At 35.9% G+C, this 241,889-nt stretch overlaps 2 protein-coding genes across 2 annotated transcripts; both read right to left on the bottom strand.

Moving 5' to 3' along the window:
• Positions 1-6,604: 6,604 nt before the first annotated feature.
• LOC138703189 (uncharacterized) lies at positions 6,605-130,365 on the bottom strand. Its single transcript, XM_069830871.1, has 2 exons — positions 128,722-130,365; positions 6,605-17,598 (listed from the first exon to the last, which is right to left on the bottom strand). The coding sequence occupies exons 1-2, from the start codon at positions 129,031-129,033 to the stop codon at positions 16,225-16,227; spliced, it is 1,686 nt and encodes a 561-aa protein (XP_069686972.1). The 5' UTR covers positions 129,034-130,365; the 3' UTR covers positions 6,605-16,224.
• A 51,049-nt stretch (positions 130,366-181,414) lies between these two features.
• Positions 181,415-207,089, bottom strand: LOC138703188 (uncharacterized). Its single transcript, XM_069830869.1, has 3 exons — positions 206,698-207,089; positions 186,800-187,135; positions 181,415-182,798 (listed from the first exon to the last, which is right to left on the bottom strand). Exons 2-3 carry the CDS (start codon positions 187,127-187,129, stop codon positions 181,551-181,553), a joined length of 1,578 nt encoding a protein of 525 aa, XP_069686970.1. The 5' UTR covers positions 187,130-187,135; positions 206,698-207,089; the 3' UTR covers positions 181,415-181,550.
• Between the last annotated feature and the right edge of the window lie 34,800 nt (positions 207,090-241,889).

The raw sequence follows: 241,889 nt of genomic DNA, 5'->3' as shown, positions 1-241,889 counted from the left end.
TTACTGCTGAGTTATAAACAGGCAAGACAAAGGGAACAGTAGAAACGTAAGCAGATAGAATCAGTATTTTAAAACCGAAATAAGTAGGCGTCTGGATTTAGAATGAAACAGAGCAAGAAGAAGAAGAAGAAGAAAAAGAAGTAAGACTAGGAAAAGATTATTGGTGTTAAAATTATGGTATCAATTAGCTATGACTGTAATTTATACACAGTATCAAGTAGTATATTTGCTGTTGCGTACATCGTTATAAGTAGAGCCCGGTTTTTACGTCATATTAAATAGAAAATATGTACATGAATATGTAGCCAAATTGTAATAATTCATAATGCTGGTTGTTCAATTTTATTTATGATTTCGAATGCCCTAATCTGAAGGAATCTACTTAAGTGAAGTAATTAGGAATTATTATTGATCAGCATTTAAGGTGGGATAAATATATTTCTTCTTTATGTAAGAGACTTCGCAAACAAATTTATAAGTTTGTAATTATTCGCTCTTACACCTCAAAGAAATATTATGCGATTAGTTTATTTAGGTTTAGTTCAATCTGTCATCCAGTATGATATAATCGGATGGGGTGAAGCAATAAATTTACACTTTCTCCGCTCATATTGCTTCAAAAGCGGTTAATTAAAATTTGCTTAAACAAGTAAATTGATTTTCCAACAGATTTGATTTATTTCGATTTTAATTTCGAAATTGAACAAATGTATAAATATACATTATTAAAATATTATCACAAAAATGATCGGAAATATGAAAATGAACAGTATGTTTATTCTACCAGAAGAAATTTGATATGTCCTTTAGCTGAACCTAAATATTAGACAAACAATGGACTAAATCACAGCCAGAGTTACGGGCCAAGGTTATACAACTCCATTCTGATAATAAATCCTTACCTAAATAATTTTGATTGTAATAAATTTAAGAAAAAATTAAGCAAATTGTTTATTATTCATGTCTTTTCTCTTATTTATTTTTCTTAATTTCAATATACTACTTATTCATTCCAACTTATATTCCGTTCTTGACTTAATTCTCTATTTTTATCTTCGTAATTATCCCTGTTTTGTAATAATTGTATTGGTTTAATAATTGTATTGGTTTTGTAATTCTATAGAATCTTTGCCATGTTCCATTTAGTACAAAATAGTTATTTATAGGAATTGCCCCGAACACGAGCTTGCTCAAACGTGAGTGTGCTACGTCCGTAATATATATTTATATTATGATATTATAGCAATAAATACTGATACTAATACGTAAGAATATGTGAAAGTATGTAATTTAAAAGTTCGGAATAAGGAACTTTTTAGTGTGGTTCGCCGGTATTTTTGTTTTTCTCTTAGCTACATCAACTATAGGAATAGAATATGTGTTAGAGGAAATCCTTGTTCTACTTATACCCGTAGGCCTAAGATAGTCTGGGCTAAACATAATTAATAGTATGAATATTGTTAGATGTGGAAGTATACTTCAAATTGCTAGAACTAATGAGTGGCGGAAAATTTATGAACTGCCTTTCACAGTAACGATCGACACGAGTAACATTGAATGTCAGTTGACAGAAAAAATTTATAGAACATTAGTCCCGTGACTGGAGTCTCAACTCTCTTTCGAAACTAAATTCTGAAAGTGAACTGGAAAAAGTGAAAGAAGCTGCAGGGAGAGTAACATTGGAATTGTTACTAGCAAAATAAAATTTAAGGAATCAATATGATAGAAAATCATAACAGGTTTGTGGAGTGGTAAAAATATACAATTTTGAAGGTAGGCCTAAGTAAGTACAATGAAAAGATTCTTCCCACTTATTCAGATGATATTTGAAACCTTGATTTAATTCCCTTAAATTCAAATTACCAGTAGTAAAAAGTTATAGCTATCGATATAATAGCTTTTGAATCAATTTATTAAATTTTTGTACTTTTTAAAGAAAAAAGCCCGTCATTTTTAAAGTAGGCTTGGTATTGTTTAAACCGCTCTATTGATCGGTTGCGATTATTGCCATGGGACATCTGGTGGGAAACAATTGACAATCGGCAGAAGCAATTGAAAGTCAGTGTTAAAAGTAGGCTACCTTTCGCACTAGTGTTATATAATAGTAATATGCGTTACAAGAGCGGTATGTTGAAGTTTTCATGTTCGAGGAAAAGTTTGAAAAAGCGAAACGTAGTTGAGTTTTTTAAATTTCCGAGAATTGAAAGAAAACATACCGCTCGTGTATCGTACATTATTTTGTGCGAAGATCGTTTATTTCATACCTGAAAGAGGAATTTCTAATTAGTTGCAGTGAAATCTCCATCTTGGTTTCTGTTCAATGACGCCAAATTTGCAAAACAAAAGTATCTATCTTCAACATTGTTGCTTTAAAATGTTTTCTGTGTTTACTATACTCCAGCAGGTCGTGATATACGTCTGTCTCCCCCCCCCCAGTCTATAAATGCGAACTTAAAACAAACGGTAAGGTTATGTAATGATTTATTTTTCATTTCATTTAGTGGAGTTGTAGAGTTTACTTAATTTTTGCAAATATTTAAAAACAATAATTAACAGTGCAATTTAGATGAAATTGAAATTGCAGTGGTAAGTTTCCAATTTATAATTATTAGACTACTATACTGAACGTCTCTAAAAATAATATGTTAAAAGCCTAAAGCAGTAAAATCAATATGTCACTTAAGCGGTAAGAAGAGGGAAATTGTTATGTGTGTTAGGTTGGGAATACTGAATGTGGAATTTTATACTTTCCGCGGATTGGTTTTGTGCGGAAACCAAGCAAATACGCACGATCTCGCACAAAAGTATTTTTCACATGCTTTGGTATTTAATAGTCCATTTTTAACACGCTTGCCTAACTTTTAAAGATCTACTTTTAGGAACAGTTATCTAAAAATTAGTCTAAAACTCTTTTTAGAAATTATTTAACATTTAGTAGTCAATTATTTATTTATTTATTTGTTTATTTATTTATGTCTATAATAGGGCAAAGCCCAATTACAATAGACAGTACAGATTTGTTAAAAAAAACATAGAATTGGATATAACATGAAAAAAGAGATAAAACAGAAACAAATGCAAGATACAAGTGTAATTACAAATTAAAAATTAAAAATGAAAAAAAAAACAAATATATACTACCTAAATAAAAGATACAGATATAGATATAAATGAAAAATACCAAATAAAAATAAATTAAAAAGAGTTAAGTATAGATATCATAGCCAAAAATGTAAAATGTAGCTATAATTGGCAAATTACAGAGTAATGTAACACTATGTTAATAAATTCAGTATACAGTATTATATAGTAGGGCTAATAGGCTTAATTAATTAATTAATTAATTTATTTATTTCTTATGCGTGGATTTGTATTACAAACAAATATTGAAATATTAAAAACGTATTTTAACTTTTTTTCTGCGGTAGAGTGATCCAAGAACCTGACAAGGTGCCTTTTAATTCAAAGGATTTTGTTGTTTTTCAGAACAATTTATGACGGCCACCTAACAGAGGTTTCAGTACAATTGGCAAAGAGTATAACTTTTTATGTTTCAGAATATTATATGCAACATGCATTCTGCCTATAAATTCTGGCTCTACAAGCCACATCTGTTTTCATAACTGGAAAATGTCGTAGTAATAATTTTTCTTATGTTAAATGTTAGTCATATATTTAACTTTTTAAAAACATTCAGTCTGCTCATATTTACACAACAGTGTACTGTACAGTTTTTTTTAGCGATGCCACTGAGTTTGATATAACATTCTATCCTCCGTTCTGTCTCTTAAGAGGTGACTTCCTCCCCCTCCACTGACTTGCTCTCTGGTGTCTGCTGTCACTGCTGTCGCGGAATCGGTGTGACAGGCGGATCTCTCTCTCTTAAGACGCGTTTCCTTTTCGGAAACCAGACTCAACGGCATTATTATATGAAAGTAATTCCTACTGCCTGCGATGCACAACGGTTAAAGGGCTTGAAGGTGACGATCCTGAATTCGAATCCACTATTTTAATGTAGAGTCATAGTCGCTCAGTCCTAGCGCGCTGGACTTTTAAGTCAAGAAGCCATGCACAAATCCCGATCTACCCTGAATCTATGACTTGTGTTGGGCAAGCCCGTGGTGCAGGTAACACAGGGGTTTTCTTTGTATACTTCGGTTCCCCTATGAAATTCCAACAATTCTTCTTCTTCTTCTTCTTCTTCTTCTTCTTCTTCTTCTTCTTCTCCGTCATCATCATCATCATCATCATCATTAACATCATCATCATCATTAACATCATCATCATCATCATCAATTATTACAGTACGATTATTTAGTCCTGACAGTCGCCGGCAATCTGCACCTGGGTCAGGCGAGTCCATTTAGTTACGCCAAGGGGTGTTTGGATTAGTCAGTCGCTTGCCTTCAGAGCGATCGGGTGTCATGCGTGGGGTAGAGCGGTATGTTTCTAGTACAGTTAAGCTATACTGCATTCCTTTACTGATCGTTCGCTCTTATCTCTACTCCGAAGCTCTCCCCACTACTCCTATTACTTCCCCTCTTTCGCATCGTCGGGCTGTCAGGACTAAATAATCGGTCTGTACAAGAAGTGTACTGTACTCCAACCAGGAGAAAATCTCAGGGGAATGAGACGCAGCGGGGTAATGCTGTGAATGAATGTTGATGTCATAAGATGTCATAAGATCACACACGTGGGTACACGCATCTCCATTGGCTAACTCTCAAAGCACAAACGATAACACTGATTACACACATATTTATATACTACCCTAGTTACAAAATTAGATCACGGTTAATCTCCTGGTCTTTTAATCCCTCCATACAGGAAATAACATATGCAGGGGAGCGTATGTTTTTTAAACTGACGTTATAACGGTAATATTATATATCTTCTTCGCTCCAATAGATGACGCAATAGTAAGCACATTCCCTTCACGGTTAATCTCCTCGTTGGAGACAGTAATGTAGACCACCGCCTGTGGTGCGCTCTGAATCATCTCCGATGAACTAAGTGGTCTACGCTTCTCGCAACTAGCGACGTCTATGTGCTCGATCGTAGATTCGTAGCGTGTGTTGTACTGTAGATGGCTTGTGATTGTGTAACTGATTGCTGTTGAGCCAACTGTCTGAAGACAGGTCTGAATATCAGAAGCGATACCAACAAGACACCACTTATGAGCAACTAGGCCAGGAGATAATGGGTTAGCGTGGCCAGTTCCTTTCCCGCTCCATTGCATATTACACTAATCAGACTTCAGATGCATACAAACGTTTATTCTTTCTCTGACACATATCGTCAAGTGAGATGTACTGCCTGAAAATAGATGTACAGTCTTAGAAAAATGTTTTGTTGCACAGATACTTTATTGTAAGTCCCAGAAAGGAGCGACCTGATTCACAAGAGGACTAGTGGAAGTGATAAAATTAGTTTTGTTTCGTTTTATGTCTGATCATGCGCACTGCCTCCTTTTTAGAACTTATAAAGTATCTGTGCGACAGAGCTTTTTTTCTAAGATTACATATCAGGCAGAACCTCAATCAGAGGCATGTAACTGGTTAACTGATTTTGTGCGAGATCGTGCGTATTTGCTTGCTTTCCGCACAAAACCAATACGCGGTAAGTGTGAAATACCACATTCAGTATTCCCAACCTAACACACATAACAATTTCCCTATTCTTATCGCTTAAGCGTCATATTCATTTTACTGCTTTAGGCTTTTAACATATTATTTTTAAAGACGTTCAATATAGTAATAATTATGAATTGGAAACTTACCACTGCAATTTCACCTAAATTGCACTCTTAATTATTGTTTCTAAATATTTTCAAAAATTAAGTAAACTCTACAACACCACAAAAGTTACTGCATTTGTAATGCAAGTAACATTAAGGAAGCCGTGAAAAAATCAACAAGATTCCAGACTCATCATAGACTGGGGGGGGGGGGAAAGACAGACGTATATCACGGCCTGCTGCAGTATAGTAAACACAGAAAACATTTTATAGGAACAATGTTGAAGATAGATATATTTGTTTTCCAAAGTTGCCGTCATTGAACAGAAACTAAGATGGAGATTTCATTGTAACTAATTAGAAATTCCTCTTTCAGGTATGTAATAAACGATGTTCGCACAAAATAATGTACGATACACGAGCGGTATGTTTGTTTTCATTTTCTCGGAAATTAAAAAAGCTCAACTACGTTTCGCTTTTTCAATCTTTTCCTCGAACATGAAACGTCAACATACCGCTCTTGTAACGCATATTACTATTATATTTCGATTAATGTTTATGTATTGGTGATTGAGATGGTGATGAATCATTGTATGTCAATTTTCAATCCGGCATTTGTCTTCGTGACTGAGGGAACCATGAAAAACACTAGTCAGATTGGGCAACCACGAGGTTTTAACCCGGGAACTCCCGAACTCTTAACTGACATGAACCACATTTCTTTCCGTGAGGTTCCGTCCCGTTACGCTGCGTGAAGTGCATTGTAATCCGGCTCTACTCTCTTCAAGTATAGTCTGAAATTGAAGCTCTGTAGTAATTTCTACCAAAAATAAATTTAACACTCTGTAAAATAAAAATGTTTTAACGTGAATTTCAAAACATTGTTTAATCTTGATTACATACAAATATATTACAGTTTACACAGTTCTTTAAAGCATTTTATAGCACTGTATAACATAATAAGTATATGTCTTTCTCAATTTGATACCAGTTATGTACAAGAATAAAAAATGATTCATAGGCTAATTGTTTGTAAAGGCGCATTTACACCAGCGTAATATTGTTGGCAACACAAGTTAGCAAAAAATCGTAAGAATGTTGACAACATTTTTCTTCAACAAGGTGTTTAAATCGAATCAACATTGTTGTCAGAATTTAGTTGAATTCAGGAAGCCGAGAGAGGAATATGTGCTACCACTGTGAAAAATTATGAGTTACGGGGAATAAATTTCTTCAGTTCCGCATCCTGATGGTTTCTCTCCTTAATTCATGATGAAAACTGTGTTGTTGCGTCCTTAATTTTTTTAACCTCAACTCTCTCCATATTTCAATTCTGAAATGTATTGTAATTCATCATGTTTCTTGTTCCTATTTTTATAGTGCTCTCACACTTAACATCCTATAAAACCGGCCAATTTCTGTACATGTCTGTGACTATTAAAGTAATCATACTTTCTCATTCCCTTTAATATTGGAATGTAAGTACTTAAATATAAGTCATTCGTTATCTCGTGAAACCAAAAGCTTGTGTGCTCGTAGCATAGAGTAAGAATCTTATGGTGTGGTATGAGAGCTAGCTAGCTACAAGCGGAAGAGTAGCGAGGAACGGAAGCTACTCAGCCTGCTTTCCCTCACACACAGGTTGGTTTCAAGAGATAACGAATGGCCTATAGTAATGGAATACACAACACTAAAATCTCACAACCTTGAGTCCCAATCAAAATTAAATGCTCATTACATGATTATGTTGACAACAATGTTACGTCGGTGTAATATACCTTAAAAGTGTTGTAAATATATGTTTTAAACATTTCTTTAATATTTACAACACTGACGAAACACTATTTCTCGTTGTCAACTTTTTGTCAACATTTATAACTGCTTTTTTTTTTACGTTTTTGTTATGTTGTTAACACATGTCGCCAAAGATGTAACCCACGGTATAAATGCGCTTTTAGATTTATAACATCATTTTTTGTAGTTTAAATCGAGGCATGAAAGAGTTTACATACTGATCACAATACGCAATCCGTATCATCTTGTACAAATTGCGATCCATAAAGCGTCACACCTTTACCATAAATGTGACATCAGTCTAGTTGAGTTTAATTCAATAGAACAGCCGTAGTAACAAAATACAGAATTATATATACGTAACTTATAATAATGAGAGAAAAAATATAAATCAGACTCTTAATTACTTTATTATCATATTGTACAAACTTAAATAGCAAGCTTAGTTCAGAATTGTCTAAACAGTTGTTACTGCATTCCTCAAGGAACTGGAAAATTAAGGAATCGGTAGGCTACAGATAGCATGTTATGAATTAAAAGTGAAGAAGTGAACAAATCAGGCGCACTTAGGCCACTTGTGGTAATCTAGAGGCTAGAAATGGACGGTAAATTTTGTCAGGAACCCTTTCGATCAGGGACAGGGTTTCTTCATGTCGTAAATTTACTACATGGACTTCCATGCTCTACTTCCCTTCGGAAACAAGCCATGCCAAGAAATGTTATCGTCGAGTTTGAATCCGCGAATTTCGGATCTACTGATAAGCACTGTGACTACCATGTCGTCATGCATTTCGTTAATCTAGCTTTGTCATTGTGTATATTTTGTCCAATTTAAATTTCCGTACAATTTTCTTTACTCCAATTCAGTTTTCGTGCATTCTTCTTTTACCCAACTTCATATTATGTCCCAATAAATACATTTTTTTAGCAATGGTAAGACCATTAACTTGCCTCACTCGCCCCGACTCTACCAGTGTGGCTCATAGATGTCTCTAGTGCCGATAGGCGTAGAGCACTTAGTTCGTCAGAGATTATCCAGAGTGCACTATAGGCGTTGGGTCTACATGATACTCGTAATGAAAGATGATGGAGATTTGTTAGAATGTTACAGGGAGACCGGGGTACCTAGAGAAAACCCCTGTGTTGCCTGGACTACGGTCATACCCAGCACAAGTTATACATTTTAAGGTAGATCAACCGGAATTTGAACCTGGTTCACAAGCCCAGTGTGCCAGCATTGAGCCATCATACAGTAGCTGTTCCTGTCTTCAGAAAATTATGTCCACATTTAATCGCTGCGTTTTATTTCTCGTCCGTTTTATTGAAATGCTTAATGTGACTGAAAATCACATACTTTTCTATAGGAATATACGTATTCCTTATTGTTTAGTTTTTGTCCTATTTTGCGTACCCTCTTTTGTTCCAGGTTCGTAATTTCAGCAGATTATCTCTCCCAAGTCGTTTCCCTTTGTCTTCTACCGATGGACTCATCCGGCTGTTTCCTTTGAAGCTTCTTAGTAATAAAATATTCATCCAACCTACTTGCGAGGGCTGTGCGGATGTAGATAGGTGATGGTGTCGACGTCTTTCAACCTCCTTACTTGATAAACCCAGTTCAGATATTTGGGATGTGGCATATGTTACAAATATGGCATTGCCATTAAGAAGAAATTACAAATGAGAGGTGTGACAAGCAAAAGCGAACATCTCCACCAAATACAAATTTTAACAATACATGGATACAAAAATACAATATTGAAATGCAAGCTCCTTCATTTTGGTGCCAAAAGGGCAGTTCATATCTGTAATTAACAGTGGCGTAGCACGAAATTTTGAGCAGAGAAAGCTAACTCAAGTTGTTTTTCTTGTACATATGAGAAAACGTATTACAAAAATATAGTCTTGAAATAAATAGTAGTCAATGTCAAGCCAGCAGTCCGAAGATTGGTTGGAACCTCGTAAGTAACACTAATAAGGCATGACCTCAAATGGTACGTAGTAAAATATGATTTCATGGTTTACACATATCTCTAACAAATAGACACGGTCATTTGTTTTTTAAATCGCACTTTTGTTCGTAAGTCAGTTTTGATAATAGAATTGTCCTAAAAATTCAAGTAAATTGGTGTCAGGAACTGTTATTTCACTCATTATTTATTATATCAGCCACAATGCACACTAACACTTCAACTGAACCAACTCACGAAAGGGATAACTCGGAAACTAAATTATTTGCAATGTCGAAGCTAGCTTCTTGCGAGCCTTGCGACCAGGATAGTTTAGTTAGGAAGGGATGGAAAATCTGCGGGGTGGGTTACACAGAAGAATGAATGAAAGAAACCGGTCTTCTTGGAAGCTGGTGTGTGCAGGCTTCTTGTTTACTGCTGCATCACGAATCATCTTGAGCTGCCGCATCACAATATTTAATGCATAAAAATAAATTCTATTAAAATTAATAAATAATTTTTTCATAAACAGCAGGTTTATTGTGAAATTATTATTAACTGGGGAAGTTGAGCTTTTTAGCTTACATTGACGCTACGTCACAGGTAATTAAATCTACAATGAAAATATTCGTTTAAAAATTACATTTAAATATGGACATGTTCGTTTTTGAATGAACCGTTTGGACATGTTTCGCTTTGAATGATTGTCAAAAAAATAAATATTTTGTTTCTTCATAATGATGTACATTTTATTGATTGATACTTGCTATTCTATATCAAAATACTTATTTGTAACATTTGATTATATCGAATCATAAAAAAGGAAATTATGAATTGATGACTATAACATTAGCATTGCCTATTAGCCTTTTACCAGAAGTTACATTATTGTGCTTCTCTCAGTCATTTTCATTATTTTCAGATAATGACAAAATAGAATGATAAATTGACTACTGTAACAATTGCATGATCTATTTCAGAAACCTTCTTGAGTTGACTGTTACACTTAAACCAGAATCATATTCTAAGCAATCGAACGAAATTTCCTCCTGTTTTGTGTTGTCCATGGGAATACCGTCAATGGTGGATATATACCAACTTAAGTTCTGATTTTGTCAGTTTCCTCGGAAAGTAAACACGTCCTTCAACCATGTTACTGCTTTATTACAACGCTGATAGAAGCACGAAAATAGTGCTAGCTGCTCTGAGCGGATATATCTGTTCTTGAGTGGAATGGAAATCACGTGACTTGAATCAGCGCTTCTGATTGCTGTATGGACTAGTTCTTCTTTGCACGAAATGTATATGTAGACGGGTTTGTGTTTGCTCTCAACTACACATTTTCACAGGTGTGTATCGTGGAAAACGTTCCAGTTTATTTAAATTACACGATGTATTTACATTCCTCTCATGCTGTAAGTTTCGTTCCATATTGTATCTCTTTTTTTTAAATTGTGGATATGTTCGCTTTTGCGTGTTACCACCTCAAATATTCTAGGAAATGTGCGGAATAATTAGTAGAGCATTAAAGAATTAAATTACGAAGACTACTAAGATAAATTTTTACAAATATATGGCCGCCCAAGCCATTTTACGTGGTTGTAAAAGCTGAGTTGTAGCGCATACATTAGTAAAACACGAGCTGCTGATATAACTAAATTGTTTTGTTAATGTTTTTCATAGAAACACAAATGTTTTCCATAGTGACATATCAAATAAAGAGAGATCATATTGCTCCAAAGTGTTTATACTTAGGCCTACTTAGTCTTACTTAGTCTATCCTCTTCTACCACCTGAGCAATGGACCTTGCCTCTTTCCATTCAATCCCTCTTTCACGCATGGTATCTTGGAGTCCTTCTTCTCAGGGTTTCCTCAATCTTCCTTTAGGTCTCTTACCCTCCATTCTAACTTGCCACGCTATTTTTGAGTATATATCATTGTTCATTCTAGCCAAATGTCCAAACAACCTTAATTGTGATAATTTTATTTGTTCTACGAGAGGATCAGTTCCTAGACCTAACCTTATTATTTGGTTCCGTATTCTATCCCTTCTAGTTTTTCTTTTATTCTTCTTAAATATCTAATTTCCATAGCTTGTAGCTGACTCTTATGTTTGGAAGTCAGAGACCATGTCTCGGCTCCATATATTAATGTGGGGATATATATGGTTTTATATACTGGTAATTTAGTTTTCTTGGAAACTTCTTTTTTATTAATACAATTTTTGTTTAACATATAATACAGTCTTCCTGCTGCTGAAATTCTATTATTGATTTCTTCTTCTATACTACCATCACTGTTGATAATAGAACCAAGATATTTGAATTGCTTAACCTGTTCCAGTATTCAAAGTGTTTATTGTTAAGTAAATTTAACCATAAAGAAAGAAACATTGTAAACATGACTTAACTTTATACACTGTCAGTCAACGGAGCTGAAAAATACGACGAAAAATTAACATATTATTGGAAAAATGTTTCTTTAAATTTCTGTGAATCAAAATATCGCAACCTTAGAATACGGTAATACTGTCATAACTACTAAAAGTTAGTCTTGAGTAAATACAAGATAAATGTTTCAAAGCCGTATGAAAACTGAGGATTACCGAGTATCAGTATGAGCCCTGCTGACTTCGCACTTGAGATGCGACAGTTCTACTGTTTGAAAGAGGATTAAATAAAGGTTACAAAACTGTCTGTAACTCAAAATTCAATTTTTGGGAGTTACGACAGTATTACTCTAGGGGTGCAGTATGTGGACATCTTTTCTGCAAAGTCAAACATTTCAATCGGTATAATTTAAACTGGACAAAATGTTATGGGACAAAAACTTTGGATGAGATATCTGTGTAGCCATAAAAAGTAGTGGACAAATTATTATTTGTGCACAAATCGAGTTGGACGAATTGTTCTGAAAGCTAATTACTGCATCACTGAGGACGACATGGAAGCATTACAGTTATAAGAAAACGGCACGCCTGTGCGCCATAATAAATAAAGAGTCTTAATACATTAATTTAAGCTGAAGCCTTATCCGTGTAATCTGTGATGTTATCTAATTAGCATGCTACGGTAAATAACGGGGTTCTAATTTCAGTCTTTACTTACGGTATAGCAATTCAATTCAAGGTTAATTTAGAATTAAACTACCTGCAAATGCATACCATTATTGTTGTAGGTTATCGATGGTAAATATATGATTCAATATAAAAATAATATAGTTAGCCGTTGTGGCTAAGCTTTATGACTCAATGCTCATAAAGAAGAGGTCCGATTCGTTCCTAAGGATGCGATTTTGAACTATAGTGGAAACTCCTAAGTTCGACAGAAATCAAGTTCGACATCCTATAGTTCGAGTAGGAGAATTAGACACGCCCCTATACGCGCACTAAGAAATGGATTTGACATTTGAATGGAAATTGGTACTGTGTCTTGTAGTGATACTTTTGTTAAAGGAAAACAGAATATGTTATTTATTAGGACATCCATATTGATCACTGATTTTAAATTAATGAACTCTTCTTTTTCTATTTGAGAATTGTGCCGTTTGTGAGACGGAACTGTCGAAACCCACTGTGGTACTAGAAGAGCATACACAAGTCTCGGGGCGGGCAGGAAATGCAAGTACAGTAATATATTCGTTGATGGATAACCAATTAGAATTTGTATTTATTTCACCTGCCACACCCACTACCCTTATTGGACTGTACTTTCAATTCTGTTCTGTCGAACTTAGGACAGTCCACTGTACGCGCTCCCTCTGCTCGAGATCCTGGTTCTCAGCCTAGTGTAGGCTATAACAGAGGCTACGCTATGTTTCTATTAAACAAAAAACATTGCTTTGTAAATTTCTTATAAGTCCCTTTATATAACAATATACGAAGAACAAAATAAAATCACATTTTCATAATTAATTCTAAATACATCAGTATTTTCAATCATTCCTTGAACACTTACTGGACTCAGTCCTTTTATTCCTATTTATTAGGTATGTCTCAAAAGTTTTTTTTCTATAGCTGTGCTTCGGTCAATTCACACTGATCTAATCGACGCAGCTATGACTTAGGAATACCAAGACTTCCTAACAATTCACTGCTACTTTCCCGGTTTGATGGATGTAGCCTCATTCTCTAGAATATGTGGTCTTTCTGAACAAGATTTATCTTCAAGGCTTAGGTTTCCATCATTTAACCGCTTAAAACACTTTTCTGCCGTCCTACTATTGACCACTCACTCACCTTCCATTTTACATATTTCTACAGCTGCTGGCTTTTTTATAAGTCAAGAGGCGAGACATGGCATGTGAGCTGTGCGATAGGGGAAAGAATGAGCTATCAGAAAGAGAGGTTGTTTCTGAATGGTTAATATTATACGACTCTACCAACAAGGAAGTTCATCTCAAACTAAAACTTATCTTCCCCTTCTTATCCACTGGTGATATAGCCACGGCACATGACAAGGTCACAGGACAGGTCTTGCCTCCTCTACTGTACTCATGACTTTTTTCCAAAAGAAGCATAGAAACATTAGAATTGCGGTTGTGCCGTCATATAACTTATTTCCAATGCGAAAGTGAAGATAATAGACACTATATACCGCAAAGAGAGATGAAGTTAAATGTTCTTGAAATGTGTTTTAAAACAATAGCAAGAACAGACATAAACAAATCATTCGTTGCCCAGCAACTCGAGACAAATGAGTAGAACATTAAATAGGAAGTAGTATCACAGTCTAGTATATAGTCACGAAGCTTGAGGTGATGAGGATACTAGGAACAATAAACTATGCCGGTACTATTTCACATTGTCTGTGATGAGGTGATAGTAGCGATCCTAGTGGTTAACAACAATCTATGGATGCATATTCCCAACGTATTGAGCTTCGTGACTGTATATACTAGACTGTGATAGTATTGTCAATATAATTATGGAAATTTGTTATTCTTATTTCACGATTTTAAAAACTAATCGCTATACATTCTTCACATCCTTAATGCTCAATATTCTGCCTCCAAAAGTCTTTATGATGACTATGGGAGCGTGCATGGAGTTCCATCTTTTCAGTAGCAATCCATACTGCCGGATTTAACCTGTCGCAGTGTAGGACTGGTGTTTGCTGCTATGGCTCAGTGGATAGGGCGTACATTTCCCAACCAAACGGTCTGTGGTTTGAATCCCGAGGTGGGTGGAAATTTATCTCCCACTCTACGGGACTTGTCTTGTACTTGTCCTGAGATGTCTCTGCATCATACTGACAACACGGTCAAGGAGAGACGCCATGTAAGGGAGTCTAATGTTTGTTTATGGGAAGGCAAGAACATCTAGACTTCTAGATGATGAAGTAGCGCGTCACGAAATAAAAAACAAAATGTGAGGTGACACTAACGACTGAGCCAGTTTGTTGTCTCAGTAATGATCGCACATGGCTGAAATTATTATGCATTGCTTTGGTATTTATATTAGCCTAACTTATATTTATTTGCACACTTCTGGTAGGTTTCAAGTCCTGATATCACGTTTCCATTATTACATCATGTGTCCGAACAGTACAAATGTATGCATAGTTGAAATTCCAAAAGATATAAGGACATTCGATTTATCTTATATTTGTGGTATGTACCTGCTTAATCTTATTTACCGTGCATCACAGTATGTACAAATGTCGATCTCCAGCATCTATGGAGGCACACCTATTTTTGTTTTATTGTAGATAACGTATACACGTAAGAGTGGAAGATTGGTAGAGTCGCCGTTAAGGCATTGTGCTACAAGCCACATGATATCGGATTCATTCCCGATGAGGTCATGGATTTTTCCCATTGCCCTCCGGTAGTACTGTGGCAATAGGATTCACCCAACCTCTAACGCAAATGAGTAACAGGTTGTTTCATAGGGAACACACGTAGGACCTACATCACTACTGCTACTCAGTGATGATTGTTTCGTGCGGTGGGTGTTTTAACATCCCGACACTCTAAGGGCCTTTCAGAACCTGTAATGGTGGACTATAGCTCTGCTTGATACGCTTAAACATCACCAAATGAAGAAGTTAAGCAATGGTCATGTTTATCGTATATCTTCAAGTAGGCCTAGACCTACTTTGGAATGTTTCGTCCTGCTCGTTTTATTTAAATTGCTTATTTAACAACCACGTGATTATCTATCGTCGATAGAATTTATTGTAGCATGATGTTTTGGTGAGATGAGTCAGATGACTCGTCATGGAGTTGTCTTTAAAAAAATATCCCAACCAGATAATCAGCCTAAGCGGTATTCAAACCCACCTCCGTGGGCAATCTCAGAGTGTGAGTCCCACTCGCTACTCTTAGACCACCCGGTGGATGCTTTACTCTTGTAAGAATTAGGAAGTACTTCTCCGTGTATCACAATGGCGCAGGGACACCTTGTGAGACAACACAGGGCAATTCAAGACGAGTGGAATCTCTACCTCTTTACCGGAAATCAAACTAGGTCATCTCAATATTTAGACAGAAGAGATAACGCTTGAATTATAGATAAGCCAAAGCATTACATCGAACCTACAAAGAAGTACAAGTGCTAACAGGCCTATAACAACAGGGATTCCTTTTCAGAAGTCGCATACTTGGTTCCCTATGCACGCTTTCAAAGTTACAATCTTCACTTTTTGTATCTGGCTTAATTTTCAGCACGCGTTCGTTATGGAGAAAATTATCCTGAGCGTTAACATCTCTGGCAGTGATAAACGAAATTCACTAAAAGACAGTCTTTAATTCGTTTTCGCCAAGTCCAGAATCTCGAGTTGAACTTGAGGATTACCGCGCAGATATCGACGCTCCTCGATGCTAAGGCAACAGTTGCTATTGACGACGTCGTTCCACGATGCCGTCAGCGGAAATACGGGCCCCGTATGAGTGTCTCCTTCAGGCAAAGTGAGGCGTAGCCGGTATCTCTCTGCTTGTAGCGCATCCCCCATGAGCCAGAGCCATACAAGGCGATGTCCAGGCGTCGCTCCGGCGGCAACTTGCACAAAAAATACGACGTCGCCCTGAGTCGTGAAGGACATAAGAGAAGATGACGCCCTCTTGGTGCTTGACAACGGAAGACGGACAGTTACTGCAGGGCACGACGACTGGAGAAAGTACTGAACAATGGGGCCCTGATGGACCTCTCTGATGTGCTGTAGGAGCATTCTGGTACCTTTCAAAGCGCATCGGCAGTAAGATTGAGACTTTATCGGGAAGGGGCAATGAAGCAACAGCTCTTCAACTTCGCGTGGTGAAATCTTGTCTACTGAATTCTGTGGCGGTGGCGAATCATTCCTGACCGGAATCTGCCCTGCAGATAACGATCGTGCTCTTAGAGGAGATGCTGATGATCCTTCAATTGAGTAGGTTGATAATGTTTGTTCACTGATTTTTCTTGTTGGTGTCTGCTGATTGCAAGATGAAATATTCTCAACAGATGATGATTTTGGCTGTATTGTTATAAGCGACACTTCTTGCCCCGTGCTTTCTGAGTCATTAGAAGAACTTAGACAGATAGACGTCTGGGAAATGGATTCTCCATCAGCATTATCTTGATCATCTGAGACTGAACATTGGCTCGATGGTATGTTCTCGGTGGAAGAAGCTCTTTGTTGTGCGTGTCTTGTATCACTAGCGTTTGTGTGCGATTGTTCACAGTTATCTGAATGACTACCCAACTGTACATCAACTGAGGAGTTTTTCATCAAAATTGCTCTGGAATTTGATTCGTTGTCATCTGTTTTATAATTCTCTTGCATGCACGGTGTGACAATGCGAGATTTTAGGTATAGAGTGGGCTGTTGGATATTGATATTCTTCTTTTTCGGCGTTGCTTTGTTTTTGGCGTTGTTGTAACGGTTGAGCGTCGTGGTGAGGAGACTGTGAAGTTTGTCCGCAAGAAGACATCTGCCTCGTGGACCGAGACTCACGCGACACACGGGACAGCGATCAGCTCTGGCACGACATCCTCCGCAGAGCACGTGCCCGTTGCAGCACTGGAAGGCTGGCGGGGGCACTGTCTCCAGACAGACGGGACATTCCAGCAACTGCAACACCGACTGCAGGCAAGTCGACAGTCGCTGCAGACTCACGGGAGTTGTTCCGTTTCCAGAGATCTGCAACAATTGAATATCAAACGATTAGGAAATATTGAACTGACGTAAGAGCAATTTTTACATTTAAAAGTTCTCAGATAAAAAGTGACAGGGGATTTATGAAATCACATCAGGGTTGCCAGATGCCTCGATTTGGCGGGACATGTTCCGATTTTCATATAAAAATCCCGAGTCCCGCTTCGATTCCAGGGACACAAAAAGTCCCTCCATTAGGAAATTAGCAGCAGTTGTATAATTTTATCGTTACGTAGTAACTATTTTCTACTCGGCCTAAATAATAATTACATTAAATTTAAATTAATTTTTTTAACACTGTAGGTTTACACATTGGAAAAAATTAATATTTTGGCAAGTGTAAGGTTTGTGACAACGAATTCAGTTGTGAATATAATATTTCTGAACATGTTAATCAGAAATGCACGGCACAGAAAATGGAAAAAAAAGTTTGTTGATAATGCTAAAGTACAGTGATAAATATGTAATATAAGCTCTGAAAATGTATACACAAAATAAATATGAATTTAGCTATCAAAAATGTTATGTCATTGTAATCAATGAAAAACATTGAAATTTAAATACAGTATTTTGTCACATGTGATGCTATCTTATGGAATTTGTGCTTTGCAAATAAACAGCTGGGGAAGTCTATGAGACAGAACTACTATTAAGTCATTGAGTTAATAATAATTTGACATAACATATTATTGTCACAAGCCCTTCAGGAAGACGCCAGACAAATGTGGTGTAACTTACAGCCAGATAAATATTGTTTTGTGCTTGGAAACCTGTACCTACAATATTTTTTTTATTAAAATTGTAATTTTGATATTCATATTATTAGTTCCTTTAGCTGCCCTACAAAGAGATCATTTTTAATAAATTTTTGCAGTCACGAAAATGTCAACTCTGTCCACATTCATATCACTCTTTCTTTAAGACAAAACGTAAGTACTGTATGTGATGGAAGAAGGATGTCCCTGCTTGGTAGATCTAAAATCTGACAACCCTGAATCACATAGATTACGTGAAATATCTCTATCCCTTGCATGTGATTAAGTTTTCAGATTTTAGGTCTTGTTCGTGTCCTAGCCTGTCTTACACATTACAAATGTATCCAACTTATTGTTAATAAACTGTTTATTTTATTTTTTAATTGGCTATTTAACGACGCTATAACAAATACAAGGTTATTTAGCGTCGATGGGATTGTTGATAGCAAGATCGTATTTGGCGAGATGAGGTCAAGGATTCGCTATAGATTACCTGACATTCGCTTTACGGTTGTGGAAAACCTCGGAAAAAATCGAATCAGGTAATCAGCCCAAGGGGAATCTAACACGCGCCCGGGCGCAAATCCGGATCGGTAGGCAAACTCCTCAGCCGACTGAGCTACGCCGGTGGCTAACTGTTTATTAAAATGACTAAAAGTTTCTTCATAACATTGTCTTTCTTTAACATCGATTACATTTATAATTTGCACATTTACAATAGTTGTAGTTACATTGTTATTTATAGCTGCTACATCTTGTAAAATTATTCGTTGTTCCTTTTTTTCCATTGCCTACACTCCCCTACATGTTCTTTTCCACTATTTTTTTACACGTTTTAACTTCACCGCTGCTTCCGATTTCATAATAAAGCAATACTGACTCTCGTACACAAACGTTATCATCAGGCTTCGGCCTAGGGACACAGAGTAACCGGTATGAGGTTTAGAGTACACGGAGTATAAATGACGTCATGATTCGTGTATAGTCACCCAACTGCAACAGCACAGGTGGGTCCGTAATGTGGATTACCATTGTGCGTGAGCCTATTGCTGCTTGGCTGTGGTACGTGTAACAGGCTTCGGCGTAGGGACGCCTGATTGAAGGTTACAACTCACGTTAATACTTTAATGGTAGACATTTATTGTCTACACTAGGAATGTACTATTTATTTTTTATATTATTGGGTTATTTTACGACGCTGTATCAACATCTAGGTTATTTAGCATCTGAATGAAATTAAGGTGATAATGCCAGTCCGGGGTCCAGCACCGAAAATTACCCAGCATTTGCTCGTATTGGGTTGAGGGAAAACCCCGGAAAAAACCTCAACCAGGTAACTTGCCCCGACCGGGATTCGAACCCGGGCCACCTGGTTTCGCGGCCAGACGCGCTGGCCGTTACTCCACAGGTGTGGACGGAATATATATATATATATATATATATATATATATATATATATACTGCATCTGTACAGGGTGAAATATATTTTGTGCCGTACTGTGCGGTCTGTTTACATGTTGAGACACGTAGTAACTGCGCATTCCATCTCCCACTTGACTCTACCAACACAACACTATAGGCCGTGCGTTCTGAACTTCATGCGTTTCTGTGCCCAGGGCCGAAGACTGGTTATCATTGATCAATTTCAACCTTCACATACAGATATAATTATATGAATTCTTATGAGCAAATGCTGGGTAACTTTCGGTGCTGGACTCCGGACTCATTTCACCGGCATTATCACTTTCATCTCATTCAGACGCTAAATAACCTAAGCTGTTGATAAAGCGTCGTAAAATAACCGACTAAAATTAAAAAAAATATATGGATTCTTCCATTTTTTTTATTTTGAGTACCCAAGCTCATCACAATCCAATATCTTATCAATGCATATAGCATTGAAGGAAGGAACTCGTAAAGGTAAAACCATTGTAAAAAATTATTAAAATTACTCTCCTACTACTGTCGTCTGTATTTTGAACAACAATTATTGTTTATACAAGCATGACACAAATACCACAGCAATGAAACCTGCATCGATAAAAAAAAATAAACCTTCTAAACAGTAATGGTACTTAATGATATGTACGGAAGATACAGCTGTTTCAAATTGGGAACTTACTTTTGAATAACCCTATATATTGAATGCAACTAATGGGATGTGCATTATGTAATTAAAGATCTCTGCTAACCTCTCGTTTTTTCAGAACCATACTCGAGCGACATTCCGCTAGTTGTATAAATAGACTAAGTATATCGTTAAGTTTAAATTGAGATTTCGGAATACAAATTCCTAGGTCCAACAAGGAAAGAAACTTATCCTTGAGACACAATACAGTAAACAGCATTCGATGTAAAGAAAGTTGTTTTCCATGACCTTGAATGCGGAACTAAATTTCTTGAAAGATGCAAAAAATAAGCTCTTACACAACAGCCAATCAGCTGTTCTTCCACGTTCCCATCTCATATTCTCAGTAGAACAACCGCTTTATAAATAATTTACTGGATAAATTTAACGGACCTGTTTCTTTCTTATTGTTTTAATTTTTGCGGTTTCACAAAACAGTGCTGTTCGAATCCGTGGCTCGCTTATTGCCAAAAGTAATTCAGTAATTTTCGTTAGTGTTGCAGTCGTAAAATTTGCAGTTTTTTTCTAAGTTCTGCAATACGGAGCAGATTACATTGAGATTCGTACGATGTATGAGAGAAAACAAAAATAATAAAACCAGCATTTATTAAAGTTACTATTTCTCTTTGAGTATACTCTTCGATTTAACTTCATATTTAAACTATGGGTATAAGCATAGGCCCTACTCTTAATTAGAGAATTTAATTTTTGCAGTTCATTTTGAAGAAGTTTTTCAGATAAGTCTTTGAAATATAATAAATGAATTTAATGTTGTTCCATCAATGACTTAACATGCTAAGCCTGCGGAGTAATGGTTAGCGCGTCTGGCCGCGAAACCAGGTGGCCCGGGTTCGATTCCCGGTCGGAGCAAGTTACCTGGTTGAGGTTTTCTTCTGGGGTTTTCCCTCAATCCAATATGAGCAAATGCTGGGTAAATTTCGATGCTGGACCCCGGACTCATTTCACCGGCATTATCACCTTCATCACATTCAGACGCTAAATAACCTTTGATGTTGATAAAGCGTCATAAAATAACCTGCTAAAATAAAAAAAAAACATGCTAAATCATTGACAGAACAATATTAAATTCATTTATTGTAGAGAATTTAAGTTTAAGTCGACCTGGTTGGCGAGTTGGTATAGCGCTGGCCTTCTATACCGAAGGTTGCGGGTTCGATCCAAGGCCAGGTCGATGGTATTTACTGTAAGTGTGCTTAAGTGCGACAGGCTTATGTCAGTAGATTTACTGGCATGTAAAAGAACTCCTGCGGGACAAAATTCCGGCACATCCGGCGACGTTGATATAACCTCTGCAGTTGCGAGCGTCGTTAAATAAAATTTAAATATTAAATATTTAAGTTTAAGGTTTTGAGAACAGGAAATGTTCTGCCATGATCTATCGTTTAGGCCTGTCTTAAAATACATTGTGGTGATATTCAGATAAGTAAAATATATTGGATTATTTTATTGAATATATTTCAGTCAAAATTACTTATCAAGATTTTAAAACAACAAATTATATGTGTAAATATTTGTTGTTTTAAAATCTTGATAAGTCATTTTGATTGAAATATATTCAATAAAATAATCCAATATCATGATCCATCATGTTGAACGATTATTACTATTATGATTATGAAGTCCTCTTAAAGTAGTTATACATATTAATCTAATTTTAACAAGAGCTACAGTATGTGCGAAGAATTACAGTTTTTTAGAAATCACAGAAACATTATGAAATGACTGGATGTTTTCTTTCTAGTGCGCATTAGGGAAAATTCGCAAAAACTTGGTCAAAACTCTGGACCTTGTGCCAGAATGTTTAACTATAGCCCATACAGTAACTTAGTGATGAAAATTATTGAAATATCCTGCTACGCTATAATTTCAATTGACTATACTACTTTCCTTCCTCATTGAGAAAGATACGCCTCTCCCAGGTGTCCAAGTTAGTAAGATCGATGCATTATTTATTGGAAGTAAGTTTGATTTAGGTCCTTCCATTAATTTATTTATGAGTTATACATACATAGGCCTAGGTACGTCAATCCGGACTCAATGACAATGTAATCACGATCTATAAGAAATATGTTGCTAATGAAGATGAAGTGTGGCAAACCAAACATATACAGTATGCCGTATGCTCACAGAAAGCAAGCTCGAAGAAATTGTCAGAGATACTGATCTTCCCTCAGTGGATTGAGAGGTGTTTCTCAGTTTTGTATGTGGAGCACTAGAAGAATGATGTGACAGAGCATTTCTACAATTTCGTCTTCTATAAAGCTCTGATAGATCATGTTCATGACATCACCGCGGTGGAGGGGAGGAGATATACGTTAATAGCTCTGATGATGAAAAGTCAAATATGCACTAATTTCTCTATTTAGGAAGACAAATCAGAAAGTAATGGCCTATTAGCCTCCTCTTAGTCTGAAGAAGAGTAGTTCGCTGTCGGATGGGTGAAAAGTCAGTCTAGTGGGACGGTCTTAGAAAAAGAAAATAATAAGCGAATAATATAAAAAACAATAATTTTTAATTATAAACTTCGTAACTCCCAATCTAAAATAATTTACCCATACATATAAAAATAACATACGAAGTATACAATTATGATTTAGCGTCATTATAATAAATAACAATAAATATTTTCATTTTGTAAAGAGAAATATCCTTATATGTTCAGAAAAACAAATAAAAACAATATTTGTACTCTGAAAATATTCGTTCTACGTCACAAGGCGTTACTGGAGCAAATCTGAAATATGATACAGTATATCTTACTATCATCAGGTGAACAACTACTTTGTGAATCTAGTAGTGTATCTCGTATGTGGCACATAATATTAAACCCATAATTGTTTTCAAGAAATTTTTTTCATTTCTATTGTAATGACAGCTAGGAAGTTCGTATCGTAATTCCGATGTTGAACTTGGACTGTAACGCAACCGAATGCATAGCAGCACGAGACGTAAACATTTAACGAAGAATAATCGGGGAAAAAATAAACGTGTTACACACTCCTGTTTGCATAATTAATAATAGATGAGTTTTTTTGGGATCATGCATAATATTAACATTACGTTAATGATACAATAATAACAGAATAGGCCACTTTGTTCAGAACCTAAAATATTAACTTAATATAAATTAACAATATTCTTCAGACTGTACACAGCTCAGTAGAATGATCCTATGCGTTGTTTGTGAACTGCTTATCGCCTGTAGCGAATAGGAGCAGAGCGAGGCGCGGGTGAAATCTATACTCCCTGTAATCAACTGAAATGTACTGTTTTGATACGAACTTTATAGGCCTACCTATGCTAATAAGCTATAATGAAGCAATTTTTTTATGTTTCTACTCTAAAGTGCCGAATTCAGAATCCCAAGATCTTTTACTTACGTATTTTTACTTCAAAGTACTTCTCGCATCAGCCTATAATACTGATAAAAAATTCTTGATTTTTTTTTTTAATTTTTTCGTCTTCGATCTCCAGTTTTTCATCGAAATTGATCTTCAGTGATAAATATTGTGTTATTGAAATTAACGACCAATGACCAAATTTATAATGATAATAATAATAATAATAATAATAATAATAATAATAATAATAATATTAATAATAATAATATTATAAGAATATTATTATTATTATTATTATTATTATTATTATTATTATTATTATTATTATTATTATTATTATTATTATTATTATTATTATAGTTCATACTATTCTTGTCAATTGCATATCTTTACAATATTACTTATAGACTGTTATATTGATTGTATTTCATCTCACTACCATTTTCTATCATTCATTCTCATCATCATTTGTTGATTTGTTTTGTTTCTTGTGCTAAACAGTAATTGGCCTTGTGCTGTTGTTTTGCACGTTAATATCCTAAATAAATAAATAAATAAATAAATAAATTATTATTATTATTATTATTGAACTACATAACTTCTAATTATTCCGTTTATTAATTTAGTCGAGACGCGACTTGCACGTAAGTTTCACAGCCGAGGAATCCTGGAAGGCAAGTAACGAGAGCTACATTACACGTTCATACATGGATGGGATCGCGAGGCTCAGTTTATGACCCATTAATTAGCGTTTAACAGCCTCGTTGATTCTACTTCATAATTAAGCGAGCCACGTACATGCCATTGAAAGTCTTCCTCCGTTACCAGAACTGCAGCACTGAGGAAGGGACACACACATCTGTCCGAGCCACACTGCAATATATTCTACTACACGATGGGATTCGGTAACACAACTGCAACGCCACCGGCGTCGGTTAGCTGTGTTGGGATCCAATTTGTAATTCCGGCGATCTAAGAGGAATTATTACTGGATAATACATATTTTCTATACGCCTTACGTTTCATCTTCCATAATTTCACAACCACTGCTACATTACCGTCACCACCGTCATCACCACAATCAATATGACTATTCGCCACACCCGTCACTATCGCTACTACCGTCATCATCGCCATTCCCATCATCATCGCTGTTACTCGTCCTCTCGGCACTTTCTTTACCATTGCCTTCTCGCCATCATTCCTGTCACTCACTACTGTTGTTACCATCTCTATCAAAGTCGCTACAATTGCCATTATCATTACAACCCCTATCACCACCATCGTCGTCATCCCAGAGTCCATTACCACTTTCGTCACTATTCCTATCATTGTAGTTACCATTATCACTATCATCATCCCTACCACTAGTTACCATTTTCATCATTATTACCATTCCTATCACTGTAGTTAACATCACCACTGTCATCATCCTTATCACTGTAGTTACCATTACCACTTACGTTACCATCCCTATCACTGTAGTTACCATCGCCACTGTCACCATCCCTATCAATGTAGTTACCATTACCTCTTACGTTACTATCCCTATCACTGTAGTTACCATTACCGCTATCATCATCCCTATCACTAGTCACCATTTCCATCATTATTACCATCCCTATCACTGTAGTTACCATCACCACTGTCATCATCCTTATCACTGTAGTTACCATTACCACGTTCGTTACCATCCCTATCACTGTAGTTACCATTATCTCTTACGTTACTATCCCTATCACTGTAGTTACCATTACCACTATCATCATCCCTAACACTAGTTACCATTTCCATCATTATTACCATCCCTATCACTGTAGTTACCATCACTACTGTCATCATCCTTATCACTGTAGTTACCATTACCACTGTCGTCACCATTCCTATCACTGTATTTACCATTACTACTATTGTCACCATCCCTATCACTGTAGTTACCATTACCACTGTCCTCACCATCCCTATCACTGTATTTACCATTACCACTGTTGTCACCATCTCTATCACTGTAGTTACCATTACCACTGTAGTTATCATCGCCACTGTCATCCCTGTTGCTGCATTTACCATTACCACTGTTGTAACCATCCCTATCACTGCAGTTACCATTACCATTGTCCTCACCATCCCTATCACTGTATTTACCATTACCACTGTCCTCACCATCCCTATCTCTGTATTTACCATTACCACTGTCATCACCATCCCTATCTCTGTATTTACCATTACTACTGTCCTCACCATCCCTATCTCTGTATTTACCATTACCACTGTCCTCACCATCCCTATCACTGTATTTACCATTACTACTGTCCTCACCATCCCTATCACTGTATTTACCATTACCACTGTCATCACCATCCCTATCACTGTATTTACCATTACCACTGTCATCACCATCCCTATCTCTGTATTTACCATTACCACTGTCATCACCATCCCTATCTCTGTATTTACCATTACCACTGTCCTCACCATCCCTATCTCTGTATTTACCATTACCACTGTCCTCACCATCCCTATCTCTGTATTTACCATTACCACTGTCCTCACCATCCCTATCTCTGTATTTACCATTACTACTGTCCTCACCATCCCTATCACTGTATTTACCATTACCACTGTCATCACCATCCCTATCACTGTATTTACCATTACCACTGTCCTCACCATCCCTATCACTGTATTTACCATTACCACTGTCCTCACCATCCCTATCTCTGTATTTACCATTACTACTGTCCTCACCATCCCTATCACTGTATTTACCATTACCACTGTCCTCATCATCCCTATCACTGTATTTACCATTACCACTGTCCTCACCATCCCTATCACTGTATTTACCATTACCACTGTCCTCACCATCCCTATCTCTGTATTTACCATTACTACTGTCCTCACCATCCCTATCACTGTATTTACCATTACCACTGTCATCACCATCCCTATCACTGTATTTACCATTACCACTGTCCTCACCATCCCTATCACTGTATTTACCATTACCACTGTCATCACCATCCCTATCTCTGTATTTACCATTACCACTGTCCTCACCATCCCTATCACTGTATTTACCATTACCACTGTCATCACCATCCCTATCTCTGTATTTACCATTACTACTGTCCTCACCATCCCTATCACTGTATTTACCATTACCACTGTCATCACCATCCCTATCTCTGTATTTACCATTACCACTGTCCTCACCATCCCTATCACTGTATTTACCATTACCACTGTCATCACCATCCCTATCTCTGTATTTACCATTACTACTGTCCTCACCATCCCTATCTCTGTATTTACCATTACCACTGTCCTCACCATCCCTATCACTGTATTTACCATTACCACTGTCATCACCATCCCTATCTCTGTATTTACCATTACTACTGTCCTCACCATCCCTATCACTGTATTTACCATTACCACTGTCCTCACCATCCCTATCTCTGTATTTACCATTACCACTGTCATCACCATCCCTATCTCTGTATTTACCATTACTACTGTCCTCACCATCCCTATCTCTGTATTTACCATTACCACTGTCCTCACCATCCCTATCACTGTATTTACCATTACCACTGTCATCACCATCCCTATCTCTGTATTTACCATTACTACTGTCATCACCATCCCTATCTCTGTATTTACCATTACCACTGTCATCACCATCCCTATCTCTGTATTTACCATTACTACTGTTTTCATCCTTATCACTAGTTACCATCTCCACTATCATTACCATCCCTATCATTGCAGTTACCATCGACACTGTCATCTACTGTATACAGTTCACTAGCGCCTCTATATCACCTTCATCAATAAAATCAGTCACCACTCATTGCTTCTTTCCAACACATAACCACCATCACATCACTACTAATACTGAATTATGACCATATATTCACTAGCAGTCATGCATTACAAAGAGAAATAAAGCAGGTGAACAAAAGCTTACAGCTGCAGCACAGTCTAGTATATACAGTCACGAAGCTCAATACGTAGTAAATATGCATCCATAGATAGTTGCTAACCACTAGGATCGCTAATATCGCCTCATTACAGACAATGCGAAATAGTATCGGCACAGTCTATTGTTCCTAGCACCCTCACAACTCAAGCTTCGTGACTGTATATACAGACTGTGGCTGGAGTATAAGTGAAGGATGTGTAACTTGAAATTGTTATATGAAATTAAAGCCCACTCTCCGTATTTCAATCACATGTTTATCCATTACAAGCTCGGAATCGAGCAGGTTGATGAGCCCGAGACGCTAAATAATTAGGTTGACAGAAGTGAGACTGTTTATACGGGATGTGGATCATTACCACCTCGCGAAGCTCTTCTTTATTATCTCGCTGCACTCGTAAACGTGACAAACTCCACCATTAAAATGAAGTTGGCTCTTTTATGTGGCCATGTGTCCACGTCACATCTCTCGTTGATGTGTACAGCTCTATGAAATATTTAGCTCACTCGAATTCAAATTGTCGTCCGTTCAGAGAATAATACTGTATATATGCTAACTAGCGGTTACATAATCCGAATATTTTATACAATTAAATTGATTCTTGATCATATATAATAATTTCACAATACGAAAAGAGCTCAAAGTATGTAAATTGGACGACAAAATTGACAAAATTGAAAATAACTGGTTTGAACATACTATAACTAAAATAGACAGTACCATTAACAAGGAAACTATTAGAATACCGGACATCAGACGGCCTAGTATACGATGGGAAGATTCTTTGCGACGATACGGGCTCTTACTTGACCATGAAATAGAAGAAGAAGAAATAGATATTTTACTTGGTTATTCAACGACGTATTAACTACTGGATATTTAGTGTCGAGGGGATTGGTGATAGCGAGATGGTATTTGGCGAGATGAAGCTGAGGATTCGCCATAGATTACCTAACAATCGCCATACGTTTGGAGAGAACCCAACCAGGTAATCAGCCCAAGCGAGAATCGAACTCACGCCCGAGCGCAACTCCGGATCGGCAGGCAAATGCCTCAGCCGACTGAGTTACGCCGGTGACAGCAAATTGATATTTTTCATAACTATCAACACGTCACAATACACTGGCACTTACGAGTACAAGGAAAACTTACAAAATTGTCAGGTCGTAAACCTCCTTTAAAAGTTTTAACTCGGTTGGAAAATATGCTTAGTTCAAAAGAATGCCAGTAAAGGCTTACTTTATACAATAGGAGTATCGGCCGGAGTTCGCTTGAGGATTACTGGCAACAGCTATAGACTTTATGTTGGTAAGTGTGGTTGGCATATCTGTTATTGTTATTCCGAATGAAAGAAAAAAGAAAAGTGAATGGTGCAAGATGGAGTTGTTAAAAAGAGAAGAACGTGCTGTATTTCATTTTTGACTGCAGAAGGGTGTAGATCTACTTAAATCCATCGCAGTGGCTGTAGTACGTGGAGAGACATAGGCCTATCTATGGAAATCAACTGTAAAGGATTGGTGTGAGCGGTTTCGTTCTAGCCGAACATCTCTACAGGACAATCCACAATCAGGGCAAGCGCTCAAGGCTATTATGCAAAATTTAAATCAACATGTTGATGTTCTTCTTGTCCAAGACAAGAGGAGAGTAACAATAAGTGAACACAGTTTATTACTGAATATCAGCCATAAAATTCTGCAGAAACACCTGCTAAGCAGAAAGAAAAGTGTGAGAATCTGTCAACAGAATTTTAGACGACATCAGGAAGAAGGTGATCAGTTCTTGCATCGCATTTTGACAAATGGCAAGTCCTGTTGCCACCATTTTCAGCCACACTTCCGTGGTCTAGTATGGAATTGAAACAAACCTATCTCCTTGACCTGAAAGCTCAAGTTGGAAGGAAGTTTAAGGAAAAGTAATATTATCGTTTTCGATCGATTATTGAAGACCATTGCTAGTGGAATTTTTAGGACGTGAACAGATGATCAATGCCCAGAGCTATAGACAGAATTAACGCCCAGACTTTTGATAATAAGAGTGATTTTTTTCCATGACAGTGCTCGACATCATCACACTACGAAACCAACAAGGGACTTACTTAGTTTTTGCTTACAACCTCTCTCCTTATAGCACAAACGTGTTAGTATGCGATTTCCATATTTTTGGAGATTTGTTGAAGAGCTTGAAGGAACCACATGTCCATGGGATAAAGCAATGCAAAATTTAAACATTTTGTTCGCCTGCAGGCCGTGGGGATTCTATGAAGCCGATAACCTCTCCCTGTGTCACAGTCGGAGAAGTGTATTGTTGTTACCTGCACGTTACGTTAACTTTTATTATTCTTTTGTGCTGAAGGCCATAGATATTTTTAATTAGTTCATTTTACAATGCTTTATCAACTGCTATGGTTATCTAGCGTCTGAGTGAGATGAAGATGACAATGCAAGCGAAATGAGTCCAGGGTCCAGCGCTGAAAGTTACCCAGCATTTGCTCTTAATGGGTTGAGGAAAACCCTAGAAAAAACCTCCAACCAAGATTTCAATCCGAACCCGCTCGTTTCAAGGTCATACATGCTAACCGTTATTCTACAGCGGTAGACCTGGAAGATACTGTTTTTGAAAGCAGTCATGTAATTACTATACTATAATTTATATTTCTGCAGAAATAGCTTTTCTTTTGATGCCATCTATACTGATTTTTTTCGGTTTATTCTGTATAAGAAGTTAAGAAGAAACTCTGCGTGATTTGGAGGACAGTTCGCGTCACCGTTTTTGGCGTGTGAAATAAGTAACGAGAACGTTAAGTGCTAGTGTCTTACCTTTACCGTAGTCAGTTTAACAATTATGTTTGGCAAATGGCTGATGTGACGTGTATAGGAAGTGGTACCATTGTCAGCTGCACTAGCAACATGCTCACAAACTGGGCACTGTATATCTAGGACACACACCAAAAACACTGGCGCCAGCTGTAATTCACCAATATGATTGGTTGGGTTCAAATAAACATTTTTTATTAAAAACTATATTTCATAAACCCATTTCGGGATTTATTGACTCGGAGGTAGGCAGATACAGATAGATAGTGTGTCTAAAAGCCGCTTTTTTGCCATCAGGAATGTTGGAAAGGTGTACTTCTGTGAAAATCTTTAAATAAGTAGATACAGTATTTTGCAACATCACAGTATTTATAGTTCGGATAAAAAAAAAGAGAGAGAGAGAGAGAGAACGCTCAAAAAAGAAAGCCACGTATTTAGACCAAAAATATTATGAATAGATATAGGGGAAAAAAACAGGAGTTTTACTAATAAATGAAAAAGTGAATTTCAAGTATTTTAAGCCATAGTATTGATTCGCAAGTAAATTTCTCTGACAGTCAACGTCTTTGTCTATATCTCCAGGAATTCGTGCACCGTACTTCTGAAATTCGTCTATAAACCTTAGGTAAGATAGATTGACGATATTTCCACAAATTGGATTACAAAAGTGCCTTGTCACATGTCAGAAGACGACTAACTTACATTCTTATTGATTTATACTGACGTCGTGGATTCTGCAATGCGCCAATTATGAGGGAATGACATGCCGCGGACTACAAAATTCCACTTGGTGGATCCCTATTCGAGTTCGCAAAAACTAATAATAATAATAATAATAATAATAATAATAATAATAATAATAATAATAATAATAATAATAATAATAATAATGATAATAGTAATAATAATAATAATAATATATTTTACTAAACTTGGATTACAACCATTTTTGATCCGATTCGGTTTCAGTTGCATAGTAGCAGCTGTCATTCCTCTGGGTTGATAATATTTTCTTATTCTTGGAAGACGTTCTGATGGCATTCGTCGGAATTTGATCTAATTTCCTGAATTTGATCTAAAACTGGGGTGGCATTTAATTAATTAAAATTCCATTTATTTTGTAATCTGACCAAGAATAGCCTATTGTGCAGCTTTTTCACTTAATGTCATTTCAGATGCAGATATTTAGTTTGTTCCAACTCAAACTTACATAGTCTTGCACTTACTTTCAACTACATTTTCACAAACAGAATATAAATACAGGGTGTTTTAGAAATACTTTGATAAACCTTGGGAGCATATCTGTCACAACATAACAAGAAAAAAGTTCATATAAACATATGTCCGAAAATCCTTAGTTTTTTAGTTATTAATGAAAGAACATAATGAAACATCTGTTAGATATTGTCAGCTTGGTAGCAAGTGTAACTATAATCAATTCAGAAACTCATAACAATGAAAGTTTACGTTCAACGCGTTTCGAGGTACAATCCAACAACTTAACTTAAGATGAAAGATGAGTGGAACTTAACTTAAGTTTGTAATCGATAATAATGTTCATTTTGTTAGATAATCGAATGATGTTATCGATACAAGTCTGTTGATGCATCCGTTGTATCCTAGATGGCTATGTGTTGCTAAGGAGACTTGTTTGCTACAGTTGTTTGTCATTTGTGTACATTTTGAACATTTGTTATGAGTTTCTGAATTGATTAAAGTTGCAACACTTGCTACCAAGCTGACAATATCTAACAGATGTTTCTTAATGTGTTTTCATTAATAATTAAAAAACTAAGGTTTTTCGGACATATGTTTATATGAACTTCTTTTCTTGTTTTGGTGTGAGGAACATGCTCCCAAGGTTTGTCAAAGTATTTCTGAAACACCCTGTATAATGCCATTCCTATAAGGCATCAACATTTATTTGAATTTTTTTTCTGGTAGTTCGTTCGTTTCAAGCAAGCTTAACACAAGGTCTCCCCAACTCAGTGAAGTTCATGAATAAGACATAGCATACTGTAGGTCCTACTCTCATGGTGTAGCAATTTATCATCTTTGTATGTTGTTGTTTAGTAAACTGTCCGAAGACAGATTTGAACCTCAAAAGTGACACCAATAAGGCAACACTCATGAGGCAACTAAGCCAGGAGATAATAAAGTAGGGTGGCCAGTTCCTTTCCTCCTCCATTGCATACATAATCGATTAGCTACATATTACACTAATCAGACTTCAGATGTACACAAACAATTTTTCTTCCTCCGATACATATCATCAAGTGAGATGTACTGCCTTGTAATAGATGTAGGCCTACAGATATGGAAGTAAAATTTGCAGCTCCCTTATTCTGTAAGCTTCGCTTACAACAAACTGTACATGTGCAGTAAACAGTAAGTATATATAGGCTACTTGTGGATAGTAGTGCGAAATTGTTGCCTACATAGCTTACAGGTGGACTCCCATCAAGACCCGCTCCAAATTTTAATTCCGTGTCTGTACATTTCAAACAGAACTTCAATCAGAGGTAGATATCTTTATATATGTAGTTCCCCTGTTTTTCTCACCTTCCTACCATTTGTTTGTTTCACCACCTCCCTAGCATTTGATTCGTTTGCCAACATTGTATTTTCAATAATTGTACCTTTTAAAATGGTATGTCTATTTCATCATCCTTAATTAAAACTGTTCTATCATTTATCTTGTTTATTTTATTTAGGTTATGTTACAGCTTCTGCAATATGAGATTATGGATAGTCACGTGTCAGAGATTGTTTAATATATATTGATAATTGAAGTTGAATGCAAGTGTTTTAATAAAAATGAAACTGAGTCAACAAAGTCTTCTTGACTAGTAATCGTCTTATAGAGTTCAATGAAGATTGTATAGTTGGCACAACTGGTAACAAGAGAACGGCTAATTATAACACATTACTGTCATCTAACGTAATAATTGAATCGCTTATTACTAAAAGGGGATAACTCCGCAAAAATGAAAAATTCTGTCTTCGTTAGTTTCAGATTGTTTGATAATAAACACATCGATTGGTGCTGAACTAGGACGTCTCCACTACTTTTTCGCGTGTAGAGAGGGGACTTGAAATGTGCGTTTATTGCTAACAAGGGAGAACTCCGGGAGTTGCCACGTTTTTTCTTTGTCCTGAAAAATAGGACTTGTTACCTTTTAGAAATAAGCAATTCAATTGTAGTGATGAGATGGTACAAAAATATATTTGAAGAGAGTTTAGTATTTTCGTAAATCAATTAATGTGTTATTGTATTAGAGTACTTTGTTTATTCTGATCTATATATACTTTCTTCTAATCGTGTGATAGTTAATTTCCCACTCGGGTTTTGATTTTCTAGCGAGATTACTGTTGATAACAGACACGCACGATACACTTTGAATGATCCATAGCACAAAATTAATTCTGAGCTTTGATTAATTTCGGAATGTCGCCTCATATAAATAGAAAATACAGGGTGTTTCTAAATTAGACAGACGAACTTTTGGATCGAATAGATAATCTTCTTTCAAACACTTTTCGTTAAGAAATCTATGGGCTAGGAAGCTTCATTTCGGTACAAGAGGGGTTTAATGCTACCATCTAGTTTGTTTATTCTGTCAGAGCAGCATCATTCTTCGACCGCGTTTGTTTATTCCCTGAGCTCGGTATCATGCATTAATCCAATTTGATTACTACCTGTGGTTTATGAAACCCCTGTTGACTCTGAAGAAGATCTTGCAACACGTATTGTCTGGGCAATAGCTGAAATCAGGGAAATGCCTAGCGTCTTTGAAATGGTACAACAAAGTATGGCATGTCGGTGCAATGCTTGTCTGCAAGTCAATGAACGTGTCTTCCAGCACTTGTTTTAGTGATGAGACAGTAAAGCAATGGAGCCATCCTTCTAATTTAATACTAAAGTGAGTGTCTTTCCTTTACATTCACTTTGTTTTGTTTGTGTTTTTCTGTATGTTTGGGTCGAATTGTGCCTGTAACATTAATGATTTGTTTATTCACTTTTCACGTAAATAATTACTTCGATCTTTTCCTGTACGATTGACATAGCCCCTCTTGCTCTGAGAGGAAGTGTCGCAGCCCATGGGTTCCTCAACAAAAACTGTTTGAAAGAAGGTTATCAATCCAACCCCAAAGTTTGTCGGTCTAATTTAAAAACACCCTGTATAGTGCAAACCTTTCATGAATTACTTCTGTTATGATAGTCTCTATTTGTAAACCGAAACAAAAATAAAACATTCAAATCAACACAGCTGTAGTTTCATTCCCGAACTTGTGACGTATTCTACGTGCTGATGTATTCCTGATAACAGCATAGAATTTTTCTTTAGTAGTAGATTATATTTCCATGCAAAAGTTTCCCAATTTGTGGAAAGTTATGCAAGGACTGTGTTCTCAATCACGGAATGTGCAGCATGGACTGTTCAAGGCGGAATATGCTCGGGTTATTGCGGACTTCAAGGTTAAGACCAGAGCAAGAAATGAGAAGGTGACGTGCAAATTACAATCTGGCTGTGATCGTGGCCTTCTGCTTCAAATGCCAAGATGAGATCAAGCTCTCAATTAATTATTAACATATGGCGGCCACATGTTACCACATCTGCTCCAAGTGGGAATACCTTCAGTTATCATTAATGTGGGCGAAGTACCGTGATTTAACCGAACTTTGTCGCAATGGAAATTAGTTCTCCAATGTGACTAAGTGGTAGTGATTCATGCTATGAATCTAGCGAACCCGGGTTCGATTTTCGGTAGAGAAATGAAGAGTAGCCTATCTCTCTTCTACCAAAAATGGGCATATGTCGTTCCTTGCCTTCTGTTTGTTCTATGTTGTTTTAACCTGTTGTAGAGTGCATTATACATAATTTTATTTTTATTTTTTTCAGTGTCTTGGATACTTCTGAAAATTTTGAAAAATTAAATTTGATAGAAATGAAGAGTATCACTTTTGCAACATTTTTATACAAGAATTATAAATTAGAATTTAAAAATTTTGGGGCCCCAAAAGTCAAAATTGTCCCAAAATTTGATTTTCTGTGAAGACTTAATTTGAGATTTTTGGAACTCCACAATGATTATTTGACTGATTTTTTTTCAATTGTTTTTAATATAAATTCCGGACTGAAGAGGTTATGCTATGGTCTTGCAACATGCTGATGACATACTCAAGGTGTCCCGGTGTTTGTCAGTATTGACTGTGAAGTTGAACGAGCATACCTAGGCGGAAAAATTATTAGTAGTTTGTAAAATAAAATAATAATAATAATCATAATCATAATCATCATCATCATCATCATCATCATCCTGACAAGTATTAGGCCAAGTCGCCTGTTGCGGTCTTGTTTTCTGTCCATCTCTTTTGAGGACTGCCAATGGGTCTTTTTCCCCTCGGTCGATAATTTAAAATTGCCTTTGGAAATCTGTTGTTGCTCATTCTGTTAACGTGATTTTTCCAGTTTTCTTGATATCGCCAAATACATTCCATCACTGTTCAGCCTTGAGTTACTAAATAATAATAATAATAATAATAATAATAATAATAATAATAATAATAATAATAATAATAATAATAATATTATTATTATTATTATGTTTAGTCAGCAGTCCGAAGACTTGTAGGAATCTCATAAGTGACACCACTAAGGCATCTCTCATGAGGCAACTAAGCCAGGAGATAATGGTGTAGCGTGGCCAGTTCATTTCCTTCTCCGCTGACTAGTAACGTAATTCACTAATCACTTATCAGACTTCAGATTTAAGCAACAAATGAAATTGTTGTTCCTCTGATATATCGTGAATTGGGATGTACTGCCTGATAATTAATAGATGTAGGCCTATAAGCCCCAACCTCAGTCAGATTAATAATAATAATAATAATAATAATAATAATAATAATAATAATAATAATAATATGCTAAATGGACAGTACTTGTCTATATAATAATGAATCAATATTCTTCACAAATAAAGGTGGTTGACTTAATGTTTTTATGAAATGCGTAATGTGGAAATATGTCTCGTTTCAGCTGGTACCGTTTGACTTGAAAAATTATGAAATACAAGTTACTTCATTCAGAATTTGATGACTGAAATGCGATCTCGCTGCGTATTGATAGCGAAACTGTGAAGTTCAAGGTTCTGCACGGTTTCGGTTCCGCGGTCGATGTGGGTCACCCGTGATCTTGGCCTTAATCAGCCTGTACGTATCTCGGCGCAATGTCGCGCTGCAACATCCTTTCACTACGCGCATATATTTCCATATTTAATTTAATTGCTGGCCGCACGTACTTACAGTATATCGACCACGAGCGATAAATGGACGGCTATGATGTGCCAGAGAGGAAAGTTACTTGCCATGAAATGAAAGTTGCTTCAACAATGCTTTCATCTGCTGCGCGCTCTTGTCTTCTTCGCATCTAGATCAAATGGCCTGCGCGATATTTGGGCAGCTAAGGAAACCTTTGTATCTAAAATAACCTCCATTTCAGAGAGCAATACTTCCTGGACGTCTTGTAATGGTGCGTTGCATCACGTGTTTTTTCTTCTGTATTATTATTATTATTATTATTATTATTATTATTATTATTATTATTATTATTATTATTTAGGTAACTCAGGGGTTTTCTCTAGGAGCTCCGGTATCCTTGTGACATTCCAATAAATAATAATAATAATAATAATAATAATAATAATAATAATAATAATAATAATAATACTAATAATAATAATAATAATAATAATAATAATAATAATAATAATAAGTTTAAACTATGTACATGAACAGATATTCGATGTCTGAAGTATAAGGGAAGTCGTACGTGAGCGTATGGGAAAAATCATGATAAGTTTGCTAATATTTAAATTAGAGGTGTGACAAAAGTTGGGCGCGATAAATTGTAGTAATTTTTACAGCGTTATAATGAATAATTTGAGAATAATTTAAGATGTGAGATATAACTTTTAGGTACTTACTTACTTACTAGCTTTTAAGGATCCCGGAGGTTCATTGCCGCCCTCACATAAGCCCGTCATTGGTCCCTATCCTGAGCAAGATTAATCCAGTCTCTATCATCATATCCCACCTCCCTCAAATCCATTTAACTTTTAGGTGCATATGTTTTTATTTTGTTACTGTTGTATACAATACGGAAAAAATCTTTAAAATGACGTATATCAATATGAGTATACACATCTCAGACACCAATTGTGTAAGACACGTGACGGCACAACCAAAGAGAGAGTGGCTGCAACTTTAAACATGGATACGATGTATCGTGCAGGATTATCACACCTATGCAGCCGATAACAGACACCTCGATTATCAGAGGACACTTGGACATTATTTCACTTTGTAAAGAGAAAGTGTAATTAATTATAGGCCTACCATAATTATATTAAATACATTTGTGTGGTAATATACACTACTGTATTATCGGGAAAAAGGAAATCAGAGAAATCTAGAATGTGGATTCGGGAATTTTGTATTCGGGAAAAATGCTATTCGGGAAAATGGATGTTCGGGAATGCGGATTTGGGAAAATGTCCGGGAATCTTTAATTCTTTACCCTCCAATAATTATCCCTGTTTGATTCATTAATTGATTCATCAGCATCATGTCCATATCATAAGGATGATGATAATTATGATGATGATATTCCTATATAGAAGTGCAAAGAATTACCACAGAAACAAATATTAAATTACTTGTCTTTCCTTCTTCCTTTGAATAAAACGGTTTACGCACATAATGTCTTTATATAATTACTCTAACAATATAGGCCTACAGAAAGGATTATAAATTACATAACAGTATCTAATTATTCTATGTCTTCCTCGAGTTCTGTTTTCAAACATCTTGAATTCTGTGCAAAATAATTGGAATATTTCTTTCCTGAATGTTAATGAAACAGAAGCCACAACGGAAAGATATCACGCATTTCCTGAACTTCAATCTACTCGGACTACTTTCATCATAAAGAGAAAATAACAAAGCTCTCTAGCAGATACGTATATATCTTTATTATCTGCAGGACCGGATTTCTAGACACACCTTCATAAAGCAAGCTTATTCTCTTTCAACAAGTTTCGTGTCGTCCGGTTTCACTGCGGCCGGCCGGCGCGGAGTAATAAGCCAGTTCTTATTTACCTACAGCAACAAAAGCCATTAACTGCAGTTTAATTGTGTTATTGGGTGCAGAACGGCAAAATGAAGGCCTCTTTAAAGTTATTGTTGACTTTCCCAACTTGATATGATTCACTTTAAAACAAACGAAAGCTATGATCCGCCTTCTTATCCGCTTCAGAGAACAATATCCATTACAGCTGTCAGGTTTGTGAAACATTGGACACTGTGATAGTTGATAAATCGAGCTGCAAAAATTATCGCGATGTACGACTGTAATTGGTTGGAATCCAAAATTTCATTACACTTCATTGGTCGAAAATGGAATGACATCATATAAACGAAATAGTCTGTAGAATTTTTGTGGAAACCTGTGAAGTAGAAACAGTAGTTATTGTTCTTATAATAGTTGTACTAGCTGTACTGTATTGCAATAATACAATAATACTGAGCCAGTAGTTTCGAAAACAGCAGTGCCCTGGATTTCACTGTTTGCAAAATACAGTCAACTCTGGATATAGTGAACTCGGTTATAGTGAACATTCGGCTATAGTGAACCTAAGTCGTTGGTCCCGACCCGCATACATTAAAAAGTACTTTAATATTTCCGTTTATAGTGAACCCTCGCTTCGGTTATAGTGAACCTTGTATCCTGACAAATTCTTATTTGAAGTCAGACCTTCTTGTATAAAATTGAAAGAATGTGTTGAGAACAATATTCTAAGTTTCTTACTCCTTTAGTCAAAGGACAAAGGTAGGATTAGTGATTCCTGGACAATGAACTATACTGTAAATCCAAGCAACTCGTGACGACCTTGTCTCACTCCACCATCGAAGGGTTGACATTCTGTTCTCAGGCACACTACTCTACTGTCATTTCTAATCCTCCACCGTCAAAGGGTTGCCATTTGTTTCTCAGAAACATTTCAATTATGACGGGTAGCATAGAAACAGCGGAAAATGAAATTGTCTTCTTTTATTAAAAGGGGACGGACGTTATATCCAGAGGTAAGATTTCGATGGCTTTCAAACTCCATCAACCCTCTCCCAGTTTCCATTAAGTGACTCGGGAAATTCCAAGACTGAGTACGCAGTCACACCATAACAGCGTTTGTCATTTCTACCTGATCTAGTGAATGTACTGTATAAAAATCTCGAAGCGTAAAGTGTTTTCTTTGGAAGATAAGGCGAATATTATAAGTGACATTGAACGTGGTCTTTCGCAAGCGGACGTGGGTCGACAGCATAGTTTAAGTAAATCAACTGTGAGTAACAGAATACAGTGTAATCCATTCCACAAAAAATGAAATATTTTATTTTCTTGTTCACAATTTCATTCATTTCTGTCATTTAAGGTTAGAGGAGAGACACTTCGGATATCGCGAACGAAATATGCAAGTCCGCAGAGGTTCACTATATCCGGAGTTGACTGTACCAAAATGAAAAGAAAAATGCTTCAAGTTGTGATGTCACCTTTGGTCATCATGTTGAGCGATTTGATTCACAACACCCAGCGTTGCTTATTGATTACACAGTTATTATGAAAGTATCAGGCAGTAACCAACTCTCTCGTTTGCGTCTCAATAAGCAAATTATGATGTTTTTCATCCCAGGTTTTACTCTGTGATGGTCGCAGGCGACATCACAACTAGACTTCATTTTTTATAGCCTTTTGATATCTCAGAAATATAACATCTAAACGGTTTCTTTCTTTATTTTTTTTTCCGACATTTCCATATTTTGAACTCCGCTTAGCAGCACAGCACGCCTGTGAGAATTTATCAGTAGAATTTTTATGGAAACCTGTGTGAGTAGAATACAGAGAAGATAAAAATCCAGAAAATAATGATCAGAAAGTAGGAAATACGACCAGGCTTTTTAGGAATAGGAAGAAGAAAATGAATAAATGCCTAAAAGTTTATGTCCCTCACATTCAGCGTACTTCCGTGTTGAAGCCTTTGTTGGTGTTTACTCTTATGACGTCAGTGGCACTTAATGCTGAGGTCAAGTAAGACAGACAATGTCAGTAGTTCTAATACAAACTCACGTTCTTCCTATTGAAATAATGACTTGTTTTCTTATTTTACTGACTGGGCGGAACCTCATTCTTAGTTGAATATAACCAGACCGGAGTTCTAGACGGTCATACTTTCATGTAGTGACTACACCCATCAACTTACTTACGGCTTTTAAGGAACTCGGAGGTTCATTGCCGCCCTCACATAAGCCCGCCATCGGTCTCTATCCTGAGCAAGATTAATCCAGTCTCTACAATCATATACCACCTCCCTCAAATCCATTTTAATATTATCGTCCCACCTACGTCTCGGCCTCCCCAAAGGTCTTTTTCCCCTCTGCCCTCCCAACTAACACTCTATATGCATTTCTGGATTCGTCCATAATGCTACATGCCCTGCCCATCTGAAACGTCTGGTTTGAATGTTCCTAATTATGTCAGGTGAAGAATACAATGCGTGCAGTTCTGCGTTGTGTAACTTTACACCCATCAATTATTATGAATAAGTGGAAATGAAAACTGATTTTTTATCTACACACGCACGTAAGACACAACGTTACGAAAAACAATTTAACTTAAAAATCTATGATGCAGGATGGATGGAACGGAAAAAAATTCTCTCAGGCACTGGGATTCGTTGGACATTGTGCCACTGTCACACATTTGTGACACAGTGCATGAGGGTTGGCCACTAAAGGGAAACTAAGAGGTGGAACTTAAACTGAGAGGATTCAATCCGGCATCGGAACTGGAATCTGGCGTGGCTTAGTGGATAGAGCGTCAGCACGTAGAGCTGAAAACCCGGGTTCGAATCCCAGTGCCGGAGAGAATTTTTCTCCGCTCCACCGATCCTTCATCATATGATAACGCAGAATTCCTGCACGGAAATATCATGTACTTCGGTATATCGCAATAATTAAAAATCTATGTAAAGTGAAACTTCCAGTAGATTGAAATTAAAAAATGTTCGATATTGAGAAGTGTTCTTTACTGAGCAAACAACATAAAATGAAGTTACCTTATTTTGACACACGTCTTATTATTTTTTATTTATTAGAAATTATGATAATTTTGAATACAAGATTTTTCTACAATATTAGGGCATATAATTATATAGGCTGCTATTAAAAGGTATTGAATGCTGTATAATATTTTACATTTCGAAAATACAAATTAAATAAATAAATAAAAACAAACTGAATACTTTGAACGCTTTGACTGAAACATTTAACATTAATTTTATATTATGAATTCGAAGTGAATACTTTGAAACACTTAACATTAGTTCTATATTATAAATTCAAAGTGAATACTTCGACTGAAACATTTAACATTGAGCCTATGGTAAAGGATGGGGAGGGCCCATGTAAAGTAATCGGTGTAATGGTACACATGGAAGCTGATGGAGTTTCAGTTGTCTGCAGTTGAAATTATTTTGCTCCTTAAAAAAAAGCAACATTGGATATTTGTACATCTAGTGCACGGTGTAAAGAGTTAGGTTTCCCCTTTCTCTGATATTTGAGTTGAACCGAAAAGTTGGGTGTCGCTAGGTATATATCACGGTGAGAAGGCAGTAAAATCTTATACAACTTTGAACACCTGGAACTCTCAAATCATACTAAATATCTGTGATGTTTGGTAACTCCAAGAAACCTGTTTTTAGATACAAGCATTTTTATTTTCACTTTTCCTATACAAATCATATTTCTAGTTTATATACAAATGTGAATAAAGTAACATGAGTTTAGATGGAGATATCACGGGTATACCAAACGAAAGATAACTTTTTTTTTTATAGAAGGATGCGCTTTCAGCTAAGAAGAGGAAATTTTTGGAGTTACCATGTTCTGACCAAACACCACAAATATAGTCTCGACTATTGTAAATTATGTTAGTATTGAAATCTTCGGCATAGAGCTATAACTTATGTCTGAGCTGCTACGTGAGATGAACTTAAATTAAAGAAGAAGAATACCGAACTGCGAACTCAAAGATTAAGAGAGGTAGACATTAGTCGAAAGAACCCATAGATAGGATGAGCGAAGAGTGAATATAATTATCCAAGACAGCATTGCTTCAGGAAGAGGAAAAAATGTTCGTAGTCCAGTTCGTGAGCATCCAACGAGCACAGAATACATAGAGTAGACACTAGCATCTTAATACCATTGGACGGAGTGAAGCCGCTCTGATGAACCTGACGCCATTTTGTTGCTACCAAAACATTGCAAAATAGCTACTTCGTTATAGAAGATCTTACGATAATAAGAACCCCATAAGTCCCTAATTTCTTGGAGGAGTCACAGTTTCTTTTTTGTTTCGTAACACAAAATCGCTAAGCACGTAATTTTTAGTAAAGATTGGAAAACTGTCATTGATAAATGACATACAGTACATACAAGTTATTTAAATTGAAAGCTCTTCAAAATGCAGTATGGTATTTAATACTTTGGAAGGTTAAAGAAACACTTTGATCTTATTTTACCACCAGTCCAATAAAAATGCTAACCTACAATAATTACTTTCATAAGCTGATCTGTTTGCGTTGAGTTAATAATGCAACTGGTTCCTTAATGCAGATTATCAATATTTTATTTTTGCCAGTATTTCATATAGATGTCCGGTTTTGTATAGAGAAAATAGAATTTTCACCTTTAGGCTATTCTTTATATTTTTATTGGATTCGGTTGAAGAAAACTTCGGTACACGGTACACCCAATGCTGGCTTACTTTCCAACTTGGGTTCGTAAATACTTAAGTCTGCAAAGCTTAAGTTCGATTTTGTGGTATCGTGATTATAAAAAAAATGGTTACAATAATATCAATACACTAATCCTCTCTCTTAATCAGACTAATACATGAACAATACGAATCTAATCTACGCTAAATCATTGTAAACAAGTACATTCCACACAAGCATATTTAGCTGTGAAAACTTATTGCAGTAATTTTCCTTGAAAATCTGTTTGTGCAGTCATACGCAGCACATGAAGGCATTTTGAAATTAGTTGATTTATGAATAAAAACGACGATGTATGTAACACCACAATCAACTACCCATATGCTAAGCGGGAGCTAATGTTTTGGTAGCATCGTGATGGCGACTGTCCACAAGAGCGGCTTCACTTCCAAGTTATTTTTGTCTACTCTGCGTATTCTGTGCTCGTTGTGAGCAACAGTGTAAAAACGTAGGATGCTGTTGTACATTTCTACGAGGAAGAAGAACCTGAAGAAGAGGGCCATTGTTTCTAATAGTGTCAATCATTACAAAAACATCGGCAAGAAGGATGTTCAGAATTAACAATGGTTCAGCAAATACAACCGAGTCATTTTAAAACAAATAAGAATCACTGAGCGTATCTCTTGCTGCTTGAAACAATCTGTTTCACTTAATCCGGAAGAAAAACAAAATTGTTACACTTTCTATAAGGAAAAAAGAACTCGCTAGATGTTACAGCATATCTGTGCTGAATATTGCCAGGCACAGCAGATTCTAAACAAACTGTTCGTTAAAACCCGGATAAATTATGTTACGTTGTTAGAAGTAGGAGTAGGAAGTGGTGAAGATAGTGAAATAAAGATGTGGGGAGATAGTTGCGGGGATATACAGAAAACTATGTACAGTCTTAGAAAAAAGTTCTGTCGCATAGATACTTTTTTAAGTTCCAGAAAGGAGGCAGTGCGCATGACCAGAGGACGAGCGACCTGGTCACAAGAGAACGACTAGTTGAGGTAATAAAATTAGTTTTGTTTCGTTGTATGTCTGATCATGCGCACTGCCTACTTTCTGGGATTTATAAAGTATCTGTGCGACAGAAATTTTTTCTAAGACCGTACAGTAGAACTCCGCTAATCCGAAATTCCGGATATTCCGAACAAGCCAAGAAAAGATAAGAGGAAGGGGAAAAAAGAGTATTTGAATTGAAACTCAATCAATTTAATACTGTGGTATTTAGAAACTCAGTATGTACAGATACGAAATTAAAATTTGGAGCGAGTCTTGTTGCGAGTCCACCTGTATGTAGGCAACTATTTCACACGACTGTCCACAAGTAGCATATATATATGAGCTGTTGTTTACTGTACATGCGCAGTGTGTTGTAAGCGAAACTTGTACAATAAGGGAGCTCCAAATTTTATTTCCGTATCTGTACAATACACAAGTACAACTTACATTACCACTAGTGAATGAAGTAGACCTCGAAACTGAACAAAGTGGTGGATAATGAAGGGTGAAGAGGGGATAAGACGTGGTTTTCCTGCCTGCATTGCTGTCTCCCATTTAATCCGAAATTTCGATAATGCGAACAGACTCCGGTTCCAAGTGGTTCGGACTAGTCCATGACACGAAAGCTTTTGTTTGTTGTTCAAAACTCCTAGTTTCACATTATCATAAATATATTGACATAATGACTTCTCACATTTCTTTTTACACTACATTATAATTATCACGTGCCTAGACACAATAACTACTAGTTTTGCCACTTTTTGATTTTACATTTCAAGTATGTGTATGAGGCCGAATAAATTTAGGCAGGAAAATTTAAAATACAGTGCGTATACTAACTGCCTCCGCAGTGAAACAAGCGGCAGTATTCGACACGGCAGCGATGTAAATTTGGTACTGTGAAGCGCCTGGTTTGAACTTAGGAATATTACATCTCCTCTCACGCTCCCTCCCACTCAATGCGGCCAAGCTCACTGACTCTACCTGCATGATACCAATACAACTCCTCGAGTCCCCGCGTTCTGCTTGCCACTTCCCCTGCGGAGCCAGTTAGTATACGCACTGTAGAATAATGTTAAACATGCCAATATCGTTACAGTGTAGTGTAGAGGCATATAGAACTACACTTATCGCATTATCACATACATAACATTTTCAAGACTGGTGTAGAGCACAGTATAGAACAGAGCAGAAGTGACAACATATACAGGGTACTGAAAAACGATTTTTACAAAAAAAAATGGTAAATTTGTTATAGAAATAACTTTTTCTGTGTTAATGTGAAACTATGATGATAATTTACCTTAGTTGACTAATTTTGGTTTGACATACAGCCATCTTCAGATACTAGTGAGGTCTGAAGATGGCTACATATCAAGCTGAAACTAGTCAACTAGGATAAATTACCATCATTGACATAGATAAGTTGTTTCTATGACTAATTTACCAAATATTAATCAGTGCTGGACCCCGGACTCATTTCACCGGCATTATCACCTTCATCACATTCAGACGCTAAATAACCTTAGATGTTGATAAAGCGTCGTAAAATAACCTACTAAAAATAAATAAAAACCAAATATTAAGAGGTAGAAGTATTAAAAGTGTATAATCAAGACTTTACAAACTTTGAGGGATGATAAATTTCAGACAAGAAATTAAGGATCGAAAACGCTTGGTTACTTCTCGAGGGGCCCAAATTCTTTGATATTGTAAGGTCTGACAGACAGGCAATTGTGCATCATTTGTACGATTTGTGTTCCTCCACTGCAGAAGACTCTTATCATCCTGATGGTGTTTGTTTGAACGCAGTCTCACGGGTCATGTCTCTCTGACCAGAAGCAGCAATTGCTTCTGTTTACATATTTTCAAATCCAGCACGTGTTTTTCCTGTTACACAAGAACATTGTTTTGAGGTCTTCACCAGCTTGAACATGAAATCATTGAGCAACTTCGCCAGTCCCTTCGCAACACATGAGTTCTGTTCGAATGTTGAAGGTGGAAGCTTTTGGACCATTATTATTAATACAGTAATTATGAAATGTTTTCAAATAAGTGCAGTAGTAAACTGTATTAAAAAGGTACGTATATTGTTTTTATTTCACTTTCTTTTGCCGTAACAGACTTAATCGTACACCACATGTACTCTAAAGCTTTAAGCTGTCACCAGTAATTGACTCTGACATTTAGAAATTTAGAATCCTAGAGGAACTGTGAGTTTCCATCCCGACTTTATCTGAAAGTCGGTTTTTCACATCCGGTAGAATTATTTTAAAAAGTACTTCGTATAAAAATGACTGATCATCTGTTTTAAGGGGTTAGATACAGCTTACGGCAGTACAGTTTCGAAAATATTCAACATGTTTTACCTTCATTACTGTAACTTGTACAATAATGAAAATTAGTAGGTGTAAAACACTGGCCTTCTGATATATGAAAAAATATTTTTACAATATAAACAATTTTTTTTTCAAAATCCAAAATGGTGGCAGTTCACTGTGCAATGATGGAGAATTTTCCCCATAACTCAAACACTTTTCAAATTTTTCATGTTCTATCTCTTTTATTTTATTGCTGAAACTCATGTTTGCAATATTATGCTCTTTCAACTACATTCTTTAATAAATAATATATTTTTTATTTTGTGTTAAAGCAATATAGTGATATTTTACCATTTTTAAATGATTATATTTTTTATCAGAAAATCTATCCGAGATAGAAAAGTGATTTTGCATCATTTAATAGATGTAACATGCATAAATACACACAAAAAATTTCATTACAGAATGTTGGATAATTTTTTAGTTATTAGGGAAACGGTTATTGAAAATTTAGTTCGCGGGAAAAGAGCTTTAAACATTTTTTTATGAAGGCTATAATATCTTGAAGCCAAAAATTACGTTCTTGTGTTAGAAACAAGCAGCCATTACTAAGATGGTTGCCGGGGTGAGAAATTTAATCTCCATACTCTTTGTCATCAGCTGGTATGAGAAACATTGCTTCCAAAAAAAATAATAAACTTATTTAGAGTGAATCGGACGCTATTCACTGTCGGGAGGGACTGGGGTTGCAGCATCCTGCCTTTTAAATCATAACTCGAAAACTATTGCAGATATTGACATTTATTTTTCGACAGTAATCTCACTAGAGGTTTTTATTTATCTAGAGAAAATCAAAACACGTGTGGGATCTAATTGACTATTACACGATTAAAAGAAAGTATATAAAAATTAGAAAAAATGAAGTACTCTAATACAATAAAATACGAATTGACTTACTGAAATTCTATTTCTCTAATGTTAGCTTCACCAAAACGTTTGAATAGAGCCGCCATTTTCAGTTGATTGTAAACAAATGATGATCGCAAATCATGTTTTATAGTACCGTAAAGAATTTGCAGTTTGAAATGTTGGCAAACAAAGAAACAAATGCTAGGATAGTGATAAACACAAACAAATGCTAGGGAAGCGATAAAATTGTGCGATAAGCAGCCATGATTGATTGAAAGACGTTATTTCGTACCGTTTTATTGGTCAAAAGTAGTATGACGTAGTAAAAGTGTAATAGTCAGTAAAATATACTGGAATAATTTGTGCATTATGCAAAGAATATTTTGAAAATTCGCCTTTTTTTTAGTCTTAAGTTGTACCTAACCACTTAAATTCGACATATTTGAATACACTCTTCTATGGATTTCATTGAAATCACTTTCCCACACCGCGACTTCCCTTATTAGTCAGCAACTATCGAAAGTGCTTAGTCTCTGCCTTAAGCTCATCTCAGTGTGCTAACAAGGCAATTATCATAATTTCGAAACGTTTCGACGACTGAATCCTCATCGACAGCGACAGTGAAACGGTTTCGTTGTCGCTTTCCCTGTTGAAGATTCCCCGATCTGTCCGCTATTACAGTAATTGATATGATAGCCGCGCAGATTGCTGCGTAAACGAATCGGAACCGCTCGCTTTCTACATGCTGCTCGCTTCCTGCACGTGTCGCAGTCCCGCTACTCAGTTACTGCCTGATAACGGAACATGTGTATTGAGACTGCATATTGCCTTTCCATATCTCATTACTATTATATTTCCATAATTTTACAATTATTATTTCTGTTGTATATAATTATTGTGATTTTGCTTCACTACTCAATATTTAAAAAGCAAATTCGAAATTAAGAATGCTTGGTGTTGTAAGATATGTACATATTTACTGTTAGACTATTATTATTATTATTATTATTATTATTATTATTATTATTATTATTATCATCATCATCATCATCATCATCACACTAAGAATTGCAATTACATTAGTTGTAGTATCAGATATTTAGAAGATTATGAGGTGACTCAAAATTTTTACTAGAAGATGTACTGTACAAAAGTTTGACAAAACCCCGAAAGATACCTGAAAGTCTTACGAGATTCCTGACAGTCTTGCGAGAGGCCTGAAAATATTATATGAGATGCCTGAAAGTCTTATACAAGACGCCTGAAATCCTTATACGTGATTCTTGGAAGTCTTATGCGAGATGCCTGAAAGTCTTATGCGAAATGCCTGAAAGTCTTATGCGAGATGCGTAGAAGTATTATGCGAGATACCTAAAAGTCTTTTACGAGGTGCCTGAAAGTCTTTTACGATGTCTGAAAGTCTTTTACGAAGTCTGAAAGTCTTTTACGAGATCTGAAAGTTTTTTGCGTGGTCTGAAAGTCTTTTACGAGGTGTCTGAAGGTCTTTTACAAGACGTCTGAAAATCTTTTACGAGGTGCCTGAGAGTCTTTTACGAAGTCTGAAAGTCTTTTACAAGGCCTGGAAGTCTTTTACGAGCTCTGAAAGTATTTACGAGGTCTGAAAGTCTTTTACGAAGTGTCTGAAAGTCTTTTACGAGGTGTAATGAAGTCTTTTACGAGGTGCCTGAAAGTCTTTTGCAAGATGTCTGAAAGTCTTTTACGAGGTGTCTGTGTCTTGTACGAGATGTCTCAAAGTCTTATGCGAGATACTCGAAAGTTTTACATGAAATATCTTAAATCCTTATACCTGATACTTGAAAGACATATACGAGATGTCCGAAAGTTTTATGCAAGATGCCCGAAAGTCTACATGAGATATCTGAAATCCTTATACGTGATACTTTAAAGTCATACGAAATGCCCGGAAGTTTTATGAGAGATGCCTTAAAATCTTATGCGAGATGCTTAAAACCCTTTTATGAAATGTCTAAAAGCTTTTTCTGATGTGCCTGAATAAATTTTACGAGGTGCCCGAAAGTCTCTTACGAGATGCCAAAATTTTGCAGGTTACAATTTATTGCACTAATTCTTTTTTTTTTCTTTTTGGTATAGTAAGTTTGGTATGACTTCAGATGATAGTAGTACCTTTTTGGTATTGTAAGACATTATAACAAGGTCTTATAATGTTGATCAGATGTTGTTCAGTTTCAGTTTTTTCACATGACCTACTGTTGTTATACCTGTTGCGAATTTATAAGTGTGAGTATTTTTGACTAAAAAATTCGTGTAGCTTCCACCGAATGCATGTTTTTATTTTTAGTGTAAGTTCTTGCTGTGTTGTGATTAAATTGTATTCCTGCATTTATTGGAATTTTCTGTTGCTATTTATGAATAAGGAATTCATGGCGTTTTGAAGATTTGTTCTTTTTTCGTCAAGGAAATTTAGTTGTTTGTATCTACACTAACGGGTAAGATTCCCATATTATTACCTCAATTTTTCGGATGAAAACGAACATGAGCATATCATCGAAACATTGTGAATTCCTTGTTCATAAATAACAATGGAACAAATTACAATCTATACCTCTTTTAAACATTGCACCAATCCTTTGTACCTTCTTCGGATTGAGCGTAGTCTGAACTCTTAAAGTTTTTTAAGTAGATATATATTTTTTTCATTTTATTGCTACTATTGTTTTAGTTAATATTGATAACTTTTATAGACTCTAGTAATACAAATTGAAGAATAGTGGGATAGTGCATTATTTTTGTCATGTCTTCCGACTGTAGACCATAGAAGTGATAAATTTCGTTCAATCTTCAGATGATAGTAGTACTTTACTCAACAATATTGCTTTCTGCATCAATATACCCATAAACAGGCTTTCACAGGCCTCCAGATATTTAATAGTCTATGAATGGCAAACGAACATTAGGAGAAAAAGATGTCTTATTGAATTTCCTCAAATACTTCCTAAAAAAGCTTTTAACACTTTCCGAGACCAGTCTCTTGTATTTCAGGTTGCAGATCTTGGACTACAATGCTCAATATTTTTCCTGAGAAAACTGATGATCTCCAAAAGACGGTGAAGACTGTAGAACATGAATACAAAAATCCGGATCTCAACTCAAAGTAAGTGAGAACAATGTTTAAAAAAAGTGTGACGAAACTCGTCATTTCATTCACACACTGTGTTAAATCTGATCTTAAGTTTCTGCTCCTCTAAATTGAAAGTTAGGCTATTCTGTGATCCTTTTTATCAGATAGAAATTTCGCTATTTGATTGGTTCAAGTCTAAACGTTCTTTAAAATTTTAGGATTTAAAAATCTACTTTAATTGCAGTTATTAATGTAAAACTAGCCCTATCTGTTTAGAAAATGAAGTGAGATGTGGCATAGATACCATTGACTTATCTAGATGGAGGTTAGTGGGTAGGATTTTCGGAACTTTAAATTTCCTGATCAGTATCGTAGTGGAAAAGATGAGAGGGGAAGGAAGTATGACGTAATGGATATTCCTCCATATTTTTATTGTGTATCGTGTGTGCCTGAGGCAGGAATTGGAACAGACAGAGAATTCCGGTAGAGGAAGTGTGGTTATTTAAGAGAAAGCTACTGGCATATAGAGGAACGTGATAGTGGAGAATTTGACGAACCTTTACTTAAAATAATGGATATTTTAACTGCTGGAAGATGAGTAATCGTAAAGTTTCGTTTAATAATTGTTGCTATTTTATTTATAAGAAAATGAGCGTCACTAATATGTAACACATACTTTAGCGTTATATCTTTTAAGCGTTTCACAATAATTCAATTTCTTTATGTTGTAAGTGACATCGTTATTATTTATTTATTTATTTATTTAAATTTAAATATACAGAATAAAGAATATAATTACAAATAAACAAGAGAAATAGAAATAAAATAATACAAGTAATATGAAACAGGAGATACAATAGTATTAACAAAATTTGAGACCGAATGAGCAGCGCTCGTGTTCGGTCGCAGTTCAGATATAGGCCTATAAGAGAATATAAAATAAAATAATATTTAAATAAAATAAATAAATAAATAAAAATAAATAAAATAAAAAATTTTGATTTGTTATTCAAGGCACCTAATTGAAATCATTTAATATGTACGCAAATAAGAAAATAAACTCTCTTTATTTTTACATTGCACACAATGAACCACAACCACCACCACCACCTTTATCTTTAAACTATCAGGTTATCAAAGCTTGTTCCGGTCTAATAAATTTGAATTAAAATTTTCCTTTCCATCGCGTTCCTATTTTACGCATATTCCTTTTACCTTTTAGTTCAAAATCTAATATTTTTAGTGTACTGTTTTCGGGCATTCTATGAACGTTTTCCCTTCATCTAGTGGGCGACGCCACCGAAGCTTGTAGTTCTTTCAGTCGCCATAATGGCGTTGCCCTTGATGCACCATAGGAGGCGAAATGCATAAGGCGGGTGGGCAGAAAAATTTGCGCCGTATCCATAGTGAACGCAACCCGGATAACATTCAGTTCATTAACCGCCGAACTGAAGCAAGTACTCCCCACCATTACAAGTGTTCCGAAATAAATGCTGTTATCAAGATTTTATGAGATGTGAATTACGTTCACAAAAGTTGTAATCTGAACGCATGATAAAATTTGTATATATCCACTGATTTTTTTATCTAGTTTTTACATATTTTGGTCCACACTTGTGGAGTAACGGTTAGCACGTCTAGCCGCAAAACCAGGTGGCCCGGGTTCGATTCCCGGTCGGGACAAGTTACCTGGTTGAGGTTTTTCCGGGGTTTTCCCTCAACCCAATATGAGCAAATGCTGGGTAACTTCCGGTGCTGGACCCCGGACTCATTTGACTGACATTATCACCTTCATATCATTCAGACGCTAAATAACCTAAGATGTTGATAAAGCGTCGTAAAATAACCTACTAAAATAAAAAAATAAATATTTTGTTATAAATATTTAATGTAACAGTTGATAAAAATTAATTAGGATAATAATTTACAATAAATTCACGATAAATGTGTTGTATAAAATTTAGAAACTGCTTGTGACAACATTGTTTTACGGAAAACTGTGTAACGTCTTCAAAAATTTCAACCCACAGAAATTTAAATTACATTCTAATGAATATTTGGATTAGTTGTTTGCTTAGGTTATAATATGGTATACATTTCATGAAATTTGTTAATTGAAATATAAGATTGTATTTTAGCTTTTAATTTCATCTCATTTCATTTCATTCATTCATGTGTATAAATTATAAGACGTTGTACAGATTTGTTGAATTTATAGATTTGTAAAATTTTATTAAATTCATAATAATTGAAACATACGATTAATTCAATAGGAGATTTAATTAATCAATATCATATAAATAATATAATAATATATTTATAACCCTAACATATCTATCTCAGGTAAAATAGAGTTCTCTGCAAAATTGGAGTATAATAAATAACTGAAGCAGGGGATGAAATCCTGACTGTTTCTCGGACTGTTATAGTGAACGTCCGAGAGAGTAGAACGTTATTGGTGAGCAAAATTAAAGCAACGAGCATATAAGGTACAGAAAACAGATACAATTCATTCGAAGTAAATCAATATAGGCAATATAATATGTAACATTGCACACTAGCGAACTGTCATTTATTACATACAATAAGGGGTTTCCTGTGGTTTATTAAATTAGTATTTTAATTTCCCCTTGCGCAAACAGAAATAATACAGAACAGAAGTAGGAAAATTAATCGTCTTGATCTGAACCTTTGGCTATAAGTTCAAAATGTGGAGTGATGTCTGCAACAGCTATACGCAGCTGTGCCGAAAGATTATAATATGAAAGAGAGGATCTTGTTTTAGATTTAGCTGCGTTCATAATAGAAAATAATTGTCCAAAAACATATGTGGAGCTCAATATAGCTCATCATCTATTTTACAACAGAAGAACTCTTCCTCCCATTCCACCAGAAATCTCCGTTTTTTGGAAGTGGAAGGTTTAGACACAGCTATTGCTCCACCACTGCTGCCGCTTGCTTGTACACACGTAAAGTCATAATGGTACGCAGAGAGAGAGATATGCTCTGTGGACAGTATATCTACACCGCTTGAAGGTCAGGAATCACAGGGATTCACGAATTCTTCTTTGCCCAGCGATGACGTAGGCTAACACCGTATGATAATGATCAATGAGGCAATGGTCGAATTCCGATAGGTGAAACGGGAGTACCCCATGAAAATTTACCAACTAATACCGTCTTTGTCCACCACAAATTTCAGTTTGACCTGCCGGGATCCGAATCCGGCTGCACCATATAGAAAATATTGCAGCCAAGATAATTAAAATAGTTTACTTGTTCAATGACCTTTTCTTCTGTGATCATTTTGGCATTTAGGATATCTAATCCTTTAAAAGCTAAGATTGGTTCACTTTGTTTAGCTATAGGTCTAGTGCTTTGAACTGAATAATAATAATAATAATAATAATAATAATAATAATAATAATAATAATAATAATAATAATAATAATAATAACAATAATAACAATAATAATAGTAATAATAATAATATATTGCCAGAACAATACACATATTGATTTTTTAATGTAAGAACTCTCTAGGACCCCCAGAAAGAGTATGTTACATAGGCTACAGGGGGCATTCCAAATAAGTTAATGTTAAGACATTTTATTGGATAACAGAGTAAAAAGTAATAAAAGAAAAAAGAAGAAGGAAAACACATATCACAATAATTGAACTCCAAATTTTCTCTGTTAACAGCAATTTTTAAATAGATTTTTTGAAATAAGGAGCATTAGCAAATTGTATGTTTGGGAATTTATCTATTATCATGTTATAAAGCCTTGGACCGAAGTTGCTACTGTGGTTATATGCTACAGTTGTTGTACATTTAGGAACTGTCAAGCATATGTTGTCTGATCTTTTGGTTTTATATTTATGTGAATATAAATTAAATATGTGTCGGTTTTTATGTACGAAATTCAGTAATACATTGCTTTAAATTTGATGTAAGTCAAATACAGCAGCTCTGAAGGATAATCAAGAGGTTTATTAAGACATATTTTTATTATTATTTTCTGTAACAGAATTATTGGCATGAGGGAGGTACTATAAGTACTACCCCATCCTATAATCCCGTATTGTAATATAGCTTGTACTAATGCGAGATAAATTAGTCGTAAAGTATGGACAGTCAAGTAATTTTGTAGAATGACAAAATAGTGAATAATTTTTCTTAATCTATAGCACAGAAAAAGAACATGTTTATCCCAACGTAAATGTTGGTCGATTATTATTTCGAGATATTTAACTTGAGGAGATTCATTTAGAATAGGACAGTTACAACTATTAGAAGAACAATTGGATGTATGAATAATTTTTAAACATAAGAGCGAATCAGGAGATTTCATACCAACAGATGTTAACGAAAATGGTACAACCGCGGTTTTAGAATGATTTAAGACAAGTATGTTGGAATCAAACCAATTTTTAATCAATGTGATGCCATTGTTTGCATTAAAGTATCATCCCAAATTTTACCTGCAAAAATAACAACCGTGTTATCCGCATACGAAAATATACTCTCTTAATACCAAAATCAAGATATTCGACTTAAAAGTTATTTAGTTTAAGTACATGTGTATGTAATGAATTTTTGACAGATTTATCTGAAATAGCTAAATGTATATTGTAATAATTTCTAAATGCTATTTTTATATAGAAAATTAGCGTTTGAAAGAGACAGGAATATTAAAACATATTACAGTTTCCTAGACTTCACTCATGTACAGCAAATGTGTTTATTACAAAGGATGATAATTCTATAACAGTGAAGCAGCCTTCCTTAAGGATAGATAGTAACTATATCTGTATGGGTGTGGGGAAATTTCTGTACACAGATTGACGGAAAGGCAGACAGGCGACGTGATTGGAACGACTTTTTCGATATTAGTGACGCTGAAAACAAGTACTTCCACGGAAATCTTGAGATCGGGATCACAATACTTTAACCTAACCGGAGAAAAGAATACTCTTGTTATGCCATCCAGATCTGAAGACAGTTACGAGGCACTGTTACCTCAGCAATTCTTGTCGAGTCACTACCCTCTCTGGAATAATTTTTGTTATGTCACTCCTGTTACTCACGATTCTTACGTTATTACTTCGGAAGTTCTTCTGTTGCATCAGTCTGAAAGTTTTGCTCTCGATCTTAACAAAGTTTTCATTCTCTACTCGTGGAATAGCAAATATTTTTTTGGTATATTATTTACTTGATAATTTTTATGTTAGCAGTTTGTAATAATCAGTGTAGCTTGTGTAGATTAAATTTTTTTAATGTTGAGGGAAAGGCTAGTGAAATAACAAAGTTCTACAATTTTAAGGTAGAGAACTGGAAAAAATTAAGCTAGGGTTTCAGTCATTATTTAAAAAAAAAAAGTATCAATTTTTGAAACCGCACTTCTTCTACAATTTACATGAAATTAATTCAATAATTTGCATAAAACATCACTATTACGTTGTAAACGAAACTTAGTGTTCTTGTCCACACCTGTGGAGTAACGGCTAGCGTGTCTGGTTGCGAAACCAGGTGGCCCGGATTCGATTACCGGTCGGGTAAGTTACCTGGTTGAGGTTTTTCCGGGGTTTTCCCTCAACACAATATGAGCAAATGCTGGGTAACTTTCGGTGCTGGACCCTGGACTCATTTCACCGGCATTATCACCTTCATCTCATTCAGACGCTAAATAACCTAAGATGTTGATAAAGCGTCGTAAATAACCTACTAAAAAAACTTAGTGTTGAATCTTTAATACGAATATATTGTACAGTTTTGTAGGAAGGAACTATTTCTTGACATACTGTCTTAAATAAAAAAAATCAACTTCAGCCACATACAGTATATTTTTTTAGTAAGTATGAGAGCAAAAAGAGATAATAAATTTCAGCCACGCATGTTTTTAATAATTATGAGACCTAGAAAAAAAATCTGATACATAGTTTTGTTAACACATACTACAGTATATTGAGAGCAAGAAGAAAAAAATAAACTTCAGTCACACATATTTTTTAATAAGTATCGTAGTTAAAAAAATTGATATATAGTTTTGTTAACACGTGTATTGAGACCAAGAAGAAACATTTCATACTTCTATCATGAAAACTGTAAAGTCCTTGGGGATTTGATTGAAGAAAGAAGTTTATAAATTCAAAGTTCGGATTACAAAAAGTGTCCAACCTTATAGGCTAAGTGGGACCCTCTTCCTTTGCAACTTCTGTTCTCTCAGTTTGCAATTATGTCCAGACGTTTAAATTATTTCCGAAATTTTCAGCTACGGTATAAGGGACCACGACCACTCCTCCGTCAATCCGGAGTGCTGGCATTTATTACTGAATTAATTATCAGCTGTTTGCAGTGTCATACGATCGGAAAAATTTCTACATTGTATAGAGAAGGCTTCATAGAATTTTTAAAATTAAAATATATAGACCCGGTTTTTTCAACCTTTGTTACATTATAACAGTGTTTTATTCCATTTTGACTGTAAACTTAACAGTTGAAGCATTTCTTCAACTTCTGTTAGTACTAACAGGCTGTTAAAACCTATGTTAATTTAACTGCCCAATTTCATGCAGTTAAATCATTTAACTCTCTGTTAGCATAGAAGTATCCAATATGGCTGGTGCGTTAGATGCTGAACTTATATATCTGGATTATATAGAAAATGATATCCATGAATACATAAACAGAGCGGATAATTTGAGTGATTTAACAGAACAGAAGTTTATACAAAGGAATAGGCTATTTTCTGCCAAGCCTCACTTTTCGCTTTCAACGTAGATCCGTTTGTTTGTTTATTCTCATTAATTGGTTTATACTGCGAAATAATTTCCAGTAGAAGGCTTCTTTCGAACGAAGAGAAATTAGTTCCACGATTTCTTTTTGTTCCAGTGTTTTCCATTTCATAACAGCAATATCAATATGCCGCTCCATGCTATTGTTATACAGACGAGGAAAGAAGCAGAAATCAAACCTCAGAGAATAGAAAGACTTCTATCCTCTCTGAATCAAACAACGGAAACAAGCGAGAATCGCAATTGTCAGAGTTCAGAAAACAAAAGTGAGCCTATACTTGGTTATAGGTTATGGTTAAATTCTAGAATCTCTGGTCCTAACAGAGAGTTAATAAACAGAATGTTAAAATGTGAACTGTAAAGTTGAAGAAACGCAATATTTTTAACAGCAATTCATACTTTTAACTTACAGTTAATTAACGCTATGTTAGGTGCATTTTAACGAAGGTTGAAGAAACTGGGCTATATACACTTTTTCATCAATTTCACCCAAGTCGCCCCTCAAATATGTAAATGTAATATGAATTTAATACATTTATATTTATTATGATCAGGCAACATGGCTACTAACGGGAATTTTCATACTAAATAGGTCTAGTACTTGAAACCTATGTTACCTAGCATTAGTCTGAAGAAACACTCTACCAATAAAGTGTTTGGGATAAAATGTGATACCTTAAGCTTTCCTTTCTTTGGAAACCAGCTTACAAAATCCAGAGTGACATTTTCAACATTCTAAATTTCTAAAAACACATAATGAAAAAATCTAATTTGAATTTTTTAGCTCCTAGAAATTCAATTGCTATCAACAATGTTCAGTATGTATCATTCGAAAGTCTAGTATAGCCCAAATAGCTATTTATTGGCAAAAAGCAACTGCGACTCGAGAAAACGTTGTCTATTTCCCGCGTACAAGGCTCGAGGGCAAGAACAGGCTCGTACGAGCCAAGCGCTCGTCCTCAAGCCTAATACTTAAGCATTTCATATTAGAAACCCAGATTCAAATATTCAAAAATCGTCGAATTTAAAATGGCGAGTAAGAGAAATACCGTACTCCGAATTAATCTGTTTCCTTTATTCAATTGGTATTACATATCCTAAAGCAATTAGATTTAATAGGACATAGATCTACAATTTATTTACTTGAAATGAGTCGGATGGTATAAAATCCATATAACTATGTAACAGTACGTACAAGGACTGATGTGAGGAGTGCAGTTATTGTGAAGAACTACGAAAATAAGAATGATCTGAGTTTAGTATTGATTCGAATATTAATATTCCAGTTCGAATAAGAATAAAGGAATGAGACAACTTGCAGTCATGGGAGTGAAATCGGTAATCACGTACAATGAATATTGAACATAAGCTAATGCATACGAATTCAACCATTGTTAAGTTGCGTGTTTTTTTGTCTTCCCTACAGTGACCTCTGCTTGCGTATGTCGGATGTTCTGTTAGCATAGATGATTGTGACACGTAATTTAAAAACAAATGAGAAGAGATGCACACCTATTGCATACGTAGTCTTACTTGAATGACATCAATGATCGTGCAAAATAGCATTGCGTGCGAGGAAAACAGTAAGTTATTGAAGAAGGAAAAGGAGAAGAGATTAAATAAAAATCAGGAAGACGAGATGTTACACTACAATGTACAGGAGGAGGGAGAAAAGCTGTTGTATAACGAGGAGAATGACGTGGAAAAATATAGAGAAGCAATTGTAGAATGAGAAGGAAGAGAAACGATCGTAGAAAAGTAATCGTAGAATTATGAGGAAAAGAATGAGTTGTAGAATCAGGAGCTGGAGTAATTGTAGGAAGTAATGGTCATTGTAGAATTAGAAGGAAGCAGTAAAAAGTAATGGTACAATGAGGAAGAACAATAAATTATAGAATGAGAGCAAGAAGCGATTGTAGAAGGGAACGAAGAAGCGATTGTAAGATGGAGACGAAGAAGCGATTGTAGAAGGGAACGAAGAAACGATTGTAGGATGGAGACTAAGAAGTGAGTGTAGAAGGGAACGAAGAAGCGATTGTAGGATGGAGACGAAGAAGCGATTGTAGAAGGGAACGAAGAAGCGATTGTAGGATGGAGACTAAGAAGCGAGTGTAGAAGGGAACGAAGAAGCGATTGTAGGATGGAGACGAAAAAACTATTGTAAAATGGAGACGAAGCGATTGTAGGATGGGAACGAAAAAGCAATTGTAGAATGAGAAAGAAGCGGTTGTAGGATGAGAACGAAGAAGCAATTGTAGGATGGGGACGAAAAAGCGATTGTAGAATGGGGATGAAGAAACGATTATAGGATGAGAATGAAAAAGAAGAAGCAATTTTAGGACGGGGACGAAGTAGTAGTCTAATTGTAGAATGAGGAGGAGGGAGAAGTCTAATTGTAGAGTGAAATGAAAGAATAAAAGCAATTATGAATGAGAAAGAGAAGCAAGAGGAATAATTTTATAATGAGTAGCAGGAATAGGAGCAACTGTAGAATTTGGAGGAAGGAGAGGATCAAATTTGGAATGAAGACGAGGAAGATGAGCAATTTTAAAATGGAGAGGAGGAAGATGAGCAGTTTTAAAATGAGGACGAGAAAGATGAGCAATTTTAAAATGAGGACGAGAAAGATGAGTAATTTTAAAATGAGGAGGAGGAAGATGAGCAATTTTAAAATGAGGACGAGGAAGATGACCAATTTTAAAAATAATGAAGAGGAAAAAGATGAGCAGTTTTAAAATGAGGACGAGAAAGATGAGCAATTTTAAAATGAGGAGGAAGAAGATGAGCAGTTTTAAAATGAGGACGAGAAAGATGAGCAATTTTAAAATGAGGAGGAGGAAGATGAGCAATTTTAAAATGAGGACGAGGAAGATGACCAATTTTAAAAATAATGAAGAGGAAAAAGATGAGCAATTTTAAAATGGGGACGAGGAAGATGAACAATGTTTAAAATAATATTGAGGAGGAACAAGATGAGCAATTTCTGATTGAAAGACAGGAGGAAGGAGAAGCAATTACAGAATGAGGAGGGAGATAAGTAATTTTATGATGAGGAGAAGAATGAGGAGCGAATTTTAGATTTCGAATAAGGAGGAAAAGAAACGATTTTAGAATGAGGAGGAAGAGGAGCAGTAATTGTAGAATGAGGAGGAAGCTAAATAGCTGTAGGGTAACAGGAGAAGGAAAGAAAACTGAAAAAGAAGGAACAGACGAAGAGTAAGAACAAAAGGAGTCTAAGCTAACTCGTCCGTGACGGAGTGGTTAACATCTCTGCCGTCCACCGTGGCGGCCCGGATTCGATCCTCGCCTGAGTCACGAAGGATTTGTAGTGGACAAAGCGGGCGCGAGGGGTTTTTCTCGGTGTTTTTTCCGTTCCTCTCATCATTATCATTGCATCATACTCCACAGTCACCCTGACTCTGCGAGGTCCCAAGCCAGGCCTCCTGAACAAATAAAAATGGATAAAAAGTTGTACACATAGAGTTTTATAAAGACTATTATTTTTAAAGGAGTCTGAGTTGAAGACTTACGGTTGTACGGCAGGGTAGTAGGTAGAAAGTAGTCTTCATGGCAAAATGAGGTTTATGTTCTACACTTGATGTGATCCGAACGAGAAAATAACAATAATTCGCCTAGAGAAGTTGTGTGAAAGCGTAAACTGCAATTGTCGTATGTACGCATCGTGTAGTAAGGGGATTAATGGTATATGTCCAATATTTCAGCAATGCACTTCACGCTCTCTTGATCAGTGGTTTCTGTTATGAAGGGAGCACTGATTTCACATTCAAGGGAGGTCGGAGAAAATGCCCGTAGAATAAATCGCTCTTGGATTTATTACAGAATCGAAAGCCAAGGGCTCGATCGCCTGGAATATTTCCTAGTACGCCTAAAGCTTGAAATCTTATTTCAATATTTCTGATAAACTGTCTCATGGACAAACTATTACCAACAGTTTAACAGGAAAGGAAGGCTGAGCACAAATATACAGATAAACAGGCAGATATGGGAGGGGTAAAGTTCTTTCAGATATTGCTCATGTTTCCAACTGTAAATTTATTTTTTATAGCAACAAATACTTCGTGTTCTATTATCTACTACTGCTAATACTACTAAAATAATAGACTACTATACTAATACTACTACTGCTACTAATATTACTACTTCTATATGTATTACTACTGCATTTACTACACTACTAAAAATACTGCTACATTTACAACTACTGCCGGTACTACTACTCCAATTACTACTACTACTACTACTACTACTACTACTACTACTATTACTGCAACTACTGCTATAACAACTACAACTACAACTAATGCCTGTACTACTGCTCCAACTACTACTACTACTGTTACTGTTATTATTATTACTGTTACTGCTGCTAGTGCTATTACTAATAGTACATTTATTACTACAGCACTTACTACCATTATTCTACTAGGGTGCTATTCATAGACATTTCGCTAGCCCACTTTACGAGCGTGCTAAACTAGCCCCGGCTATCGACTGGTTACTTGTACAAGGTTCATATCATATCATATCATATCATATCATATCATATCATATCATATCATATCATATCATATCATATCATATCATATCATATCATATCATATCATATCATATCATATCATATATCATAGCATATATTATATCATATAATATCGCTAACACTGGTTTATGAATACGACAAACGTTAGTTATCTGATCATCCACCCGAAGCCCGCGCTAAGAATGTCTATGAATACGGCCCAAACTGACCAGGCGTCCTCTTTTCGGCAGGACAGTCCTGCTTTGGGGATATTTCTGCAGTGCCTGGGAAAAGTGACATAAGTCAGTTTCCACAAACCTTTTTTGATCATTTATTGACAACTTACACTGGTTTATGTCGATTTGATTTTTTTCTGTATGAATTATTGTAATGGGAGAAATATTTGTCTCTTTTTCCAAGCGAGCAGACGTTCCGGTAAGTTGTCAATAAATTATCAAAAAAGGTTTGTGGAAACTGACTTGTGTCACTTTTCCCAGGCACTGCAGATTTTTCCTTCCGTCTTTCATGAGTCTGGCCTAAACGTCCTCCTTTGTAGAATGTGAACTTTAAATGTCCCGCTTCTCCACAAAATGAAGAAGGCTTAGTTAAGAAAGAAAATGTGAAATAAACTGTGTAAAATATTTAGACATGCCGTGCAACAAACACTTCAAGGACTTAGATATTTTCTAGTGGAATTCGCTTCCTTTGTAGTCTGAAGTGGAAAAGAACGCTGAGTTAATAGCTAAGCCATGACTTTGCAATGATAGAGAATTTGTTTGACTAGTTATCCTGCCTAATGAAAAATGTAATTTCACAACAAGTAGATTTGTGGAATAGGTCAAAACGTTCTGTAGAAAAACTTTGGAGAGAAATATTTGTTCATTTCAGGGACCACAATGTCAGACATGAACATCTTTCATCAATCATTCAATTATTTTCCCTTCTAGATAAAAATTCATCTGTAAAAACGGTAGGCTTTATATTCAAAATTGGGACATTCGAAAAATGTTAATTACAAGTAAAAACAGTAAAACTCATTATGACGACAAAATACAATTTCCAACAATATTGCAATTAATTTTTTATTAATTTTTAAGTATTTCCCGTAATTATTGAAAATTTTGTCATCAAATGAATACGCTATAAATATAAAAATGAAGGATGAAAATAACACCATTTTGTCCTCTGATGAATGCAGGCATATATCTGTAATTAATAATTAATACAATGTTGTTTGCATTGGCACAATAATCATCGCACTTTTAATGCCATAATTATTATGCTGAAACATTTTATTTCATACACGCAATTAAGCATGTCCTCCTTTGACCAATGAAAGCTCTGGTCACTTTAACTATACTGGCTTGGTCCCCAGACTCACCAGATCTAATCCCTCTTGATTTCTTCGTGTGGGGTTTTGTTAAAGACATTGTCTATTCACAGAAACCCAGAAACATTGATGATCTGAGAGTAAAAATTACTCAAGCTTTTCAACAAATCATCCCTCTTATGTTACAACTGACATGGGCTGAATTGCATCAACATTATGAGTTGTGCAGGGTGCGCAATGAGGTTCATGTTGAGCTTTGAGGAATCTCCCATCTTTCAGTGTTGTATCCACAAAGTTTCAACAAATAAACTTCAGTAGTACATGTTTTACGGTGTTTATCAATCTGTAAATTTAACATGGTTCTACCGGGATTTGAACTCGTGCTTGGCTTCTAAACCCAGCTCGCTAGCACTGAGCCACCGTTGCGGTTAAGCTACGAATTCTTCCATCTATTAGATTAAGAATGTATATCTTTTATTAACATAATTTGTGATTATAAAAATGTATTTTGTTTATAGGCCTATTTCATGTAGTTATATATACTTTGTAATAAAACTGTGCTTCCGTTTCTGTTTCATGTAGCCGTCTTGTTTATGAAGCAGTGTTGATCTTGCTTCATGTTTGCTTCTAAACTGCCAACGGCGCTAATTTGTAACAGGTGTTATCTTATTTGCCTTGCGTTCCAGAAGACCTTTGGAAGGCTGACTACAGTTCCTTGTTTGCTTTGATGGCTATACAATACTGTAAATTGTAGGAAGTGATTCTTTGTCATTCTCGTGTCAGGGTTATTGCAGATGGTGTCGTGTTGTGAATCCTTTAATATTGCCTTTGTGTTGTTGTGCTATTTCGGGATAGTGTTGTCAATTTAGTTCAAAATAGCTATTACTTCTTTTCTTTGTGTCGAAGAAAGATAATTTTCAAAAGTCTGTAATATTTTGTAAGAATTGCTTACTAGATTTTTTTTCTGTTTTGATTCGGTTAAACTTTTTGCGCGAATTTGAATATATGATAATTTTTATTATTCTGATACAATATTGTTTGTTCTGCATCTAAAAGTCTTCATAGCTTGTGAAGCTAATAATAATAATAATAATAATAATAATAATAATAATAATAATAATAATAATAATAATAATAATAACAATAATCTAATAGTACAGTGATCAAATTTATATCCAAGAATTCTGTTCTTCAAAAAGAAAAATATCCATTATCTTATTTTCATTTTTTTTTTTTTTTTTTTTTTTTTTTTGCAGAGACCTCTTAATTTATTACTATTACTATTTTATTTGATTTCCCCAAACTAACTACTCTTTCAACCTGTTGTCCATTGAAATATTAAAATGTACAGCAATTATAACTTTTTGATATTTGTATGAAGAAAAATTTAAATTGAAGGACTCATATAGAAGAGGTGAAGACAGCAGCAGAAGCTAGAGAGCAAGAAAGTTGACAAATAATTTTGCCGCCATCCTCGATGATACAGATTTCCCCAAAAATATGCTTTCTACTGTTTACTTTTCAATTTTGAGAAATCTGAAGAGAAAGTTTCGCCATGCCAAGAAAATAGATATGAAGATTGTTTACAGAATGAATGTTAACAGTATTCCCGAAACTATAATAGTTATATTACGATACAAGGTTGGGAAGTTGCTTTTTATAAAATCGAGGAAAAGTTTGTAAAACGAGCAGAGCGAGTTTTTCAGTTTCCGAGATTTTGTAATGCACTTCACAAACGTGTATTGCACAACATTTTGTGCATGATCATATTTTTAAAATTGCAAATACAATATATTTTGCATTGAAAATGTAGAGCAATATTATTCCAAAGTCTTCGCAAAACTGCACTGTAATGGAACTAAATAACAATAAGTGCACTGCAATGGGTCTATTTCAGTATAGTTTCATGTTATAAAGAATGGTTTCCCTAGCAACGAGTTTCTGTGTGGGAATTTTAACTTTCAAGGCCTAACAACAATAGCTGTAAATACAGCAAAAAAAAAAACGCTATAGTAAAAAAAAAATAGTTTTCAACATGCAAATCATACGTACAGTAAGATTATTTAGTCCTGACAGTCCCCGGCGATGTGCGCCTGGGTAGGTGAGTCCATTTAGTTTCGCCAAGGGGTGTTTGGGTTAGTCTCTCGCTTGCCGTCGGAGCGATCAGATGTCATGCGTGCGGTATAGCGGTATGTTTCTAGTACAATTAAGCTGTACTGCATTCCTTTACCGACCGTTCGCCCTTATCTCTACTCCGTAGCTCTCCCCACTACTCCTATTACTTCCCCTCTTTCGCGTCGCTGAGCTGCCAGGACTAAATAATCGGTCTGTATGTTTGTAGCCCTATGCATCGATTTCTCTTAAACTATCGGCTGGATTTTCTTCATACTCTAAGAAAATCGATAAGATTTTTCTAGTGGGTTATTTAACGACGCTGTATCAACTATTTGATTATTTAGCGTCGATGGTATTTGGTGAGATGAGGCCGAGAATTGATCATAGATTACCTGACATTCGCCTTACGGTTGGGGAAATCCTCGGAAGAAACCCAACCATGTAGTGAGCCCAAGCGGGAATCGAACCCAACTCCGGATCGGCAGGCAAGCGCCTCAGTCGACTGAGTTACACCAGTGGCTGTGAAGATATTTTACAGAAAAAATGATAGAGTATTCCCGAAACTGTAAAAGCAGATCGTGACATGCAATCTGCAATCTTTACTATCTGTATGCAGCGATTTATAGAATATATATATATATATATATATATATATATATATATATATATATATATATATATGGTCGGAATTTCTTCATACGCGAACTCTGAGAAAGTATCGCCATGCTACGAAAAACCGATGTAAAGATTTTTTCATAGAATACATGTGTACATCTCATTTTGCGTCCGGCATTGTTCATGGGCCCGGTGTGACAGCCGTCCCCGATGTTACTGCACTCCGCATCCGGGACTGCCCCGGTTCAGCGCCCGTTCTAGCATTCTATCACTAATTACACATGAACTGAGTGAACTTAGTTCTGTAAACCGTTGCTGTACTGACGTCTCCTTCCATACAGCCACTGTTTTTCCTTGTTTCTGTTTCTCGGTAAGAGAAAAGCGCAAAGGGAGATAATACAGACGCCCTCTAGCGGGAAGTACTTGCTATATCGCAGAATTCTTAGAACTTTATATCGCGATTTATATAAAATCCATTTGACCTCCACCATACTACGCAGTATTGTATCCGATTAGTATTCTGGAAATCCAGGGTTCGATTTTCAAGGTCCTTTTGAATTTCAGCTGTCTTTCAATCAAATATAATTGAGATCCCATATAAGGACGTTAGCTGAACAGTTCGAGCTTCAGATTTTCACTTTGAAGCCCTGGCTTCAAAACTTAGCGAGTCCGAATGACATTTGTGCTGGACAAAAGAAGAACTGGGGAGATTTTCGAGGAGATTTTCTCGTCTCTCCTGCCAACACTTCGTCAATTTCTATTAACGTATGAGAGGAATGCTTCAGGTTAAATGGTACATAATCTCTGTCTGTGACGCTGAGAGAACATTCCATTATGAGAACTTTCCATGAAATTTGTAGTGAACAAAGAGACGATGGATAGGTTTTCTTCCACTTCTTAATTTACTTTATTGTAATTTTATTACTATTATTATTATTGTTATTATTATTATTATTATTATTATTATTATTATTATTATTATTATTATTATTATTATTATCACAATCAGAAGTATTACATACTGACTGTCAATCTCTCCAACGTGACACTGATGCAATTGAAAAGTGGTTTGAAGATAATGATATGAAAATTAACGTTTCCAAGATTGTCATAATTAGGAACTGTACTTTTCGTTCCAGAAGACCATAAGTTTAAGTGAATCGCTCCTTTCCAGAACAGCCGTAATCCAAAAATGATAAATTTGAGGAAAGCTGAAAAAACTGTTTTGTGTTGTTCATATTCAATAAATGACTTTATTGGCATTGTGATTCCATAGATATGATAATAATGTAGCCATATAATACAGAAATGACAATAAAAATTATTTTATGCTTATGTTATAATTTCCCAAAATCCTGGACTTAAGCCCATTTGGAAAAAAAAATTCTGAATAGGCCTGTGTTTACAACAACTCGATACATAACCACAATAAAATCTTTAAATACATATACAGGGTGAACCGTAAGTAATATCATTAATTTCAGGGGGTTATTCTTTGAAATATTTGAAACAAACGTTTAATACAGTTTTGCTCGTTTTTGCTTCCTCTTCGACATAAATGCTTTAAACGAAATATTTCATTGCTGTTTTGGGAAAGCCATTGATTTAATTCCTAATATGCTCAGTCAATTTAAGAGAACAATGTATTATGATAACAAGTGATTGAAAGAATTTCAGTTTTGTTCTTTAATTATGCAGAAATTTGATCCGAACAAATGTAACATTGTAAAATTTCTTTGCAAAACGAAAATTTACATGTGTTCGGATCTTCTTGTTTGAAGACTCTCTCAATTCTGTTAAAGTTACTGTTGTTCTTGTAATTTACAGTATTCACTTTCCTTTTTTTTTCTGAAGCATTATTTTGATTAATTTTTACTTACAAAATGAACCAGGAATGCTTTTAACAATGATCGGCGAAATACAACATAGAAAAAAATCACAGTTACCGGTCTCTTCTTCGGAGCGAGAGGCACCATTCCGAAAGCCTTTGTAAAGTGGAGGGAAAAATACAAGCTGACGAGAGATCTTCAAGATGCCATCGTCACCACCAAAATAAAATTTTCTGTAGCGATATTTCGTCAGCATCTTTATGGTGTACATTCAATTTAAATTACACTTGGTTCTATTTATTTTTTCTTATGTCTTATTCACTTTTGTCTGAAACCTGTTTATATAATTTTTCATTTTAAATTTTATTGTGAGCTATTCTGTGTCGCAGGGCAAACCCAAAATATTGGGTCAGACTACTAAATTAAAATTAATTCAGTCAAAGTACTACCAACAGAAGATTGCAATACAAATCATTAGATATATTTCGATTATAATTATAATCCAATCTCATACATAAACAATGGTTGACAACAGTTTTTTTTTCCAAACGGGCCACAGTCCAGGACTGACGTCCATTTGTAAAGGAATACCAGTCCTACACCTACAGTTCACACATAAGTACCCATGGACTGACGCTCTTTTGTTGTAAAATGATGCGTCGATCCCTAAACTGCCAATTCAAATGGCAAACTCATTTTCCAAATAATGGACTGAAGCCCTTTTGGAAAGGAGAGATTCAAATGTCACTAGAGTTTTTAACTGGATGCAGCGTATAGGAAAGTACTTGACTGACGGCTCACGCGACTGTTGTTTGGTCAAGTTGGGCAGAACAAAACATAGATCACTTTAACCATTGAACTAATATTTACAATTTAAATTAGTTACACTAGTGTGTTATTGAGAGACCGCAGGGAAAAGACCTTTGGGGAGACCACGACGTAGGGAGGATAATCTAAAAATGGATTTGAGGGAGGTGGGATATGATGGTAGAAACAGGTTTAGTCTTGCTTAGAATAGGAACCGTTGGCGGGCTTATGTGAAGGCGGCAATGAACCCCGGGTTCCTTAAAAGCCATATGTAAATAAGTTGATATGTACACTAGACTAAGCTATTTTTACTATTTACACTATAATGAAGAATACTGATTAATATACATTATTTACACTATTAAGCTTATGTACACTGTTGTGTATTGTAATGCAAGGTATTTTATTTCATAATACTATAGCCTATTTATTTTGTAAATTGTGTACAAAAGTATAAATAATGTTTCATCAATGTAAGCCTTTATTCCTTATAATAGTGTAATAGTGAAAATAGCGTATTTTAGTGTACATAATATTAAGGGCTGTCAGAAATTCACTAATTTCAAAAATCGATTGTCAGAAAGACTGCTCTTCGTCTCTTACGATCTTTCTTCAAATATTACACTTCTGTAGAATATAATTTTTATTTTTAAATGTCAATTTTCCTTCATTATGTCAATATACCTTCGATCTAAATTGTCTTATTTAACACTAAATTCTAATTGTTTAACTATTAGAATTACATGTAACTAAACACATCTACATTTTACTCTATTATTATTATTATTATTATTATTATTATTATTATTCCATTGTTTTCTGTATTGATGTTATTTATATTTGCTATGTATTTTTATATTGGTTGAGTGGAAGAGAAGACCTTATGGCCTTAAGTCTGCCAGCACCAGTAAAAATAAATAAATAAATAAATAAATAAATAAATAAATAAATAAATAAATAAATAAATAAATAAATAAATAAATAAATAAATAAATAAATAATTTAAATTGTAGGAAAGGTCATTATAGTATCAATCTTTATCACTAGAATGTATTTTCAACAGTCTTCGAGGTCTAGTTTGGAATCATGAATAGAACGTAAACTGCATCACAAACAAGATGCAAGTGTTCCCTTAAAGTACCTGTGCCACGCTAATATAATATATGAACAGCTTATCTTATCTCCTTACGCTCTGGTACAGATTATGGTCCCTAGTCATACATAACCTTTACGTAAAAACTACTTCTCTCGAATTCAACTATTACTATATAATGTTGAAATGAACACAAATTGTTTTAAAGATCTTGAGTATTCATTATCGAAGCTTATATTTTCATAAGCATGTAGATTACATATACAATCCTGGAATCAAAATGTTGGGAATAATATGGCCAATAAGAAGCGATAAGATATCTGTATCTCTCTTTAATTTTCCAATTGTTATAAAGCGTATAGCCCGATGTGAGCACCCTTTTACGCACAAGGAAAAAGAGAGTTTACACAGGAAATGTGTTGCATCAGAACTTTATTTTTCCTGGTACATAAATTGGGAACTAAACACAGGCTTTACGACACATTGTTCTTTCGCGTGACATACTCAATAATATCCTGATAAAGTTACGACTGGCTTTCGCTATTACGAGGAAAATTATTAGCTCTTTGTTTACACTTCAGAAAATATAGCTGTAATTTAAAATGTTCTGTCAATGTGAGAAATGGTAGAACTGATTGCAAGAGTTTGGAATACACCTACTCCGTATTTTCTGCATGACAAATTGTCGTTGTCATAAAACAGCGGATTTTGGGTCCCGATACTGAGCTTTAAGTATACGTCAGTTGCAGGGAAGTCATTGATATGCTCCCCCCGTACGCAAAGGGACGTGATGTCTTGTATCTGCGTAGGGACCGAAAATCCGCTGTACATAATCGTAACTAGGAACAATACTTTTTCTCACGAGGCTACAAAGTTAAGTATTACTGGAGTTCTTAAGTGGACGAAGTGCCTGCGTATGCAAGCGAAGTACTTGACTGGCTGCTCACGCGACTTCTATACGGTCAAGTTGGACAGAACAAAACATGGACCACTTTAACAATTACACTAATATTTACAATTTAAATTATTTACACTATGTAAACTAGAATATGCAATTTTTTACTATTTGAACTATTATAAAGAATGTAGACCTACATTGATCACACATTATTTACACTTCTATATACAGTGTTGTGCATTATAATGCAAGGCACCTATTTTATTTAATAATACTGTAACCCACTTATTTTGTAAATAGTGTATAATGGTGTAAATATGTTCGATCAATGTAAGTCTGCATCCTTTAGTCATTATTAACATAATTTTCGTCTTCATCATAATCGTCTTCATAATAATCACCAAATAATAATAATAATAATAATAATAATAATAATAATAATAATAATAATAATAATAATAATATCATCGCCAGTATAGTATTGTTTTCATTATCATAATTATCATCATCACCATAATTGCCTTCATAATGATAATAATAATAATCATCATCATCCTACTTCCCATTACAGTTTTGTTTACATTATCATAATTATCGTCATCATCATCATCATTATTATTATTGTCATTATAGTATTGTTTTCATTATCATAATTATCATCGTCATCACCATAATCGTCTTCATAATAATAACAATAATAATAATCATCCTACTTGCCACTATAGTTTTGTTTTCATTATCATAATTATCGTCTTCATCGTCATAATCGTCTTCATAATAATAATAATGATGATGATAATAATAATCATCATCATCATTATTGTCATTATAGTATTGTTTTCATTATCATAATTATCGTCTTCATCATAATCGTCTAATAATAATAATAATAATAATAATAATAATAATAATAATTATTATTATTATTATTATTATTATTATTATTATTATTATTATTATTAATCCTCATTGCCATGGTAATAATTATGATGATGATCATCATAATAAGCTTTATCATATGATTAGCTCCATTACACTCATTATAATCTTTATCATTACCTTTATGATAAAAATCATCAGAACTAATCGAACTGCTAGAACACCGGGCTTCGAATCTCAACGAGACCAAATAGACAGTACAACGCGTTTCCTTTGAACGTTACGTTTTCTCCTGCTCTCGTTCTCGCCATTTCTATCTTTACTGTTATTCATAAAATGAGAAAGTATCTCTAAGTTGTAACTTTTCGTGCTACAAAAGAATTTTACAATGTTACATATTTTATTCGGTTCAAATTTCCGCACATTTAAAGGACAAAACTAAAATTCTTTCAATCATGTATTATCATAATACACTGCTCTCTCTAACAGACTGAGGATATTGGCAATTATATCAATGGCTTTCACAAAAAACACTATGAAATGTTAAGCTTACATATAAACTAATTTTTATCTCGAAAAGGAAGCAAAAAACCGAGAAAAATTGTATTTAACTTCTTTGTTTGATATATTTCAAAGAATAATCCCCTGAAATTAATGACATTACTTACGGTTCACCCTGTATACAGATTTAAGTTAGTAGTGTAATAAAATGTATCCCTATTTTGTCGTATTTCTGCAAGCCTTAAAAATTTCCCAGACCTTGTAACTGAAAATATGAAGTCTTTGTGCCTATTATGTTCTACAGTATTTAAGTGGAATGACAGTTGATTACGAAATATGTTATCTCTAAGAATGCGAAGTGAAGGTCATAATCCCTCATTATTATGGAAATACCGTAATTCATTCAAAAGAATGAAAAATCCCGCTTTCCCACCGGCTTCACTCGCAGTCTCACGTCAGTTCACAGCGGTCGCACAAGGACTGTTGACATTGTACAAGTATTTGATATGTCCTGTAGTTCCCAAGCAAGCTCTAGGAGAAAGAATTGTCTTTGTAATTACCTTACACAAAACATTTCACAGACAACTGTTTCTGCTGTTGCTGCTGCCTAAATTACAGCTGTTGGAGCCACGATGTGACAACGTGAAACAGTTGAAGGTCTTCGTCTGTTTTCATCTGCTTTCAGAGTATGACTAAACAATTGTCTTCGGTTTGTGTTCTGTTCCCACTGACTGGAATAAGATAAAAACCCTCATATTTAGCTTTTTTTCTTCTTCTTCTAATTTTACTATACTGTTACGTAGAGGAACAGTAGTAGTAATAATAAAAAAACTATGCCAGATTATAATAAAAACACACATTTTCAGATGCCTATTTTCGCAATTATTTGCATTGTCCGTGAGTTGTTTTTTCAGTTCTGACGGTAGGAAGAAGTTGAGTGAAAACCGCTACTTTTTGGGATAGAGCTACTGGAAAACTGTTGACCTCACATCCGCATGACTCAGAAGAAGTGAAAAACAATTCAACCAGTGCAGGAATAACGAGTGGTTAGCACGACGATCGCTCTGATCGTTATGGATATCTGGCTTGCGCTGCTCATTGTAGCTCGTCAAATACATGACGATGCTGGGTGGGCATCGGACCCGTACAAACAGAAATTTCATGGAGATATTTCTTCCCCCATGAAGATTCGAATCAAGACTCATTCCTTAATGCTAATCCAAGGTATTGACGCCTTAGACTACGAAGCTACGATTGGGAACAATAATGATGATGATATTATTGTTTAGTCACCTGTCCGAAGACAAGTTTGAATCTCATAAGAGACACCAATAAGGCATCGCTCATCAGGCAACTAAGCCAGGAAATAACGGGGTAGTTAGGTCACTTCCTTTCCCTCTCCATTGCATACATCGCTGACTAGTAAAATATTACACTAATCAGACTTATGATGACAACAATAATAAAAAAGTAATGATATATATCTAATACATAAATCCGTTGCTATATCATCATCATCATCATCATCATCAGCCAGACAGGTTATAGTCCCAGGACTGTTACGGTCCACAAAAGTTTTCAGCTCATCTCTTCATTGGACGTCGAGTTGATCTCCTTCCTCTAGGTTGGTAATGCAGGATTGCACGAGGAATTCTAGTCCTAAACATACGTCTCACATGCTGACGCCAGTTATCTCGGTAGTAACACATTTCTGCTAGTATAGAGTTCATTTCAAGTTCCTTTAAGATGTCTTCATTTCTTTTATGGTCCCACTTAGTACAGCCAGCTGTTCGGTACATGAATTTCATTATACTAGCAGTGATTCTACTTGCATCACATTTCCTTAGAGTCCATGCTTCACTTCCATAGCGCAGGACTGGTCGTGCTAAGGTTTTATACAGACAAGTGCGGGTATGTCGCTGAACTAGAGATGGTTTCATGATTCTGTTTGTGATGCCCATTGATTTATTATACTGTAAAATTTTGTCATGAATGTCTAAATCTGCTAAGAAAGATAATTTGTAGCCAAGATATTTAAATTCTTTAACTCTTTCCAAAATACTTCCATTAATATAAATCTTGTTAGGAACGGGCTCTTTGCCACAAAAAGCCAAAATTTTAGTTTTATCGGTAGAAATTTCCATAGAGTATTTTTCTGCTATGAGTTTCAAATTGTATATGGACCTTTGTAAATCGCCCTCTGAACAGGCTAGCAAAGCTAAATCACCTGCAAATAATAACACGTCCAAGTTTAAATTGCGGTTTATTGGCATGTGACCATGTCTTGTTTTCCTAAATTCACATATCATAGTATTCATATATATGTTAAATAGAAGGGGGGACAGTGGGCATCCTTGTCGGACATCAGAAGAAACCATCTTCCAGGCTAACAATTTATCTGCAATTTTAATTGAGATTAAAGCACCTTTATATATACAGAGGGTGCCAGAAAAATGTATACACTCTTTAATAGCTCATAACTAACTCACATTTTAATATTTTTTCAAGTGTGACCGCTTAAAATAATGGCTGAAGTCAGACTAAACTTTGAGGAAAGAAAATTAATTCTAAAGTGCTACCGGAAGGCTGAGAGCATAAGTGAAGTGCAAAGACGGTTTAGAATCGAGTTTCAACGAGATTCACCAACGCGACTCACAATTGCCCGTTTGCGAGATAAGTTTGAAGATGAAGGAACTGTTCAGAATATCCATAAGAACAATTCCGGAAGACTACGAACATCCACCAGCCTCACAAGAGAAAGAGAAGTCATCGAAAGGTTTCAGCAGTCCCCTAGAAAATCTGTTCGGTAAGCGGCTCATGAGACAGGACTTTAAAAAATCGAGTGTCCATCGCGTTTTGAAGCGTGCTCAATGGAAAAGTTTTATTCCTAGATTAGTCCACGCTCTCAATGAAGATGATCGTGACCGGAGAATTGAATTTTGTGAGTGATACCATGCAAAATGTGCGGAGGACAATCAATCTCCATGCAAGATTGTTTGGAGTGATGAGGCCACGTTTAAGTTAAATGGCTCAATTAATCGTCACAATTCCACCTACTGGCAGCTAACAATCCTCATGTGACAGTGGAACACCATGTGAACTTACCAGGAGTTACACTGTGGTGTGGTTTGTCAGCATTTGGTTTAATTGGACCTTTCTTTTTTGATGGGACCGTGACTGGTGCAATTTACCTCAACTTGCTAAAGGAATCCGCCATGCCATGCATCGAAGAGTTGTTTAGGAATGAAGAATGGTACTTCCAGCAGGATGGAGCACTTCCCCACTACCATGCGACGTGAGGGCCTATCTTAACGGCCACCTGTAGAACAGATGGATAGGACGAAGAGGTAGTACTGAGTACTCCCCTCGCTTACCGGATTTGACTCTGATGGATTTTTTTCTGTGGGGACATGTCAAGCACAATGTTTATAGCACAAAACCAGCTACAATCGTTGAGTTGAGAGCAGCCATTGAAAGAGAATGTGCCCAAATACCAATCAAAATGATTAGGAACGTTTTGGATTCCATCGGTCAGCGTTATCAGCTGTGCCTGGACCACAATGGCCAACAATTTGAACACTTTCAATAAATGACTGCTTTCTACATTGGTTCACATTATTTTTAATTTTGAAACTTTTCTGTATCATAATAATTCTTAACGTTGTAGTCATTGAAAAAGTGTGTACATTTTTTGGCACCCTCTGTATTATAAATATTCTGAACAATTTGTTGTGTAATGCAATTTTCTACTAATATATTCAATAAGATGTTACGATTTACATGATGAAAAGCTTTTTTGAAGTCTAGAAATACATGAAATCGTAATTGTTACATAATATCTTATTACTTGTATGACAAAGGTACCACGCTTAGTTTTTAATCAGTTTGAATAGTCTTATATTCAACTCTCGACGGGGTCATGGATTTTATCCATTGATCTAATCCTTCCAGCCTCACTATGTTTACTAAGCCTCTAACGGAAATGAGTACCAGGGGTATTTCCTAGAGATGAGCAATAAGCCATCCCAGGCCCAGGGTAAGTTACGTCATCATATCATGCAGGCTTGTATCATCCGTTGCTCTTACTTCGCGGGCTAAGTGAAGCACACTGCATATCTAAAAAGGGTAGCTTATCGATATAGAGCTGTAAATTCAGTACGGACAGTAACACGTAAACAGTTTCCTTCGCAATAACTTAAAGTGAACGAAAGGTACTTACATTAAATATGCTAAATTATTATTAGAACGAATTACTGTATACTCAAATAAAAATTCAGTTTCTAATTGTGTTAGTGTTATGTTCTGTACTTCCTTTTCAAGCAATGTAAAATATGCAGTTGTAAGTTAAAACACAACATTATTATTGCTTATAAAATGTTTTTTACTGAGCGTTTGTAAAGGAATAGAAGACAGAGCGGGACAGCGGTTTCTGGCTCAGTCGGTCTAGACTTCGTTGCATCGAGCACGAACACTGAAACAAGAGTTCACGGGGACCGCGTGTAGGCTTGGCGGTCTTAAGCCTTGGTTTTTCTGAACCGACGCATGCGACGTGCGAGATGCGAGGCCTGCCTCGCACAAATCCGGACTACACGAGAGATAGTGAGTGGTTTCTATAAAGCCTTGGTTTTTCTGAATAGACGCACAAATCCGGACTACACGAGAGATAGTGAGTGGTTTCTATAACTACGAGGTACGCAGACCTCGCATCTCGCACGTCGGATGCGTCGGTTCAGGAAAACCAAGGCTTTTCTGCTGTACAGGTAGTCGGTTGAGGACCACTGTCTGCCCCTGCTCATCTCTAGATTTTCCATAGGATAAAGTTGGAGTGCACTTAGGACTGACATCCCTACTGCTATTAATGTATATTGCTAGGTGAGAGCTCCAATCTTCCGCTACTCTGTAGTTTAAGACCCTGTGCACACGTCTTACCTGACGTTCATTTGATCAGACAAAAACGGTCAGGTGAAACGAAAAAAAAAGTCTACATTATTCCGTTTCAGCTGAAATTTTTTGTCCAGTTACATTGAGCGGATATCATGGACCAAGAATTATTTCTTCTTCTTCCTGATTGCAGTAATATAGACATCATATTTTTTTAAGAGTCAGAGTATTTTATATTTATTTATTTATTTTGCTAATAATTGTAACACAAAATACAATAAAAATAAAATTACTTTAGCTCACTCCTGAAAGAATAGAACTCGTGCTCAGGAGCGGATTCCTGAATTGAAATTAAGAAGTATATAATACAATTGGTCTTATATCTACTGCGCAATAAGAATATATAAATTTAAGTTTACAATTTCTCATTACTTATAAAATCCATACATAACGTTTTAAATTTAATACTAAAACTATTAGAATTGACAAGATTAGGATATTTAAATATAAATTTGTTATATATTCTTGGGCCTAAATTACTACTATGATTAAATACTGTAGCATTGTTGCATTTTGGTTCATACAGTCTTAAAGAATTCACATCTTTTGTTTCATAACTATGAGAATACAGTTCAAAATTATTTCGATTTTTATGTATGAATTTTATTAATATAATATAATAAATTTGTGTTATTTTAAGAACATTAAAGTCTAAAAACAATTTTTGAGATGGAAAATCAATAGGTTTTTGAAGACATATTTTAATTATTTTCTTCTGTAATAAATAAAGTGGATTGAAATTGTTTTTAAATAAGCTACCCCATTCTATAATTATTCCATACATAATTACCGATTGAAATAAAGTTAAGTATATTGTACATAATAAACTAATTGACAAGTAATTCTTCAATAAAAGAAAATAATATATTATTTTACGTAATTTATTACAAAGATAATTAATGTGTTGGTTCAATTTTAAATGATTGTCGAAAGTTATGCCATATCTTGTCTTCCACAGACGTCATGTTCGATAATTATCTGACGTTTTACCTGAAAACAAACTCTTGCCCGCAAGTTTTATGGGCGGTCGTTCTTCTTCACTCAGTTCAGAAAAAAACGTTCGTTTTACTGTTCATACACAACGTTTTGACTGATACCTCTTGCCTGATCAAGTAAATTGTCAGGTAAGGCGGTAAGTGTAGAACGGGTTTAAGTCATATATTCACGTTTTTTTTTAGGAAGACAGTCTACAAACAGTTAAATAACACAATTTGTTCATCATTATATAATGATAAAAGCTTGAAAAAAAATAAATGTACTGGCAATAATGGAAAAGTCATATTCAAAACTATACTACTGTGCACTCTAAGTTTTGTATACCTGTTTATTGTCATCGAGTAGAAAAATGAGTGGAGTATTTGATAGGAAGAATACGAAAAGTCGAATTCGCCCGAAATGACGTAAACAAATAGCAAAAAATGTTAATAAAATATTCCACGAAATTGTGCGATAGGAAATACCCTGGCCTTAGGTCCGGATCCGCGCCTGAACGCGATGTTGTTTGTTTGTCCGTTATCAATGCGACTTCAGTGCAGTCTGCAGTGAAATTTTGTATTGCTGATCGCATGTCACGCAAGTGCCACCTTATGTCAAGTTAGCGTTTGTCGAAAAACACAAATGAAGGAAAGAGTAAACCTATATGTGAGTATAAAAGCTTCAGGAAAAAAGAAGCATATTAAACGTAAATGTCATAGGCGCAGCAATTATATCGTATGGAGAAAGTTATGCAATGGCCGCACTGCATTGTCGATTTGTCACGAAAGTTTCGCTCTCACGCTTTGACTTCGCTCATAAACTAATGAAGTCAGAATTTCGTGACTGCACGGCTGACAATGCCAACAACAGAGAAATTCGGCATGGGTCACATGACTGGAAAGTCTGTGAATAAATCACATTAGACTATTCTACATTTTTTTACTTGGTTATTTAATGACACTGTATCAACTACTGGGTTATTTAGCGCCCATAGAATAGGGATATCCTGAACTAGCACCAACAGATAGCGCGCGTGTACTTTGAGGGATGTGCTTTGCGTGTGCATTTGTTTTCCGGTATTTAAACATTGAGGATTTACGTAGTGTATTAGTACATTAAATACTCTTAAAACTACTCAAAATGCCAAATTTTTGTTGTTTTCCTATATTTAAAAACCAGGGAAAGCCTTTTGTCTTCATTCAGGCCTCGAAATATTCTGAATATATACTTTAAATCTTCAAAAAATTAACTAATTAGATTGCGCCTCGAAAGTACTAGCTATTAAACAAAACTACTTCAAGTAAGGAATTGCCGGGTACAGTTTCATTTTGGAAGAGGGAAAAGAAAAATTAATAAAAGCATATGCAACCTCGACAGCAAGCTATGTTAGCTTAGACTACATTCAGTACTTCTAGAAGTCTCCGAAGTTTACGCCAGCATTTTATGCCTGCAGTAAACTCTCGATTAACTACGATGCTTATTATCCAGGACGATCCATAGTGAAATCTATTTCGTGAATAATGTTTTTAATGTTCTGTAGACTAATTAAAACCATGTTTTTACTTCAAATTTTCAAATCATCCTACATGATATTGAAAACTGCATGTTCTTAATCTACAAAACACAGGAATAATCGTGATACTACTGCGATAATATTATATAATTTTATCAAGTATTGCATTTGATCTTTCTCCAATTAGAGAAAAAAATACGAAGAATTAAATCTCGATAGTGCCTTCGCTATAAAAAAACACCATGGTGGCTGCTTATCCTGTTTTTACAATACTAATGATTAAAGAGGTAATAATTCATCTTCGACAAAGTTCCTATTTTTTTATTCCTGTACCTCGTTCTCAAGTTCTCGTTTAGGTTAATGAATATCCAATTTATTCGTATCTATATTCTGCATACTGTAGATTTCTCCATCCATCTCTTAAGGAGAATCGCTAGTATTATGCAAGTTTACGCTATTATTTATTGTAAATTAAATTAAATTATGATGTAAGAAAATACTGAATTATATTAAAATATACTAGGTTATACAAAATAATTATAAATATAATTTGACACGCACAGAAAACCAACAAGTAGGAGAACGTAATCAACTGTAGCATATGACATAATATTGCTCCACAACATGCTGTGCCGCATGGAACGCTCCTGCCATCTAACGGTAAAACTTCGCATAAGATATCCTTATTGGTGATAGCGAGATGATATTTGGAGAGATGAGGCCGAGGATTCGCCATAGATTATCTGACATTCGCCCTTACGTTTGGGGAAAGCCTTGGAAAAAACCTAACCAGAAAATCAACTCAATCGGGAATCGAAACCTCACCCGATCGCAACTCCGAGTCAGCAGACAAACGTACTTGCGCCTGAGCTACTCTCACAGAGTATAATTAAATTAGAATAAAATCAAAATAAATTGAAAGTACATTTCAATAAATTAAAATAATTGTAAATCAGTCTGCTGCTGGCTACTGTGTTCGCGGTCACTTAAGGGGAACACTTTCAATGTTGCGTGAAGTCACGGATGGAATTCTTACTGTAAGCCCATCTATTGCAAGTCAAAAAGAATTCAAATATCAGTGTAAGATCTTTCCCATCTTCATAAAATATTGATAGGTGAGTAAGTGGTCGAACAGAGAGGAGCTTGTATGGATGAATAAAGAAACGTTTGAAAGTTTTATTACAGAATTAGTCTACAGAAATGGATGTAGTAGTATTTGGAAGAACACCTCTCATTCTATTCTGATATATTCGAGTAGAAATTGTATTAGTTCCTCAAAATTCATAGTCCGCTGTAGTTCAGTATTACTGTCATTACCAGACAGTAGATTTTGGTTCCGATACTGAATGTTAAGGCTCGTCTCCACTGATAAACATTTAACAACTGTTTACTGTTAAAATCCCAACATGTTGATTGAAAATGTTAATGCTAATTTCGTTGAACACTTTGTCCACACTGTTAAACATGTTAAATTTGATTTTCTTTGCCTAGTCCACCTCTACTTTTTAACTTTGCTCTAGAATATGCCATTAGGAAAGTTCAGGATAACACAGAGGGTTTGGAATTGAACGGGTTACATCAGCTTCTTGTCTATGCGGATGACGTGAATATGTTAGGAGAAAATCCACAAACGATTAGGGAAAACGCAGAAATTCTACTTGAAGCAAGTAAAGCGATAGGGTTGGAAGTAAATCCCGAAAAGACTAAGTATATGATTATGTCTCGTGACCAGAATATTGTACGAAATGGAAATATAAAAATTGGAGGTTTATCCTTCGAAGAGGTGGAAAAATTCAAATATTTTGGAGCAACAGTAACAAATATAAATGATACTCGGGAGGAAATTAAACGCAGAATAAATATGGGAAATGCGTGTTATTATTCGGTTGAGAAGCTTTTGTCATCTAGTCTGCTGTCAAAAAATCTGAAAGTTAGAATTTATAAAACAGTTATATTACCGGTTGTTCTATATGATTGTGAAGCTTGGACTCTCACTTTGAGAGAGGAACAGACATTAAGAGTGTTTGAGAATAAGGTTCTTAGGAAAATATTTGGGGCTAAGAGGGATGAAGTTACAGGAGAATTGAGAAAGTTACACAACGCAGAGCTGCACGCATTGTATTCTTTACCTGACATAATTAGGAACATTAAATCCAGACGCTTGAGATGGGCAGGGCATGTAGCACGTATGGGCGAATCCAGAAATCCATATAGAGTGTTAGTTGGGAGGCCGGAGGAAAAAATACCTTTGGGGAGGCCGAGACGTAGATGGGAAGATAATATTAAAATGGATTTGAGGCAGATGGTATATGATGGTACAGACTGGATTCATCTTGCTCAGGATAGGGATCAATGGCGGGCTTATGTGAGGGCGGCAATGAACCTCCGGGTTCCTTAAAAGCCAATACGTAAGAAAGTAAGTAAGTAAGTAAGTAAGTAAGTAAGTCCACCATAAACAGTAAATGGGATTTTAAGGTAGGTAGTGTCTTCTTTTTAAATCCTTGGACAATGGACTCAGATGAAGATGATTTGGCTTTTGTAATTGCCTCTATTGCTTGTTACAAGGCCTTCAAAAGGAAGAAAATGAGAATGTGGGTGTGGCAATATCTCTGTATTCTTTTGCAGAGACACGCCACAAACAAAGCCTTTCCATCAGTGCATTAATCAATAATCTAACGCATTGTCTTTCGTCTACTACATTACTTCGAACAATTTACAGCCAAAACCAAGGATCGTGTAAAATTGATCAAGAGGTGCTCCTAGTTAGGCCTACGCGCCATAAAATCGGAAGTCAGTTGTTGCCATGGAAACTGTACGAGCTTAGCCGAACTGTACCGACGCCGCGCGAGCAAGTGAATTTACTTAACATGTTTTCCATTGCTGCTGGGAAACACGCCAACATGTTAAAAGTGTTAATTTCAACATACTCAGTCAACATGTTAAGTCAGTTGAGACTTTAAATGCCCATATACATGTCAAATTCAACATGTTAAATGTTTACCACTGGAGACGCACCTTTAGATGTATGTCAGTTGCAGGGAGGTCATTGAACTCTTGCTATGCTGCCTCCGTACGCTAAGGGACGCGACGTCTTGTTGCGTGTAGGGATCGATAATCCGCTGTCTGGACATATATGTGCCACTAAGACCGTCGTCATTATTATCAACATTTTCATCGACATAATCTATATCACGTCATCGACGTAGACATCGACAACTTCATCAGCGTCGGTATCGTCAACTTTATTGCCGTCGGTATCGTAAACTATCGGCGTCGGTACCGTCAACTTCATCGGCGTCGGTACCGTCAACTTCATCGGCGTCGGTACAGTCAACTTCATCGGCGTCGGTATCGTCAACTTCATCGGTGTTGGTACTGTCAACTTCATCGGCGTCTGTACCGTTAACTTCATCGGCGTCGGTATCGTCAACTATCTTCGTCGATATCGTCAACTTCACCAATGTCGACATCGTCAACTTCATCGACGTCGGTACCGTCAACTTCATCGACGTCGGTACCGTCAACTATCGTCGTCGGTATTGACAATTTCATCGGCGTCGGTACCGTCAACCATCGGCGTCGGTATCGTCAACTTCATCGGCGTCCGTACCGTCAACTTCATCGGCGTCGGCATCGTCAACTTCATCTCCGTCGGTATCGACAACTTCATCGGCGTCGGCATCGTCAACTTCATCGGCGTCGGCATCGTCAATTTCATCGGCGTCGGCATCGTCAACTTCATCGGCGTCGGCATCGTCAACTTCATCGGCGTCGGCATCGTCAACTTCATCGGCGTCGGCATCGTCAACTTCATCGGCGTCGGCGTCGTCAACTTCATCGGCGTCGGCGTCGTCAACTTCATCGGCGTCGGCGTCGTCAACTTCATCGGCGTCGGCGTCGTCAACTTCATCGGCGTCGGCATCGTCAACTTCATCGGCGTCGGTATTATCAATTTCATCGATGTCATCAACATCATAGATATCGTTTTTATCATCGTCATGGACATGAACATAGTTGTCATTAACATCAAAACTTTTATTGTAAGACAAAAACTGTTTCGGTTCACTGGACTATCGCTTCCTTGGTGAACTAGTCTTTCTGCATCCATATGATACGTACTGCCACAATTACGGATATCGGATTCTTCTTCAAAGTATATTGCGGTGATATTTTGCCCGTTGTATTGCAGAGAATCGTAGTTTATATAACAGTTCTTTGATTCTGATCATGTTGCGGTTTGGTCACCCATTTAGATGCGGGTTTTGTTTCTTCCTTCCAAATCAAGGACAGCCTTGTCAGGCGTGTAGGATAGACAATACAAGTTCTTAACAACTTCCCTGATTACCTTCTCTTTGAAGTTGCTCCATATAATTATCATATTTCACTCATGTTTTAACCTTCTTCGATTTTTATTTATTGATTTATAATGGTGTTTCATCTCAATCCAAAAGCCTTCACTAGCAAAACAATTAATTCAAGGTAAATCTTGCTTGTATCTGTTGTGGTGTCACATACATTTGTAAACACACGTAGAGGAAGGTCTAATGAAAGGTGGACCACTTTCTTCTTTTGAGGTCCCTCCTAACTCTCCCTGACTTTATAAGCCAAGACAACCAGCTGGCCCTTACAATAATAATTTGCATTCTCTATAAAACCAGATCTAGCCGTACTTCAGCTACTTGCTGATGACTTTTTACGAAATGTACCACAGTTCGACTCCCGGCTGATTATGAGCTATTCTGATTTCATAATTAATTCATTATTGTGATGTTATCATGCCATAGTCTCTGAATGTACTGTTTACAATGTAGTTTGAAGGAAGTGTTAAATTATTTCAATGAGATGAGACGGAGGTAAATGTTTATGGTTCCGATGGCATTCATAGGATATGGAGGAAGCCCAATACAGATAACGATGTAACACATTACGTACACTTAGCGGCAAAAAGAATGGGCCGGCCGACAATTTCTAAGTTCGAGAGACATAACATTGCGCATGCTCGTCTCGTCAAAGCCATAGTTCACTAGGTAATACATAATTAAACCATTTAAATTTGCTGTATTTTGTTTAAGAGTCTAAAATATACAATAAAATCGAATGGCGGGTTGATTCTAGATACATCAGGGCCCTTGAATAGTGAAATAATAATAAAATTGATAAATACAAAATCAACCGGAGCGAATATGAACAGGAAAACCACGTATTATGCCGAACCAACATTAACTGTCTCAGTAGCGTAAGTTGTTACGGCATTGGTCTATTGAATAAGTTGATAGTAGTAGCTCAAGATTAGAATCTTCCTCAAATCTTCTTTTTTTATTACAAATTTGCCATCATATGTGTCTCGCAAAGCTATAATTATGTGGCGATATCTCTTAGAATATGCCCAAACTCTAATAAATAATAAACCTCCCTCTCTCTTTCAAGCAATACTGCTATCTGTTAATACAACGTTCTGTCTCGTCATTACGCTTGGAGATGGCACAGAAACAATAACTCATTGCCCTGGTTCGCATAGGTTATTCTGCGTATGCTACTCTCCGACAGGACTTCGATTGGAGAAATATCATTTTCTCCGACGAGGTAAATTTATTGTCTCCTTATATTCCTTAAGAGAGCCATCAGTATAGCTCACAAGCAAAAATTCTCATGGGGGCAGATAAAAAAGTTTTTTTTTTTCTTCCACCATGTTAATAATGTCAAAACAAGTGCTTATACAAATTTTGGCACTCGAGCGAAATTACGAGGGCCGTAAAAAATGTTTCTCTGGAGCCGTTAACAGAAAGAAAACATAATTTCATGGAAAGGTTCATTGGAACAGACACAGCAATTTTTTTTAGCTATTTTTCAACATATTCCCCACCGGGACTGAGATATTTGTCATACAGTGGGATCAACTTTTGCATCCCTGTATCGTAGAAGTCTCCCGCCTGGGATCGGAACTAGTGTGTGACAGCCATCTACACTCTCTGTCGATTCCACGGTATGACAAATGTCTCAATTCCAGTGGGGAATATGTTGAAAAATAGCTAAACAGTTTGTTGTATCTGTTCAATACATTTTTCAATGAAATTGTGTTTTCTTTCTGTAAACGGTCCCAGAGGAACATTTTTTACGGTCCTCGTAATTGCGCTCGAATGGCCAACATTTGTACAAGAACTTTTTTATCTGCCCCCATGAGAATGTTTACTTGTCAGTCGGTAGCTCGTTTGCCCACTGATTCGAAGCTGCACTCGGGCGTGGGTTCGATTCCCGCTTGGGATGATTACCTCGTTCGATTCACATCCCGAGATTTCCCCATTTGTAAGGAAAATGTCGGATGATTCCATGACGAATACTCGGACTTATACCGCAAAATACTGTCTCAGTATCACCAATTTCATCCATGCTAGAAAATTTCGTACTTATTATAGCGACGTTAAATAACCATAATAAAAAAGAAGTTCAGAGCATAGGTTGCGTAAGTTCACTTTCGAGAGATAGGCTATATTTGTAAGTAGTAAAAAGTAAGGAGTTTCAGTTCTCTAAGTAGCTCGTCAATTATTAAATTTTGCTTATAGTTGCAAGTTTACGTACTCATATCTCTGATTGAGATTCTGTATGTATGTATGTATGTATGTATGTATGTATGTATGTATGTATGTATGTATGTATGTATGTATGTATGTATGTATGTATGTATGTATGTATGTATGTATGTATGTATGTGTGTATGTATATATATATATATATATATATATACATATATTCTATTATCAGGAGGTACATCTCACTTGACGATATGTGTTTGTGATCTATACATCTGAAGTCTGATTAGTGTGGAGGGGGAAAGGAACTGGCAATCATATATCATTATTTCCTGGCCTATTTGCCTCATGAGTGATGCCTTATTGGTGTCACGAGATTAAAACCTGTCTTCGGACAGTTAACTAAAACAACAACATTGAAAATGTAATACTTTTCTTTAAAACGGCACATGTAACTCAATTCATAAGAGAAATGGAGTTGCGACACTTGTGATCTTATTCCGTCCAGAAGAACACGAGCCATTCGCGCTTTAGTAACGTTGCCTAGTTGTAATGTTAAGACTCAGTCGCTGTTAGTTATGGTAAACTAAATAATACACGCTCCCAGATAAAATATTGTAGCCGCGAAGGATGTGAGACGTATGGACTAAGTCGCATGAAAACCATTATAGTATCTCTTTCTGGCTCCCTTGCAAGGGTACATTCTAATGTGTTCAATGTGGCTGATTGTTTCTGTTCATAGCATTCTCTTTACGTTCACATGCGATTTGTATTGTGTTTAATGCTATTTAAATGTGACAGGTTCGATTACAGACGAAAATATTTCCCCGGTATATGAACTGGGTATGAACTTCCTTTTACGTTTGCATTGCATTATCTCAAGCTATTGTATTCACTATGACTTACAAGCTAATTTAAACACAACGCAAACACATATATACAGCGCTATAAAAATAGAGCTCATTATCAATTACCTACCATTAATTATTATTTTATAGATTAGGTATTTATATTATTCACTTAATGTATGTATGTATGTATGTATGTATGTATGTATGTATGTATGTATGTATGTATGTATGTATGTATGTATGTATGTATGTATGTAGGGGAGAGTTGGCCAAAACAAGATTACTTAGCGCAGAATAGCTAATTTTTTCGAGATTACCGAGAGGAATAAGAAATAGTTATTGTTTATGAATCCCTTAAGGAGACACTTATGTGAGTTTTAAATCTATAACAATTTTCATCCAAAATTTACGAATTTTAAACTACATTAACATGCCTACAATACTATTATCTGTACTAAATTTGGTGCCATTAGGGCTAATAGTTTTGAAATTATATTTTTAAATATATTTTATATTGATGTCACTAAAAAGGCTCCTTGCGTCACAGTTTTCACAATTTTTAGTTTATATTAGCTCAAAAGGTTCAAAATAGTCATGGGAATATAAATTAATTAGCTTTTTGAACTCTGTCTAAACAGAGAGTCACAATAAATTTTTAAGTGGATTTTCTTAATTTTTCACCATTATTTCACCATAGTGTCAGGAGTTTATTTTAATGAGTGATTTGGTAATGTGCTCTGTCCCACAGTGCTTAAGAGGAAAATAATGTTTATTGAAAGTTGTGCAACTGTCCCGTTTTGTCAGACTGGTTGGATAAAACGGTATAGTTATATAAATCAATTGAAATTGTTGTAATATTGATGAATAAGTCACAAAAATTGCACACAAAACATGAGTATGATCAAAACAAATTATTTCCATGTCAATTTGTACGTTATATTGCTATTAATTATGATAAATAATATAATTATTCGAAATAAGAAATGTTCACTTAAAATTGCATATGAATTCATTACAATCTTCTCCATTTTGGCCAACCGCGTGGTATCTCGTTTTGTCAGACCACGCGTTGTAATTTAGAATATGAAGCATCGATAGTTACGAAGTAAGATAAAACATTTAACTGAACTACAGTTGAAGCCTAATAACTATGGAACTATTTCAAACACTTAGCTATTCGCTGTCGAAGTTCAATGCGCCATTATGAACATCTTAAAATGAAGGAAATATTTTAGGAAACACGGCGTTTTCTAAATTTAGATCCAAACAACACATACACGAGGAAGTTCTCACCAAGTAAAGGCTGTCCATTGAAGAGCTTGCGTAGGAAGGGCGTACATACCTCATTTGAGAGGCGGCAGCATTTTCCTACGAAATAAATGTTGTATCCTGTTTTGCCGTACCATCTTGTTTTTCCACCTCTCCCCCTATATATGTATAAAATAATAAACTCTCTACTAAATCTAGTATGTATTACTATTATTAGGCCTACTACTGTAATTTTTGTGCACACAGAGTTTAGGGATAGGTCCTATGTAAAGAATAATTCTTATAGTTAAACTCAGTTCGTTAAAATGTAAACAACATTCATATTATACCTGGTAAGGTTTATCTTGTCTCAGTAGCAATAAAACCAAGTTCCTTCAAATGAGGGTGTAGATTATAGGAGAGTTGTAAATTTTCAGAATTCCTTTCAAAATCTTGTTATTGTACAGGCTGCCGGAACTCAGTTTTTTGAAAGACAAGCTCAATGTCGGAACTACACAGTACGAAGAGAGATATTTTGTTATTTTATTTTGCGCTACAGAATGTATCAACTAGTTCCTTCCGCCACTGGATGGATGGACGGCACCGCTCCACTCCCCCATCGCCATAACAACACAGACGAAGTAAGACATATCTCCTTTCTCCCTCTTTTCACAGTGAGACAAGATACATCACACAACCTTTAGTCCGTAATACCAGGACGATATTACCGGTTGTTCTGTATGGTTGTGAAACTTGGACTCTCATCACTTTGAGAGGGGAACAGATGTTAAAGGTGTTTGAGAATAAGGTGCTTAGGAAAACATTTGGGGCTAAAAGAGATGAAGTTACAGGAGAATGTAGAAAGTTACACAACGCAGAACTGTACGCATTGCATACTTCACCTGACATATTTAGGGACATTAAATCGAGTATATCATACCAAAAAAATTCTGATCAAATTAAAAAAAATGGAAGTATTTAATCATCTTAATGGCACTATAAAAAGATGTTTGAAAAATAAAGCAAGAAAAGACACAATATTAAAGTTTTATAAAGTAATGTCAGTGCCAAAACTATTGTATGGGAGCGAAACTTGAATCATGACAGAGAAAAATAAAAGCAAACTTGAAGCAAATGAAATGAGATTTCTAAGAGTAGTTGCTGGCTATAAGAAAATAGATCATACAAGAAGTAAAGATATAAGGAAGGAATATATATATATATATATATATATATATATATATAATCTGAACGATAAAACTAAAGAGTATAAAACCAAGTGGATAAACCATGTACAAAGAATGAACATAGAGAGACTACCATTTAATTTTAAGAATTATAAACCGGTAGGGAAAAGAAATATGGGAAGACCAAAAAAACGGTGGCATGAACAAGATATGTAGATTGCTACAGACAATAATGCCTAAGGCGTGAAGGAAGAAGAAGAAGAAGAAGAAATCGAGACGTTTGAGATGGACAGGGCATGTAGCACGTATGGGAGAATCCAGGAATGCATATATAGAGTGTTAGTTGGGAGATCGGAGGGAAAAAGATCTTTGGGGAGACCGAGACGTAGATGGGAGGATAATATTTAATGGATTTGAGGGAGGTGGGATGTGATGGTAGAGACTGGATTAATCTAGCTGAGAATAGGGACCGATGGCGGGCTTATGTGAGGGTGGCAATGGACCTCCGGGTTCCTTAAAAGTCATAAGTAATACCAGAACGAAGGAATCTATGAACAAGATGTCGTGCATAGCTCAGGAAACTGTAGCGTGAATGCTGGATGACGTAATGACATGCATCTGCTGTTCCGTTAACACTGTCCTTAACTGCCATGCTCTCTGGTTAACGGCTGTTACGGTAAATTAAAAATCGAACTGCTGTAAAAAGTGGTAGCGTCTTGTCAAACAACTTAAGGATATTTACTGGCATGAACAAATACGCTTAAACAGTAAGATGAAACCTTTATTGGTTTTATTCCTTTGTTGGCTCTTGAGAGCCCGAAGTCCACACCTGTGGAGTAACGGTTAGCGCATCTGGCCACGAAACCAGGTGGCCCGGGTTCGATTTCCGGTCGGGGCAAGTTACCTGGTTGAAGTTTTTTCGGGGTTTTCCCCCAACCCAATATGAGCAAATGCTGGGTAACTTTCGGTGCTGGACCCCGGACATTTTACCGCCATTATCACCTTCATCTCATTCAGACGCTAAATAACCTAAGATGTTGATAAAGCGTCGTAAAATAACCTACTAAAAAAAGAACCCAAAATCTTGAATTTGGGGCACCGCCGTGTAAATGAGACCATGGGCCATCTGTCATGAAGTGAGTGATGAATTGTCGGAAATGCTGAAGCATCCAGTTACAAAAATTAATTCCTGGTTTAAAATTAGTCTATTCCAAACTGTAAGCGATAAAAACGCTGTATGTGTAAAACTTTAAACTTTTAAGCCCCCTTAAAACTGATTTTCTTGAACTTTCGATTTCCTGAGTTAGACTGCAAGTGAAATCAGGGTTTTCAAAACCATAATTAGACCTGTAGTAGTATATGCAACAGAAATTTGGGTTATGAATAAACATAATATGAGATTATATATTGTATTTGATAGGAAAATACTGACAGCCATAATATTATGAATCAGAGTGAATAAGTGAATGAATGGTGAGTAGGTGTAATGAAGAATTATATGATTTGTTCAAGGAACCAAATATTATCACATCAATAACAAATAGTAGTTTAAAATAGTTGAACCCTTAATATGAATGGAGGTACTAAGACCAAGGAAGAAAGTGTCTCTGTCCAATCTAAGGGGTAATAGAAAAAAATATGGTTTATTTAACGACGCTCGCAACTGCCGAGGTTATATCAGCTTCGCCGGTGTGCCGCAATTTTGTTCCGCAGGAGTTCTTTTATATGCCAGTAAATCTACTGACATGAGCCTCTCGCATTTAAGCACACTTAAATGCCATCGACTTGGGCCAGGATCGAACCCGCAACCTCGAGCACAGGTCAGCGTTATATCGACTGCGCTACCCGACGGGGGTAGTAGATCTAGAGGGAGACCCAGATGGGGAAGATAACGTGACAGAAGATGTCAAAATTATTGGAACATGTAATTGAATGGCAAAGACAAAAACCAGAGAAGAGTGCAGAACTTCTGCGGAAGGCTAGGACTTCTAATACTGTTAAGTCGATGATGATGATGATGATGATGATGATGATGATGATGATGATGATGAGTCAGAAGGTAGTTTTACAAATTTATGTCTTAGTTATAATTTCGCACTGCATTAGTTAAGGCTAGTTCACAATAAACTGGGAGCGGAAACGACAACGAGAACGAGAACGGGAATAGTGTTAAAATGTAGGCCTATTTAAATATGAGCATTCACAATAGTTCATTGTGAATTCTCACATTTAAATACATTTATTTTAACAACATTTCCGTTTTCGTTCTCGTTGTCGTTTTCGTTCCCGGTTTGTGAACTAGCCTTTATTAACAGTGAATATCCCCAGTATGATAGTGTAAGACAAAGTGTCGGTAAACCATACATACGAGATGTAAGGAGCTATTTTAGCTCGTCATTGCTTTCTGAATTTTAATAGTAGCCTATAAGTAATAATGTCCTGCAATGTTCGAACATGAGAGAGGCAACCAAGACATTAAAAACTCGTCTTATTTCACATGAAAAAGTAATCGCAAGATTTGTGCTAAATTTCTTAAGGGTGCTATTCATAGACATTTCGCAGCACGCGCTACGAGCGTACTAAGCTAGCCCCGGCTATCCACTGGTTACTAGTACAGAATTCAAATCATATCCTATCGCTAACACTGGTTTATGAATACGAAAAACGCTGATCAACCACCGGAAGCCCGCGCTGAAAATGTCTATGAATACGGCCCTAGCGATTAAAACATGAATAGAGGAAAGAGAATATTTTCATAACAAGTTGGAACAAACACGGCAACCTCCTTCTGCAGAGCGAACATAGGCGAATATCGAACTTCACAATACTCGACGAACTTAAGCCGAACATAGTGCCTGTAAAGCACGACTATCCATAAATACATTACATATTCAGCAGAACACTGCGACCGAATTTTACCTTTGAATAGAACATATCTCAAGTTTATGAGAGACTTACAGTGGATTTTAAACTGTTGTATGGGGTTATGACGAGATGAAAAAGAGCTTCCTCTTAGAATTGAACCCAGTTTTTCCAGTCCGTAGGGTTACACAGACAATATACTGGGATTCACAGATCTAAGCAATTGTATAGAAAAGATAAACAAATGCCGTTTCTTACACAGCAACTTAGCAGCGTTATAGAGTAGCGCATCTATGTGGCTCAAATATCACCAGTTTTTGTGGCGTTTCGTCTAAAACTTGCAACTCTACAGGCATGTTATAACTGTTTTTTTTTTATAAATGGGACATGACAGTTAAGCGACCGAATTTGGAACTGCAGTGCTATGTTGCCAATATAGACTACCAAGCTGCCAGCTGATGGAAGCCAGCAATTGACATTAAGATGGCAAACGTTAAAGCATTCATTGGCAATTGACGCGAAAAAAAAATCGACACAGAATCAAAGACGAAACGTACCAATGCTAACATTGTGTGCACAATAAATGTCACCAAGAGAGCTATTAAGCACTCGCAACGTGGGAACGGTTAGTATGGCAACTCAACCGTTGTTACCATAGCAACAGGTCTACCACGCTAAGTGACATTCAGTTGTTTTTCCGATCGCAACGCTCCTGTCATAACTCTAGGTCATAACTAAAAAAAAAAAAAACAGGGATAGTGACGAGATTCTGCCACCTCCAGAGAGCCACAGCAGCTCCGTTGTTCTTGTCATGTAATGTCTTTCTAATCAATGTTGGGCAAACAGTGGCGCGTTACCACCGACTGACAGTGTGTAAAAAAACTGTAATATTGATTTCGTCGTAACTTAATACTCGTCTCAGTATTGCAGATTTTGTAGTTGAAAAGCTAAGCTAAATATTGTCTTTCCAGTGAGGATTACTGGCCTCATCCACTTCATAACAAATGCTGACTCAACTGTTGTATCGGGTATGGAGGAAATGCATACTATTTGCGTAGATTTTATTGCGTCCATGTCACGTTATCTTATCAAGCTATGTTATTTAAATATCGTGAAGAGCATTCACTTACCAAGGAAAACTAGAATAAGGAAAATAAGAAATCAAATTCCTTTTATCTAATCCGCAATGTTATTGACATCGCTATCGTGTTTAACACATTTTAATATCTCTAATGTTTCCTATGTTTAAACATTTTATAAACATCCTAATTCTGAACAGTCTTAGTCAAATTTATGACGAAAAGACACTGAGTCATGTATGTATAAGTATATGAATTTAATATACAGGGTGTTTCAAAATTATAGTTACAAACTTACGAACTGCAAGGGTGAGTAGAGGACAATGAAACAAGGCAAAAAGTTCTAATAAACACAGATCCGAAAACCAGCCGTTAAAAATAAATATAGGGTTTTATTATGTTTCATTATACATTTGGTTCTATGGTATTGCCGTTGAAATAAAGAGGCACAGATGGGCTGGATTACATGCTTAAACATGAGAAAATATGTATGTATGTATGTATGTATGTATGTATGTATGTATGTATGTATGTATGTATGTATGTATATGTATGTATGTATGTATGTATGTATGTATGTATGTATGCATGCATGTATGCATGTATGTATGTATGCATGCATGCATGTATGTATGTATGTGTATGTGTGTATGTATGTATGTAACGTATGTATGTATGTATGTACTGTATGTGTGTATGTATGTATGTATGTATGTATGTATGTATGTATGTATGTACGTACGTATAACGTATATGCAGTCTGTAATGTATTTATTGTGTATTTGCTCGTATTGTATACCGTATTTGCGCCACCGCGTATTTTACGCACCCTAAATTTTAAAGAATTAAACTTTAATTTTGTTCCGTGTATTTTCCGCACACATTTTACGTACAATTTTTTTTCAGTGTGGTATGAATTTTTCTTCCCTAAATTCCATTGCCAATATTTGCATTCCACGGCATTGTTCATTGACCAATACCCAACTCAACTACCTACTTCACAAAGAACCCTAAACAACGTTACTTCAACACTGATGCTTGTCCTTGTAAATTACCCGTAAAGGCAGTAACTGGAACAAGTTTTACTGTTTAACAGATAACGTGCAATTGCCACCGCAACATGAAGAATGCATCGATCAACCACCTATAGGCCTATAAACTAGTACAATGTGCTCAATTAAAGACTAACTATTGAGAATGCTACGTCTGCTATGTACAATAGTGGCAAAAAAAAACCTGACCGACCCTTGTAGCTGATTTCAGAGCCTTGTGCACAGTGACAGGACGATAGACTGGTAACTGAGACTTTTGTGGTTCCAATCCTGCCTGGGGAGGAAACTTTTTTTTTGTTCCTTATTCAAATTTATTCCCAATACTTTTCAATTGCAGCGATATTTTACTACTTAATTAACTTAATATTCCCGGAACATGAATTTTACCAGCTTAATTTCTAATGACTTTCGAAATGGGCTACGTCAGCAGTCGAAACTACAACAATTTCAATAGATTACTCGCTATCTTGTGAATGCGGGCGTGGCATGCGCAGTGGCTCATTTCGGGGACTTTGATTATTCCGTCGGTCCGGTTTTTTGCCACTACTGTACTTTGCATTCATTATGATTGTTATATGCATAATTTAATTATTTGTAATTCAAGATTACCAGTAGTCTTAGATGAGAAAAGTACTGTATTCTTAATTAGTTTACTATATACTTGAAAAAAACCCAGATCAAGAAGTCTAATTTAAAAAAAAATTGGCATATTTTACGCTTTCCAATTTTTCAAACAGCCAAAATAGATTAAAATGTGCGCAAATTACGCGAGCAATTTGTAGTATGTGTGAGCTATTTCATCTCAAATCGACCGAAATATAGAGAAAATTGACCTTACAATTTCTAAATACAATGAAACTTTTTTTTGTACGTAGAGAACTGTGATACGATGCTTTCTGCAAAGTTTGAGGCATCAGAACTTCATAGTGTTTAAATTAAAATTTTTAAATTTATCGTATTTTCATAAAATTAGCAACTTTAAACTGTTGTAGCTCCGAAACCCTTTCACGCAATGATCAAAATCATGGTTTATTTTGATGCTGAGAAATTAAAGTTTATATTGACATATAAACAGATTTTCTTTCTTTTTATGGAAATGGAGAAATTTAGATTTTTCCTCAATAAGACGCTTTTGCCAAGGAAAAAAAAATATTTTAAAAATATATAGTTAGATTCCACATTGAAAGTACAAATAAACACATTTTTTTACTGATGGTATGTTGATAAGAAAGTATTGAAAATATCAAATAAAGAAAATAAATGGTACGCGCGTGAACTAACCAGCTGACTGTGACACGGGAGCTAGTCGAGACAAGCAAGGCCAGGAGACAAACACGTGATGTTTCGTCTAGTAGCGCATAGCTGGGCTAGCATTATCACAAGTTTTCATAAAGACAGGAGTAAAATGACGCCCAACGCTCGCTTATCTTCAGCTCTCGGCCAGTGCGTGCGGTACTGCGCCGTTCAAGTCCAGGCGTGTGAAAATAATCTATTTAATACCCTCGAAACTTATTGCCGTACCACTAAACAAACAATGCCGAATCCTTCTTAATAATGCAAGGTTTTTTCTCAATATTTTTTTACATTTTTACAAATTGGCAAAAAGCCTAAAAGTAAGTAAAATCAGATTGTCTGTCTCTCTGTGTACAATAAAAATAAGGATTACTTCTTAACATAACCTACCAAATGTCAGCTTCAAAAAGAGCTCCCGTTCAATGTTCTGCAGTAAATAGTTCCAGAGTTCTGAGCGCTGAAAGAGGCTTGTTTTTATAAAATACGCTAAATTTGTCGCTCAACAATACGAAAACCGTTTGACTTTCGATAGTATATTTTTGAAAATGCACTCTCCTCAGCACCTTGTATAAATAGGGAAAAAATTAGTGTATAAAAAATGCGAGGTTTTTTACTGATCGATTTCATATGGGATAGCCCGTAGGCTACAGCCTGTGTATTATATGTAGGCATTTACAATACGTATATCTGTATAGCCTATGTAGGTGTAAATAGGTATAGCATGTATACCTGTATACTTAGTATAGTGTGTATGTCTTTGTGTGCACATGTGCTCGGGAGTTGTGTGCGTGCATGTTTGCATGAAACAGTAATATCTTTATCGAAGGTTTCTTGTCACTTCGTGATTCGTGTACCCGTCAGGGTTTGCGAGTTGTATTGTAAACAGTAGGTGATTTGTGGCCTCCAGTGTACGCAAATGAGGACAGTGACAGTGGCCGAGGCGAGGTGCAATATTTCTAAACTTGGAGCGAGTGAGGTTAAGAGGGCAGGAGGGTCCCCCAAGGCGGAAGTGTTGAGTACAGATCCACTCAAACCATTATTAAACGTCTGTCACGCCCCTGTAACCCGGCGTGGAGCGGCTGTAAATGTCATGGTCAGGAAACATGAGCGCTAATCCTCAGACATCTCATAAAACTCCGTGCTCCAGAAATGTAGCAGTTTTTCTTTTCCGTAAGAATCTTGTTACGGGTTGGGTGTGTCTTAAGGAGCGTTTTCATCTCAGTAGATCTTCTATTGTCGGTCATAATACAAAGTGGCTAAAGCAAGCAAATTTATAGTTTATCGTTTGAATGAAAGCCACAATCATGGGTTCGAATCCCGTCTATGACAATGCTATTTGTTCGTGTCTCTCGTATTTGATTGTGGCTTTCATGTCACTGGAGTCTTACCGTGTGTCTAGTGTCAGGATAAAAAAATGGACTAGTGCTTAGCAATCAGCGTTGCCAACTCCGGTTTGCAGAAATACGCTAAACGCTTAAGAAACCCAGCTAAATATAGCATAAAACCCACTAGATTTTTAGATGTGTATTACATATTTAAAAATAGTAATAAAGGCTATATATAATTGAAGAGTCCACTGCAAGAATGATGGATGTCATTTGGAATACATATTTCAGGAGAAGCAATTGAAAGTTTGAAATGCTTAGCGCTCAAAGCTTAACTGTGATTTTCCGATCATTACTGGACAATGACTATTAGTGTTAATGCCATATAACTCTGTATGTACATTGTATATGTCTTAAGCTATGGATTAACAGTCTTGGTTCATTTTCGACAAGAAAGTGACATCCATCATTCTTGTAGTGGACTCTTCAATTATTAAACAGTTACCAAAACTACAAAAGAAGAGATTCTACATAATCATTATCGTCTTCTTCTTTTCAATTTCAGCCGTAGTTATGGAAGTTGAAGCACCTGCAGTTTCTGGTTTGTGTGTTTCCATTGTTCCGATTTTTTAAAATAAAGTGTTCAGGCAAGTCAAAATCATGGGCACATTTACCACACCGTCTCAGTGCAGCCTTAACTGTTAAAATTGACCGTGATACCTTTGTCTCCATTCTATTTCTAATTTTGGTTGTAATTATATTCATCAGGCTAAGTAGCCTTTCTACTTCTGCATTTGACCAGGGAAGACATAGCATAGAAAGTGAGAAGCATCTTCATACTCAAAATCTTCACAACAAAAACCACTGTTAAAACAAGGTGTGGTGTCTCCACTTGTTATGTATGATTCGGACGAGAGGAATGGTAACACAGACAAAGTCGAGTTTAGTTGTTTAAAGAAAAAACAAATTCCCACTGACCTGAGCGCGAAAAGAACTAGATTTCCCACTGCCCACCGTTCAATAATTTTTCCCCACCGACAGAGAGAGAAAAGAAACTAGATTTAGTGGGAGAACTACCGTGTTGGCAACACTGATAGCAATACCATGCTGCATATCTTTACCTAGAACTAAGAGTGTGTTATCACACAAGGGAAATACTAGGAGAAATAGAGAATACAAGGAGAACAAGGGGATACAAGGAGGACAGTGGGAATACAAGGAGAACAAGGGAATTACTGGGGGAAAGGCGAATACAAGAACAGAGGGAATTCAAGCAGAAGGGAAAGACGAGGAGAACAAAGGCAAGACCAGGAGGACACAGAAAAGAGTTGAATTTTTATGTGACGGTCAATTCACACGTTACCCAGTGAGGAGAAAGACGTAGTTCTATGCCAGAAGCGTAAAGTGAAGTACAAGGTTTTTCGAAGAACTTAACGGCAGAGAGGTACATAGATAATTAGTTTTTCTACTTATATTTAACATCTTGCTCTGATGCTGTTGTCATTCTTCGATATCCCACTCGTGAAGTAGCTATTAGCTGACGTTCATGTTCGGTTTTTTCCTTCAAAATTATTCTCCAATGTTCCTTCAATTGGAACAGAGAAAATCGGAGTGAGACAAGTGACCAACAGGCTTGGAGCTCATATAGAAAGTTCGTTTCAGTCTCAATCTTCTACGAGTGTTGGTGTAGGCCGCATTTTAAATGCTTCTCTTTCCATTCCGCATTTGTCTCTTTCATTCATTCATGCTGTATCTTCAATTCTGAATGTTGTGAAAACATTAACAAATTACGATTATTAGAGCAGAAAAATTCGCTCCGGCGCTGGGGATTGAAACCCGGGTCCTTGGTTCTGCGTATCAAGTGCTCTAACCACTGAGCTACGCCGAAGTTCAATCCACAGCACCGGCTCGAATCCCTCTCCTCTAGTGTTTTTCTCTTTGTGCCCTGATTCCAAGTTCGACATTGTATGTTGACATATATTAAATCAACTGCCACTATACAAGGAGCGCACTCAACTGAGTGACTTGGTGGCCGGGATTCTACAGTAGTATGCACTGTTGGGCGAAGAATCTACATAAAGATTAATTTTTGGTCCTACAGAATATATCTATTATGGTAACAATGATTATGAATTTTTCTCCTCTAATAATTGTTATCATAACAGATATATTCTGTAATTCCAAAAATTAACCTTTACGTAGATTAACACATTAGTTAAAAAAAACATAGTTACTGAAGTTCAAGCTGTAACATACCAAGTATCGTTTGCAATAACTAATTCAAAAAATTTAAAACGAAGGGAGATTAGTTTGTAAATTGAGAACGAACAAAACAAAATATAGGACCATTCATACATAACGTAATATGGAGATTATGTATGTTAGGTAATTTATAAAATTAATACGTTACTTATTACTCAATTTTTAATTACGACAGTATAAATAAAGTTTGATAGAATAGTTGAGGTACCAACTATCAGTGCTTTGTTCTGAAGACGATTAGATACGTTATAATCACAAGTACAGGCATGTGTATCGTACTTACTGTCAATAATTAATTATTATGTCTGGTTTACCACAAACTGAAAATGTTACGAAAACTTAATGCAATAAAATTTTGTCGAAGAAATACACAGTTTCGGGGTAATGAGTGGACCCGTGACCTGATATTGCGTTTGAACGTGGGTTCGAGTCCCGCTTATGCCAATTACCTGATTTTGTGTTTTTCCGAGGTTTTCTCCAAATACACTATAAGCCGAATGTCAGATAATCCCATTGACAATCCTCGGACTCATCTCGTCAAGTATCATTTCGCTATTACCAATTCCACCGACGATGTAAAACATCTTAATTCATACATTAAAATTGGTAATATTGTGATACTAATAATATTATAGTTCTTTTTGAGAACCTTTTAAATTTTACTGAGCGAGAGGAATATCGATTTTTTGCGTCAACGTATTAAGGGAATGTTCGTGGACAAGTTTCTGCACAAAACCGGTCCTTCTCTCGCTTCGTAAAATTGTAAACAAAGTCTCAAAAAGTACTATCATAATATATTAATATCACAGTTTACCAATCTTTACCCTACTTCTTGTTATACGTTATTAAGTGGTCTACTAATAGCCTTTGAACATTTATCGTCACTTTAAATCGTTTGAGTCATTTTGACTATCTGAGGCTATTCAAAGCCAAGGTTACCTCACAATCTTATTTTCAACATAATATTACATTAAGATAAAGGAAACATTAAGACAGATGACCAGGAAGAAACACAAACCTCATTCTAGCTATAAATAGTATAAACCATCACTGAATCACAACTGAGACTTGGTAATTGCTGTCCATTAATTTTTCTGAGCGTCGCAGTCGGTCGTTGGCGATTTATAGAAACGTAATATGAAAATACCGATAAACTTAGTTTGTTCGACTTTCAGCTGCTAGGCCATCGACAGCGTATCTCAGTCGGCTAATGCGCTTGTCTACCGATCTGGAGTTGCGCTCGGACGTGGGTTCGATTCCCATTTGGACTGATTACCTGGTTGGGGTTTTTCCGAAGTTTTCCCCAACTGTAAGGCGAATGTCAGGTAATCTATGGCGAATCCTCTGCCTCATCTCGCCAAATACCATCTCGCTATCACCAATTTCATGGACGCTAAATTTAATAACCTAATAGTTGTTTAGCAATGAATTTAAATACAGTAGAATAATTGCGAAAATCGTTAAAATAAATCTTGCAACGTAACGCACTGTCGTGTGTCTTCGACTGAGTACATCAGAGGGGGAGGGGAAGGTAAGAGATGGATGGCCGTGCTTCCTAGAGTTATTGCAGTAGCCATGATGTTGTCAAATGTTTACTAGAAACATAGCGATTTCCTCTAAAACGGTGAATGTTAGAAAAAAACTTATTTAAATTTTTCAAATCTTTCCCCATGATCTATTATCAGTTTCATTTTGGTGCAGTGGTTACCTTCCACCCTGTATAGACAGACATACTAAAAAAGCTCTTTTCTGTATCAGGATGCATTACAATAATTTCTTTTTATACTACTTCATTTTGTATAAGGTGAGTTGAGTGGAAGAGAAGGCCTCACGGCCTTAACTCTGCTAGAAAAAATAAAGCATTATTATTATTATTATTATTATTATTATTAGTATTATTATTATTATTATTATTATTATTATTAATATTATTCGCCTGAGGAATCATCATGCTAATCACACGATACCTCCATTCTGGTTGGATGATCGTCCACTTCTGCTTCAGTATGCGAACGTGAGGCCAGCAGCCAGCTGTGGGTCTGAGTCCTTCATGGGCTGTGGCGCCACGGATTATTATTATTATTGTTAGTATTATTATTATTATTATTATTATTATCATCTTCATTAGACTATTATTATTATTATTATTATTATTATTATTATTAAATTAAAAAGGATTTTTCAGTTTCAAAAATGGCTAAATTGAATAGTGTTCCTGTAACCTAATTACTCCAGATGTTGCTGATTTCATTTTCCAGTTTTATGTCACGGTGGCTATACATATTTTCTCTATATTTATAGATGTTGAAACAGGTTTAAAGTTAGGAAACCGGAATTACGCCTGTCTGTCCTTGGGTGTAACTGAAATCCGCGAGTAGTTAGAGACGAAAGTGGAGATTTACATCATTGTCACAGGGACTGGGCGTGTGTTGGCTGTCTTGTTTGTACTCATGCTTTGAACCATGTTGTCACGTGACCGGGATTCATCAAAATTACCAATGTTCATTTCATAATTCACATGGGCATACAATGAGACAAGGGGCCTAGTCTATGAGTGACGGTGATATGTCATCATTATGATGATTGCTAGTTCCGCCTGATGGTTGCAAACTGGAAACTCGATGTATTAATGCAACCCTTACCTAGTTGCAGAGTTCTAGGTTAAAACACCTAGATTATTATAGCATATCTAACGTTAGTGCGACCGTTAATGGAATACGGAACTACATGTTGGGATCTCTATAAAATATACCAGATAAATTCCTTAGAAAGAATCCAGTATAGGGCAGCTAAATTTGTTAAAGGTAAAAGAGAAGATGGAAACGATACGATAAAAGAACTTAAATGGGAAACTTTGGAAAACAGACGTAGGAAAACTAGAATAACATCATTGTATAGAGCACATCTAGGTCAGAAAGCATGGGTAGACATAACGGCTCGGTTAGAAAAGCCAACGTACTATGGTAGGAACGATCATGATTTTAAAATCAAATGTAGGAAACAGAAAACGGATGTAGGTAAATTCTCATTTTTAAATAGAACTATAAATGATTGGAATGACCTACCTGCAGCGGTCTTTGAGGGCTGTCCTTCCTTAAGGAGATTCAAGAATAATTTAAAAAGTTGTATATAAAGTGAAAATTAAAATTAAGGTGACATTCAACATTTAATTTTTTTAAGGTGACATGTATTTATCTAGGCTGACGAGTTTACTTCCTTGGTTTGAATTGTAAATTATTTAAAACTAGCGTGTAAGAGGGCCTTAGACTAGAAATGTTTAGTTTAAATGTAGTTCTGTTTATAAGTATGCATAAGGGTGTAATTATTTGACTTATTTGAACTGTTGTATCAGTGAAGCGAGGTGAGTCAGTGAAGTTATGGTTTTACAGTGCAGTGAACAGTTCCGATCAGTGATAATTTATAGCGTCAATGAAATGTGTTCTATAGTGTCAGTGAAATGTGTGCTAAAGTGTCAGTGAAATGCGTCATAGTGCCACTACAGGGAATGAAATGAGAGTAAAGTGAAAGACTATTGAAACTTATGTAGGACCTATACATAATTATGTAGGTTGTATTGTAAAATGAGGTATTTTATTTTATGTTTTATTATTATTGTGTTAAATTGTATTATGTATTATTATTGTATTGTGTGTAAAATTGTATATGTGTTGTAAAATTGTATTTTGTATTGTGAATTTTATTGAGTATTGGTTATCATTTTATTGTGTATTGTTAATATTGTACATACCACTGCCACCGGGTGCTTGCCCACTTGCAGTGTAAATAAATACATACATACATTACAGGTAGATTTGCCAACATTTTTTTTTAAATACGAGAGACTAAGGAATCGACAAAAATTTCTCATAGAAAATTGACGAAATATTCAGTTCAGTTATTAATTAAGAGTATTCTGAGACACATTTTGCCCCGCTTAAACGTTTTTCACCATTTTTCACAAATTCCCTTACTTACTTACTTACTTACTTACTTACTTACTTATTGGCTTTTAAGGAACCCGGAGGTTCATTGCCGCCCTCACATTAGCCCGCCATTGATCCCTATCCTGAGCAAGATTAATCCAGTCTCTATCATCATATCCCACCTCCCTCAAATCCATTTTAATATTATCTTCCCATCTACGTCTCGGCCTCCCCAAAGGTCTTTTTCCCGCCGGCCTCCCAACTAACACTCTATATGCATTTCTGGATTCGCCCATACGTGCTACATGTCCTGCCCATCTCAAGCTTCTGGATTTAATGTTCCTAATTATGTCAGGTGAAGAATACAATGCGTTGTGTAACTTTCTCCATTCTCCTGTAACTTCATCCCTCTTAGCCTCAAATATTTTCCTAAGAACCTTATTCTCAAACACCCTTAACCTATGTTCCTCTCTCAAAGTGAGAGTCCAAGCTTCACAACCATATAGAACAACCGGTAATATAACTGTTTTATAATTCTAACTCTCAGATTTTCTGACAGCAGACTAGATGGCAAAAGCTTCTCAACCGAATAATAACAGGCATTTCCCATATTTATTCTGCGTTTAATTTCCTCCGAGTGTCATTTATATTTGTTATTGTTGCTCCAAGATATTTGAATTTTTCAACCTCTTCGAAGGATAAATCTCCAATTTTTATATTTCCATTTCGTACAATATTCTGGTCACGAGACATAATCATATACTTAGTATTTTCGGGATTTACTTCCAACCCTATCTCTTTACTTGCTTCAAGTAGAATTTCACAAATTCCCTACACGAGTAATTGAAATTGACTAAAATGTTCAGTTCTGACTTGATTGGAGGTGTCGCGCTTCCGTTTCGAATATCTGAACATACTACTGTTCATGAGAGCAAACTCTCTACAGTATATACAGTATGGCATACTACCTGATACGAGTATGCGTAGAGCAAAACTCGCCAGTTTTTTAAACTCTAATATTAATATCATTTGATTTAAACTGGTGAGTCCACCGCTGTGGAACAACGGTTACCGTGAAACGAGTGCGCCCCGGTTCAAATTCTGGTTGGGACAAGATGGACGAACGAACCGATCGACCGACGGACGGACGAATGAATCGACCGATGGACGAACGAATCAACGGTCCGAAAGACGAACGAACGGGCGAAACGAACGAAACGATCGGACGGACAGACGGACAGACGGACGAACGGATCGACCGAATGAATCAACTGACAAAGGAATGAACCATATGACGGACGAACGAAACAACAAACAACGAATGAACAAACCGACCAACCAACAAAAAGAACGATCGCGGCCGGTGGACGAAGCAAGTAAACGGACAGCAGAACCAACCAACCAACCAACCAACCAACCAACCAATTATTATGAGCGAAAGAATAGACAAATTACATGCAGAAGGTAGTTTTTGTTTATTTATTAAATCTGATATATGTGTACGCATGGGCAGGGCATGTAGCACGTATGGGCGAATCCAGAAATGCATATTTATTTATTTATTTATTTATTTATTTATTTATTTATTTATTTATTTATTTATTTATTTATTTATTTATTTATTTATTTATTTATTTATTTATTTATTTATTTATTTATTTATTTATTCATTTATTTATTTATTTATTAATCGTAACATAAAATATAATATATACAGAAAAACTTTAGCTCGCTCCTAAAAGAGCAGAACTAGTGCTCAGGGGCGGATTCCTGAATTGAAATTAATAATTATACAATACAATTTGTCTTATGTCTACTATGCAATTATAGTATATAAATTTAAATTTACAATTTTTCAATTTTTATAAAATCCATACATAACTTTTTAAATTTAATACTAGAACTATTAGAATTGACAAGATTAGGATATTTAAATATAAATGTGTTATATATTCTAGCGCCTAAATTACTACTATGAATAAATACTGTAACAGTGTTGCATTTTGGTTCAAACAATCTTAAAGAATTCATACCTTTTGTTTCATAACAATGAGAATACAATTCAAAATTTTTTCGATTTTTATGTATGAATTTTATTAATACAATATAATAAATTTGCCTTACGTTAAGTACATTAAAGACTAGAAACAAATTTTGAGACGGAAAATCAATAGGTTTATGAAGATATATTTTAAGTATTTTCTTCTGTAATAAATAAAGTGGATTAAAATTGGATTTAAATGAGCTACCCTATCCTATAATTCCATACATAATTACCGATTGAAATAAAGTTAAATATATTGTACGTAATAAACTTATTGACAAACAATTCCTCAATAAAACAAAATAATATACTATTTTACGTAATTTATTACAAAGGTAATTAATGTGTTGGTTCCATTTTAAATGATTATCGAAAATTATGCCTAAATACTTAACTTCAGAGGAATCTTTAATAATCGGACATTTACACTGCATAAGACAACAATCAGAATTATGTAATTTAATACTTAATATAGATGTAGGAGTGTCAGTTGGGAGACCGGAGGGAAAAAGAACTTTGGGGAGGCCGAGACGTAGATGGGAGGATAATATTAAAATGGATTGGAGGGAGGTGGGATATGATGATAGAGACTGGATTAATCTTGCACAGGATAGGGACCAATGGCGGGCTTAAGGGAGGCAATGAACCTGCGGGTTCCTTAAAAGCCATTTGTAAGTAAGTATATGTGTACGCTCATCTCCGCAGTGTCTGATTTCGGTTCTGAATAAGTTGATAACAAACATTTTATACGGAACATGTTTTGTGCAAGTTAGAAACACTTTTCAAGAAGTTTGTAATAAAATAAATATCATATAAACCTATCCTTAGGCAGTCTATTCTGGTCAGGATTTGGTTTCTCGGATAATTTCTCTACACATATATGTGATGGGATCCCATGAGGAAGGAGTTGGCACGACGCCAGGCTTCCGCCTAAAGCCTTGGTTTTTCTGAACCATGGCCTCGCACAAATCCGGACTACACGAGAGATACTGAGTGGTTTCTATAACTGTGAGGTGGCGAAAAACCAAGGTTTTAGACCGCACAGGGCATCTTGTTGACAACAGACAGATATCCATGTCCGGGTCAGGAAGCGAATTTCTGATCTTAGTCTCCACAAAACGTCAAAGTTGTATCTGAACCGTTGTAGTCCATAGCCAACTTACCGAATTTATACATGTTGGTGGAAGACACTGAAGAAATATATGAACAGTTGTGGAGAGGTAAAGCAGAATCCACCTGGTCGTACTTTCGATGTTGCTTACTAATAGAAAGTACGTTAACGTTTCTACTCAAGAATCTCTACCGCAGACTCAAGTTGCGGTCTGAAAACTTTGAACATGTAATGGAAATTGTTTGTAAGAGTTGCAGTAATACGACAAATAATTGTATGTACTACATAGCACAATTCCAGGAAATGAACAACTTAGACTGAATACCGGCTACTCAGTTTGAAGTGTGAGTTTGTGACTGTCGCCGAATTATGCGAGTGTTAATCTGTGATGCAATCAATATAACAAGAGATATATCATACGAATTTGACAGTTGAAACATTGCTGCTATCCCATGGGGGGTCCATTTCATGCTGTAGAAATTATTGACCTGCAAGCCGAGGTATCTATAGCAGGTGAGACGCAGTGTTGTTGCTGCGTGGATACCATGGTCATAGGATTGCATCCTGTTTAAAGATATAAGTACCGGTATTGTCTGATGGCAATGTGATGTGGGCTATTATATTGTTCTAGGTCGAGATTCTCCTTCGCTTCAACTCTAACCATACATCATCATTTGTCAGTACAATGTGTGGTGTCAACGTGTCTCGAAAAAATGAGGAAGGGTAAGCTTTTACAATAGTAAGAAACTTAATGAAAGAAAGAAAGAAAGAAAGAAAGAAAGAAAGAAAGAAAGACAGAAAGAAAGCGGTGTAAAGAAAAGAATACAAGGAAAGAGAAGGGATAAGAGAGAAGTAAGAAACCAGGGAATTGAAGGGGAAAATACATGAGGAAATAAAATGACATATATTAAGAAGTGAAAAAAAAAGACAGTGGTTGGTTCAAAGGGCGCGAGGAATACGAAGTAAAAAAAATAAAAATGAAGCAATGTAAAGGTGAAAAATAAGAAAGGAATAAAGAATTAAGCAGAAAGAAAGACGAATTAACGAAGTAGAAAGGTTTCAAAGAAGGGGAAAAAAGAAGTAAAGGAAGAATAAGGTAAATATAAAATAAAAATGAGAATGAAATAGGAAGAAAAATAGAATGAAGAAAGAGAACTAAACAAAGGAAAGAAGAAAGAAATAAACAAGAAACCAAAAATTAAAATGAAAAAAAAAACAGAAGAAATAAGGAAAGAAGTGAAAGAAATATACAAGAGTAAAATGAGAGTGAAAACGGAAGATTTAAGAAAAGAAGAAAGAAAAATAAACAGAAAACAAAAATTAAAATGAATAAGAAAGAAAGAAGAAAGTAAGAAATAAATAAACAAGAAACAAAAATAATTGGATAAAAACGTAAAAAATTAGGAAAAAAGAAAGAAAAATAGCCTAAGCAAAAAACGAGAAACGACAATGAAATCGGAAGAAATAAGGAAAGAGGAAAAATAAATAAGCAAGAATCTAAAAATGAGGATAAAATGAAATAAGGAAACAGGAAGGAAAAGCAGACAAAAAGAAAGAAATGAGAATTAAAACCGAAGAAATAAGAAACGAAGGAAGAAAAGTAAACAAGAAATAGAAAATGAGAACAAAATTGGAAGAAGTAAAAAATAAAAAAGAAGAATGAGCAAGAACCAAAAAATGAATAAAAACCGAAAAAAATATAGAAAAGGAGAAAGATAAATAAACAAAAAAAGAACAAAAATTAAACTGAATGCAAATTAAAGAAATAAGGAAAGAAGAAAGAGAAATAAACGAGAACCAAAAATGGGAATTAAATAGGAAGAAATAAGGAAAAAGAAATAGACCTAAGAAAGGACCAAAAAATGAGAATAAAAGTGAAAAATAAGAGAAGAAGAAGGAAAATAGACTAATAGAAAAATGGGAAATGAACAGAAGAAATAAAATTAAACAAGAAATCGAAAATGAGAATGAAAATGGAACAAATAAAAAATAAAGAAACAAATAAAGAAAAATAAATAGGAAGACTGGGATTAGTAAAGATGATAATTTAAAGGAAGCAAGAAATGAAGGATGCCCCTCTCAGGCTGAGTAATGAATAAATAATATTTCATTTAACGAAGCGTCTGCTTCTTTCATGAAAGATGTTGAGAAACACATTTCTTCCCATTTACGTGTCAACATTGTGACGTTTTGAATTATTTCTCAGCCATTTCACAAGTAATTGTTACACGTGCATGCGATGTCGCTTGACAGAAGCCATGATTATGTTATTTTACGGTCTGCAATTAAATGTACAATCTTACAATGTCAAGTGTAGCTTTCTTCAGTAAGACAGTCTTCTGAAAATTAGATAGCTCAGAGCTTTGAGTAGGTTTACTTGAAAACATCTTGGCGTGAATAAATTCCTTCATTCCCTTATTTAGTTATTCTCTCTATTCGATCGGTGTACGCCAATATAAAGAAGCCAAAAAGTGTGATTTCTGTAATGAATTTGCCCCGAACGAATTTATCTATTAACACAGTCTAGTATATACAGTTACGAAGCTCAATACGCAGTAAATATGCATCCATAGATAGTTGCTCACCACTAGGATCGCTAACATCGCCTCATTACAGGCAATGCGAAATAGTACCGGCACAGTCTATTGTTTCTAGCACCCTCACAACTCAAGCTTCGTGACTGTGTATAGTAGACTGTGCTATTAAGATGAGTTGGGGTAAGTGCATTTCTGGAGCAAATGCAACTTCAGTCCATATCTCTGTAGTTCATTTGAGGTTCGTCCTGCCATCTCGGGGAGTCTTAATCTTACTCCCTGAACACCGTTTATTGCCGAAATATGTAACTTATCAGAAAACATTAATACAATAAAATTTGAAACGTGCATTTGTAGCTCAAAGAACAGAGAAGACGCACTTGCCCCTTGATTATGTTGTATCTCAGGGTTACAGAACTGGCGAGAGAGGGGTGGAAAGCATGGGGAAAGCGTTGGTTCACCGCTCACAGAACACTGGGGTTGAATGACGTCACTGTGCCCCGTACGCAATCACATAACACAGACACTGAATACAAATCCCCTCCGCTACCAAGTCAATGACGCGGGGGTAGAAGGAAGGAATGCGTGACGTTTCCGATAAGTGACGCAACGCCACAATCGTCGCCTTGTTCTGCAAGCCTGTTCTATCCATTACCACGGAAAGTTACATATCACGGGGCAACTGCATAACCTCAACATTATAATGGTATTTATTTGTTTCATAAAACATGCTTGGATCATTTACGCAACTGACAAGATGAAAATACACAGAATTAACCACTTAATATACCAATAAAATCTTATTTTAAAACTACAAAGAGCTCGGGTGTTACTATGCACCAAAGTTGAACTTTCATATTTAGGGGATGCACTTACCCCAACTTACCTTACACTTTTATTACGTCATACTATTTTTGACCAATAAAACGGTACGGAACGACGTGTTTCAACCAATCATGGCTGCTTATCCTACAATTTTTATCATGGAGATGGATTTTCAATCATCTATCGTATCACATGTTCTAAAACGTAGAAATAGCTCTATAAAGTCTCTCTATATTTAAAAGTTCGCCCATCAATATCTTTCCAATCATTACATTTCGGACATACGTATATCAGGCTAAATCGATCTAAATTAAACCAAACTACATCACCCTGAAATATTTTACATTCCTCCTAAGATACCCTGTATATGTGAACAATTTTTTTTTCCTATATGAAATTTGTAAAATCAAAGAGAATTTCGCAGATCACAGACAAACGTCGTTTTGCTCAGTTAAGTTGGTCATCATATGCTACATGCAGCTTGATTTCTAATTTTAATGAGTTAATTACATATTTATAATAATGTTTAAATTGTGTATAAAATAACAGCAAAAAGAAATAAAATCAAACTAAAGTGAAAAAGAAATGAACGAATATACACTGACACAAACTTAATTGAACTTCGTCTCAGTTCGGTACGTTCACTGTCCGTCTCTGCACACTGAAAACTTGCAATAGTCAAGGTGTTCACAGCCTTCTCCTCTTATACCTCCCTCCTACGTTCTCCTTTGCTGTGTTTTGCGGGCTATATTTTATATGACATCATCTTTGCCGACCATGGACTATATGGTCGTGTTTTTTGCATATGTTTATGTTAATTGTAAAGAGAATGTCAGGTAATTCCATGGTAAATGCTAGGATTCGTCTCACCAAAATACGGTCTCCTTATTACCAATTACGTCGACTCTAAATGATTGCATATTTTACTCATCACCGTTAAAGAACTGAACAATACTACTCCAAAATCAGATATCGTCGAAGACTTGCGTTTGCAGAATATCTCTAAACCAATTGTGTAGCATTACAGTAATTTCTCTATACTTCATAACTGTAATGACAAAGTAAAATGTTGAAATATTGTACAGTAGTGCTAAAAAAAGGACCGACCCTTGTAGCTGATTTCAGAGCCTTGTTCACTCCAGAGCACGATGGACTGGTAACTAAGACTTTCGTGGTTCGAATCCTGCCTGGGAAGGAAACTTCTTTTTATTCCTTATTCAAATTTATTCCCAATACTTTTCGATTGCTGGTAAAATTCATGTTCTGGGAATAATAAGTTACTCAAGTAGTAAAATATCGCTGCAATCGAAAAGTGTTAGGAATAAATTTGAATAAGGAACAAAAAAGATTTTCCTTCCCAGACAGGATTCGAGCCACGAAAGTCTTAGTTACCAATCTATCGTGCTCTGGAGTGAACAAGGCTCTGAAATCAGGTACAAAGGTCGGTCCGGTTTTTTTTTTGCCATTATTGTACATCGTGCGTATTTTGCGTTTCAGATTGTATAGTTCCCCTTAAAGTCGATATGTTTTCTAGGAATCTGACAGTAGATACTGTCCACATGTTAAAATTATATAAACTGAAGCTAATTCATTCTAGCAGTAGGATAGAAAGGCAGTCGGCAGTTTCATTAGTGGCGAACACAATGCAGTAGCGGCATTGGACATGTTTTTCAATCGTCAGCCCGTCACGGACCGGCAGTCGAGGTGCATTGTGGGTCTGGAATAATGACCCGTCTTGATTAAAACCAGGGAATACATTACAGAGGCGGAACTCCGCTCCATCGCTGCACGAGATCGCGTTCATATCTCAATTATTTAAAATCCTTCCGTGTTTGTATCTCCTTTCCATAGGCACTCCATGCGACTTTTTTATTGTATTTGTTTTGTATTATCTTAATTCACTTAGGGGTCCACAGCTTTGGAGTAACGGTTAGCATGTCTGGCAGTGAAACGAGCGGGCCCGGGTTCAAATCCCGGTTGAAACAAGGTACCTGGTTGAAGTTTTCTTCCGGGGTTTTCCCTCAACCCATTAAAAGCAAATGCTGAGTAACTTTCGGCTCTAGATCCTGGATTCATTTCGCCGGCATTATCATCTTAATTTCATTCAGACGTTAGGTAACCATAGCAGTTGATGAAACATCGTAAAATAAACCAATTAAAATTATCTTTGCGATATAACGACATAACCAGACAGTCTGCCATTTGTCAATGCCAATTTCGTTCATAATCGTAGCATGAGAGAGCGAGGAAGCCAAAGAATTCAACTTTTGAATAATAATAATAATAATAATAATAATAATAATAATAATAATAATAATAATAATGATAATGATAATGATAATGATAATGATAATAATAATAATAATGATAATGATAATAATAATAATAATAATGCAGGGACTTGTATTTGTATTTATATTATTGTTGTTTAGTCAACTGATTGTACTAAATTAGTTACTTTTATTGTATTCCAATGTATTTTCCTTTTTTTTCTATTATGGTATTATTTTCATGTGTCGATTTAGTTATGTTATTATTATTTTATTTGTAATATGTTAGTATTCTGTTCTTCAACTTTTTGTTAAATTTTTACTGCTTGTATACTTTGTGACCTGGTAGAGTGTAAGAGAAAGCCCTATGGCAGGGGTCGTCAGCACAGAGCACGCTGGGGTTAGCTTCTCTTACCCGCGGAAAACGCAGTGCACTATAGTGCTTTCGCAGCTGCCAGCGGGTATGCTCTCTATCTCTCCCTGTTGCACGACAGTGCACACGGGACGGCACCGCTTACCCATTGCACATTTCAGCGATTGCTGACGACAACTGCCCTATGGCCTTAATTCTGCCAGTATAAATAAATAATTATGAATGAATTATGACAAGTTTGAACTTCATAAGTGACATTGATAAGGCATTACTCATGAGGCAAATAAGTCAGGAGATAATGGGGTAGGGTGGTCAGTTCCTTTCCTCCTCCATTGCATACATCACTGACTAGCTACGTATTACACTAATTAGACTTAATTCAGTCAACTACCCGAAGACAGATCTGAACCTCACAAGTGATATAACAATGCACCACTTAAGAGGAAACTAGGCCAGGAGATAATGAGGTAGGGTGGCCAGTTTTTTCCCCCTCCATTGCAGACATCAAGTTTTTAAGCTTCTGTAAGAAGGAAATAAATCTTAGCTTTCCTAACATGACAGGAACCCGGTTCATTCGGTTTATAGCCGTTATTATATCATTACAATATAATGGCTTGTCAGCAAAAGAGTGGGATAAGTTCCCTGAAAATCTTGAGAGATTAATTTGTGCTGCAACATATCCTGTAAATTGGCCGACTTGAATGATCCACAATTAGTTCATTTTCTATTTCATCGTAAGAAAATTATATCTGTATTCTATGGAAAACGTGAAACAAATTATCACACTTTAAACACAGATATGGCACTCTGGTCGTATGTTGTAAATATTGCTAAATAACTAATAAATTATGTATCAAATGTTCAGGACATGTGACTCACTTCTGTTATCTTTTCCTCGAAGATGAAGTCAGTTATTTTTTTCAGATACTTGGATGTGACATCCTGCAACTACCCAATTTCTCATCAAACCTTCTGCAAGAGTTTGTAAATATGATTGATGTACGCCTTAACTAAGAATTTTTATTGACATGAATTAGTTTTGATTCTAGGCTAATACAGTGATAGTTATATAATACTCAGAAATAGAACTTTGGATATTCCACCGTGTCATGGAGTCTATTTCTGAACAGGTGTACCGTGAAAGTCTAAAAGCGCATATACATTTTTAATAGACTAGCGGTAAGAAACAATTAAATTTTCAACGCTCTGCTTCTTCATATAGTAGTCATATTTTGTAGGTCAGCCAACTAATGTAATGTTATTAAAATGAATAGGTTTTTATTGTGAGATATTTATGGTGTAGAAAAGACTAACCGATTTTCGTTCCGGTACTCATTCTATCATTGCTTCACTATTTTCCTAGACTGCCCATATTAGTGCCAGGCATAAGATGTTCTATGTTCGGTTCATGTCTGTCGAGTAGACTATGAGTATAATCGAAGTTCGCTTTGCAGTAGCAGGTCTGTCATGTTTGTTCAAACTTGTCCTTCATGTTCGGTGCCTTTCTCCATAGTTCCTCCTCTTCTGAGCCTTTATGCTTTAGCTACACACAGAAAACAGTCCACGTCTGAATTTGAAAAGAAGTCAAATCTATCTCTGTTTACAGCGAGAGACTTCACAGCATATTGCCAGTTTAAGCGATAACATGCGAACCAGGTGACGTACGAATTCCGTTCTTGTACCGTCAGATTAAGATTTCGAAGCTCTATCGAATGATACAGCTTAAAATACAATCCTGGGTATAACTATTGTGCGCGCAAGAAAGAAAGAAATTCGCGACACTTCAGCGAGGCTTCGCGACGATTTAACTGGGCAACACCGCCTCACTAGCATTGGCTAGTCGACATAGACCGGCCTGAACTAGCTCCGCCTTATATGCCTTCTTATTCTGAAAGCGCTCTAGGCACCTATCTCGCGAAGTTGTGCATAGCAACAACTACAGATATATTTTTTGTTATTAACATGATTAAACATTCACAAAAATATAATAGGCCTATAAATAAATCAAACAAAATATTTGACCTTCATTTCGCTCAAACGCTAGATAACCATTGCCGTTGATAAAGTATAGTAAAATAAACCGATTAAACCAGTTAACTAGTGCATTTTTATAAAAGGGAATGAACTTCGATTTTTAGATATACTAGTATCTTGAGAGAGGTTTGTGGTGTATAAAGACGCTACAAAACAATAAGATTTTCACTGCGATATTCCTTCCACCATTGGTCCGCTATCGTCATGTGATGGACGTACATTAGTCGAATGATATGGGTCGTAGAATTGCTCACTTTTATGATTCTGTAGAAATCACTTTATGTACTGTATACTGCATTTGTGTGCCTCGTTTTACCGTGACAACGCTTTTTAGTTCTTTTAGCACTCTGATTATTATATTATTTATGTCTTTGTTATATTAAGAATTTTAGATAAGGGCGCAAATAGCCATAGTAGCTGACGCGCCCTTCTTAAACCCTACTACTACTACTCGAATGGTATTTTATTACCAACGGAATTGAAATTTTACGCATATCTCATCAGATCTGTGATGTTTAAGTCGATTATTAAGGAGCAGATGTAAGTAGGCCTATTGTAAATAAAAAAATGGAAAGGTAGACAAATAATTCAGGAGAAAATAGAATGAAAAGAACGATAAAAATTAAGTAGATTTGAGAATAGAGAATGAAAAAAATTAATAAATAATACAAATGATTAAGAAAAGGAATATCCAATATTAAATATAAAAGCGAGAAGTGGAAAAGAGTCAGTCTAGGTATGAGAGAGAATAAGATAGATAAGGAAGGATAAATAACAATCCAGTTAAAGCAGAAGAATAGGAAGTAACTAGGAAATGCTTGACAAAGGAATGCATTATATTAACATCAAAGGGTGATATGTATTAAAGGGAAGGTGGATCGAAAAGCAGAAATGTCAAGGTCCACCATAACTACGAATTGTAAAGTTGATTGACGAATAAATATCAATATCAATATTAAGGAGCAGTTCTATTTCGATTGCGATACTCCTTACGCCATTCTTACACTAACACTATTTCGCAGTCTTATTTATTTTATTCTGGAGTCTCTATAGTTAAAAAGAAAATATCGTTAAATTGAGATCCTGCGTTACGGAGAGTCGCTGGAATAAACAACTTCAATTTCCCCCTCTACTCGGTAATTTAATCCTATGATCTCATCGCTGGGGAAAGTGAACGAGTCCGAGAAATTCTTTCCGCGTGCCCTCTGGACACAGCAAAGTGATCTGCAGGGCAAACAAACAAATTGTATCATTTCTCATCCATGTGCCGTCAATGAGTCGTACGAGAGAAAAGCTCTTTTTTTTTCCACCATTTTCTCTCTCTCCTTATATAAAGTATAGCTCTAATTAGAAAGTATTGAGACACGTAAAAATCGATTTAGAGAATTTCACGGAAATGCACGATTTGAACATACAGTATTTTATATTTAAAAGTGAATTGTAGCTTATCGGCTGTCTATAGGATGAACCGTAAGTGATTACATTAATTTCAAACAAAAAAGTTTCATACAATTTTGTTCGTTTTTCCTTCCTTTTCGAGATAAAAATTACTTTATGTGAAACATTTCACAAACATGTAGGTTCCAAAACGAAAAATAAAAATGGTATTCCATATTTGTATCACTTCCTCTACAAGTTATTTCCCGACGAAAGTGTGTATAAAACTTTTAATAATAATGGACATAAATACCAATAGTAACGAAGAAGTTATTAAGGTGTAAAACTGCAAATAAAATGAGCTTGGAAATAACACAGCACACAAAGTTCTCAATGGACAAATATCCGTGCAGCAGGTGGGATTTCAAAGCACGACTGTGGCTTTCACGTGGCTTATTGGTTCTTGTACAGACAAGAATAAGCTAAAACTTTATTATTTTTTTCTTTCTCTGGCATTGACAGTCTTTAAGAGAATTAATATTTGAGGAGAAAAATTCGCTCTGGTGCCGGGGATCGAACCCGGATCCTTGGTTCTACGTACCAAGCGGTCTGACCACTGAGCTACGCCGAATTCAATCCACAGCACCGGATCGAATTCTCCTCCTTCAATGTTTCCCTTTGTGGCCTGACTCCAAGTTAGGCATATATATGTTGACGTGTATCCAATGTCAACTGTCATTATACAAGGAGCGCACTCAGTTGAGTGACTTGTTTGGCCGGGAATCCGCAGTTAAGTGCACAGTAATCTGTACAGACATATGCACTGCTAGCTATGAGAATATTATAGATTTATTAATTTGTCCTACAGAATGATATCTGTAAGTAATATTGACAATTAATATTTGAGGAGAAAAATTCGCTCCCGGCCAAACAAGTCACTCAGCTGAGTGCGCTCCTAGTATAATGGCAGTTGACATTAGATATATACGTCAACATAGCATCGTTTCAGAACGTATTATGTGCCCCTTACAATTGTTTTACACGAACGACGAAAAACTGGATTACTCGCAAACCGGAGAAGTTTTCAAAACACTACACAAAACCATTTTTAAGTACTGGTTTAACAGTTTACAAATATGACGACTTGGAACCATCAGACTTCACAGCATGAAAGATAAATAAATAGAAAGTAACAAATTTAATTTCGTCCACTGGGGGACTTAATACGTTTTGAAACGATGCTCCTCGTATGCCTAACTTGGAATCAGGCCACAAAGGGAAACATTGAAGGAGGAGAATTCTTCCGGTGCTGTGGATTGAATTCGGCGTAGCTCAGTGGTCAGAGCGCTTGGTACGTAGAACCAAGGACTCGAGTTCGATCCCCGGCGCCGGAGCAAATTTTTCTCCTCAAATATTAATTGGCAATATTACTTACAGATATCATTCTGTAGGACAAATTAATAAATCTATAATAGTCTTGAAGGGCCGTATCCATAGACATTTTTAGCGCGGGCTTTCGGTGGATTATCAGCGTTTTTCGTATTAATAAACCAGTGTTAGCGATAGGATATGGTTTGAATTCTGTACTAGTAACCAGTGGATAGCCGGGGCTAGCTTAGTACGCTCGTAGCGCGTGCTGCGAAATGTCTATGAATACCACCCGAAGAGTCTTGGCATAAATCGAAAATTTTGTCATTCTTGAGACGTTACATACTTCTAAAACGGAAACATAGTGAGGCACACGGTTCAGCTCGACATCGGGCCTCCTCCTAGGAAGCATGAGAGATATCTAACAGTTAACGAACATCGGTACAGCATGCAGGATTCGAACATAGGCCCGTGGCTTTGAGTTGTACCTTAGTCGTTGAGTACACCATAGCCGTATGAGTTTTGGATTTCTTCATCCTAAATACATATCTACTGGCACCCTGTTAAATATTCATCAGAGAGAGAATTTTAATACGAACTTTAGGATGAACATTTACATAACATTACACTGTAGCAGAGAGAGGTCACAGAGATGGTCAGAAGTAGATAACAAGGCAAGAGTTCGATTTCTTAGCTCTCGGAGTATTCTGTAGAGTAGATGAATAAAGTTCCAACACACAGTGGTTGAGCAACTGACTGACAGCCATTTTGAACGACGTACCGCTTCGCTAACCATGCGAAGAGTATGGGGATAAGCTTGTGCACGAATTTTCTTTCATAATTTCCAGTTAAGAAACTTTTGCTTTGTCTGTCTTTTAATTTTCATGCATGGATATACTCGACTTTCACAACAGGGAATTGATTATCTCTGTATCTGATTCTGAACTCTTTTACAAAATGATGACTGTTCTTATTACGGCAAAGGCTCGTAGCTTTAACGTTAAGCTGAGGTCAAAGTTGTGGGTTAGAATCGCGGCTATGATATGAATGTTCCTCTTTGTAGTTATAATATTCTGTACTCTCTTAAGTAAAGATTCGTTCTGATTTCAAATCACGAGAACTCCACTGCGTGTTCGGCTATAGAGATGAACAAAACTAACTGCCACTCTCGCTCGCTGTGTTCGTTGCATTTGTCTTTCGAGTCTCGTCTCGTCATTCTCGTGCGCTTCGAGTCTCGCTCATCATTCTCGAAATAGCATTTGGTCGGCGTGGAAAGATTTCGTAACTTCGAATAACATACATCATTGAAATAAATAACATTATAAATATTTAAATGAGACAAAAAGACAAAAGAGAACAGTATCTTAGTTTTATCGCCGCGCTCTTATGGTTAACATTCGGCAGGTCTTTGAGCGGTCTCGTGCATAACATTCGGCAGGACTTTGAAATTTAATTGTATTATTGTTTTCAATTTCTTATGTCGCCGCTCCTCACTCGCCTCAATTTCAATATTGCAACTAATAAGCTGCTTCCATTATTAAATGACACCTACTTGTCTAATCCACGTGGACTAAAACCGAGGTTGCAATGTCTTGTGCTGAGGACGAACATTAAGGTATGTGATTAAAAATTATTATTAAAGTGTTATTATTAAGAGTTAAGAATGTCAACGTACTCGTATATGAAATAGCCATTTAACAATATAACAAACTAGTGCTTATTCTTATCGAGGAAGTAGACGTGACAACGTGACGCTTAGAGTGAAACCTACAGAGCAACAATCGGTCGGCAAAATTATGTTTTAAAAGCACACCGCACGTTATTGTATGATGCCGACATGTTAAGCATGAGGCTGCGGCGATAATATCAAAATGTTCTGGTTCTATTGTATGATATTAGGCCTACCTATGGTTATATAAATAGGAAAAAAAAAAAATTCTCAAATAAATTTGCATTTCTAAGAAACATGAAACGTGACCTTAATATCTTTTTACTTGCGATTGTACACTTAATCTCAAACATATGAAAAGAAAATTCCTAGCCTTTTAATAAGGGCCTAGTAATTAAATAAAAACTGGGGAAGGGATTAATATACACTGAAAGCTAGAGATGATGTTTCAAATAGGCTACTTGATTGTTTATACATATATAACAGCTGCCAAAGTAGATAAAAGTTCAGTCAGGTATAAACAACTGTGGCGATTCAGGGCTGCTTGACGTTCGGGACTTAGGGAGTGATTGATCTCAACGCGACGCGACGTCTCGAAACACACCCAAGCAGTCTTTACGTCAACGACGCGACGTATACAACACTGTTGTGCGGGTTTTCGACTTTGCGGGCGCTGTTAGTCTTGCTTTCTCGATCGTTGTTCTTCTCTATCGGCTAATGTAAGGTCGACAAACTCAAATAGTCTTAAGACAAACCCCTCGAGGCGTACGAAAAGCTTCCACGGATGGAGTGACTAAGTAGGATGGGATGGATATAGGATAATTGAAATGCTTGGATTGAATCGGATTAGAATGGATTGAGTTAGATGGATTGAATTGAGTGAATTAGATTGTATTGGAATGGGTGAGTTAGGTTGTTTTGGTATGGGTGTGCTAGTTTATATTGGATTGATTAGATTAGACAGAATTGAAATGGATTGATGAACGATATACTAGACTACACAGAAAGAGATAGGCATGTTTTCTCTGGCTGTGATATAAACAGCGGTTAGGGCGCAGCGTTTGAAGTACATGGTTTCGAGCTGGATATTTATTTTCCTCCTTCGATTAGGACGTTTGTTGTCATTGTGATTTCTTGAGTAAACTTACAGTAAGATACAGAATTTCGCTCCTCGTTTGTTCAATGATCGGCTGAAGGAAACCCACAGAAAAATCCAATTAAATTCCATTAGGATTCTGAGAAAACCTTCTCGATAGACATCTATTATATAGTAATCTCTTTCAGTTTACATTTCTAGTCAAATTTGAAGTAGGCTACTATTTATATATTTGTGGCTATTTTTCTGCTTGTGGGAAACGTATCTTATGAGAGTAATAAATAAAATGGCGATAGAGAAATGGAGTTGTTGGTGGTGTAAACTGGTGCACAATTAGAAAAGCTGATTCCAAACAGTCTTTTTCAACCATACATTACACTTGCCACGAATATAAACTGATTTTCCGATGCTCAGATAAAAAAAAAAATTAAAATTTTGGTATGTTAACAAAAATTGAATTTATTTATTTATTTGTTTATTTATTTATTTATTTATTTTTGTATCTATCAACTTATATATGTATTTATTTATCTATTTGTTGAGTTTAGTCTATTTATTTATTTATTCATTCATTCATTCATTCATTCATTCACTCATTCATTCATTCATTCATTCATTCATTCATTCATTCATTCATTCATTCATTCATTCATTCATTCATTCATTCATTCATTCATTTTCGTTCAACCTCCTCCTTACATAGGTCTACCAATGTCTGCAAGGAAGGGGACGATTCTATGGACACTTAAGCACGAACGCACACATACACACATATGGGCTGCCCCTATCCGGTGGTCAACAGAGAGTAAGGCCCCCCACAGAGACGCAGACAGGACAGATCAACGAAGGATATCCGTCTATTTCCGAGGCGGGATTCGAATGCATTTATATATTTATTGAAAGACTGACTTAATATCGGTTAATTAATATTATAATATTTTATAAAGAGATTTTATATTTTAGTTAACTCGTAAGACTACTGGCCATAGCTCTGCCAGATTAAATAAACAAATTATTATTATTATTATTATTAATTATTAAGACTAACCAGAAGTAACCTATTTTACACTAGCAGAGTGGTGAAATATTAGTTGAGTTAAATAATGTTTTATAAACAATTTAAACATACAGCATTTAACATACAATTTTGTAGGCCTAACATTTCCTACAGATATATATTAGCTATAAAATTGACAAAATCTTTCTTACATTTTAAAACTACCTATCAGTTTTTCCAATTCAGAAAACACCTTTAAGGGATTAGGTACAGCTTACAGCAGTAAAATTTTTGAAAATATTCAACATTTTTTTCCTCCATTACTGTACCTTGTACAATAATGAAAATTGGTATTTGTGAAACAATGTCGTTCTGTTATATGAAAAAAAATATTTTTATGATTTAAAAAAATATTTACATATATATATATATATATAAATTCATAATGGTGGTTGTCCACTGTGCAGTGATAAAGCGTTTCCCTCATAACGCATAAACTTGTTAACTTTTTCATGTTCTCTCTCTTTTATTTTATTGCTGAAACTCATATTTACAACTACATTCCTTAATAAATAATATTTCGGAATATGTATTATATGTCTTTTTCGTGTTAAATATTACTGTACCTGTTAACATGTTTCGGTCTGTTAAATTTAACACGAGAAAGATCTATAATACATATAGTGTTACAAGTTGTGTTATCAAGATGTAAAATAATATGTTTTTATTTTATGTTAGAAGAAAATACTGATATTTGACCATTTTTTAAATGAATTTATTTTTTATCAGAAAATCTATCAAAGTTATAGAAGTGATCTTGCAACATATTGTAGATATGTCATGCATAAGTACACACAAAAAATTTCATCACAGAATGTGGGATAGTTTTTGAGTTATGTGGGAAACGCTTCATCACTGTACAGTGAACTGAATTCTAAAAAAAAAAAAAAAAAAAAAGTATTTTTTTAATCACAAAAATGTATATATTTTTTCATATAACAGGACAGTATTTTACACATACTAATTTTCATTATTGTACAAGATACAGTAATGGAAGAAAAAAATGTTGAATATTTCCAAAATTTCACTGCTGTAAGCTGTACCTAACCCCTTAAGCGAAAGCTGCAGACAGCATCGAATCACGAGTGACCCAGTTTTACATTTGGACAAATCCAAGTGGATTTTTTTTTTTTTTTGCAGACAAAAACGTTACAGGGGAATTGTTCAATATTTCCCTATTAACCGTAAATATTATTATTATTATTATTATTATTATTATTATTATCATCATCATCATCCTCATCGGAACGTACATTGTGGCAGACACAAGCGACGTCTAAGGTAGCATAGTGATGATGATTCAGAAGAACAGTGAAGTATTTTATTAGGCTGCAAATGACATATGCACGTATTTTGAGATAAGGGTTGATTGGTGAGTAAGCCTCAGTTTTACACAAATGTTATTAAAGTTACTGTATTTCCTGGAAGTTATGCAATATCTCTTTCATTTCTACCTTCATTTATCAGCTGATCGCCTTTCTGCTGTTGTGAAGTAGTTATCTGTATTGATATTATTTTGTCGTGATTTGATTATCCAGGGATGCTGGATTTGAAGATAAATTTCAACATTACAGGATACATTTAATGTATTTGTAACAGGAAGACAATCAGAGTAGCTGTTTGAACTGGACTCCTAATTTTCGCAAACATTATAGCGGCATACCTGCAATCTCTGACTCTTATGAACACACAAAACATCAGACGGCTATTACTGAGCTAATAAAAGAAAGGTCAAATAATACAGGGTGTTGCATAATTTTCAGGAGATATATGAAATTTAATGGCATTCTTCGAGAATCTGATTCTTTGTAGATCACTCAATGCTTATCACAAACTATTTTTCTTGATTTCAATTCACTTTACAACACTTTCAATACTTAAAATATCATGAAAGTTTAATACTTTAAAACTTCATAATGTTAAAATATATTTTAAAAGGCAACGCACCTTAAATATACGCCCATTTCGAAATGTTTTGTTAACGGCGAAGCAAAACACTTCGAAACGGCCGCACGACTTATTTAAAGTACTGCATTTTTTAAATATATTTTAACAATATAAAGTTTTTAAGTTTTAAACTTTTGTAATAATTTTAATATTTATTTACGTTCCAGTTACATTAGAATGAAATATTCATTGACTTTGTGAATCACTACACTACTTAAGTAGGCTTAAGTGATAATCTGTGGGAGAATCTTGTATAATTCATATCCATTTTATTTACGTTCTACTGTAAGAAACTATTTTACGTTTCATATTGAAGTAAAAGAGCCTCTTTTTGTATTATTGGTAATTTCTATAAAATTTAAATCAAAATCTAAGAGAAGGAAGTGAATTCTTTTCGAGAAATTGAATTTGCAACAAAAATACATAGGAAATTAATTAAATTATAAGTAATAACATTATATTATGTTGCGATACAAGCGTGGTAGTGCATTATAACAGAATCGACGAAAAGTTAGAGAAGACGAGATGAAGTCCAGTCTTCTCTATTTTCGAGATTCTGTTGTGCACTTAACACATGTACTGCAAAGTCCTACTATTTTTGACCGATCTTAATAAAAAATAGATTATTATTAATCATTTTAATATAAATAAATAGTTTGTTTTTGGACCCTAACATTTTCATGTGTGATCGCCGTTTTTTATTTGTCGACAGGTGTCATTCATTTTGTTATTATTCGTATTTGTCGATAGGTGTTATTTATTTGTTATTATTCGGCGGCGATTGTGAAAATGTTGTAATAAAATAAATTATAGAACATTTAATTTCTTCAAAGAAGTAGGTTAGTTACACATTAATTATACATCAGTGTAACTAAATAGCATGCTGGTATAGGTTAAGGCTTGAAAACATATTTTTACTTCATGGATGATTTTGCGTTCAGCCACGACCCCACGAGTGGCGCTCAGAGCAACAATCAGAAGTCGTCAAAAATGGTTTTCACGCTTACGTCACAGTCTAGTATATACGGTCACGAAGGTGAATATGTAGGGAATATGCATCCATAGATAGTTGCTGACCACTAGGATCGTTATTATCGCCTCATTACAGACAATGCGAAATAATACCGGCACAGTCTATTGTTCCTAGTACCCTCAACAACTCAAGCTTTGTGACTGTATATACTAGACTGTGCTTACGTCTTATCTACATTAATTCCCGTTTTCTTACAAATATCCACCCCAGTAAATTAGTTTAGAAAGAGTACAGGTATAATAAGTCATTTAGTTATTTCCTCATAGCACATAGTGGTGCGTGACACTGATAGTTCGTTACTTTTAAGTAAATAAGTAAAAGCTGATGTGATTTATTTACTTACCGCACTATGTTGTAAGTTTAACTTATAAGGCCTACCAACAACATCGGTAAGGTTGTTAAAACACGATCGAGCATAAAAAATTTCGCGGTATTTGAGCAGGATAAATTCAGACAATAGGCCCTATAGAAAACTAAGGAACAAAAATATGAAAGCTGAAATTGAAATATGAATTCAAGGAAAGGACAGATCTAATAGATTCCAATCCGCTATATTCTTGGAAATTAAATGGGTTAAAGTTCGGATTCCTTAATATACTAGAACTGTGCTTCTCAATCCGTTGTCCGTGGACCCTCAGTGATTTGAAGAGCGTTCGCTGGAATAAGATGTGTTTTAAAATAGTATTTTAATTAAACGTAGCTTTATTGTGTTGTCTGATATTTCTCAGTAGGTTGCAGTATTTTTTGCTTGTGTCGTATTTTTGAGACACAAAGTTTAGCAGAAATAAGAGTCCACTGCAAAAAGGGGGAATGTCGTAAATTTGTGAAAAATGAGATGAAGGTTCAGTACTATAGATCAAAGGGAGTAGAATATAATACACTTTGTTGCACTGCAAGAAAGATGATAGCTCCAGATCTACATCGTGTTGAAGAATTGGTATACCATACAAAGAGTGGGAATGTCAAAGTTTAAATTGTATTTCCTGCAAAAAGCAATACATTCGACATTTCCCCTTGCAGTGGACTCTTGAAATTCGCCTGAAGAACTTCCTTGGCTTGCAAGTTTTGCCTATCTGATATTTTTGTTTCCTTAAATTGTCTAAATTAAATTTTCAGAGTCCAACTACAACAGTGTTCACCGTTCAGGTTAAGATAGATGTAACCATAAATAAATTGAACTTGTGGTCTGACTGAGTTGTCAATCGAGAATTAGATAATTTCCCACTCTCAGTGACTTTCTAGCAAAAATGATGATAAATTCTTTATCCAGTACCGTTTGAAATATAAAGAATATCTTGACTCATAAATATTAAAATTAAGGGAATATTTTTCTTTCTGCAATTGAAGACTTGAATTGACAAATACCCCAAGCTCCATATTTACAGAATTTCACTTTTTACTTGGCATATGCTGTGTTTTCCAAAGGCTACCATCCTGTAAAATAGAATATCCCAAGTCCGACTCTAAGTCTGTGTTTTTGAATGAGACAAATATTAATTTCAATACTCGTATATGGAAAGCCTATATATAGTTTTTATGTTGTTCTGAAAACTTTACTTCAGTGGACTTAGGATGTTTGTCAATTCAGGTCTTTAATTGAAAAAAATTGCATGAAAACTCTTCTTGGGACATGAATTGGTTTGTTTTTCAAACAAGAGAAACTGTTACAATTATCTTATGATTCGAGCTTAAACATCGCGCTTCTTACAACGATCCTATAGCAATCTTCGTTGCACGAGCAATCCATGCACCGGGATGTTTTCGAAATTGCAATACAACATTTGCATCAATATACTTGTGTCCAGTTTCTGCTTTGGTATTGAAGAATAATCATAGAAATAGATTTAATATTATGCTAAACTTGCGACTTAAAGCAGCTACTATTGAACCAGACTACTGAAAACTGCAAGGCAATATAAACAACCTTACGTTAAGTCTGAATACACGGTAACTAATATCCTTTTACTCAGAAACGTAATAGAACGTAAAACTTTTTATATTGAAGTATATTCACTTTACATTCAAAACTAAAATTAAGATTTAATATCGTTACCAATTTATTATTAATGATGTTTAATTTACTACATTATATTTAATGATTAGAACATGTTTATGAGCCTAAATCATGCAAAACATTGTATGGGGCCCACCAAAATGAAATATGAACTTCTAGAAGATGGAGGAGAAATAATAATAATAATAATAATAATAATAATAATAATAATAATAATAATAATAATAATAATAATAAACATGCGTGAAAATATGAAATCAGCTATTGTGTGACGGAATAGACAAATATCTAATCCGTTCCTGGACAGTTTTCCCAAACCATTTTTCCCAAGAGGTTGAAAAATTCAAACATGTTGGAGCAACAGTAACAAATATAAATGACACTCGAGAGGAAATTAAACGCAAAATAAATATGAGAAATGCGTGTTATTATTCGGTTGAGAAGCTTTTGTCATCTACTGTAGTCTACTGTCAAAAGATATGAAAGTTAGAATTTATAAAACAGTCATATTACCGCTTGTTCTGTATGGTTGTGAAACTTGGACTCTCACTTTGAGAGAAGAACAGAGATTAAGGGTGTTTGAGAATTAGGTTCTTAGGAAAATATTTGGGGCTAAGAGGGATGAAGTTAAGGAGAATGGAGAAAGTTACACAACGGAGAACTGAACGCATTATATTCTTCACCTGACATAATTAGGAACATTAAATCCAGATGTTTGAGATGGGCAGGGCATGTAGCACGTATGGGCGAATCCAGAAATGCATATAGAGTTAGTTGGGAGACCGGAGAGAAAAAGACCTTTGGGGCTGCCGAGACGTAGATGGGAGGATAATATTAAAATGGATTTGAGGGAGATGGGATATGATGATAGAGATTGGATTAATCTTGCACAGGATAGGGACCAATGACGGGCTTATGTGAGGGCGACAATGAATCTCCGGGTTCCTTAAAAGCCATTTGTAAGTAAGTTAGTGCCAGTTATGCATTATCCCAATGGCCATTTCTCCCAAAACATTTGTACCAAGGGCAATTTTCTCAATCTAATATTTGAACTGTTAAATTATTCGTTTTTTCTAAGTACAGTACCTATTGTAGTGAGTATCCATGGTAATGCCATTTAGGTGTAGTGTAATACGAAATTGTAGTATAATTTTGGCACAGATTATAATTTCACCTGCAGGAGCAAAGAAATTACTACTTAATGGACACATACTGTACAGTATACTATAGAAGAGACACAAAAAATGACAAACATTACTGGTATTGCTATCGAAGACAGGAATGCAGAGCTACTGCAATTACACAAGGGGTTGGAGAAAAATTACCATATTGAAAGAAAGTATTCATTCTCATGTTCCAAGAAAAGGTCATTGCAGAATTGATAGCTCAACTAATGAAAATAATTGCAAATGAACACCCAGAAGTCCACACCTGTGGAGTAACGGTCAGCGCGTCTGGCCGCGAAACCAGGTGGCCCGGGTTCGAATCCCGGTCGGGGCAAGTTACCTGGTTGAGGTTTTTTCCGGGGTTTTCCCTCAACCCAATACGAGCAAATGCTGGGTAACTTTCGGTGCTGGACCCCGGACTCATTTCACCGGCATTATCACCTTCATTTCATTCAGACGCTAAATAACCTAGATGTTGATACAGCGTCGTAAAATAACCCAATAAAAAAAACACCCAGAAATACCTCCTATACAAATTCTTCGTACAGACTTTTAGAAGTTGAATCGGGAATTTTAACCAGTTACAGATCGAGAAAATCTCAAGAAATCTTTATGCCGTATTAGGAGAAGGGAACTGCCTACAGAACCAAATAATGTAGAACATTTAGGAGAATTACCGAACTGCTATAAGATGACACTAGCTGGTGACAACTTTTCCAGTACAAAGAAGATAACAGAACTCTCCATTACCTAAGATCCATTGGCCACAAATTCTATTTGAACCGTTCAGAGCAGAAGTGGTGTAAGTCAAAAATGGGTAATGAGGTTTAAAGTAAACATTCTGTAAAATACATCGCAAAGTAGCAATTAATATTCTATTTATTTAAATTATTAGTAGTCAGTGGATAACAAGAAGGCCATATTAATTGCTACTTTGCGCCGTATTTTAGAGCAATTTTACTTTAAACCTCATTACCCAATTTTGACTTACACCACTTTTGCTCTGAACGGCTCATTTGTAACTGATCATCTTCCATTTCTAAGTAAACAATTTCGGAACATTATATGTTGTTTGAATTTTTTGGGAATGCAAATGCAAATGACTTTTGGGGAAAGTGGCCAGTTTAAGAATTGGGAACTGTAGTCTTGAGAAATTGCAGTTTGTGAAAAATATCTTTTGGAAAAAGGCATTGGGAAAAATTGTCACTGGGAATTACAGATTGGGAAAAATGTACGGGAATCATCTAATCCCTTAATGAAATAATAAGAATAATAAGGAATAAACTTTTTGCTGTTCTGTATCATGTTTCATAATATCATAAAATGTGTCAACTTATAAGTTACGGTATGCTAAGTTTGGAAGTCTCTAGTTTGTTAATGTCAATGTCAAAAAAAAAAAGTTGTCGTGCCTCGTTGCTAGGAGCAGCTCGTTAGTGTCTTGTTTCACGCACAGCTGATCGCACATGCACAGTTAGGTCACCTGCTGACCCATACTTACGCTAGTAGCCGCGGTGTGAGGATCTGAACCCGCGTTCCACAGCAGAAGCGTGACGCGGTCACCTCTTGCACGCACCCTCGACGCCACCTCTCCGATTCTCTGTCCCAGGACGTCTTCTCCGTTGACCTCCAGCACGCAGTCTCCTGATTGGAGACCCGCCGCCTCCGCCGCCGACCCTGCCTCCACCCCACTGACCCACGGGTAAGGGTCCCATGCTGTTCGTGTCAGATGAAACCCACAAGAACCCGTAGAGGGTCGTTCCACATCACACAGACGTAGTGACGGTTGGTTTTCTTCTATTTCCTTCTGCATCGTAACAGCATCAAACTTTTCTTAACGCTACACTGTGATTTAATCACGAAGATTATTAACGTCACACTATATTTGCAGTTGATAAAAAATAAAGTATTTTATGTAACCTAGTCACAGTTTCACACTATATAATTTTCAGAAAATGATGTAATGTTTTATGATTACGAAGGTACTTCATAAAATCTATTAAGAAATCTTCAGAGTAATTTTTTCTCTCGATAACGTCTGAGGTTAATGTCTTCCGTAATCTGCAGATATTTTAATAAAGCTAAAATTTCATACAAACGATGTCCTTGGGCTTCTGAAGCAATACCGTCACTTTCGTACTAGGCCTAACTTTCAGCAGGAATATTTACGACAGCGATCTTATCTCACTTCCTTCTCTGCTCTAGCGTTGCACTGCAGTCACTGTTGGCAGGGCATGGCTGTGTCTCAAGAGATGTCGGAGCAGGAAAAGTTGCACTATTTTCTCTTCCTTGGTAAGATACAAATGTTTGTTTGCGAATAACAGGAAGTTTAATTGAAACACGAATTTCCTCGATTGTGATAAAGGGAATATACCGTATGTGAAAGTTTTTACGCCTGGAAAATACTACAGCATGCCGGTTATTTATTGTCACTGATTTTTAGGTTATGTTCTACTGTCACTATACTTCTTCAAGAATTTATGCTGTTGAATTTAGTGTTTTTTAGTAAAATTAAATTTCTTTATTTGTAGCTTTTTATACTTTATTTATGTCGATCTCTCGCTTTTGCAGCCACGAAAAGTTGAGGAACAATATTTGTAGAAGTTCTATGAGTCACTATGTTGTCTACACGACAAATTGTTCATAGAAGATATATGCGTCACTGTATTCAAGCGCGATATTTGTAAAGGTGATTATCTTGTTGTGTATACGGAAAATTATCAGAGGCGGAGTATCTGTAGGGGTCCGTGCGTCATTGTACTGTATGCACGACAGATTTTTAGGCACGATATTTGTAGAACTTTTACGCGTCACTTTTGCTATATCGACGAAATAATTTCAGAGATGATATCTTTAAAGTCTGTTTATGCCACTTGTAGCTACTTTGCGATACGCGATGCACACTTATCACATAATTCAGAGTCCAATGTGAGGTTTCCTTCCAACCGGCACTCTGCTGCTCCCCGGGCGTGTGACTCCACGAGACGTTCGCGTACGTCCCTGCACTTCACACAACACGTGCTGTTGGGCGTCGTTGCCGGTGGAACTGAAATGGAAGTGAGAGTGGTAACTCCACTCTCGCCACCTCACGCTGTCCAAGTCGGAAGAGAACTGACTCTCTTCGAGGACTGTGGAGACTCGAGAAGCGGCTTGCTGTGTTGCGGGTCTGCCTCGAACCCCACCAGCCAGAACAGGAAATGACAGTCAGACGTTGCCGTCAAGGACAGCAATCAAGTTCAGTTAAATCCATTTGTTTGCATTAAAAAGTGTAAGACTTTAAATACGGTATTAAAAAGATCGTATACAACGATGGCTACTTTTTCCGTCGCCACTTTTGACTATCATCCCTCCATAAGGCTCGCTGGCGAGAAATGTGTAGCGAGAAACAGGCGAAGAACCCTCTCCCACACACTTGGCGAGGTCTCGCTATGATCATCTATGCACTGTCTTCATGCAGAGAGTATTTTTGTGATTGTATTAACCCTTTCTAACCCAAATTAAATTTACAAGCAATCCATGTTGAAACAAATAGCTGTATTAGGACCAATTCAGTGACCAAGTTACGGGAGTGGCAACATTTGAAACAAAACTATATTGATGAAAATGTATTGAAATAGAAATTATCCAGCAAAATTTACCTTCATATGTAACACACAAGTATATAAATGCTATAAAGTTAATTATTGCCATATGGTATCTATAGGTAAGAAAGGGTTAAGCATTCGTTGGGGACAATAGTACAGGTTATGTACATGTACATTGTTATACTTTACAAATGATGTACGAACGCCACTGTGTTGAATCTCAATCTTCAGATGATGAAGAAATGAAGTTATATGTACATATACTGTTAAGTAAAAGAAAATGTAGGCCTAAAATTAAAGCCAGAAAAATCTAGATAAGAAATCACATTGCAAATCAAGCTTTCAGGTATAACTTTCTGTAAAGTTGATTTGAATAATTTCGAGGAAAAAATTATTCAACTCAACTTTACAAGGAGTTATACCTGAAAGCTTGATTTGCATAATACACGTCACTGTTAGTTAACAGAAAACCACAATTTAAGCCACACAGAGTTAGTGTGGACTCAATGTTGGTTGCTTGACGGTTGTTAGCCCACTTTGATGTCTGTAGATATAAAGGGAAAAATTGGATCGATGTCTGGTAGAGTTCCCGGGTAGCTCAGTTGATAGAGCGTTGGTACGTTTAACCAAAGATCTCGAGTTTGATACCGATCCCGTAACAATTTTTCCCTCGAAATTATTCAAGAAATCACATTGTATCTCACGAAGATAAAGGCAAGTTTCGGTTACTGATTTCGGTCTTTCGGATTTGGATGATTATACGTTTAGGCTTTATTTCAGGTTGAATAGACTTCAGTTTTTTTTTTTTTTTTTTTTTTTTTTTTTTTTTTTTTTTTTTGCAATTCATGATGCGATAGAGGATTCTTTGCTATGTTCTGATTAAAATTATGCAAACTGTTAAGACATATAAATACAATTTCAAATTTTATAATTAATACTATTAAATCTCATCAAAATAAAATATAGCTCTACTTATTTTCAGATCACCTGATATTACTCGATTTCTTCTTTAAGTTTCGTATTTTTATAGTTTTCATCCCGTTTATCATATAAATAGCCATACGGGTGACATCGTTAAAGTTCAATAAATGTCTGACTTAACAAATTATTATCAGCCATCTTTCCTCATTGTCAATAAAAACAATACAATTCACCGCCACCTGTGATATTATTTCTTCATCTTTTTCTATATTCAATCGTCATAAAGAGTATAAATATCAAACATCTTTGATAAATGTGTCAAGAAAATTCGCTGAGCTACCGATTCCAGCGAGAAACTCTCGCGAGGTTTTTGCCTCGAAAGAGAATCTCTTCCAGTGTATGGACGTCCGTTTGTATCCATGTTATCAAACTTTGACTTTTCTCGGTACACATTTCTCGCTAGCGAGATCTCTTCAAGTGTGTAACGGGCCTAAGTTAGCACCCATGTTGCCCACCAGCACAGAAAATATCAACCAGCACATACATAATAACACTTCATATCGGATAGCCATTTGAGATGAAAGAGATTAAAAGTGTAGAATAGATGTCTGTCGAGAGAGAGAGAGAGAGAGAGAGAGAGAGAGAGAGTGTGTCTTTACATGCGTGGGCTACATTCGAACGAACGCTGGACAGAGATCCAATGTATATAACTCCTGTTAAGATGTTTCATTATTTCTCTGCCGGTCATTGACCGTTAAATTTCAAGTGGCTTATCTTAGGCCTATGTTAAACTATAAAATTGATGTGTCACAGAAGTCTGATATATGGTAAAATCTTTTACGGTGTAGTATATCATCCTTGATACATCTAGCTGTGACATAGTTCTGTGATAAAAGTTATAGCCATCATCATACCTTTGATAAAATCTGTGACTAAGAAGAAAAAAAAATGGCACACATTAAATACACATGGTCTGTGAAAACCACAAAACTTTTAATTTCACATTATGAATTACATGAAATGTTTCATCATCCATTATTAAGTACCGTACACTTAGTATAGGATTCGACATCTTCACGCTGAAGATCTCTCAATAGATAATACAGAAATGTGAAGTTTTGATAGTTCAGTCTTTGAATGATTTATTATAGCAAATATAAAAAAGGTTATTTTTGCTAATACACCTTAGTGAACATTTTCGCCCTTATTATGGGCGTCATCAGACTAATGAGTAGATATCTATATGTATAGTGAGTAAATAAATACATATTTATTTATTTATTTATTTTATTGCTAATAAGTGTGAAATGAATAGAAGTTAATAAATGCAATGAAAGATAAACTAGCCCACTCCTGAAAGAGTAAGACTCGTGCTCAAGAGGGATTCCAATACAGACAAAAATAAAATAAAAATTGAGAGTGAATACAGATGAAAAAGTGTTTAATATGTTTAAACTTAAACTATAACTCCAATACATTTGTTTTATTAATTTGGAGAGGATTCGTGGTTAAAATAATATTGGACTAAAATTTGTTTAATAATCTGGGACCTTTACTCATGCTATGATAAAAAGCTGCATTGGTTTTACATTTTGGTTCAGACAAACGCAGAGAATTCATATTTTTAATTCTATATTTATGTATATACCTGTCAAAATTATTAAAATTTCTATGAAAATATTTTGATAAAATAAAATAATACATTTGTTTAATGTTGAAAACTTTGAAATGTTTAAACAACAATTCAGTTGGGTAATCTTTCTGCTTTTTTAAACAAATTTTTAATACCTTTTTCTGTAGTAAAATTAACATGTTGCAAAAAAAGTTTTAAAAAGTTTAAAAAACCATCCATCAAATTGAAAAAAAAATTATTAAAAACAATTAACACGGATTGCATGTAAAATTTATTTGAAATTATGCATATTTAATAAAAACATACTAAAAATTGTCTATGCGAGATAAGAAATTTTGCGAAATACATGCTTTTCTATCTTCACTATGTTGGTCTGGATAGATTATTAAATATGTACTTTACGCAGTAATTATATGAATGTGGAAAAAAACCTGTAAGTAACCACATGTTTATCTTGTTTATTAGGAATGGGAAAAAATTTAAATATGCATACATTTACAAAATCCACAAGAAAGCTGTCTGCAAAAGAATTCTGTCAATAGAGTTTTATGGATTTCTTTTGTATCTTTTCTCCCTGTTTAATCTCTAACATAAATTTAGTTTTTCTTCGATTTCTTGTTTAGTATTAATGCAATAACCATTACTGGACTTATAGTTGCAACATGCATAGAACTGTTGTGGGTACATTATTAGAACTATGATGAAAGATGTGATCAAAGCTTTTACATAGTGTAATACACTCAAAATCGTACATTTTATCATATGTATTTGATAAAAAATTGTATCATATTCTGTGACACATAAATTTGATAGTGTAATATGGGCCTTAGTCGTGAGGGTCAGAGTATTAAAAAGCATTACAACTTTTGCACCGAAAACTGTAAAATTGCACAGAGGCAGAGATAAAATTTTATTAATGATCTGCAACGTGAGTTCACTATAACGCTTTTCTTCAACCTAAGATATCCCATTGACAATGAACAAAGATATCTCATTGATAGTGAACAAAGATATCCCATTGACAATGAACAAAGACATCCCATTGACAATGAACAAAGATATCTCACTGACAATGAACAAACACGCAAGCATGCATACTTACATACATACATACATACATACATACATACATACATACATACATACATACATACATACATACATACATACAGTCCACACCTGTGGAGTAACGGTCAGCGCGTCTGGCTGCGAAACCAGGTGGCCCGGGTTCGAATCCCAGTCGGGGCAAGTTATCTGGTTGAGGTTTTTTCCGGGGTTTTCCCTCAACCCAACTTGGACCCCGGACTCATTTCACCACCTTCATATCATTCAGAGGCTAAATAACCTAGATGTTGATACAGCGTCGTAAAATAACCCAATACATACATACATACATGCATATGCATGAATGCACGCACGCAAGTATGCATACACACACACACACACACACACACACACTGACACACCAGATATAGTATAGGTTACACGACCAGTGCTCCAACAATCAAGCGAAACAGTTCGCGATTTTAAAGCTGTAGAGCTACTAAATCAATAATTCATTGGTTTCCTAATGACAAAAAAATGATAGCCCTTCACACAGGCAGCCGAGTTAGCTTAGAGTCACTATTCAACTTCAGCGCTCGTCAAAACCTAATTGAATTAATGAGACAAAAAAAAACAACAAACTATGTTAGAGGGGCGGGACAAATTTTCGTCACTCCGGCGCCGCTGATATAACTTCGGCAGTTGCGAACGTCGTTAATTAAACCCCAGATCAGACTTTTATTAATTTCACTATGCTGCCATCTAGCGACTGCAGAAGAAGTCACGTTATAACTCTCATTTGAATTGCATTGAGCAACTGTACTTCCATCTAGCGGTCGTTACCAATCGCAAGTGGCGATCTTGGTGATTGTTCTCTTTCACATGTTACTGTTTTTAACATTGGGATGGCCAATCTGTTTTATCTGTGATCAGGGATGAAACGTAATTTTATTTTTTTAAGTTAGAGGGACAGAGTTGGAATACCCACTACATCTCAATTAAAGCGCATGTCCGGAACATCGGCAATGAAATGGAGGAACATTTAACCAAACAAGCAGCAGAAAACATAAATTTACCAGTAAGCTACGACAGAGTACCAGTGTGTGCAAAATGAAGCGAACCAAATGAGAAGAATTCAGAAATGAGAAAGCGAATGGCACAGAATCACAAACGAAGCAGTGACTAAAACGTTTTTCCCCAGAGTCAGAAAAATGGTTGAAATTAAGCAAACCCTTAACAGGAAATATTGTCACGTTCCAACTGGACACGAAAAAATAAATTCGTACTTCTGCCGGTTAATAATGACAGTCCAATGCGGAGTTGAAAAAACGGTAGATCACTTGCCGTTCGTATGTCCCAACCTAGACAATAAGACATTCTTTTTCCGGAACAATGGGCCTGTCTTAAGAAATCATGAAGAGTTTACTTTTTTTTCTTTTTCTTGCGAAGGATGGCCCGCAGGCAAGCACCGCAGCCTTAGGCGTATTGTGCAACCTCCTTATGTTGGAATGGTTGTTGAAGTCCATAGGATCGCTACTTCAAGCGCATGATTGTTTCGTATCGATTCAGCCCCAGCATCCATTTCTGACTGAGACCTGATCCTCTGCCTACCTGTGAAGGAGATCCGAATTTCCTGATTTTCTAACATCAGTATTGCAGGCAGATTGGTGGGGATACTGACCGTATAGAGGCGCTCATTATTATTTCCGTCAGTATTTTAAGGAGCTGCCATGGACGATGAAGCGTGTTCTATAGACGTGAAGTAGCCAAAGGATGAAGTACGACCAAATGACGTGGAGATATTGCAACATTGCAACATTTCAGTGAATTACACGAGACGCTATCTGAGTTATGAGTAGGGACCAGATTTTTATGTAATTACATATTATATTCCTTTCAACCTAACAAATCTTTGAGAATTTTGTAATTACCATCAATATATTAAAATTTGATATTACATAGTTTTACATATTATCCCACATTACATATTATGGCTTGGTATTACATAAATTTACATATTTAGGGGGTTTATTCATGTTTACTTCTCTAAAAGTCTAAAAGGAAAAAAATTAACTTCTGCTGGGGAAGTTTACAATTTCAAATACACGGATTTAAAAAGTCTTTTTACCTACCCAAGAAAAGATATATTTCGGGACGAAACATAACGTCTTTAGTTCCAAAAAGTAATAGAGGCACTCACCCCATACCGCCCACTTTGAATATGAATGAACAAAAGGCAACCTTTCTCATACAACTACCTTGTATTGTAAAATTGACTTAGAGTAGCGTTGTTTTCATGCGGTGGAGTGGGACGAGAATGACATGATTTGTCTCGAACTATAATAATTGTTCTGCACACATCTTAACAAGCCGTTCCCATGCAATTTGCAACCTTACTCACCCTCTTCCTAATCCTTTCATGGAAAACATGTGTCAAGTCTGACATGAGCCGCATGGTTAGGGGTTTTATAGTATCTACAGAGTGGGCACAAAGCTATCCCCTATAAATACCTCAAATATACACATTATTTATGTAATTCATAATTCAGACATACATCCATTTTACACTAACTTGGGTCCTAAGTGTCTAAAGGATTAGTAGGTATGTCTCCCATAATTCTCTTCACACAAAACAAAGCGTCACCAGGTTTGGTGTGCATTAGCACCTCAGCTGTGATTTAATTTCAAACTTTCACTACAGATGGAAAAATAGTAATGTGTCAAGTGTGCGGTAAAAAAGTCGGGTGCTCTATGAAATCACAGCTGGAGAGTCTTACCATTTCTATACCTGTCAGATATTGATATTAAATATTTTCATGATTTTACATATTTTGGTACATATTCAGCTTATTTTTCTTACATAAATATGTACATACTTCACACCTTGATATTACATAAAAATCCGGTCCCTAGTTATGAGACTCATCCGAGCATCATATGTGAATAAAAATAAACGGAATACAGCACTTGACATACTTTGTGTGTATTCAAAAACATTAACCCAAATACAAATCGTAGAAGAGTGAGGAAAGAAATAAGTACTTGAAAGTCATAAAATGCCTACCATAAATTTAATGTATTATAATATATATTTCTTATCCATGTTTTCGTGTTGTTTATAGATGAGAAAACCCTCTCCACAGAAGCAATAGAGTGTGGTAATATCAAAAAATTCCAAACAAGATTAACTAGGAGTGGAAATGTCCTTGTAATGTCATTTTCTTCACGTGAGCAATTTCCTCCCAAAAAGTTTCCACATACATATATTTATGTGCATTAGGATTATCAGTATTGTGAAATAATTACTACTATATTCCCTCCCAATGTCATTAATCTATTCTTGCTTTACACAAGAAAGAGATAAGTTCTTAATGAAGTAATTGACATGCTTGGTTTGACAAGAACAGAATGTGGAGTAATTATTATGCCATGTTTTTCATATCATTTAATTCAAATGAAAATTTTTAGAAAATTTGGTGTACGATTTCAATCAAGAAATGAATGTTATGAAAGAGAAAATCTCAAAACACTACCCAAAAAATCCCTAGAATCAAGCCTAGTTCCCTATTTCCCTATATTGCGTATATGTTTTCCCTAAATCTAGGGAAATTTCCCTGGGGTTGACAACATTGTCCGAAAATTAAAAAATTAAGAAAATTATTTATAGAAGAGAATTCTTAAACTGAACGACAGAATAGCGTATAAGAAATTATGTGGAGCTGTAAGTGGCAATATTTAAAGAAAATAGTTAAATTATTTGTGTTTATAGTCGAGGCGAAATGGGAAGAGAAAGTGAAATTATGACGTCTAAACGCTGGATTGCTGTAAATAGATTATAAATGGAATGTTAGAAGTCTTGTCGTATTGTAATTATGACTAGATTGAGTAATGCAAACTGTTTCGATTTAACCAGGGTAGACTGGTATTAAGAGTATGAAGTATAGGTACCGGTAATTGTTAAATGGATGTTTTATTGTAAGAGTTAAACAGAAAAACAGGAATGTAACAGAACCACCATTTATTAGTTCCATATATAGAGCATATTTGGTGACAGTAAATAATATTATTATTATTACCAGAGCTAGGAACTTCGTACCGATCGCTATCGCCCTGTGCAGAGTACGTCCAGCCAGGTGGGACGTCATCAAAACACAGCTACAGCTACTCATAGAAATAGGAACGTACAGTGCAAAGAAAAAACAAACTCCTCGTCAAGGCAATATTCCCGTTTCCGGGAAAGAAATGTCTATGGAACATTCGTAAATGCACAGCTATGTTAATTATGTTTATGTAAAACTATACAAATTGTTACATACATATAGACGGACATTGATACAATTGCTCTTTACATATTTATATCATTTACACCTATAAAATGTAACACAGGGTGTAACATTTACAGAAATGATGCAAAACAATAGTTAATAATGAAATAATACATTTCGTAAATATTTTGAAACGTTTACAAAGTAAAAACCGAAGAGGGGAAACAAAATGAACATACATATACACTATCTACCAAAAAGTAATTGGGCATTTTTTTTGCCCCTTTAGAACCCGTGGTACCACCTCTTGTTGTTAAAACAGCAGCCATCCTGTCAGGCATGCTCTCCACTGGTTTGTGTAGGATATCCACTGGAATGCGTCGCCATTCCTCTTGCAATATGGCACTCAGTTGGACAATGGAAGTTGGCCGCATCTCCCGTGACCTCAATCGCCGGTCCCATTAGTCCCAAAGGTGCTCAATGGGATTGAGATCAGGACTCTGTGCTGGCCAGTCCAACCGGTGAACATTATTGTCTGCATACCACTGCATAGTATCCGCCGAAACATGGGGTCAACTTCCATTGTCCAACTGAGTGCCATGTTGCAAGAGGAAAGGCGACGCATTCCAGTGGATATCCTACGCAAACTAGTGGAGAGCATGCCTGACAGGGTGGCTGCTGTTATAGCAACAACAGGTGATACCACAAGGTTCTAAAGGGGCAAAAACGGTGCCCAATTACTTTTTGGTAGATAGTGTACATACATACATACATACATACATACATACATACACACACATACATACATACATACATACATACATACATACATACATACATACATACATACATACATACATACATACATACATACATACATACATACATACATACAGTGCTAGAAAACTTACTGTGTTTATACAGGGAATGGATCTCGCTCACATTGCAGTAGAACAATATGTTCTTACTCAAACGTCTTCCATACTTCCGATGTGGCCCTGTTGCATGCAGTAAGGATTCTTAACATGAACATGATGCACTCCAAGGTGGCCGTTGGTCGCGCAGGTCGCCCGTTTTGTATGCCCATTTCCTGGCTGCTCGCCCTCTGAATAACGAGATCGGTACGAAATTCCTAGCTCTGATTATTACTTGTATCTGGTGACCGTTAGAAGCGGTCGAGTCGTGATAGAATTTCATTTCATTTCATTTTTCATCTGCATAGTAAAAATAAATTGGGGTGAAGTCTTGGGGGTAGTATGGTTTATGATGCTGATATAGGAAGGGCTGGGGGCTCCGGACCCCTGGGGCTTATCAGACTACCTGCGTGCGGGGGGACCTGGCTCTACCAGGGGCTGTGGCAGGATGAGGATGAGGTTGAGGATTCACGAATGTCACCCGGGCCACCTGTCCGACTTGAACAATCATCGCATATGGGTCAATGGGTCAAATCGTGACTAAGTGTACAGATCCGTTCCTGGTCCAGTCCTCACAAAGCCAAGTCAAGATTTTTAGAAACCTTCCTGAGCCTGTCTGTGATATCTCTTATCTCTGATCCATCCATCGGACTCCTCAAACTCATTTCACTCTTTCTCCCTTGGAATTCAGTACGCGCAATGCAAATATGTCAATTACTGTTCTAAGTGTAAAAAGATTTTCATCCGACCCTGCGTACTTACTTACTTACTGGCTTTTAAGAAACCCGGAGGTTCATTGCCGCCCTCACATAAGCCCGCCATTGGTCCCTATCCTGAGCAAGATTAATCCATTCTCTATCATCATATCCCACTTCCCTCAAATCCATTTTAATATTATCTTCCCATCTACGTCTCGGCCTCCTAAAGGTCTTTTTCCCTCCGGCCTCCCAACTAACACTCTATATGCATTTCTGGATTCGCCCATACGTGCTACATGCCCTGCCCATCTCAAACGTCTGGAGTTAATGTTCCTAATTATGTCAGGTGAAGAATACAATGCGTGCAGTTCTGTGTTGTGTAACTTTCTCCATTCTCCTGTAACTTCATCCCTCTTAGCCCCAAATATTTTCGTAAGCACCTTATTCTCAAACACCCTTAACCTATATTCCTCTCTCAAAGTGAGAGTCCAAGTTTCACAACCATAAAGAACAACCGGTAACATAACTGTTTTATAAATTCTAACTTTCAGATTTTTTGACAGCAGACTGGATGATAAAAGCTTCTCAGCCGAATAATAACAGGCATTTCCCATATTTATTCTGTGTTTAATTTCCTCCCGAGTATCATTTATATTTGTTACTGTTGCTCCAAGATATTTGAACTTCTCCAGCTCTTCAAAAGATAAATTTCCGTCCCTGCGTAGATGAGTAAAAGGATAATTCTCCTGAACTACATTCTACAACCGTATATGGTTAATTTAACTAGCGCTTTAATAGTTACTGGAGAGAACAAACTGGCCTCATAGCTTAAATATCTAAGCATATTATCATGTTTGCATCATGACACGCTAATTAAATTCTTCGCACTTCAATAAGAATCAACTTATAAACATGTTCAAAATTATAGCAGTTGTTTTAAACATAAGCAGATAGAATAAAGTGTGCTTAAAGAACGAAAGTTGCTGTTTCTTCTGTTTTTTGTGCTCGCATATGGAATATAGAGTTTCTGTGAACTCCGATATACATAGGACTGTTTCCAGCCATTTGTTAAACTTCTCGGCAAGATCGTTTTTGTTGCCTTATTTCATTCATTATTGTTCTTCTTCTAGTATTTCTGGTCTTCATCTTCTCCTAATTTCTTGGAAATCCTATTCAAGTGCTAAGAACTAAAGCAAAAACTAGAATATCCAGTGCAGCTACGGATCGTATTCTGGCATACACCGCTGAAAACACACCCAATGTTTATGAAATAAAATAACTAATAGAAACAGCTAAAATGGAAATAATAAGAAAAACGACAAAAAATTAATTTTACAATGATGCTACATACTTCCGCATTAGACTGATAGGTACATTTCACAACTTTCATAACAATTCAGTTTTCTAATCATGTCGTGGATTCTATTATAATAATGTATAGTCTATTTTTGTGCAGTATTTACCTCTATTTTAGTAGATTATTTGACGACGCTTTAGCAACTACTAGGAATACTATTTACTGTTGATGTAATTCATAATATCGAGATGGAATTTGGCGAGAAAGGCCATGAAATGTTGCAAAGCCGAAAGAAAATAAATAATTAACAGGTTGACTGCACATGTTTAACATAATATTATTATACGAAGACATTCACATGGACGCTAATATACATCCCTGATTCCGCCTGCGAAACCATTAAATACCTCCCACATGTCTGGACTGATATTTGGGCTGCCTAAACAAAAATGAACAGCTTACATCAGACACTCTGTACATTTTAAGAAGGGTTCCAAATGGCTGGCTACTCTACAGTTGTTCCTGGAATGTATCGTCAATTTACTCATAGTAATGACTTATTGAAACGGATAATCAGTATCTAATAAAGCGCGTGATAAATATTGCAGTCAAATTTAATATGCGATACTATCTTGTCTCTGTGCACTGACTCTGAAACTCCAAACGTGCTTAAACTATACGTAAATGTTTTGAATAGCTGCACACAATGTAGATTTCTCATGAAGTGAGATACGTTGCAAGCGGTGATATTGTACTTAACGTGACAATTATGAAAATAATCCACCCTTAGGCAGAGCGCCCACTGGAACGACAAGCGACAGCAACACGACACGGATTTGATGCTTTGCTTGTTGCTAACTTGTATGTTCTTATATAACCCATAATATGAAATGAACGGAAGCCCACTCATCTGATCAGACAACTCGACACTATCTGTGTTGTGTTGTGTTGTGTCGCTCACAGTGCTGCATGCTCCACTTTTTGTTGTATCAGTTGTGAGTTGGTAATACAAGGGCTAAGATGAGAGACGATCCTAATTTAATTATAGCCTTTATTGAACTTATTAAAGATTTGCCATGTCTTTTGATACTACATCTATTTTTCGGATTGAAAACATAATAAACCTATTGCAAAATCATTTTATCTTATTTACACAGAATAATTTACCGCTCAATATTATAACAGGGCGAAATCCTAATAACCTTTGCTCACTTTCCGCTATCTGGAGCTCGGATTTCATACAATATCTCACTCCCATGTGTCGCAATCAGCTCTAGAATATTACTGCTTTCCATTGACTAGCTAAAGGAATATATAAAGGATTCTGTATAAGCACAAAATGACAAAATGTTAGGAGTGTCCGTAAATAGGACCTGTACGATAATTGGCCCCTCTAACCTATAAACATATTGTAAACACATGTTTACTTTGATGTGGACGAGAAAGGAACAATTATTATTTAACTGATGTATAAACATATAGGCCTATTTACTTGATAGTTATCAGAAGGCGTTCTTCAGCATTGACTCAAATCCTGAAGTTAGTGTTCTTTTTAGAAATTGCAGATCCAACTGTACCAACAGATTAAATGTTTCTCTACTCATTCTGTAGAATATTTTTAATCTTTCTGGGTATATATTTAATTCTTTGAACAGATTAAAAGCACCACGTTGTTCTAAATTAGCATGCCAAAAAGGATGCACCCAGAATCGTCTCCTATGTTTCTTGTCACTGTAATTTGATATTAGCTAAATTAACTAGATTGAGAACGTCCTCATCCTCCGACGACATGTTGTATGACTGAATCAGTCCAGTGAGTACCAGGTCACTTTGCTGTCATGTTGCTATCATAGTTCGTGTTGGATCAATGTTTTTGTCATATCATTATCATATTAGTGGGCTCTCTGCCTTAGAAGGTACAAAAACACGCGTAGAGATCTGGCTGAAACGATGTCTCTATAATAAAGATAGCATTGTTATATATAATTCGAACGTGCCGCAGCACCAAGCGCAGGGATTATATTGAAGGAGAAGTAGAAGAACTATACCTTAAGTTGATGTAGATTTTGTTACTCTGACAGTGAAAAATTAGAGAAGGCAAAACGGTTATGAATTTTAAAATTACTAAAATATAAAGATGTCATTTAAAAACAAAAGTTCAAAGGGGGGGGGGTTCAAGCCCGGTAGCCCCCTTGCGTACGCCCCTGAAGGTGACACTGAATGTAGCCTATACAATGTTCTTAATGAAGCAAACTGCTACTAGCTAAAACTTAGTTGAATTTCACTTGTTTGATGAAATCATAATTATTGTGAAAAATGTTCTGAATTCCAAAGAAGATAGTGAATTGAAGGAAATTCTTAAAACAAAAAACATTTAGATAAAATGTTATTGGAACTGTTCAAAATTGTTGTTGAAAAGCTTCCAAAATTAAAAAAGTGATGGAGTTCATTATAATTATGTCTCTTTGGTAAAAATTCAAATGTTAAAATACTGTTCTCCAGCATGAATTCATTGTGGACTGATGAGAAAAACAAGTTGCATATAAAGTCAATAAAATCAATGCTTATTGTGGTATCATTTTTCAGTGAAGATTGTTTTACATTTCATGACTTAATGCATCAAAACAGTATTATTACAAGAAATCCATTCTTCAGAAAAATATCGTACGAGTGTGTCTGATTTATAAAAGTGTATTTTCAGGTGAACCTATATTGTAAGCAGTGCATTTTCAGTTCATTTTGCTCAATACATTCTTTAAATAAATTTATTTTCAATAATAATATTTATACATCTTGATTACACAACTTTTAACACTGTATCACTTCGGTATATGTATTATATGACTTTCTTGTGTTAAATTCTAACGTACCTGGTTTACATGTTTCGACCTTTTATGGGTCATCCTCAGAACTGGTCATTGTTGGTCTTGGCGCCACTTGTTTTGTTTCCTGTGAGGATGTGTTCGTGTGGTGTAATATAGAGTCAAAGAGTGTGTGTTCTGAAATTGAGTTGTATGTGAAGAATTTCATTGGGATGTGTTTTTGTGTGTCTGTATATTTTATATTGTTCTAGTGTGTTTAGTTTCTGGCTTTTTGGTTGGATATGTAGTATTTCCTTGTTTGTGTTGATGTCTCTGTAGGTGTGGTTAGCATTTGTGATGTGTTCTGCATATGTAGAGGTGTTTTTTAATTTTGTTATGGCTGTGATGTGTTCTTTGTAACGTGTTTGAAATGATCTGCCTGTCTGTCCTATGTAGAAGTTGTTGCAGGTGTTACATTTGAGTTTGTATTTGCCTGTGTGGTTGTATTTGTTTGTTTGTGTTGTTTGTGTGTTGAGATGTTTTTGTAGAGTGTTATTTGTTCTGTATGCGATGTTGTAATTTAATTTCTTGAATGAGGTTGCAATTTTGTGTGTGTTTTTGTTTTCGTATGTTAGTGTGATGTATTTTTTGTATTCTTGTGTTTGTGTTGTATTCATATGTTTTTTGTGTTTATGTTTTATCTTTCGTATTATGTTGTCTATTATGTTAGGGTTGCATCCGTTTTCTTGTGCTATGTATTTGATTGTGTTTAGTTCTTCGCTGTAATCCTTTTGGTTCATTGATATGTTGAGGAGTCTGTGTACCATTGTTCGGAATGCAACTGGTTTGTGTTGTGTTGGGTGGTTGGATGTGTCGTGTATGTGTGTTGTTGTTGTTGTGGGTTTTCTGTATACTTTGAATGTGTGTTTGTTGTCTACTTTTGTTATTGTGATGTCTAGAAAATTTATGGATTAATTTTAATTGTATTGTTTTAATCTTATCAAAAATAACCTGTATTATTTCAATGTACCGAAGTACATATGATATTTCCATGCAGATATTCTGCGTCATCATGCGATGGAAGAGTAATGGAACGGAGAAAAATTCTCTCCGGCGCCGGGACTTGAACCCGGGTTTTCAGCTCTACGTGCTGATGCTTTATCCACTAAGCCACACCGGATACAACCCCGGCGTCGAACAGAATTGTCTCTGATGCTTTATCCACTAAGCCACACCGGATACAACCCCGGCGTCGAACAGAATTGTCTCTGATCAGAGACAATTCTGTTCGACGCCGGGGTTGTATCCGGTGTGGCTTAGTGGATAAAGCATCAGCACGTAGAGCTGAAAACCCGGGTTCAAGTCCCGGCGCCGGAGAGAATTTTTCTCCGTTCCATTACTCTTCCATCGCAAAATAACCTGGGTAAACGCGAAGGAAAATTTACATTAAAGCTTAATTTTTAAAATTGGTGCCGAGTATCCCGTAATTTTTCTGATGTTTCTGGGAATCCCCACAGATGCCAACGTTGGAACAAAGAAAACCGGAGAGAATTCTTCATGAGTGCTTCAGAAACGTACACGAACAATGAGAGGGAGGGATGTCGGAATGTGGCAGCATAGCAAACAAAATAAATACAGTTCACTTAGAATTGAAAAAAATAATCGGGATATTATAGCATTAATCTGTTATTGTACTTGGTAATTAATAAGTGTCACATAGAAACAAATTATGATGATACTTGATATTGCCTATATGAAAACAAACTATGATACAGCTTGATAATCGCCACATAAAAACAAAAGAAGATGATATTTGATCATGATCTTCTACAAACAATGATGCTGTTTGATAATTGCTTTACATAAACTTACTACTGTAATGCTGTTTGTTAAGCTGAGGTTTTGTGTACCGACAGTGGCTGCGAAATGCGTCATAAGTAAGCTGATGCTGATAAGTGTTGCAAATTACCTCAATTAAGTTATAGGTGTATATATAATGTGTAAACATAATTCAGTATATACTATCTATTACTACGCCTTAAACTTGTTATAGCTTTACAATAGTTAAGGAAATATTGTGTTTTGTTTTCAGAGCGGTACAAAGAAAGGCATTCTTGCCATTTTTCGGAAACCATTATTCCTAAGAGTTGTTTTTCCGAAACATTCCGAAACAGTTGTTCCTAATGTAGACTTACATTTCTCCTGAAAAAACTTGTCCGTTAACCATTACTTCCGCATGAGAATTCATGAAAGTATAGTAATTAATACTTTTTCGTTTCTAAGTAGTGTTTACATTATATTTTGAATTCAAAATGCTTGTAGCTATTTGTGTTTCATTTACAAGGAAAAAATGTAGAGATAGTCTAAAATAGCTACATCTGGAAGGTGAGGAATTAAATTGCTAGTAATTGGATTTGTAGGATATTAGGAAACAAGATCCTGGAAAGCAGGAAAACATTTAATGGGAATATAAGCGACTTTGAAATGTTCTGCAGAATGTTCTGCAAGAGCCATTACCAACGGCAAGAGTTATTTTTTGGAGTGATTGGATGACGAAGTATCATGACCAGGCTTCGGTCCTGGGCACAGAAACGCATGAAGTTCAGAACGCACAGACGATAGTGTTGTGTTGGTCCAGTGGAGTGGGAGATGGAGAGCGCCGTTACTTCGTGTCTCAACATGTAAACAGTCCGTCACAGTACGGCACAAAATATATTTCACCCTGTACAGAAGCAGTATATACAGTACATTCCTAGTGTAGACAATAAATGTGTACCATTAAAGTATTAACGTGAGTTGTAACCTTCAATCAGGTGTCCCTACGCCGAAGCCTGTTACACGTACCGCTGCCAAGCAGCAATACACACAACGGTAATGCACATTACGGACCCACCTGTGCTGTTGCAGTCACCCCTCGACACGGGTCATGACGCCATTCATACTTGGTGTACTCTAAACCTCATACTGGTTACTCTGTGTCCCTAAGCCGAAACCTGATCATGACATTCTGATCCTCCAAACAGAAAAGAGGCAGAGGCAGAGGCAGAGTAAGCAAAACAAAATAACAAGCATACCATCCGAAAATTTTTGTCACAAATACTGTGTAATGAACTACAACAGCCCTGGGCATGTAGGGGAAGGGAAAAAGAAAAGAGATATCCTCGTCCATGTTCTTTTCGCGTACTCCACTTTAGACACAAACACAGAGTCAGGCATCAGTGCTGGACTTTAGGCGACCAGTGAGAGTAGAAAGCTATGATGCCTGCCTTTTACAATCCGTCACTCAGCAATGCTTGCCTACCTGTGTACTCGTATTGGTCCGGAACATAACTGTCTCAGCCGAGGAAGGTGGAGTGGGGAGTTAAGGGGTAGTCCGTAGCGACTCAATCGAGTTAATAACGCCCAGCCTGAACTACAACTAGTTTCTTCCCGTGTCATAAGTATTTTGCCCTAAAGGTAAAATAAAAAAAATCAATTTTAAGGGAGAGAAGACGTGATCAATCCCCAAATCGGACAACACTAGGAGATCTGTTTGAGATTCTCGACAGGCACAAAAAAATATTACCCTTCAAGGTAAGACATTTCTGTTGTTTGGGTCATATCTAGAGGAAGATAATAATGGAGGCCGAGTAATTATATTTAACACGAAAGAAAACGTACAGTTTTAATGAAAAGTTACGAGTGGTTTCTAGATGGCACGTTCAAGGTTAGTCCCCTGTTTTATACCCAATAATTAGGGACACCGTGAAACAGTGAATAAAATACATTGGAGTCGATAAATAAAACTAATGTAATTCATGAAAAAGTTGGTGTTTTTAGATATGCAAATTATTTTTTAAATATCTATACTTAAAAATGTAAATAATGAAGAAAAAGTTTGAATTTTAACATGGAAATCTCTTTCAAAATACATTATTCCTTAGTTTTCGTTGCGTCCTTTAGCTGAAAATGTGCTAAATATCTTGTACACATTTCTTTCTACTGTGTTAGTATGTAAAGAACTTAATAAACATTGCGCATGCGCGACAGACAGCTTTTCATTTCTCACAGCTGGGCATCATATTTTGTACGTTTTAAAATATGAAAGACGAACTCATTTTCGTACATACTTTGAATGTTCCATTGTCGAAATAAAATAATTAAAATTTTGTGACAGATGAATGTACGATTCAGTGATATTCGTAAAAAAATAGGGTTTAATGCAAAACATTGCCGAATTCGCAATCATGAAAAAAACGAGTCTACAGAACGAGTCCCGTTCATACCCATGAAAATCTTAACTCTCTGACTCAATTAGCAGAAATTCGTAAAAAAAATCATTCGCATAAATCGGGTGTCCCTATCAATAATATATATGTACGCTTTTTAATTATTGCCAACAGTTACGCTATTCAGAATTAATGAATTTTGGAAGAATAACTTTTGGAATATGGTTTTCGGAAATTTTAAAATAGGATTACAGCCTTTCGTAAAAATGTTCCTTCGGAAATACAGTCGGAAAATATGTACAGGAATCAATGTGTTTTTGCCTATTATTTCTATGGTCCGTCCCGGAAATCTGTAGAGTAACTTCGCGCATATGGGGGCGGAGTCTATCTGTGCCGGAGTGTATTGCGGGCAGCATCAGCTCGAGTCCGCTAAGGGGTAAAATGCTCGTGGTAGAAGGTAGAGTAGAATTCAAATAGAAATTATCCTCTCCCTGCAAGCGATTTCTCGCTTCGTTCAAGCATTGCCTCCCCCCAGAGCAGTCATTGGCCCTAGCCCTCCCACATATAACTTGCGCAGAGGTCTTGTTTTGTCTTTCTACTCTACAGATTTCTGGGACGAACCATAAGTCTTTCGCCGCTCCATTTTTCGAGACGGAGTTGGAAATGAAAAGGGAATTGTGGGGAGTGTTGGTGGAATGACGAGGAAAAAACAGTACAACTCCAAAATAAGCCTACACAACCTTGACTTTCTCCTCCACAAATACAACTCCATGGTCGTCGTAAGCTAGCGTTCTGCCAGCTGAGCTACCAAGGCGTCTGGTGTTTTGTATGACGAGACAACTATCGCGAGTAATTTAATTTCTGAAGACGATAATGTTAATAATTACAGTGTTAACAATGATAACGATAATGTTGATATTGACGATTTGATGAAGCAAACAAATATGTTGGTGATGTAAACAACTATGTTGATGATGACGCCGACGACGATGACGGTTGTGAAAATAACCGTGTTCTGTATAAGTCACGTCAGTCTGCCAAATGAGCAAACGCTGACGACTGTGTTCCACGTCGCGTGCTGAACACGGCTTGCTGGCTGTGTGCTGAGCACCAGTCAAGCTTAGGAGACGCTAATTATGTCATTAAACTTTAATTTCGCCAATTAATTTTGGTATTCAGGCATTTTTCCTTTCTCCTTCATCATATTTACCGTAACATAAGATGTAATCATCAGATAGCTACAGAAAACGTTAATTTGATGTACAACATTCCCGTACCCTCTCTGTGAGATTACTTCTATGCCCATCTCATACTTTTAAATGCAGTACCAACCCAATAATTATAAAATTAGCTACTATTTATCGTATGTGGGTAACAACAATTGACTTAAATGCTAATCTAATGCAAGTAGATAGTTCACAATGTTCAGTGTTGTGAGAATTGTTGTTTTAAATTAATATTAAATATATTGCAGTATCTGTCACCCATTTCTTACTTCGCTGAGCAGTGAAATGTCGCGGTCCAGTTACAGCTCAGCTTACCAAACGGATCGGCTGGTTATGATAGAATTTGCGGTAGACGGAACGGCAGTGGCACATACCGTTAGCTAAATGGTTAACAGCATCGGATTTTCACCCCGAAAATCCAAGTGAATATTTTAAGTGGTCGAAAACGATTTTGGAGAGAGATTTCTCGGACATTCCATTTCACTTCTACCATAATATCACCAGTTCTCAATAAAAAATCTGAAGTTGGATGGAATTGTCATGGTACATGTGGCTATCATCAATGTCAATAACAGCTCATTCATAATTTCCTGCCCAAGAGTAGGGTTTTCATTGCAAACCCAGCAATCTCCAAATCATTCGTATTTTGTTAAGCACTGTTACAATACCAAATTTGTCCCCAGTTAAAATATACGGCACCGAAATTCCGTTCAGTGAATCAGTAAAGAACCTAGGTATTTATATGGATAAAAGTTTAAATTGGAACATTCAAGTTGCAGAAACCTGCAAAAAAGTATTTTCATTAATTCACTCGTTTAGACCATTGAAGAATTTTCTACCCTTTTCCCTGAAAAAGATGTTAGTGCAAACACTCGTGATGCCCCACTTCGATCACTGTGATATTCCGACCTAAGCGTTACTTCGGCGCAGAGACTACAACGTGTCCATAATATGTGCGTCAGTTTCGTCTGCAATATTCGCCGGGCTGATCACGTAACACCATCTCTCGAAATGTTGTCCTGGCTCCGTCTAGAAGATTGTAGGAAAATCCACTGTCTTTTCCTCCTCTTTCACATATTGCATTTTTCCACTCCTGTCTATCTTGCGTCTCGTTTTCAAAATTTATCCACCCACCATAACCTAAAGACACGCTCACAACACTCCTCAATATTATCCATTCCCTCCCACCTAATATCCTCATATTCATCTTCTTTCACTGTGGCTGTTCCTCGATTTTGGAATTCCCTACCGAGTAATGTCAGGGACTGTCAGACATCAAACCAATTTAATAATAGACTAAGGAAATATTTTTCTAACAATTCTTGTTAACAGTAGTAGCTGTTTCAGGTTTCTCAATGTTTAATGGTTATATATATCACAGAATAAATATTTAAATTATTATTATTATTATTATTATTATTATTATTATTATTACTTACTTACCAATGTTTATTATTGTCTCACTAACATTACTTATCCAACTTTCATTATTTACTTTCATGTTATTTTGCGGTCTAGATATTAATGTAACAACTATGTAACCAATTTTGTTTAATTAGAATCAGAGTCCAGCTGGGCGGAAGAGAAGGCCTACTGGCCTTAGCTCTGCCAGATTAAATAAATAAATTATTAAATTATTATTTTACATATTCCTCTAGTCTCCGCATACGATCCCTAGATCTTAATGTTGTCTGTCATCTGATATCTTCTTCTGCCTCGAACTCTTTTCCCGTTCACCATTCCTTCCAGTGTATCCTTTAGTAGGCAGTTTCTTCTCAGCCAGTGACCCAGTCAATTTCCTTTTCTCTTCCTCTTCAATTTCAGCATCATTCTTTCTTCACCCACTCTTTCCAACACAACTTCATTTCTTACTCTGTCTGTCCACTTCACACGTTCCATTCCTCTCCATATCCACATTTTAAATGCTTCTAGCCACTTCTCTGCACTTCGTTCTAATGTCAATGTTTCTGCCCCATACAATGCCACACTCCACACAAAACACTTCACTAGTCTCTTCCTTAGTTATTTTTCCAAAGGTCCGCAGAAAATGTTCTATCCTCTTTTTGACTTCTGGCAGCAGCTAATGTTACTGCTTATAGTACACCCCAATTATTTGAAGCTGCCCACTTGTTCTACTGCCTCATTTGGAATTCTTTGTTTTTCTTCCGATAGCCATGGTCTTCATTTATCAATACTGCTCGCAGTTGTCATTTAGCTCCAGTAACATATCCCTTAGTGTTATTTCCTCTTCTGGAAATAATAAATGTAGCTAACAAAATATTTTACGAATAAAATTTATTGTATGTTCAGAGTAACCCGTACTAACTCTTCTAATAGGTAATCATAGAAACTCCTAAAAATTCTTCAAGATATCGCTGAGCTCTCTTAAATTTTATTTCAAATGCTCTGCTAAACATAGGTAACTGCAATTGTACTCTCTTAACCTTACTATATACGGTAGTCACGAAATTGATACCATATTAAAACTTTGTACGAGTAAAACATCGATGTTAAATTGGTAAGGGAAATGTTATTGCAGAATTTTGTGTTTCATTAGTCACTTTCCTTACTACAGTCACGAAAAATTGTTCGTGATAAAAAATCAGAAGTTGTGCAAAAAGTAATTTGCTTGCATTTCCTTGCGTTACAACATCGGCATCATTATTCCATATTATCAAGTACACATGCATGGTAACGAGGACTCTACGGTCTTTTGTTTCATATAGCCAATTAACTCGAACGGACTTTCCGTGTTCTAGCGTGCAGTCTTCTTATTTTGAGGAATGGCATATTTTATCATTCTAATAAATTGCTTATTATTATTATTATTATTATTATTATTATTATTATTATTATTATTATTATTATTATTATTATTATTATTATTATTATAAATACATTTATCCGTTTTTCCCAAAAATAAATGTGTTATACAGAGTGGTCCGTTTGGGATGGATAAAATAAAAACACCGTAAAACATTTACTACTGAACTTTATTTGTTGAAACTTTATGCATACAACACTAAAAGATGAAAGATTCTTCAGAGCTCAACATGACCCCAATTGCGCACCCTGCACAACTCATAACGGTAATACAATTGAGCCCATGTCCGTTGTAACATAAGAGGGTTGATTTGTTGTAAAACTTGAGTAATTTTTACTCTCAGATCATCATTGTTCCTGGGTTTTTGTGAATAGACAATGTCTTTAACAAAACCCTACACGAAGAAGTCAGGAGGGGTTAGATCTGGGGAGTATGGGGGCCATGCCAAGAGATAGCTGCTTCTTGTACTGGATTTCGCCTGCGAATTCCATTTTTTTTTATAACATAGAACCTGTTTCTACAAATATTCGATACCACAATATTATGGAATCGAATTTAGATACGTTACTCACACCATACTCACTTCGAAATTCCCTTTGAATTCTTTTAACACTCTCAAATTTAGCATACCGGTACCATAGAACACATTGTGCCCGCTGTAGATTTGTAGTAGTCTTTTTAATCATCTACGATTTTCATTTGTCCTTTCAGATTATGCATTGTTGATTGCCATATAATATGAAACTCCCATCTTTTAATCATAATATAACCAGCAAGAAATTTTTCCTACTATCATAATAGTTTTATAATAATAAATTGATATTACCCATACCCAAACGGATCAGTCTGTAGTTTTCTCCAGTAAATGTAATGCATTTATGAAGTAATCTTTTCTATAAGAGTTTATAGTGTACATAGAGTTCAATTGTATCTGGAGTTTCGTTAGGTTTACTGTGTATGTCTGTTACTTTTGGCTGAATTCCATCATTCTTCCAATCAAAATACCGAATAATAAAATTATTTAAAATATTTTAGTCAACTCATGATTATTTCAATATTTAGACACTCCACAATAAGGTACATCACATTCTGCATTGCCGTTTACTGCTCTATGAACTGAATAGGGGCGCGAGAACAAAATTAACTATAAACTCGGTCTTTATTCGGCCTCTTGAATATTTACTGGTAGTCTCGGAATCAACTACAGACTTGAGGGGAAGAGAGACAGAAGCTACCCACAGAAAAGATGGAGAGAATCAGTGGCGTAACAACGTAATTTGTTGGGGAGGGAGGGAAAAGAATTTTGTCGTGTGCAGTTTTCATTAAAAGTCTTACCACAATAATTTTATTCTTATGATGGGATTATGGGGTTAGACCAGGGTTTAAGCCACAGTCGCATTTGTCGCATTTTGCTTCTCGACTTCTAGAAATGCAACAAACTTTTAATGTTAATGTGCAAAAATGCGACAACCACATTGGACTTCAGAAACGAAAACAAATGGAGAAAATGAAATCAGAGATGTGTTTGAACTAATCTGAATTTAAATGAAATGCTAATGACATGGATACTGTTCAAAAAGGTATTCAGTAATAGATGTTCAAAATATGATTTCAAAGAGTTTGTGCAATTCATGTAAGCTAGTGAACAATTTCTTCTAATTTATTTATATAATTTCATCGCATACTGTAGGCCTAAATTGTGAACGAGGATTTAGTTGCATGAATCTTGTAAAAACTATAATTAGAAACCACGTTTTAGTAAAAAGAGCACTCTGCTAACAATGAATCTTGAAGGGCCTACTAGTAAAGAATTTCAATGTTTAGAGTGCCCATAAAATAACGTATTTTAATATGATGTAAATTCAGCAGTAATCGATTCTAAACATACTTACGTTCAATGATTTACTTACATACTGTAACTATATTTAGAGTGTGATAAGATGGATTGAAAGTATTACTCGACCGAGGCGAGTGGTGATACGGGCGTAATGTGAACTATCGCGATGACGCTATACGAACGTAGGAGCAGTACAAGTGGCGCTCCGGGCTGCAGGACTCCACTGGCCTCGGTCGAGTAATAATAAAACTCCAAGAAACAAATTACATAACTTTTTGTTTATGCATATTTATTAATTTTATCTTTCTGCACAATTATTTATAATACACCGTGATTCAAAATGAAAGAGCAGATTTCAATTTTGTATTGCAGACAAACTATCAAATATAGAAACACATTGCGCATGTCACTGGATAGAGGAAGTTTCAAAGTTTGGACACAACTGAGCTCTTGTTTGTTTATAGCAACATGGCTACTACACCACAGGAAAAATCATTTTGTGTGTTGAAATTCGCGAGATGTCTCAGGTAAAGTTAATGGTCATAATGTTCGAATTTTGGGAGACAGAAAACCCTGGCATAGTCGTCGAACATGAACGAGGCTCACCGAAAATGAATGTGTTTTATGCCATTTCTGTTAACAAAGTTTATGAACTTTTCTTTTTTGCGGAGCAAACTGTGATAGAAATGTCATACCTGGACATGCTGCAAAACTGATTGTTTCCTCAACTTCATGACAATTCCAATGACTTAATTTTCATGCAAAATGGCGCCCCGCCTCACTTTCACCTTGAGGTGCGATGTTATCTGAACAACACCATTCCACAACGTTGTATTGGAAGAGGTGTGCAACAAGATCTTGTTCATTGTTTTTGGCCTCCCAGGTCACCAGACCTTACTCCCTGTGATTTTTATCTGTGGGGGTACATAAAAGACACAGTGTTTGTCCCACCTTTGGCAGCTACTCTTCAAGATCTGAGAAATCGAATTGTTGAAGCTGTCAATTCAATAAACAGGGACCAGTTGATGCGTGTGTGGAATGAACTGGACTACCGTCTCGATATTTCTCGCGCAACACATGGTGCTTATGTTGAGTGTACAGTACCTGTAGGATAAAACTTTGAACCTTCCTCTATCCAGTGATATGCGCAATGTGTTTCTATCTTTGATAGTTTGTTTGTGATACAAAATTGAAATCTGCTCTTTCATTTTGAATCACGGTGTATTGTACAAGCATTTCGCAATTAGCAAAAATATAATTTTTCATTTGTGAATTTTTGCGACAGTTATTTATTTTCTAGCTTAAACCTTGGGTTAGAGTAAAATTTGAATTTAAAAAAAGGAAAAGAAAGAAAAAGAAAGTTAAATACATATTAGGCCTATAAAGTTGATTTGGAATACCGGGAAGTATTTCTGAAACATTATATTAAATGTTAATTTTTATAAAGTCGGATCTAAACAATTAGAAAAAATATGATTTGAAACATTACTGTATGCTAAATCTCCTATTTGCATCTTATACACAAGTCTGATAGTTCGAATAACTTCAGTAATTTTATTGTGATTGTAATCACGTACTTGGTGATCGATTACAAAGTGCCCAGATCTTTTAAGAAGGAAGTGAAGAGTATGTAGGCTATACATAAACTGCAGTTGGATTATTTGTTGTGGTGTTTAGAACCACAGACAAAAAAGGAGCTTTTGTTTCCTGTGATCGTCGAAATGATTTGCTATTTTTCTTATTTTAGTAAAGTAACTTTAAAGATCCTTCATCTCATTAAAATAAATTGATAAGCTTGACATTTTGGTCACTAAGAAGAGTAAAAAATTATGTTTTATACCGCTCTAATAAGGCCTATTTAAATTTTACCCCTTAAAATGTTTCAGGGGGCAAGACATCTTATCCCCTCACCCTCACAGTGGTTGTGCCACTTGATAGAGCAGTTTTAAATCTTTGAAAACTGAAGAGTCTGAAAAAGACTGATGGCTGATGATGGTGTTATATTTTACTATTTTTATCACAAGTCCGTTATGTAACAAAGATCCCTTCCACGTTATGTTCAGCTCCCTCGGAAGCAGATCTACAGGATGAGAAGAAACTCTTATTATTATGTCATGTGAATTCTCGCATCATTACCGTCGGTTCTTCCTCGATAGTCGCAATTGAAATGTTGAAATCAAGACATGTGCAGGAGGACGAACAGTAAATAACCGAGGATTAAGCAAGTATATGAGGCGTTTCTCCTGCTTCCTGCGAAATTATGAAATCCGTTCTCAATAGTTATGGCAGCGAAATAAGGAAGCGCCTCCAAAGACACTTACAGCCACTAAGCACCTTACCTTTCCGTGTACACACATTGTACCAGGCTACGTTGTACAGTAGAACCTGTAAATTTAAATTATATTATAGTTTATTTAACGACGCTCGCAACTGCAGATAGACCCTGTATTATCCGTGGTAATGACGGGGTGGACTAAACTGTTAATAAAATGTGATAATCCTTACTATAAAAGATTTTCATAAATTAAGTGCATAGGCCTAATACAGACATGTCAATTGATGCCCACAGGGGCAAGCGCGCGCTTTAGAGCCCAGGAGAGCCTGAGCGCTGTACAGCGGAAAGGAAAGAAACAGACGAAAGAGGTGGTATATACCGCTTGGTCGAGCTATATTCAGGGATGGCCAGCACTGATTCAATAGATAAAGGGAAGAGAACTTATTAAAACTGTATCCGTGTTAATTTTTAGATTTGCCTGAGAAGTATAAGTGCATTATAAGAATGCAAGTTTTAATTTGAATCTTCATTTTTCACAAGTTTGATTTTTTTTATTCAAAAGAAATATTTTCTCAACTTTTCTTATAGAAAAGTGAAATTTTCAGGTATAGGGCTATTTATTTAGTAGCCTTACAGAATGTTTTCGTAAATCTAATATACCGTATATACGTATTACTGAAGATAGTGTATTGAAAATTTTGAAAATATTCGCATGGAAATTGTTTGTAAGGAAATGAATTAACAAAGCAACTACTGTTATAACATAGGCTAAGCAAAAGATACGTGCCCATGTGTTGTAAAAATGTCAGCTCTATAGCTTCAGCAGATTTCGAGAAAATAATTTAATATGCTGATGATAGCAAGTTGCTCACAAATATCACCTTAAAAGCATAATCCGATAAGAGTTTTGTTATGTAATATTAGTTACACTTAAAACAGATACAGTACCTAAGTAACTTTGCTTTGTACTGTAATATTGTTTTGATTAGTTTATTGATTACTTTTGTAAGGCTAAAGATACCATCAATATAAATTCCAACTTATCATGTCATACTCAATCTCTTTCTTTTGAATATCACTTTCTTTATGAATGATGTGTTTCATCCACTTAATACAGTATAATATTATACTACTATGGAATTTAAGTGAATATTCCTTCTTAACTCTCTATTATGTTATTAAGATTTAAAACACAAGTGCAATATTAAGAAATCAGTGTTAGTACTTTTGTTTTACAGACAATATAGATAATATTAAACAGAAAGAAGCAATATAAAAATAAAGACATAAAATTTCACGTTCCGTTTGAAGTTTGTGCACCACTGTTTTCTTAATCCAAGAGGTTGCTTATTCATATACACAACCCTTCCTCTTTCCATACTTAGAGCTTGCGCCCGCGCACGACGTCAAGGTCAGAAAAATGCGCTTGCTTTGACATCACTGACTTAATACTTAGACCTATAGTTCCGTAATTTTCTCAGTGCTCTTATGTGTAACATACTAATTAGTGGATCAGAAGTTCAGTAATTTAAGTCCGGTTGTCAATTTTGTTAGTAGGTTATTTTACGACGCTTTATCAACATCTCAGGTTATTTAGCGTCTGAATGAGGTGAAGGTGATAATGCCGGTGAAATGAGTCCGGGGTCCAGCACCAAAAGTTACCCAGCATTTGCTCGTATTGGGTTGAGGGAAAACCTCGGAAAAAACCTCAACTAGGTAACTTGCCCCGACCGGGAATCGAACCCGGGCCACCTGATTTCGCGGCCAGATGCGCTAGCCGTTACTTCACAGGTGTGGACTCCGGTTGTCAATGATGAGTTTTAAGTGCCAAGGGAATCGTTATGATGATTGTCTGCGGAAAGATAGGAGTAAAGGTCTCGTATTGCAGATTTATATTCTCGTACTTTATACACTTTATCTTTGTTTTTTACTAAATAGTCCACAGTTGTAATGTAAATTTCGTATTCTGATTCGACATGAGCTATAGTTTTTGCTTTCCCAAACATCCTAGATACTTGCCCTTTTTTCGATACTATGGACAACACATCTTCTTTCGACAGTCATGAAAGACATCTTGCATAGAAGTTAAACAGTACGGCCACTCGAACAGTAGAACAAAGACCACATAATGCACGGGTTTGCAATTGTGTCATTTCTTTGAAAGTAGATAATGATTATTTTACAACTTGGGAAAAACACCACCTACCGGTACCACAAGTAACAAGTGACTGCTCCTGTTGCCGGAAGTTTGCGGAAGCATTCTTACGGCATATTATTGTGTAATGGTAAAGGCTTCTAGAAAACCAGGGTGAGAAATACAATCCGATAATCCGCCGATTGGTTAATAGGGTGACGGATAATAGGGGCTCTACTGTATGTACTTCGTCCGTTTTGTTGTCTTCCTTTCTTATTTCCTTGTCTATTTCTCCCTCTTCATCTGTTCCTTACTTTTAAGAACACGTCTCTCTTTCTCATTCTCTTAACGTTTTCCTTCCTTTCATTTCTTAGGCAGGGCAGATCATCTTAGGCAGGGCAGATCAACTTAGGCAGGGCAGATCATATCTTAGGCAGGTCAGATCATATTAGGAAGTTTAAATGTAGAAACAAAGAACGGACGTGGCAAAATTTTCCTTTGTTAACCGCACAATAGTAGACTGGAACAGCTTACTTGCGGCAATCTTTCAGGGTGGTCCTCTCAAAATCAATACATTTAAGGAAAGGTTGAGAAGATTAGACTGAAAATGTAATTGTAGGTGCAGTGTAAATATCTAAGTTGTGTCATATAATTAATTAAGTTGATATGTAATTAATGAAGATGATATGTAATTTAGTTGATATGGAAATAAATTAAGGTGATATGTAATTAATTAAGATGATATTTAATTAAGTTGATTTGTAATTAAATAAGGTGATATGTAATTACTTAAATTGGTAATAGTTGGGTGAAATAGAAGTACTTATATAAGTTAGGTTTACTTTTGCTTATTGTAGGCGTTATTATAGAATAGTTTTTATTTATAGTCCTAGGTTTATTGCATCTATTTATTTATAGTTAGAAATAAATTTAGGTTTATTTTATTTCATTTTTTTATATTTCTTTTATTGCTGTAATTATTGTAGAATTATAATGGTATTATTGTATATTATATGTCACTGCCACCGGGTGTATGCCCAATTGTAGTGTTAATAAATACATACATACATACATACATACATACATACATACATACATACATACATACATACATACATACATACATACATACATACATACATACATACATACATACATACATACATACATACATACATACATACATACATACATACATACATACATTTCTGTACATGCTCTGACTCTTGCCGATCACTCTTCCATTCTCATCTTCGCATAAATCAATAAATTCCTTTTACGTCTCCATTAATGATTCCATTTGTTCTTTGACAATATGCCTTCTCTTTCTGTTTTCCTCAAAATGATTGTATCTCCATTTCGCAGTATCTGACAATCAGCACACAAAATAAATACTACCAGTAATAGACGCCACAGTCCGTACACGCATCCACTAATATCTCCATTTCCTCATTTATAAATTAACTATAAGTTAATAATTGCATAATTCTTGTTCCTCGATTGCTTACGCCTTACAAGCAATCTGCTCCCCCTTATCCTCCATTTCCTTTCTCTTCCTCCCATTCTTCCACCGCCCCTCCCATTTCCTCCTCCTCCTCCTCTTACAAGCAGACATTCTCATGGGGGCAAATAAAAAAAAGTTAATTTTTTTCTTCCGCCATGTTAATAATGCAAAAACAAGTGCTTGTACAAATTTTCACATTCGAGCGCAATTACGAGGGCCGTAAAAACAATTAGTTTCTCCGGGGCCGTTTACATAAATAAAACACAATTTCATTGGAAAAATTTATTGGAAAAGATACAACAGCAGCCGTTAAGCTATTTTTTAACATATTCTCCATTGGAATTGAGACATTATTTTTTCATCTCATGGGATCGACAGAGAGCTGCAGACGGCTCTCACACATTGATTCCTATCCCAGGTGGCAGACTTCTACGACACAGGTATACAAAAGTTGATCCCATGTATGACAAATGTCTCAATTCCGGCGGGGAATATTTTGAATAATAGCTCAACAATTGCTCTATCTGTTCCAATAAATCTTTCCGTGAAATTGTGTTTTCTTTCTGTAAATGGCCCCAGGAAATCTTATTTTTATATAGTCCTCGTAATTGCGCTCAAGTGGCCAAAATTGGTACAAGCACTAGTTTTGACATTATTAACATGGGGGAAGAAAAAAACTAACCTTTTCATCTGCCCCCTTGAGAATGTTTGCTTCTTAGTCGTAGTGCACATTACAAGGTATGTATGTAATGTATGTATGTATGTATGTATGTATGTATGTATGTATGTATGTATGTATGTATGTATGTATGTATGTATGTATGTATGTATGTATGTATGTATGTATGTGTGTATGTATGTATGTGTATATGTATGTATTATGTGTATATATGTATATGTACGTGCGTGTGTATGCTTATGTACAGTCTTAGAAAAAGGCTTTGTCGCACAGATACATTATAAGTTCCAGAAAGGAGACAATGCGCATGATCAGACATACAACGAAACAAAACTATTTTTATTACCTCAACTATGTGAACCAGGTCGCTCGTCCTCTGATCATGCGCACTACCTCCTTTCTGGCACTTAGTATATATGCGACAAAACTTTTTTCTAAGACTGTACATGTGTATGTGTATATATGTACAGGTATGTATGTGTGTAATTGTGTCTATGTGTGTGTTCATGAATGTATGTATATAAAAATGTGTATGCACATGTGTGTACGCGTGAGCATATTATGTATGTCTGTCAGTGTACGTACGCCTAAGTGTGTATGCACATAAGTGTGTGCGTGTGTACGTGCGGTAGGTCCTATGTGCACATTCGTACATACGTGTTTATGTGTGTTTATGTACCTAGTCTGTTTGTGTTTGTTTGAGTATTCACTTTTTACGCGTACGTATATGTGTGCGTACGTGCTTATGCGTACAGTATATTATACGTTTGTGAGTGTACATGCTTACAAACGTCTGCAAAGATATTTATATGCGTACCTGCGTAATTACGTGCGTTTATATTTGCAAGCGTTCGTGTTGAGCCCGCAAGCATAATACGTGTTTCTTGTATCTGCGTACATGTGTGCGTGCGAGCTTACGTGAATATGTCTTTTCGAGCATACGTACGCGTATCTGCGTGGGTATATTTGTGCATGTAGGCCAACGGACGCAAATGTGCTTGTGTATGTGTGTGTTTACTTGCGTCTTAATGTTTATGCGTAAGTGAGAATGGTAACGTACTTGCGTCTTTGTGCACATACGTGCGTATAAGTAAGAATTTTTATGTACGCTTGTGTACCCTACGTACCATAATGTGTGATAATTGTAATTAGAAAGTTAATGGTTTTGTTTGTTCATTAAATAGTTATTTTCTCTTTTATATTTCTTACCTTCTTACTCTTACTTACTTAGTCTGCTTAATCTTCCGTTTTGTCTAACTTACACACCTCTGCGAATAAGGAAGGAAGGTCCATTTGATTGTACACTATAGGCTACATCTCATAAGTGTGTCTCCCTGCTCATGGAATCGGCTTTGTCGCAGAGCCATCGCGGAGAATCACTAGTCGCAAAACGTGACAAAGTAATGACGTAGAGTGAATGCTATCCGCTTGACACAAAGTGAAGTCTAGAGATGGAGATCATTCGTCGTAGTGAGCGAGAACGCAGTGTCGGATTGTGAACTGCATCTCTACCTTCAGTGTTTTTTTAGTTGGTTATTTAACGACGGTGTATCAACTACTAGGTTATTTAGCGTCGATGAGATTGATGATAGCGAGATGATATTTGGCGAGATGAGGCCGAGGATTCGCCATAGATTACCTGGCATACACCTTACGGTTGGGGAAAACCTCGGAATAAACTCAATCAGGTAATCAGCCTAAGAGGGGATCGAATCCGCGCCCGAGCGTAACTTTAGACCGGCAGGCAAGTGCCTTAACCGACTGAGCCACGCCGGTGGCTCCTTCAGTGTTCATAACAAATAAATAATTAACGTAAGGAATAAGGAATCAAAATCGGTTTAGTATTAGCCTATATTAACTTCATCTGTATTCACTTATTTTGTTGATTTTTCATTAAATTATCATTTTTATTGTCATACTGCAACATACACCTTAACTCACACTTTCAAAGTCATAAGTAGCCACTATTAATTGTGCATAAAAGCTTATATCTGTTAAGTGGGTTCTTCTTCGCGATTTTAGTGCTATATGATCAATAAAAAAAGTTCATAAATATAGGTAGACCCGAACATAGCTGCGATCCTGGAAGTAAATGACCTGAGAAGAGGAGCCAGTAGCTTAATAAGTATCTATTCTAAACCAACACAACCTTTACACTTGCCTTTTACAAAGTTGTCGTTTTGGAGGCCACCAACTTCAAATTTTAAGTCTGATCTTACTTTCACTATGGTTATTACAACTTACAATAATGGGATTTGCACAGTGCATGAAGACATTTTACATTTTTTGTTTGAAGACACCAAATAGTCTATCTCTAAATTCTATAACTAAAATTTCCAGGATATCCCAGTACTTATTTATTATTGATTCAGACACCTTTGAAAGTGATTGCAGACATGGAAAATGATGAAACTCATTTTATGTTGCTTGGCACGGACCCCACGATATTAATTTTCTTCAACATGCATATTAAGTAACAGTCAAATTTATCTGTATTTAAGATAAGATCTTTTGATATAACTTATAATAGTGTCGTTGACACCTATTGATATTTTAGAGCACAGTAAACATTTCGCGTTCTTGTTACAACTACAATAAAATATCCTCATATTTGCCTCTAAATATACGTTTTCGTGGTGTTGAAATCGACATTACAGTAGGCCTAGATAGTGACATCTCTATGTAGCAAACACAATCTTCAAACAGTACTGTTTAACAGAAAGAGACCTGTGGAGTAACGGTCAGCGCGTCTGGCCGCGAAACCAGGTGGCCCGGGTTCGATTCCCGGTCGGAGCAAGTTACCTGGTTGAGGTTTTTTCCAGGGTTTTCCCTCAACCCAAGATGAGCAAATGCTGGGTAACTTTCGGTGCTGGACCCCGGACTCATTTCACGGGCATTATCACCTTCATCTCATTCAGACGCTAAATAACCTAAGCTGTTGATAAAGCGTCGTAAAATAACCTACTAAAAAATAAACAGAAAGAGTCTGCCGCTGATATTTTCTTCTAAACTCTAAGCTAAGCGAAGCGGTGTAACGAGGAGGTGCGTGTTTTGACGTATTACCACAGTCTAGTATATATAATCGCGAAGCTCAATACGTAGTAAATATGCAAACATTAGATAGTTGCTCACCACTAGGCTCGCTAATATCGCCTCATTACAGGCAATGCAAAATAGTACCGTCACAGTCTATTGTTTCTAGCACCCTCAAAACTTAAGCTTCGTGACTGTATATAGTAGACTGTGGTATTACTCTGATCTGAGTTGAGACTCGTTCAACATGCCTCGCGAGACCATATTTTGCGATCACTATCATTGGACAATAACAAAACAATGGACGTAGACAGAGGATAAATTTCTTGCCTTACCCATGCCGAGAATCGAACCTCAGACCGCTTGATTGGGAAACGCACACGCTGTTCACACAAATACAGCGACGGAATCATTAAATTCTTATCCCCCTGTATTTATTCCTTTCACTTTCCACTTTCTGTCGTAGAAAATTCGCCGCTCTCAAATTCTGTCACGGGAATTGAAGATTTTCTGTATTCATTCAAAGTTATAATGTTTAATGGATACGTTTATTTAATCAGTACCGTACAGTATTTTAGTTGGTTATTTTACGACGCTTTATCAACTGCTATGATTATCTAGCTTCTGATTTAGATGAAAGTGACAATGCTAGCGAGGTGAGTCCAAGATCCAGCGCCGACAGTTGCCCAGCATTTGCTCTTAATGGGTTTAGGAAAAACCCGGAAAAAGCCTCAATAAGGTAACATGTCCTAACCGGGATTTGAATCCGATCCCGCTAGTTTCACGGTCAGACGTGCTAACCGTTACTCCACAACGGTGGACTAGTACAGTATTAATTCTTGCATTATGCTAAGATGCCTGCCATTTTTTATTATAACATGTGATAGATTTAAGATATGTTTTATTATTACTTTTTTTTTCTTTTTTGGATACCGGTACCATATTTTCTGTGTCATGTTTTTACCCCATGTGCCCTTGTTCTACACGGTGCAGGCTGAGTGGGCGAGGTAAACGGACATCATCGCCTACGTGCAGAATGTCACTCAGATCTGTAGAATTGAAGGTCGTAATAAAATACATGGGAAAACACCAGTAACTACTCCGGTCTATGCAAATATGTTTGTACATGTGTATTGTGTAATGAGTGACTGGCCGCAATAGGAGTTCGACCCTGGTAACTTCAATTTATTTAGTTCTTGCTTCTTATGTTCTCAGAACTCTTTTCATTTTATAATCGTATCTGTGCATAATGCCAGCAGTAACAAAGATATCCTATGTTATTAACTTTTAATTAATTTATTTGCTTATTTTGTTTATTTATTTATTTACTCATTTATGTATTTATTTGTTTATTTAGTTTAATTAATTAATTAATTTAGTTATTTATTTTAAGTTGTGAGAGTATAAATTTATATTTTGTAAATATATACAAAAATACACATAAATAGAGTATACAGACAAATAACAGTACAAATAGATTGAAATAACGATATATACTGTAATAATTATAAAAAAAGAATTTAATAATGTTTAATAAATTTGAGGATCGAATGAGCAGTGCTCCTATTCGATCGCAGTTCAGAAATAAATTAGAAACTAAAATAAAATAAAAACTACAATGAATTCACATTATATAATATTGGCATAGAGAAGAATATATATAATTTTGTACGTCGATAGGACAATTTATGAAAAAAGAAATGTAATAAATAAAATATATGCATATACATATACAGGAAGTAACAGAATAAATATTCCTAATTTTTTGATGTGATAAAGGACACGAAAATAAACATTTTGTCTTAATAAAGTTTGTAGTGTCCGGAAATGCTTCGTATAAAAGATGGAGCTCATCACTCAATTATGGCTGCATTTATGTTTCAGCTGTTCTTGCTACCATGGGAAAATTAATAATTGAAGTTAGTTTGTTGTTGTATGTCACAAAATATCGTTTATAAGATCTGTTTGTTTAATTTCATGGTATTAAAATGGATCGGTATACAAATACCAAAGTTGCAGACATGCATAAGGCATTTGGAACAGCTTAGAGCAGCCGTCGGCAGAAATGTCATCGCGATGCCTGTTACTAAGTGACGTTGCAAGGGCAAGCAAGGAATACACATCCCCCCCCAAACAATCCTTTGCAGGTGCATTGTACAAGCAGCTACCAGTGGCGTAATATATAGCTAGTTAAGCATAGCTTTGTCCAAAGGTAGGAAACGTGTATTTAGAGGAGAATGGGAGGAAAGTATTTTTCTTGTGCTTAAGGAAACAATAGTATAGGTTTATTGTGCTCGAAAGTTTTAAAGGGCATTTATCAACACAATATTAAACGTCATTATAATGTAGCCTGTGTCATAAAGAGCATCAGAAGATCACAGGTAGGTATTTATGAATATTTAAAATCTAAATTGCAGTACGAAGGGCAACAGCAAAACGCAGTAGATATGTACGATATGGTGCGATCATTCATTACAATGACAGATATCTGGAAATCAAGTATGAGGGAAAAACAGTTCCATCATTTCCCATCTCTTTCTGATATTTCTGAATCAAATTTAAATAATTATGCTCATCTAAATTAAAAAAAGGATTTTAACAAAGGAGATTCGGTGATTTTAAAAATATTGCAAATGTTTTCTTACTTTTTGCGAATCCTTTGACCATAGACATAAACAAGGTTAAGCCAGAAATGCAAGTAGTAGCTGATTTACAGAGTGAGATATATTTACAAACCTGGTGCAAAGACGTGTGGTTTAAATTTCTTTAAAATTCTGTCTACGGAAAAATATGCTTCCCTTAGGTTATTTACCGCCAATATAGCGGCTATATTTGGTTCCACTTACAGTTGCGAATTTTTTTTTTTTCAAAATTGAAACTTGCAAAATCAAAACCAAGATCGCGGCTGAAAGATGAAAGTTTGTTCACTATCTTGAGATTGGCTACTTATGACATAAACTTAGAATTCTGTGTCACCTTGAAAGTTACGGTACAGTAAATATGAAGCTTGTGATGGCTGCACGCAACTGATGTCTGAGCGGGCTCTCCACCCTACCCACAACTATGCGACGTCATATGTATTGCAGGCTGTATTGCCTGATGTCATCATGAGTACAATTCTGCCGATGACTGGCTTAGAGCAATGCTAATTTGGCAAAGAGACCTTGCCATACAACATTTTCAAGACTGGATCAACATCTTCGAGATAGTGGCCAGTTCCAGTTAAAGAAAGTAAATTCAGGAGCGAATCGATTATTTAAATGTACATTTTCCGAATCGTTGGATAGGAAGAGCAGGTCCAATTATTGTAGGTACGTTCCCCAGATATGATTTCAGTTGATTTTTGTGTTTGGAGTCATATTAAATCATTGTATATCAAACACAAATCGACACAACAGAAGAATTAGTTGCTGGAATTATTCTTGCTTTTGCCGATCTTCGTAACCGACCACAGATTTTTCGAAGGATTCGTCGTTCAATCATACGGCATTATACTGTGTGTATCAAGAATGGCGGTCGCAATTTTAAACAGTTCCTATAGTTTGTCAATACCATTTTCTTAATATCTGGTATTAGATAAAAAAAGTTACTGTCTAACTTTGGGATACAGAACTGGCGAGAGAGGGATGGAAAGCATGGGGAAAGCGTTGGTTCCCCGTCCACAGTCCACCGGCGTTGAATGACGTATCTGTGGCTCGTACGCAATCACATAAGACAGACACTGAATACAAATTCCCTCCCTTACCAAGTCAGTGACGCGGGGGTGGAAGGAGGGGATGAGTGACATATTCCTATGAGTGACGTAACGCCGCAATTGGCGCCTAGTTCTGCAAGCCTGGTAAAGTAACGTTCCAAGTTGAGATTCTTCCATTTTTTCCTTCATACCACTATCACTTGAAAACAAAACATTTCCGAACATTGCTTTATTAAGAAAAAATGTTTAATTTCATGCTCTCTATCACATCACAAAATTAGGAATAGTTATTCTGTTACACCCTGTAAATATATGTTTAGACAAAAAAATCCAAAATTAGATAATACAAATATAATATATGCTTATTAATTTATACACACATAAGTTTACTTAAACTAAAGACAGTAACTCGTTTTTAATTTTCTTATAAGTATTTTACTTAGTTAGGCTACATATAGTATGTTCTTACTGCGTAGAGTAGGTTCAGTTTTTACTTAATTACCTAATAAAAGTTTTCTCTCTTCTTAACTTTTACAATAAACTGTCTAACCTTTATTAATCAGTTAATCTTTTAGTACTTTGATTTTTATTGTATTTGTAAATTTAATATTAATTGTAATTGTATTCTTAATATTGTAGTTGTAATCCCCTGGTAGAGGGGAAGGGAAGGCCTGATGACCTTATCTCTACCAGATTAAATAAATAAATAAATAAATAAATAAATAAATAAATAAATAAATAAATAAATAAATAAGTAAATAAATATTAGAAGTTCCTATTTGTGATTTAGCTACAGAATTATACAACCGACGGTTAAAAGTAATGCTGTGCTTTAGACCAGATAATCAAAACGTTTCCTTAAAAAAAATAATTATTCTTTCTTTGTAATAATTTAATGGATTAAGACTAATTTTTGTACCTCCACTCCAAACATTAATGCCATACTGAATAACGGACTGAAAAGTGGCTAAAGAAACATTACGCAGAATTCTTATGTGAAAGTAGTATAGAAATTTAACAAATTTATAAATTGTTTTACGACGTCTCGTACAAATATAATTAATATGCTAAGACCATTTTAAATATTGATCAATAATGATATCCAGATATTTCACACTTCTTTCAATGATGCACATTTGCAACTCTTAGTGTCCACACCTGTGGAGTAACGGTTAGCGACTCTGACCGCGAATCCAGGTGGCCCGGGTTCGAATCCCGGTGGGTCAAGTTACCTGGTTGAGGTTTTTACGGGGTTTTCCCTCAACCTAATATGAGCAAATGCTGGGTAACTATCGATGCTGGACCCCGAACTCATTTCACAGGCATTATCACCTTCATCCCATTCAGACGCTAAATAACCTAAGATGACGTCGTAAAATAACACACTAAAAAGCAACTCTTAGTAACCAAAACATTTTTATTTTGTACTATTAATCTATCTTCATTACGAATTTTTAAATTTTGAATGCCGGCAGTTGTTAATGAAAACGGAATTCAGGTGGATTTTGATATTTTAATGGAAGGAAGTTGGAATAAAGCCATTTTTTTAACAATACTAATACCTATATTAGCATTTTTGTATGCTTCTTGCCAAGACAAACCACTGTAACCACTAGTGTAACATCTGCATATGAATATATAGATCCTTTCATTTTTTCTAAATTCATATTTAACAAATAATTAACATATAATAAAAAGGTCCCAAAATTGTTTTTATATTCACAATTAGATCCGTATTAATTGACTGAAGCACAGAAAATTATTTCAAACCTCATCTAGAAAATTACTTCAAACCTCATCTAGAAACACTAAAAAAGTAAATTCCAATTCTCCCTGACATAAGCCACAAAACGTCCATAAGGCATCAATTCAGGAGCTTAGCATACGATATATAATGTAGTCTTTAAACCAATGAATACTGTACTACGTTTTTGCCTTTCTAGTATGTACAAGAGAAAAAATTGACTCAAAGTTAATTAAAATTCAGCGTGGCTTTGTTCCTGAGATCACGAAGGGATACCGAACAATTTCTATCGGTGCGGTGTGGCCTTGGTTACAGCAGGCATTGCACCATTATATGTAACAGACATTGCTCAATCTGAACTGATATGTAGGAAGAATGCCGGAGAAGTTAATCCACGAACGCTTTGGTAAGAAAATTGAAATTTCTAAGAAAACACATTTTCTATCAATAAAATTCTAGACCGGAATGGACACATTCTTTTAATCAAATGCCTTGCATAGAAGAAAAGATTATGAGATCTAAACGGACGGTTCTCGTACACAAAGAGGAAACTGTGAAAAAGTAGTATGTTTTGCTTTTGTTGTCTATTCAAGTGATACAGAAATTTTCGGGGCAACAGATAGACTTGCTCCAATATGCACTGTCTTCCATGCGAAACGTCTCGCCATTAAACAATCTGTTAAGTGGTGTAACACAACTTCTCATACGCATTCTGGTTCTCAATAATAAGTGATTACACAAAGCATACATTTCATCTTTCCACTCTCGCGGATATAGAGCGGACGCTGCAGTGCACAGCGCAGCTGCCCACATACAAGCGTGGAAAGATAAAATGTATACACGGTGATAATCATATGTGTCATTTATGGGAAAACGAATATGTTTGTCATATTGAGAACTATAGAGTTGACGAATTGGCAAAAACAGCAGACTCCAGCAAGACCAAAATATGAGAAACTGAAAATAAAACGCTAATAATAACTAACATGAAAATTCACAGTGTTTTAATACCAATAATAACTCCATTAAAATATAATATATTTTCTTCCCTTATGTATGCAGACGATTAAAGTGAACATCATTCCTGCCTGATTTTATAAAAACAAACTTTACTTCCGACAGTGGTAACTCCGTCCGTATTTCGAAAAATAGGAAAAATTGGAGAATACTGGGTTTACAGAGGAAGACCTGCCCTTGGGCAGAAAACTATGAATGAATCAATATTACATATTATGTAATGTTGTGTTGTATTGTCTTGTGTCTTCTTATATTGTTTTGTATTGCATTGCATTGTATTATTTATTTTTGTTAATGTTATTATTAGGGGGCGGATGTTGATGGCCTAAAAATCTACTTAAAATGATCATTAAAAATGCCCTTAAACTAATGGAAAAATTACATGATATAAAAAGAAAATTATATTTAAATATTATTCACCGTACTTGCACCACAACTTCTTAAAAATTAGTCGCCTTGTTTCAATGACTGCCCTGCAAATCTCGGACAGAGGAGGCAACTCCTTGGAATTTGGTTAAGGTAAAGGAAAAGAATATGGAACAAAATGAAGGTTTCAAGGATAAACAATGTGTTTCAATCAGGAGTGGTCCATGTGAGCGCCTTCATTCTCCGCCTCCTCCTCCTTCAGCACTTCACTTTTGTTACCAGATCTTCCAAATGAGTGAGTATGAATGACAAAACAAATTGTGGGCGCAGCTTGCATTCTTGCAATCTTTGTGTTAAAAATACTGTCTACTACAGTAGATATCCCTTCCGAACCATGTTGAGGACACAATGTCCTGTCCAGGACATGGTGAAAGTTTCCTCCCTTCCAAACATAAGTTCTAAAGACACCCTCGTACCGACAAAAGAACAGTAGCGGTCAAAGCCCTCACTTAAACTAAGCTGTTGTCAAGCATTTTATATTACTTCCGTTGTGTGAAGAGGAATAAGGGATGGACTTTAGAGTCAGTTCCAAACTATAAAACTCAAACTTCACTGTTATTCATTTATTCAGTAGGTAATTACTACTGACCTATTTGGTTAGAAAATTATTTAACAGACCTATCGGTAAAGAAGAAAGTAAAATGCATTCCAAATGATCTAAAAGTTCTTCAAAGTATTAAAAATGACCAAAAAATGCTGAAAAAATATATAAATGACCGATTAGTTAAAAAACTTCAAAAAATGCCAAATGCAATTTAAGAAATCACTTTTTTATGTTGATACTAACATAGAAAGGATTTTTATATTAACAGGCATCGTCCTAATGTGAAAAATAAGATGACTTTTCATCAACATCCACGCCCTAGTTATTAGTACCTACTAATACAATCTAGTAAACTTGGATTATTTTATCGCATAGTCCCTTGTCACACTTTCCTTTACATCATTCTTCTCAGAAGGAAAATGGGAAATATAAATGATTTATGTGAAACAATAATTTTCATAACTTTATGTATAAATTCACAGGGCATTATGGCGGCCTATAAACAGTCGCCCAAATAACAATTTCACTTTTCACACCTCGTGTCTATGCAAACGTCACGAGTCAAACGAAGGACACCAAACATTACAGACACCCAGTTTACGCAATATGAAGCAGTAATAACAATTAGAAACCTGGGTAGCGCTGTCTCTGCGGGAATGAAATGACTTCAGGTTGTGAAGCAGTGGCATCTTTGGAATTACCACATCCTTTGCAGGAGCATGAAGATTAGCATTTCTTTTACAAAGACAAAGGTTAATTTAATGTAGCCATATTTAGGATTGAATCATCCGCAACAGAGAAGAGCTCCCTGCCAGTGTCGATCGCTTTTGATTCTGGATCAATCCCCGCCGAGAGATAAGGCTTTTTGGACGAAAGATTCCGAAGTACGACTTCCTCTTAAAAGGAAAGGAAGGTCACAAACATATCGACGGCCCAGTTGAAAAGGGAAACAACTCAAAATTTAAAAGTTTTGAGAAACCTGAATTTTAAAGTTTCATGTTGTGAAAAGTCCAATTAACACACACTAATCTGAAAATTAAGTGTTACAAACAAAACACATTAAGTAAACAATATTTCCTCTGAGAAAAAGGCGTTTCGAAAGCTCTTAACAGAACTGAATCTCCAGTAAGTTGTCCCTCTTTATGTGCATTTAATTTTCCAATTCTAAGTTTATACACATACATTATGTAGAATAAGCCTTTTTTCTCAAAAATGATGTTTCTTATTTAATGTGTTTTGCTTCTAAATCGACGATATAGAACAAAGTTAACAGAATATGCAATAGTTTCAACGATCCTTTGATTTTGCACACCAATATAAAACTTTGAATGCATACAGGGTTATTTCCGATCTCTGATAACGAATTTGAATGACATGTGCGTCAGGAGTCACACGACAGCTGAACTGTGGTGCGAGATGACAGACCAGTAGTGAGTGATCTCATAGAGTGCACGGCGACTCCCAGCAGAAATTCCCAAGATAATCGAGCCTTTTTGGTAGGGGTACCCTTTCCAATGCCAAGTACAGTTGAGTAGAAATAAAAGAAGCCTGCAATAAATGAGGTTTCGTTATTTCCAAGAAAGGCATCTTCTGTGTACTTAATAAGACTGATAAAGCTCGAATGGAATTAATTTGTATCATCTCGTGGGATGCGGCGACTTGTGACGGGGTGGGTGGATTTGGTTGCTTTTTCCATTCTGGAATTAATCCCATCCGAGTTTTTCCAGTCTTATTAGGTACAAACAAGATGCCTTTGTTGGAAATAACGAAACCACGTTTTTTTGCAGGCTCCTATGATTTTCACGTAACTGTACTTGGCATAGGAAAGAATTGTTATGTACCCCTCCCAAAAAGGCTAGATTTTCTTGGGCATTGCTACTGTGATACACCGTGCACTCTGATTATGAAATCACTCACTCCTTGTCTGTCACCTCTTGCCGCAATTCAGCTGTTGGTGTGATTCCTGATGCACATGACGTCATTCAAATTCGTTATCACTGATCGAAAACAACCCTCTGCATTTCACAAACCTTTAAATTTTGAGTCGTTTCTCTTTCGAACTAGACCGTCGATACCACATCAATTAATATCATAGAACGGCTGGGGGGATCATCGTGCTTACCACACGATACCTCTATTCTGGTTGGAATGGTCGTTCATCTCTGCTGAAATAGGTGGACTTGAGGTCAATAGTCGGCTGGTCGGCCTTGGCTGTTCAAGGGTGTCACGTCACGGATGATGTAATAATGATTATATTATGCAAATCTAGTCTTTCAGGTGAAGCTCCCTGTAAAGCAGATTTGAATAATTTCAAGGGAAAAATTGTTCCGGGGCCGGGTATCGATCCCGGAACCTCTGGTTGAACGTACCAGCGCTCTACCACTGAGCTACCCGGGAACTCCACCCGACACCGTCTCAACTTTTCCCTCTTCCCTCTTCCCTCTTCATCTGAAAGACTAGATTTGCATAATACGTTACTGTGTACGTTAACAGAAAACCACAATTCCAAGTCACACAGAGATTGTGTGCACTCGTTGTGGGTCTCTGGCGTTTCGTCAGCCCACGCGAGTTGTGTGGATATAAAAGGGGAAAGTTGAGACAGTGTCGGGTGGAGTTCCCGGGTAGCTCAGTGGTAGAGCGCTGGTACGTTCAACCAGAGGTTCCGGGATCGATACCCGGCCCCGGAACAATTTTTCCCTTGAAATTATTCAATGATTATATTATTATTATTATTATTATTATTATTATTATTATTATTATTATTATTATTGTAAGAGAAATAGTTAATCGCTTTTTATTTGTGGAACGGAAATTACACTGACGTAATTCGACTTTGGTTGTCATGAAAATGCTTACACTGTGTAATATCTGATAAACTCATCAATGTGAACGAGTCCATTTCTATGGAAGGGGAGTCAACATGTATAAATAATTTGAATAATTCATTGTAATTCATGCGGAGGGAGTTTATTATGCAGAATATGTCAGAAATAGTCCGACAAATTGTTCTGTAATGTTCTTTAATTAAAACAAAAAAAACACACACACAAAAAAGCAAAAGGTTTGAATCTTCCAACTCAAATAGTTCTTGAGATATCAAATAAACATGATTTGTGATTAGGCTGTATACATGAAACTTAATGGATATTTGTTTAATACCTGGTATGCTGAAACTGATCAGGAAAAGAAAAAGGAATTGGTTGGGTCACTAGCTGAGAAGAAACTGCTAGCTGAATGATGCACTGAAGGAATGGCGAACGGGAGAAAAGTTCGGGCAGAAGAAAATACCAGATAATAGACGACATTAAGATCTATGGATCATATGCGGAAACAAAGAGGAAGGCAGAAAATAGGAAATATTGGAGAATGCTGGGTTTGCAGTGAAAGACCTGCCCTTGGGCAGAAAACTATGAATGAATGAATCGAACTGTTCAATTTCTAACTTACCGCGGAATGAGAACACAGCTATGACCAGCAGTGGTGATCAATTCAGCTGATCTTACAAAGCTCTGTGTCCACTCACTTGCAGTCATGAGCAAAAAAGAGCAACATGGCATTGCAAGCATTGAGATGATCTGCTCTTGCAAGCTCATGTGCAGTGAAGAGTGATCTCACACAAAGAGCACGAGTTGGTCACCATTGCTCTATACCACAGATGTCCAATTGTATCTCGTATGAGGTAACCCCTGGCGTAAGCAACCCGCAGCGCATATTCTTTAAGGTCGTTTTTCCTATTTTATATGGAAAGTTATTGACCTTAGCAGAGCATGCTTCACGTGCAATATCTCCTGGTTATATAGGCATTTGGACACTCATGCTCTATACACTACCTAATCATTCTGAGTTTTGGTTGATTTTCTATTTTTAATAGGTAAAAGTTTGCAATCGTTTGAGCTAAAAGAAACAAAATATCTCGAATGTATTTCTTACAAATAACATGTTATTTCCTTCCTTTAAGCCTTTTAGAGATTACGTAACTTTCATGATTGAGACTGGGTTTTAACAAATTCACAATATGATAACCAGGGAACGGATTTATATGGACTAAAAATATATGAAATATGTAAATATATATGTAGTTATTTTTACCAAAATATGGAATTAAATATGGATTTTTACCAAAATATGGAATTAAATATGGACTTAAAATTATAAAAAAATGACTATGTACGTTAAATATTGGTACATTTTAATCAAACTAAACAAAAAATATAATGGACGTACCTTATCTTCCAATGTAGTTTCAACAAAACACAATTTTTATTGTCTGTTACCATAACAATAGGTTACAAACATTTCTTTCAAGTGCTGAAAAGTGAATCTTCTTCTATTGTCTCTGAGGATAGATTTATACTGACTAAAAGAGCGTTCGACGTCACAAGAAGTAACTGGTACATAATTCAATTTCACAATGTCTGCTGGGGATAAGTCCAAGTTAATCTTCACTGTTGATTCACCACTCATCACAGCAACAACCTTTTGTAGTTCTTCATATCCAGGGTTTTTTGAAAGTACAGTGTCCACCTTAGCTCTTACTGCATCTGCAACTTTACCTCTACCACGATTCAGTTGTTCCACAGTACTATTTATAATTTCAAAACTTTCAGATAGTGAAAGGTGCCTATTTTGGAGACTTTTGAGCGTTTTTATGATGCATGAAAATGTATGCTGAATGTGAGCTAAGTCATTCTTCACACTTATGTCACAGGTAACTGTTTTCGCAGTATCAATTGAGACTGCATCTTCAGAGTCCAATGCAAGGAGAACATTGTTAATAGAGTCTATATGTTCGGCATAATATTCAACTGCTTCTAGCCATGTACCCCATCTAGTTAAAATTGGCTTTGGTGGCAATGGAATTTCAGGGTACATTTCTTTCAACACGTTAACTCTACTGGGAGCTTTGAGAAATACTTTTTTCACTGATGAAATCAACAAATCTACTTTAGGGAAATTGTCTCTGACCACTTCTGCCACACGATGAAATGCATGCGCCACACAAGTAAAATGAGTCAATTTAGGATATACAACAGATAATGCTTGTCCAGCTTTGACCATATAAGGGGCAGCATCGCTAATAAAGAATAACACATTATCGTACATAATACCCTTTGGCCACAGGATACCCATAGCTTCGTTGAACAGTTTAACTATAGTTTTGTTATTGCACTTTTCTAGAACATCACAATGTAAAAGAATTCGTTCAGAATATTGTTCACTTAACAAACCGATAACTACATTACCAACAAGTCTACCTTCTTTGTCGGGAGTCTCATCAATGGAAACCGAAATTGAACTATCTTTAATTTCATCTCTTATCTTCTGTATTGTCTCATCGTAGATGGATGGAGCATACGTCTTCCTAAGTGTTGACTCATCCGGGATTGTATGTTGAGTATATTTTTCAAGGAATTCCCTGAAGACCTTATTCTTTAGTTTGTAGAGAGGAATATCAGCAGAGATGAGAGAACGGCACAGGTCGATGTTAAACTCAGATCTTACATTCGATGTTGTTGGTTGTGTTAAAAACAATTGTCTCTGCTTGGAATTTAGTTGTTTGTTGGCCTGATGTTTACTAGTTGTAATGTGTTGTTGCACCAGGAACTTTTGTGTAGATGATACTGCACACTGACACAAATTACAAAATAATATTTTATTGTCAGTTGATAAACCATCTTCTTTAAATTCTGAAATGTAACTTGTTAGTTTTGATTTTAAATTGACTGAATGACGTACTTTTGGCATATTTACCGTCTTTATAGTATGATTTACAAAACTGAACCTATGTGTACTCTGACTGGCATTTAACTGTTGAGCTGCACAACTGAAGTCTGTTAAAAATTTTAAATTAAATTAATACAGTTTTGTAACTTACTTTCCCATTGTTGATAGGACTGCTAATTTTCAAATAACTCTGATGTTAAAGGGATTACTGAACATGTGTTTAAATCTCTATTGTTGAAATGTATTTTTAAAAGTTAATGGAATTTTGTTTTGTTTTATTGTTAAACCTAATATAATATGGACTGTTTTATATGAAATATGGAAAATATATGGAAATTAACGAAAATATGTACTAAACTCTAAAATATGGAAAAATATGGAAAATAAAAGTAGGATTTTTCAACCCTACACATTGTGAAACATAAAGATAATGCAAAATATAAATTATATTAGCTTTATAAGTAAATATGTATTTACATATAAATCCTTTCCCTGATGATAACTTTAAAAATATTTAAAATATGACTATAAGGTCTTCACTGGCATATTTATTTACTCTGTGGCTACTGCCACAATTAATTTGTCTGTCTTTTTTTTACACATCCTGTATATATTTAGAAATCTCCGGGTACAAGCTACGACTGAACCGCAAATTTTACGCAGAACGTGACTTCGACAAGTTGAATGTTACCGATATTTCTTCGAAATTTTGTCTGAGACAGACCCTCCTCTTCCTCCTCGTTCCGTTTTCGTTCGTTTTCTTGCTTTTGTGTGGCAGTTAGTCTTGGCATTGAAGCTGTAAGATAAAATGTTGTCAAAGATATGTTTAATTGTTTTTTTTTCTTGACATATTTTATTTCTACCTGTTATTAGGCATCGTGACAGCTTGTTTTGTGTTTTTGTTCGTTAGCTTATGTTGTGTGGTTCACGAGAAATTAAATATTTTAGGTAGTGACAATATAAAAATCATGGATGATTTTAATGATTTTAATATGCTAGCTTTCAAAACTTGTCGTTGATATTTTTAAATGTGTACGCATATTTCTTACCTTTCAAACGATGTATTATTGTTCACTGTTCTAGTCGAAGTGTCTATTGAGCACTGTGAACAAACGTGCTACGAGAAAGTCTGACACCGCAAGCGTCGAGGTGACCCGTTGACCTCCACCCGTGTGTACCAAGACATTTTATGCCAAAATAATGTTATTCAGTTATGCTTTGATATGAACGCGGGAAGACTCGTACACAATACAAGTTTGGCATTACTCACATAGAGATAGGTAATAATAATAATATAAGAATGATAATTATGTAATTATAATGATAATAATAATACAATTACACCGGTAATAATAATAAGCGTATTTACGAGATATTTTCGTGTGCTTATGTACAGTATATCAATTAATCTGTAGCCGAAATTTTTCTGGTAATTTTCGATTTTCCAAAAATAATTGGTCCTAACATATATAATTAACCATCCTGAAACCGAAAATCGCTTTTTTGAAATTTTTGTTTGTATGTCTGTCTGTCTGTCTGTCTGTCTGTATGTTTGTTACCTTTTCACGCGATAATGGATGAACGGATTTCGATGAAAATTGGAATATAAATTATGTTAGATTTTGGGCTATATGGCATTCAAAATAGATTATTTAAAAGGGGGGTTATAAGGGGGCCTGAATTAAATAAATCGAAATATCTCGCTTATTATTGATTTTTGTGAAAAATGTTACATAACAAAAGTTTCTCTAAAATAATTTGCGATAAGTTTTATTCCTTTAAAAATTTCGATAGGACTGATATTTAATGAGAGAAATGAGTTTAAAATTAAAATAACTGCCATCTAAGGCCGTATAATGAAATAAAAAACAATTACTTCGTCTATAAGGGGCCTTGGACAGCAACAATCAAGCTATGAAAGATAGCCTACAGAGAATGTTTCTGTGTTTGTATGAAGTAATATCGGAAGCTAAATTGACCGATTTGTATAATTAATTATTATTTCACCATTGGAAAGTGTAGTTTCTCTAGATGGACATAATGCTATCATGTTATTACAGTAACTTCTGATATAATATAATGTAATGTAATATAATATAATTATAATATAATATAATATAATATAATATATGTAATGTAATATTATATAATATAATTTAAGTTATTTGAAGGGTTCAGAACCATAGTGGGCCAAACGCCATTTACTGAATACGTAGAAAACAAGGGTTAAAATTAAGTTATTACCATAATTCAATGGAAACTTATAACAAGTAAAATAAAGTATACGCATTAAATCTAAATTATGTCAATGTTCATTAAACTATGGTTGCATGTAATAAAAATTAGAAACATGTTAAATGAATTGTCATTGGATCAATGAGTGGTCTCTGGACCAAAATGATCGCATTTTAATTATTTGGATGCAATTTAAATTAAGTAACATATTAAACGATTTATCCATCTATCAAACACGAATGTTCCCTGGATCAAATGTCCTATTTTAATTAAGTAATTACTTATATTTATTTCTAACAGGTGCAGCGGAGCGCATGGGTACGGCTAGTTGTTAATAATTCTATGTGCTCAAAAGCAGTTCACTTGTCTTTTTAATAGTACGTTCTCTTTTAATGCATTACTACTACTACTACCACTACTACTACTACTACTACTACTACTACTAGTACTGCTACTACTACTAGTAGGTACTACTAATACTACTAGTACTACTACTACTACTACTACTACTACTACTGCTACTGCTACTGCTACTGGAGGATTGACTTATAGCTTATTTTATTGCGTTCATTAGACGCACTTAAATCTTACAGCAAATTGCATTTATTTATCCTAATTCTAATACCCTAATTCCTGTATTAGACGTTACACACAATCTTAGGAATTTTCTCAAGTCTCTTGTTGTCACAGTTCTAATTTAAGGTACGGATGATTGTGCCAGCTACAGCTCACTCCGTAATTTAAGAATGGGCATGAGAAAGAATCAAAGAAAGTACTTTGTTATGTAGACTAGGATAGGGAAAATCATTCCTTATTTATACAGCTTTAACGTAAACTTGCAGTTTTGTTGATATACCCTTTTGGCATTATGTCCTCGAATTATTATTTATCAGTCTGTTTGCCTATACTTATCTCTGTCTGTTCACATTTCGTTACCTCAGAACAACATATCTTGCAAAAATCATATTTTAAATAATGACGATAAAAATTGCTATTGAACATCGAGTGCAATGTGTAAACAAACTTTTGATTTAACATGAAGCTAAAACAACAAGAAACGTTGTTTACACATTGCACTCGATGTTCAATAGCAATTTTTATCCTCATTATTTAAAATATGATTTTTGCAAGATATCCCACTGTAGTTCTGATGTAACGATTTGTCCGTCTGTCTACCTATATTATTTTATTCGTTTGTCTGCCTACATTTATCCGTTTGTCTGCATATACTCCACTTATCTGTTTGACAAATGTGGCGTATATTTAACCCTCTTCCTGCCTACTTTTGTCTCTTTATGAGCTTATGCCTCTATTTGTCTATTTATCCATCAGTCTACTTATATTATTCGTTCGTCTGCACACGGAATACTTATATTTGTCTGTCTGCCAGTCCATATGTTTAGCAATATGGCTCTGTCTGCCTACCTGTCTGTCTATCTATAGTCTTACATATGTCTGGCTATATTGTCGTCTTGTGTGTTTGTATTGTCTGTTTAGGTCTCCGACGAGTTTTACATTCATTCCACATTTATACTTCTTCAGCAAGATACAGGACTTGCAACTAAATCAGTAGAAGTCATCGTAGTTGTGGCTTCTACACAATGTTAAATCTGCGCTCTGTGACAGTTGAATATATCGTGCCGGCTGATGGAAAGAGAGGTATGGAGCACATTTAGTAGGTTTTCTGTTTCGACGACCTATATTTAAATTCTGATGAATGCTGACTTGCTATACACAAAGACGGAATTGGGGAAGACCTGTTGTACTTCCGTTTCTGTTAGTTTAATTTCACAAATTCTCTCAAATGTCTTACGCAATTGTAGAAAGCGAGACCTCGCTACGCTATTCTTACATCCCTATAGCATCGTCATGTGAAAATGACCTTACCTCAGCTAGGAGGCGAAACTACAGAACATACAGATAGGAGTGGGAATATTTTTAGACTGCGTTTAATTTTATTGGAATACTGCATAACATTAACCTACATGGCTGTAAGACAGCCTTGGACAGATTACAGTGTACATAATTCGAACACAACAAAGAAAGTTCCTGATGAATACCGCACAGCCTCAGGGCATGTAATGGCCATCTGTTCTGTCCTTTACCTCGGCCTCCATTTTAATCGATATACCCGCCTCCAGCTCCATAGCGAAATTCTCAATCAGTTTACTAGCTGTAAGACAGATACCACGACGAGCGCTGCTGATCTCAGCCCAGGAAGTCGAACAGAGCGATAAAGCTTTACAGCGGAAGTGAAGCTCTTTGCCTTGATCGCCGTGACCCTTGAGATTCAAAACAAGGTAGTAATTATCCGCTTCCACTTTAGAGCCCAGCATCCATAGCCAGACTAACGTATCTCCTGGCCCAGACGTTTCACTCTCGGGAGGCAGGTGGAACACTTTGAAGAAGAACAAGTTGCCCTCATACGTCACTGCTACCACGGCCGTGTCCTCCAGAGCGAGCGGCAGACTGAGGGATAACTTGGGCTTGAAGTAGTGGACCAGAGGACCCTCGTGACACTCCTGGATATGTTGTAACACCTCTTGAGCCTTGATGGTGCTCGGGCAATGCTGCTCGCAGGGACAGCAGCGGAGTTCTGTGTTGTCGCTGCCAAAATCGGAGTCGATTCTTCCTTGCAAGGATTCGCAGGAGCCGTGATACGAAGCGGGACGTTTGGATCCCAGGAAGAGTGACACGTCGAGGAGACCACTCCCCATCTTCTGGTGGGCTGAATTGATGGAAGGGGAACGCGATACTGGCCTGGATCCCACAGGCTGGCAGATCTCGCTTGTGGACAAAGACTTTGCCTTAAGGTTGGAAGAGAACTCGGAGTCGATGACTGCTGAGAGATGTCGAGGCATCGCTGAGAGGTTGACGGGGTTGGAAGACAAGTTGTCAACAGAAGAAGACTTTCCTAGGATACGAGTCAAGAACTTGTTAGTGGGGGAGGATATGAGGCTGACCTTGAGCTCGGGGGTCTGTGGTGCTTGCTTGCTCTTCTTGGTTCCAAAGAGGCGCTCCTTGAGTTTGGCGGGGCGTGTCTCCTCAGCTTCTTCCTTGAGCCCGAAAGCTTCTGTGAGGGAGTTGAAGACCTGGTCAGCCAGTAGGCTTCGCGCCCTGCAGAACCGCACTCGGCACACAGGACAGCGCTCCGTCTTGACACGGCATTGCACGCAGATGAGATGGCCGTTGCCGCACTGGTGCGCGGGCGGTGGGATCGTGTCCAGACACACGGGACATTCCAGGACTGCGAGGATCGAGCTCATGCAAGATGACAGGCGCTGCAGGTTCGAGGGCATCGGTCCGCAACACAGCGACTGAAACAAGGAACACATTCTCCGCAAATACTGTATCCAATTGCCAAAGTACATGTACAGTAGTGGCAAAAAAAAAACCGGACCGACCCTTGTAGCTGATTTCAGAGTATTGTTCATTCAGAGGACGATAGACTGGTAACTAAGACTTTCGTGGTTCGAATCCTGCCTGGGAAGGAAACTTTTCTTTTGTTCCTTATTCAAATTTATTCCCAATACTTTTCGATTGCAACGATATTATACTACTTACTTAACTTATTATTCCCAGAACATGAATTTTACCAGCAATCGAAAAGTATTGGGAATAAATTTGAATAAGGAACAAAAAGTTTCCTTTCTAGGCAGGATTCGAACCACGAAAGTCTTAGTTACCAGTCTATCGTGCTCTGGAGTGAACAAGGCTCTGAAATCAGCTACAAGGGTCGGTCCGGTTTTTTTGCCACTACTATAGTACAAATTTATAATTCAGATCTTATTTATCTGTTCATTTCATATGTCCGTCCGTCCGGTTGGTCGGTCGGTCCATCTGGTCCGTCTGTTCGGCCTGTCCGTCCCTCTGTCTATCCGTCCGTCGCCTGTCTATGTGTATGGATTATACAAGTATGTATGTATGTATGTATGTATGTATGTATGTATGTATGTATGTATGAATGCATGCATACCTATCTCTTTATATTCTGTCTGTTCTACTGTACTATATGTAGTCTATAGTTTCCAGCGCTTCTAGCCAGTGCTGTCGTGGCAATTCTTTTCTTGGCCATACGCCACACCCCTTGTTCCCTCCCTTAAAATATATTTTACTCTCCTTTCTCTATCTCTCCGACTGTCATTAATGTTTTTTTTTAATATTAAAGACGAAGCAAAGAAATCGTTTTGCTTTACATTTTAATTGTGCAACAAGCTTGACTTAGAGAATACACCCTGTAGCACCACCGTAAATGCACACTTGTCTCGATGAATCTTGGAGTGTGTATTTTTCAATCATTATTTTATATAATTCTGGATTCCAGTTCTGCAGAGGTGGACAATTTTTGTTTATGAACATCAAACAAAATACATTAGGAACAACAAGAGATGATCTAAGATCTGTATAGATCGCATACAAAACTTAGGCACCCATATCTGTATGGCTCCATACAAACAAAGTTTTCTTTTTCCCATACAATTAATTAAAAAAATTGTAGTTTCCCATACGATGCATGACCTCGTATGGCCTCCATGACAGCACTGTTTCTAGCAAGGTTTACATACTCTCATAATTTGTGTGTGTGTGCGTGTGCGTGTGTGTGTGTGTGTGTGTGTGAAATGGATTTTAAAATTTCTGCAATAATTTAAATAATTTTAAAGGAATTGAAAAAAAAAATTAAGATTGTTATAAAACTGAATTCGCTGATGTGTTAATCACAACTGTAATTTGTTAAATGCACATCTGTATTTAACAGCAAATACAAGCCAGAAGACGTGACGAGTACTTCCAGGTCCACATTGCGAAACTTCTGCTGTACGTTCCGATTGGAAGTAGTTGACAATGTCAATGCGAGATGGCGCCTGCTGCCAAGTTGCCTTGGATTGTTTCGCCGCTGAGCTACACGAATTGAACCTCGTCTGCTTTCAAGCAATATCTACTCGTATTTTGGACTTTTTCGTCCTCATTCTTCTACCAAGGTATCAACAAGGGGAAGGGCATGGCAACCAAGTTCTTTATTTATTATATTTGGAGCAGGGCACGAAATGGACATTTTCTCGAACCTGTACATTCTGTTATTTTCATGGACACGGTGTTGTTGATGACATCATGTACATATAAGGTTTTTATATCAAAAGATGCGCATTCATGTAGGCAATCAAAATCCACAAAAAAAAAAACGCATTTTGTGGTGTTTTTACAATAAACGATTCACTTATAAAAGTTGCAGGTAATTCATGGGATCTCTGTAATTGCATGAAGCTTTTATGCTCTCGGTTGAGTGTTATTAAGATATTTAGATTTTTAAGCAATTTATTCTTTTTATAAGGATTGTAAATATGATTGAAAGTGAAATAGATTTAATTAAATATAAATGTTGTTGTATTATTCATCATTATCATTTTCCTTTATTTCTTTATCGAATATACACCATATAATTCTATCTGTACAAGTATTTAAAATGGAATTAGGCCTTATTATTGACTTATTGGAGAGCCATTGGTATAGGTATTCATTAATTCATTCATAGCTTCCTGCCCAGCAGTAGGTCTTTCTCTGTAAACCAATCATTCTCCAATAGAGAAATAAATACAATTCATGCAAGAAATGAAGTCTATCTTTCTAGTAAACACCATATCAATGCAGAAGTCTGATCCTCTGCTAAGCAAGTGACGTCATAATACTACAGTCTAGTATATACAGTCACGAAGCTCAATACGTAGTAAATATGCATCCATAGATAGTTGCTAACCACTAGGATCGCTACTTTCGCCTCATTACAGACTATGCGAAATAATACTGGCACAGTCTATTGTTCCTAGCACCCTCACAACTCAAGCTTCGTGACTGTATATGCTAGACTGTGCTAATACTATGACATAACTCATTACCGTTGCTAAGAAATTGACGTCAGATGTTGGGATTTCCGTATTGTATTATCCATCATTGGCCCTCGAGCATAAGCATTTTCTGTTGAAATATAAAAAGAAAACAAACAAAACAAAACACTGATATATTAATTTGCTTTTTGAACCTTATCGGCCACCGGCGTAGCTCAATCGGCTGAGGCGCTCGCCTGCTGATCCAGAGTTGCTCCCGGACGTGGGTTCGATTCCCATTTGTGCTGATTACCTGGTTGGTTTGTTCCGGAGGTTTTCCCCAACCGTAAGACAAATGTCAGGTAATCTATGATGATTTTTAGTTGGTTATTTAACGACGCTGTATCAACTAAGAGGTTATTTAGCTTCGATGAGATTGGTGAGTCCCCACTTGTGGAGTAACGGTCAGCGCGTCTGGCTGCGAAACCAGGTGGCCCGGGTTCGATTCCCGGTCGGGGCAAGTTACCAGGTTGAGGTTTTTTCCGGGGTTTTCCCTCAACCCAATATGAGCAAATGCTGGGTAACTTTCGGTGTTGGACCCCGGACTCATTTCACCGGCACAATCGCCTTCATCTCATTCAGACGCTAAATAACCAAAGATGTTGATAAAGCGTCGTAAAATAACCTACTTAAAAAAGAGAGATTGGTGATAGCGAGATGGTAATTGGCGAGATTAGGCCGAGGATTCGCCATAGATTACCTGGAATTCACCTTACGGTTAGGGAAAACCTCGGAAAAAACGCAACCAGGTAATCAGCCCAAGCGGGGATCGCACCCGCGCCCGAGCGCAACTTCAGACGGACTGCGCCACGTCGGTGGCTTTCTATGATGAATCCTCGGCCTAATCTCGCCAAATATCATCTCGCTATCACCAATCCCATCGACTCTTAATAACCAGTAGTTGATACCACAGCCCTTGAAGGACTCAGACCGACCAGTCGGCTGTTGGCTTCACTTCACATGCCGAAGCAGAGGTGGACGATCATCCAACCAGAATGGAAGTATCGTGTTGTTAGCACGATGTTCTCCCCAGCCATTATAGGTGGCTTTCGTAACCGGATTTCGCTACCTACCGTAGCTCCCCAAGTTCATTACGATGTTGGTTGGGCACTGGTCCTATACACTGGCCGAAATTTCATGAGGAAATTTTCTTCCTCCATGAGGACTCGAACCAGCGCACATTGCGTAAAGCGAGTCCTAGGCATAATGCCTTAGACCACGACGCCACGGCGCGGGATGCGTCGTTAAATAACCAACCAAAAGAAAATCTTACCGTATCTCGAAATTGAAGACGTTTTCGGCTACATAGTGTTTGCATATTTTTGGCCCCTTTTGCAACATTATTTCTACTCATACTGCATACAGCTGAACGGAACTCCTGAGTGCTAGGTTTATTGTTTTCAGAGGAAACCAATGAAAGTTGTGAACGTCTCTCTCACCTCGGGGCTGCATTGGGGATCAGACCCTGCGTTCCACAGCAGCATGCTGACGCGGTCGCCCCTCGCCCGCACCCTGGACGCCACCTCCCCGATCCTCTGCCCCAAGACGTCGTCTCCGTTGACCTCCAGCACGCAGTCCCCGGACTGGAGACCAGCCGCCTCCGCCGCCGACCCTGACTCCACCCCGCTGACCCAGGGGTAGGGGTCCCACTTGCTGCGGGTCAGGTGGAATCCACAGGATCCATTGGAGGGCCGCGCCATGTCGCACAACCGCACGCTCGGCGCATAGTGCCGATCCGCCTCCGACTCTGACGTCATCGTCCTCACCATCCTCACCTGCAGCAGTCAGCAAGGACCCGGTCACTGTAAGTGTACTACATGCAAATCTTTAGAAATTTTACTCTTGACTTATGTCATAAGCAGCTAACTTTAAATTTTTAGTTGCTACAAGTAGTACTGAAGCATAATTGTGGTATTAGAACATATTTCATAATATAACAAGTACAGAGACATCATTTTATTTTTACTAACATTTCTAATATTAACCTGGCTATACCTTTGCTACCCCCTTCCACGACTGGAGTTCGATGATACTGGCGTAAAATACAAACAAATCACTTTACTAGGTATAGGAGGGAAGAAAAGTAATTCATCCATTTACGTAAACTATGAATTATCGCGATTTTGAGTTTGATAATTTTCGTTAGGTTTTTGTTTAATCAAAATACAGTACTGTATTAACAATAAGTGTTTTACTCATGAACTGAGCTACCCATTCGGACATATTCATTATGCAGTGTATGTTATACTGTCTACAGCACATTAGCGTACAATTTAGAGAATAAAGTTAAATTGAAAAATATTCATAATATGGATATTTAAACACATTTTTGAAAATGGTGGCCGTTCATTTCGATACAGGCTTCAGTTCTTTTGTGCATATTATCGCACTATAAACTATTGTACCTAATTCCTATTACCAGTTTCGTCCTTCGTACTAGTAACTCAAGTGGAAATAATTCTGTACTTAATCTATAAAAGAATACCTGACGTACTGTAAATTCAATCTTCACTTCTGCCCGATCGGAAAAGATAGAATTACTTAGAGATGCTATCTACTTTCCATCCAAGTAGTTGCGTCGCAGGGTCATAGAAAGGAATGAGGTCCTTTTATTTAAGTTATTTTAAACAGTTGTATAATATTACGTAGACGCCCAATTCCTAACAGAAATTAATGTTTTCAGAAAAGAGCTAAGACATCCCAGCCATTAGCCTTTACAGAGGGGCGAGCAGAAGTAGGTGGGGAAAATCGGGATGCGACGTAGGCAATCGAACGACAGTACCTGTACGAAAATATGATTCAATATTGAAAACGCTTTCGTCACTTAAAAACGCGAATATATTTATGGAACGCACTATACTCACTAACTCAGTACTGTTTAGTATCACCGTAAGGCACTTTGACTGCATGCGCGGCCTTGGTTCTGTGTGGAGGACGATTGGAAGTTTACTAGTAGAAGGGGTGGGAGTGAAGTACATTCAAAAACTCAGGTACAATAAAAATTGAAGTAAAAATAAAATGATGTCCCTGTAGAACTATTGCTATGAACTAAAAATGTTTGTTACAAGACAGCTGTATTGATTATAACTCTTTCTTAAAGTAAAAGTATGCCAGAGGGAGTATTTTAATACTAAAGACGAATATGTCAAGATTTTGACGAAAAGACTCGATTGTAGAATATCTGATAGCCCTTTTATCTTGTGTCTGTGAGTTCGTCTGTCTATTTTTCTGTATTTTTTCCCTTGTCTCTGCCTGTTTATTTCTATTTCTCCTGCCTTCCTACCTGCCTGCTTGTTTGCCTTTTTATGCGTCCCCCTATCTGCCTTAAATATAATAGCATCACTCATTGCTCTTCCACATATTTTCCCACATGTTTTCCTTAGCTTATTTTTCCCAATTATTGTGTCTTGCGGCCTCTTCCTTCCCGGCTCTTCCATCTGTCCACAATAAAGTAAAAAAAAACATATTGTAAATATTGTAGTTAAACGTAAATCTTTTAACAGAGGAAATAAATATAGACTACTGATAGTTCACAGGACTAACGGCTTCAAAGCTGGGTACCTAGTTCTAATCAAGTGCACTGGTACAATAATTAACATGGAGGCATGAGATAATTACTCTGCCTGCCATCATAATTTCACTTTCACTCCATTCTCCTCAATATAAAAAATTGCTTTCCATTTGCTTACGAAACGATATCTTCAGCGTTATGTCTTTGTTCAGGTATTGGCCCTGATCACATATATAACATATTGGCCATCCCCGTGTTAAAAACGATAACATGTAGAAGAGAACAACCACCAGGGTCGCCACTGTCGATTAGTAACGACCGCTAGATGGAAGTACAGTTGCTCGATGTAATTCAAATGGAAGTTAGCTTATAACGTGACTTGTTCTACTGTTGTTATATGGCAGTATAGTGAAATTGATCAAAGTTGTTGCCTTCAAATCCCATAAGAGTGGTCAGTCTGTTATATTATGTGATCTGGGATATTGATCGACTTCGCCTTCCCAACCAGCAAAGAGCAAACGCCTTTTGACCTCAGAGGCAAGAGATATAATAGAGTGAACCGTAAGTATGTCATTCATTTCAGGGGTTTAGTCTTTGAGATATTTCAAACAAAAAATGTTAATACAGTTTTGTTTGTTTTTGCTTCCTTTTCGAGATAAAAACGTTTTATATGAAGCATTTCATAGTGTGTTTTGTGAAAGCCATTGATTTAATTCCCAATACGGCTAGAAAATTTAAGAGAGCAGTGTATTATGATAATAAATTATTGAAAGAATTTTAGTTTTGTCCTTCAAATGTGCAGAAATTTGATTCCAACAAATGTAACATTGAAAATTCCTTTCCAGAACGAAATTTTACATTAATTCGAATCAAATTTCTGCATATTTAAAGGACTAAACTAAAATTCTTTCAGGCATATATTATCGTAATACACTACCCTCTTAAACTGACTGAGCATATTGGGAAATAAATCAGTGGCTTTCCTTTTCCCAAAACACCTATGAATTGTTTTATATATAATAATTTTTTCTCGAAAAGGAAGCAAAAACGAGTAAAATTGTATTAAACCTTTTTGTTTGAAATATCTGAAAGAATAACTTTCAGAAATTAATAACTTTACTTACGGTCCATCCTGTATAACGATATGGATGATAACGTACATAAAAATGAAACAGATATAATGGACAGGATATGTAATAGGAGCCGATAAGTTCTCATTGAAATAATACTTTCCTCAGAAAAGACGAAACATCCAAAAGATGATCAATAATATTAAAGACATTAAACTCCTGGGAAAATAAATTGGTGAGAATTGGCACTAAGCAGAGAAGCTGAGCAAGAAATTCAAAAGAGGTTATGGCCCAGAGAGCGCTGTTGTGTTAAAAATTTTCCAAATAAATTTAACTTGCAAAAATTTGTCTAGTCAGTAATTTTAGAACTTCCCGGAAGTTATATTAGATAACTCAGTACCTTAATGGTTACATTTTTGTGTATATTCTAAACAAATAACTATTAGTACAATCGTCATAAAACTGTGACTTAATTATCACAGTGCTCCTTTTATCTACACAGAATAAAATGAAAGGTGCATCATAATGATAATGTAGAGATATGGGGAATCCCTAACTATTGTATACTAAGATGTACAGTACGATTATTTAGTCCTGACAGTCGCCGGAGATGTGCGCGTGGGACAGGCGAGTCCACTTAGTTACGCCAATGGTTTTTTGGGTTATTCACTCGCTTGCCTTTACCGACCGCTCGCCCTATCTCTACTCCGGAACACTCCCCACTCCTCCTGTTACTTCCGCTCTTTCGCGTCGCTGAGCTGTCAGTACTAAATAATCGGTCTGTACTTACGAACAGATAATAATAAACCATTAAATGTTGAATATATTTAAGTCGGGTAAATGCCCCGCTGCTAGCACCAACAGTAAATGTTATTCAAATTTTCAAATCCACGCATTATTTTATCTCATATCTTTATGAAAGATGCAAATATTAACGACAAGCAGCTTAAAGTCAAGCATTTAGACTCACTGGTAATAATGGAAAACAAACGTAAAACAATAGTTTCGTCATATATTAAAATATTTTCATACAATTAAAACGTCATTATTTAAAATAAAGAATAAGAAACCAACCCACAGCGGACCAAAACGTAAATCTCGCGGGACAAAATTAATAACTTTTCTCCTATGTAACAGATTTCCATGAAACTTTGTACAGTAGTTACAGGTAACATTTGTTTTTTATACAAACTCTCATTATGTTTGTATAAAAGAAAGTACCCCATTACAGGGGTGAATTTAGACAAAATCATCAACTTTTCTCTTACGTAACAGACTGTCATCAAACTTTATACAGTACTTACAGGTAACATATTTGTTTTGTATGCAAATTCTCATTAAATTTGTGTAAAAGAAACTAGCACATTATAGGGGTGAATTTAGACGAAATTAATAACTTTTCTCCTGTCTTATGGATTTTGATCTTTTTTTGCACGGTAGTTACAGGTAACATATTTGTTTTCTATACAAAATTATCAACTTTTCTCCCATCTAACAGATTTTCGTCAAACTTCATACAGTAGTTACAGGTAACATATTTGTTTTGTATACAAACTATCATTACATTTGTGTAAGAGAAACTATCCCATTACGGGGGTGCATTTAATCAAAGCTATTGACTTGTCTTCTATATAACAGGTTTTCAAATAATAATGTATTGCTGTTTAGTGAGTTTATAGGTATATATTCTAATAAAATGCCAGTACTTCAGGGATATATGGTATTGACGGTGAATATGGTGAAAAATGGACTTTTTTATATTTTGTAGCCCTTTTCGGTGTGGTTTCTGTTCTGTCTTTTATTATAGATGCTGCATCTCTGCATTCCTCAATGAGAACTTTTTGATCTCCCCTTCCCAATGACTGTATAATCTAAACCTTGATTTTAAACTGCCTTCCGAAAATTATTATCTGGGCTTCGAACAGATGATGCAGCAGGAGTAGGCTCTGTGGTACTACGTAAACATAATAATCTCGTAACAGAGTCCGAGAAATTTATTTCTGAATTGAAACATTTTAGAACAAACCTGTTACATTTTCTACCACGTTGCTTTCAAAATATCTGAAAATCAGATCTTAAGCTTAACCGTTTTCGTAATTTTTTTACTTGGTTGTTAACGACGCTATATAAACAACTAGGTTATTTAGCGTCAATGGAATTTAAATTGGTGATAGCGAGATGGTATTTCATGAGCAAGCTTCGAGACATGGGACCCGATACAATAAGTTTATTGTGCATGTACTATAGGTTGTTGACTCGCTGCAGGTAGTGAAAGGTAGAGATGTCTTGAGGTAACAACGTTGCTATTTAGAGTAGAGTACGGTAGTATGGGGAAACACACACATATTTACATTCTGAAAGTAAATATACATTATACAATGACAATGTCAAAAGAATGTGAAAAGCATTTATACTCCTGTCTTTTATAAGCATTTGTGTTTAATTATACAGTGTTAATGGTGGAAATAAACATGCAGCAATTTTAATTTCTTCATTATTATATTGGTCGTCTTTAGGAAGTGCAGTTACAGTACCGAATTGCAATGTACTACAAGATACACTTTCAGTGTCTCAAACGTAAATCTTTTTCGGTTATCTCCCAAACACAGTTTGTACTTTGTAAAGCTGCGCTCTACGTTGCAATGAGATGATAGAAGCAAAATGAAAAAAAAAAAAAAAAACCTATCATCATTGCATTCTCTAAGAAACAGTCCTTCATTCTCGTGTGACTCTATATCCACTAATTTGATGTTTATATTGCACAATGTTCCATATCCGTTATTTTTACATAAAATTGATTTGCACTTCTGTTTTACACGTTCAGTAACCGGTGTCCATGGTGTCTCGTTATGTGTCATTTCCTCAATTAATTTGATGGCTTTCGGCATCTCTTGCTCTGACTTTTCTAACCGTGTAATAGTTTGACATAGTTTGAAAATAGGTTTGTATGAAAACCAAATTATTCGCCAGAACCTTCAAATCCAGAGCGTTTTTCTTTGCTCATTTGTTGGAATTCATTCTACAGTACCCCCACCCACTGTACGCTTTACCACTATACTCAGTACACCGTTATGCGGATTTCCCACTGAACTCCCGAAGTTCCGAAGCCTATTGATGAGATAAGGCCGAGGATTCTCCATAGATTACCTGATATTCGCATTATGGTTGGGTAAAACCTCGGGGAAAATCAAACCAGGTAATCAGCCCAAGCGGGAATCGAACCCGCGCCAGAGCGCAACTCCTGACCGGCAGACAAGCGCTTCAGGCGACTGAGCTACGCCGGCGACTAAGCTGTTGTTACTGTTGTCGTCGATTATGATATTGATGATAATAAAATTACTCGTATAATAATGAAATATTGTCTTTTTAGGAAGATAGCAAACTCCAAAGACTTCTCTATCGAATTTTGGCTTGCATCTCTTTATTATCCTTGAATGAACACGGTTAATCTGAATGCTGTAAGAAACAAAAGATTAACACAAAAGCTATGTACCTTTCTGGAAACAGGGTAGCATCGCTTGGCTATTCCACAAATCTATGTTCCTGAGACAAAGCAGTAAGCCAGTGTTTGGCCTATATTGCGGACGTTTTCGTCGAGTCAAGGGGAGAAGGGAGGTTTGTCCACTTGCCAACTTTAACCGGGAATGATAACGACCTGCGAACACAGCAATGTAATCCAGGCGCAAAAATACTGTCCCGCGGCTCCAAGCCTTTCGCTTCTCTACGTTACATTGGGGATCCCTTGCTATTGATTGTGTACAGGACTTGTGACCCTTATAAGGGGTATGGAATTTAATCTCTTAATTCCCGTTCACCAAGGTAGCTGTATATTCAGAATTCAAAATCTATCTAGTGCGCTGTATGTTGACTAATAACATTAGACAGAAGGCCTCGGCTGCCTCTCTTTTATTTTTACACATTATCATCAAATTTTAGATTTTTAGATTTTTTTTATTATCCAATTTAATAAACCATATTTCACCCTGAAGTATATTAGGGTTGTAGTTGGCATCAAAATACTTATTTTATAACCAATAAACAATAGTAAAATTATAATATAAAATTGTGGTCAAGGTTACAATTCACATGAATTATGTAGAAGAATGCACCTTAATGAAAAAATGGATTCTGTTAAAAATTAATGAGATGTTTGAGGAATAATCAATTCAAAGATATACAAGGATGTCTAACCGTTTCAGAGTAAATACACGACCTAAAAAGATAATCAATAATACATTAATATAACAAAGTTTGACTTTCACTTTCAAATTAATACTTAATTCATGAACAATGGAACAGTTAAGAGTAATAAAAGGATATTACAAGCAATGATTTACAGTTACAAGTTACATACGTGATTCAGGAACAAGAACAATAATTGAAATAATAACACAAGTAATGACTTATAACTAACGAAATTCCTGAAGGGCAATATATTATAGTAAGGGCAATACAAAAGATTTAAAAACAAATGTAAACAGTAAACGAATAGTAGAAAAATTGACTTAAAATTACACATTCTTTTTAAAGCAATAGGTAACAACAAACAGATACTAATATCAATACACTGACTGTAGTTACAGAGTAAACACATTATTTTAAAAACAAACACGCAAAGGATCAATAGCTATTTTCAGGCATTATATACATGGACCATGTCTTTAATTCTTTTAGATTTTGTAAACTTCTGTTGTAATTGGCTATTTTATTTTTTTATTCTTCAACTATATGTTATCATGTAATGGGATATGCCTACTTTCTGTACTTTTTTTTTACTTCCTTGAAATAATTAAAACTAACAATAATGAGCACTAACCTGTGTTACAATTGTTGAAAATATTGTCCTTCAGCATCGACATATTCTCGACAAATGAAGAGAAAATTCCCGGCAAGATGCATTAAGTCTCAGATGTGACCAAAGCAATTTTTCGGAAGATATTTTTTTTCAGTTCACCTATTGTATGAAGCTTATTATTTTAACTTCGTCTTTTAAGTTCTAAACATCACACGGAATGTGATCGGGGCTATGAGAGAGAACAATTGTTTTTATGTGCATCTGAAGACTGATTAGTGTAATATGTAGCTAGTCTGTGATGTATATAATGGTACTCTCCTCCACATCGCAATGGATTGTAAGTATGTAGGAGAAGAAGAGATAGGCCTAAAGCATGACGAAGAATGAAAGAAAAAAATATAGACCTAATAGGTTGTATTATCATGTAAAAAGTTTCCAACAAAACACTAAATGGTATGTCAAAGGGTATGTCTACAGAATAAATAATAACTTTCAGCGTTACAAGACGAGTGTATCCGTGCTGTAGGCACAAAAACATGACGCGTGCGAACAAAGGTAAGTTCGACATGCGATAAAAGTGACGTTCATAAGAAATACCTCTGTAATTTCCAATGTGAAATTGCTTGATCTTGCAGTTGCTTACAAACGGTCTCTTGCTTCCTAAATCAGAACGTGACTTCCATGCAGGGCTGAAGATAATTGCTGCATTTAGGTATAATTGTATCTCGAAGGTCACTAATATGACAGAGTATGATGCAATCATTGTTATTTAACTGTTCCCCAAGGCTGTAATACTATAATAGATTATGGATACCAATGTTTGGAAGCCGATGAGTTATTTTAAGCGATACGCGTTTTATTTTACTTGTGAAAAAGCATTCGATATTACGGATCAGTATGGTTTGTAATGTGTTCTCTTTCAGTCTACGTTGTAGTGTCCAGGATTCCATATACCTCGTTGACCATCTACGTTTGTATAAACCGTGGTTCATTGTCAGTGTAATGACCTGTGTTCTATCGGATTGGGTGCAGACTTACTAGCACAGTCTAATATATACAGTCACGAAGCTCAATACTTACTAAATATGCAAACATAGATAGTTGCTCACCACCAGGATCTCTACTATCGCCTCATCACAGATCCTTTCCCCAGCAGACGACAAAATGTATTGTACTTTCGATATCGTATTCTTTTGAAAAAAATTAACACCTTCCTTCCACTATTGAAATGTGAAATACATAAGGTTTATATATTATTTTCATAAAGTATATATTATATTTTATAAACTCACCTTCCTGAATCTTTCGGAAGAAGGATAACTCTTACCTCTTTTTCTTACAATATTTATAGTACCACAAACGTCTCCTTGTCCCATATTATTATTATTCAAATTATTGTATTTTAGCCATTTACAGTTATTACAACCGATAACAATATTTCACAGTTTACACAACTTTTCACAACAAAGCGAAATACGGCACAGGCAATGCCTTTTCGATCTAGACCCGTAATATATGTTCGGGTTTTCTATTTCAGTGTATGGAGCTCAGTGAAATATTATATTATAACTTTATTGCGTATTATTTCTAAGCTTTATTTACTGCAATGTGTCCATAAGTTCCGTTTACTTCTTGTTGCATAATATGTTGCAGAAATAATTACAAAACTGTGTTATTTTAATGTGAAGAGAATTTTACGTGTTAACATAATCTGTTCGCATCAACATGTTAAGTTTAGAATGGAAGCTATTTTGGGGTTCAATAAAAACGAATTTATATTGTGATTTTAATTTGGCACATCTACCTTCCTTAATTGTAGACAGAAAATTTACCATACCACCCCTATGAAATTAGTGTACGTACGATTGTGTTACTTCGTCTCTTAAGTAGTAGGTAAATACAATAATTTAGTATGCAATTGTAGTATTAAAATACAAATAGAATGTGACGGGTGTCATACATGACATAATGTTTAATTATAATGTATAATTGCGAATATAGGTATATAAGTTAAATATAGTAAACATAACCTATAATATCCATATGACATAACATACATATGTAGTGGCAGGGCATTGGAGACCACTAAAATTAGACAGAAAGGGGAAACTGGTACAGTAAACATAACCTATAATTTCAACATATCTAAATATTCGTGCGCTGCAACTGAAAATTATTGAATCGTGCATAAATGAATGTACAAGGATTTAGCAATATTGAATCGAAATAAAGGCAGGTATTACACATACGAACAACGTAATTTTCACACCAAAAATAATATTACGCCTTAACTCGCAAGGAATTATGTCTGAAGTGTCCCCTAATCATTGTTTTAAATTTTTTTAATGCAATTACACTACATTTTAGAGAAATATATGTTACTCTTTATGCATTCCAATTAATTTATATGGTTGAAACGCCGCCCTTCGTGTTTGGGTTAAGCAAGTCACATGGTCTGCATTACTGCCTGTATTAGATCACGATGGCAGTGACACAGTCTATTGTTCCTAGTACTCACAGCGCTCCAAGTGGCTAGCAACTATCGCGAGAAATGCAACTCGTTGGCAAAAAATCATCCCAAGCTTCGTGACTGTATATAGTAGACTGTGCTAGTAGCACAGTCTGGTACTCTAGTATATATAGTCACGAAGCTCAATACGTAGGGAATATGCATCCATAGATAGTTGATAACCACTAGGATCGCTACTATCGCCTCATCACAGACAATGCGAAATAGTACCGGCACAGTCTATTGTTCCTAGTACCCTCAACAACTCAAGCTTCGTGACTGTACAGTACTAGACTGTGCTAGTAGTATGTTGAAGCTGCTTTTCAGTGTAAAGTATTGTTACTTGTACCGAAAGTAATTTTCAATATCTTGCTTTCCTTGAAAGAAAAAGCAGAAAAAGAATCCCTGCGATGATACTTGTGGAACAGTACTATTTGAAAAAAATCATACACGAATACGAAAAACAAGCGTCTTTGAGTACGCCCAAATAATGAGGACAGGGAATTTTTTGTGAAATTGCGGGACACAATTCGAAATTTTGAAATATTCAAATGAAAGGGCAGTGTATGTGCACTAGTAGGGTAGGAATCAAACATACATAAACTATACTCCGTTTCTGGAATCTGTGGAGTATAGGAACCGAAACAAGTCCTTTGCGCAAGTGGTGAATGTGTAAATTTCTTCTTCTTCTTCTTTTTCTTCTTCTTTCCCTTTTGCCTTACGGAGTCGGGTCTGCCTCAATCCATCTCCTCCATTCCTCTCTATCCCTCGCCATTCTTCTCAGTTCCACAATTCCTTTCCCTCTTTTCCTTGCCATCATCTCGATATTACTATATACATCATCCTTGGTCTTCCCTTCCCTCTTCACCCTTCCGTCATTGCCTCCATTACTTGCTTTGGTTTTCTTTCTTCTCCCATTCGCATCATGTATCCATACCACTTTAGTTGTTTTCTTCTTAACTTCTCTTCTCCTGATTTCTGTTTTAATTCCTCTCTAATTCTTTCATTCGTACTCTATCCCTCTTCGGTTTTGTAACTATTCTTCGGTAGCATTTCATTTCAATTGCTGTTATATTACTTATTCTCTCATTTGTCACTCGCCAACTTTCCCCTCAATACAGCAGGGTTTGTTCTATAACGGATTTGTATCATTGTAATTTTGTTTTAGGCAGTATTTCTTTTTTCCCAAATATTAAGTTACTTAATTGATAGTAAATATTACAGGCTTTCCTGGTTGGGTTTAATATTTCTTCTTTTATTTTTTCATTTTGGTGTATAATAGTTCCAAGATATTCATAAGTTTTCACCTGTTCTAGTTCTTTCCTGTTACAATTAATATGGATTGTAGGCTACTTATTGTTTCTTCCGTTCTACCTATCTGCATTACTTTACTCTTTTTGGTATTTACTATCATTCCCTTACTTCTTAATATTTTTGTCCATTCAATCACTGATTCTTGCAATTTTTACCCTGTTTCTGCTCTAATAATATGTGGTCCGCATATACCAACACCTGGCTATATACTGACCTCATATTCCAATAACCAACCCTTAACTTTGTGTCCTCCTTTTGCATATTTCAATGTATGTGTAAATTTCAATGTCCTTAAATTTGCACTACATTGATGGAGAGTTGCGATTACAGCAGTGTGTTTGAACAGTGGTTTTCATAAGTTTAGGTGAACGACTCCCTCAACCTCTACATAACGTCCGCGACTTCTCTATCTGAAGAGAGAGAGGGGTTCACAGAGAAATAACTTTTCACATTTGCGTTTTTAATTAACATTATTTGCAACTGTTGGCATAAAAATGTATCAAAATCGTTTATATATACAGAGTGATTCACGAGGATTTGCCATCCTTTACGGAGCTTATTTCCGAAGACATTCTGAGCAAAAAATGTCATATACACATGGGTCCTATTCTCAATATTTACAAAGTTACGTTTCGTTATTGGAACGCATTGCTGTGAACGCTTGATCTTGGTCAGCGTGCAGTCAGCAGCCAATGCGAGCGCTATGGAATTCAAAGATAACCGTATGCAGTTACGTAGCACGACGAGTGCTGTTCACAGGCATGCGGTCAAGTGTACTCAAGCGGACGGCGACATTTTTTAAAATGTGTTGTAAACTCTCCAAGACTGTAAATTAGGATGCAAAATTGAACTGCAAATAATTAAGTCGGTGGAAGTGATGTGATTTGAAATAATTGTTGTGGTAAGTGCGTAAGAATAATGTAATTTTCTAGTTAAAAATAGAAAAAGATGTCTGTACGAAGCAACTAAGGAGTTCACAGCACATTTTAGCTTCATAATACTTGTCAATTAAAGAAATGATACTTCTGAATGCTTCATTCTCTGTGTTATTCTTTTACCTTCAAACTAAAGAAAAAACGTATTTTACAAACAACTTTAAATTAGTGTAACTCTGAAAATATTGAAAATAGGAACTATCTTTATATGACTTCTTTTGCTCAAAATGTCTTCAGAAATAAGCTCCGTAAAGTACGGTAAATCCTCGTGAATCACCCTGTATAAATTTGTAAAGTCCACACCTGTGGAGTAACGGTCAGCGCATCTGGCTGCATAACCAGGTGGCCCGGGTTCGAATCCCGGTCGGGGCAAGTTACCTGGTTTAGGTTTTTTCCGGAGTTTTCCCTCAACCCAATACGAGCAAATGCTTGGTAATTTTCGGTGTTGGACCCCGGATTCATTTCACCGGCATTATCACCTTCATATCATTCAGACGCTAAATAACCTGAGATGTTGATACAGCATCGTAAAATAACCCAATAAAATAAAATTAAAATTAAAAATTTGCAAAATACTTGAAGTCCGATAGCAAAATAAACTGGAATTATCATCATCATCATCTGCATTACGGTATGGACCATAAGATCCGTTCCACTCCAATCAAATCAAAACTGGTCCCGCCATCTTTTTGTGGGTCTTCCTGGGTTTCTTCTCCCACGGGGGTCGTGACTGTATATTGTTCTGGTAATTGACGTTTCTGGCATGCGCTGTATGTGCTCCCTCCAATTGTTTTGATGTCTTCTTATTATATCTATAATATTGTGCATTTTTAATTCGGATCTAATAATGTCTTCACTTCTCTTTTTATCAAATAGAGTATAGCCAGCCACAAACCTCAAAAATTTCATTTCAACAGCCTCAATTCTTCTCTCGTCTTTCTTCCTTAAAACCCAGTTCTCACATCCATACAGTAAAGCTGGTAAAGCCATCACTTTGTAAAACTTTAGTAATGTTTCTTTCCGAACTTTCCTACCTAAAGTTCGACGTATTGTTCCACAAAAATAATTAAAAGCATTTAGCTTATCATCTATTTCTCGGCTCTTGTTATAAGTGACGTTGCAGCCTAGATATTTGAACGTGTTCACTTGTTCTATGGTTTTATTGTTTAGTACAATTTTTGTTCTGATTGGATAAGATCCTAAGAATGCCATTACTTTTGTTTTATCTGTGGAGATAATCATATTATATTTACTGGCAACTTCATTCAATTTAATAATTGCTATTTGCAGATCATTTTCGTTACGGCTGACAATTACTTGATCGTCTGCAAATAAAAGTGCTGTAAAATTTACATTGTCAATATTAAAATGTTTAATCTTCTCAAACCAAAGTCTTGTTATTTCATCTATATATATATATATATTAAAAAGAGTGGGTGAGAGAGGGCACCCTTGTCGAACTCCTTGGTTTATTTCGGCCATTTTTTTTTGTGCTATCTTGTATTTTAATCTGTATGACATTATTTCTGTATAAACTTTGTATCGTTTTGATAAGGTGTGGAGGTACTCCTCTATTAAATAGTATGTCCCATAATAATTCTCGGTCTACTCTGTCGAAAGCCTTTTCGTAGTCTATAAAAGCGAAATATGTTGGCAAATTAAATTCGCGACGTTTTTCTATGAGTTGGGTGATAATAAATAAACAGTCTACACATGACTTACCTTTTCTAAAACCATGTTGTACATCCAGTATCATGCTATCAGTTATTGGATAGAGTCGTTTTTCTATTATTCGTGCATATAATTTGTAACAAGTATTTAAAAGACTGATGCCACGATAGTTTTCGCATTTATTTCTATCTCCTTTTTTATACAAAGGACATATTTGGCCTACGTGCCATTCATCTGGTATATAATAACTCTGCCAGCATACATTAATGAAATCCAAAATTCTTCTTTTCATTGTATCAGGTGCATACTTAATTAATTCTATATTAATTCCGTCGCTTCCTGGAGATTTCTTATTTTTACTTGAAGCGATTGCTTCTTGTAGTTCTTCTAAAGTGATAGGATCTACATTATCATCCGTTTCTTGTACTATTATGCATCTATCTTCTACACTGGTCCAGAGATGTTTGTAGTATTGTAGCCATTCGTCTTCAGTTATTGAGTTCAGTTTTAACGCATTTATCTATTTTATTAAGGTGTTTCATAATCTTATATGCCTTATCTTGTCTTCCATGGGCATCATGTTCAATTTCACTTATATATCTATCCCAACTGTTTCTTTTAATTTGTCTTACTTTTCTTTTCACTATAGCTGATTTTCTTTTATAGTCAATTTTCAATTCTACTTCATTTGCTGAACTTATCATTTTTAAGTAGGCTTGCTTTTTATTTTCGATTATTTCTTTTAATTCTTCATTCCAAAATTTTAATCCTCTATTGTTATTTCTTTTCTTCCTTCTTCCGAGAGCCTCTCCTGCTGCTTTTGTTATTATTTCTTTGATATTGTTCCATTCAAGATTTATATCATTACTTTTCGGGGTTAAATTTATGTAATTTTCAAGTCGCGTTTCATAAAGTTTGCGAATACTATGATCTTTGAGAAGGTTTACCTTAAATAATGTCGATTCAGTTTGGTTTTCTTTTCTGGAGGACATTTTCTTCCATTTCTCATATATTGCAATTTTGGCAACGACCATGAAATGGTCAGATGATATGTCTGGGCCTCTAAATACTCTCACATCTTGTATCGTGGGCCACATTTTCTTATTTACTATAACGTAGTCTATTATTGTTGAGTAACCTCTTGCTGACCATGTGTATTTGTGAATTTTTTTATGTCTAAAGAAAGAGTTTGTTACTCGGAGGAGTTCATTATGTGATGCAAACTCTCTTAGTTTATAACCGTTATTATTTATGACTTCTTCTCCTTCTGTACCAACTATATTTGTTATTGGGATTTTTCCAATTCTTGCATTTAGATCCCCAGCTATAATATAATAATCATTTTTATTAATTTTGTCAAGTAATTTTTGCAACTCTTCGTAAAATTCTTCAGAATCTTCATGTCTACCTTCTTCTGGAGCATATACACCTATTATCGTTAGATATCCCCTTTTTATCTTTATTCTAATAGTGAGAATTCTCTCGTTTATAAATGTATATGAATGGATTTTGCTTTTCCAAAATTTATTTATTAGAATGGCGACTCCAGCAGACGCTCACTTTCCTTGGGGAACTCCACTATAAATCATGTCATATTTGTTTAATTCTTTAGAGCCTTTGAATTTCTTCTTAGTTTCTGTAATAATGGCCAAATCAATAACTGGAATTATAAAAACGCTAATTAGAGGGTATGATCACGCAGTCCGTTATCGTGCTAAAGATTATAATCCTGCAAATACAAACTAACTGAAGACCGCGACGCTCCATGGAGCTGTGTCGCACAATTTGAAAACCAGTGTATTAAAATTTTCAATAGTACAAGAAAAATGGTTCCTAATCCCAAGGATGATAGATCTGCGTTGTCATATCTCCGCTCCATCGATCCTTCATCATAATTATGACAACGTAGAATTTCTGCACGGAAATATCATAATATATACTTCGGTACATCGCAATAATACGATATGCGTATATAATCACTTAGTGATTTAAGACGGCGCTCATTCCGTCGGATCCCGGCCACTTAGTCACTCGTAATGAGTGCACCTCTGCACATTAGCGTGTTGGACATTGTGCCACTGTCACACATCTGTGACGCAGTGCATGAGGATTGGCCACTAAAGGGAAACTAAGAGGTGAAGCTTTAAACTGAGAGGATTCAATCCGGCATCGGAATTGGAATCCGGTGTGGCTTAGTGGATAGAACGTCAGCACGTAGAGCTGAAAACCTGGGTTCGAATCCCGGTGCCGTTGAGAATTTATCTCCGCTCCACCGATCCTTCATCATATGATAACGCATAATTACTTCGGTACATCGCAATAATTAATTTTTATTTTGTAAATGTATTAAGCAAAAAAAAAACTCCTATCCTCGAAAAAATCTATTTCCAGAGTTCTATGAAATTAAACATTTTCAAAATCTCATATAGAAAAAGTGATGTTTAGTATTGTAAGTGTATGTGTATAGTGAGAATTTCGTTCATCCACGAATTAAATATAAACTGTCCCTCGAAATGTAATATAATTATATTAATAATTTCATAACACAGAATAGCGCATTACTCAATATCAGCATATAGGTTCAGATGTTTTTCTTCCTGAAATTATTATTAAATAGAATGAGGTGCCAAATGAAACAGTAATTGCTTATTATACTAAAAATAATTGTTTTAAAAATATTAAATGTTATCGCTATTAGGGTAAAAGGCATAATATTGGCACGTGAAAGTTGAAAATGTGGGTCAAATCCCTGGCTTTATTCCGTTACCTTAGCGACAATTGCTAAAGTCTAGCGAAGTGGAAGCGACCGCAGTTTACGGTATCTTTAGGCGACTTTCCAGACAGGGATTACAAACGGCATCGCCGAACAATTGACCACAGTATCTTTGTTTTCGCCTTCCATGCTTTCATAATGTCGGCACTACAATCAGGTGATGTGGTCACCACCACTCTCGATATGCATTTTGTGTACAACGCTGAAAGTAACGTTTTATCTCATATTAGTACATAGTAAATAATTTAATTTCCGCGTGTCTCATAAACAATACTTCAAGAAGATAAATTGCAAACGGAAATATTATTGGTGACACGATAAAGAAATGATTTTTGCGAAACGCGTGAACATAAAATGAAGGAGTGTTACCTTCGTGAAACCGATTACTTTTATCGCGAAGTTGGAGGCCTAGTGCCGTCAAGTAGGCCTACTGATACGATATGTTCTTTTGTGTGTGCGAACTCCACGGGGAGTTTAGCTGCTGGTCTCCGATCGGTCGCTTCCCCAGTTGGGGAGTTGAGGAAAATTGATCTGATACAGCGAATACCGGAAAAATGAAATAACCGCCTTAAACCAAAATCAAGTCCTGTTGCTTTGCTTGAAGTCGATTCTTCGTAAACTAAAGGGGAGAAGAAATCTCAATCACAAGACACCTATTTCTTCAGCAGAATGTGTAGTAAGCATGGGAATAACAACCGCAACCCATAAAAATTAATTGTTCCGGATTCTAAAAGCAAGCAAAGCTGGACTGAATTTGTCGCAAAACGATATTGAAATAATTAAAAGCGACATAATTAAATGACCGGGACATGTGAGAGAACAATATTATGATGATACGGGCACAGAGACTATTTAGAGGCAACAATTATGATGATACGGGAACAGAGACTACTTAGAGACAACAATTATTATGGTACGGGTATAGAGACACTTAGAGACAACAATTATGGTGATCCGGGTACAGAGACTATTTAAACACAACAATTATTATTATGCGGATACAGAGACTATTTAGAGACAATAATTATTATGATGCGAATACAGAGACTATTCAGAGACAACAATTATTATGATGCGGATACAGAGACTATTTAGACACAATTATTATGATGCGGATACAGAGACTATTTAGATACAATAATTATTATGATGCGGATACAGAGACTATTTAGAGACAATAATTATTATGATGCGAATACAGAGACTATTTAGATACAATAATTATTATGATGCGAATACAGAGAATATTTAGATACAATAATTATTATGATGCGAATACGGAGACTATTTAGATACAACAGTTATTATGATGCGGATATAGAGACTATTTAGATACAACAGTTATTATGATGCGGATACAGAGACTATTTAGAGACAACAATTACTATGATGCGGATACAGAGACTATTTAGAGACAATTATTATGATGCGGATACAGAGACTATTTAGATACAATAATTATTATGATGCGGATACAGAGACTATTTAGATACAACAGTTATTATGATGCGGATACAGAGACTATTTAGAGACAACAATTACTGTGATGCGGATACAGAGACTATTTAGAGACAATTATTATGATGCGGATACAGAGACTATTTAGATACAATAAATATTATGATGCGGATACAGAGACTATTTAGATACAACAATTATTATGATGAGGATACAGAGACTATTTAGATACAACAATTATGATACGGGAACATTTTAAACTTACTTTTCAGAACGAAAAGTTACATTTGTTCGTGTTCGGTTCAAATTTCTGCACATTTACAGGATGAAACTAAAATTCTTTAAATAGTTTATTATCATAATACACTGCTCTTTTAAATTGACGGAAAATATTGAAAATTAAATCAATGGCTTTCCCAAAACACGCTAAGAAATGTGTCTTATAAAACGATTTTTTATCGATAAGGAAATAAAAACAAAATTGTATTAAACTCTTTTGTTTAAAATATCTGGAAGAATGACCCCCTGAAAATAATATTACATTATTGTTTTGCAAATCAGCACTTTGTATTCTATTTTATACTTCTTTTTCTGTTTGTTTTTCCTCCCTAGTACGGAGGAGCAACTCGAAGGTTTGCACTGTAGCCTGAGGCTTATTGTGTTTACCACTCGTATTCTATGAATGACTGGGTAGCCAAACGGCAGCAGACTTGTACAAGTACAGCACGCCGTACCATGAACTTAACCCGGGTTATGATATGAATGATGATGATGATGATGATGATGATGATGATGATGATATGTGAATTAATGATGGCGAAATGAGTTCGAGGTCCAACGCCGACAGTTATTCAGCAATTTTGCTTCAATTGGTTGAGGGAAAACCCCAACTTGTCCCAATCAGGATTTAAACTCGGGCCCGTTCGTTTCGCGGTCAGACACGCTAACCGTTATTCCACAGCGGTGGACTTATACTTCCTTACTGCGTGAAGTAACAGAGTGTTTACAAAAATAATATAAATTTGTGTGTGTTATCTTGTTTTCTCATAATGGATAATGGGGAATTGTTGCAATGGTGCCGGGGAAATGGCAGTATCTGCATAAAACATAACTTACACCGTTCTTGTACACTACAAATTCCACTTCGTAAAACCCACGCTTTAGACATTCGACTACGTTGCCCCAAAAATGCTTTATTGTTGGTTAAAAAGTATCATTTAAAAACTTCAGAATGACTAGAAACTGTCTCTTTCATCAATATGCTTTTATGAATGCAATGCAACATATTGAATTGTACTTACACCAAGACGTTGGCTTTTGCTGTCAGTGCATTTGCTGAACGCCTGCTCCAAACTGATTTCCACAGACACAATAGCAACACTGTTTCACCACTTATACAACACTTGTGAATTACTCCATTGCCGAACTCTTTCACAACTACCGATTCAGCTAGAGATGTGAAATTTCCTCTTTAACACCGAAAATCAGCACCACAAGCACAACTCGTCACCACGCGAACCAACTGGTACTCTTCTCGGATCACCCAACTGAACCACGCCGATGCGAAGCGTAATGATATCTTTAGGAATTGCTGCTTCATTACCTCACCCATTCAGCCTCCGACAGTCCGAGAGTCAGCACGAGGCCTGCTGTTCACCTTAACCTCGTTTTCGTGGTAGCAGAAGCCCCCCTCGGGCGATAGCAGAACAATCTGCATAGGCAGACGGCGATAGGAGCCGGTCGTGATTCATGGTACATTTGATTCCAGTGCTGGGACAGTGATTTCCTCTCCGATAGACCACAGCTCGCGGATTCCTGCTGTTAACACCAACCTGTTTTTTTTTTTTTTCCGGAAGAGAAATTTATTGCTGTATAATTTAAAAGCGATGTTTGCCACGGGACATATTACAAGTGATAATCACCAGACGATTATCTAAATTTAAAATCTTATAGCCACATAGACTGACATAATGTCTTAATTCTCCATTTTGCACATTGTCTCTTAAGGGAAGGACGGGTGACATTTTTTATAATTTTCAATTAAAAATCACATTTCATTCTTTTGTGTATGTGAGCAATGAATCGGCAGTCTCTTATTTATATGTTGAGCAAGTTTCAGTGCTCTGCAGTGCTTGGAAACATAAAAATTAAGCTATAATTAAATGTATGCAAACATTGCAATACGTTCCTCAAGCTTTTTTTTTCAGCTCATTTCGTCATTAGGTGAATATAGGTTAAATAGGGTCCGTCTTCTTGCTTATCAAGTAATGTGTAGTCTTAATTATTAACTATGTCACATTTATTGATTGGATTAACGTTTTCGGCAATTATTTGCCATCAGATCAACATAAGTGTCATATTATACATACTGAATACTGGTTACGAAAATTAAGTAGAATAAAGTAATATTCGGACAAGCAAACATGGTTCCTACTTGACTAGATAGATGTTATATTATAATTAGTCGTGCACTGACTCAACTATTTACATAATGTTTATATTAGACACAGATAAAATTATAACGTGCAATAATTGCATATATTATTAAATTTTCACGTAGAAGTATTGTGTATGATACGTAAATTAAACTAGCAGGTTATGAATATGCTTAATGCTATATAATTACTGTGTTTGAAAATTAACCTATATTCACCTAATTTAATTGCTTATCGGTCTAAGCCCCTTTCAAAATGAAAATATAATTTCGTAATGTTGAAAGTGTAAAGTTTCTTATAATTTTGATGCTAGTAACATGAAATGTCTACTATGGTAAAAAAGGCACGTAGCTTTTTTTAAATAAAATAAGTACTTTTTAAATTAAAAAGTAAAACATATTCAGTGGACACAAAAATTTAAATTTTGTAGTTGCATATAATCCTAAATCATATATGTAACAGATAGCTCATCCCTATGTTAAAATCGGCAGCACTTTGAGAGAACAACAGCCAGGGTCGCCACCCGTCCGCCGTAAACGAACATGAGATGGCAGTACAGTAGCTAATGCAATTCAAATGGGAATTACGACGTGGCTCCTTATGTAACAACTAGATGGCAGCATAGTAAACCTGACTACCGTCAAAGCCTATAAGACCGAGCAATCTAGGTATATATGATCTAGGATATAATGTTTAAAAAAATTATTTGCATTTGTAGATATAATTTAAAATATTCTGGATACTTCTTTTCTTACCGTATCCGATATGTCATAAAAAATAGTCATGCATTAAAAAGTAAATTATTTAAGAGGAGATCAATTTTGAAAATATGCAATCCTTTTAAATTTGAATAACTCAAAACCATTAATTTGATTATAATAAATTTCCATGTTTAACACAATTTGCTTCTATCCAACAATGCCATAATGGCAAGAGAAAGAGCGGGAACAGTGTATTTTTTGTCTATGAAATGTAGTATCATCTATTGGATCTATAATTTCATTTGTAGGAGTTCTAATATTTATTTTCATTATATGAGAAAGTATAAGAACTAATCGACAAATTCTATTTCCTACACAAACAAGAAATTCTATTGAATGATTACAAAGTTTACCACCTGCAGAACATTTATGGTGCCATCTATTTTTCTCGCCAACAATTACAATTACACATTCCCTGAAATTCTTTGAGCCGTTCTTTCTAATGGCACCGGTATGAATTTCGTAGTATGCATACGAGTTACAATCACAGAATGTTTCTGTGGACACACTGTATTATAAAGCCTATTCTATCCGTCAGAACCAAAGAATTTGTTCGCATTGCACAAATTTCCGCTTTTTGACGTTCCTTCCTGAATAAGTTTTACTGCAATAATAATGATGATAATAATAATAATAATAATAATAATAATAATAATAATAATAGGAGAGTGAATAGCCTATGTATACTAATCTGCTACAGAATTTTGAAATAAAAGCGAATAAAGCTAAAACAAAAGATTAAGTTCCTTACTTATCCATGATTCCGACCGATGCGCTAGAGATAGCGAAATAGAGCACCGGTCTTGCTTCGAAAGTATACTGTTCAAAATACTTCGCAGACTTACTCAACAGAACTCAATAGCTTAGTTGTTGCTTTGACGTAAGTGATGGTGAGGGGGTAAAAGTAACTGTCCGTTTTTGCATTAAAGATGATGAAATGAGTGACGTCATAGATCGATAAATCGAAAGGACATTGTGTCAATACAAAACAACGCACGCCAAATATAAAAATAGGTATACTTTCTACAATAGATATTGACCTATAATTATTAATCTCAACGAAGAAGTTTGCAATCTGCGTATACAGTAGAACCCTGCTAATCAGAAATTCCGAGTAGGCCTAATACGAATTGAGATTCTGAAATGGTAAAGTCCTCAAATGCCTGAACTTGAGAATTAAATATGAAAAAATACAATATTTGTTAAAGCAAAATGGTTTACTATGTTTTTAAGAGAAGAATTTAACATTAAAGATAACAGTTTTCATTCTGATTTGGATACCTATCAGAGATCAACCCATCACTTGTCCTTTCACCTTATAAAATCAGTAGGCCTAAGTTGTATTCTGACGTAGAGATATGAATCTGTATGGCGAGGAAATGTTACGCTAGCGTCTCGTGAAGATACTGGTATGTTCCAGTAATAATTCCTAATAATCCGAAACTTTTCTAAACAGAGCAGGCCACGGTCCCAATTAGTTCCAATTAGCGAGTTTCTGCTGTATTTATAAGTCGCACAGCGTGTAAAAGTTTACTGTAACAGTCATATCAAATATTAATGCAACATAAACATTTCATATATTAATATTAATTAAATCAATTATTATTAACTTTATTGTTACATATTTCCCGAATGTATCATAGTATAAACTGAGAGATTAACAGTTCCAATCTCAGTAAAGGCTTCTCTAGCAGAACTGAGAACTGTGCCGGTTAACGAAGTTCAATGATTCGTTATTTTGATAATAGGATTTCTCTCTTTCTTTGCTTCTGTCTTTTCTCTTCATATCTTTATTTATCCTATGTTTCGTTCCTTATTACTAGGGACCGGATTTGCAGGTTTTTACGTATTTTTTTCCTTGCTTCTGAACTCCTAATTTTTTCAATACTTTCCCGAATCATGATCGTAGGAGTCGTATATGTGAATTCTGTTGAACCTAAAAAACCTATATTGGAACTTAGTATCTAAAAAAACCTAATCATTGTTGATAAGCGATATCCTGTGTTTACTGCTACTGCGTTATATATTGATGTTTTTTTTTAGAGAGAGAGAAATATCAATACATTTCGAGAACGAGAGAGAGAGAGAGAGAGAGCACTCTTGACGTGGAGGAGGCTGCCTCAATCCCTAAAGCAAAATCTGTACTTCAGTGACAACAGCTATGACTCCCTTGCTTTTCTCAAGGCACATTTCAGTGACCTTCCAAAATATATGGAGCACGTGGAATCTTCGTCGCTATAACTGAAAGTTGCAATTGGTGTCACTGACTCGCTTTTAATGGACCCATGGGCAAACCTTCACATTAAAACTGAAGAAAGTATTGCAGAGGAATCCAGGGTTTGAAAAAATGAAAAATGTGTGCTGCATTCTCCAGGGGGAAAGCTTCAATTATCAGTTACCGTGGGTACCTGCTGCAGTGGTAGCGATGAAATTTGCACCTATGACGTCATGTGCTGTCAAAAGAACCATTTCGTCCTTCAAATGTATTTTGAGAGCAATATAAAAAACTTATCAGTCGAGAATCTTGAAAAGTATTTGGTCATATAAGGTGGGTGCTCCTGTTATGGCCATGTTCCTGATATGGCCACCCCCCCTATTGCGAGTTAGTTAACCAAAAAATCCACTAAATTGCAGCAGCATTCAGTGAAAGGGCATCCTGGTATGTCACTTGATCGTTTTCTATCCAGTCAGGTTGAGCAATATGGCATCAGTTGTCTGTTTTTTTGCGGTTTTCATGTGATCTCTTCTTATTTTCTCTGGTAAGTCTCCTTTGTTTTATGCATGTTTTTCAAAGACTTGTTTCATGAAAACCATAGTACTCAATTCAGTTTTTAATGTTCTGTTGATTGGTGTTGTCGTTGATGGCGTATCTTTTACGAGTTGTTCATAATCAAACGATTTTCGTGAAAGCTTACCTGCTCCTGATATGGCCATATCAAATGCACCATGGCCATATGAAGTTCATTTCACTTTTATTTTTTCACCTGACAAATTTACATGCCTTATAGCTGGGATTACGCAAAAATTTTGTATTTTAAGAAAAACAACTTAATTTTTTATTACACTTTTGAATTATAAAAAAGATTATTAAGTATCATGTTTACTCATTTTACACCAAAATTATTTAATTTTAGCACAACTGCGCTATCAAACTGAAAACAATCACGATTTGTAGAACATGGAACAAGGGTGGCCATATCGTGTGCACATGTTCCTGATATGGCTACTAGGTAATGTTTTGGAATTTGGGACTTTTTGGACAATTGAAGCTATTTTATGGGGAAAGGAAATTGTTTTGAGAAAGTCCATTAGACTGAGAACGAGTAAAAAAAAAAGTGGTTTACATTTTTTTTCAAAATGGCGGCTAGAAAAATTCTCAAACCTTAGCATGGCCATATCAGGGACACCTGCCTTATTACAACCAGGAACAGTGCCAGTAAATAATGTTGTTTTGTTTGTTTGTTTGTTTCTTTGTTTGTTACTTTTTAAAATAATTCTTGATCAAGTTTGAACAAATTTAATCCGAAAGTAGTGCGTGAACTGTATATTTTATCTATTGAAAATTGACATTTATGTAGTTATATCAAGGCAAAACATATCAACAACAAACTTAAATTGGCCTACTCAAGACTCACTAAATTATATCCGCTCTTCAACAAGAAATCATCTCTAAAGCTATAAAATTGCATGCTACTTTACACATCTCTATTACGACCTCTACTGCTTTACGCCTGTCCTGTCTGGATAAGTGAAATCAAATACATCCAGTCATTTCAAAATAATCTCGCTCAGTTCTCCTTGATTTGTCCATAACAGACAACTACACAGAGAAACTGGCATTGACACAATCAAACAGTTTATTCATTCACAAGCTAAGAAGTTATATAACAACTTAGAAAAAGTTAAAATGTTCCAGGCGCCGTGCACTACTTTCTTGGAAGAAAGTCTACATTTTCTCTAGAATCAAGAGCCGACTTCCAATGGCCCTAATATTGTAATCAAAATTTATCATCACACCAATCTATGTATATCACTTATTAACAATTTTTTGTTCGCTGAGGAGTCCAATCTGGGTTGCCCTCAATTCAATGTCACACATCGTATTTGTATTTGTTTCTCTAATTTAAAAGTGGTCTGTATAGCGCTAAATGCGCAGATCGATCAATAAATTATTTAAAAAATGCATACGTGCGTATAAACATTAATTTAAATACCAAGGTAAAGTTGTTTTAGTACAAACCCTAATATCATTCAACGTTAAGTCTGGAGTGAAAACCTCTAATCATTTCTTTTTTTCTTTCTCATACTATTGAGCTCAGAGCTCAATTCAGTTCATCTATAAACAAACAAACAAACAAACAAAATATTTTTTTTGCTCGACCATGCCGAAATGTAATAATTATACACCTGTTAGTAGCCCTTTAATGCACTTCATTAAAGTACACCTATTTATTATAGTTTAGTTGTTCAGCCAATGAGAAATCACCATTGTAGCATTATAAAAGCGCAAGTATCGATTATTCTCGGACATGCAATCGAAAGACAACTAGCAAAACGTCACGGAGGCTGGAAATCCAATACTGTTGCAGAAGGTTATGTTCTGTTACTATAATAATTAGCGTTAATTGTAAATAATGTTCAAATAAATTCAATTTGTTATCTCGTTTTTCAATTCTAAATCAATTTCCAGGTTATATCAAGATTAATGTTCATGTTATTCTCTAGATTATATCAAGGTCAATGACATTCGATCCTCGGAAAAAATCAATACTTTCGCGTCTGCGCACATCTCACAATTTAGAAGGTCAGTTCCGCTCCTCACTTCGATAACCATAACATGAATACTTATGAATAATTTCAAGTTAGAAAAATAATCGAGCATAAAAAGTCGTATGAAACTTGCCTATAATGGTAATTAAGACGCTCGTATGAAAATTATGAAACTCGCTTGTGCTCGTTTCATAAACAAACATACTCGCGTCTTAATTACTACCATTATAGGCTCGTTGCATAATGTACTATTCTTAAGATTTGTGTATGTACAGACATGCTTCAAAACATTTTGAAACTTGGTCTTTTCATGAATTTTCAAGGGGTTTTAGAAAGAAATGTACCGGCACACTTACGTTGTAAGAATCGAGACGCTAATTTCGCTCAATAATATTATAGATTACGCAGTAAGCTGCAGCATGTAATGCGCAGTATTTCAGTACATTCATAAAACACGAACACTTCAACCTCCAATCCGAGAAAGTCTGCCGGGGTTATTCTTTAGCACTCTGTATAGATATGCTATACAGTACACGGAACCAATTCGTAACGACGACGGTCGGCACGAAGTCCAGTCAGCTGCCTCGCTTTAAGGTCATTGTTAATTGATTTATGTTGAGGTAATGCAACTGGATATCGATGTAATAATTTTTCTTTGTAATAGTTAACACTTCTCCGGAACACCTCGCAGATCCTCGACCTCATTTTAATCTCACACCCTCGCTTCAGCTTCAGGTATGAACGTGTTTACTGTTTGCTCGTGTTTATATAACTGTAGAATTGTGAATATGTACCAACATCAACATTTGTTATTACAGGGGGAACGAGAGACGAGGCAGTTGATAGAAAATTAAAAAAAAAACAAAACAGATGAATCGTGAATTGTAAAAACAACATAAGTGACATCTTTTAGAAAACACATTTTATTAGCGAATCTTGAAGGTTGGATATAAACTCATGATGTAAAAACAATATATATATATATATATATATATATATATATACGGAACCCTAAGTGGTCTAAATGTAGTGACGAAATTTGTCTTTGGTGTAAAAACAACACAAGTAACAAAACTTATGTTATTATTAGACATCGGATTTTTAGGCACTAAAAATTGCAGTTTTAGGCGCCTAAAATAAGCTCAAAATTTGTAAAATTAGGCTCTATTTTAATGAAAATAGGCATTTTAGGCACATCAAGGTATCATACTTATTTCTTTCACTGAGATTTTTAGTTATACACTAAAATACGCACAAAAAAGTATGTTTAAACATTAAACGAGAATAAAAGAATACTATATTATATTTATAAACATAGCTGCACAAATTTAATATATTGAAACTAATGAAATAATGATTATTGATATCAAGATTACTCATTTTAAGTTATTGAAATTCAGTTCCATGCTCAGACTTTATTATAATTATCTGCACAGTACACCACCAGAATTTTTTCTAAATTCTCCACAGTTAACCTTTGCCTTTTGTCACTGAGGATCATTTTCAAAGCAGAAAAACTTCTTTCAACCGAAACTGATGTGAGAGGCGCAAATTTTAAATTAGGTACAATAGAAACATCAATACTTACTGGAACATTTACACTTTCCCCCGATATCACTCTTGATACTTTTTCCAACAATGAAAATCCTACATTCTTATTTAATACGTTGTCCCACTTATTTTTAACTTTTTTCCCAGTTTCGCCCAAAGCAGAATGTATGTTCACTTGAGCTTCCTTTACTATTGCTATTTGGCTACAAAGAGATTGTTTTTCACGTTCTAATTGTTCAATGCTTGCAGGTATGAAAGAAAAGTTTGATGTTATGTAGGCAATATCGTTTTTCACTCGTAAGTCATTCAGACAATCTTTCACTGCTTTCACACACGCTGCACTATCAGTTTCAGGTAATTTATCAATAACTGTGACCACTTCTTTAAAATACTTAGAATAATACACCACTGATTGAATCCAGGTTCCCCATCGTGTAACAACCGGCTGAGGTGGGAGTGGGATATCTGGAAAGTTCTCTCTGAATATTGAAATCCTGGATGGGGCTTTACAAAAACATTTTTTTGTGTTAGAAATAAACGAATTGACAAGAGGAAATTCATTCCGGATTGTTTCAGAAACCCTGTGAAGGCCATGTGCTAGACAGGTTACATGCGTGAGGTTAGGATAAAATGTTTTAAGAAGTGGAGCTGCAGCAATCATGTATGAGGCAGCATCAGTACAAAACAACAGAACTTTAGAATCGTCTATATTACCTGAGTATAAAGACTCTAGGCCTTTATTTACAAAATAAGCAATGGCTTGGCTATTCACTTTCGAAAATTCCTTAACACATACGAGGTGTGGAATCGAAGGTCCATCAGGACTAAGTTTTCCTACCACCATATTTGCTATATACCTATTCATAGGATCTGAGGTTTCATCCACAGAGACCCATATGTAAGAATCACCTATATCCTCCCGAATGGAAGCTAAAGTTTCATTGTATATTCTAAGTAATTTTTTCTTAGGGTCGACTCAGATGGGATATTTTGTTTGCAGTATTTTTGTAAAAACTGTCTTAAAACCGGATTTTCAATTGCATTCCAGGGAATGTTAGCAGCAACAAACGCTCTGGTTAAATCAGCATAGAAATTGCTGCTGAGATTGGATGAAGTAGGCTGTGTTAGTAAAGTTTGTTGCAGTTGATTTTTCTGCTGAGCTTTAGCCTTATGAGCCGCTCCTTGCACATGCTGCTTTAGGTGGCACTTCTTTTCTTGCGAAATCTAAAAATGTAAAGTAAACTGAATTAAAATAAAATCCTAATTGTTGTATTGCCGTATTTCTATCACAAAGTTAGTGGGTTCGAACAATCAAAATTTTAATGACCTGCAAATACTTTAACTATCGGAATTTAAAAGGTTAAAGTGTAGTGGTCTTAAAAAGAATTATACCTCAGGATAGCTCAGTCAATGTATAAATATTATAGGCCTACTCATTAAAATTAATAGAATTTATATATTTCAACTATTGTTACATACCTGTTTGCTACAAATCTTGCAGAATATTATTTTTCCATCATAAGTGAATTCTGAATATTCTGTTAGCCATTGCCGGATCAATGTAGATTTTGCACTTATATTTTTCGGCATTATCGCGTTAAACTTCACAGGAAAACGTCCTACCGCTCAAAACTTCTCAACACAAATAAGGTGAGGGAAAGAGCAACTGTTAACTAGCATTCAAATGAACCGTTGTTATTGAGATTCAATTGGACAAAAATACAAAGTTCCACTTATTGTTGCATTTCCTGGTAGTGTTAACACTAGGAGGGCCATTGTTTTAAATATTTTATAACGGTTTACCCTACTAATTCGCAGTTTTACGACTTTTCATAAATATTTCAAAAACACTCTTTCTCCAAAAATTGTGATTTTATGACACTCTGAAGGGCAGTACAGCTAATCGGTTTCAGACCGAAAACAGTCATTTTTATAGTATAGTATATCTCTGAATCGGTAGCAGCACATGTTGTGATTGTTGCCTGCTTCAAAACTAAGGTTGGTTCTTTGTCGGCATTTATGCCTCCAAACATGTTAAATTCGGTGAAATCTATTGCGAGTGTCGTGAGATTCAAAACATTTTGTTTCCTTTATCAATGGTTTCATGGCCGGTGTGAAGCAAACTTTCCACTTTTTAAATGCCTTAAATTTCGCAGTGAATGCATGTATAAATTATAAAAAGTAAGAGTAAAATGCGAAACTTTACAGTGAGTTAGGCATTTTTAGGCGAATATTAACAAATTAGGCTCTAATAATCGTTTTAGGGCATTTTAGGGCACTATAAAACTCTTTGAATACCTTTCAATTTCCATGAAACACAAATATTAATAATTATTTTTACTTTTCTCCTAAAGAAACAAAATAGGCATTTGCCCTAGAATCCGATGTCTGGTTATTATATTACGATGTACCGAAGTAGCCTACATATGATATTTCAGTGCAAAATTTCTGCGTCATCATATTATGATGGAAGAGTGGAACAGAGAAAAATTCTCTCGGGCACCGGGATTTGAACCGGGGTTTTCAGCTCTACGTGCTGACGCTCTATCCACTAAGCCACACCGGATTCCCATCCCGATGTCGGATCGAATTCTCAGAGGGAACCCAAGAGATGGAACTAAAACTGAGAGGATTCAATCCGACATCGGGATGGGAATTCGGTGTGGCTTAGTGGATAGGGCGTCAGCACGTACAGCTGAAAACCCGGATTCAAATCCCGGTGCCGGAGATAATTTTTCTCTGTTCCACTCTTCAGTCATCAAAACTTATGTTGTTCTTACAACAAAATAGCGGTTGGCTAACATAGCGATTGCAGGTTGCTTGACAACTGCTAGTACAAACATAACCTCTCAGTTACTTCCAGATAGTTGTTGCTTGAACACACCTATTAAGCCAGGTTGAAATTGTTTTCGACTATCAAGGATGAGTTTTTGCTGAAGAAACAATTGAATCCGTGAAGAAAAAAGCGTAAACGTGGAATTATAATGAGGATGATGTCCTAAATTTTACAGATCATGTATGTCTGACTCCTCCTATGGCCGTAATGTTCCAAAATAAAAAGGAGCATTCCAAAATCTACAACTTAACCATTTTTCCCATTCAAAAGATGGAAAGGACGAGGTTAACTGCAAAGAGTTCATTGACGGTATCATTCCCTTTCAGACATTCACACTGAGAATTGCAGCTGAAAGCAGCCAAGAGGAAATTATAGCTTTACGTACTCTTCCTGCATACACTGACCAGATATCTATCAATATTTAAAAAAAGAATGACTTCAAAAAAGTGATTCCCTGCATTCCTGAAGACAAAATGAATTTCTAAAAAGATATTTTGACATGGCCTACAACCGACAAACATGATGACAATAGTGATCACGAGGACTAAGACATACTGAAGAAATAAAATCTATTACTTCTACTTGAACTACTGAAAATATTTGTAATACTAAAAACTTGTTAAAATATAACAAATATTGGATGAAAAAATGTTCTAGTTCTTATTCGGTAGGCTATTACAAAAGGCCCTATTTGTATTTTTGTGTTCCGTGTTTCTTATTATGCTAACAAGCAAACATTCTGATGAGGGCAGATAAAAAAGTTAAATTTTTTTCTTTCACCATGTTAATAATGTCAAAAGAAGTGCTGACACAAATTTTGGCCACTCGATCGCAATTACGAGGGCCGTAAAAAAATAAGTTCGCCAGGGGCCAATAACAGAAAGAAAACATAATTTCATTGAAAAAATTTATTGGAACAGAACAGCAATTGTTGAGCTATTTTTCAACATATTCCCCACCGGAACTAAGACATTCGTCATATCATGGGATCGACAGAGAAGTGCAGACGGCTGTCAAACGCTGGTTTCGATCCCAGACGGCTGACTTCTACGACACAAGGATACAAAAATTGATCCCATGGTATGAAAAATGTCTCAATTCTAGTGGGCGACATGTTGACAAATAGCGCAACAATTGCTATATGGGTTTCAATAAATCTTTCCATGCAATTGTGCTTTTTTTCTGTAAACTACCTCAGAGAAAATCACTTTCAGGCTGGCCTCGTAATTGCGGTCGAGTGGCAAAAATTTGTGTAAGCACTTCTTTTGACATTATTAACATGGTGGAAGAAAAAAAACTTTTTATCTGCCCCCATCAGAATGTTTGCTTGTAAGTTGAAAAATGTATCTACGATATTTACTTTCATTGATATACAGAAAAGAGCAGGTGATAATACAAGGATAACTTTCCTTCAATTAAATAAAATGGACTGAATATCACGACAGTAATAACCTTCCGAGCCTCGATTTGCGAACCCGAGACAGTGATTGTTGTTTGTGCAGCTTTATATTCTTTTGTCAGAAGTAGCTATTCACTTTTCCAGCCTTCGGTATTTCTTGCTTTCTTTGTCATGGCCGTATTTAGAATTACGTCACCTCCTATTATCTGCAAACCAGGAACAAAAGACTGCTGCCTTTATGCAGCCGCAATGCGAGCTACAAATAATGCTCAAGAATCTTCACATCGACGGACTTGAAATCACTCCAATACAAAACCACCCGGATGAGCTTTCTGGAGGAACAATACAATAGTCGGGATGCTATGACGTTGCATGGTAGATACCAAATATTGTTGATACTACAGATCAGACATCCTACTATCGATTACAGACATCAGATACTCACCTAATTGCATTATATTTACAGCATTATGAAACGTTTTTGCAATAAAATAAATTGGATGTTCATACCACTATATATCTGCATGACACAAAACGTTCATTGATATGCAGAAAAAAAATATATTTTCCTCTTTCTCTCTGTCATTCTCTTTCTATCTGCCTCTTCATCTTGTTAATGCGTTTTATTAACTGCGCGGTTATCTAGCAACGATGGACTGAGGAACATATTACATGTATTTTATTTTCGGTGCAAAGTTGATCTCGCCTATTAATAGCCACAGGTAATGGGCAATAATATTTTAACAAGATAGGCATAACGAAGTTCATGAATAAATGTCATTTCACATTTAAACCAATAAATTAATTAAAAACTAAAATAAAAAAAATTACCGTATCGGAAAGCGAACTCACAACGTCTGAAAGCGATGTCAGACATCTTATCACTGGGCCACACAAAGCTCGCAAGATTTACCACATTGTAGACGGACGACTTTCAATGAAGAGACACCACAGCACTGCAACGCATTGCAGTGCGTTTACACGAGTGAACCGGGCGATAGAACTTAGCATTTCTATCGACCAAAAGTCGGCCCATTCTTTTTGCCGTTAAGTGTACATATCAGCCAGAACCTCAATCAGAGGATGTGTTGCTTATTAGTGTCCTGCAATGTTCGAACATGAGAGAGGCAACCAAGACATTACAAACATAGTCTTATTTCATATCAAACACTAATCGCAAGATGTGTGCTAAAATCTTTAAGCGGTCAAAACATGAAGGATTGGCAGTGGAAGATAGCGAATATTTTTATAACAACGTGGAACAAACACGACAGGCCTCCTCCTGCAGCGCGAACATCGGCGAATATCGAACTTCGCCGTACTCGACAGACTTGAACCGAACATAGCACCTGTAATGCACGACGCTAGTATTTACTATGTAACATTCTATTTTCATTATGTTTTAACAATAGGAACTGTATTTTATATCACTGCAGATTTTATTGAATTATATCCATTAATTAGAAATATCAGTATAGGAATTATTATTCTTTGTAGCGCTAATTTTAGTGAATTTCAATTAAGACTGTATCTAAGTGACCTTACTTTGAATTATCACTTTTATAATATATTGTATGGCTTCTAGCTTCATGCCACAGTTATATTTGCATTAGGTTTGCATTATCAATGATATCCCAGAGACGGAGACTCTTGTGACCTACCACACGTCTATACTTCGTTCCATAATGTCTGACAGAAGAAGTAAACATTACCAGTAGAGGAGGAGAGAAGTATAATTGCTATTCAACCAACGGCAGAGATCTCATTCTACAGCTCATGCATTATATCCAGACACTCCCCCACTCTTCCTACAGAGCTGCGCACGAGATCGGATGAGTTTACTTACGAATTATAGGGGAATGGGTTAGCCTTTGCCTTGAAGACACACGCCCGACCTTCCCTCCTACTCCTACCTCCTCTACAGAAACGTTGTTCCCCTACTGCGCATCGCGAGTGTCTTGACAAAATGCATGAGCTGTACGTTTGTCTTGAAGTAGGGCGGTCTGAAGCGTTCTATCCCAGCCCAACTTCAAGATAAGCATGGAATGACACCTCTGCCATTGGTTGAATGGAAATTATAATTCTCTACTCCGCTGTCGGTAATGTTAGTTCTCCTGTCAGACATTATGGGTCAGAGCAACGTCAGCTGATGAAATGTCGTAGTTTGTTTCTATAGACCAGCACAAATACTTAAAGAATAAAGTTATTATTATTATTATTATTATTATTATTATTATTATTATTATTATTATTATTATTATTATTATTATTATTATTTCATTGGAAAAACATTAGTACTTTCTGTTCGGTCACGAAATTTTATATAGCATCGTCTTACATCCTATGGTGTGTCTGTAGCCCAAGTGCTGGTGCACTAGTCTTCCATCCAGGAGACTCGGGTTCAATCCCCGTCCAGATCGTGATTGAATTTTTGGTGGACAGAGCAGACGTTGCAGAAGGTTTTTCTCGAGATACTCTTATTTTCCTCTATCATTCCACCAACACACTCGTCCACGCCTGTGGAGTAACGGTTAGCACGTCTAGCCGCAAAACCAGGTGGGCCGGGTTCGATTCCCGGTCGGGCAAGTTATCTGGTTGAGGTTTTTTCCGGGGTTTTCCCTCAACCCATCAAGAGCAAATGCCGGGTAACTTTCGGTGTTGGACCCCGGACTCATTTCACCGGCATTATCACCTTCATCTCATTCAGACGCTAAATAACCAAAAAGCTGTTGATAAAGCGTCGTAAAATAACCTACTAAAATAAAAAAAACCAACACACTCCACCTCCCTCTCATTTCATCTATGATCTGCAACGGTAAAAATAGGCTGGGGTGAAGTCTGCGGATAGTACGGGTTTCCGATGCTGATGCTTAGAGCTCCGGGTCCTTGGGGCTTATCAGACTACTGGTATGAGGACGGAACCTGGTTCTATCACGGGCTGAGGCAGGGTGGCCCATCTGTCACCGTCGGCTGATCAGTAAGAACTTGGGACTCTGGGCTCCTGGGACTTATCAGGCTACTCATCCGAGAAAAGGGGCTAACACAGGATGACTCAACTGTCAGCGTTGGATTCACGAATGCCACCCAGGCCACCTATCGGACTTGAACAGTCATCGTATATATAGGGCACACAATAGTTAAAATGTGCCTAAGTGTACGGACCCATTCCGAGTTCAGCCATCGTAAAGCCAGCCAGCCTTACAATATATATATATATATATATATATATATATATATATATATATATTTTCTGTAAGATATTAGCTATTAACAGAGCTGGATGTTTTCTTTATTAAGGAAATTTCTAATGATTTTTCTGAACCTTGACCTTCAGAATATTACTGTACTATTATATTAGATGGATCTGTTTATATTATAGAAGTGACTTCCAAGTGCCTTCTTACTTTTTAATCAGATATTTAACTTTTTATAGAGAAGAGCGTGTTTGTCGACACCCACGCAGAGCTGTCTTTATGGCAAAAGCTTCTCGCATCCCCGCCACGAAGGCTGGGCTCACGCTATCTATAAATGATAACCCACTGGCACAGTTTCTGCCTTTCATCGATATGTCGAAGAAGGTGGCAGTATGAAGGCGATCATTTACACTTTCATAAAATGGATCCGCACAAGCATCGAAAGAATCGAAAGAAAGAGGAGAATTGGGAGGACAAATTTAAAAGGTACGCAAAACGCGTCCTTGCAAGGGGTTGGGGGCTGTAAGAAACTAAATATGTGAGCGCCAAGCCTGTTGGCCACTAGTCTCACTCCGGTTTACGCTGCTCCACTGAAGGAGTTCTAGAAAATTTTGAAGGGAAAAGCCGAAAATGGACGTAACCTCTTAGGTACCACATACGCGAGGGGACGGAAATGTGATCAAGTGATCACAGGACGGGACGAGGTGGAAATGGCTGGTGTAAATCTGCACATTGAAATGAACTGTGTCATTTCGCAGTGCAGGAAGAATCGAGAAGACTCGTTTGTTTGCCGTTAGGATGGCAGGTGTTATCTTGCACATTGAAAGGGGCTTATCCATTTCGCAGTGCAAGTGGAGTCGTGAAGACTCTGCCATCTGTTGTTCGATGACAAGGCAGGTGAAGGCCGTCAGAAGAAGCGCCATGAAATCTAAATCTGCAATTTGAGAGGTTCCCTGTCTTTCAAATTGTGATTAAATGAGTGACCTCGCACATTTAATAGGCAATTTATACGTTCTGAACTAGGGCATTATCCGCACAAGCAATATCGTATATTCGTTAAAAATTATTACTTCCATGTCTAATGTAGCGCTGGAAATAGAATTTCGCATTTGTTTTGGAAAAGATTCGCGATAAAATATTACATATCGCGTATTCATTATCATATCATATTACTCTACAGTAAAAATTTCGTATGATTGATATTTGATATTTATTTATAGTACAGTAAATTACGTAAAATATATGTCAAGAATCAGAAACACCCACATAAGTAAATCCAGAGCCATCTTCAGTTACAAGCCGGAGCATGGGTAGGTTTGGCAACGCTGAGTGGAGGCAGGCGAAGGCGAAATAAAGGCATGACGTTTGACGTTTCAGTACTTTGATTTCGTTGTCACATGTACATACATTTTCGACATTAACTGATACAAAACTAAGTGCATATGATCAAAATTCAGTGTATTGATGTACGTAATTTATTACGAAATCCGAAATGGTATTTTATTAGAGTTTCAGGACACTACGTAAGTACTTGCATTCAGCCACTTGTAACTTAAAAAAAATTAAAAGCATACGTGTTTTTTTATTGATGATACAAGGGAAAATAAATACTTAAAGAAATATTACTTGTACCAAAAATAAATAAAATAACGACGTACTTTCGCAAAATACTAGAAAGAATACTAGAAAGTAGAGTACTTATTCTCGATATTAGTCCATCCGTAATTAAAGCAACACCATATTAATTTTTTTTATATTTCTTTCATAATTGTAGTAACTTAAAGTCAGTGACGTAAACAGCGAAAACAATAATATACCCGTAACAATACACATGTTTCTATGGAAATGATCTTAAAATTTCGCAAATTAATGAGAAATATTATTTTTACATTTGTAAATATAATAAATTTCATTTAAACTTTAAATGTCGAGTATTTCTTACAAAACCGAATAATATTTTGATGTTTCAAGATTAAATATTGCCCTCGGAATTTTTATTATAATGATTGTGAAGATGACCAAGTGAATTTTGCGTATACATACGGTCATCAAGAGCCAAACTTATTTATTTCACTGCATTTCAAGAATAATTTATATATTTTATACGTCTTATCGTCCTCAGCAGTATTCTCATGTTGTAATTCTGTCACATTTTTTGGCCCTTGGAATTCATTTTATTTGAATTCTTATTCAAATTAGCATACAGGGATGTTTAATGTTGTTGCTACTTCTAAGTTTTGAACTTCAATTTTTATCGGACTGCCATTAGTCTGGCCTCTCCGTTAAAAGAGGCACGCAAGCCCTCTCACCACGTCAAGGTTGCAGTCCATGGAGAGGGATTCCACCTCCCATCTATCCACTAACTAACCTACCTACCCTTTATCTGAACCTAATCCTATCAGAGCTACGGAATTTTGCTTCCATTACAGGTCTGTGCCATTCTTTTCAATGGCGTCGCTTTCGTAAGGAAGTGTGTGTCAAGTGATGGTAGATCGCTCAGAGATATTGGTATTTGCTCGGTACGCGTCGAAGCGTGGCCGAATTCAGAATCTGTGGATATCGTAGCGCGTAGGGAGGTGGAAAATGACAACAATGATTTGTATCTGTTAATAAGACTTTGGAGCGGACGGAGAAGAAAACACCTCATTTATGGGTGTAACTTGTCTTAATTTTTATTGTGAATTTTGTATACTTCGGTTTCAATAAAAACTAGTGGCTTGTGCAGCAAATACTGCAAATTAAGTCCATAAGGCGTTCAAATAAAAATTGTTCATATTTATTTTCAATGAAGAATACCAGACATTTTGATAGTTATTTGCTTCCACATAATAGTGAAACATACTCCCTCTGAATGTTTTTTTACACCAAATAGTTTTTCTTGAACCTATCCGTCTTCAGTTCTTTAGTTTCAATGCGAAATCGCAAGTAACAATGTCAGGGCGATCAGCGAGTTTTTCATGTGGAAGTAATGCAGTAGCTATTTCAGGTCATTGCGGATTGTAGGTGAAAGTTAAGAAAATGTAAGGTTTGTCATGCTTTGAACCAAAGACTTAGCATCTTGGTATAGCTGCTGCATGTTTCGTGAACTACCCTGAAATGTATAGGGCAGAATCACTTTTTCCCACTAAGAAATCTTGCTGGGGTTACCAAGAGACTACAAAATCTTGTAGGGCTCTTATTTTATAAGTAAGTAATACCTTTTGGTCTTTTCTTAAGAATTGTAATTTTTGCGCTTCCTTCAGACAATAGTGATCTACCAAATACTGCTGGATTAATTTGTGTAACAATGAATGTTATCCCGTATATTTTCTGTAATATAGGCTATTATGAGGAATCTATTGGTGAGATGCAGAAAATGAGGCGAATGATATGTCAGAGTTGTATAATCTTATATGCGCTCTAAATAAAATTGTCCATCGTAAATTGTTAGCAGTTTGTGTTTCATTCGTTGCTGGTTGCGGGAAATAAACTTACTCATCACGGTAGCAAGAAGTGAAATGGCATGCTATTATCCCTACAACAAAACATGCTTGGTAGCGATCACAAATCTAATCGACTAAACCAAAGAAATATGAAATTAATTTTGATGTAGTTTAAAGACGCAGCTAAAATCGGAAGCACGACTCAATTACTACCAAGGAAAATTAGAGAATCAGACATATAAATATCTATATCACACTGCCATTAAATGTATGAAAAAGACCCACACTACTTGATTAATAACTATGAAAGTATTTCATTTGTAATAACAATATTGTTACCTTACGTAAGTTTTATAGTTTTCAGTATTAATATATAGCCGTTACTCAGTAAATTATAGAAATGAAGATCTAATATAAAATATTCCTTCTCTGCGTCTACTTACTTAAAGACCCAAAAGGTTTCACTTTCATATCATCAGTATACCATTATGTGTTGCATTAACTATAATATCTCATTTTTAATGGTAATAATGTCATCAAACATTCTTAAGTTTTATAGTTCTTAATATCCAATACACAGCTGTACTCGGAAAACTACAGACCAGAGAATCAGACCTGTAAATTATTTTTTATACGTTATCAAAAAATTACACAAATGAAGATCTACATATTGGCATTATGATGTGAAAGAATCTGAGCCATCTGAACTTAACTATGTCAGCAATCCTGTAGGTCATGGCCTTCGTGTAATAGTCTATTGTTTATTGTAGTGTGTGTTTTGTTTTATTCTGAAATGCAATTAATTAGTTCTCAAAACTGACGAAAGATGGATTTTGGAAAATAGGAAAATAATGTAGGAAAATTGACATTTCTCTGAAAACTACTATTTTTTCTGAAAAACTTTTGGTTCTAAGCTTCAAAATGAGGGGTCATTTATTAAAATCCGTTCAGCCGTTTTCCCCTAATTTCCATTACCAGTTCAAATTATATATAGATGAGCGTGAAACTAACACAAATTTTTCATTGTATGTTTTACGTCTTTAGGAACCGACATGAGTCATTCCACGTCAAATCGCACAAAATTATACAAATTTTGACCTTCATATTTCTGATTGCGTTTATATATTTTTTTTACCAACTCTATGGGTCTAATAAACCAACAAATGTATTTTTATTTCCTCCTAAGTCCACATGTTTTTAAAATATTACATGTTAAAATTCGTTAAAAATTTCGCACAATGCAACATTTAAAGCGTCATATTTCTGACGATATTGATGTTAAAATTTTTTTGAAAAATGCATTTAAAAGCTTAAAGTACTGACTTTTATTAAATATTTACTAACTAATTTTAATATAATTATTACAAATATTTTTTATAATTCAATTTTAAAACATATATATCAATGTGAAATAGCCCTATTAAAAATCTAAAAAAATGCCTACTAGGTGCACTGAAGTATTCTTAATAATTCCAGAAAAAATCACAATGGGATCTCCAATAGTTTAATGGAAATTTAATTACTTACGATACAATGTGTAGCGGTCGGCGCAGCAGCAGTGGACGGGAAGCATTAAACCGCGTTGGGAGGTTTATCGGCGCTGGATGATTGACTGAACGTTGCAACATCACACACCCAGTACGGATCAAGTCACTCGAGGAAACGCTGCTAATTTACTTATTATGATATCTTCAAATATTTGTACATTATGCTTTTTAAATGTTTCTTTTCATTCACACTTTAAATTTTCATTCGCCTACCTTCTTTCTTGAAAGAAAATTGTTTTACTAAATCTTCAGTTTTTGACAACGGAATGAAAGAATGTAATTTTAATGTACCAGTTATTAGTTTTAAATTATGGTATCTGGCCTGCAAATTTTCAGTGTGGTTTTTGTGCTTATTCAATGGACAAAATATAAATGACACGTTAGAAATGTTTTTTGTGACAGTTTTTTTTTTTTTGTGTTGTTATAGGATCTTGTATAGGCTAACTTTCGTGGCAAGTCTTTTAACAGTATCTCCAATGCCATCACATAGACCTTTACCATGCGACGTTGCAAAGAAGTGTCATTCAGCACTAATTCCATAATCGTCTTCATGTAAGCAATTATTTTAATTTTTTTTTTTTTTTGTGAACTAGATCCATTGGAAAAGTAGATGATTTTTTTCATATCGTTGAATTCTTGCTTTAAGAAATTGATTGCTTCGGATTGAAAAAAGTGAAAGGGATCGGTGTCATGTTTCATGGTTTCTGAGATGACAATACTTTTGTAACGAATTTCTGTATCTCCTTTGAAATATATTACGAAAGGATTTATTTATTTATTTATTTATTTATTTATTTATTTATTTATTTATTTATTTATTTATTTATTTATTTATTTATTTATTTATTTATTTATTTATTTATTTATTTATTTATTTATTTATTTATTTATTTATTTAAATATACAGAATAAAGAATACAATTACAAACAAGAGAAATAGAAATAAAATAATACAATCAATATAAAAAGGAGATACAGTAGTATTAACAAAATTTGAGACCGAATGAGCAGCGCTCGTGTTCGGTCGCAGTTCAGATATAATATTAATAGGCCTATAAGAGAATATAAAATAAAATAAAATAGGAAGTGAAATTAAAATTGTATTGTATTGTGGCTTGGCATATGTTCCAATGCACACCTTGTATTGAATCTTGTATTACAAATGAATAATTTTCAGAAAAGTCTGCAATAACTATATAATTTTCAGGTTGTACATTTCTTTGCATTCCGTCAAAAATAATATATGGCTGACTTTTGAAGGGATGACGATGCATCTTCTACATGAAAAACTTTACATGCTAGGGAGCCTTTTACTTTTTGAAACTTTTCACGGGGGTATCGTTTTTGTTGTATCTTTCTTTTCTTGATAGGGGATTCTATTGACATCAAGCTCTTGTTTAATTCCTCAATATTAGTGATTTCTAGCGCTGTATCCATAGAACTGCTAGAAGAAGAACTGGGATAATCACTTTCTCTGTCCGCACTTTCATTTGATTCACGTTTATTAATATCACAAGAACTACCGGCTTCACATATAATTTCACCTGACCTATGCGGAAATGGATTGATTTTTACAGAACGAATCACATATTTGCACATTCAAAGACTCCTTTAAATTGATCTTTATCAATAAGTCGCGACTTACGCGTCTTAGTATACTTTTCTTTTTAAAAGCGTGATTAGGAAGGTAAATGGATTTAAACACTTGTTATATATTATGCGATCTTTACCATCACTGATGTTGTATAGAAGTCACTTCACTGCGTGAAATTCAAACCCAAACTGATTATTTTTCTCTTCTATATTTTGTCTCCTGCCATCTGTTTACTGTCATAAAGTTTACTGCCTTACCCAGCCTTGGTATCATCAAACACTTGGCTATATTACAGTATAAACATACAGCACTGTGAAGGGTAAAACTTTCCACGGGCAGCCTTCTAGCCTATGGCTGCAAGCAGTTCATTAGCTGGGCATCGCGAGCGCGTGCATGCCTCCGGAAAATAAATTGTTACAAATGTATGGGTGCCGATCCCATATTTATAAATGCAGTAGTTTACAGATAATACATCAGCGAACAAGTCTATATTTTTTCAGATTTTTAAGTTGGCTATTTAATATAGTAATTTTGCTTTGAAAAAGAAATGATTAAAAAAATTGGCCAAATTTTAAATTAATTTGCGATAGGCCTAAAGTAATAAAAAGTGTTGTATTTAGTCTTTCAAATGCGCCAAACCGCAAATCTCAATTATATGTAGACACAGAGTTCCAAGTGAGTTTATGTAACAGTGCGCTCATAATTTGCGTAACTTCAAATAGTCATCTACACAAATAATTAATAATTGTGAAAATAAAACAATACGGGTCTCCTTATTTGATGTCTGGAATTCATGAAAAAAAATTCGACCATTTCCGAGAAGGTCGTGTTTTATTGCTGTGCGATTTGACGTGGAAAGACTCACATACTCCTCTATTATGTTGCCAATAATATTCAGGATTATGGCTAAGATTGTTTGAACTATCATTCAGAAATAACTACAAAAATATTATTCACAACCAAATAAATGTATGAACTTCTGCAAAAGAGAACTATTTCTTGTAACTTCAAAAAGTAAGATAGTAGCCTAGATCTGAATTCATTTACAATTTTTTTTTGTTTAAATACGTCTATACATGTGTGTAATTTACTGTCATTTACATCGTGTAATCACAGACATTCAAACGGGTATGAGGAGCTTTCTGTACATTGCTGTGTGTTTTATTCACGTACTAAAGGCAAGCAGTGGCGGTATCATGTTGCTCTACAAACTCTGTCTCTACTAGCAGTAAGAGGTGGTTTCGTAAAGAATGGAAGGAATTTTTTTTTTTTCTGTGGGATAAAATTTAATGTTTACTTTGCTCAACGGTTCAATTATGAGTCTATACAGTAGAAACATGAATTGTCACGCTGAATAATGTATTATTATTATTATTATTATTATTATTATTATTATTATTATTATTATTATTACTACTACTACTACTGACCACTAAGTACGTGTTTCTACGTATAATTCTTCTGTATGTGCATGAATATTGATATTTTTAGATCTTCTCCCTATAAGGATAAAATTATTAGGTTTTATCTTAATTTTAATCTTTTTAATCTTTAAATGAGGATAACTATTAATTAGTTATTCATTTAATAATATTATTGTATAAAAACTGATGCAATATTTTGTGCCAACGAACTGTTAAGCGCCAGAACTAACATGTCTTAAATCATAGCCAGGAAGAGAAAGATGAGATAAATGTAGGGAAATCAGCTACCTAATGTGGTTTTAAATATCTCGTGCTCTAAAGCCTTTTAATAAAACAGAATTTCTCAAAAGAGTAATGATTAAAACAGCTTAAATAACTCGTCCATGAGAAGTTTTTAATTTCGAAAAACTACGAATTTCTCGACCAAGTATCGAGAGAAGAATTTAGAAAATTCCTTATTGTATTCAAGAGGAAGGTTAAACAAAAGAAGCAAGAAAAATCGTATATTATTCACTGGCTCTTGATGACAGCAGTGACATTACTGATACAGCAAAGCTTGAGATTTTTATCCGCGGGATTGAGCAAGATGTTAGTAAACAACCACTGGTTGTAGTTTTCATGCCAACTCTATTTCCTCTGTCTCCTTACTTCGTAGGCTGTCTGTCACATGTAATCACCGCAGCTCGAGTTTTGGTTACCGCTGATGTAAGGGGTATAAGTGTCATTATTTTAACTGATGATTATTCATGTCATAAGGAAGAAAAAATGTCCTTACAATTTTTTTCTAATTGCAATATTTAACTAATTATTAAAGTTTACAATATTAGACGTTTTGCAACGTTTCTGGATGGAGAGGAGTGGGTTTAGAAGTATACAGTAGAACTCAAGCGGGGAGGAGGGTGTTTAGAAGTAGGCTACACAGTACAGCTCAAGCGGGTACAGACATACCGGTACAAAACAGATGCTCTGTTCTAATGCAGGAGCGGACCACGACAATAAAATCTTATTGGCTACTATAATGCAGCTTTAGTTAGACTTAAAGAAAATTAGGAGCGAGAACAGACAAGAAATTTTGTGCGAGATCGTACGTATTTGCTTGTTTTCCGCACAGAACCAATACGCGGTAAGTGTGAAATACCACATTCAGTATTCCCAACGTAATACACATAACAATTTCCCTCTTCTTACCGCTTAAGCGCGACATTCATTTTACTGCTTTAGGCTTTTAACATATTATTTTTAGAGACGTTTAACATAGTAATAATTATAAATTGGAAACTTACCACTACAATTTCACCTAAATTGCAATGTCAATTATTGTTTTTAAATATTTGCAGAAATTAAGTAAAGTCTACTACTCCACGAAACTTATTGCATTCCTGATACAAGTAACATTAAGGAAGCCGTGAAAAAATCGACAAGACTCCAGAAGCCGATGTTATTACTGCAATATGTTATATAAATAATATTGTTAAAATATTAAAATGAAAAATAAATCATTACATAACCTTACCGTTCGCATTTATAGACTGGGGGAAAAAAAAAGACAGACGTATATCTCGGCCTGCTGGAGTATAGTAAACACAGAAAACATTTTATATAAACAATGTTGAAGAAAGATATTTCGGTTTTCCGAAGTTGCCGTCATTAAACAGAAACCAACATGGAGATTTCATTGCAACTAATTAGAAATTCGTTTTTCAGGTATGTAATAAACGATCTTCGCACAAAATAATGTACTATACACGAGCGGTATGTTTGTTTTCATGTTCTCGGAAATTAAAAAATCTCAACTACGTTTCGCTTTTTCAATCTTTTCCTCGACCATGAAAACGTCAACATACCGCTCTTGTAACGTATATTACTATTACATACTTCACAATCAACTACTTCTCGCAGCTCATTTTACTATGAGTTCAAAATGGTTGTTTCTAAATAACGCCACCGAAAAAGAATACTTTTGAACATATCAGAGACTTCCGGTGTGATCGAGCTTCAAAACTGAGCTTGGGTGTGGGTTCGAATATTGCTTATGCTGATTATCTGGTTAGGTTTTTCTTTGAGATGGTCAACTGCAAGACGAATGTCAGATAATTCCAAGGCAACCCTCATACTAATCTTGTCAGATATCACCTCGCTATCATCAATACCATACACGCTAGATAACAGAGCAGTTGAAGTAAAACGTTAAGTTCATTTTATTTTGGAGCCTATTAAATGACTTCATTTGTGCATGTCTTTTGAGTAGGCCTAATAGTTAAAGAACATAAACTATTATACACTAATGCCGTTCGCAACATGATAAATAAGTTGAATTGTAAAGAAACCACTGAAAAGCATGATAGAGTAAAGATGGCAATTTAGCGACACTCAGTTTGTATTATTTTTGTTTAATAATAAATATTTATAGTTGTTATTCTTTGGCATCCTGTAGTTTATTTATTCACTAAATTTCACTGTTACAGTAGCAGGGTCATAAAATTAAATCAGTCTAGCATTTATCAGAAAATTTGCAATGTTTACGCATATTTAAAAAAAAAATGTAAAGCTGGAGGATCTGAAATGTCTGTGAACGAATTCATAGAACATTCTCCACCGTACGTGGGTTGAAGTAATACAACGTGTTATAAAAATTTTACAGGATAAAATATATGCCAGTGAGAAAGGGGGGAAAAAAACATCGAGGAATAAATGGCCAAAAAGAAAACCGAAGGAAGAAGTAGTTATTGATTTCTTCACTACAGAGGCTATAAAGAGCACCGAATATGGGTTGCATAAGTCCAACTGCATTCATGTCATTGCTGATATAAGAGCTTCTTTAGGAAACGCGCGCTTATTCCAGGAAGAGAGGTAGGTATTGCAACAGACACCAAGAAAAATTGAATTAAATTCTGGTATGTAAAGCATAATCATGGGCGCACATTTTTTTAATAGAAACCAGAAATTGTGAATATCAAACTTTAAATATATAAGAAGAATGAAATTAGGGATTTTAGAAAACATAATACTGTTATCATCAGCACAACATTTCTTTTCGTCCATAGACTTCTCTTGAAGTTCCTGCCAGGTTTTTCTATTCAATACCAATACTTGCTATTTTCGTTTTTCTCAGAAGTTTTGGCAGTTGTTTGGAACTTTTGCTTTCAATTTTTGATATATCTTCAGTGAGCAACTGGCCGTCGTCGGTGTTTTGATCACATCAGTAGGCCTATTCGTTCCACTATATTTCTCAACATTAACTATTTTCACGGATATGGTATTTGTTAATCCTATCCCCAACCTAGAAGATCAGGGACTCTTCTGTCAGGATTACCATATACTTTGTCTCCTTGTATTCCTCTTGTTCTCCTTTTATTCCCCTTGATATCCGTGTATTTCCCTTTACTCGTATTCCCTTTGTTCCTTGTATTCCTCTTGTTCTCCTTGTATTCTCCTTCTTCTCGTGTTCCCCTAGTTCTCCTCGTGTTTCCCCTTGTTCTTCTCATATTCCCCTCGTTCTCGTATTCCTCTTGTTCTCCTTGTATTCTCCTTGTTCTCGTGTTCCCCTAATTCTCCTCGTGTTTCCCCCTGTTCTTCTCGTATTCCCCTTGTTCTCGTATTTCTCTTGTTCTCCTTGTATTCACCTTGTCCTCTTTGTATTCTCCTTGTTCTCCTTGTATTCCTCTTGTTCCCCTTGAATTCATCTTGTACTCCTTGTATTTTCTTTGTTCTCCTGATATTCGCCTTGTCTCCTTTATTTCTCTTATTCTCCTTATCATTTCTCTTCGTATGCTTACATTCCCTTTGTTCTCCTTGCATTCCCCTTGCTCTTCTTTCATTGCTCTTGTTGTCGTTGTATCGATCTGTTCTCCTTACATTGCTTTTGTTCTCCTTGTATTCCTCTTGTTCTCCTTGTATTCCACTTGTTCTCCGCGAATTCATCTTGTTCTCCTTGAATTCATCTTGTACTCCTTGTATTTTCTTTGTTCTCTTGATATTCGCCTTGTCTCCTTGTATTTCTCTTATTCTCCTTATTATTTCTCTTCGTATGCTTACATTCCCCTTGTTCTCCTTGCATTCCCCTTGCTCTCCTTTCATTGCTCTTGTTGTCCTTGTATCGATTTGTTCTCCTTGCATTGCTTTTGTTCTCCTTGTATTCCTCTTGTTCTTCTTGTATTCCTCTTGTTCTCCTTGTATTCCTCTTGTTCTCCTTGAATTCATCTTGTACTCCTTGTATTTTCTTTGTTCTCCTGATATTCGCCTTGTCTCCTTGTATTTCTCTTGTTCGCCTTGTTATTTCTCTTCGTATGCTTACATTTCTCTTGTTCTCCTTGCATTCCCCTTGCTCTTCTTACATTGCTCTTGTTGTCCTTGTATCGATTTGTTCTCCTTGTATTCCTCTTGTTCTCCTTGTATTCCTCTTGTTCTCCTTGTATTCCTCTTGTTATCCTTGTATTCCTCTTGTTCTCCTTGTATTCCTCTTGTTCTCCTTGAATTCATCTTGTACTCCTTATATTTTCTTTGTTCTCCTGATATTCGCCTTGTCTCCTTGTATTTCTCTTGTTCTCCTTGTTATTTCTCTTCATATGCTTACATTTCCCTTGTTCTCCTTGCAGTCCCCTTGCTCTTCTTTCATTGCTCTTGTTGTCCTTGTATCGATTTGTTCTCCTTGCATTGCTTTTGTTCTCCTTATATTCCTCTTGTTCTCCTTATATTCCTCTTGTTCTCCTTGTATTCCTCTTGTTCTCCTTGTATTCTTCTTGTTCTCTTTGTATTCCCCATTTTCTCCTTGCATTTCCCTTCTTCTCCTCATGTTCCCCTTTTTCTCATGTTTTCCTTCTTCTCCCTTCAGGTGAACTATCATCTAATCAGTACAGGAATAACATGTAGACACTCTACTTATTATACCTGACATACGAAATCCCGTTGGGCACCGGTTCCATCCACAAGAATTCGAATTTCGTACCGCTAATCCAAAAGACACTTTAAACTACTCGGTCATGGCGCGAGACATTAGAGAAACTGTCCGACTCAATTGTGGGCATTTTATACACTTGTCACAGGACAGAGTTTGTTTCTGTAAATCACTACAGATACTGGAAAAATGAAGGGCAGACATTGAAAACTCACATTCGAAACTTAGCTGAAAAAAATGGAAACAAACACGTATAACTGATCATCACGTAGATGTAACTTATTTGATAATTATCCAAAACGTGACTGAATACTGAGGTCAGTTATTTACGTAAAGTAGGCCACAGAGTCCATTTAGAAGTGCTCAAGACTACACCCGACACGTACATATTTCTCGCGAAAAGGTACGAGGGTCTAGTCTCTAGTGTTACATATTCAATGTAACACTGCTCCACGGTCTCCACTCTGAAATGTGTGTCAAGAGCCACGGCATTCATATCGAACGTAGGTCAGGATAGCCAGGGCTATTCGAAGGTGTCTGCGCGGCTCAACCCAAACTTGTCTTCAGAACAATAAGACTACAGCCAGTGGCGTGTCAAAATATTCCGTGCCCCCGCAGCCAGCCTTGGGAGAAAGGTTTTACTGATCCGACATAAATCAGTTATAGTGACAGGGAGGTAAGCACTGGCAGTCAGTATTTGCTACTGGTTCTACAAAAATAGAAGAAAACAGGTTACGATGGTTTAAGGTTCGTTCCAACAAGCGGTTCATGGATCAGTTCATGTACGGTTCCTGTACCATCTTATGCGCATGCGCAAGTTGAGCTTCTGCTATGCAGCGTTTCTCAAACTTTTTTTGAACTGGGGACCACTTTTTTTAAGTCAGAACAGATCCGCGGACCACCTTACTCTTGTTCCCTTCGAAAGAAAATCTATCATTTTTGTAGCATATTTTAATACCCAGTATAGCCTATTCATGTATGGGACCGGTGTACACCCAGCATCGTGATGCACTTGGGGAGCTACGATACGTAGCGAAATCCGGTTGCGAATGCCAGCTATAACGGCTGGGGGGATCATCGTGCTAACCACACGATACCTCCATTCTGGTTGGATGATCGACCACCTCTGCTTCGACATGTGGGCGTGAGGCCAGCAGCCGGCTGGTCGGTCTAGGCCCTTCACGGGCTGTAGCGCCACGGATTATTATTATTATTATTATTATTATTATTATTATTATTATTATTATTATTATAGCTTATTTATATTTTAAAACAGAATTCATTAATTAAAATTAATTTTATATTAGTATTAACTAATTAAGTTAATGTTAATAGAAAAAATTCATTTTCGTTTGTTTAATAAATCAAGGCTATTAGAGTTTGGATAATCTTTAACTTATTAACTAAACAAAATAAAAGTTGGTACTCATATTAATGAGATAGAATAAGGCTGCCGATTCTTGCACAGTTGTTCTATATTTGGATGCATGCTGGTAAGCTTAAGTCGGAGATCGTCACATACATTGAGTCGATTTCGGTACTTTGTTTTTATTAGAATTAGTGATGAAAACCCTTTCTCACACAGATACGTGAAAGCAAACTGAATTATAATCTGTAAAGCACTATGGTACATTTCACTATAATTATTCTCTTTTCACTTGTGATAAAGTCCAAAAATTAACCATACCTTCTCGCTTGGAATTTCATTTTAAGTCCGGTGTCATTCGAGAGTTCAATTAACTGTTCTCTTTCACTCAATGAAAGACTTATTTTCAATATCGCAATGAAAGGGATAACGAACCCATGAAAATTCGTCATATTTACTTGGAAAATAAGTTTCAAATTGTGACCTCAGAGTTTCGAGATGCGAACATATGTCATTGCATAATTCTTTTCCAATAACGAAATCATTTTCAACCAAAAAAGACTCTAAGGTTGGAAATAGTGAAAAAATCCTCTGTTTATGGAACTGACTCACAAACCAAGTTTTCTCTCGAACACTATTTTCTCATGCGCACTGAGAACAGTCAAAGAATTACCTTGTAGAGAGAGATTTAGTTCGTTGAGTTTTGAGAATACATCTGGAAGTTATGCCATTGTACTTAGCCACTTGTCATCAGCTGATGTGCAAGAAAAAGATGGCGAGAAACACCACTTTCATAGTGCTTTAAATCCCTCTTTTGTTGTTGAGAGTAGAGTGGGAAGTCGATAGACAGATACAGATAGGGTAATAAATTTCATAAGATGTCAGTACTGGGAGAAAAAGTGAAAGGTGATTGCCATGTGTCATTTCCAAACTCTGAGATTTTCAGCTATAGTGTGATATGCAATTCGTTTGAATTTTATTTTTTCTTCTGTCCTTTTCGAAGGACCACAACGGCAGACGTCGGGGACCACAGGTGGTTTGAGAAACGCTGTGCTATGGGGTTGAAACTGGACTGGACGCTGTTGGAACGCTTTCGCGGATCGTTATGTACTAAATCCAGAGATGCTATAACTGTGATCATCTTTGCTAAGAACGAGATGCTTAATTATTATCGTTTCGCAGCTAATTCTAATTGCAGAAAATAGAATTTCGATCATTTTCTATAAAAAGATGACAAAAAATATGGAGGGCAGGAATTCCGCTAATTCAATGTCGTGTACTGGGGGATTCTCATCTAAAAATACTTCTTTTTTAATTATTAATTTATGTACGTTATTTATTATACCTTTAATCAAAGCTGAATGTTGAAATTGTAATTAACTATTGCAAAACCCAAATAATTCCCATTCCCTTTCTTTTTGGCGGAAATTTAAATCAAATCTCTAGTTTTATTATTCGTCTGCACTGTCACTTTTCATCTTAACCTCATTGACATGGACATATATTTATCCCTGTCATTGAAGTGAACAGTCGATCATGTGTTTCTTCAGTATCCAGGAGACGTTGGTGACCTTATGCGCATGCGCGTCTCGCGTACTCTTCCGTACGTACATGCCTCAATCCGCTGACTACTTCTGACCGTTCAAACCCGTGTCAAAAGTTTATTGAACGCCCAACTGGTTCGAATTGTGTTGGAACGCTTTTTCTGTACTGCGCATGCTCACGATTATTTATGGATGGTTCCTGACTATTGTTTGAACGAATCTTTAGTTATGTGCTGATGATAAGAGTCCGAGAGACTTCAAAAAAGATCCTTTCAGACGATCTCAAGGCGACCCTATGAAACATGGAAGAAAGGCGTAAAAGAAGCTTTACACAGAAGGATTTGTGACATAAAAAGAGCAAAGTGTGATTTAGTGAAAGACCGAAAGAAATGGCGACGTTTTGTTTCATCGACGCCACACTGTATAAGCATAGTCTAGTATATACAGTCGCGAAGCTCAATACGTAGTAAATATGCAAACATTGGATAGTTGCTCACCACTAGGATCGCTAATATCGCCTCATTACGGGCAATGCAAAATAGTACCGCCACAGTCTATTGTTTCTAGCACCCTCAAAACTCAAGCTTCGTGACTGTATATAGTAGACTGTGGTATAAGACTGTATAAGATTAAGAATTTATTATAAATCTTCTTAAATTTCTTAGATAATTACCACAGTAATTTCGGATCCATCTATATTGTACACAACATTAGTGGGAGTTGGTGCTCTTGTAAAATTGTTAAAGAAACCTGAAGATCCTGAGAATTATTTAAATCGATGTGCACATCCGAGACTGCAATGTTCTGGTGCACATAGAGAGAACATACGTCTCTTACAGAAAGGTGGTATCCATTTCTAGCCAACTGCAGTAGTTTAAATTTCTTACCTAATATATTATAGACGTCATTTATCTCAGCAAATGGAAATGCCAGTTGCATAAGTTGTTTTCTTGTAAGTCCGTAAAATCTGGAATGAAATTCATGACGTATGTAACTAACTGCTGTTCCTTCTTTTCTGTAAAAGCGACGGAACCATTAGTCTTAATGACTGTAAACAGCTTCTTTAAAGAGTAACATCCATGTACGTTTCAATCGTACTTGTGAAATGTTGTTCTTAATCTTGACATTAATGGCAGACATATTTTTCTCAATGTACAGTTCTAGGAAAAAAATGGCCCGTCTGAATTTTCCAGATTGAACGCACTGCGCATGCTTAGTTCTCCAAAGCAGTGGTACACACGAGATCGCTTTGGCAGTTATTGAAATGCATTTTACTTCAAGTGTTGTCATAACCCGAAAAGATGCGATGAAAATTGATCTATTTGTAATAGTAGTCTAATGACTAATGATAATGAATATTTATAAATCGTGAAGTAAAATATGACGGCGGAAAAAAAAAACTTGCATAATTAATTTAAAACAGCCCTTTCCTCAACAGTATCCTAACCCTGAATTTTGTAGTTTGCGAGAAAGCACGTTAGCACAGAACTATAGGAATGCTTGCGATGAATTACCATAATCGGAGTTGTACTGCATCGTGTTATTCGTTTGTTCTTGTATTCAGATTAATTTTGTGCATATTTACAAACGCGGTGCAAAGACATGTGTGCTTTAAATTTCTTTAAAATTCTGTCTACGGAAAAATATGCTTTCCTGAGGTTATTTGCCGCCAATATAGCGGCTATGTTTGGTTCCACTACAGTTGCGAACGTTTTATTATATTTGTTTTTTTCAAAATTTAAACTTGCAAAATCAAAACAAAGATCGCGGCTTAAAGATGAAAGTTTATTCGCTATCTTGAGATTGGCTACTTGTGACATAAACTTAGAATTCTGTGGCACCTTGAAAGTTACAGTACAGTAAATATGAAGTTTGTGATGGCTGCACGCCACTGATGTTTGAGCGGGCCCTCAACCTTACCCACAACCATGCGAATCATGTGTATTGCTGGTTGCATTGCCTGATGTCATCGTGAGTACAATTCTACCGATGAATGGACTCTACATAGTTATACGTCAAAAGTGCATTAATCGTTCTTTAACCAATGGGGCAGAAAAATGCAAGGTTTTCTGCTTAGCCCATAAGAGAGTCTCCACACCATGTGTACTGTATGTCTTAGCTTGGCTTTTACGTGGGTTAGACCCTGGACGGGTCCGTACACATAGACACGGTTTGGCCAATTGTGTGCCTATATATGAGAAGATTGTCCAAATCCGACAGGCGGCCTGGGTGGCATTCGTGAATCCGACGCTGACAGGCGCGCATCCTGCATCAGCCCTGATACAGCCAGGTCCCGTCCGCATACGAGTAGCCTGATGAGCCCCAGAAGCCTGGAGCCCCAATCCCTTCATATATGAGCGTCGGAAACTCGTACTACCCCCAAGACTTCATCCCAACCTATTTTTACTTTTGGGGAGGATCGATGAAATCAGGAGGAGGTGGATAGTGTTGGTGGAATAATAGAGGGAAACGGGACTACCCGAGAAAAACCCTCTGCAATGCTTTCTTTGTCTACCGCAAATTCAATCACGACCTGACCGGGGATCGAACCCAGACCACCTGGATTGAAGGCTAGAGCTTAGAGATGAACAAAACTAACTGCCGCTGCCGCTCGTTGTGTTCGCTGCATTTGCCTTTCGAGTCTCGACTCGTCATTATCGCTGCGCTTCGAGTCTCGCTCGTCATTCTCGAAATAGCATTTTGTCGGCGTGAAAAGATTTCGTAACTTTGAATAACATACATCATTGAAATAAATAACATAAATGTTTAAATGAGACAAAAAGACAAAACAGAACAGTATCACAGTTATCAAAATGTTCTGGTTCTATTATATGATATTACCTATGGTTATATAAATTTAAAAAAAAATTCTCAAATAAATTTGCATTTCTAAGAAACATAAAACATAACGTTAATATCTTTTTACTTGAGATTACACACTTGATCTTAAGGATATGAAAAGAAAATTCCTAGCCTTTTAAAAAGGGCCTAGTAATTAAATAAAGTCTGAGGAACGGATTATTATACATTGAAACGATTATTATACATAGAAAGGTTTCAAATAGGCTACTTGATTGTTTATACATATATAACAGTTGCCAAAGTAGATCAAAGTTCAGTCAGGTACACACAACTGTGGCGATTCAAGCCTGCTTGACTTCGGGATGTCGGGACTCATCAATATCGAGTCTCAGAACACTCACAACCAGTCTTTACGTCAAGGACGCGACGTAATACAACTTTGTCATGCGGGTTTTCGGCTTTGCGGGCGCTGTTAATCTCGTTTTCTCGATCATTGTTCATCTCTACTAGAGATCTAGCACTGTGATCACAGACGCGGCAGTATATATCTTAAACCTTGTACTGGTGGAAACTACAAGTGCATTGAGAGTTGTGGGATTTTTATCTTCGATGGACTCATGGTAAAGTATTAGTCAAGATTTGCATGGGAGAAGAGGCACTTTGGTGGGCTATGGAAAAATCTCTGAGCTAAATTTATAAAATTCTTAACTTTTTAATTTCTCTCTTATTATATTTCGAAACAGTATTAGTCAAGGAGATACGACTCGGATTTCTCTACTTGTTGACGAGTCAAAGTGCTTCCGAATTGTATGATAAATAAAGTAAAGTACAGTCCCAGAAAAAAAATGGCTCGACTCTTGAAGATTCTTATAGAGCATGATTCACACCATAACGATTTAAGAACGGTTTTCAACCCAGTATTATTTGAGTAGTATTACATACATACATAAATGT

This window comes from Periplaneta americana, chromosome 7, assembly GCF_040183065.1.
Source record: "Periplaneta americana isolate PAMFEO1 chromosome 7, P.americana_PAMFEO1_priV1, whole genome shotgun sequence".
Lineage (NCBI taxonomy): Eukaryota > Metazoa > Arthropoda > Insecta > Blattodea > Blattidae > Periplaneta > Periplaneta americana.
This window is presented reverse-complemented; position numbering and strand designations above follow the sequence as displayed.

Coding starts and splice junctions, on each gene's coding strand:
- LOC138703188 (XM_069830869.1), bottom strand. CDS start 187,129: ATGGTGAGGACGATGACGTCAGAGTCGGAGGCGGATCGGCACTATGCG. Junction 182,799..186,799: donor ATCCCCAATGCAGCCCCGAG/GTGAGAGAGACG, acceptor TCCTTGTTTCAG/TCGCTGTGTTGCGGACCGAT.
- LOC138703189 (XM_069830871.1), bottom strand. CDS start 129,033: ATGCAGAAGGAAATAGAAGAAAACCAACCGTCACTACGTCTGTGTGAT. Junction 17,599..128,721: donor CTCACACCGCGGCTACTAGC/GTAAGTATGGGT, acceptor CAATTGTTGCAG/ATCTCTGGAAACGGAACAAC.